General features: G+C 40.7%; 9 protein-coding genes and 2 long non-coding RNA genes across 21 annotated transcripts; 6 read left to right on the top strand and 5 right to left on the bottom strand.

Annotated features, from left to right (window-relative positions):
• Positions 1-13,288: 13,288 nt before the first annotated feature.
• LOC311439348 (lipase member H-like) lies at positions 13,289-33,367 on the bottom strand. The gene is made up of 10 exons (XM_084524913.1): positions 33,136-33,367; positions 29,739-30,115; positions 28,454-28,562; positions 25,807-25,908; positions 24,297-24,386; positions 23,090-23,257; positions 21,145-21,237; positions 18,224-18,335; positions 17,679-17,852; positions 13,289-13,606 (listed from the first exon to the last, which is right to left on the bottom strand). Exons 1-10 carry the CDS (start codon positions 33,212-33,214, stop codon positions 13,519-13,521), a joined length of 1,392 nt encoding a protein of 463 aa, XP_084381039.1. The 5' UTR covers positions 33,215-33,367; the 3' UTR covers positions 13,289-13,518.
• A 4,829-nt stretch (positions 33,368-38,196) lies between these two features.
• RBM11 (RNA binding motif protein 11) lies at positions 38,197-47,877 on the top strand. Of its 2 annotated transcripts, none has more exons than XM_084524887.1 (5): positions 38,197-39,260; positions 42,876-43,038; positions 43,895-43,973; positions 44,665-44,758; positions 45,376-46,577. In XM_084524887.1, exons 1-5 carry the CDS (start codon positions 38,817-38,819, stop codon positions 45,511-45,513), a joined length of 918 nt encoding a protein of 305 aa, XP_084381013.1. In that variant the 5' UTR covers positions 38,197-38,816; the 3' UTR covers positions 45,514-46,577. The 2 variants fall into 2 exon arrangements, with proteins under 2 accessions (XP_084381013.1, XP_084381012.1); XM_084524886.1 differs by lacking the exon at positions 45,376-46,577 and adding an exon at positions 46,707-47,877 and having other exon boundaries at positions 38,210-39,260.
• Positions 46,784-50,960, bottom strand: LOC311439344. Its single transcript, XR_014694667.1, has 3 exons — positions 50,499-50,960; positions 49,835-50,063; positions 46,784-46,917 (listed from the first exon to the last, which is right to left on the bottom strand). It is a non-coding gene; the product is annotated as an uncharacterized lncRNA (long non-coding RNA).
• Positions 50,961-61,057: 10,097 nt separating this feature from the next.
• On the top strand, positions 61,058-88,668 carry PAXBP1 (PAX3 and PAX7 binding protein 1). 2 transcript variants are annotated; one of them, XM_084539005.1, is made up of 18 exons: positions 61,058-61,628; positions 62,828-62,956; positions 64,583-64,759; positions 66,456-66,551; positions 67,279-67,382; positions 68,153-68,373; positions 69,334-69,523; positions 74,146-74,269; positions 76,525-76,624; positions 77,070-77,185; positions 78,959-79,158; positions 81,164-81,308; positions 81,488-81,609; positions 82,364-82,440; positions 82,706-82,772; positions 84,370-84,516; positions 84,827-84,981; positions 87,133-88,668. In XM_084539005.1, the coding sequence occupies exons 1-18, from the start codon at positions 61,133-61,135 to the stop codon at positions 87,248-87,250; spliced, it is 2,784 nt and encodes a 927-aa protein (XP_084395131.1). In that variant the 5' UTR covers positions 61,058-61,132; the 3' UTR covers positions 87,251-88,668. The 2 variants fall into 2 exon arrangements, with proteins under 2 accessions (XP_084395131.1, XP_084395130.1); XM_084539004.1 differs by having other exon boundaries at positions 61,059-61,628; positions 66,456-66,677.
• Positions 88,669-93,032: 4,364 nt separating this feature from the next.
• Positions 93,033-156,908, top strand: SYNJ1 (synaptojanin 1). 3 transcript variants are annotated; one of them, XM_084538973.1, is made up of 32 exons: positions 93,033-93,374; positions 94,200-94,345; positions 104,626-104,712; positions 105,111-105,378; positions 107,672-107,897; positions 109,139-109,222; positions 109,987-110,048; positions 110,642-110,738; positions 112,047-112,216; positions 114,807-114,888; positions 116,800-116,952; positions 120,211-120,376; positions 122,067-122,090; positions 126,317-126,508; positions 126,646-126,730; positions 127,928-128,068; positions 128,496-128,688; positions 130,071-130,229; positions 132,224-132,380; positions 132,748-132,865; positions 132,979-133,194; positions 133,971-134,049; positions 135,072-135,234; positions 138,456-138,662; positions 139,069-139,197; positions 139,817-139,855; positions 144,702-144,749; positions 146,361-146,399; positions 146,494-146,564; positions 148,108-148,216; positions 149,069-149,289; positions 153,790-156,908. In XM_084538973.1, the coding sequence occupies exons 2-32, from the start codon at positions 94,222-94,224 to the stop codon at positions 154,642-154,644; spliced, it is 4,764 nt and encodes a 1,587-aa protein (XP_084395099.1). In that variant the 5' UTR covers positions 93,033-93,374; positions 94,200-94,221; the 3' UTR covers positions 154,645-156,908. The 3 variants fall into 3 exon arrangements, with proteins under 3 accessions (XP_084395099.1, XP_084395098.1, XP_084395097.1); XM_084538972.1 differs by having other exon boundaries at positions 94,111-94,345; XM_084538971.1 differs by lacking the exon at positions 93,033-93,374 and adding an exon at positions 93,471-93,540.
• LOC311446203 lies at positions 124,367-157,056 on the bottom strand. 2 transcript variants are annotated; one of them, XR_014698803.1, is made up of 3 exons: positions 156,914-157,056; positions 144,606-144,731; positions 124,367-124,849 (listed from the first exon to the last, which is right to left on the bottom strand). It is a non-coding gene; the product is annotated as an uncharacterized lncRNA (long non-coding RNA). The 2 variants fall into 2 exon arrangements; XR_014698804.1 differs by lacking the exon at positions 124,367-124,849 and adding an exon at positions 139,209-139,643 and having other exon boundaries at positions 156,914-157,044.
• Positions 157,016-165,702, top strand: LOC311446167 (cilia- and flagella-associated protein 298-like). Its single transcript, XM_084539069.1, has 7 exons — positions 157,016-157,252; positions 158,019-158,186; positions 160,061-160,128; positions 162,352-162,510; positions 163,007-163,138; positions 165,087-165,182; positions 165,283-165,702. Exons 1-7 carry the CDS (start codon positions 157,114-157,116, stop codon positions 165,391-165,393), a joined length of 873 nt encoding a protein of 290 aa, XP_084395195.1. The 5' UTR covers positions 157,016-157,113; the 3' UTR covers positions 165,394-165,702.
• An 8,459-nt stretch (positions 165,703-174,161) lies between these two features.
• EVA1C (eva-1 homolog C) lies at positions 174,162-208,354 on the bottom strand. 5 transcript variants are annotated; one of them, XM_084539023.1, is made up of 8 exons: positions 207,947-208,332; positions 194,694-194,890; positions 191,397-191,520; positions 188,640-188,792; positions 179,462-179,605; positions 176,663-176,743; positions 175,654-175,743; positions 174,162-174,567 (listed from the first exon to the last, which is right to left on the bottom strand). In XM_084539023.1, exons 1-8 carry the CDS (start codon positions 208,092-208,094, stop codon positions 174,182-174,184), a joined length of 1,323 nt encoding a protein of 440 aa, XP_084395149.1. In that variant the 5' UTR covers positions 208,095-208,332; the 3' UTR covers positions 174,162-174,181. The 5 variants fall into 5 exon arrangements, with proteins under 5 accessions (XP_084395149.1, XP_084395150.1, XP_084395151.1 ...); XM_084539024.1 differs by lacking the exon at positions 207,947-208,332 and adding an exon at positions 206,720-206,827; XM_084539025.1 differs by lacking the exon at positions 207,947-208,332 and adding an exon at positions 200,359-200,515.
• A 9,766-nt stretch (positions 208,355-218,120) lies between these two features.
• URB1 (URB1 ribosome biogenesis homolog) lies at positions 218,121-268,801 on the top strand (the record flags this gene model as incomplete). The annotated part of the gene is made up of 39 exons (XM_084513576.1): positions 218,121-218,262; positions 218,412-218,551; positions 219,900-220,051; positions 221,692-221,824; positions 222,561-222,657; positions 224,052-224,137; positions 224,485-224,610; positions 225,614-225,744; positions 226,900-227,095; positions 228,378-228,515; positions 228,887-229,060; positions 229,692-229,842; positions 232,378-232,500; positions 234,291-234,403; positions 235,146-235,265; positions 238,234-238,350; positions 239,011-239,149; positions 240,189-240,359; positions 241,398-241,594; positions 241,932-242,156; positions 242,695-242,874; positions 243,687-244,542; positions 245,283-245,484; positions 245,577-245,754; positions 246,532-246,590; positions 247,231-247,424; positions 248,646-248,756; positions 248,842-248,905; positions 250,686-250,857; positions 251,436-251,538; positions 255,493-255,653; positions 256,019-256,130; positions 257,190-257,296; positions 257,880-258,023; positions 258,768-258,877; positions 259,586-259,762; positions 260,475-260,716; positions 261,524-262,114; positions 262,724-268,801. 39 exons carry the CDS (start codon positions 218,121-218,123, stop codon positions 262,927-262,929), a joined length of 6,840 nt encoding a protein of 2,279 aa, XP_084369702.1. The 3' UTR covers positions 262,930-268,801.
• MRAP (melanocortin 2 receptor accessory protein) lies at positions 266,504-282,422 on the bottom strand. Its single transcript, XM_084513585.1, has 3 exons — positions 281,824-282,422; positions 276,640-276,739; positions 266,504-268,803 (listed from the first exon to the last, which is right to left on the bottom strand). The coding sequence occupies exons 1-3, from the start codon at positions 281,927-281,929 to the stop codon at positions 268,689-268,691; spliced, it is 321 nt and encodes a 106-aa protein (XP_084369711.1). The 5' UTR covers positions 281,930-282,422; the 3' UTR covers positions 266,504-268,688.
• Positions 282,423-282,609: 187 nt separating this feature from the next.
• Positions 282,610-285,661, top strand: MIS18A (MIS18 kinetochore protein A). 2 transcript variants are annotated; one of them, XR_014697085.1, is made up of 5 exons: positions 282,610-282,859; positions 282,950-283,016; positions 283,175-283,297; positions 284,130-284,212; positions 284,799-285,661. XR_014697085.1 is itself a non-coding variant. In XM_084533016.1 (5 exons), the coding sequence occupies exons 1-5, from the start codon at positions 282,625-282,627 to the stop codon at positions 284,874-284,876; spliced, it is 597 nt and encodes a 198-aa protein (XP_084389142.1). In that variant the 5' UTR covers positions 282,610-282,624; the 3' UTR covers positions 284,877-285,661. The 2 variants fall into 2 exon arrangements, 1 of the variants encoding a protein (XP_084389142.1); XM_084533016.1 differs by having other exon boundaries at positions 284,119-284,212.
• Positions 285,662-286,346: the final 685 nt, after the last annotated feature.

Genomic DNA, 286,346 nt, shown 5'->3' with positions numbered 1-286,346 from the left:
CAGTTATATTTTTAGGAAAGGCAAAAGGCTGAAGAGTTACCAGCAGATACCTGCCATCTTTCTCAGTGACTGTATGTGCATTGTCCACATTTTTCTCCATTTAGTCTATCAGTCCTCAGGGAAATACTTCAGTAGGTCAGCTTCTTTTCAAGTCTTAACACCTACTTGAGCATATTGGGCAAAGCCTTTGTTATTTCCAGTAAACAGGTTTAGCTCCTGCTGAACTCTCCAAGCAGAGCCACCACTCACAAAAATAAAAAAGAAAACCAACAACCCACAATTGTTTTGTGTGGGCTGCTAAAGAGCTGGTGGAAATTCTTGATCAGCAGTAACTTGGGCTTCATTTCATCCAATGATGCTCCTTTTCTTTCCTCAGTTCATAACACAGATAGTAAGAACAAGGAAAAAATAAGTTAGATTCAGAAGATATATATATATAATCTACTCTGATGGCAGAAGACAGGGCAGATGGACGAGATACTGCATAAATCAGCACAAGCCCTCCACTTGATAGAGCTAAACACTATACCATCTGACAACCTGACCTGTTATTACGATGGTTTAAAAATTGGTTCTAGTTTAGCCACTTGCCAAGGCGATTAGCTCCTGGGCAGACGCGTTTTGCAGCGGAGCAGGGATCGGACAGGCAGGGCTGATTTTTCCAGCACCGAGCCCACTCGAGGGAGCCGCCAGGACCCGGCAGCCCTCGCGAGGGAGGCGAACGAGGCAAGAACGAGGCGTAGCGGGGCCAGCAGCGCCCCCTCCCCGGCCGTTCATAACCTGCCCCTAGGGAGTGCGGCCACCAGGACGGGCACACAGCGCGTGGCGCCTCAGCAGGGAGAGGCGCGGCAGTTGGCGCGGGCAGGGCAGAGCGTTCCCCCCGCCCATACCAACACCTCCTCTAAGGGCGGCCTGAAGCTAGGCTAGGCTGCAATGGTGTACACCAGGCACAGTGCGCTCTCCTGGAAGTCTGTACACACCCAGACCAACTGCCCGATCAACACTGTGGCAGTTCAGGTCTCCGGGTGCAGGGAGTGCCTGAGCCTGTTGCTACCACCTGCGGGGGGCAGAGAGACTGTGTGCGTGAGGTGCGAGCAGGTGGACGACCTGGTCCGCCTGGTGGCAGAGCTCAAGGAGGAGGTGGAGAGGTTGAGGGATATCAGGGAGTGTGAGCGCGAGATAGACTGGTGGAGCGACTCCCTGTGCAGCCTGAAGGACAGGCCCCAGAGTGAGACCCCCCAAATGGGGGTGGACCCCCTGCCCTGTTGCTGTTGGGCAGAGGGAGGGGATCTGGGAGTTGAGGAGGAATGGAAACAGGTCCCTGCTCGACATTGCAGGCAATGCCCCCCCCCCCCGCCGGCCCCACCTTCCCAGGTGCCCTTACACAACAGGCTTGAGGCCCTGGAGCTTGAGAGGCCAGTAGCTGAGGAAGAGGTAGAAAGTCTGCCCAGGAGGATGCCTGGGGTGAGGAAGTGGTGGTGGTGTGGCGCTCTATATCAGAGAGAGTTTTGATGTCGTGGAACTTGAGGCTGGGAATGATAAGGTTGAGTCCCTGTGGGTTAGGATCAGCGGGAAGGCCAACAAGGCAAGCATCCTGGTGGGGGTCTGTTATAGACCGCCAAACCAGGATGAGGAGACTGATGAGGAGTTCTACATGCAGCTGACAAAAGTTGTGAAATTGTCAGCGCTTGTTCTCATGGGGGACTTCAACTTCCCTGACATATCCTGGAAGCACAACATAGCCCAGAGAAGCAGTCTAGGAGGTTTCTGGAGAGCGTGGAAGATAGCTTCCTGATGCAGCTGGTTAGTGAGCCTACCAGGGGTGGCGCCCCGCTAGACCTTCTCTTCACAAACAGAGAAGGACTGGTGGAGGATGTGATTGTCGGGAGCTGTCTTGGGCAGAGTGACCACGAAATGGTGGAGTTCTCTATTCTTGGCGAGGCCAGGGAGGGGACCAGTAAAACCGCTGTATTGGACTTCTGGAGGGCTGACTTTGTGCTGCCGAGGACACTGGTTGGTAGAGTCCCTTGGGAGGCGGTTCTGAAGGGCAGAGGAGTCCAGGAAGGCTGGGCGCTCTTCAAGAGGGAAATCTTAATGGCGCAGGAACGGTCTGTCCCCACGTGCAGCAGAATGTGGCCCTCACTATCCATGAGGAAATGGTTGGCGACCTGCTACGGCACTTGGATGTATGCAAATCGATGAAGCCAGATGGGATCCACCCAAGGGTACTGAGAGATCTGGCAGAGGAGCTGGCCGAGCCGCTTACCATCATTTATCAGCAGTCCTGGCTATCGGGGGAGGTCCCAGTTGACTGGCGGCTAGCAAACGTGACGCCCATCTACAAGAAGGGCCGGAGGGCAGACCCGGGAAACTACAGGCCTGTCAGTTTGACCTCAGTGCCAGGGAAGCTCATGGAGCAGATTCTCTTGAGAGTCATCACGCAGCACTTGCAGGGCAAGCAGGTGATCAGGCCCAGTCAGCATGGGTTTATGAAAGGCAGGTCCTGCTTGATGAACCTGATCTCCTTCTATGACCAAGTGACGCGCTGGGTGGATGAGGGAAAGGCTGTGGATGTGGTCTACCTTGACTTCAGCAAGGCTTTTGACACCGTCGCCCACAGCATTCTCCTCAAGAAACTGGCTGCTCGTGGCTTGGACTGGCGCACGCTTCGTTGGGTTAGAAACTGGCTGGAGAGCCGGGCCCAAAGAGTCGTGGTGAATGGAGTCAAGTCCAGCTGGAGGCCGGTCACTAGTGGCGTTCCCCAGGGCTCGGTGCTGGGGCCGGTCCTCTTTAATATCTTCATCGGTGATCTGGACGAGGGCATCGAGTGCACCCTCAGTAAGTTTGCAGATGACACCAAGCTAGGCGCGTGTGTCGATCTGCTTGAGGGTAGGAAGGCTCTGCAGGAGGATCTGGATAGGCTGCACCGATGGGCTGAGGTCAACTGCATGAAGTTCAACAAGGCCAAGTGCCGGGTCCTCCACCTGGGGCGCAATAACCCCAAGCAGAGCTACAGGCTGGGAGATGAGTGGTTGGAAAGCTACTTGGCGGAGAAGGACCTGGGAGTGATGGTTGATAGTCGTCTGAATATGAGGCAGCAGTGTGCTCAGGTGGCCAAGAAGGCCAACAGCATCCTGGCTTGTATAAGAAGCAGTGTGGCCAGCAGGGCTAGGGAGGTGATCGTCCTTCTGTGCTCAGCTCTGGTGAGGCCGCACCTCGAGTACTGTGTTCAGTTTTGGGCCCCACGCCACAAGAAGGACATGGAGGTGCTTGAGCGGGTGCAGAGAAGGGCGATGAAGCTGGTGAGGGGCCTGGAGAACAAGTCCTACGAGGAGCAGCTGAGGGAGCTGGGATTGTTCAGCCTATAGAAAAGGAGGCTCACGGGTGACCTTATTGCTCTCTACATATACCTTAAAGGAGGCTGTAGTGAGGTGGGGGTTGGTCTACTCTCCCACGTGCCTGATGATAGGATGAGGGGGAATGAGCTGAAGTTGCGCCAGGGGTGTTTTCAATTGGATATTAGGAAAAACTTCTTTACTGAGAGGGTTGGGAGGCATTGGGATGGGCTGCCCAGGGAAGTGGTGGAGTCTCCATCCCTGGAGGTCTTTAAAAGACGTTTAGATGTAGAGCTTAGTGGTATGGTTTAGTGGAGGACTTGTTAGTGTTAGGTCAGAGGGTGGACTCAATGATCTTGAGGTCTCTTCCAACCTAGAAATTCTGTGATTCTGTGGTTAAGACATTTTGTAAAAGTATTTTTTTCCTCACTACTTCCTCAAAGTAAATCTGACAATTTTGCTGACCAGAACATTTTTTCTCCTTTTTAGTTCAGGAAAAATGGAACAACAACAACAAAATAGAGAAAATGGAAAAAAAAAAAAAATATGTGGGTTTATATTAGATCTTTATTAGATTTAGGTATCAATTATCGTGAGTGTTCTAGGGATCCTATGGCTAAGTTAACAATAACCTATATGAAGGTTGAAGATTTTATGGCATACGTATATGTAAAGTACACAAGTCTAATACCTCTAATTAAACCAGACTCAGGAGGAGACAGATCTTGACATACAAATATAGTCATACCATTTCTGGAAAATTTCCAGTTTATATGTGTCTCTTCAATAATGTGGACCTACTAGGATCCCATGTGTTTTGCTAGTCAAAACATTGGGGAATATCCAAAATTTAGCTATCTTAAAATACCATAATATGCATCATATATACCACAACACCTTCAAAACCATAAGCACAGAGCCTGACGCGTTTCATACAGCCCTCTGTTCCTTTAAGGAAAATCAACTGAAAATGAAATGCTTTAAATTGAAAGTATTTATTTGAATAAGAACTGAAAAGCCAAAGCCCCATCTGCTCTGCATCCACGGTGAAGGCGTCTTGCTATATCTTATAGGGATAGGGGTGTGTCTTGGCATTCAATACATGACAATGCATGCACCTCATGTTGAGCAGTATGCCATGCTATGCTTAACTCCCTGCCTTCCCCTGAGGTTTTCCTGAAGGGTGGAAACTACAGATTAAAAACATCCATGAGCATGGAGTAGATGGTTGAGACAGAGAAGACTGGTAAAGCCTTTAGACACCCTTTGCTTCTTCCTTCTGTTGTGTTTTTCTTAATGGTAACAAAAGCATATCTTTGCATAGTATGCACAAACTAAATCTTTTATGATACTTTTGAGCCCTACAGAAATCTTTGGTCTTTGAGCAAAAAGTACTTAGTTGCTTGAGACTGCCATTAGGGTCCTTTTTATGTGCTTGCTTAATTCTCATCTTAACCAGTCACTCAAATCACCTGGAGTTTAAGTGTTTTACTGACCCAAGCTCTAAAAATATCTTTAACTAAAGTTGAGTACTCACTCAGCCAAGTACCTAGCCTCAGATTTCCAATATTAGCAATGATCTTCTTAAAAGCTTGCCTGGGGAGTTCGAAAGTTTCTGTTCCATTGCCCTGAACTTCTTGAAGCTAAATTAGTCACAAAGACACAGCTACAAGGCTACTCTTTTCACTCAGGAATCAGAAGTTAAAACAAACACATCTTCATAACATTTTGCATCAGATCACAAATTATGTTCATTGAAATTTTAGGGTTTTTCTTTTTCCCCTGCAGTGATATATTCACTGGAATAGTTATGGACTAGTTGTAGCTGGAGTTTACTGACTGCCACAAGATTTGTATAAAATCAGCTTAGTCTGCCGATTGTTTATGATATAAATTTCACTATGCGAAAGTCTTCTTGACTAAATATTGTATTTGCATAAATACTCAGACAGATTGATATGCTTAAGAACACATTAATAAATTGCAATCCATTTAATTTACTTGTGCTTTTTTATTTCTTAATCTAAATAATGAGTTACCTCTCTGCAACAATATTTAGAGCAAGTGCACTTTGCCCTTAATACCCGAAGTATTCAAAGGCAAAGTTTGGTTGCCTTTAACCAAAATAAATAAATAAATAAATAAATCAGATTTCCCTTTGCTGACTCATCTTAAAAACATTTCAAACTCCATTGTCTGAACATAACAGAAAAACAAAACTAAACAAAACAAAAAAATCCGCTACCACTACAAAGCTAACCCTCTGTCCTTTGAAAATCAGGTAGCACAAAAGGGAAGCATTCTTGAAGTGATCAAGTTCTGTGCACGTTGCAGTTTCCTCAACAAGGTTACCCCCACATTGGCATGCTTAGCTATAGTGAAAGGAATAATTTGTTTTCTGTATTGTTTCTAGCTTACAGTTTATGTGAAAAGGCTGCCCTCTTCTGACAACTTTTTTTTGTTTCTTTTAAAATCTTCGTATCTTTTTCTCATCTCCAGTTATACTTTACCATTTGTTTACCTGTACAATGTATTGGTGGGATGATTATCCCATTCCTTACAATTGTATTCAGAAAGATGTAAGAAATGTAGAAACAAGAAGAGGAAATATACTATGCAATTAATGTGTAAACAGTATGCAATTGATAAACATGATAAAAATCACTGCCCCCTCCCTCTACACCCCATTACTCAAGCAGGTGGGCAGGAAGCACGTGAATATCTGGTATTCCAAGGCATGGAAGAAATACTAACTGCCACAGATGTCACACTTTCACTTTTTAAACTTGTCATCTTCTCATTTTTAGATGCACACACAGTATGGATACACAGTGTTTGGTCACTATCTGCCTATGCCTTTGAATTTGAACAGGGACTGTGCTTTTGACACAGTCTTCCCTACTTACCACAGTCTCATTTGCATCACAGAGCCATATCTCAGCACAGAGTGAGTTGCTTTCAAAAGAAATTGAACTGAAAAATGCCTTCCAGGAGTACACCTAAAGCACTCTGATTAGTACTGGCAAGTCAGTGAGTGGAACCAGAAGAGAGTTTGAGGACAAGCTTGAGCATACAGCAAAGGTATGGTGAGCAATCAAGTCTCACATCAGCTGCTACCCATCCCCTCCTTATTGACCATGGTAGTTAATGGCCACAGTCACTCTCTCCAGCTGCAGTGAGGTTGCAGCAAGTGAGGGACCTGAAGGGTGAGCATATTTAAAAGCTACCATTACTTTTTGTAGGGCATAAAGCTCTTTATTAATGTTTCTCTCCTACAGTATGCAGAAGGATGCAGAGGTTGAAATTAAAAAGAGAATTTGATGTCACAGTACAGAGCCTCTTTGGCAATGGCAGTGAATCCAGAGCTCTGTAGCAGTAGATATATAGACTTCATTCTTGTGAGAAAGGACAAACAATTCATTTGGAATTCAGAACAACTAAACACAGACTTTTAACTGTAAGTCCGCTTACCCCATCAATAAGTTAATGTAAAAAAATATGTATTAACAGCCCCTAAAATAAGGACGGACCCAAGAGTCCTTCTTCCATTGAATGCATGTAGAATACCCTTGATGGGCGTACATTTGTTTTTCTTTAGCCCAGTTAATCATGGTCCCTACCTGTACACCAATGAAACATCAAGAGGAGAGGGTAAGTGCTCCCAGCCCAGGACAGCTTACAGCATGAGGGCAAAAGCACTCCCCTAGGAATCCAGAGATGTAGGCCTAAATCTCCTGAATGCCGTGGTTAACTAACTTGTAGTCCAAATGTTCTTTTAACCCTGAACTGTACATGCTAGGGAGCAGCAGCATATCATTTTCCTTACACTTTTTTTAAACAGAAGGCAGAGTCTGTCTCAAATTTTGTGTGGACTTCATTTCAAAGCATTAGATGTGCACCAGGTATGCCCACCAGACTGAAGGGAGAGGTGTATGAATGCCTGGACTTCAGATATTGATTAACTAGGAGGCAGTGTCAAGCTGTTCAGCACTAAGACTGATGCACAAATCTGGATATGCTCAGAATAAATATTGCGAATGTCAACGTGAAAAAAGAGACAGGAATCCTGATAGCCAACAAATGCAGAGGGTAACTCTGGATTTAGCATAAATCCTGATTAAGTACCTCTTTAGGTCCCTATGTCTGATTCCTTCTTTTCTCACTCACATCATTTGCCATCCAGACAGTAATGGCTTGTGTGACTGTTAATTACCCTGAAATGCGCCTTTAAAAGTAACTCGTAACTCTAGTTACAACATTCACATAAAAAGAACAGGTGTTTTTACAGACCTTTCTTCTTCCTAAAAAGTTACCTGCACTCTCTTCAGCCTCTCCTTACTAAATCGCTTTCCACTTTGCTGTATATAAACCTAGCCTGTAATTCCACCAACATACATCTGCACTTTACCTTGTACAAATAAGGAATCTCAATGTGAAATCTGCCTTAAGTTACCTGACGCAGAGACCATTAAAAAACAGCCTTAACTGTGTATAATATCACTGAAATCAATACAAGCTTCCCAAATCGAACTGGCAATTGGTCTTGTTCTACATATCTTTAATCTAGACCATTTCAACCTATTGTGAATTACATAAGTGATGTAGTAAACATCTGCACTATATGTTTCCTCTAAGTAAGCTACTGCTTACTCCAGTGCCTACCAGTACTTAATGAATTTCTTGATATATCCTTACTGTCATGACACTCAAAATAGCATGGTTAAAAGAAAAGATGGATTTATCAAATACAAATCAAATCTTACACAAACACAGAAAAAATATGCTTATATTAGCTTTATAAACTTGTCACTCAACAATTTTATCTTCCTGTGAATAAGCATTAAATAAAAATACTACATTAAAAGTTCCAAACTTGTTGCATTTGAATGAAATAATTTACAATTTATTACTCTAAATATATCCTAGCGAGATCCCTTTGGTATTACTACAATGATCTTGTTAATTACAGAACCTATGTTTACTCATGGGATACATCGTTCTTCATGTGTATAGAGATCGTTCTTTACGGTTAAAAACACTAGTTACAAATAAACTACTAAGATAAAGTTAACAATTTATCTTACGAATTGGGAAGTTTTGTTGTTGTTGTTTGTTTGTTTGGAATGGAAATAAACATCCCCCAAGGGTCAATACAGCATCCAGTATTGTTTAACTTATTCATTAATGGCTTGGACAAAGGGATAGAAAGCCTTCTCAGCAAGTTTGCTGATGATACAAAACTGGGAGAGAAGTTCGATACCCCAGAGTGCTGTGCTGCCATTCAGAAGGATCTTGACAGGTAGAGAGATGGGCAGAGAGGAACCTCTTGAAATTCAACAAAGGCAAGTGCAGGGCCCTGCACTTGGAGAGGAATAACCTCAAGCACCAGTACAGGCTGGGGGCTGACCTGCCTGAGAATAGCTGTATGGAGAAGAACCTGGGAGTCCTGGCAGACAAAGGCTTGACCATGAGCCAGCAGTGTGCCCTTGTGGCCAAGAAGTCCATTGGTATCCTGCAGTGCATTCAGAAGAGCGTTGCCAGCAGGTCAAAGGAGGTGATCCTCCCCCTCTACTCAGCCCTGGTGAGGCCTCACCTGGAGTACTTTGTACAGTTCTGGGCTCCCGGTACAAGAGGGACATGGAGCTACTGGAGCAAGTCCAATGCAGGGCTCCTAAGATGATTAAGGGGCTGGAGCATCTCTCATATGAGGAGAGGCTGAGGGAGCTTGGACTGTTCAGCCTGGAGAAGAGAAGGATGAGATCTTGTCAATGTGCGTCAGTATCTGAAGGGAGGGTGTCAATAAAATGGGGCCAAGCTCTTCTTAGTGGTGCCCAGCAGTAGCACAAAAGGCAATGGGCACAAACTGCAACACAGAAAATTCCACCTGAACTTGAGGAAAATCTTCTTTACTGTGGGAGTGACAGAGCACTGGAACAGATTGCCCAGAAACATTGTGGAGTCCCCTTCTCTGGAGATATTCAAAAACTGTCTGGACACAATCCTGGGTGATATGCTGTAGGGAACCCTGCCTGAGCAGGGAATTTGGACTAGATGATCTCCAGAGCTCCCTTCCAACCTCAATCATTCCATTATTCTGTGAAAACATATGTCCACTTTTTTTTTTTTTCCTTTTTTCTTTTTTCATATTAACGTGGAAAGTGTTGGTAGGTATTTTGTAATCTGACAGAGAATTCAAACAATACTGTAATCAGTCCAACTGCTCTTTTGCTCTGATGCAGAACTGAGTTATCATTACCACTTGCTTCAGAACAGGAAACCTCGGAAGATTTTCATTTTCTGCCTGACTGTGACATCCTCTGCTGAGCTTAAGAGAGCTGACAGAATCAGTACAAAGTAGCATGTGGCAGTGGGCCATAAACAGCAATGCATTTCCGAACAATTACAGCACATTTTTGCTGGTGCTGGGAGACACAAGGATGGAGTCCAAGTGCTTAGCCACTTGAGAAGGGCAATTATGTACTGGAAATGCTCTGCCTGGAACAAAATGGAAATTACAAACTAAACTGGAAAGATAGAAGAAAAAACAAAAGTGTTTCTTTGTTTTATGTGGATTACTGGAACCTCCTGATCAACCCCACTGCTCCTTTCCCCTTCACCCAAAGCTTGTCCCAAACAAGGCAGCAAATCACTGTTTCTTTCTTACCAAAACTTACATAGGTATGGTCCTCACTATACCTTATATAGGTATGTTTAAAATGTGTGAAAATTGCCTTTATAATGTATCACTCTTTAACACCAGTAGTCATACTTGTAGGTCTCCTTGCATCTTCAGCAGCACCTTTATTCCATATATTCCATATATTCATAATGGGAAAATTCTAGAAAAGTATCTCAGTCTTCAATTCTTCATATTTTCCTGCTCATGTCTTATGCACTACCTCACAATTCAATATATCATGACTGCTTGTGTAGGCACCATTTTGCCAGTATGTTTATATGATAGATAAAGAATGCGTGGGGCTAGTAGCCTGCTCTATATATGAGTTATGGCTACTGCCTAAAAGCAGCTTCTCCTTTCCAAGGGCTGCAACACCAGAGTTCCACCCTACTTTGGGGAGCAAGTTAAAGGCAAAGGATATAATTTATAGTGAAAATGCCAACCCCAGCAAATACTGAAAAGGCAGATCTTTATGTATCTTTGTCTTATAAAGTAAGCTGTTGAAAATTAAGTTCATGTGGTTAAACAATGTAAAAATAGAGTGGAAAAATCCCCAACCATTTGACAACTATGTCAATAATAGCTGTAGTAGTAAACAAGTACTCAGTGTCTTTACTGGAAAGGGCAGTACATCTACCCTTCATGCTACCAATTTAGAGACAATACAATTTCATTAATTTTTCCAGATAGTAACTTGCAAATGACTATCTCAAGCAAAATAGAGGTTTATAGTCAAAATTATATTCATACTCAGTACTTCAGTTCTTATCAGCAGGACATAAAACCAAAGCAAAAAATAATAATTAAAAAAAAAAAAAAAAGGCAAGAATATAAAACATTACATAAATAGTTGAAATGCCTTATGTCAGAGTAACTGTAGAAAAGCAACGTTAAAAGGAAACTTAAGAGGCCATCTGATACATTTCTCTGCCAGAACATCTATGTTACGCATTGAAAGATTATTTTCTGAGACATTTGAAAATTACTCTCAGGTCTCTATGCTTCCTTTTTAGTGACATAAGAAACAGGTATTTGAAGGTAAGGCAATAAAGGAAGCTCAGAGACTTGTAAAGGGAAACCTAGGGGTGGTGAGAGCACTGCTTGGCAAAAGCTTACAGAATGAAAACAAGCAGAATAGACAGTCAATAAAAAAAAAAAAAAAAAAAAAAAGAGAGAGAATGAGATGAGATGATGAAATACAGAAAAACACACACACACAAACCCCACACTTCCCTCCATACACATGTACATAAGCATACTAATGTGGAATATACAATATATGTTTTATCTTTTTTTTTTTTTTTTTTTTTTTTTAAAAAAAAAAAAAGTCCCTGAGCATGTCTGTCCACAGCCAAACTCAGTTGTTTCTTCTGTTTAACTTCCGAACTACTCTGCTACTCTGGCTTGTGAGCATCCCATATTTTCTTTGGTTAACCCATTATTATTAAAAAAAAAAAAAAAAAAAAAAAAAAAAGAAAGAAAGAAAGAAAAACACCAAAAACACTTGAATAACAGACCATCTTCTTTATTTGGCTGAAAAAGTAAAAAATTCTTTAAAAAATAATAAAAAGCAAAAATTTGATGGTAGCTCTACAGAGCATTTTTTTTTTCCCCATCATTTTCTCTTGTACATAAATATCCTATGATCTAAGTACATTGTTTGGCTTACAACAATAGTAAAACAGTAACAACAAGAACCTACCCAACCAAAAAAAAAATAATAAATAAATAATAAAAAAAAATTGCTATCACTATTTCTAATTTTAAATCTAAACAAAATGCCATGATGATGTATCATGTAAGAACAGAAAAATAATAAAAAAAAATAAAATACAGAACAACAACTTAGAATACCCTAACACAGCTTCAATTCCAGACAGCCAAAACAAATGGTTTGCTTGTCTGTTTAGGTTCATATTTTGTGCGAATCACTATGGTATCTGAATGATGTTTTTAACCCATCAGCCATTTCCTTCACAGTAATAGATCTGATGAAGCAAGATGCTTTCATTAAAAGGGGTCCATTCGTACACTCAAGTCATTTAAAGTGCTTGATAGTTCAGAATTCAAATGTGTTCTGTGTGATTGTATGTACATGTAAAGTGAAAATGTGGTTACTACTGAAATCTGAAATTAAAAGATTTATGCATCATGGCTCAAATACCATAAAACTTAATTTGAATACCCCTGCAATTTAAAAAAAAAAAAAAAAAAAAAAAAAAAAGTTGTTTTCCCTTCCTTCTGTGAATGAATGTTGGGCAGATTGTTCCAGTTTAGTTTTACATGCATGAACCCACAGTCCTTCATGAAGTCAGGGGGAGCGTGTGCAAAGACAAATACATCTGGCCGCACTGTCTCCCATATTCCTTCTAACCCAGCTGTTGACTTTCAATACAACTTAGAGTTCCTAGGTTTTGGACATCCCACACCATTGACATTCACGTGAAGTTTGCCACTAGGTTCAACCACCTGTTGCTATCAAGAGGAAGGACAGTGTAGGCATGGGAAAGGAAGGACAAAGATAATGTGCATAGGACTCATTCACACAAGAAAACAGTTAAATACATAGTAAAAGAATTAGAAAGAAAAAAGCTTAAAGAAAAATAAAGCACATATCTTTTCTTCAGTCAGTACCATCAGGAAGGCAATCTGGCATTGGAAAACTTTTCTGAACTGGTGGAAGAAATTTTCATGTAGGATTTATTCCTGTTCACATTCCAGTAAGTGAAAAGCTGTCATCAAGTACAACATGAGCAGCAGTTCCAATTGCGAAAGGCCCAAACTGAAACACAATATAAATGCATATATTTCATCTTCAAATTATTCTCTTCAGAACAGTCTTTAGAATTACTTCATATCTGAAACATCACTGTCCTGTCCATAGCTTTAACTGAAAAAAATCTGAGTGGGTGCAATAGTATTCATCTCAGATGAGACTACAGATAATTTAAACAGCAGTTACATATGTGTTCACAAAACTTATTGTTCCAGGTCTTAGAGACTGAGACACTGCATAGTGAGAAAACATTAATTCATTTATCCAATGAACATCGCACAGCAAAACTGCTATATATTAGAACTGTAGATCACATGTACAGTATATTAAATTCACTTGGTAGACAGGTAATTATATTTCAATGTAAAAACCATTATAAATAATAAATAATTAAATATATGTATGACTTGATTAATAATGTGCTGAGATTATGCAGATAATTCATCTTTAATTCAGTAGTTGCCTCACTGTTAACAAATAATAACTAATAGATCATTGTACGTTCTCTATGATGCATTGATTTTATTCAAATTTCCTAAATACATAGGTACCAGAACTTTTCTATGAATTTCACCCTAAGGCACTCAGAGGAAGTAATGCATATTACCATACAGACTCTTGAAAATAAATCTAGGTTATCTCATTTCCCTTCTCATTGCAGTCTTTATCCTGAGGAAGAATCAAATGTCACTGCCATAAGAGAAATTAAGTTAGCAGAAGCTCTCTCTTCATGTACTGTTCTCTGGACAGGGGATGGGTTTGAAGGTCAGTTCAGTGTTCTCCATCAGTACAAAATCATATCTGCACAGCTGTACCCTATGAAAGTAGAAACAAAATAAAAATATATACATATATGTGCAAAACAGAAAATGTAAAATCAATAGAAAAATGTTTTAGTATCTGAATTATTAAACCTTCAGTATTTACTACCTCTCAGAGACAGTACTCAGGACAACAACAGATGTCTTCTTGTCTGTTTACACCCTACTTTATGCATCACTAGAGTAGTTTTGCCAGACTGCAAACAACCAGGTATTAGATGTATTAGATTAGTAGTGACATGAGAAAGAAGAGTACCACATTAGTCTGAACTATGAAGATGCTATAATGCAGCCACTAAAGCTGAATCTGCATTAAAATTAGTTCTTTAGAATAATGTTCCAAGCGTAGCCCAATTCCTGTTAACAATTTATTTTTAAATTCCTAGGTAGGAAAGTTCCTTTTCTTTCATTCCAAAGACAAGCAAAATACTGCATCTTAATAACTTCTCTCTATTTATTTATTCTGCAACAAGAGCACGTATAAGTTCCATGCAGGAGTGTAATTTATCATCTAAATGCCTTGAAAACTCAGAACAGCACAGTATCACAGGAATGTATACAGATGTCACAAAAGGAGCCTCTCACACACAAAATTTACTTTTTGACGTCAACAAATAAACTAGCTGTGTGCTTTTAGTGCCGAGACAGGTCACAGCTTTGCCCTTTATGTGCTATAGAAGATGGTGAAAGCTGGATGGGACAAACAAGTGACTGACACAGCCTTTCCTCCGATGGCACTTCTAAGGGCATACAAACTATGTTACTTATCTTCTACATTGCTCCGAACTGGCTAAACAACACAATTCACCTGAGACTGGGAATTAGGTACAGTGAAACACCTAAGGGAAAATAAAGGGCTGAGAAGGAACATCCCACAAGGCACCTTTGTTGTCATAAGTGCGAGATTTCCAAACAGTTATGAATCCACCTGCCTGCATGTGAAAGAACTGACAGATTCCTATATAAGAATTTGAGGCTCTTCAAAGGCCCCGCAAAAGCTAAAACAGTAGATTGTACAACTAGGATCAGGAGAAATTCTGTATATTTTATATAATGCAAAACGTAGAATTTAACACAGTCCTTCATCCACAATTTGTTTTGATTTGAATGTAATGGTTTACTCTTCCATTATTTTTGTAGAGGGAGAGAAAACCATGGAAACTGACAGCATTGTAAAAATCCTCACAAAAGACTGTGAAAGAATTCACAGGACAAACTTGCAAAAAGAACAATATAAGATTATTATATGTATATATTTGTTGAATTTACTTTCAGTTTACAGCACTGTATTTCTGCACATTTGCAACAGTAATCGCAATGCAACAGCAGCGTACGTTAGCACAGCCTGTTCTCCAACAGAAGAAATCACCTGGGAAGGATTCTATCTAATCACAGGGGATAGAACAGTTAGACATGACGATAAATACTAGAAATAAAAACACTGTTTCCAACATTTGTCTCTCATTTGAAGTGAAATCCATCTAAGTTTGTGATTATTAAGAACCAGGCGTGTCTCCCGGGAGTGTAGACATGAGAGAGGAGAGGGTTCTCCAGTTCACTGGGAAGTAGCAAAAGGCAAATGATTTTTTTTTGTGAAGTGAGGCAATCATAAACTTTCATCCCATGTGGCTTCTCTTCCATCTACTAAAAACCAAGGGCATGCCATGCTTTCTTGTTCAACAGAGATATTAATAAGGTCTTCTTTTTTTACTCTTACTGTTTTTGCTTTGGTTAAAAATAAATAAATAAATAAGTTGGCTGGACTAAGTATCTCTGAAACATTTACCTTCCTCATCAATTGAGTCTGAGCTGAGTGACAGATTCAAAAGCTTTCTGGGAGAAGTGGCACCTGGATGAACACAAGTTATGAAAGCTTTCGGTTTTTATGCATGAGCCAGAGTGATTTATCTTAGAGATCAGAGGAGTCTGAAAATTACATGTATCCTTTACCACTCCTACACTCCCACACCAGCTGTGTGAATAATGGGTCAGTGATTTTTCACAATTTTCAGTGATATTCCCCAGACTCCCACCGTCCACTATTAACCCAAATCTGGGGAGAGTGAGACTCTCTTTTATCTCTGCACCTGTCTCCTGGTTTTTACCTATTATTTTGTTATATGAATAATTTAAATATTTAAAAGTAGTTTCTAGTTAATTATCCTGTATTCAAGTAATTGGTGTAATTACATGTAACTAAATAAGGTAAATATAGGTAGTCATAATTACAATGAGCAATTATGTAATTATAACAACCAATGGTGCTGTAACATCTGCATTTAAATTACCTTCACATGCTGATTCAACACACTTTTTTACATCACTATCTTAAAGTAGCTAATGTGCCTGTATGACTACCATCTGATGAGATTCCGTAACAAGGACTTTAGGGGATCCTATATTAAAACAAATTAAGTGCATCTTACTTTAAAACTCACAACCATCAGAGTAACAGGCATGAAAACTCAAAAACAATAAAGATTGTTCACTGAAAGCAGTCACCATTTGCTAGATTATTAATCTGAAAAAGTTCTGAATAACGATAGGCTTGCATGAAATGCATCTTTTGATTTATCACCATTGAGTTGGGAAAAAAATTGCAACATGATTTAGAGCTTTGACTATCTCTCATCACCAAATGCTTTTAAATAAAATCATTCCAGTTCACCTGAGAGCTAGAAATTTATGGCCTTCAACAAGTTAACAAAGTTTAATGCATACATAGTTGGAGGTATTATTTTGATTGCCAAAATTCTGTTTCTTTCTAAGTCTCTCCCACCTGTCTTCTCCGCTTTCTCAGTAAATGTGAAATAACAGATTAATTTAACAAAATTTCTTAATTGTTACAAATTATCATACCTGATTCCTTCTGGACTATTATCATATACCAAATGTTGCATTTTAAGTTAACAAAATATACAGACTTACTCATTATTCCCTCTCATCGGTTATTTGATTACCATAATAAGGAATAGAATAGAATAGCATAGAACAGAACAGAACAGAACAGAACAGAACAGAACAGAACAGTTGGAAGGGACCCACAAAGACCAACAAGTTAAACTGCCTGACCACTTCAGGGCTAACCAGAAGTTAAAGCATGTAAATTAGGGCAGTGTCCAAATGTCTCTCGAACATTGACAGACAAGGGGCATAAACAGCCTTGCTAGGAAGCCTGTCCCAGTGCTTAACCACCTGCATGGTAAAGATTTTTTTCCTAATATCCCGTATGAACCTTCCCCAGTGCAGACTTTATTTTAAAATCATGCTTTGTTGAATCTGCTATTAATGTGAAGCAAATATATGTAATAACTCTAAAATAAAGTATTGTTGCTACTCTGGGGTATTTCTTAACTTTTCTATGTAAAATGTTATTTTCACAAGATGAAAACGTATAATTTAATTGCTAATGCTATAGTAGAGGTAACTTTGGAGATGTAAAAAATGAACTTATGGCAGCAGTGCTGAAGTATTTCAATAAATAAATAAATAAATAATAAATAATGCTGTGTAATAACAGCACTTGGTATAATAAATGTAGATTATTTCATTTTAAGTGTAGGAAAGCACAGACTGCACGTTTTGCTCTTGGAGGGTCTTCACCATCAGCAACAAGACTAATAGCCTAGTTCAGTCATAGAAGTACTCCATTCCATGTCTAAGAAAAGCTGTGTACAGACACATAATTAAAAGCAGAAAAGTACTTCATAACATTCATCTTCAGGAAGAGAACTTCTCCCTGCAATCACTGCAGGTGTAAGTCAGGCTGACCTACATAAGTGGTCCCTGAGAGCTCCTTCAGAGCAAACCGTAGCAGCAGCCTGCTGTAATAAAGAGCGTGTATGACTTTTACATGCACAAGAGTACATTTGAGGGTGCTGTGCACTAAGTGTTAATGTACAAAACAACTCTTCCACAAGATGAATTTTATCCTAGATAGGATTAGAAGATTATTCCTGCATTTATGAATATGTGATAAAAAAGTAATAGAGGCAAGTACAAATTTCTGAGGAAACATCCTGAGCAGTTTAGTTGACACACAACTTTGATGCGTAACAAACACTTACCTTTCTGGGTTATTAAGAGATTTCAGCCTCATCTGAAGAATCCTAAGCTTGTACTTTGGACCTATTAAAGTCTTCGTAGAAAAGGTCAAGGAAATTTTCGATATTTTGTCAAAATCCCGGTAAAATCCAGTCAATATTTTGACTCTCTTATATTGCTGAAATGTTGCAACTTCACTAGAGAAAAATATGATTTATAGTCAGGGTTTTTTATCTGAGAAATATTCATGATTTCAAAGAGTTATTACTGAGAACAGAAATCTTGCAAGATGGATCAGCTGAGAACGTTCAGAACAAGGACACTGAGAACTGAATTCAAGCGAGTGGCAGACAAAAACATGGGCTAGTTTGGAAAGGAAGGGAAAATCATTTCAGGTTGAGAAGCATTGTCTCTGACACAGAGCCGTATCAAATCCAGGAAAAGGAGCTGTGGCCAAGACTTAACAACCTCTTGACTTAGTTGACAAGTCTGAATCAAGGCTTAGGAAACTCAGGAAATTAGTTCTACACAGAGATAAAAAAAGATTTACGGACAAAGCATGACGTACCTATTCACCTCTGATTCTATTGTGTTTCCAGCATAATCAGTTATCTTAACTTTAATGAAACCTCTCCTAATGCTTTTATTCCAGGTAGTAATATACAGTAAGTAGTTATACACTGCAAAAACAAATAGGAAATAGTAAGATTTAAGGAATGAACCTCAACAGGATACAGTTATTATCAGCACCCTTTTAAAAGTATTCACTTGGTGATGGCAATAATAGCGACCCTTTACTTCTGAGTAACCAGCTAAAGCCAGAACAAAATGGCTATTGTCAAAAAGCAGCTTTCACAAAATGGCTGTTTGGAGGTCTCTGTACTTAACGTATAATTTTTTCCAGTTCTTACATGGAAACAATTTGCATCAGAAAACTGCCATCAGAGTTAACATGAGGAGTTTGACCTTACTAAGGAAACAATGCAAAATTAACTCCTAACTGGCACCTTCAGTTCTTGGCAAGCTCTGCAAAGTGGGGATATTTGAGCTACTATTATGGTGAAACAAACTATCACGCTATCCACAAAAGTGACGCATCCAGAAATAGGTGCAGTACGTTGGCAGGAAGAGGGAGGAACAGCATTCATGCAAGTTTTCTGGATAGGCAAGCCAGGCAGTTAGCTAGGTGAGCAGATGAGTCGCGAGCTAACAGCTGAAGAGAGACATTATTCTGGTTCTTGATTGCCCAGCCTGTGCAATCACAGCAGTACACGTCCACAGAGCACCCTTCTCTCAGAGGAAGCCAACGTGCCCAAACATACTTTTAAGGGGATAGGCCACATGGGTACTAGAAAAACTGTGTGGGGGTGACTGAGGAGAGGAGGCTGACTGCTTTTCCATGCTCCAGTCTCTTCTGACCTTCCATGGGAGGGCTCACTGCCTCAGTAAAACACGCTACTGCTGGGGAATAGTGCCCTCAGAGCACCAGCCCGCTGGAGGACAGCATGCAGTGGGCCTACTCTGCCATGCCCTGTGAAGCACCGACCTGGCCTTCCGCTGCACTTCTGCAACCACCACACATACTGTGACTGGGCTATGGCTTTCCAGAGGAAATACAGCATTACTACTCTGAAAATTGGGAAGCCAATTCAAACCCATTTGTCTTTTTTTCTGGCATGTTATTCTTTAACAGTCTCTCCTAAAAGGCAAACCCTCACCTTGAATGAAAAACTGGTCCTACTCAGGTTTACAGTTTTATTTAGTTCAAGGCTTCTTTTTTTTTTTTTTTTGTCTTCTCTATTTCCTCATGTTTTCAAACATCTGTGAATTAAAATAAGGCTTAGTTAATAAATACCCTCTTTTTCAGACTGCTTTATTAGACTTATTTTTCTTCTTGACTTTGCGTATTTTCCATCCTGTCATTACAGATCTTCTTACTCCTTTCCATGTATCTCCTCCTATGTTTGGTAATAATCCCTCTGTTTTCTCTCTTCTACCACACCTGTCCCAGACTACTCTATATAATCTTTTATTCTTCTACATACTTCTTCCACCAGGAAAGAATAAGGATTCTGCCTGAAAGAATCAGGATTTTTGATAGACTTTAATATGTGTGAGAGTGAAAGCAAAGCCATATTTTTCTCCAAGAGGAATGAAATGAGGAAACCTAGTAGCCTGTGCAGCCTTGAAAGCATGAAAGAGCAAAGTCCAAGCAGACCTGACAGGGAGAGGAGCAGCAGTAGCAGATGTTGAGTGGAAATAACACCAGGAAGAGACGGGTCTATTTTTCTTCTCTGGGTTAGGAAGGACGAGGGGAAGAAGATTTGACTTGGGCAGTTTAGAGAAAAAGGGTTGGGAAGACTCTGGAGTGTGTAAAGGGCACTCAAATAGGCACTGTAACATTAAAATCAATATACTTGAAATGCAGTTAGCTACCCATATGCTCATTCTCCTTCATCTGCCACTATGGAATACATATATGTAAGCAAATTTAAATTTGTGCCTTAGGCTTTGCTCCACAAGTCTTTTTCTCTGCACACCAAGACCACTTCATTTCGTTAGTCAGCTGCACCAATTACCTTAGCACTAGGTTATATAAAATCTGTAACACCTTTGTTAACCTCTTCTGGGCCCTTTGGAAGAAACAGTGATTTAAGCAAGAACAATTACCACAGTAACAAAAAATAACTTGGTCCCTGGTCACAAAGCTTGCTGAGAAAATGGAAAACGCCAATGGGAAAACTTGATTTCACTTGAATTCCATATAAGCCTATCCCTATACCCCAAACCAAAGATTTTGTAACATCACTAATTAAAAGAGTCTCTTGAAAAAAGCCGATAAAATCAGAAATAGGATAAGACTCTAAGCTAGACCTCCAAATGGAGAGGTAAATTGTTGTAGCTAAAGTCCACACCAAAAGAGTTCATCCCTATATAGCATAACCCCGATAAAGTCAGTTTTTCCTCCTCTGTTTTCCTCATGGATCTTTAAAAGCTGGAATAGCTCTAGTTCAATGTAGGTCACTCACCACCCTGGGGGTACAACATACAAGTGTTTCCTTTCCTTCCTCCACCCAAGGAACTCTTGCCAGTTTTTACTCTGAAAATGGCAAGAACAATCCCATCTAAGCAGATTCTCTCAGCATTTTCCCTGTCACTTGATTCTCATTTTTTGTCTTTCTTATTACTCTGGCAGTCAGTCCATTTCACAGAATCACAGAATTTCTAGGTTGGAAGAGATTTCATTACTTTTAAAGTCACATTTCTTTATCAGTTAACATATTGCTTACTCTTTTGCCATATTAACTCATCTCCTTCCACCCAGTCTGCAAACTGACACTTCACTCATGGTTTGTTTGTTTTCTATTGCAGCTAACAATAACTTTCTACTTTTAACACGTGTTCCCTTCAAGTCAGCTAAAAATTAAGAACCATAACATTTCATAAAGGGACTGTTATGCATATGTGTGTGTGTGTTCATTCACTTACTGCAGAATGGGTCATTGTCTGAAGTATCAAAATAAGCTTTCGTTGGTGAATTCTTCATTATTAAATGTTTTTTCCAGCCATCAGCATAATAACCTGAAATTCAAAGTTTAAACATTTTATTTCAGTCATATAACAGCATCACAATACACATACAATTACCCAAAAGCAAGTTACTCAAAGTGACAGACTTGAGTTTAATTTTCTTAAACATTCACTTAGAAAGTAAGTGACTTGGAAAATGCAGGAATACCATAAACAGAACAGAAGAGCATAACATATGTATGTATTTCATTTTTCTAATATATTACTGTCAAACAATTGATATAATTAATATAAATAATAATTGATATAAAGAATGTGTTTAGTGCCAATAAAATCCTGCAGAGGTAATAAAAACAAAACCAAAAAAGTAGCTAACATATTTGCAGAGAACAATTACAGAACAGCTTCACATTTAGTAAAGTGTCTTCCTTTCTTGCTTGAGTCATTACAGCAAGCATTTTTAAATCCTGTATTCTATAATTGTGGATATGATTTAATAAAACATTTGATGCTCTTTAAATCTCCTAAGTTCTTGGGTGCAATGTATTATTATTATTATTATTATTATTAATAATGATGATGCAATGTATTGTATTATATATATATAATATATATAATTATAGTGCAATGTATTAATAATAATAATAATAATAATAATAATAATAATAATAATAATAATAATAATAATAATACATTGCACCCAAGAACTTAGGAGATTAATAATAATAATAATAATAATAATAATAATGTAATTTTGCTTTTTGTCTTTGGGTCTTGATAAAAGTCTTTGTTTCTAAAGTGGCTGATGCTATTCAGTCCCTCTTGACTTCTTTATCTAGAATGGACAGTGAGGGCTAGTTCCAGGCTGCAGAGCTGGCACTGCAAGACAGCAGGTGGGAAAGCTTGCAGCAGAAGGATGCTGTTTCTCCTCCAAGTTCCCAGTTTCAGCTGCCTCCCATTTCTTTATACGTATTAAAAATAGAATTAAAAAACCCTTTCCTTGTGGGTATTAAAATAAAAATTAACAATGAGGGCAGCTGATTGATCATATATTTCTCCACATCTAGCTCAGGCATTCTGTTTAAGTGCATCAGGCATGACTAATAACCATTCTAGTCCCTGAGTCTTCCTGCCCTATACTAAGGTCCTGTTATAGTTGGTTCTTATTATAAAATAGTATACAGACACATCTATCTATGTTTTTTCTTCAATCTAGACCTAACTAATATAACTGTTCAAGGACATACGTCAGAAGACAAGGTATGAATTGAAAGTTAACTTCTATTTAAATATTCTAAATATTTCCTTTTTATGAAAACCCTGCTTTGCCAACTGGGAAATGCTCACGTTATTTAAGCTGCTTTCAGACTGTCCCTAGATCTTCTCTAAAAGTAATAAAGGCCCAAACAACTAACAATCTCTACAAATATGAGCTTGATTCCAAAAAAAGAGACAGAGACTCCATGAAGTTGCTATAATCATTATTACTCTTAATCAAAAACCACAGGTACTCCAGGAATTATAACATACTACAAAAGCCTAAAGAGATGTATCACAACACACATACAATTACATAAAAGCAAGTTACCCAAAGTGGCAGACTTGACAGACACACTTAAGAAGAAGCAATTTCTCTATATAGAGGAAATGCATGCTGAATCTGTTTCAGACTAGAAAGCCTAATAATCAAATATTGGGAACATTCAGCACCCTATCTTAGAGAGCTAACTATAAAGCAGACAAAGCCTTAAGCTTTGAACTGTTTAAAACAGTATGCAGCTCTACCCTCAGTCAATCTCATCAGATCCCTTAGCAAGATGCTACAGATCCCTGGGGCAGACCCAGAAGGAGCAAGTCTGAATTTCTGAAAAACCCATCCCAGACCAGATATGGTAACTCTTACCCATTACTGGACATGACATTGGTTGGAAAGCTTCACAATCAACACATTTTCCTCTCTTATAATCTGAGTAAGAGTCACAAGGATATGCTATTAAGTTGCACTTCCTTTTCAAAGATGATAAGAAGAGGAAGACAGATCTTTGATGGTCACATTTAAAATACTGCAATCCTTCAGGAAAGAAAAAATGAAATGTACAAAGAATATGTCATCATTTTTATTCAGGAAAGAAAATATGTTACTCAAATAATCTCATTTAACTAAATCATTCTTTGTTAGCCATGTCTTTATGCCCTGTTTAGATGATCACTGAATGTAGACCACCTGTTTAGTTGACCACTAAAATGGATGCACACACAAGAAGAAGAAAATAAAGACTGTTTTGAGTATTACAGGTATAGAGAAAAACATTCAGGTTTTTATACGCAAGAAATAGTCTGTCTGCTATGTCCTATCAAATTTAGACAATTTTTGTTATCAGGCATGAGCCTGTATTGCAATTGGCTTTGTTGCCACAAATGATACAATTGATCATGTGTAATATTTAAGTAGAAACACTATTGTGAGCTCTACTTCATATATATATATAATCCATATGTATATATAATATATAAAGAATAATACAATATACCAAAAAACATATATTCAAAATTATTTAAAAAACAAACAATCAAACAATGGGTAGCAACTTTGCCTAAAATTTATGGAGGCTGAAATAAGCAAAATTCTGCAGCAAAAGATCATGCAATAAAACTGTTTTCTTTCTGAAGAAAACAGGTCTAAAAGACCTGTTCAAACCCTAGTACATCGCTGCCAATCAGGTAGAAACCTGATATATAGTGGAGACTTGAAACCCTTGCCTTGTCATTTCCTAGTGGTGATGTCCAAATCACTTACATCTTCCCCTACAACATCTTTTCCCATACCTGACCATATATAAACACAGGAAAATAATGATCACTACATGCATGTTATATAGACAGTAATAATGGTACGATGGACTATGTATGCATATGGGAAGATTTTTATTAAAATCAAAATGCCCAATGTCTTTGGTTTTCCTTTTTGCTGAATGAGAAGGGAAAAGAAAGAATACAGTGCCCTCTAACCCAATAGTACTGTGAATGGGAAGTGCCCACTGAATTCAGGTTAGTCATTTTTGATTTGACCTCAGACTCTTTTCTCATTAACTGAACACATTTTTATTTACCACTGAATACTGTTTGTGGGCAACCAGGCTGATCCATTCCTCCATTTGGATAGAAATCAATGGTTCCTAAAGGTTTCTTGAAACCTAGTACTAAAAACATCACAAATTAAAAAACAACAATAACAACAAAAACATAAGCAGAATTATCCAGTGAATAATTTATCATTAGATTGCACTACAAAATAACATGGATCTTTTAAAGAAAATACTTGCAAATATATTGTTCTTTTGTTCTTTAAGTGGAATTCATGTTGAGTTAAAATTCACATTTTTTTTTCTTTCTAAGAAAAGTTGTTAAAATGTAAATTGCAATCTACAAATGTGTGCATGACTCTTATTTCCACAAAAGAAAAAGGATAGGACAGAAGCAACTCTTTAGTACTGCAGCTGAAACATTATTTGCATGAAGAAATTTATGAAATTCATGTTTTCTCTATGAACGAAAAATATTTCCCGATGTTTAACTAGAGTAAGATTTCCCATTTTTTTTTGCATATGACATTGGATTCTGAACTACACTAAAAAATAAATCTTTGTTTCTCATGTTCCATAAAAGAAACATGACTGATTTCACTAAGATTTAACTCAATCTGACCTACCTTCCTTTCTACCTTCCTTACCTTTATTCACATAATGGGAATGTTGCAAACATTGGTATTTCACAACTTCACATATAAAATTGTATAATAAAATAATAAGTTTTAATACCGTTAAAGAAACTGATATGAAACTACACAAATAATGGGCCACACGTGGTATATTTGAAAGGTTTCCTTATATTTTGAGAAGAAAATTAAACCAGATTATAGTATGAAGAAATCAGACTACAATGTCCTTCGACCTTACAGTAATATGTTTCCATACATGATTTTAGGCAGTGGATCTGAACAGCATACTAATGTGTTACAGCTGAGACTGGTTATCTGAGAACAGGCTTTAATTCAGTGACATGCTTACAACCTCTGTGTTCATACACACTAGCACAGTAAAAGAATGTTTATGTGATACTATTTTGCAAAGAATAGTATCAGAAATAAATGCAATACACATGTTTTATCCAATGTGCAGACTTCTTGGTTTGTATTCAGAAAGAATATACCATAACAAACAATGCATAAATTATTACATTTGCATGGCATTAAGTGGACTCATCTTTATGTTTATCTACATATGCCTTCAGTTAGCTGTTGGATATTAAAGTTGCTTCAGTATTTTCAGGTTCAGTTATGGAGCTAACTCATTCAATAACAGGACTACTCATGTCAGAACAGAACAAAACAGGTCATCATTGCTGAAATCATCATCAAAGTTGAATTTCAATTTCTTGATGAACAAGCTTACATAAAACATGATTTCAAAAGTATGCACACTATTAGGAAGCAACAGCACAGCAATCCACTCATTAAAACTACTGCAACGCCATATGCATGTTCCTGAAACAGCTTATCCCATCTTTCCCTTTTCTGCCTTTCCTTTAGCTGAAATAGGGAAGTTAGAGCTATGTCATTACCATCAGAATCTGTATGAATTACATCAACGAATTTTGCATCAGTACGATCCAATCTGCCCTCTGGTGGTTCTCGAGTGAATGAAGGGCCTGCTGGATCAAGACCTGAATGAAAAAGACATTAGCATTACAAATCCTGGGATCTGTATCTACAGTTATATACAAGATTGACACGTGAGCATTATTCATCAATGACTTACCCCTTTTCATGAGGTAATAAGAATAAAACCAAAACAATTATTCACAAGTTTCTATTCTTCAACTTGCTAAGCTAAGTAAAGCAAGGTTTCCTAGTACAAGACCAAGCCATATGTTTGAATTTCCCTCTCTCTCCTATTAAGTTTATCTCTCTCCTGTTAAGTTGTGCTCATCTCCACATTCTCCAGAACAACTATAAGCCAACTATATTAGGAATAAAATCAAGTTAATTCATTTTCTTTTTTTCCCCCAGAAAATACGATTCCTATTATTTACTTCGTAAAAATAAAATATGAAATGTAGCTGCTCTCAACACAAAAACCCAGGATAGGCACATCTTGGATGGGAGATGATTTCAAACAAGCCTTGATCATTTTACCAGTTGGTGTTGGAATTCATTATAGAAAAAAGTTTTTAAAGGAAAATAAGTGACATACTATCTTTTTACACAATTTCATTGGAAGCAGGTCTGGAAGTATTATACTCAAATCAAAACTGAACAAAAGAGTTTTCAGCTGAGATCCACAAAAAGCACTTGATACCTAATAGGAGAGAATTTGGGTGGGAAAGTATTTGAAGCATAAGCATTTCTTATTCTCCTTCCTTTTAGCAATAGAGAATTATTGTTGTGCAACCACGAAACTTAACAGTTTTCAAGATAGTAATTACTGTCCTTCGCAGGAAAGAAAAGTCGTTAGTTGAGGTTTGCTCTGTTCCTAGTTTCTTGACAACAAAAGCAGAGACAAAGGGAAGAGGGTGGCAAAAAAGCAGCAAGGATGGAAAATGTAACTAATTGTCAAGACAAAACGTATCTTTGCACTTGACTCCTAATTTCATTCTCACTAATTGTGAGATGGGTCTAGCACATGACCTTAGCTTATTCAAGACCCAACAGATTTGTATTATGATTTAACTGGCAGATGTGCTTTAAGAACTGGTCTAGAAAGGTTTTCTCTCAAGATCAAGATAACCAAAATCCAAACTACCACAGAAGCTCATGGAATGCCAAGATTAAACATTCATTGTATGCCAGGTGACAAAGTTTATTGTTTCCATCCATTAATCAGTTTTATGTTCCAAAAGCCTCAATTTATTTATTTCTTTTTAATCTAGTTTTTCCAACACCAGTTTGGGCCACTTTCTTATAGTTTTACACCCAATTTGTTGGAAAGAAACAGTATCAAAACAGTCAAGTGATTATGAGTCTTGTGAGTTTGTACTATCTAGTCTTTGCCTTCATCTGTATTTGAAATGACAGGAAGGTGATTGGGATGTTTCATACAATTCCATTTACCCTTAAGCATCTGAATTCAGAAATGACATAGATCTACTAGCTCACAGTTAATATAAAAAGTCAGAAAGGCGGCAGACTTGTTGGCCTGGTATTGCCATCAAGATTGTCCCCAGCCTATGAAGCAAAAAAAAACACCCTAAGGAATTGTGTAAAGTGGAAATGAATATTTATAACCAAGGGAATATAGCTTATCAAACTTTTAGAAAAGGCCATGGCTTTCAGAGTACTGTAGTAAAAGGGGAGGAGTATCTAATTCCCTTTCATAAAACTGGCTACTGGCTTCTGTTACATTTGGAAAAACAAAACAAAACAACAAATCACTTTAGTACCCCAAAGAGATGGTTAGGAGCTGTGAATCTCAAGGTGCTTCCTTTCAGCCTGAAAATAGCTGCTCACTTAAATCTTAGAAAGCAACAGAGCCTTCTTACAATCTTTTCTAGTAGTTAGTTAAATCAGCTTCCTCCTCAGCATGCCAGCTGCAGTGAATTTAGCTCTTGCACAAGAATTATCAGGAGCCTGTGTACCCAAATTAGCACTGTGGATTCTGCCCTAGGAATTAGCATTGAAAAGTTATTCTTAAAATTCATGTGCCTGAAGGATGTACCCAAATGTAGGTATTCAAATTTTCACTGTATATACCACTCCCACGGATGACAATGATGATTTGCAACAGATATTAGGTAAAATCTGCAGTATCCATGCTTCACACCTGATTTAAGCTTCCTGTAGCAGGTTGCCCAATATAGTAAAGCCCGCAACATGCTCAGATAATTCAAAGTGAAATTTAATGCTTGTGCCTAATTCCTGTGTTCTGACCAAAAGCTTCTGAACTTCCCTTAAGAGAGACCTTATTTTCTTCACCACCAGACTGAAACTAAGATAGTACATCACCTAACTCAAGTGGCATCTGGATGCAGCATTTAGTTTTCATTTGAGAGACTAGAGGTAAGCAGTGGAAAAATAGGAAATTTCACCAGTAACTTAAGTCCTCAAAGAATAATTTTGCAATTTTCTAAACTTATATTAATGATTAATTTTTCCTCTTGTATGTTTCTAAATAATCAGTTCTTATTTGTTGATATTTCAATACCAGTATCTATGTGATCTGTAACAAAGCAGGGTACACTAGAATACAAGTATCAGGATTAAAAGCCTTACCTGTAATTCTGCCAAGTTTGCCATCATACTTATGGCCAACAAAACCAGCAATATGAGCCCCAAGACTGACTCCAATCATGTGCATAGAGTCAAGAGAAGCTCCATCTGCCTTAAAAAAAAAGTACAAAACAAAACACACACAGAGTTAACTAAGCAGACATCAGCAGATTGTTTAGTTGTAGGTTAATACTCCAGGCTATATATTGTAATTCTGTAACTTTAAAAAACAAATGGAAATTCTAAACTTATTTTAAGTTTGACTTTCTGTAATAGTTATCTGTTGTAGTAATTATGAAATTATTTGACTATAAAAATGTAAAAAGGAAACCTGAGTCACACTTCTTCCAAAATATCACACCAGTTTATTTGAAAAAGGAGAATATAGAGATGGAAGAGGAAGACATTTACCAGATACAAAAAAGATGAAAAAAAACTATGAACAAGGAGGGCAGGGGAAATCTCTTCATGCCTTATTTTTCCAGTATAGTAAATTAAAACCATAATACCATTAACAAACCACAGAACAAGTGAACAATGGTGCCAGATGCAGACCTGCAGGAAAGTCTTAACAGGCCTATTCTACAAGGCTAATAGTATTTAAAAAAAAAAAAAAAAAAAGCTCAAAATCCACAAAAACATTTTATTACTACAAAGCATTAGGAATGCTGGTAACATGAGAACAGCTCGAAAAAGAAACAGTGAGCAGAAAAGAAAACTCGGGCGATAAAAACTCAGGTAATAATGAAAAAAAAAAAAAAAAAGATAAAATTACATTTTTTGTTGATTTGATTAAGGATATAGATCTACAGTCCAGTGAAGAATACTAGCATCAGCAACTCTTTTAGCAGCTATCTGTAGCATCAGGAAATTTATATAAATTTGTGACAAATATTTATATATGTTGGTGATGTCTTTTTTATTCAAGATCCTTAACTATAGTAATTTAATATTGGAAAGAGTAGTGTGATATTTTAATTTATTGCTGAATACTATTTGAATAACTCTTACTTTTCTTCCCCACTGGTGCATTCACTCTTTCCTGAAGACTTAAAATTTCCATCTGGCTAAAGAAATGAGATGCAGTCTTACACATATTTCATTGAAAGGGAAATGAGAATTCAGGTGAGGTTTACTGCATGCAAAATTAGGAAATACTTTGTTAAAGAAATATCACTTGATATTCTCATGGGGCTCCTCTTTAGACATAACTATATTTTAAATATTCATTCCTACCCGAACTATGCTATTTAAACTTGTTCAGAACAGATACAACTCTCTGACTTACCAGCATCTGGTCAACATAGTCCTTCAGTTTTTCTGCAACTTTTCTGCAGTTTTCAACAGCAGTTGTATAAATCACAGTTGTTGCACCACGATTCCAGTCAACTATAATGAGATTAATATCCCCAGAAGACAGTAAGAGCTCCTTTATATCATCTAGCCATGCTGGTGGAGACCCTGTTGGTCTGAAGCCATGAATAACAAAGACAGTTTTCTTGGAGGTATTAAGGTACTCAGATGCAGTAACATTATGTTCATTGAGTTTCTCAGAACAATTTGGATTTTCCCTTGTGTATAGCAGTAGCTGGACATCAAGTTCTGTTCCAGATAAAGCATTGCCTATATTAAGGTCTGTAAATTCAGGACATTTTTTCTCCTCATCTGAAAAAGATGAAAATGTTATTAGACAGTAATTTGATGAGTCAGACCAAACAAAATATCACCTCTTCACTTTTCTTTCCACATTTATCCATGGAAAGTGAAGAACCTGTCTTTTATTTACTCCAGACCTTTGGAATGAGGTGCCAGAAGGTGTGCTGACTGAGTAGGAGCCACAGTTAAATTAATGACTTTGTAGATATTATTGTGATCCCTTGAATAATTCAAATATGAAACTAACCTTTCTAATTATTTCTGAACCATATATATTCTCCATAATAAATAAAAATTAGCAACCAATGCTGATAAAATCGTTCGCTTAACCATCGAATTTAGGTTCTCAGAATTTTTTCACAACCAGTGTGTGTTGTATAAACAGGAAGACCATTGTGGTTGGTTCTTCCTCTTTTCAGCCAGGGTGTCAAAGTTGCTAATCCTTATGCCTTATTGTTCGATCTAGCAATAAGAAACAGTTATCTGACACTAGGGGATGATCCAGAATCCATACCCAATTTTGGATCACCATAAGGACAGCATTACCAAGAAACAAGGAAAAAAATGATACTGTCCTGAGTTTGAAAAACTTACCTGTATATAGAGGACACAAGAAAACCTGCAATATTTAGCATTTCTGTAGTTGGACAAAACAAAGTTAAGCTTTAGATCACTCAGGATCAATAGGAGGATGGCAATTTCCAAGAGTCTACAAAGACTTAGTTTTTTCCCAAACATCAAAAGGTAAGTCATTAAAAAGTAACCTTTGGCTACTGACATCACAATGTGTAGAATGTGGTTTCAGGATTCTAGGCATAACTCTTTTGCCTGTCATAGTTTTTCTGTATGACGTGTTCACCTTCTCTATTGGTCAGAGGTTAAACTTGATGATCTTGAGGTCTCTTCCAACCTAGACAATTCTGTGATTCTATGGTTTAGGTGTTTCATGAGCAAAGATATTTGGGCCAATCTGTTGACTTCTAGTGGTTCTAGTGGGCTACTTTAACTTTACATGAATCTTTTTTTTTTTAATTTAATTTTATTTTTTTAGTATTTGATAGCACTTGTGTCAACTTTCCTGCCATTACATTAACAATTTTGTAAAACAAAAGTCAATCAACTTCTAGAAAGCAAAATTAGGAAGAGGAATAATGCCTACTCAGTTCCCTTTTTTTTTTTTTTATTAAAAAAAAAAAAAAAAAAGTGACCTGAAATTTCTCAGTACTTTTGAGTTATAGAAGAGGCTAGCTCTCCTCCTTTTCCCAGCATCTGGTTAGCAAGTAGAACCAAATTCACCACATTTGCAAATCTGAGGAAGACGAAGAACCCTCTATAGTTTGTAAAAGCTTGCATAGCAAGCACGGGGTTAAAAGGTATCTGAAAAATGTGTTTGATATCATAGCAGAGGTCTAAATGAAGCCAAACAAAGTGAACTGAAAAATTTGGGATGCAATAAAGATGAAGTAAAAACACTAATTAGCTTAGGGAATTAGATCAATAATCTCTTGGTCAAACCATGTATCTACAATGATTAGAGCAGTCAGCACTGGACTGGATATCAGGAAAAATAATGGATATTTGCAACCCAGAGTAAAGTTGAAGTTACAGCATGTTAGAAATGGTCTAAAACTTCCTGTCAACGGAAGAAAAAAAAATCATGCCTATCATTACCTTATCATAAATTACAAAAATTTCAAGTACTGTGTCTGGGAAAAGTTAAAATTACTTGTATTTCAAAATAAATATCACAGTTCTCGTAATTTAGATATTGAACAATTTAAGTAACTTTTATTGTGATTACTGGACAGGTTATTAACTAATGACTGATACAGGAAGGCAACTCAGTTTCATTGCTGAGACTTATAGAAGAAGTTCAGAAATCAAGAACTGTTCAGCTGCAGTTTTCTTGAATTTAGTGGAAACAGCCACTTGATTACAGTTTTGCTGTTCAGATTCATAGCTATAACATAGATCTTTTATTTTTGCCTAAAAGTGTTCTTATGTTTTGATTCCTTACCATATCATTTGACTGGGAGAAATAACAATTCATTTTTGTAAAGTCAATGGAATGACACTGACATAAAACAGAGTCTGATCCACTGAAGGGAGAAAACTATCACAAGGAATATATTTTAACTGATGAAGCCTATTTACTTGCTACAAAACATCAAACAGAAAAAATAATTTACTAAAGGCGATGAAAATAATTTACTAAAGGCTATGAAATTAGAGTGGAATTGTTCTCTGAAAAGTAAACAGAAAAAAAAAAAGTCTTTGGAAAATTAGATCAGTCCTAGAAATAAGTATGTAGATTTAATAGTTTAAGTTGTTAAACAATGAATCATTAAGGAGAATTTCTTCATACTCCTCTTTCTCTTTGACACCTGGAAGGAAGGAATGTCCAGGTGCCCTTTGTTCGCACTTGTGAGAGTACTCAAGTACACTGTTCTGTACAGTCAGAAAATACAAATGGGTTGGGCAGTTATATATGCAGTTAATATACAATCTCAACTTTCCTGTGTATGTTTCTAAGCATCATAAGTGTCTTCTGTGGTCAAAAAGAGGGAAATCTTAAGTGTACACTGCCTTTTCATAACTAAATTATACTACTTAAAATATAACACATAACTTGAAATGCTGTCAAACTATCAAATCAGCAAAAAATAATTACAAACTTATAAAATTAAGTGCTTAATAAATATAAATAGTGCTTAATACACTAAAACTATCTTATAATTTCCTCTTTACTTTGTACAAAGTGCACATACCTGAGTGTGTCTCTGTCCAAAGTACAGCAAAAGATAAAATATCAGGCTTTGTTCTATTTACTTTAAAATGGGAACCTTTGGCTCAGTTTCAAAGCAATCAAATTCTCTTTACTAACCGTCTGCTTCATTATGCACAGTTCTCACAAGATTTAATCTTTTGGCCAAATTACATAAAGAAATATTAGGGTTTTTTTATACTTCAATAAAGCCATGAGACTATATCACATAAGAAACAAAACAAAAAAAAAAAGTAGTTCTTACCTGATTTCACCCCATATACCAAACAGATGAAGAAACACAATTTCAACATACAGAGACGGAGAAAAGTAATACGTAACATCCACACACAAGTAGCAAATTAAGTGCTTCCTTATAGCGTACCAGAATTCTAAGTTAACTGAATGCCCCTGATGAAGTAGGTGACATCTAGAGTAGGAAGCAGAAAGCAAAACTCTATTCAAGCTTCTGCAATTCATGACTCCTCCTATTGAATGACTTCAGTAGGTAGGGTGATTTCTGGGTCTTCAGGGTTGGGACTGTTTTTTAATCTATTTCCCTCTCTCTTCGGTTATCACCAAGTTTACACGTAAGCAGTTGACATTATGTTTTACAGAGAACTCCATTAGGAAGCAAAGTAGCTAGGTGTACATCATATTCAGAGATCCACCATGTCTGTGGTTGTGTGTTTTTTTTTTAAAGTGTGTCATTCAATTGTAATTAGAGGCACTGAAATGGGCAAAAGAAACTTGCAACAAAAAGTCACTTGGGTGATAGAAGAAGTTTTATGTAAGAACTTGAAAATAATCATAGAACAGTACACATACTGAGTTGAAAGAGACCCACAGGGATCATTGAGTCCAACTCCTGGCTCCACACAGAACCACCCCAAAATCAGACCATGTGTCTGAGAGCGTTGCCCAAACACTTCTTGAAATCTGGTGGGCTTGGTGCCATGACCACGGGAGCTTGTTCCAGTGCACAACCACCCTTTCAGAGAAGTGCCTTTCCCTAACTCCCAGCCTGACCCTCCTCTGCCCCAGCTCCATGCCATTCCCTCGGGTCCTGTCGCTCTCCCCAGAGAGCAGAGCTCAGCGCTTGCCCCTCTGCTCACCTTGTGAGGGAGCTGCAGGCTGCCAGGGCATGCTGCTGACTCACATTCAGGTTGGTGTTTACCAAAACCCCCAGATCCCTTTCTGTGGGGCTGCTCTCCAGCCTCTCTTCCCCACATCTGTATGTATGTCCAAGGTTGCCCTTTCCCAGGTGCATAATCCAGCAGGATCCAGTTGGGTGGTGCGGTTGGGGTGCCCGTTGTGAGGGTGGCCCTGGGCCGCCATGTCACTGCCAGGGAGCCCCTCACGGGTGGTGGAAAGGGCTCTGGGCACACCCTGGAAGGTGACCCATGAGGAAAAGGTGAACGAATGGGGAGAGCTGCCCATCCAGCCACTCGCTGTGGGGCAGCTGCTCCCTCAGCCTGTCTTAATTGGGGTTAATTCTTCATCGTGTCCCAGAGCTGGGTCATAACCTTCATTATATATACATACATTCTGATATATATATACATATATATAAATTTCAAGTGCTAAATATATATATATGTATATAATTAATATACACACAGAATCACAGAATCATTAGAGTTGGAAAAGGCCTCCAAGATCATCCGGTCCAACCGTCCCCCTACCACCAATGACACCCACTAAACCATGACCCTAAGCACTACGTCCAACCTTTCCTTGAACACCCCCAGGGATGGTGACTCCACCACCTCCATGGGTGTTCCAATGCCTGACTACTCTTTCTGAGAAGAAATGGCTCTCCCTTATCGAACTCTACAGGTACTTTAAATGAGGCTGTAGCGAGGTGGGGGTTGGTCTATTCTCCCACGTGCCTGGTGACAGGACAAGGAGGAATGGGCTAAAGTTGCACTAGGGGAGGTTTAGGTTGGATATTAGGAAGAACTTCTTTACTGAAAGGGTTGTTATGCATTGGAATGGGCTGCCCAGGGAAGTGGTGGAGTCACCATCCCTGGAGGTCTTTAAAAGACGTTTAGATGTAGAGCTTAGCGATATGGTTTAGTGGTTAACTTGTTAGTGTTAGGTCAGAGGTTGGACCAGATGATCTTGGAGGTCTCTTCCAACCTAGATGATTCTATGATTCTGTGTTGAACTTCATGCAGTCAATGACTGGCCCATCTCTAATTCAGCATGATCTCTCTACAAGAGATCTCCACAATTGAGGGAGTCAACTGCTCTGCCCAATTGACACACACAAAATTACTTAGTATATATCTTTAAGTCCTGCATTCAAGTCATTTATGAAAACATTGAAGAGAACCAGCCCTAAAATGGAGGCCCCACTAGTGGGAAACCTGCTAGTGACTGGCTGCCAGCCTTATGACATCCCATTTACCATAAACTCTTGAATCCAATACATCAGCCAATTGTTCACCCATTGTATTATGTATTTATCTAGCTGTATGGTGGACATTTTGTCAAGAAACACACAATGAGAAATAGTAACAAACGCATTGCCAAAATCCAAAAAGATTACATCAACTGGCTTCCCTTGGCCAACTAGATGGGTAACCTTGTCATAAAAGAAAGTTAAGTTAGTGAAACAGGACTTCCCCCCTCATGAGCCCGTGTTGCCTATGGCCAATGTCTGCATTGTTTTTCAACCAGTAATTCTGAGAACTATATCTCCATGGATTAATTTTTACTCATAATTACCTTCAGAGCCTTTTCCAATAAGTCATTCTCCAATCTAGATCCAGAGGAGATCTATGAAAGCATTTCTATAGGAGAGAGATGGAGCATATAGCCCTGGGCTTAGGAATCTCACACAGACAATGAGTTGCTGTGTATTTGTATTTGTATGTCACACTGAATGTGACATACCCCACTCTGTGAACTCTCTGTGTCCCCGGCTCTAAAACAAATGAAGCAACATATACCACTGTGAAGCTCATTTATTTACAAACCATTTCACTGGGTAGGTGTAAGAGGACAAACTTAACTTTCTTGGACTTCACGGTAAGGCAAAGAGGCAGATAGACTCTGAATTACTGGAATGAGAAGTCTGGATGCTCAGTTCGTCTTTATGTAGCTCCCAATTATTTCCACTGTAGGAAATAGAAAGATGTCAGAACCACCCAAATACGAGCGAGACATGTCCCAGAAATGCTTGCTGTGTAGTATATCTTTCACAGTGCTTCTAAACAGATGTTCTAGGTATAATTATTTTTCTTCAAGAACAGTTAGCAGGGAGGATTCAGTATTAGCTTTCAAGCAGTAAGTCTCTTCAGGTGGTTTTACAACCATGAACAGCTCTACAAAGCTGTGCTACAAAAGCTAACAGCTTCTTTCTGCAGCTGATAGCCTTTAAGAAGACTCTTCAAAGTCTTTACCCCTTTGAATTCAGCTACAAGGAGAAGACAATGCAGTACATCTGCTCATTTGAAATTCAACCCAGCTTAAGCAGTGTCTTTTGATTATTTTTGTTCCCATTTCTCAATTTTGTCAGTCTATTTTGAGCAATGTTCAATAAGGTAACTCGTTATTTCTTTGCATTCCTCTTCTTCGCAAATCTTTAACACTTTGTCCAACTATTATTATAAAAGCACAGACCTACTGGTATTAAATATTATTTATAAGAAGTAATGCTGTAGTGTAAATTTGGTTCCTTTCCCCTACTTTTTAACATAGATCAATGTTACAACACAAACTTCATGATTATTCATATACAAGTTAAAGCACGGACAGCTCAACACCACTGAAAATGCCTAGTACTGGAACCAGTAATGAACTCTAGTAAAACATCTCTTGTATTTATCTAAGAACCTGTCACTTATCTTAGAAGAAAATCTTACATATGCACCTATACATATACCTAATACCACTAGCTGTAAACAAATTGCTCACACTTGCTATTTTACATATGACCAAGGAAAAGAAAGGAAATTTTTAGTTCCTTCTGAAGTGAAAACTAATAATCCCAAATAACGTGTAAGTACTGTGCCCATGTTGATATAGTCTATGATATATCACCTATGTTGACATAATAACATGTGTAAAAAAAAATGAAAAAAAAAAAAAATAAGCCCTCTGAAATCAGGATTAGAAAAGGTTTCCAGCACCAACTGAACACCCAGAAAATTTTGTGATATTAATCAGCTTGTTGAACGAGTGCTCGTGGGACTCACCACTGTCACATAAGGGAATTATTCACAAACAGTGTCATGCCACTTAGAAATTCATAAATCTTAACTACAGTTCCTGTTTACAGTGTAGTTTCCACTGACACGCTCACAAACAGATGTGAGAGCCTCAAACTTCAGGTATTACCTGTCCCTCTTCTCTGCATATTATGTCCCATGGTTTTCTCAGAAGGATACACTTTTCTTGCATTGAAATTCAGTTACCTGCTGCTGAAGTGGCTTGTGCAACCACTGGAGGATCACTGCAGTACCTCTCAAGTACTCTGTGACATGCAGTGCTCAGAAATGTAAGGGTAGCACCTCTTGAACGAACCACAATGCATTTGGGAGAGCCCTCAGTCTGTCAGCTGTTATAAAAACCCAAAAGACTGGCCAAGTGTTCAAGTTAAAAAATACATAAAACCTTCATTTTATTGCAGTGCAAGATTATTACGATTTCCAGATATCAGAACGGCAGTCTTACATTTCAGTTTACGCCCAGAAGTTTCTGGTAGAATAACAGTTAAAAATGCTACAGAACCCTTGCATGCTTTTCAGAATTAAGATCAAGTTCTTACGCAAGTCTTGATATCCTGATCTGTGGTCACACGTATTTCCCCTTCTAATCTTCTCTGTACCCCAAAGATTTCTTAATCTTGGAAAATCCCATTCTTATAAGAATTCTCATTTCTCTTTTGAATCAAGCCACTTCTCCAGAACAATTACTGATTCCCCTCTAGCTGCTAGCTTTTGAACTCTACTTCCCTCCAGGCAAGACAAAATCAAATCTCTGTTCTGCAATGCGCTGTGTTTAAGTATGGAAAAAAATAATAATAATAATAAAATAAAAAATATGAAGATTACAAAGTGAAAAACCCTGTGTCTGGAAAACTATTACATTTCGTTGTTAGTTCTACATTGACACTTGTAATTCCTGTAAACTGATTTTTAAATAGGTGCAAGAAAAACAGAAAGTTATTTACTCATTTTTAGCAGAGACTTGACAGGTCTGCAACTAAGCCTCCATGAGAAAATAATGGACAGAGGGAAAACACATTATCTATGCTTGGGGGAAAAAAAAAAAAAAAAAAATCTTTGAAAAGATTCCTTACATTTCTGTCATTGACTTCTAGAAATGTGCCTCTTCGTAAAATAACACTTTAAAATATATACACTGAATGTTACGCGCATGTATGTGCTTGAAACCTGAATGCAGTAATCACGTAACAGTGGACTAGCATGCAGGTGTAACTACAGCTTTAAAGACAACAGTCATTTTCCAGTTCTTTTCACTTCTTGAGAAAAGTACAACCTTTGACTCTTCACGTGTAAATTTTATTAGTAACTATTACAATACTTGAGGGTTTTAAAGGGGAGGGTGTCAAGAGGACGCAGTCAGTCGCTTTTCGGTTGTGCCTGGCGACAGGAGGAGAGGCAAGGGGCACACACCGAAGCAGAGGAGGTTCTGGCTCAACACGAGGGGGCACTTCTGCAGTGTGCGGGTGCCAGAGCGCTGGGACAGGTTGCCCAGACAGGCCGTGGAGTCTCCTCTGGAGACACCCAAAACCCGCCCGGTGCCACCCTGCACAGCGTGCTGTGGGTGACCCTGCCTGGCAGCGGGGCTGGACCAGAGGTCCCCTCAGAGGTCCCTCCCGGCCTCGGCCGTCCCGTGTCCCTGTGGAGCGGTCCCGAAGCCCTTGCCGCTCGCTCCTGCGGCAGCAGCTGCAGCGCCCACCGGTTCCCCAGGATGGCGAGCAGCGAACAAAGCTCTCTGCGGCTGCCCCGCCTCGCTCCTCGGCACCGCCTTACCCTCCCTGCGGGGGGAACACCCCGGCGGCTCGCTTCCTCCTGGCTCCGTGCACCACACACGGTGCCGGCGGCAGGGCTGGTCGCGGTCTTTTCCTCGGCTGGGCCGGGAAACCTCAGGGGCATAAAACCCGCGGGGCGCCTCCTCACGCTGCCTGCCCCTCCCGCGGCCGCCGCGTTGCTGGGGCACCGGGCCCGCCCCGACGCCGCCGTGCAGCGGCGCCGCCATGTCGGGGCCGTGTCGGGGGCCGGGGCCGGGGCCGCCATGTCGGGGCCGGGGCCGGGGCCGGGGCCGGGGCGGGCCGGGGAGGCGGACAGGACGCTGTTCGTGGGCAACCTGGAGAGCCGGGTGCGGGAGGAGATCCTCTACGAGCTCTTCCTGCAGGTGGCGGCGGGCCCCGGGCGGTGGGGAGCGGGGGGGCCGGCGGCCCCGCGGGGGGCTCCGCGTCTGCGGCTGCTGGGCGAGGGGCGCCGGGGGGTGCGGCCGGGCCCAGCTGCCCCCCGTCCTCTGCCCCCTTCTCCAGCTTTTCTCCAGGGTTTCCCTCGCCTCTGCCCTGCTTGTGCAAGCTTTCGCTCCGGAAAGGGGCCCCGAGTTAGCGAGGAAGTTGGAAAAAAAAAAAAAATCTTTTATAGTTTTTCTATATCGATTAAGATTTATTTATATATTTTTTTTTGATCAATAATTTTATTAAGAAAAATGGGTGCAAAAGCTGACAATGTGTCCAGCACGGCGGCAGCAGTTAGCATGGTGGGACAGGCAGTAGGGATGGTGGGTTGTGGGTCTTCCACCCGCATAACCTTTATAACACAATGTTTCGTGTCTTAAGGCTTGAGGAGATGCTGATTCTGTCAGTGGGGTCCCCACCCCCTGCCTCCATTTTCTTGCCATTTTCCCCAGGACCTGGAGGGCTTGCTGAAAGACAGCAAATGTGGCTGAGCCAGGCTTATTAACCTGAAAGGAGTAAGGAAAAGGCAGGGAGCATCATATCAGTAATGCAAGCATCTAATGGCAAGGTGGATTGACAGTAGTTGGTGACAATGGGGCATTTTTCCGGGCCTGATACAATCAGCGTGAATGAAGCTCAGCCTGGACAGTTCAGCCAATAGCATGGTGATACATGTGCATCTGCCAGTCTACTAATTACACCTGGTCTCAGAAGGAACCTTGCTTCCTTCAGGTGTTTTCGCACAACAGTACAAAAATAGAGGTGGGCAGAATAATCTGTTCTTCTGCTATGCCATTTGCTAATTAGAACTACTTCTGCTCACTGTTTTTATTCCACTGTTTAATCTGATATTCATCTTGTTCATCTAAGCAAGGTATCAGCACACTACTCTGTGTGCATTGAAAGGCATTTTTGTTTGGTTTGTTCTAGCTTTGTGGTAGTTTAGGTGATTCCAATTCTTCCTGACTTCTCCCTAAAATTATCTAAGAAACAGTTGTTTCTTTATTTCTTATTTTCTACACAGTATTCCTACCTGTTTCCAATAGTATTCTGTTGTGTAACTTTAAAAGTTAAGTTACGAAGGCTTGTCTTACCAGAGGGTTTGAGTAACGCCACACAATTCCGAGCATAAAAGTGATGAAAACAAGTGGTTGTTCTCAGAATACAGTTTTGTATGAATCTTCTGCATAATCTGCTTCAGTCATGCAACTGCTGACTTCTGTCTGGGTTTTCATATCATCTGAATTAATACCTGCTTAACTTTTTCCTTCTGTTCATCGCATTCTTGTTCATGTTTCTCTCTTTGCTGCAACAGCACATGCTTCCTGTTGCAGTATTGTCCTTTCTTAGGCAGCATATAGTTCAACCTGCCTGCAGTGGTACAGCCCTAAAAATGCACTCCTGAGCTGTAGCTTTTCCCCATCAAATTACGAGAAAATATCTATAATTATTTCTAAACTATTAATATTTTTTTTATTTATGAACAGGAAGACTACAGAATTAAGACTGATCTGCAAAGCATTTGAGCGTGTTACTTCTAGTTCTTGAAGAACCAGATCCTCCTCATTAGGCAAACAATCAGAAGACTGGATATATTCTGTTTTTAGAAAAACTGCAGTGTAGTGCAGAACAGCAACAAAAAAAATGCCTTAAAGAGCCAACTCAAGCAAAAATGAGCATGTTCAGAATCTCACTGAAATCCCCTTTAAAAAAAAAATAAATAAGGCCACCAAACTTGAAGATACTTGGAAAGACAAAATCAACATATTGAAGATTGCCTGCGCAGGACAATCTAGGTAGTATCCATTGCTGTATAGCCCGATCATCTTTCTGCACCAATAATAAAAACTGGTACATTATTTTTGATCCTTAATATTTATTGTCTGTATGATTCTTCTGCTTTCACGAGGGCTGGGGAGGGAAGAGGGAGAATAATACTCATGTTTCATCAAGAGCATCTTACTTAAGCGAGTAGTTTATAGACAGCTTGCAAAAGCATACAGCAATCAGACATTATTATCACAGATGACAGTCCTTAATATTCTCAGTCTGACATAAGAAAGGGTATAATAAGGAAGATGGCTCCAAATCATCACTCTGAATGCTCACAGCAGACAAATTGCAGATTTGTTGTTTGACAATAATCATTGAAAGTGCAGAATAATAAAGTAGATCACTTTCTGTGGCTTATTTTCTTCATCTGAGCATATGCTGTGTGTTTATTATGAATGTTGAACTGTTTATGCACAATTGCTGTGAAGCTGTTATAACGAATTAACTTGTGCTTGCCTAAAGCTGCAGATGACTTCTGAGTGACTTTTACTGGAAAGTACGCTTCATATCACTAGTAGGAGTGTAAGCCAGTTCTGCTGTTTTTATTCAGAACAATAAATTATCCATCTATTTCAGTAACATAGACAACGTTTGGTAATTTTTGTAACTGTATCTGATGGGATTTTTTTGTCACTTTAAGTGACACCTCATTTCATACCTGGATAGTATATCGTCTTAAAGATAAGTTGTTGTCATCCTTAACATTCCAGATCTGTGGCAGAAGACTTGTTGGCCATTTGTTTCCACTCTGCTAAATCAGCCTTACAGTTTGTTTTAATAAAAATTGATAATTCCGTGACTGATATTCAGCCTTGCATAGGGAAAATTTAATATCTACTATGAAAATGACAGTTTCTTTGCAAGTGGGACCAGTCTTCATGCAACATCACTGCCATGGTTTGGTTCTTCTAGGACTATGCAAGGATTACAGTGTAGGCAGAGATGGAACTTCTTTTCAGTGAAGATACAGAATATCCTGAGTTGGAAGGGACCCAGTAGGATCATCCAAGTTCAACTCCTAACAGGAGGCACCTAAGGGTGTGGTTTGGGGTTTGTTTCTTTTTTGGTCAGGAACAGTATGCTATCTCCGATGAGATGGTAGAGTCTCTTGATTCCTTGCCATGCATTTGTGATGAAGGTTACACAGTACAGAAAACTGTGTTTTGTGGTGGTTCCAGAAACACTAGTCTCTATTAAGGTGTGCTTTCCTACAGTTTTGGTGCTGCCTGTTTTAGGAATTTAAGGAAAATAGAAATATATTACTGGACTTCATAGCTGTTATGTAACTGATATTATCAATTTGTTCAGTTGTGTTAGCTGTGCAAAAAAAGCTCTGTAATAATTGTACTAGAAGCTGTACATGCATAAGGTAACCTTTGCTATGAATACAGTAACTTAGTAGTTACTAAGTTCCTTGCGGCTGTCATCACTGCTTTTTAAAAATAATTTAAAAAATGGATTATTAAAGACTAAACATCATCAATGGAGTGATGGTTTGTTCTCCTTCTAATATTTTTAGAGATGATTTTTTGTTTTATAGGGAAAGTTTTGAGTTCAAGCATGGGGAATGCGGAGAGATTTTTAAAATTAAGTAGAGGATCTTATACTGAGAAACTTGCACTGTTTCTGACTATGACAAAATGTACATTATTATGACATAAGTATTAAACAAACAAACAAACAAACAAGTTCTGTGAGAAAATAATGTAAATTTCTTTCAGGCTGGACCGTTAACCAAAGTGACAATTTGTAAGGACAAAGAAGGAAAGCCAAAGTCTTTTGGATTTGTCTGCTTTAAGCACAAAGAATCTGTGCCTTACGCGATCGCTTTGCTGAATGGAATCCGTCTGTATGGAAGACCAATTAAAGTACGGTATCGTTTTGGTAGGTTTACTGGTCATGATGATTACGTAAGTCTTTGTAAAAATTGAATTGTTTTCCTAAATGACTATTTTTTTAATCCTACAGTCTTTCAGAAAGATGACAATTTATAGTTGAATCTATTGCAGTCTTTTCTGTATTTTTAAGGAACAAAATCTTTTTGTGGTTTTTGCATGACAAAGTGTTCACCATTTTTTGTTTACTAAGGAAAGACAATGGGTTGGTTCACAACAACACAACTTGCAAGCCAGCAGAGACCACACTGTGTGGAATACAGAAACAACTCTGGTGTGGCCACAGTTGTCATGACACATTACATTTAGTGAGAGCAGCAACACTCAAGCTGTTTGACTTCTATACACAGAGTTATTAGTTTTAAGTGGAAGAGATTGTAGGTAGAAAAACACAGTCAAATCAAAGTCTTATTCTTCATTTTATGTTTATGAAAGTAAAGCTTCTAGAATGTTAATGATTAGGCAGTATTTGCAATCCAGACATTAAGGACTTGTGTTCACTATGCACTGCGTTGCTCTTAGAAGGCTGTACAGAGTAGTTTCTGGTTGTATGTAAAGTGGCTGAGGTTCCTAAAATCAGAAGCAATGGGAACAATTTTATTTGTGATTACTTCAACAATCCTGATTTATGCTTCTGTAAGTGACTGAGTATTAAATGATAAACAAATATTTTCAAGCAGTAAATTGATGCTGTAGGTTGTCAGCCATAAATTGACACCTCACCATTATATGCTAACTTTGATATACTGGTGCACTACAGATAACACAGAACACTTTCTGTGTCTTTAATTTGTAAATCAAATAGTCATAACTGAATAGTCATTACAGTATTGTCTTGTTTACAGGGAGTTCGCACTCATCAGAACTAAACAGCCCGACACATGGTTTTGAGAACTATGTTGACTTATATTCACCTTCATATAGGTAACAAAGATCTATACATTAATTGTATGATTATGATTAAAAGAAATCCTGTTAAGAAAGTGACTTGATGTGGTAGAACAATCAGCAGTTGCATACTTAATTGCATCCTTACTCACAGTGGGTTTTAGTTAATGTTTGGTTGTTCAGCTTGCCAGACGTTCAGTTAGTTGAATTTCCAATCCTGTTTGGTTTTGCAAGATACAGGCACATGAAAAAAAGTATTTAAGTATGGTGTTTGTACTAGCAGTGTTTGCAGTTCTTAGGGAAAAAAAAATCTGGTAATGGAAATAATCGTTTCAAACCCCATCGAGTTTATATCTGTAGTTTTCTGTGTGTGTGTATATTTAAGCAACTGTCACACACATGACTGCACAGGTAGAAACCTGTTATAATGGAACTCTGGACACCCAAGTTTCAATGTCTTTAACATTTAAAATTCATCATTTTTCAACAAGTGTGACAGAATTCCCATGGTAAAATCCAGGACTCTGTCTGCTCTTCAGTATGTCAGGATTACTTGTTGATTACTTATGTTTTCCTTGTTTTACTAGTCTTTCATGTAAGCCCAGATATTAATATCTGCATTCTTCTCTTGGATATACTCATTATAGCCTAAGAATTACATCTCAGCAGTCTACTAGGCAGTATTTGGTGGAAGTCTGGTCTCTGTGTGTTTGCTTGTTTTTCCTAGGTATCAAGAACCTTATGGAAATGCTCCATTTCCTGTTACTCCCTTTCCAATGAACAATAGTTTACCTCAGGAATACTCAGTCTTTCAAAAGATGGTGAGTTTGTGTTAAAAGTTATAAATATGTTAACTTTTTTTGAACTTGAAGGTTTTCTGCATTCTGACAAACAAGTATGCTTATTTAATGACTCAAAATTTGGCTTAGGCTGCTAACTTTGACTATGAGGTCTGTTTATCACTTAAGGGATCTACTTAACCAAACTGTTTTCTTACTGCAGGAATGTCTTAAAGGTATAGCTTAGGGAGGCTAAGAAGTCAGTCTATAGAAGGAGCTCATTGCTGTACTGTGTTTCAAATCAAATCCCCTTGGTGAGACAAGATAAAAATGTAAATGTAAAAATATGTATATGTAAAAATACAACCATGAAAGCAATAGGTTCTTCATATATGGCTAATTCAGTCAGTGGCCACTTAACTCTTCTACTTACTTCAGATATGCCCAGCAGAAGTTTGAAATGTAGTTCTGTTCTAAAATTGAACTAAAACTCCTCCAACAACCACCGCTGCCATTATGAGAAATGTTTAAGTTAAGGCAACAGCAATTTAAGGGTTTCTGGCCTGAACCTTTTCATGCCTCTACAGTTCTCACATTGAATTCTCCTTTATTGCAGTAGACAGTGAGAATCATATTCCTTTTCTCTTTGTCAAACTCAGGTGCACTGGTCTATTGTCCTAATCTCTGAGATATTCTCCGAATCAAGTGAACTGGTATCTTCAGATGGTAACCTATGGGCCATGCCCTACTTACTCATCAAGCACATCATGGAAATTCTGAATCTGATGAGTTGGTAGGACTGAAGAAACCCAGCATTTAATGTGAGGTGCAGACTGTGGACAGTCCAAGTGTCACCCAGTCTGACCAGGGAATGGCCCTGCCTGTTGTAACCATAGAAGGGGTGAACTCTGGATAGATTCTACCAGATAGCTGCAATCTAAGCAGGAAGGTGGAGAGGGTCTGTTCGCTGTCACACAGATCTTTCTGGTGGTGGCCTGCCTCCCCACTTCCCAGGCTCAGTACTCAGAAGATCTGATGCCTGCACAAACTTTTCCATCCTCTCTGTTGTGGTTGGATGCTTTGGAGGGTACCATTGCCCCCACTGTGCTCACTGTCAAGCCCATTTCTCAGTAACAATGCAGTACACAAAGATTGAAAGACCAAACGCTCAGCAGACCTGCACACACCAACAAGTTAATTCCATTTTCTACTTGCTAGAAGAGATAGACAGTATAACAGCATGTCTCCAGTGATTGCTTTGTTGCAGCTTCAGCAGAATGTATGCCTTCATACATCTACCTCACCTTTATATGGGCGTGTCAGACTTACTTGAAAGTCTCTTTTGCACACAAGGAGATACTCAGACATGCTTCCCATACTTTTTCGGGTTACTGACAGTCAGTAGAAAGACGCTTGCTCCTCTGACCTTTGTAATTCTATTGCTGTATGTGGACTGTGTATTTTTTATGAGAGAGACTCTTGGGATACTTCAGAGAATGTATCAAGAAGCTGTGCACTTGCTGTGGTGTTCCGAGTGCTTTAATCTATGGGTTCACTATACCTTACTGGAACTTGTTTTGACAATAACTTCAAAATTATTTAAATCAAACCAGATTAAAAGAAAAAAAAAATCAGATCTGTATGTCTTTACAATACCACTTGTTAATATAGTTACAAATATTTATAAAATGCATAGGTGAAGAAAAGAAAAGAAAAGAATGCTATGTTTGATCACCTTACAAAAAGACTTAATGGGCAGTTTAATCTTAAATCAGATTGTGTGTTCCACCTCAACCATGAAAGATTGTATGTTTTCCAACTACACTAGTTGATCTAATAAAATAAATGTTTTGCTTTTAAATTTCATGTTTATTTACTATATATAATTTGCTGTCAATATTTTCATTGTAGAAACTGTAATGTATGTGAAATTAAGCTCTTCAGAACTTCCCCTTAACAGTATTAACAATTCAAGTTCTTATTTCCCCAGATGAACCACTTTTTAGCACAGCAGTATACAGTTCACAGCCCAGTGGGTCAACAATTTCCTTACTATCAGATGACTCCGCCACTGCCTTCAAATTTATCTGTTCCTCCTTATCAGAATCAAGCTGCAAATTTTAAGTCTGGACAGAGTTCCTTTGAATTGGCCTTGCCGCATTCAAGTGATTGTGAAGTGTACCAGGTGGATGAAAGTACTTCTAAAAGAAAGAGAGAACAGCAAAGCTGTGACAGTGACACTAGTACTGAAGATGACCAAATGAAACAAAGAGAGTGTGACCAAAAATACAAGAAGTGCAAAGCCACGAAAAAGAGGCATTAATACTGTGTAACTGGGTTAATTTTTTAACTATATTTGCTATTTTTACTTAAGAGAAATTCTCTCATTGTTGCACTTTATTAAAAAGGAATGCTCAAGATTCATATTAATTTTGAAATGTATTGTGCGTAAATTATGCTGATATACTTTAACCTCAACCAAATTACTTTCTTTAAAGTATGGGAAACATTTAAAAACTTAAAATTTTCCTTTTGAAGGAAAAAAGTAGCTAGTTTTGTTTTTGTTTTCTATGAATTGTGAAAGACAATTATTTCACTATGATTTATGGAATTTATTTTTAGGACTGATGTAAGAACTTTCTGGAGCAATTGAACTGAGCAGGCTAGAAATTCTAGGCATCATACTAGAGACGTGCTTGTCACATCAACACCTATAACTTCTACTCTTTTCTGACTTAGCTCTGCTGTTATGTTCTAGTAGGATCACTGTGTATACTTACTGGAACTGTGGTGTGTTTTTTTTCCCCCACAGTATTAAATGTGAGGTAAAATTCGGGCATTTGCACTAACCACAAGACTTACATAATGTGTCAATACCTGAATGTAAGTACTTTATGGCCACAATGTGTACTGACTAGAACTATATACACATTTATATATGTGTATTTCTATGAACTTACTCTCTAGTTATTTATTTACTTATTTGAGACTCTTGTTACAATTCATTAATTGTAACAAATAGATAAAAAAAATAACAGAGTATCTCCATTATACCTAATTTGTACCATAAAAGTCAACTGAGTTAATAGTGCCTCTTCAGAAGAAAAGTTCCTACCTTGTTTGTGGAGGAAGAATAAATCTCATACAATGGCGAATCAAAATACTGACCTATTTTCTATCTTTCACAACTTTAATTATTTACAGCTGCCATCAACAACCTACAGATACAGAGGTATTTTTATTTATTAGATCAAGTACAGGTGAAACACTTTCATGATCCTTTTATGAGAAAGCAAAACACTTCATTTTCAGCTATTAATTGCTTAAAGTCTTCTATGGAGACTGGATGTAGGCTCTAAACAGTAAACTGAGTTTAATAAAACCAAAATCCTTTTTCCTTAGATAATAATGTTGGGTTGCTCAAAAAGGAATGCTTTTCGTACAACAGTATTGAGAAAGAATACCCAAGTTTACTGGTTAAAGTTGATAAGTTTTTCAAGTCCAAATGAGTTTAAGAGATGGAAGAAAATACGGCTTGCAACAATTCCTAGTTTTTCTGATACTCTGAATCACAGATAATGAATTAAATTTCTCAAGGATGCCGCTTCTAACTTCCTAAAGGGATTAGTTCTTGAGACAAGGAGACTATTATTATAATACATATGTATGTATGGCACCCTTGAAATGTCATTAGCAGAAATTCAACAGTCTCTGGAAGGAACTTACATAACAAAGGTTTGTGCCTTAAATAAGATTTATGCCTTATGAAGCCTGCCCAATCACCTTTGCTTTTCCCTTCCACATTGCCATAAAAACACGTGCCTCTCTATCTTTTATGTCACACTAGTAGCTTTAGGGCTGAGGTACGTGAATGTAATCTAACTTCTGTTGAAATATATTGCTGACGTTATACCAGTAAGCCAGTGATCACAAAAATTGCCACTGGATTTCTTTCAGTACATGTTAAAGAAACGTAAATATAATCACTTAGAGGAAGAAGATGTTGACATAAGCTTAATTTAGAAATGAAATTAATCCCAAAAAAAAAAAAAAAAAAAAAAAAAAAGAGAAAACAGAGATGCCCTGGCCAGAGTTGGACAAGATAAAAGAGAACCTTAGTCTATGCTGATATGCCCTTACCGGACTTATCATTGAATAGGTATCTAAGGGCTCAAAGGGTTGTGGTAAATGGGGTTACATCAGACCAATCACCAGTGGGGTCCCCCAGGTCTCCATTTTAGGGCCAGTTCTTTTCAATGTTTTCATAAATGATTTGGATGTAGGACTAGAAGGTGTTTTGAGCAAATTTGCTGATGATACTAAACTGGGAGGAGTTATTGACTCTGTTGAGGGTGGAATTGCCTTGCCTTTCTGGCAAGATCTGGACAGACTGGAGAACAGGGCAATCACCAACCGCATGAACTTTAACAAGAGCAAGTGCTGGGTCCTGCACCTGGGAAGGGGCAACCCTGGCTAAATGTACAGATGGGGAGACTAGAGGCTTGAGAGCAGCCCCACAGAGAGAGGTCTGGGTGTTGTGGGTAACAGCAAGCTGAGTATGAGCCAGCAGTGTACCCTGGCAGCCAGGAGAGCCAACCGTATCCTGGGGTGCATCAAGCACGGCATTGCTAGTCGGTCGAGAGAGGTGATTGTCCCGCTCTACTCTGCGCTGGTGTGGCCTCACCTCAAGTGAGGAGTGCAGCTCCGGGCACCATAGCACAAGAAGGGTGTGAAACTGCTGGAATGTCCAGAGAAAGGCTACAAAGATGGTGAAGGGACTAGAGGGGAGGAGCAGCCGCGGTCACTGGGCCTGTTAAGCCTGGAAAAGAGGAGGCTGAGGGGAGACCCCATTGCGGTGTACAGCTTCCTCACGAGGGGGAGTGGAGGAGCAGGCGCCAACCTATTCTGTTTAGTGACAAGTGATAGGACCCATGGGAATGGTGTCAAGCTGCAACATAAGTTATATGATAAAATTGCATCATTGCAGAGCCTCAGTCACAGTTTAAGTTGGCGCTGCCTGATCTGGGGACCAGATCTGGGTCTTTTGGAGCAGCAGGTTTCTCAGAGAACCCCTTCCCCCCCCCCCATTGTTTTTATTCACAACTGAAGTACTCATGCCTTTAACATCAGCATCCGTTTTCCTTCTTTTTCTCTCATGTCCTCTGCATGGTCACGTTGGTAAAACCACAGGGTCGCTCGGGCCTTGTTCCCACTCTCTCGTCTGCCTTTCACAGAAGGACGCTTTCCCCGATACCTCAGACACTGGTTCGTACACGTGGGGAGGCAGATAGGTTCTCTCAGTTGGCAGACCTCTTCCAAAAACTTTCTCCACAGCCGAGACGCAGGCCTGTAGGGAAGAGGAGAGGCTTTCTTCATACTGCTTTTGACTTACATGTTGTGAAAACGGCATTTCTGTTATGAACAGCACAGTCTCGCTATTTCCACTCAGTGAAAGTTATGGTAATGCCACCGGTTCCTATCCCAATCTGTTTCTACTTACCACAGAGCTTAATTTGAGTTCACATTAAGGCACCTTTCTCACACTGCCTGTTGTTCAAGCTTAAGAAGCAGTTAGGAACATCCTGCAAAGTCAGGCTTAACTGTAAGCACTTGAGCTTCTGAGTTGGTGGCGGTTTGTTTTTATTTATTAGTATTATTATTTTCGTAAGGCCTGGAAAGGGAGCTTAGAATCCATGGAAGTAATTTCACTGAAAACAGACAAGGTGAAAGAAGTACTCAAACTCCTCAACATTAAAGAACTGTAGAACCCAGGAACACTTACCCGCCAGCTCCTGAACTTGAATCACTTCCACACGGCTTCACAGTGAAGTCACACCACCAGGCTCTCACTGTACTGAGGAGGCACCAACTACGCAGCTAGCTCATAGAGTCACTCAAACTATTTCACAGACGTGGGAGGAAACACGAAGAAAAAGCAGCCCACCAGGGAACACTGAGTCCACTTCACCATGACAGAAAAAAAAGCACCCTAGAGAACCTGAGCCTCAAACTCCCCCCAGGGAAACACTTCCCCACAAGCCCTCAGGCTTCCTATATAGCAAAGGTCAAATGATCCACACCTGGCAGGTTTCACTTAACAAGGGTGGAGCCAAGACACCTTATGGAATAGGCTCATCTACCTGGCTTCAGTCTTTTAAGGTCAATTGCTCCTTATCACTTATAGAAATAACCTGACAAGGGGCTTAGTGGTTTGGGTTGACCTAATGAATGAACTGCAAAAGGTGCACAAGGGTCATATTTCTGTTAGACATTCTGTGAGGAAAAGTAGTACAGAGCCTGTTAAAATAAATAAATAGGTAAATAAACACATGAAAGAAATGAAATAAAAGAAAAAAGAAAATAACCTTAAAGGCAAAATTGCTATCATAGATTTTCATCTGTCTAGTCAAGACAGATAAAGAATATAGCAATCAGAATGACTTTTCTTGGCATTAATGTTATTTAAATCTGCTTTTCTGAGATGTCTTCTTGATGCAGGACTTTCCAAAATCTAGCCCCGTGACCTCTGACTACACTATTTACTTCCGCTGCATATAAGCTATCACGTACAAAGGCCAGGATCCGGATCCTCACTCACTATTCAGGTAAAGGACTGGGCTGAAGGTTTGGGCTTTGATTTGGGTACATGCCTACATTGCTGCTTCCTGGCAGGTCATGGGAAGAAGATCAGCTGGCCTGGGGGAGTTTAAGTACATGTGGCTTTTAGGCTGCAGCCAAAGTGTTCCTCTAGATCTGGAAGTCTGAAGAGGGATGCAGTCCCCAAGCTCAGATACAACCGCATGTTAGTCTGGCGCAACCGATTTTTGTGTTCCTTGCACTGGCTGTTCTTTCACCTCCTCTCCAGAGGTGAGGACATGCATCTCTTTCGTGCTCCTTTGTTAGTAAACAAAACAGGAGAGATTAAAGCCTCTTTCTTCAAGTCAGTAAGATACTGGGCTACAAAGATGGCAAAAGGCCTAGAGGGGAAGACGTATGACGACCGGCTGAGGTCACTGGGCCTGTTCAGCCTGGAAAAGAGGTGGCTGAGGGGAGACCTCGTCGCAGTCTACAGCTTTCTCATGAGGGGGAGTGGAGGGGCAAGTACCAATCTATTCTCTCCAGTCACCAGTGATAGGACCCCCGGGAATGGTGTCAGCCTGACGCAGGGGAGGTTTAGGCTAGACATCAGGAAGAGGTTCTTCACTGAGAGGGTGGTCGCACACTGGAACAGGCTTCCCAGGGAAGCAGCCACTGCACCAAGCCTGTTGGCATTTAAGAAGCATTTGGACTGTGCACTTAGTCACGTGGTCTGAAGTTTTGGGTAGACCTGTGTGGTGCCAGGAGTTGGACTCGAGGATCTCCTCAAGAAACTGGCTGCTCTTGGCTCGGACTGGCGCACGCTTCGTTGGGTTAGAAACTGGCTGGATAGCCGGGCCCAAAGAGTCGTGGTGAATGGAGTCAAGTCCAGCTGGAGGCCGGTCACTAGTGGCGTTCCCCAGGGCTCGGTGCTGGGGCTGGTCCTCTTTAATATCTTCATCGGTGATCTGGACGAGGGCATCGAGTGCACCCTCAGTAAGTTTGCAGATGACACCAAGCTAGGCGCGTGTGTCGATCTGCTTGAGGGTAGGAAGGCTCTGCAGGAGGATCTGGATAGGCTGCACCGATGGGCTGAGGTCAACTGCATGAAGTTCAACAAGGCCAAGTGCCGGGTCCTCCACCTGGGATGCAATAACCCCAGGCAGAGCTACAGGCTGGGAGATGAGTGGTTGGAGAGCTGCCAGGCAGAGAAGGACCTGGGAGTGATGGTGGATAGTCGGCTGAATGTGAGGCAGCAGTGTGCTCAGGTGGCCAAGAAGGCCAACAGCATCCTGGCTTGTATAAGAAACGGTGTGACCAGCAGGGCTAGGGAGGTGATCGTCCCCCTGTACTCGGCTCTGGTGAGGCCGCACCTCGAGTACTCTGTTCAGTTCTGGGCCCCTCGCTACAAGAAGGACATGGAGGTGCTTGAGCGGGTGCAGAGAAGGGCGACGAAGCTGGTGAGGGGCCTGGAGAACAAGTCCTACGAGGAGCGGCTGAGGGAGCTGGGCTTGTTCAGCCTGGAGAAGAGGATGCTCAGGGGTGACCTTATTGCTCTCTACAGATACCTTAAAGGAGGCTGTAGAGAGGGGGGGTTGGTCTGTTCTCCCCCGTGCCTGGTGACAGGACGAGGGGGAATGGGCTTAAGTTGCGCCGGGGGAGTTTTAGGTTGGATGTTAGGAAGAACTTCTTCACCGAAAGGGTTGTTAGACATTGGAACAGGCTGCCCAGGGAAGTGGTGGAGTCACCATCCCTGGAAGTCTTTAAAAGACGTTTAGATGTAGAGCTTAGGGATATGGTTTAGTGGGGACTGTTAGCGTTAGGTCAGAGGTTGGACTCGATGATCTTGAGGTCTCTTCCAACCTAGAAATTCTGTGATTCTGTGAGTTGTGGCGCTTCTCTGGGTCTGGCTGGAATGTTAACTTTCCCGGCAGCAGCCGGGAAAGTGCTGTACTCTGCACTTGTAGCTGGAACAGCAGTGTTATCACACGAGTGTTGTGCCACTGCTGCTCAGCAGTAGACACAGCATCGGGCCTTTCTCTAACCCTCCTAGGGGGTGGGCAAAAAGTGAGGAGAGAAACATCACTAGGGCAGCTGACCTAAACCAATCAAAGGGATATTCCAGACCATGTGATGTCACACTCAGCAATAAAAGGTGGAAACAGGAAGAAGAGGGGAGGGGTGTGCCCTTGTTGGGAAAAAGTTGGTCCTCCTCTCGAACACCGGCTACGTGCTGTCCTGGTTTCAGTTAGAACAGAATTAATTTTCTTCCTAGTAGCTGGTGGAATGCTGTGTTTTGGCTTAGGATGAGAAGAGTGCTGATGACACCCCGATGTTTTAATTGTTGCAGAGCAGTGCTTATACCAAGCCAAGGACATCTCAGCCTTTCGCTCTGTCCTGCCAACAGGCAGGCTGGGGGTGCAGTAAGAGCTGGGAGGGGACAGACCCAGGGCAGGTGACCCAAACTAGCCAAAGGGGTATTCCATACCATCTGACGTCATGCTAAACAATATATAGGGGTGGCTAGCTGGGGGGAGGGGGCCGGACTGCTCGGGGTTAGGCTGGGCATCGGTCAGCGGGTGGTGAGCAATTGCATTGTGCATCACTTGTTTGTACATATTATTATTCTTATTACTTTCCTGTTATCACCATTGTATCATTATTATTATTGTTATTATTATTTTCCTGTCTTATTAAACTGTCTTTATCTCAACTCACGGGCTTCACTTTCTATTTCTCTCCCCCGTCCCAGAGAGGGAGGGAGGAGGGTGAGCGAACGGCTGCGTGGTGTTTAGCTGCCGGCCGCGTTAAACCACGACAGTCTTTTTGGTGCCCAACGTGGGGCTCGAAAGGTTGAGATAACGGCAGATCTGACCAGAGTGTGTTAAACTAAAATTGGTGTAAGTATTAGACCTGCTTAATAGTCACTTGTCATAATGCTGATTGCTTTAATCTCAATTCTGCTGCGCCTGTTTTCCAAATTGAGTATTATAGTACATTATTTTCCAGATATATAACAGAGTATTTGCTCTCTGTCATGTTGTTTATCCTCTCCGGGCCCTGGTTTCAGTTCATTATGGTACTGAGTGTTGTAGCAATGGCTTATGAGACGATGAGATATCTGGTCATGACTCTAACTTGGTATTTGTACTCAGTAACATCGTCGACTCTGTATTTTGGAAACTGTATCTTGGAAACTATTAGCAATTATACCTATTGTTTTTTTCCATTAGGGAGTCAATCTGTGGAGGGGAAAGGGGAAGATATTTTTTCTTACTTGATTACTCTCCCTTTCTCCTTCACCACCCCTGTATCCTCCTGGATCACTCTGCCTTCCTCCTTCACCACCCTCTTACCCTCCGAGCTTGCTACAATAGCTCTCCAAGGTATTGAATATCCTTGGGATACTCAGACCAGCATAGTCTTGTTGTTCTGCCTCCTGAATGCACTTCAGGTTCTGCTTAAAGTTAAACAACTACTTAGGAAGCTCATCCGGAGATCTGCCCGGAGGCAGTATAGCTGTGGGTGGCAGGGAGTATGGGAGGATATGGGCAGGCATCTAGAGCAGTTGGCACCCCCAGTGTTTTGGAAATTCACCCCGGAACAACTGCAAAATCCTCAAAAACTGGCAGAATGCTTGAGAAAAAGGTGTCATGATTCTGGCAGTTCCAAAGTAGCACAAATCATTGTAACATGCTGGGGCCTGGCTCATGCCTATCGAGCTGCCATTGATACTGCTATCAACTTAGTGACAGACCATGCGGCCACTCCAAGCCCGGTGACAGATCCAACGGCCACTGTGACCCCTACGGTGGACTCTGCAGCCGCTCCAGCCCCAGCTCCTGCAGCCGCTCCAGCTCCTGTGGCTGGGTCAGAGAAAAGAGCTGTAGCAGTGCAAGTTGACCCTGCAGAGGGTATTCCAACCTCTGTGGCAGACCCTGTAACGGGGTCAGAGAAACGAGCTGTAGCAGTGCAAGTTGACCCTGCAGAGGGTATTCCAACCCCTGTGGCAGACCCTGTAACGGCGTCAGAGAAACGAGCTGTAGCAGTGCAAGTTGATCCTGCAGAGGGTATTCCAACCTCTGTGGCAGACCCTCTAACCAGGTCAGAGAAACGAGCAGTAGCAGTGCAAGCTGCCCCTGTAGAGAAGGTGAAAAATGGTATAGAGATTCAGGTCGTTTAGAACGCAGAGAGTCTTCTGCCCAATCTAGGTATAGAGACGACGGAGACGACGATGACGCTGGGCCATCAAGGGTTCAGGAGGAGGAAGATGAGGATGCCGAAAAATCAACAGTAACTACCCGAAGCCTAAACGAGCATGAGTTACGAGATGTGTGAAAAGATTTTGGTCGCTGTATAGGTGAGCAGCTTGTCACCTGGCTGCTCGGATGCTGGGACACTGGAGCCAATTGTGTGGAATTAGACGGCAGGGAAGCCAAGCGACTGGGATCCCTTGCTAGAGACGCAGGCATTGACAAAGCAATTGCAGATGGAGCACAATCTCACAGCCTCTGGAGGCGTCTCCTCTCAGCTGTGAGGGAAAGGTATCCCTTCAAGGAAGAACTTTTATGTCTACCAGGCAAGTGGACCACTATGGAGAAGGGAATCCAGTACCTGAGGGAATTAGCCGTATGGGAAGTGATTTATGAGGATCCAGACCTCAGACAAACATCCAAAGATCCAGATGAAGTCAGGTGTACACGACCCATGTGGCGGAAGTTTGCACGGAGTGCACCATCATCATATGCCAGCTCATTGGCAATAATGGCCTGGAAAGAGGATGAGGAACCCACAGTGGATGAAGTGGCTAAACAACTCCGGCAGTGCGAAGAAAGTCTCTCCTCTTCCTTACAGGCCTGCGTCTCAGCTGTGGAGAAACTTTCTGAAAAGGTTCACCAACTTGAAGAGAGATTATTCTCCTCCGCACCTGTACAAAGCAGTGTCTCAGCTATCAGGGGTAGGTGTTCATCCACACAAGGAAGACGATATGGTGGGTACTCACCCCGTGCCACCCTGTGGTTTTACTTACGAGACCATGGAGAGGACATGAGAAAATGGGATGGAAAATCCACCGCGACCCTAGAGGCACGGGTACGTGAGTTGCAAAAGAAAACAATCAAGAAAAAGGGATTCTCTGAAAAGTTTGCTGCTCCAACTTCCAGCAGACAGTCCTTCAAACACAGAAACGAAGAAGATTCTGACCAGGATTAGGGGGGCCCTGCCTCCAGCCAGGGGGAGGAAAGGGACAATCGAGTTTATTGGACTGTGTGGATTCGATGGCCTGGCACGTCAGACGCACAGAAGTATAAGGCTTTAGTAGAGACCGGTGCACAATGTACTATAATGCCATCGAACTATAAAGGACCAGAGCCCATCTGTATTTGTGGAGTGACAGGGGGATCTCAGCAGTTGACTGTATTGGAGGCTGAAGTGAGTCTGACTGGGAATGAGTGGGAAAAGCACCGCATTGTGACTGGCCCGGATGCTCCATGTATCCTTGGCATAGGCTATCTTAGAAGAGGATATTGCAAGGACCCAAAAGGGTTCCGGTGGGCTTTTGGTATAGCTGCCTTAGAGACAGAGGGCATTAAACAATTCTCTACCTTGCCTGGTCTCTCAGAGGACCCCTCTGTTGTGGGGTTGCTGAGAGTCGAAGAACAGCAAGTGCCAATCGCTACCACAACTGTGCACCGGCGGCAATATCGCACTAACCGAGACTCCCTGATTCCCATCCATAAGCTAATTCGTCAATTGGAGAGCCAAGGAGTGATCAGCAAGACTCATTCACCTTTCAATAGTCCCATATGGCCAGTGCGAAAGTCTAATGGCGAGTGGAGACTAACAGTGGACTATCGTGACCTGAACGAAGTGACGCCACCACTGAGTGCTGCAGTGCCGGACATGCTGGAACTTCAGTACGAACTTGAATCGAAGGCAGCCAAGTGGTACGCCACAATTGATATCGCTAATGCATTTTTCTCCATCCCTCTAGCAGCAGAGTGCAGGCCACAGTTTGCTTTCACTTGGAGGGGAGTCCAATATACTTGGAATCGACTGCCCCAGGGGTGGAAACACAGCCCTACCATTTGCCATGGGCTGATCCAGTCTGCACTGGAGCAGGGGGAAGCTCCTGAACACCTGCAGTACATCGATGACATTATTGTGTGGGGTGACACAGCAGAGGAAGTTTTCGAGAAAGGGAAGAAAATAGTCCAAATCCTTCTGAGGGCCGGTTTTGCCATAAAACAAAATAAAGTCAAAGGACCTGCACGAGAGATCCAGTTTTTAGGAATAAAATGGCAAGATGGACGTCGTCAGATCCCAATGGATGTGATCAACAAAATAACAGCTATGCCTCCACCAACTAACAAAAAAGAAACACAGGCTTTCCTAGGTGTTGTGGGGTTTTGGAGAACGCACATCCCAAATTACCGTCTGATTGTAAACCCGCTCTACCAAGTAACCCGTAAGAAGAATGAATTTGAATGGGGCCCTGAACAACGACAAGCCTTTGAACAAATCAAGCAGGAAATAGTCCATGCAGTAGCCCTTGGGCCAGTTCGAACAGGACCAGATGTAAAGAATGTGCTCTACACTGCAGCCGGGGAGAACGGCCCCACCTGGAGCCTCTGGCAGAAAGAACCTGGGGAAACTCGAGGTCGGCCCCTGGGGTTTTGGAGTCGGGGATACAGAGGATCTGAGGCCCGCTATACTCCAACTGAAAAGGAGATATTGGCAGCATATGAAGGAGTTCGATCTGCTTCAGAGGTGGTCGGTACTGAAGCGCAGCTCCTCCTAGCATCCCGATTGCCGGTACTAGGCTGGATGTTCAAGGGAAGGGTCTCTTCTACGCATCATGCAACTGATGCTACGTGGAGCAAGTGGGTTGCACTGATTACTCATTGGGCTCGAATAGGAAACCCCAGTCGCCCAGGAATATTGGAAGTGATTATGGACTGGCCAGAAGGCAAATACTTTGGGATATCATCAGAGGAGGAGGTGGGTCGTGCTGAAGAAGCCCCACTGTACAACCAGTTACCAGAGAATGAAAAGAAATACGCTCTGTTCACTGATGGGTCCTGTCGTATTGTGGGGAAGCATCGGAGATGGAAGGCTGCTGTATGGAGTCCTACGCGACGAGTTGCAGAAGCTGCTGAGGGAGAAGGTGAATCGAGTCAGTTTGCAGAAGTGAAAGCCATTCAGCTGGCTTTAGACATTGCTGAACGAGAAAAATGGCCAGTCCTCTATCTCTACACCGATTCATGGATGGTAGCAAATGCCCTGTGGTCTCCACCGGTGTGCCTGGTTTTAGCCCCTTCCCCCTTCGACTCTAGTTTAAAGCCCTATCTATCAGTCCTGCCAACTCCTGACCAAAGATCCTTACCCCTCTCCGAGAGAGGCGCATCCCATCCGGTGCCATCAGGCCCGGTGTAGCATAGACCTTCCCATGATCAAAGAACCCAAAATTCTGCCGGTCACACCAGTCTCGAAGCCACGAGTTTATGTGAACAGCACGCCTTTCAGCTTCGATCCCCCCTATCGGAAGGACAGAGGCAAACACAACCTGCGCCCCTGATCCTCTAAGTAGTCGCCCCAAATTGCTAAAGTCTCTTTTGATTGCCTTCGGACTTCTCGTTGCTACTTCATCGCTACCAGCCTGAAAGACCAGTAGCGGGTAGTAGTCAGTGGGCCGTACCAGGCGCTTGACTTTCTTGGCAAAGCCTCTCACCCGAGCCCCAGGGAGGCAACAGACTTCTCTGCGTGTTGGGTCCGGTCGGCATATCGGTCTCTCTGTCCCTTTCAGGAGGGAGCCCCCCATAACAATAGCCCTTCTTTCTTTTTTGAAGGATGATGTGGCAATGTGATGTGTAGGTCGCCTTGTCTTAGGCGCCCCCTCCAACTGGGACGGGTTTTTATCTACTTTGTCATTCAGATTGTCTTGTTCTAGTCCTTCATATCGATTATTTAAGGGTAGATGAGAAGGTGAGGTGGGCAGAGAGAGGGCTCGCCTACCACCCCGAATAGGCACCTGCCTCCATTCCCCCTCTTGATCTAGGTCTCCCCCCGCTGCCTGGCCGGAGGAGGGAACCTCCGTCTTCTGCATAACAGGAGACGCCTGTGCTGTGGCAGGCTCGTGAGCCTGCCTCAGAGAGGGTAGAGTGCACCTCCACCAGTCAATTTCCCTCTCTGATTCCCTGATGCTCCTGAGCCTGTTCACCTCCTCCTGGAGCTCCGCTACCTGGCTGAGCAGTTCTTCCACCTGGGCACACCTCCCACAGGCATACCCACCACTGCTGTCGGAGACCGACAGAAGGCTGGGGCACACTCTGCAGCCCAGGACCTGGATGGCTGCGTGTTTCCCCGAGCCCTCCGTCTGAGTAGCCACACTGGTGACCGTGGCTGGAGATGCCACACGAGATGTGGAGGCCACGGTTTTCTGCCTGGTCGATACCATGGTCAGGTTCTACGCAAGCAGGTTACAAGCACCGAAGGGAGAGGCAGCTGCAACAGAGCAGAAGCTGTGAAGCTTGACGTTACAAATGTCTTATGCAGAATATCAACGCCACAAAGATAAGGTAGTTGTTCATCTTGGAGGGGGTACATTTGAATCCAAAACTCATCTTTAGGACAGAAGCAAGTGTGAGATATATTTGTCTGATTCGTGTCAGTATGGAACAATGCTAGGGCCGCATTGTATGATGAATGTGACCTTCTGTCTTACACACCCTTGTATAACCACAAGTCTAAGAAAAACAGTAATGTATCTAATTCTTGTATCTTGCCAAGGAATGTTTTAGCAATTTGTGTCAATAGAGAGCTTGAAGGGAAATGTATTTGTAGACTTTTCCTTGAAGTCTCTGGTATCTGGGGGGTTTCAGAATAACTGCTAACTATGATGACTATTGCATGGGACACTATGCAAGTCTCTGATATCTGGCCAGGAGATTAAGGAGACGGGGAGAGGTGAAGAACAACTAAAAGACAAAGCTTGCAGGGGGCGTTGCACAAGTCTCTGCCATACAGCCAAGTTGGACAAGAGGGAGGAAGACCATGAGCCTTCAGCACGGGAGACCCCCAGAGGGACCACCGAAGACTGATACGCATGCTCCAGTAGGAGGGTTTGGATTCCGGAATCTAATTATAATAACCCTGTTTTTTTTAGAAGCAGTAATGAATATGTATTAGCCTAGGAGCATAAAAATCAGCTGCTTGATGTAACTGGTGTGCGTCTTGGTGGAGCAGAGACTCCCGGTGCACCCAGCGCTGTTTGCTTACCTCTATTCCTTTAATAAATTGTAAACTTTGATTATAGTCCTATTTTGAAGACTGAGCCATTTATTACAGACCAGATGATCTTGGAGGGCTTTCCCCACACTCACGAGTCTCTGCTTTTTCTTCCAGCCAGCTGCAAGGCGCCCACAGACCCCTGCCCCAAAACCCTCCGCCATTTAGCGCGGGGAGAGCCCCCACACCGCTTCCTCTCCGCAGCGCAGACGGAGGAGGCACCCTCCGGGCGGGCAGGCGGCGCGCAGGGGCTGACAGAGGCGGCAGCGGTGCCTGAGCCCCCGCCTTGTGCCCGCCGCGCGGTTTCAAGCAGCCCGCGCCGCTGCCGGGCACAAGATGGCGGCCGCCCCGTGGCCGGGCATGGCGGCGGCGGGCGGGCGGGCGGCAGGGGGCGCTGCCGGCGGCTGGGCTCGGCTGGGCGCTGCGGCGGCCGCCATCATGCTCGGCGAGCCCGGCCTGGGCCGCGGCGCGGTGTCGGGGCGGCGCGGTGTGGGTGCCGGGGCCGGGGCCGGTGCCGGTGCCGGTGCCGGGGCGGGGGGCTCGGCGCCCGGCGGCATGTTCCGCAAGGCGCGGCGGGTCAACGTGAGGAAGCGCAACGCCTCGGAGGAGGAGGACGAGGAGCGCGACGAGGAGCCGCCGCGGGACCCGCCGGGACCCGCCGGGGAAGGGCCGGCCGAGGCCTCCGCCGTGGCGGCGGCGGCGGTCGGAGGAGGAGGAGGAGGAGCAGCAGGTCCCGGTGGCCCCGGTTTGCTGCCGCTGCCGCCCGGCTGCGTGCCCCTGGCCCTGCCCGGCAGCCCCGCCGCCTTCGCCTGTGCCGCGGGCTACGGCGCGGCGCTGGGCTTGGGGCTGGGCTTGATGGCGGCCGACCGGGCGGGCCTGGGGGGGCCCCCGCCGCCCTCCCCGCTGCCCCCTCCTCCTCCCCCGCCGCCCGCGGCGCCTCAGCAGGGCAACGGGCTGCCGGCCGCCGGCCGCCACAAGGACAAGAAGCGGCCGCGGGAGGGCAAGGAGCTGCCGCGGGCCAGCCTGCTCAGCTTCCAGGACGAGGAGGAGGGTGAGGCGCCGGGGGGGGAAGGAGAAGGGAGAAGGGAGAGAAGAGAGGGAAAGGCCCCGCCGCCTCAGCCCCTGCCTGCCCGCAGCCCTGGTGCTGAGGGAGGGGTGGCTTTGCTGAGCTTCTCCCTCGGGGTTATCTGCCCCCGGTGTGGCCCCCGTGGGGGGTTGGGGAAGAACTGCTTCATCGAGGGGTCCGCAAGGATTATTAGGTTAACCCCTGTGAGTAGCCAGAAAAGGGGCTGAGTGGTTTCTGGGCTTCGGCTTCTGGCAAAATAGCTGCGTTTGTGCAGTGTTTTGGCTAATAATTCTGGATCCCAGCAGGTACCGCGCTCGTGAATTGGTCTATTCACACTCTGATAATCTGATTATGGGTAGTAGTCACTGCATATTAAAAATAACCAGAAATACCGCTCAAACTCACGACTTTATTGCATCCCAAAAGTTCAGGATGAACAGAAGTGTTCTCCTGATGCCTTTTGTCAGCAGGACAGTTGGTATGCATTTGGAGTATCCCTCTTTGAAGGGATTTCCAGTGATCGCTGGGACTTGGGTTGTAAGGCTGTGACAGAAATCCTGATCGAAATCCTGAAAACATAAAGTAACAGCATTTATTTGTGAGAAAAACTGTGGATTTCCTACATAAATCTACAGTATTTATTGTTTCTGTTTTTTTTTGTTTGTTTGTTTGTTTGATGCAATTTAGTTGTTCAACTTACTGCAGACCTCGTGGTAGGTTGCAGTTCTGCAGGCCTGTAAACTGGAAGGACTACAAAACACGGTTGTGCCCTTACCCATTAGTCATATTGGCACGCGTATGTGTAAGGCTATGAAAAGAGTGATAACCCAAAATGTCAGGATTCCTTGTTTTCTTCCAAATTTGCAGTCACAGTGAAGGATCAGTTGTGTAAAAACAAAACCAAAGATTAATACAGTCAGATAAATGCAGGTCATGTTCGTACACTATTGTGTACCTTCTGCCTTGCTGTTCTCTGGATGACTGAAAATGACTCCCCAAAAAACAAGAAAGAAAGTCCCTGTGAAAGGCTGTGCAACTCCGTGTTACAACAGTGCAACTCTATAGTCGGGTGAAATTATGTTCTAGCAGCACTTACCAAGTTCTAGGTACAAAATAAAGAAATCTAATAGTAAGTAAACTTCTTGGTGGAGCTAACACAGTGTTTTCCAACTTCTCTTTTAAAGAAACTGAAGAAGTTTTCAAAGTGAAGAAATCAAGTTACAGCAAAAAGATTGTAAAACAATTGAAGAAAGAATACAAAGAAGATCTTGAAAAATCAAAAGTTAGAACAGAGGTCAATTCTCCGACAGATGGTAATTGCAAAACTAACAGTAACTTCTGTAATGGCAAAGGTTTAAGTATTGTAAATACAAATGGCGTGTTTTCAAGGTGAATCCTCTGACTTTTCAGAGAATTTAGCACTTTGAACTGAAGTAGAGCATGCATTAAATTAAATGTGTCCATTTGAACCTCGCAAATGCTGGTCTGAAGCTGGTAGAGTTCTCTGAATCTCTGTCGTGTGGAAATGAATGTCAGAGGACGAAGCTTCTCAGATAACTACTTACGCGGTTGTCAGTAGACCCCGGTAGTTTCTGTATTTCAGCTCTATTTGTCAGATTAGTTTATTTTCTTCCTACATGTGGTGCTTATCTGACAGGATGTCCTTGTAATGCAGCTTCTCAAGAAAGAAAATCATGGGGTGAGCAGAGTGGTGTTCTTTGTTATTAAGTAAATTATCCAACAGCTGCGTATTTCACACAGTTTGCACCTTAGAGCAGAGTTGGTGATCAGGATGATCACCAAAATATTGGAGCAGAAAGATCTTTTAACAGTACACAGTCCTCCAGAGCTTGGGATAGAGCCTGGGATTTCAGTTTCATTGTACTTCTGCTGTTGGTTATTGGGAAGCTCATTGGTAAAGTGTATTGATTCCTTTTCCCGGGCTGGTTGGTTTGTGTAGAACAGTAACCTGCAGCCCCATGTCTACGAGTGAGAGGCTTAAGATCTAAAAATGGCAATGGCAGAGCTGAAACTTACGAGAGTTCAATGTGGTACTATGGAGAAATTTCCCTTCTTTCAATCACAAAGCTCATTAACTTTTAGTTAGTCTTCTTAAAATCTTAAAAATACTTTTTTTTTTTTTTTGCATGTTAAAAACCCACAAATTCTTTGTTATTAAAATCTTTAAGTTGCCTCTGTAATGGTATGGGGTATGAGTAGAAACAGAAATTACGATTTCTGTGGCTAATGTTCAGGTTACCTGTCGAAAGCCAGATCTTAATTCTCAGTTCTGTCACTAAGGCTCTGTAAAGATTTGCATTTTGCACATGTAAGTGTATGCTTATTTTCTGTTTGTTTTGTATCTGTAGTTGGCTTCGTTACAGTGCAGGGGCTGATCCTGAATCATCTGTCTGGATTCTCTAATCAAATATTGATGTCTGAAAATTCAGATATATGCAGTGTAGACTGGATAGTTGGGTTTACAGTTGGGTTGTTTTAATGCTGCCTGTGTATTGCCCACCTAATGCAGGTTAATGTTGCACCTCAGCACAGGAGGAAGGTGAAACAGTTCTTTTGAAATAATCTGTTCTTGTAGAAAGATTTGGTGCAAGGTGGGCAATGCTTTCTAATTACCCACACAAGAGACTGTGTGAAGGTTGTATGTATGAATTTAATTGTCGAGTTCCCTCACTTTTTTAATATTTGGCAATATGTGGAATGTAGTTGTAGTTTCTGCTTTGTAGCATTTCATTTTTAGAGGATGTCAGTGACTTAAATCACAATTAAAAAGGCATATTTTGCTAGATCCCAAGTAGTAAAATTATCATTTAGCATCTTCATTTGTTTTTTTATTTTAGATTGTTAGACCTTAAAAAAAAAAAAATGCCTCCAAGTGACCTTTACAAGAGAGTAAAATGTGAGCTTTGTTGTCTTAACAGTCGAACCACCACTAGAAAAGACAGGACAGATAAAGGATATAGGTCAAGAAGATGGGACTGCCAACAGTGAACAAGGAGAAGAAGAAATGGAAGTTGAAAGTGAGAAGGAAGAAGAAAAACCAAAAGCTGGTGGGGCTTTTTCAAGTGCTCTATCTTCACTGAATGTTCTCCGCCCAGGTTGGTTGTTGTAATACCTCTGATATATTAACAGATGCTTTAGCCAGCATTTGCAGCAGACTAAAGTATTTGAGAGAGTAGGAAATGTTTTTCAGCAGTATATCCAGCATCTGAGGATTCAAGAGAATGCAGTTTTCCAAGGATGTTCAATTTTACGAGCCCTTTTGGAGATGTTTTACTACAGAATGCTTAATCTTGATGTCAAAACCAGGCATTTCTCAACGTGTTGACAAACTATGAGAAAGATCTAGGTTGGAATAGGTGACTTAGCATGAATTTTAACTGATTTCAGTTAAAATACTGTATTTAATTCGAGTGTCTCAGTTACATGTCTGCAAAGTGTCTCAAACAGTTTCTGTCTCTTTCTGTCTAATGAAGTTCTTATCAGGCTTTGAGGCCAAAGAAATCCATTTGAGAAAGTGTTTTTGAAAGTAGTTTGCTAATCGGTAGCTGATTCACGTGGTGGCCAGCTCCCTAAATGGAAGCTCCATCTGCATGCTCTGGGTCCTAGTTGATTCCCAAATGACTTTTCCTTTAGGGGCAATTGCAAAGGGTGCGATACGCTCGTTATTGCATCTGTAAAGGTACTGCTAGCTTGAATAAAATACCTTATTTCAAGAGTAAAGAGAATCCGAACTTCAACACTTTGTGCATGACTAGGCAAAGTAATGTTAAAAAGTTATTGAAGTTTCAAAGATTGATTTGTGGGGGCCATTTTTTATAATGTATAAGTAAGTTGCATTAATTTAGTGCTAGTGAAGTTCGTTATTTTTCTTCTTACACGTGTTGTTTTTTTTCTTTCAGTTGTGCAATCTTTTCTTACTAGCTTTCTTATTCCTATTTGATGTCCTTTGATCTCAGAGCTACCATCATCTGTTCAAATGGTTGAGGATTTTTGTTCTCCAGAAGTACGAAGAGTTAGGGGCGATATCAGGACAAAATATGACATAATCAGGAGCCTCATTTTCTTCCTCCTGGTGCAGCAGTCAGGTTCTGTAAAAGGCTTCCTCTTCTCTAAAGAAGCATGGCCAGCAGGGCGAGGGAGGTGATTCACTCCCTCAGTGCTCCCAGACCTGGAGCACTGCGTTCAGCTCTGGGGACCCAGCACAAGAAGGACGTGGACCTGTTAAAATGAGTCCAGAGGATTTAAACTAAAAGAGGGCGGATTTAGATTAAATATAAGGAAGAAATTCTTTCCTATGAGGGTGGTGAGGCTCTGGAACAGGTCGCGCAGAGGAGCTGTGGATGCCTCATCCCTGGAAGTGTTTGAGGCCAGGCTGGATGGGATTTTGAGCAACCTCATCTGATGGGAGGTGTCCCTGCCCATGGCAGGGGGGTAGGAATTACATGACCTTTAAGGTCCTTTCCAACCCAAACCATTACGTGATTCTAGGAATATATCCCAGAGGGACATCAGGCTTCTGTCCTTGTGGCGTGTCAGCTAATTGAAGCAGAGCCAGATCTTTTGGGAAAGATCCCATCTTTAAGAGTTACTGGTCTGAGTAATAAAGTTTGCGTATGTAGCTTTTAAGTTTCTTGCAAATGTATCTGTAAGTATGGATTTTTTTTCCCCTTACTTTTTTTTTTTTGCCATTTGCAAAGATGTTTTGATAGGGTGGCAGAGATAAGTAATAAGGAGTCGCAATACCTGTTCTGTTGCAGCAGTTGTTTTAACGGTGTAAACGTCTATCTCTAGGAGAAATTCCAGATGCTGCTTTTATTCATGCCGCTAGAAAAAAGCGTCAAATGGCTCGTGAACTTGGAGACTTTACCCCCGTTGACAGTGAACCAGGTAAAGGCCGCCTTGTTCGAGAGGATGAAAATGATGCCAGTGATGATGAAGATGATGACGAGAAGAGGAGGATAGTTTTTACAGTGAAGGAAAAATCCCAAAGGCAAAAGATTGCTGAGGAAATAGGTAAAACCTTTTTAGAGAGACAGCTGATATTATTTGCACTGTTTTTACTGCAAGTGCTCCCTTTCAACATTTTTAAACAACATGCAGGCATAAATCTGGAGTTGTATTTCTCTTTTAAGAAAAAGTACTGCATATTGGAATCTGTGTATGCAATCTTGTGCACAGGCTATCTTCCTTTGGTTAGAAGCACACAACTCTATTTAATCTGGTAGAAACTTAGACTAAGGAGCAATTAATGTTGTTCCTGTACTTCTTAGGAAGTATATAGTTGTCAAAAGAAAATCATTAGTCCTTCAATAAAGGATTCTGCTTCTTAGCAAACAGGTGAAATAATCTTTTGGAGGAGGAGAAATAGTAAAGTAATAGGTTTATATTGTTGGAGGGCTTTATCAAGTTAATTGCAAACTTACCCATCAAATTTTTGAAATGGAACCTCTGTGATAACGATTTACAGATTAGCATTTTTAATTCCTTGTGAAGAAAGGGAGAATGCACTGAGATACTCCCACCAAAGTGTGGTCTTGTAGGTTTTGGAACTCGTGGCCCTTACTATGAATTTGTGATCTTCGTTTTGTTACCTGTCTGTTTTATTCCACTTCAGGTATTGAGGGAAGTGATGATGAAGCACTGGTGGCAGGGGAACAAGATGAAGAACTCAGTAGATGGGAGCAAGAACAGATACGGAAAGGAATCAACATACCTCAGGCATGTATTTCATTTGAGCTCTTTTTTTTGGTTTGTTTCTGCAATATTGGCTAAATCCATTACAAACTCAGGGGGTTTACGGAAGCCTGTCTTGTCTGAAAATATTAGTATGTAACTTCTGATACTCTTATGAAAGAAGTGAAAGGTCAGACTTTAAATATCTAGTGGTATCCATTTCTTTAGTCTCTTTGTTCTTGGTAGATACTGACCGTGTAAACAGCATTTATTTGCGGCCTCAAATAGAACGAGAATAACGGTGCTTTGAAGAGACCTCTCTTCTTTCTTACCAGTGGTTTTTTAGTCTGTAAGCAGTATGTGCTTCATTGCTGTTTACGTGTCTTCTGTTGTGACATAAACAGTTGAAATTGGTGGCAGGTTGTGCCATTTGTTGTCTGTACAGTCATAGTGAATTGTCACTCAGTTGAAGATAATAGTGTTCTTCAAAAAAAACATTCCAGCAAAATCAAAATGCCGATTCTAATAAACGCTCTTAGCAAAACTTGGTTGTTGTAGGCTAGTTAAAATTGTCATTTAATAACTTGCTGTAAGTATAAATATTTAGATTAGTAATGATACTAAGACTGTCCATTTAAGAAGGTGCTTCTGAGGATTTTTCATCCACCTTAGATGCTGGAAGTTCTATGCTCAAATCCACTTGATAATTACATTAGTATGTTTCTGCCTACATTTTGCACTTCATAAGCTTTGAGATGTGAAACAAAGGTTCTCCTTTCTTTAACACACTACAATCCCATGTCCTCTTCCTCTAGGTTCAACCAAGTCAGCCTGCTGAAGTGAATAATCTGTACTACCAGAACACTTACCAGACATTGTCCTATGGTTCGTCATACGGCATTCCATACACTTACGCTTCGTATGGATCATCAGAAACCAAGTCTCAAAAAACAGATAATACAGTTCCTTTCAAAACACCCAGTAATGAGATGACTCCTATTACTATTGATTTGGTAAAGAAACAGCTTAAAGACAGGTAGGACAGACCATCTTTTTAGACTTAAAGACCTGTCCCCTAGCTTTCTGTTCCTCAGGCGCCTTTTAGTCTTGGTGAGCAGAGTTTCATCGCTGGAAAAGTACTGACTGGCACATCCATTAAAAAAAAAAAAAGGCAAACAAAAAAAGCTCAAAGTGAAGATGACATTGACACTTTGTTCGAAAAACTCCTTGGATTGCTTCTCTGGAAGTGAAGCTTTAAATATGTGACCATTGATCTTGTTGAAGACAGGTCTGAGTTTCATCTTCTGGACACTACACAGTCTTATAGTCAAGAATTGCAAGGCTAGTGAGGTGTTTAGCTTGTCAAGTTGCAGTCTTTTAAACAGTAAATCAAATTTTTTACCCTTCAGTAGATAAAGAATCTAAATTTTAGTGTAAACATAGATTTTTTTTTTTCTGGTTTAAACATTATGATCTGCTTGTCAGGTACACAAAATGTCCAACTAATGAACAACCCAATTGCAATCAGAAATCTTTAGTTATGAACAACTTGGCACTCTACGTGTCTGCAGTATTGGTTTGTATGCCCAGTGTAGCGTTACAAACTGATAGTGAATCAAGTAGTAGGTGAAGGCAAGTGCCTTATAGGAACTATAGTTCCTACATATACTTTTTGTTTCTTTGTTATTCCATAAAATACCTTTTCCTCCCAGTTTTCCTGTAGGGCTGGCCTTGCAGTATTCTGAGTGCTACATCTCCTTGTAAAAATTGGCAGGAGTTGGCAGTACAATGCACTCAGCACAGTCTAGAAAATTAATTTAAATCATTAGTCTTGCTGTTCATGTAGAGAGGGGAGGAAATGATAGGTGAAAGTTAGAGGTTGTCTCTTTATAATATTTCCATATATATACTTGGTACTTGCACTGTCTAATATCACAACGGTCTGAAATATATAGACTTTTGGATGTAAATTTGTTATTTATCCGTTGCCCCTCAGGTTGGACTCTATGAAAGAATTGCACAAAGCTAATCGGCAGCAATATGAGAAACATCAGCAAAGCCGAGAGGACTCTACCAAGGCAATTGAAAGATTAGAAGGGTCTTCTGGGGGTATTGGTGAACAGTATAAGTTTTTGCAAGAAATGCGAGGGTATGTCCAAGACTTGCTTGAGTGTTTCAGTGAAAAGGTAAGGATGCAAAAACATTCATCTTTTTTCAAAAAAAAAAAAAAAAAAAAGAAAGGACTCTTAGTACATGCCAAACACATCTCTGTTTTTTTCAAAAAGTCCCCTGAGAACATGATCTCCTAAAGGTTTGGTTATTCAGATGTTAAATGTTGGAGGGATAGCATGATGAAAAATTAAGGTTGTTATCAAAGACCCATTATTTCACAGTATAACAGATTAGTGACTTCAGATAAGGTAAAAACATTTTTAGATTCTCTGTCTTTTTAGATTTATGGCATTTCAACGTTACTCAGATGCCATTTTTTGTTAACCTGATACTCAACACATGCAGAAATAATGACAGAATTACAACATTGCTAGCTCTTTAAATGCTTCATCAACACAGTATGAAAATAGTAGCTTGTGCTATTATAAACTTTCTCGTGTCAGGCAGTTTCACTTGTTTGGTAGTGTCCTAGTGCCTGAAGGAGTTAAAATTAGTGTAGCAGACTGAAAACACCTAATCTTTATTAAATATATATATATATATGTATATATATATATATGTATATGTGTGTGTGTGTGTATATATATATATATATATGTATATATATATTACACCCAAAAAAAACAAAACTTACATAGTATGATACTCTTGTATATTTCTAACTTAAGAATTTAATTCTTTTACCCTGTTTTATTCATGCTATATTTACTTAGGTTTTTTTTTGTAAACTAAGAGGAGCTCCTGAATATGTACGACGTGTGTGTTTATATATGTGTATGCACACATACAGGAGCTCTACAATTCACTTAGCAGTGCACAGGCTATTTCTTTGTTGTCTTCTGACTTGAATACAGTAGCAGGTAATAAGAGGATATCATGAGTAGTAAAAGCTGCTGCTTAGCTATCTTGTTAGGCATGAGAAAGGAACATAGAAGCATTCCGGTTGCTAATCAGTTAGACAGTAATTGTTTGGCATTTAGTTGTCTTCAGAGATGCCCATCTTCAGTCCTGTAAGCTGGAGAAGAACTATCAGTTGTGAACAAGCAAGCCCAAGGAAGTATGGACCAGTTTATTCACCCAGCTAACTGATCAGTTAGGAAAAGTGTTGTTCACTGAAGAACAGGAAAAAACAGGAAAGTATATTGTTAACTAGTAGTGTAACAATTTCAGTTCAGTTTGTCCGAAGGGAATTGACCTATCTAGCTATACTAGGAAATAAATCAATTCCAGCCATGATAAAGCAAACTAGCTGCTGATAGTTTAACAAACAGGCTTGTTAAAGTTGCTTTCTTATAATATATCTTTGTTTTCCTGGTCTTCTAAAGATTCTACGCCTGGATCCCCTACCCCTGACTTTCGCAAAATACCCCACATGCCAGTCCCTTGAACTTTTAAGGTGTTAGTTTCCATCTCATGCTTGTTAAGGCAGTTTAGAGAGATGTTTCTGTTTTCAGTTAGAGGTTGCTTTATGTACAGAGAGTTGCGAAGTTAGGATGTGACATGGTCAGTTTAACAGAGGCATATGACATTAATTCTGATGTCCTATGTTTTTCTCCGTTCTTCGGCCAAATAATCTGTTTCAGAATTCAGTGCTTTCAGCATGACAAAATTACTGTCAAATTCAGAGTAGGCCACAGGACATTGCAATTTTTTTTAAAGGGGTGGGAGGAGGGAACAAAATAAAGTAATAAAACAATTATCAGTTTTTATTTCAGTGAAATAATGAAATGCAATAGGAAGATAGATTCCAATTTTTTGAGTGTAGACATAAGTTGCCTTCAGCTTTTTTTGTAGGAGCTGTGGCCCTGGCTACTTCATGTTTAAAACAAGTGCATGTATGTGTTTATAATGTGTAATGTATTATGATTGTAACATCTAAAAGCAAAGAAGGTGTGTATATGAGCAATACTGTGGATGTGTCTGTATATATGCATACAAACGTATACACGTGTGTGTGTGTGTATATGCATATATATAAGCACATATCCCAAGTTGGTATAAAACCAGGGCTCCCTATCCTTCCAAATATGATGTGCTGATGCTTTCTCTTGATTGTATTAGGACTAGTCAGGGTTATTAGTTGAATTCACGTTGTTATTGGTCTGAATGAAGAAGTTGTTTGCTGAACAATCACAAATGAGTGCACAGTGTTCTTGTCTGGTGCCCTAGAATTTCTGTGTATGTCCATTGACTTAGTTTTGGAGAACAGAATATAATACCATAAGGTAGACCTTCGTCCTCCTACCACCTTATTTCTGCTCTTATACACCATGCTCAATCCTTTGTGACCCCCAGCCACACAAGACCATTTTGCTTGTATTCTGGTTTTGAAGAGATACTGAGTGTTAGAAACACTTTGCTCATGGGTAAGGTGCAATGGAGAGTACAATGAGGAAACTTCTTTGAGAAATTCAGAAACAAGCAACAGAAGTGTCAAATCCTATATAATGTTTTTGGTTTTTGCTTTTAAGTGATAGAAATGATTGAAATAGAAGAAGCTTGCATGACTAGTAGTTCCTTCACGAGTACTTATTTTCAAAATCATGCTTTCTGAGAAGGCTAGAAAGTGGTAATGTGTCTTTACTTCTTGAACCTGAGAAAATACAAGGGACACAGAAAGATCACATAAAAATACAAGGGACACAGAAAATACAAGGGACACAGAAAGTGTTACAAGCCTACCTTTGACAGCATGATTAGATGAGCTGTTATTTTACATGCAAAAGCAATTTATCAAAACACACTGTGTTATCAGGAAAGGGGGATTGTAGATTAAAGTTATCCTTGTCTTCTAAATGTTCAGAGAGCATTCCAGTTTTCTTCTCACACTGTTCACAGTGAAAGTGTGGGGGGAAAAACAGTCAAATAAATAATTGAATTTAAGGTAATGACTAAACAAAGCAGTGAATGAATGAGAGCTCTGCCTTTGTAGTAGTCAGTGAATCTGTCAGTCACTCATCAACCACAGCATTGATGATAGAGGAATAATGGCTTCTAAGTTTCTTGCATTTTAAATGGGAAATAATTTGAGTGGATTCACATATACACATACGTAACAGTTTGGTGGTTTTTTTTGTTTGTTTGTTTGTTTTTTGTTTTTTATCCAGAGGCAATTACGGAAAGAACCTGTAGGGGTGCTTCCAAAATCTTTCATTTAGCTTTTCAGTTTTAGAATTCCCTTGACACACTTAAGGCAAGAAGCTCTATTTTCAATGGCAAACTGCAATAAAACTAGTTTTTTTGTTGTTAGTTTGTTTTTAAAATATTACTTGGGTTTTCAAAACTGTCTTGAATTCAGAACTTAGACTTCCAACACTGGGTTATTCCTTCCCCTCCTCATTCCTTCTGCTTTGTTTTCCCTAAAAGAGAATGGTGTGTATGTTCCTTTGATTTTAATCCCTGTAGACCAGTTTGTCGCAGAGAGCTAAAATTTCTTTCATTTTAATGTGTCCTCGGATGTGTGTGTCATTCTCAGCTGAAATGGCCCTGCAGCTATAATCTCATAAGCTTAAATATCACGGGAGAAGGTTGGTGTTTTTTCTTTAATAGCTGCTGAGTCACATTCTAAATTACATCAGGAAACAATTTCTGATTTTATCTGTTTTGAAAAAAAAAAAAAAAACTGTAATCCTGGATGGTAGGCAGCAATGATATATCTGAGCTAAAAAGGCTGGAAGACTATGGACTAAACATATGTCTTGGAGGTAAGGAGGATATGGCAGAAGTGTTCATATCAAAAGCAACTGACTCATGGGAGTTGCCTTTCCAAATTAGGAGATTGTTAAAAATTCTATTTTATATTTGAATATTTATGATGGTCTAATTTTAACTAGTCCCAGGAAATGAAGTTCTGCAGAAGTAGGCAGTGAATCTGCTATGTAATGTCAGGAAATTCCTAGCTGTTACCTATTTTTGTTGCTACTGAAATTCATTCCGCTTTTTTTTCTTTGTGGCAGGTCTGATCCAACTTAAGTCTGTATCTTTCAAAGATTATGCTTAATGCCGAACTCACACACTTTGTACGGTTTTGATTTTAATGATAGGCTAGAATAACATTTTTACTAATTTGAGTTATTGGCGTAATATGTTTCAGCAGAGTTTTACTGCATTTCAGTGATAATTCTGTATATGCTAGTGAAAGTTACAGCTAAACATTAGCTGCTGTCTTTAGGAGGTTAGATTGTTGCTTTGTTTTGTTTTTTTTTTTTCATTGTGTAGAGTCAGGTTCTCATCTAACTATAGAATACTACATTCTTGTTTAAAGATAAAGTGGAAACAGGGAGGTTGGTGAATTGTAAGCGTTGTAGCAATGTTCGAGTGCACTTAGTAGAGAAAGTAGGAGTGCTTTAAATAACATTTCACACAGTGGAATTACTGTCTTACTGTGTAGTCTCATTCAGTCAACAGAAGTGACTTGCAGAACACTTGCTGTGGTTGAAAGCTGACAACATTGTTGAATGCATGCGTTTTCTTCAAGTCGAAATATTTACTGGTCTAAATGATGCAAATGGTTAAAAGCAAACGTCTTGTGCTGCTAGAAGTGCAGTGACAGCGTTATGCTTCGGAATAGTATGGCACCCCAGAGAGCTAAGCACCTGGAGAATTGGATATTACGTAGTGTGTTGTATTTTTACAGGTGCCTCTGATTAACGAACTTGAATCTGCAATGCATCAGCTGTACAAACAGCGAGCTTCCCGCCTTGTCCAAAGACGACAAGATGATATTAAAGATGAATCTTCGGAGTTTTCAAGCCATTCAAGTCAGTCCATCTTGAAGGTTTTTATTATTCATTAAACAACCTTGTTTACTTACTATGGCTAATTTAAATGTAAATGTTTAAAAGTATGAAACTGTCTTGAAGTTTATCCTTACCTTTGAGATAGGTAGAAGCAAATTTAGATTAAAAGTTCTCTAATCTGTTTTGGTTTAAACTCAAAGCCACTCTAACTGACTTCATTTCTCCTTTCTGTTGCTCTTAACTGTATTTTCTCTTTCCTAGCACTTTAAATGTATGCATGGTGGCAGTGACAGTAGTGGTAGCATGTGACTCCAGATTTTCCTCTTTTGTCAGGACTTTTTTTTAAACATCCTTGAATCTGGAAATTTCCTGCAATATCTACAGTTAACTCTGTACAAAGCCATGAAGCGTTGGGCTAGAGCTGACTTTTATCTCATACTTTATTTTGTAGGTAGCATAAGTATTTGTATTCAGACACTTAACTGCTAAAGCTAAGAAACTGGAAGAGGTTATTGCCATTGTTAAAAATCGGACTAATACAAAATGACTCTAAATGACTCTGTGTGGATTACAGCTTAAAATTAGCCAGTTAAAATACCTGTTTAGTGTGTGTGTTGAGAGGGGGGGTATGTAAAACTCTACAAAAGGTCCAGATGTTACCTTGCATGAAAACACACATTCCTTGGCGGAGGTTTTAATCTGCATGTTAAATGACAGTTAAAATACATTAATAGTAGGCGTCTTTCCACTTTGAAGAGTGCCCCATTTTTTAAAATGCTTTCTTGTCTGTCCTATTGCTGGCCTAAAATCCTGTAGTACAAGCCACTTCCAATTCTGTCACAGCGTGCCCAGAGAAGAAATGTTGGTCCCACTAGAACTCACTGAGTATGACAAAGCATTAGGGCATCAGAGTTAGTCATGCCTTTACGGAACAGTCAGTGTTTGTATTCCTTTTAGGAACTTTATTTGGCATCACATGTAGGTCTTGCAGTTTTACTATAAAGGTGCTGTGGTGAGAACTAGAAATCTAGTGTACTGCAAATGAATTTCCTAAAATAAACCCAGAACGGACTAATTTGGACTGTTTGTAGATGGTGGGTTGGTAATAGTGGTCATTGTCAAGGTTGGGTTTTAAAGGGAGGTCTTACTTAGTATCAGGGAGTTTTGAGAAACATCTTCCCTGGGTTCTGTGATAATGTGAGGGACGGAACTGAACTATCTCAAGACACAGTGAACTGATGCCCGCCTTTGATTTGATGTGTGTTGTGGACGTGGACAATTTGCATTCCTTCATACAGTGTCAGAACACTAACGGGATATAAGTGACCTTAAATTTGTCTGCCCAGTTTTATTTTACTTCATTGTAAAGACGTAGCTCAGATTTGAATAACATCCAAAAAAACAAAAAAATGATGACTTCATCTGTATTTTAAGGCTCTTAGTAGTTCTGGTACGGAATTGTAATATGGACATAGATCATCACTGATATTTGTAACAACGGATAAGTAAATGGATTTAGTTAGAATATGTAAACTTACACCTGAAATTTGGGTAGGCTGTTGTTTAGATGTCAACATTTGTATTTTAGTGGGTAGGTGAGCACTGGCTAACACTCAATTCATTTCTAAAGATTTATGTGAAAAGAATGAACTGGAAGCATTCTCGGACCTGTCTGCTGGTTGCTGATCAGTTTCACTGCTTAGCTGTGCTGTTTTCCATCATGGGGAACATCTTTAATGAATCGCGGCCTACAAGGAGCTGGGGGGGAGGATTTGTTTTCCTGCTGATTTTGATACATTTGAAACTTGAGGTGATGTCAAGAATATATGCATGGAGACTGTGACTAGAACTCTGGCACATCATATATTCTGACTCGGGTCACTCTTCTCTGCCTTCTGTTTTGTTCATTTTATTTTCAAAAGATACACGGTCGACATGTTTATCTAAGGAGAACTGTATGCCTTGGAATATTCAGTTTAAGAAATACCTGTTAAAACCATTGACTTTTGCATAGGTGTGCTCTGTGTAAGAGGGTCAAGAGTGAAGTAAGGTGAAAAGAGTCTTCTGTTTGACATTTAAGTGGAGATTTTTCCGAACGCCATTACTTCCTCTTTTAACCTCTACACTTGTGGAACCAAGACCTCTGGGTGTATCTTACACTTTCTACTTCAAATTACACTTAGTTTAAAGTAGGCACAGGGCTCTTGTGAGACAACCTATAACGCATTATATAATCATAGTTAAACATTTTAATTTTCATCCATGTAATTTTACAGATAAAGCGCTGATGGCACCAAATCTTGATTCTTTTGGACGAGACAGAGTGCTCTATCAAGAACAAGTAAAGCGTCGGACTGCAGAAAGAGAAGCTAGAAGGTAGAGGACTGACATTCCTTGGCTGTTAGGAGTATTTCTTACTCATGGAATACTCTTATCCAGTGTGACATACTAACATAAATAGCAGTGTTTCTTCCTTTCCTGTTAAGGGAAGAAAACACTTAAATTAGTATGCTGGGAAGAGATGTTCCTAAATATCCCAACTTAGTGTGCAAATGTACAAAACAAGCAACCATTAGACAATGCTGATATAAAATTGCTAAGAGAGTATAAGCCCGTTCAGCATGTATGTGTGTTCTGCTGGTTCCTCTTCCTTCTATTACTTGAGGCAGCAAGCCAGTGGGATGTTTGAGGTAATGACATTGTGGAAGTTCTTTTCAACCTGAATTTCCTCGCATTAAAAATTGTGACAGGTTTAGGCCACTATGTTCATTGTATAGGGGGAGAAATATAATGGCTTTATTACACTGCTGATCCTTTTCAGAGCTCGTCGTAGACAAGCAAGAGAGCAAACTGGGAAGATGGCAGATCACCTTGAAGGCCTTTCCAGTGATGATGAGGAAACTTCAACGGATATTACAAACTTCAATATGGAGCGAGGTTAGAAAAGCTACTGAAGCCTCATGCAACCATATGTAGAAAATTTGGCCAAAAAAAAAAGCTTGACACCAATGCAGCCCTGTACATATATTTCAGCATATTTTGGAGAAAGTTTGAGGACTGTTCCTTACTAGATCGTGAATGTGACCAACAAGGTCTCTTGTGCCCATCTGTTTTGCGGTTTGCAGCTAAATAAATAGCCATGTCCTTAGAGATGCTTTTTATTTAATTCAGGCATTGTCTTGTTAGTGAGCTGTACTAAGCCTTCCTTCCAGTCTGGAACATGATTTATCGTTCTCCAAAATCTGTTGAGAACTATTTTGATGTTAATGCATTATTTTGTTTTGTATGTAGAATTCTGAAGACCTCAGTGCTTTCAAAACTTCTTTTGCTGATAAGAAGTATTTTCCCAAGTGTCTAGAAGCACAATGACAAAGCTTTTATAGGCTTTTATTACTGCCTGGCAAACTTTGCAGGTGACAAAGAACAATGTTGACTGCAAACGTTACAGAAAGGTTCTATGGTACTGACTGATTTCACATTCCTCTGTAATTTTATAATTGGTTTACTCCAAGTAAATCTTATTATGCAGTTATGCGTAACCCTAATCATACAATGAATGGGGTTGTAAGTTAAGCTAATGCCTATTAAGCACTAGGAGAACTGTAAGAAACTTGAAATGGAAGAGAGTTTGGTGGAACAGTCGGTTTTTACTGCAGCAGTTAAAAGGCAAACGGAATACTAGAGGTTACTATGAAACCAGCAGTAAAGTAGAACATTACTGTAATAATCCTGTTACCTTCTCACCTTGAAACTGAGTACAATTACAAAAGAGAATTTAATCAAAATAGAAGAAATATGGAGAAGCAAAGCAGTAGGGACCACATACATAGAATTGTTTATGCACATATGAGAAAGGATGGTGCAGCCATGGTAGTCCAGAATGGTCAGTGGGCTATATGGGACAGCGGGATGCACTTTGGACCCGCTAGCTTTATTTGTAGCATTGTTTCAGGATCCCCATGTGAAAAATAGTTGTATGACATAATCTAATTTTCTCTTGGCCCTCCCACTACCTGCTGCATGTAGTCGTTGTTAGGTGTGTGCAGATAACTTCTATAACAAAACATTTAAAACTGTGCTGCAGCAGAAATGGCTGATTTTTTTTTTCCAGGGTTTAGTTTCATTTTAGAAGAGATGAGAAGAAAATAGTCTATAGTGAAAAAGGTTTGCGCTGTTTAGAATACTAGTGCAGTAAATACAGAAAATACAAGGAATGTGCTAAGAGGTTGTAGTGATTGTTCAGTGCCAGCAGCCATGTTGTGTTGTCAGCCAGGTCCCACTCTGCCTGAAATGCTAATTCAGTTGGCTTAGCTCAGAGATGTCCTGTACTTACACTTGGATGAAGAAAGTTGTAGAATAATTTGAGTTCAAAGGTGCCTGGAGATCTGCTGCTCCAAATTTTGGTGCAAAAGAAAACCAGCTTTGAAGTTAGGTCCACGCTGTTCTCTTACCTCTGTGAAAACAGCCCAAATTATCACTAGTCGAATATCTGGTAGGCTGAAAATCATTGTATGATGTTCTTGAAGTAAGGATTATACGGTATGTGAGAGCGCTTGCCATGTTTTTTATTTTTTTAAACCAAAGTTTAAAAAGTTTGTATATTTGAAGCAAAAATGTTGGTAGGAGTTGGTTTATGACAGTCACCACTGAAGTTCCTCTTGAAAGAAGGAATAGTGGTTAATGTACTGCTGTATTTTTCCTCCCCACCAGATCGTATACTGAAAGAATCCAGCAAAGTTTTTGAAGATGTTTTGGAAAGCTTTTACTCCATTGATTGTATTAAGTCACAGTTTGAAGCTTGGCGTTCAAAGTACTTTGCTTCTTACAAGGATGCCTATATTGGCCTCTGTTTACCAAAGCTGTTCAACCCTTTAATCAGACTTCAGCTGCTTATCTGGACTCCTTTGGAGGTAAGGTCCTGTGCAGGCAACTTCCACGTAAGCTTCTGTATAGCGTGGTTCTTTCACACATCTGTAGAACAAAGTGAATTGAATCTTTGGTGCGTGCTTCTCATAAAAGCATGATCTAGGCATGCAGCCTAAAATGGGCACCTCTCTTGGGGTGGAGTGCTTTTCTGGGAATTTTCTGGATTATTGTCTTCTGTGTTCCCAGCAGGCCAGAGATGAATTGAGCACATGCTGGTACCTTCTCAGGGACCAGAAAGTCAAGCAGTGTATTAAATAATACATCTAGGTTTTAAAATATTTCTGAGAAAATTGTGATTCTAAAGAAGGTGATTCTTCAGGAGAAGTGGAACCACTAAGTGTGTTTTCCAGTGGGCTTGTGATCTAAGTCCCTACATCGTATATCTTTCTTTCTCTCACCTGTCCCTCCATACCCAGTAGAACTCTGGCTGGCAATTGTCTTCCACGTAGTGCTCATTGCCCAGTAATTAGGTAGGGAGCATGGGAAAAGCAGGACAGCACAATGGCAGCATAGTGGCCCTGGCCCGTATTCATTGTCCAGCCTGTGTGTGTATGCTGACGTGAGTAGCCATCAGGACAAACAGTTCAGGTAACATTCAACTCCCATTATTCTTCCTGGTAGTGAAAGCTCTCATAAGGTATTTCTGCTGCTGTCAAGTGTTTATTTTCACGGTACTGGTAGGAACTTGCTCTTTTCTGCCACGTTGGCTTTTACTGGGGAATGGGAGGTGAGTCAAGGCACACAATGTGATTGCATAAGCTTGTTTTGTTAGGAAACGAGGCTAAGAAAGAAAATTGTCCTCTCATCTTTCAAAATGTAGTTCGTTTACAGCACCTTCTGCAGATTTGTCAGCCTCTCTCTCAAATGACTGCATCTCTTCTTCAGAAATGTTTTTTTTAACTACTAAGAGGATGTTTGCAGAAAGTGATCTTCTGTCTCCTCTGCTCTGATTGCAGAGAGATTCTTCTTCAGAGAGTATTCAGAGTATTTACTTTGAATTAGTGGGAGAATCTATGAAAGCTGCCTTCATTAAATTTAAAACTGTTGTGAATTCTCCCTTCATCCATACTAGTTTTGTGTGAGTTCCCAGGCTGGCAAAATGAAGCTTAAGTTAGTTGGAGACAAGGTATAGAATTCTTAAATCTCTTTTTTTTTTTAATTTTGTGCCTTACTGTTCCTATTATATTATGCATCTTGCTAAGTTTGAAAAATTACAAGGCATTTATGAAAAGAGATTTTCTTAATCCAGAAAACATGATTTTATAAAGCAGCACAAATGAACTATACTTTTCACATTTCCTTTTTTTTGTTGTTGTTTTTTCCCCACCTCAGGTGTAATTAGAAATTGTTAATCTGTGGGGCAGCTGGTGCCCAAAAAAGCAGTCTTCCTTCCACCATTTTCACTTCCATTTGATCTAGTGATTGTGTGGTTGTACAATGGATTAGTTCATTTGGCTGATTTATGGAAAACTGACCGTGCTCTCCATCCTCTTTCAGGTTTTGGTTGGGTTGGGTTATCCATATACACTAATTTGTCTCATAATGCCATGATTAGTGGTGTCCAGGCAAAGAGGAAGGAAGTTTTCTTCACTTCTCGGGAATCAGGTTTGCCTTTGTTTCTGAAGGAACTAGTATCACTGCTTCAGAAGCAGGTTAGCCAAAGCAGGAGGTGAAATAATTTGCCAGTCCTTATGCCAAATCAAGTTACTATTTAGTCATGAGGCACCATATGTATATATATATATTTTTTTTTTTCTTCTAGTAGAGAGGGGTACACAACACATAGAGAAAAAAAAAAGGACTACATTTTCACATTTTTACTGTGCTCAAATGCTTCCTACCCTGCTTGCTTAGAAAACTTAATAACCTATTTTAAAGCAATTTTGTTATAGTTTTCATGTGTATTATTCTTGCAGATGTTTTTTTTTTAATGTGTTGACTGCAGATCTCTGTTTAAGAATCTGACCTCTTCTCTGTTCATTTTATTAGGGCAAGTGCCGTGATTTTGAGACTATGCTGTGGTTTGAATCATTGCTGTTTTATGGCTGTGAAGAACAGGAGCAAGAAAAAGATGATGCTGATATTTCGCTATTACCTACCATTGTAGAGAGAGTTGTTCTTCCAAAATTAACAGGTATAGTCTTAGAAAGAAAAAATGAAGGAGGGGGAGCATGGATGGGGGTGGAACAGCTAGCTGGTGGTTGTTCACGCTTTTAGATTTTACTGTTTTGTAAATGTGTCCTATATGTCTGAGTGTCTTAGTACCTGTATTTGAGTATTTGCAGAATGGAGTAATTCTTTCATCTCCTACAGTGATTTCTGAAAATATATGGGATCCTTTTTCTACAACACAAACATCTAGAATGGTAGCGATTGTACAGAAACTAGTAGATGGATATCCTTCAGTGGTGAATGCAGAAAACAAAAATACACAAGTAAGTTGTTTATTCATAACTGTCTGGGATAGGTTAAGGAACTTGATTGTAGTTTTAATATACTATATTGGAAAACACAACATGTTTAATGAGGAACAAGAAGGAGACTTTTTTTCAATTCTTCGGTGCTCTGCTAGCTAGTTAATGGAGAAACAAGTATGCTAATAAATAGGAGAGGGAATTCAATAAAGTCTCCCTAAAATTAATGGTAGAGACAAAAAAAGATACCAAATGTACTGTGACTTCTTGGTCTGCATTTTATGATTTAAGGATCAGCTAAAAATAGTCACTTTTCTTTTTTAGATCTTTGTAATGTTTCCAAATGTGTTGCTTCATAGTTGCGTTGTTTTGCTTGCCTTCTATGAATGTGAGAATTAACGTCATGAGTTCAGATTCCACGCGAAATGTAGTGTCCGTGTTGCTTTTAGAATAGCGGGAGATCAGCCAAAGCATGTGTGTATAGGGAAGATAGCAGAAGGTTAAAATTGACAAAAGCCCAGACTTCACTGTAGCTAATTGTGTAGGGAAGCTTAACGATAAAGGAATTCCATCACTTTCAGTTTTTGTTGAAAACGCCAAGTTTTACCTCTAACCTTTACTGTAGACTTCTCTAAGACTGCATGCGTGCGTACGTACGCATGCCTTTTGCTGTTAGGGTCACATGTGGTCTTTGTTATTTTTAAAATCAGTTTCTGAGTGGTTAACGAATAAGCAGTGCTCTGACAACTTGCTAAGAAATATTAATCTGTTTCAGATGCTTTTAAAGGCATTGTTGCTAAGGATGAGGAGAACACTAGATGATGATGTATTCATGCCCTTATATCCAAAAAAGTAAGTTTGCTTTCAACTATTAGACCTCTCTGTTGGCAAGTCAGTGTCTTCTGTCTGTAGCTGATAGTGTTTATACCTCTGTGTGGTTCACTGGTTAGATACAAGAGCAAACTAATTACCATGCTGTGAGGAATTGTCAAAAACAAAGCAGAACTAGAATAAGAGAATATTTATAGAAATGAACTGTGTGTGGGAAGGAGGAAGTCAGCAAACTCCAGATAGAGGTGGTCTTGGTTACTCATTAAAGAAATCTCTTACTTTCCAGCATCTTAGAAAACAAGAACTCTGGTCCATATTTGTTTTTCCAACGCCAGTTTTGGTCCTCTGTTAAGGTAAGTCAGTAAATACATCTGATAAATATTTGCTGTAGTCAGTGTAGCAATGAAATCCCCTTCTTTTTTGTGGAAAATGGTAGATATAAAATCGCCTTTTCTTTAGATGAAAGAAACTTACAGTAGTAATCTTAGCCTTTGATAGTACACTGTGCCCTCTTCAAAAGATTGCAAAGTGTGAAAGCATCTTTACTCATGTATTGTGGGTTTACTTGGCATGCTCAACAACTGAGTTTTTTTTTAATGTCATTTGCTTGTCAAACCATATGATTGTTTTACTTTATTTATGTGATAATGAGAGCATTTGGTTTGTCTCTCTTTTTGTAGTGTCAGAATTTTCCTGAAAATAACTTGGATAAACAGTTTTCCAACCCCTTTTGGAAAACTTGTTGCTATTCATAAAATACGAGAACAGTTGTAATCTTAGTTTACTTGAAATGATAAAAGAGCATGAAAGAAATGTCTCTGTGTGGAATGTGCAATACAGAGTTTTCAGAAGTCTAAGAAGCTGTAACTGTTGTAGATTTTTTTTTTTTTCTTCACATCCTTTTATTAGAAATATTAACTCCCAGCTAAGGAGGAAAGCAGGAGACATGGTGATTGAACTGTTGATCTCTGTGGTCATGCAAACAGAACTTTTGTCTGGAGTTTTTGATTTAAATTGTAGCAATGAAGGAGGCCGTATTCTGAGTGGGTTTGCAATCACGTTGTTTACTTAAAATATTTGACACTGAATTCTTTCACTTTGGAGTAAAGTCAACTTCTTAAATGCTGTCTGGAGCAAAAAGTGCATAAAGCAAATTTATTAAAATGCAGTTCTTAAGAGCAACACTGAAAATTTACTTATGGTTTATGTCTCGTAAGACCGAAGTTGCTTGCTTCTGGCAATATTTGTTGGAACCTGGGCAGTTTAGAACTATGAATGCTCTTATCGCTGCTCTGTTTTAGAGAGGCAATAAAAACACAGCTCTCTTGCACTAGCAAGGCAGTTATAACGTCACAGAAGAGCAGAAATAGAAGCTGGGAGGCAAGTGCTCGTTTACTATTTCTTGATGATCTGCCTTAACAGTAAACTGCTGGCCGCATTCATTTGTACAAGGCTGGCAGCAGTTCTCCGCAGGCCGTACGCCATGGGGAATAACAGCTGTACAGATGGCTTAGCCAGCACTTTCCTTCAGGCATTTTCTGCGTCTTTTGTTTCAGCATGCCTCGGAAATAAGGGGTCACTGATAGCATGTCTGCAGATTTCAGTGATAAGAGGCTGTGAATGTGCCCCTATATGGCATGTGCTGGGCCTCACTTGACATCGACATCAAATTTTGAGAACAAGGTGTCTTGAAACTTAGTTTTTTCACTTTCATTTCTGGCAAAACAAAAGGAAAATTTGAGATGATGATTGTTGTTGTATGGGAACTTGCAACACCTGAGCAATGTTTTAATGGGTTCTGGATACGATACTTTTGGAGCTGTCAGAAGGCATATTTCCCTTGCTTTACTTTAGCTATATTGCTGCATTTGAAGAGTCTTTAGAGTATTTGACTAACTTCTCAGTTTCATGACACTTTAAATAATTACCTTGCCTGTATTGTGTTTTCAGTTATTAGGAAACTTTCTCCAGTGGTATGGAATCCTTTCAAACAAAACTCTCCAGGAGCTGTCAATAGATGGTCTGCTAAATAGATATATTCTTATGGCTTTCCAAAACTCTGAGTATGGAGACGACAGCATAAAGAAGGCTCAAAGTGTGAGTAATATCCAAAAAAAAAAAAGTAAATAAACTCAAGGTTACCTATGAAATTTTGACTTTGATATCTTCATATCATAATGCCAGTGAACATTCTCTGGTTCATACCTGTAGATACATGTAGTTCAGGTATAGTGTAGGTTTTGGTGCTTTTGGATATTTTTTTTGATTTTTTTTTGTAGGTTTCCTGCTGTTTGACTCAGTTGAGTCTTGTAACTGCAATCTTACCTGGCAGACTTAATAATTCACGTTGGATAACTTTTAAATTTGTGTTGCTTTGTTTTTTAACTTTCTTTTTCCTCTTGTTTAGGTAATTGCTTGCTTTCCTAAACAGTGGTTTACTAATCTAAAAGGAGACAAGACTATTTCTCAGCTAGAAAACTTCTGTAGATACCTTGTTCATCTAGCTGACACCATTTATAGAAACAGCATTGGTTGCTCTGATGTAGAGAAAAGAAATGCAAGGTAACTTATTTTGAGTTAATCAGTTGTGATTCTTGTGCTTTGTGTTATTTACCTGCAGACATACATAAATACCTCGATTCTCCTGAAAGTCTCATGAAACATCTTTGAGTTCAAACTTTTTTTGTTGTGGGATAGTAGATGAGGAGATTTTTAAAGGTGGTTGAAAACAGCAGCTGCTGTTCTAATTAAACACTCGAAACATTTTGCACTGCTCCTTTGTGTCCTTCACTCTGGCAGATTTTGTAGTTACTAGTTTTGGACGGCTCCACCTTGTAAACCTGTTGCAGATTCCTACATAATGGCTTCTAAATTACAAATCCTGCTTTTCTATATGGTTCAGAAGTTCTGCCTTTGTTTACACAACCAACTAGATGAACCTGTTTTCCCCTTGATCAAAGAGTCATTTTACTTTTATCTGATAACCAGCATAATTAAAAGTTTGGCTTAGATGCATGAATGCTACTGCTAGCCAAGTAACCCACATATTGGGTGGGCTACTCTAATGATAAACTTAAAAACTAAACTTGAAAATTAAGTGTTTGCACTGATAAACAGGAACATAACAAGACTGGAAGAGTATTTATTCATGTGCTGTTGCGTGGGGAGAGGTTGCAGGGTCAATAGTTCAGTTGTTCCAGCAAACCTGCTTAAACTGAAACTTGGAATCCTTGCTTCTACCTTCATTAGTCACTCTTGATACCTGGAATTGCTTGAGCCATTGCTCAAGTTACTTTTTTTTTTTTTTTTTTTTTTTTTTCTAATTTACGCATGGCACTGAAATGTAGGAATTTCCCTTTAAGTGTAGCACACGATTTCTGGTTAGGAGCTTTTTCATGTGTTGGCTTTTTTTTTTCTCCCAGTTACCATATTGGTTATTGGCACTTTTCTGTCTTTAGATTCACTTCTGTCTGTGACATATCAATCATCTCATTTTCAGAGAACACTGAGCTTTGTGCCACACTGGGATGTACTTAATCTACTCCTTATCCTCTCCCAAATTATGCCTTAGAGCGTTGTGTCTGAAGTATGATAGCAATGACATGTACCAATTTAAATTTCCTCGTGATTCAAATTCAAAACAAACTCTTTACTCAATGAAATTTACTAAAATGAAAATGCCTAGCCTAGCATGATATAGTAATTGAAACAAAAGAGTTGGTAGAGAATCCAGTAGAGATTAGAAACAGGCTACCAAAAGAGAGAGAATTTAATTTGAAAGAACCTTTTTTTACCAGCTGAAATAATTTGGTAAAGATTTATATTGGTATATAGGAAGAGAAACACCTAACTAATTCTTTTTTTTCCCCCCATAGTAAATTCTAATTTAATTTTTTTTGTCTGGACTTCTGCTCCTTTTTTTCAACTTCTAACAAAACTGTTCACATTGTCTCCATTAAGCACATAAAATAAGTCTGTTGCAGGTATTTTACTTTCTGTAACCTAAGGATGTGACATCTGTTCATGTAAAACCTAGTACAATTGTTTGAAAGGAAAAATCATTCATTTCTCCTGGGAGGAAAGTATATCTTTTATCTATGTCTGTTAAGGGTAGTTTTCCTGATGTTGGGTGCTTTTTTGCCAACCAGATGCTTTAGTTTTTAAGATTAATTTTGGTTCTCTAGTGTTTTTTGTGGGTCTTGCTTAAACTTCATGTCCATATTCCTTACAAGATGCTAAGATTGCTCTTGACAGCTGAAGAAGTACAGTTTTCTCAGGACTAGGATCAAGCTGAATTATAATGTGATTTGTTGGTGACAAGCTTCATATTTTTTAAGGCATGCATTAAAACATACTGTTTTTTTCCTGCTCAAACATTTTTGTCAAGAGAGCTGTGACTCACTACACAGCACCATAAGTAATCCAAGAGTTTTTCTTGAGAAATGTTTCATCTAGTATTAAACCATATGTATGACCAGTTCCTACTCTCCCTTCCTGTCTAACACAACATAAAATTTCAAATTTTGCTATGAGGTTGATAACCAACCTATTTTCTCTCAGACTAAGCAAGTGGAGATGATGTGAAGCTACCAGAAACGGATTTGCTGTACAGAGTTATAACATGTTTGTTTGTTGAAAAATTTACACTTTTAACATGATCATTCCATTCCTGCATTGACTTCCCTGTGCTCTTTTGTTTGTGTTTTTTTTTAGGGAGCAAATAAAGCAGATCATAAAGCTTCTAGCAAGTATACGAGCGCTGGATCATGCTATGACAGTTGCAAATGATCACAATGTAAAAGAGTTAAAAATTTTAATAGAAGGAAAATAGACTTTTCCGACATCTCGTTATGAGCTTTAAAACCATTCCTGATGTGTAATTTATGTACATATGTAAAGTTTCTTAAACTGTAAAGTATTGATCTTTGTTTTAATACAAAGTGCATTCTTATATACAGCATCCTTAAAAAAAATATTCTAAAGTTGACTTCTTTAGAAGCAAAAATGAAATCCCAAGATTGTGATCTTCCCAGAAATCAGACTTTGCTTAAAGTTTCTCAAAATCTTGTTTACAAAAAACACTTTATACCCATGATTAGTAGTCATCTACTCCTCCATGAATTGTTCCACGGCTAAATGGAATGTGTAGAATGTATTAAGTGTAATGCAATATTATGCATATATTTATACCACCATCTTACTTTCACACTGGATATGGAGATCTTTTACTGTTCAAAAAAAAAGTTTTTCATTTGCTAAAAATTACTTGTTTTGAAAGTAAAACAATCGTATTATTGGTCAAAAGGGCTGGCAAAATATTAAAATATGTGAAAATCGTTTGACCTAAATAGTAGAAAGACTTCCAGGTGGAAACTGACCTTTAAAAAGCAGCTGTGCTTCACTCAGATTGGAATAACAAAAAAGTATTTACATTCAGATATGGAACTCTACAGACTGTTCTTAGAAACAAAATAGGAAAACCTAAATCAATGCTTAACTACTTCCTTAATTCAAACAATGTAAACTCAAGATTATGATGCACGTTTACATGACAGTGTTTCCTAATCCCCAAACACCTCCCCAAACACCTTACATTTTCTAGGAAAACTAGTTCACCTGTGAACTCTGGACCCTCATTCCTTGTGCAAGGTGGCTAAGTTCATTGTTTTTATTGTTTTTTTTTGTTTTTTTTTTTATAACTCCATACTGGGAACCTCTTTCTTCTGATTGGCATGGCTAAAGATGTTAAACTAAATGAAGGTGAGGAAGAATTTATATCCAAGGATTTGAAGTGTTTGTATTGTAATAAATAGTCAAACGTTTAATTTCCTGCTAAATGCCCTCTAAGAAAACAGTCTTGGAAAGCAAAGCATTTAATTTAGCTGTAAATTAAAAAGAAAACCCCTTAAATATTTGATGATCTACATTGGAACACCAGTGATGTGATGCGGTGATGGGGTCCAAGGCATGCTAAGAGCTGTACTAGCCTTGGATTAAGAGCTATTTCCCAGTGTGCCCTACTTTTTGGGGGAATCGTAGCAATAAATTGGCATCCTGAACAACGTAAGAATCACTGTATGTTAAGCTTCTGTCATGTGGTATAAATGAGTATATTAAAAACGTACAATTTGTAACATGCACACTTCATTTGGACACTGAACAATTGTTTTTCTGAACTGTTGGGATTGATGGAGTACATTCAGAGTATCTGCTTTTAAAAAATGTTTCAATAAACTTGTCTGTCAAGGAGCTGTTGTAGCTTTATTCCTTTGGGAAACTCATAAAGAATATGCAAGCTGGCTGACTGTTTCAATATCTCTGGAAGAGAACAGTCCATGGACAGTAGATGTTTGGAGTGAGCCAAAGCATCTTCACTTTGAAAAAGCAGTGAGATAAAGATTACATGCTGGAATTCAGATCTTGGAGATTAGGAAAGTATTTAAGCAGGAGCTGTCACTATTTGGAGTTTCAGTGACCAAATGTTTTAAACAGAGTGCACTACTAATGGAGCTCCAACATTCAAGACAACTTTAACTACTGCTGTTAAAAACACAGGCATTTTGCTCCCATTTGGATTATGACTAGGACACGAAGGAAGGGATGAAGAGAATATCTTCCTTCTAACCTCCTTATAAATTACAGCTACAGAGAAATTTTTTTTTTCAAGGCAGTTTGTAATCATTTTCTTAATTAACTGCTTGGAAGACCAGTTATATTATACTTAGCCCATGTTCCCTCTCATACAATCATGCCCTGTGACTGTGGTGTTGCATGTTAAATATAAAAAAATAAAATTTACCCAATTTTATTTACAAGCAACCACTTTTACACTTCACTCGTAATCTCATTTATTGACCCAAATTAAATGTGTGTAGCAAAGCATTTCTACCTTATGCAATAATCTTTAAACAGTGTTGCACAACTGCTGCTTGGTTAGGGTGTGATGCAAGAGCAGGTGCTTTAAAATAACTTCTCCCGTGGTTGACCATGGGTATCTTATTGTTCACTATCAAAATTAACAAATATAATAAGAGGCTGATGTCCTAGATGATGATGATGAAATCCCACAGGAGAAGTTACTAATATCTTAGTAACTAATTAGTAACTAATTAGTTATGTGACATGGCAATCATTTCTGCTCAGAACTCTCCAGGGACTGTTGAGAAGGTCTAGTAACTTCTTTAGCAGGTAGTACTTTCTAGCATTGTCTAGAAACAGGAAAGATGTATAATGCTACATGAAAACACTGCATGTAAAATCGTTGGTCATGGGAAATTTTAGTGAACAGCATAGTATGTTACAGAAGGGTTACAGTTACTTTATTAATTACTACTTTGTTATACGGGTGCTTTTTTTCTACAGTTGCAGGTATTACAAAATTACCCTAAAGCTCATTAGTAGTAAAGGGGAAAACCTTGTCCTTTGCTATAAGGGAAGACAAAACGAAAGCTAAAATTTGAAATGGAGAAGTTTGAGGAAGATTTGTGCAGATATATGGGGCCATGTAATTCCTCTTTCTCCTCCTTTCAGCTACATCTCATTTTCTGCAAGAGTTGGTTATCTCTGGTTCTGCTTTCAGTTCTCCCTAGGTTAGTGTACAAAATGCACACTTTCTAGAGTGAATTCTAAATATATATTTTATGTGTATATGTAGTATATATACATCTCATATGCTGGGGGAAGGGATATGCACCTGCAATTTTGATGTGGTGATGTTTGGTTGACGTGAGGTTTGTTTAGCAGGCTGAACTCTGTGTCCTTTTGTGAGCAGTGGTGCTAAAAAGCATCATCCCTGTCCTCTTACATTTGTAAGCTGCCACAGTGGAAATTAAATAGCCTGTGGTCTGACCATTAGGCTTTCCGTGCAAAGCCACAAGGAAACCATTCCTGCAGGAGTTAGCGTGGTATGTAACGAAAAGAGAACTATGAGAGGCTTCAGAACTGATTGCCGAAAGGATGGACGGGGTTTTCTGAGAAACTCATAACCCCGCCATCAGAACGGAGCAGAGTTGACTGATTTTACCCTGTATGTGGTGCTCCAAACAAAATTCCTGATAGGCTTGCAATGCAATTATTAGTTGGGTTAGTCTGTCTGAACCATGAAATGTATTAATTTTTTGGCCAAGAATGCTTAATTTTTGTATGTAACTAAAGCTCTGGACCTTAACATTCAGAAATAAATGAGTAGGGATAAAAGAATGTTAAACGGAGACAAACTTAGTTAGCAATACAAGGGCCTACAATTTATGGCTCTTCTCCAGAGAATGACTTAAGCATATGCTTTTGTTTGTATATGTGAATGGTTCCATTGACTCCACTTGGATTACTTTTGTGCTTTATGTGCATATTTAAATGTTTTCATAGGGCAGAGGCCTGGAGTAAAGCACTGATGTATCTCCAAGATTTGGTGTGGTATTCTTACACAGTCTCCTTGCTGTTCTGCGTGCATAAAGTGAAAGACCAGCACAAGGGCATTTTCATGTCTCTCTAATTCCTTATCTCAGTTTGATTTGTTTCCTTCTTTGCTTAAAGTATAGATAATAATCCAGTTACATATAATTTATAACATTTACTAGCCCTTACAGTAAGAGAAATTACAGTCTATCAGGTTAACTCTAAATGACGCAAAGGAAAGCCATATTCTCTCTTGCCTACAGCATGAAACAGCTAAAAGTTGCTAGAAAGCTGTAAAATACAGCACACTGAAATAACAAAGAGTGCATTCAATACACTGCGTTTCTGTGAAATTCTCTTTACACTCTGGTCCTGTGGTCTCTTTGAAAACGCTTTTTCTATTACACCTGTTCAGCTTAATGGGTGAGATCTGGCACAAAGATATGGCAATTGGGAGAAAGAAGGATGCAAGATGAGGAAATTTTTAGAGCATATTTAATACCAAGTCACAGAGGCATGCCTCACTCTTTCCATGTATTCAAGGTTTATGAGATTCTGAAATTCAGTTGGCAGTTGAAGAAAAACTACCAAAACCTTTTATTACTCAAAAGTTAGGAACAAATTAAACTTTGTAATTGTTAGTGTTAGGTCAGAGGTTGGGCTTGGTGATCTTGGGAGGTCTCTTCCAACCTAGATGATTCTGTGATTCTGTGATATTGGCAATTAGAATCAAATATTCCTTCTCATTTTCCATAAATTCATAAGTAGTAGTTTTGGAAATTGATAGCTTTATCAAAACTCCCACTAGTGGATAATTTTTTTTTTTCACATTCTCAGCTGGAGTGCATTTTCAACTGATGCTCTTTGACGTTTTGAAGTCTTTCAGCGAATAGTGGAGTATTACATTTTCAACAGTGCCTTACTGTTCAGCTATCAGAAAAAAAAAAAAATATATATATATATATATACATATATATATATATTACCCTGAAGCAAAACAAGTGTCCATAAGAAAAAAAAAAAAAGAAAAAAAAAAGGGGGAAAAAAATACTTAATTTGAATTTCTTTTATCTCTTGTAAAAGATGTAACCATAGAATATCCTAACTTGTAAGGGACCCACAAGGATCACTGAGTCCAGCTCCTGGCTCCACATAGGACCACCCCAAAATCAGACCATGTGTCTGAGCGCGTTGTCCAAATGTTTGTTGAACTCTGTCAGGCTCGGTGCCATGACCACCGCCCTGGGGAGCCTGTCCCAGTGCCCAACCACCCTCTTGGTGCAGACCCTTTCCCTAACCCCCATCCTGACCCTCCCCTGTCCCAGCTCCATGCCGTCCCCTCAGGTCCTGTCGCTGTCCCCAGAGAGCAGAGCTCAGCGCCTGCCCCTCCGCTCCCCTCGTGAGGGAGCTGCAGGCCGCCGTGAGGCCTCCCCTCAGCCTGCTCTGCTCGGGGCTGAGCAAACCAGGGGACTTCAGGTGCTCCTCAGACATCTTGCCCTTCATCTTTGTGTCCCTCCTTTGGACACTCTCTGATAGTTTTATGTACGCTGTGGTGCCCCAACCTGCACACAGTGCTGGAGGTGAGGCCGCACCAGCACAGCGCAGCACAGTCCCTTCCCTCGCCTGATGCACCCCCGGGTAGGTGGCCCTCCTGGCTGCCAGGGCTCGCTGCTGACTCATGCTCCAGTTGCCATCGACCAGAGAGCCCCTGATTTGTCAGGATCTCTCTGCAAGGACTCTGCCCTCGAGGGAGTCAACAGCTCCTCCCAATTTAGTGTCATCTGCAGGCTTACTCAGTGCACCTTCAAGGTGACCTGTGCACATCCAGGTCGTTTATGAAAACACGGAAGAGAACCGGCCCTAAAACGGAGCCCTGGGGAACCTCGCTAGTGACTGGCCACCAGCCTGAACCCCATTTAATATAACACTGTGAGCTCAGACAGCCTGCCAAGGACTCGCCTGCTGTGTTAGGTATTTATCTAGCTGCAGGCTGGACATTTTGTCCAGGAGGATACTGCGAGGAGTAGTACTGAGGTACTGGGTGTGAGGAGTACATGTAGTAAAGCTTTGCTGAAACCCAGAGAGACCACATCTACTGGCTTCCCTCGGCCAGCGCGATGGGTGACCTTGTTGTAAAAGGAAATCAAGCCGGGCAGACAGGACTCTCTCTCGATGTTATCTGCAGCCCGCCATGTAGCAGCAGCGCCGCTCCTCCTCCGCTCAGCAGCCCGCGTGGAAATTTCCACGGAGGCGCCTGGGGCTCTGCGGCTACAACTTTGGCGACCCGCGAGGAGTGGGCAGCCTCGCTTTTTACACACACACACACACCGACACACTGACACACTCACACTGACACACACACATTGACACTGACACACTCACTCACATTGACACACTCACACACACACACTCACACACACACACACGCCGGTTTCCGGCGGCGGGCGGCGCAGTGCGGAAGGGACGGCGGGGCCGTGGCGGAAGGGAGGTCCCGGCGGCTGCCGGGGAGCCTGAGCCCAGCCGGGAAGGGCGGCCGGAGGCGGCCGGAGGCGGCGGGGCCGGTGAGGGGGGAGCCGGCGGCGGCGGCGGCTCGGGGCCGGGCGGGCAGCGGGGAGCCCGCGCCCGGCGGGGGGCTGCTGAGGGCGGCGGGCGGCACAAGATGGAGGCGCCGTGGGCGCCGCGGGTGGCGGGGGTCTCCCGGCGCTGCTTTTCGCGTTGTTCACCCCTGTGGGTTTGCGGGGATGGGGCTGCAAGGTTTCGGGTGCTGGCTGCTGCAGGGGAGGGTTTCAGTGCAGGCAAAACCCTGCTTTGGTCTGTAAAAACAGCCCTCTCCCCCAGCGGGTTAACGCTTTCCTATGGCACGTTAAAGCCTCTTAACGCTTCTGCCGTTTAAAACGTCCTTGTTATCCTTCTGTATAACATCAAAATGGCTAAAATACAGCCATAAACTGAAGCCGGCCCAGGCTTCTCGTCCTCTGCGTTTGGCATTAGTTTCTGATTAAGGCAGCTGCCGCTCTAACGTGTTTGTGGTGGCTAAAGGTGAGCCTTATTTTCAGTTTTCCTAAGGAGAAATCTCATTTATTTAGGTGCTGAGAAACAAATTCTGGTTGTCATGGTCTTGAATAAATCCTTTGTGCTGCCCTTGGTAATTACATTTTTGAAGCATCCGCATATTATCCTTAAATAGTCCCTATATTTGTTTTGAAACATGAGATAAAATAAGTCTCATGACACAGAAGGAGTGAGAATGTCTTTTTTTTCTCTCTCTCCCCCCTCCTTTTGTTAAACCTGTGGAAGCCTTAGGAAAGCATGGAAGTCAGACCTGCTTTGCAGAAGGTGTCTGGAAGCACGAGAAGCTCTCACTAACATCATCTTGTGTTGGACAGGACCACCACCGATAACGGCAAGATGGCTTTCAGTAAAGGATATCGTGTCTATCACAAGCTGGATCCCCTTCCATTCAGCGTGATAGTGGAAGCCAGGAACAGAGAAGAATGTCTCATGTTTGAATCCGGAGCTGTGGCTGTCCTCTGTAAGTCGATACGTTTTGCTAACTACCATGTAAAAAGTTGGCAGACGTGACGTTGTGTAAGCTCTTTGCTTTTATTTATGAAATACAGAGAAGAAACAGTTGCTCTGTTTTTATTTGCTGATGGAGGATCTTCTGATTTAGATGAAAAATGCTTCATATCTTTAACTGCTGGGAGGGAATTTTACACATTTAAAAAGGTTTCATTGTGAATATGCACTCTCACGTATTCTAAATTTTCTTCTAATAACATTCAACAACATCTGCTTATCTTTGGTTCTGAGCTGTCTTCTGCTTTTGAATACATGATGACTCATTAAGAAGCTAAATCTATATGTCATATTTTGTAATAAAAAGTTCTATATTTTTAAGTGATACATCATCTTAATTTGTTTATCTCAGTTTGTATCCTGACTTTTTGATGGCTTTTTGATTTTTAGCTTTATTTAGTCCTTGTGTTTTTAATCTATAGCCATACTGTGTGTGTGTTAGTTCATCTAGTAATAAAATAAGTAAGTATTTGGAGCAAGGTGTCTTGCAAAGTCATTTTTACATATTTTTAGTGATATATAGAATGCTTCTATTAAATCATTTTTGTTTTAAAGTCAGAGTTGAGCAAGGACACTAAAACGAGAAGTGCAGGAAAGATCCTTGAAGTCTACAGATACGGCTTAAAAACGTAGTTCAGTTTGTATTCTTCAGCATGTAAACCTGAGCACCTGGTTGCAGAGGGTTTCTAGGCTTGTTTTAGATCTTTACAGAAAGCTTGCATACTGTGGATGTACTTCTTTTGAAGATAGATAAGTTTTTGATGAGTTAATCCTGGTGCCTGCTTACGGTTTTGTAGCCTAGCTATTCTGAGCAGTTGCTCAGAAAATGGGAGCCTTGATTCATTGCCTGCAGCATGAGAGGGCTCAAAGAGCGGTGCTGCTCAGGAGGGTGCTCTGGCTCCGAGAGGACGGAGTGGGCTGAGAGGGGCACGTTCCCTACTGCAACAAGACTCAAGGCTAGAAGTGAGAGCCCCAAAGATGAGTGGGGTTTGAGATGTGTTTCCTTTCTTTGGTTTTTGCAATAGGTTCTCCTGTGACTGGGTGTGCTCCTTGTCTGTGGCATTGTCTCACTCTGAGGCACCTGACTGTCCCTGTGTCCTGTTAGGTGCTTAGAAGTTGGGCCAGTCATCTCTGCTGGACAGGCCTCATGAGCAAGTTGCTTTCAGGCATATGTCTTCATCAGCATCTTAGTTACTGTGTGATTTGAACAAGCTGCCATTAACTGCTAGAGCCCTAGCAATGGGACGTGCTAGGGTGGTTGACATTACAGCTGAAATGAACTTGTATGATTTGCGCCAGGGGAGTTTTAGGTCGGATGTTCGGAGGACCTTCTTTACCGAAAGGGTTGTTAGGCATCGGAAGGGGCTGCCCAGGGAAGCGGTGGAGTCACCATGCCTGGAGGTCTTTAAAAGATGTTTAGATGTAGAGCTTAGTTGGTTTAGTGGAGGACTTATTTGTGTTAGGTCAGAGGTTGGACTCGATGGTCTTGAGGTCTCTTCCAACCTAGAAATTCTGTGATTATCTAGGTGAGAAACAGTACGTGCTTTTCTCCCATCTTTTGAGAACTGTTTTTATCTGATGCGGTTCCTTCTTAGTATTGAAGTTGGCTTTGCCAGCAGTGTTTGAATGGCATTGTGCAGATCAGGTTGGAAATAAGTGTCCGAACAGGTTTAGAGAAGTCAGTAAAACAAGGGCAAAATGTTTTTGAAGATTTGTGGAAAACATTTATTTTAGCACATATTTAGTAATTACTGCGCATGCTTAAGCTACCTAAGGAGGAATGTAGTAAAAGTTTATTCATGAAAGTTATGCTCAAAAAATACAGAGTTAATAATTTATTGTGCTGTGATACAGTGCAGGTATGATCAGTAGACTTTCCTCTCTAAAATTTCAAAATCTAAATCCCTACTGAAGTTCCTGCCCCCTCCTGTGCCTTGCATCGTTATCGGATGGAGAAATTAAAACCCAAAGGAATTTCAAAAGCCTCTCTCCTCTTGGGTTCTGGTTTGTCCTTGGTATTTTGATTGGTAGGTTGCAACATGGTAAATGTTCGTGCCTAGCTATAAGTAGTTGCTCTGAATACTGTTTTCAGTAACCTTAGCTTGGAAACTGCTTACTCTTTCTATCTGGTAAATGGGCTTATTTTTCCAATACTGTGGTAGTTTTAGTTCCTTTTTTTTTTCTCACTTAAACTCTTTACTGAATAATGATTTTTTTAATGGTTGAAAGGTCATAATTGTATGCTAGATAGCAGAAAGGAGCTAGAGTTCCCTTTTTCAGATTTTTTTTTTCCCTTTTATTTTGCTTGCTGTTTGCTTATGGTACCTATTCTTTTTAGTGCATATTTAAAGGAGTACAGTTATTGGTGCTTGGTTGTGGTTTGTAAAGTACTACTCCATTGCTTTAGTCGTGCCACAGAATCTAGTCAGATGAACCTAGTCTGTAGCCCCACAAACTTCTGGGTGTTGGTACAAACGTGGTGGTAGGGGGATGGTTGGCCAGATGATCTTCAAGGTCTTTCCCAACCTTAATGTTTCTAATGATTCTGTGAAACCTAAATTCAAAGCCAAAGTTAATGGAAGACTGGTCCTTTGGGAAGTTCCCCAAGATCTTTTTTGCATTCTGCATAAGTAGATGGAAAAATGGTCAGATCAGGTGTGTATAAATGCAGAGCAGCATCGCTGCAAACTGGTAAAAACCTTTTTGTTGGGGGGGTAAGTTCTCAGGGTCTAAAAACTAACGAGACCAATCTTAAGCTGTCAGACATTTTTCCAAAGATTTTAATAAATATTAAAGATAAGTTGTCTTATGCCTGATCATAGTTGCTGTCTGCATGTAGAATATGTGACATAGGTGCAACCTAGTGAAATACATCGGTAGTGGAGGTGAATCGTGTGGCTCGGCTCTGAGAGCCTTGGTGAACCACGCCTTGTGCAGTGTGCGCACAGAGAGATCTGTTTGAACTGGACTGAGAGAAAGGAACAAAAGCTTCCTGATCCTTTAAATGTCATCTTAAAGGAAGTCCATCTGGCATTTTGCTGAGGGAAGGATAATGGTATTAACCTTCATCCTCTCTACATTCGGTGAAGCACTGCAGGATAATTCAGAGGGTTTCATTAGGCCCCTGTATGACATGCTGTACAATTCCTATGTTGTGTGTTTTTTGCAGTGCGTGTTGTATTTGTGCTGAATGTGTTGTTCAAGTCAGCAAAGTGGGATGGAAGAAAGAAGAGTGTGGAAAGGGCAGTTTGCAGAGGGTTATCGTTGCATAATCATTCAGTCTTAACGTGGAAGCAGTCCAAGCCATGCCTCTGCTGGAAGCGTTCTGTGCGCTGCTTGTGACACGGATTAGTTAGCGTTACGGTGACCAACACATCTGAGAAATGCTTCACTTGCCTTACATACAAACATGAAATACTTCTTTTTTCAGCTCCTAGTTCCTAGTATTGGGTTAGCCCAGGGTGTTGAAGTCTGAAGGGATGCTGCCAACTTGCTTCTCAAGGCCTCGTGAGACATTTGGTTTTAAATGTCAGCAGCTTGACTGCTTCTTTGTGTAGAGTTTAGTTGGAGGATGTCACGGATCTTTTTTTATTATTATTATTTGACATATAAAACAGGCGGTATATTTATTCTCTGAAATAGGGGGCCTTTAATGAGATACCTTCCCTTCAAAGATTTCATTGACCGAGCAGGAAGATGTTCTCTCTCCCTGTGCCTCTCTGTGAGTCATAACGAAACGAGTGGGAAGCTGTTTTTACTCCTGTCGCCTGTGATGAGTAAAGGAGAATGTTCTGTCGTTTGGGAAAATACTGCGCCCCGGAGTGGAGACAGAGCTGGAGCTTCGTGCGCGTCCTTGGACTTCAGTCTTCTGCAAAGCTGACAAGAGAGCAGGTGTGAACAGGAAGAGGCACCGTGCCCACCCTGAGCTTTCTGTAGAGCTGGATAAATTAAGAGCTGTAATAACCTACGTGTGCAGCAGACATCCCGGTATTCAGAGTCCTGTTTAGCAACGCCATCACTCATTCACGCTCCATTTCGAAGTAAATACATTCTTCTAAAAAGAAAATTCTGATGCTGCATCGCTGGGGCGGAGGAAATAACAGATACCCCATCTGCTCCTGCGGACAGATATAGCATATAATCATTTCGCAGGAGGCTTGGAGCTGATACGGTGCTTTAGCAAACTTAGACACCCAGAAAACAAGCATATGAGCACCACATATATGTATGTAATCTTGAAGGAGGGTAACGCTCTGCATACTCACAACCTTCTACTGTGATGTTTTTCTCCTCTTTTATTTATTTCCAAAAATAATGTTTATGCCGCATTTTGAGTGGACTCGCATCCCCTTAATTAGGGAAGGAGAATATATCAAAAGAAATTTCTACATGCTGCTTTTTGTAATGGGATCCTACGAAATAAGCAAAATACAGATATTTCCCTGATTTATATTTGTGCACACATAAATGTGTTTATGTATATATATATAGTAATAATAAAACTTACAACTTTTCAAGCAGTAATTTATCCTCTGGAAGGAGTGTCTGTGTTACAGAAACAGGTTAAATACAGGCTGTGGTAGGAACAATTTTTGAATGCACTGTGATACAATATTTTATTCATCTGAAGCCAGTCTTTTATACCAATGTGAAGGGGCTGGGATGGATGGAGCAAATAGCAAATTCACCCCACCGTGCTCACTACTGTTTTGACTGTCATCTTCTGGGCTACACCTACCCGTTAAACAGTATCTCAAGACATTTTGGAAGCCTCAGGGAAGCACCAGCTACGGTGGATGCTGAGTGTAGCTGCGCTGGTGGAGGAGGTTGTCATCTGTCCTCCTGTCATCAGCTGCCATTTGCGGAATTCCTCCTGAATTTACTGTCCTTTCAAATCTGCTGGGAAGGTGCTCAGCTCATTGCTTTCCAGGCTTTTCCAACAAAATCACGTCATTTGACAAAGACAACATGTGTTAGCCTAGCACACTGTGTGATAAGTTCAAGAAACCCTTACTGTAAAAATCTTCCTGGGAGATTTTTGGAGGTAGTAACCTTTGCCCGAGAGGACTATGACCTGTTTGAGTGGCATAACGGAGCTATGAAAATTTGGTCTACAGCTCTGGGAATATTAGGAAGAAGGTTGCTTACAAGAGAGCCTGAAAGCTCTTTGCTTTTCAGGTAGGCTAGCTTCACAGCACTTGTGAAGGCCATTCTGTAGCTGTACCACAGCCCTGTGCATGATTTTAAGACGGGATTTTACTGGGAACAAATAACTATCTGCCTGAATATTCCTTTCTCAGCTCAGTAGACTTTTGTGTTAGCACAGGAGTGATAGTAAAAGGCTTGGCTTTTTCCCTACTAGGCATCCGTTGAATCATAGCTCTTGCTAATTAAATGTCTGTTAAGAAGGTTAGTTTGCATACTGGAATTACTCAGACGTCATTTAGAAAAACTAATTAACATCTCTACATTTGAGATAATTTGGTAGCCTTGCTGTATGCTAGCATGTATTTAAATTGAAAATGTTGTGATTGTAAATTATATTACAAATTAATCTGCATAGAACTGACTTGTACATGCAAAAAGTCGGTACTCATAAATTCATGTGGTAAAATAACTTAATCAAATCAGTATTAGAGGGAAAAAGCTTTGTATATTATTAATAGTATAGATTTTTGTTTTCAGTGAAAAACTTGTGCTTGGGTCAGAAAGCAATGAAAAAAGTGCTTGTAGGCTGTTACGTAGGGCAGCTTTAATTTATTTTTGTTTTTTTTCCCCTCATCAGTATTGTTAGTTAAAAAGATACGTTTTCTGAAGTAACCAATAGTATGTTTGCAGTGTTGAGACAGACTTTTAAAGCAACCATTCATTTCACCTGCTCATCTTTTACTTTGCTATTTTGTTCCAAACAGCATTTAATTTGGTGTGTTATACTTAAAATCATTGCTAACATCTAGAAATGTCTTTTTTTTTTTTTTTTTCTTATTGCTGAGTAGAGGTGAATTGTTATTTGGTGGTTCCTCCCCTCAGTCTTAAGGTATCTGTAGATTACAGTAACATTTAAACATGTTTGAGGTGAATAAATATACTTAATAACTTGAACTAGCCAATAAAATAGAAAAAACAACCATCCTACTAATTCCAAACAATAATTGCAGAAATTATGGCAGCTTTGCATATCAGCAGTCTTGCAGTTATCTTTGATACTTTGTTGACATAAAAGAGATGCAAAACTTTTAAAAAAAAAAAAAAAAAAAAGTTTCTTCAGTTGGTTGTCTTATAAATGAAAGTGATTACTCTGCTCTGACTTTAATGTCTCTCCTATGTGGTGATATTAAAGTGTTAGTTTTCATTTAAATACCGAATTCATAACTGTCCTAATTTAAGAAGAAGCTTCAAAACCCCAATCTTAAAAGCTCAACAAATTGTAAAACAAAACAAAAAAACCTTTTCAGATTTTAAACATTTGGAAGTGGCAGTAGCATGATCTTTTCTCTCTTCAAACTTAGATGAGAGTAGCCTTTTCTCTGAAGGTGCTATACATAATTTTGGGATGTGTCCCATGTTCTATCTGGGAATTGCTACCAGCTCATACTGAGCCATGATACCACCTGGTGAACCCACCAAGAAGGGAACAACTGTAGAAAGCCAAAATGATAACTTTTAATGTGATTATAGCTTTATAATTCTTGCAGAAATTGTAACACTCATTTTTAGCTGGGAATTAAACGGATTAGGTTTTGAACCAAGCTGTTGTGAGACAGGATTTTTAATGGGGTTCCCTTTGTATAACAGTAAGAGGGCTGACATAATCCCTCTAAAATAATTTAATCAGTCACCTTTCTTAAGCGAGTCGGTGACTGATAAGGTGTGATATTACAGATACACGTTTGTGATTTAACTTGGAACAAGTGAGACATTACTATTTAAAAATACTATGGCCTATTAATTTGTAATCAACGTTGACTTAAAATTATTTTATTCTTTTTCTCTGGACACCGCAAACGAGGCTTGCTGGCTTTCAACCGGAATGCATTACAGCTTGACCTGAAAACCGCATTAAAAATGTGTTGGTGGTTTTTTATTTATTTATTTTTTTTTTTTTTCTGGGCTGCCAAATAGCAAATCGTTATCTTTGTTTTAGAAATGAATCAACCTGAATCTTATTAATGTAATGGATTAAGTTGAAGGTGCTTTTAATTTCTGCCTCCTGTCTGAGCTCACGCAAAGTAATGGAGGATTATGGCCTCGTAATATTTCCTGTCCATCTTTATACATAGACACGTGCATGCTTGCATTAAGTCTACTGTTTAGTGCCCCATGCGTTGCAATTTAAATCTGTTAACTTTCATCCAAAACATTCTAGTTGCTAATTTCTGTCTTTAGAAGTTGCGCGTTTTAACTCTACTTCATAGCAAATGTTTAGCTTTTTTTTTTTTTTCCAAATAGCCTCAATTGTGTTTGCTTGCCTCCAATTATTTAAAAATAAATAAATAGAGAAGTCAAATTTTGAAAGAGAAGTAGGTCCATTAATTTGCAGGAGTTTATGCTTTTTTGAATGGATATTTATAGTAGCTGTGCTTTTTTTCAAGGTATAGAGCCTGTAAATCAAAAATCCAAAGGGCTCTCCTGGCTGCAGGCCAGCCCACCATTGCATGAAGAGATGTTCACATTCGTTAAGAATGTTGCAGGGGAAATGAGGAAATGTTCTTGGAAATGCCCTCTCCTCCTGCCAGGATTACCTTAGCCTTGCTGTGGTTTAACTTCTAAGCTGCAGTTCACCCAGCTGGTAATTTCAGCTGTTCACGGAGGAAACCGAAAGTTGGCTTTGTGTGTACTCTATAAAGGTATTACAGAGATGAGGTGTTAGCTGCGTATTTTTGTATTTTCAGCTGCTTTTGCATACCCTCCTTTTATCTGAAGATGTTGTGTGCATCCTGACTGACGTGAGAGGTGGCAGGTCTTGATGAAGCTTCCTGCTCTGGCAGGGAAGGATCAATTAAATACAGTAGACATGGGGAGAATCTGAATGGTCCCAGAGCACTTAGGTTGTTCCTTACCCTGTTGGTGTTGATTGATATGAAAATCCACAAATTTCTTTGGTATGATCAGAAATGGGAAATGCCACATGCAGTGGCAGTCAGTAATAATTCCTGTCTGGATCTGCCTGGCCCTGGGCCCACCAAGACAAGCTGATGTCCCAGCTCAGCCTTGCCAAATCCCTGTCCCCATGGCCCTGGACCTCCCGGGGCTGTGTCTGAGCATGGTTGTTCTCACCAGGTCTGGTCCTGACTCCTGGCCACAGCCTGACATCGTGGCCTGTCCCACCATGAGCTTCTGTGGTGGGGAAGTGATGCAGTGCTGTGGAGCTTACCCTGGACGAGTGGTAATTGTTCCCTTTTCTGCTGTCAGTACTTCTTGGGGCTGCCTTCTTTTTAGCTCAATTTCTTCAGGAAAGGAGACCTACTTAAAAACCGTTTGTTGGTTTGCTCTGTTGACTAGTATCAGTCATCCCCAATTGGAAATTATTTCAGATTTCACGGGTGCTCAGGCCGTGGGAGGGTTCACACTGTTATACGTAGTGTCTCTGCAAACCTTGACATGAAACCTAGGTGCTTTTGTTTGGTGCTTGGGAGCTTGGTTGAAAGAGTAATTTACTGGCTACAGTAAGATTTTCTATTTCTGTTTGGTTTTGCCATGTTTTTCTGCTTTATTAGTGGCCTTTTTTTTTTTTTTTTTTTTTTTTTTTTTTTTTTTAATGTGAGATCTGAATTTGCAAAGCCCACATTACTTAATTCACTTCAGGCATTTATTTACTAAGGCTTAGGAAGGATAAAGGCGTTGTATGCAGAACAAATCCGCAGAAGACAGAAAGGCTGTTGTTCTAAGATGTCATTAAATGTTGCCAGGCACCCTCAAGAAAAACCCTGCAAAAAGCTCTTAGATGGAAACAAAACCTCATCTTTCATTAGTAATTTGAAATGTGGAAGAACAACACGGCAATTTTCTGCTCACCAGAAGTTGAGTTTAGATGAGTGTATTAATATCATTAAATGTGTATTGGAAAAATGGATTGGAAGAACCACACTTTGAAGTTTAGAAGGTGTTCTTTCCAGCCCGTTGGTGATCTAGCTAAGCAAAATATGGTTTGGTGATGCTGACAAAATGACTATATGTAAACAACGTATTCAGATTAGCTGGGAGTTTTAACACTTGTTGTGAATGAAGACTTTGGGAAGAATCACGCTGTTATAATTCTCTCTTTCTTAGGTTCTAGGTTACAGGAATACAGTATATCAGATAAATAGTTTTTTGTTTGTTTGTTTGTTTTTTAAGTGCATCTAATAACATCTTGAATGAGCTTAGATTTCAGGCTGGGGTTAAATAATTGTTTCATCTGTATTGGAGACTCCGATCCACTTTAAGAATAGAACTGGCAGATATTTGAACATAAGGGATAGACTTGTACACGGGCAGGACTGTGCTAAGCTTAGGGAATTCTCACTGGAAAGATTTACACTAGCCATTCTGAAGGAAATACAGCTACTGTGATGCAGAATGCTGCAGAGTGACAGAGCAGTAGGCGTTTTGATTTACAATTTATGTCAAACTTAGTCCAGCATCAAAGTGAAAATTATCTGTTTTTGAGGAGGGAGAAAGCACTAGTCGTTGTTGACCCAGAAATCTCTGTGCTCGTGGACCAGTGGCACAGCTGGAATTGTTGGTCCCCGTGCTTCAGGTGCAATCTCAGTCCAGAGCAGAAGCTCAGGGCTGGCTGGATCCTGTTTCTGCTCTGTGGCATTGCTGTCACCTGGATCTGCCATCAAGCTTGTTTCCCTGGTTTTTCAAGAGCAAATCTGAGTTCTGAAGTGTACACTAAAATTAACTCCCTGGTAAACAGTGGTAGATATACTTTAATTTCTTCTAAAATAATTTTTATATTAGGAGGTGATATTAAAAATGCAAGCATTCCCCTTTACTATCACTTGGAGACTTTGCAAGATTTTCCCTTTTTTGTTGCCTAAAAACATAGCATGACCATACACTGTAATAAAATCAAATACTCATTTTCCATTGTAAGAAGCCATATGCTTATACATTCTGATTTCTCTCTGGCAAGTTCATGTAAGCACTGTAGCTGTACTCCTGCATTTTCAGTTTAGAGTGGACTCATTCTCCCTACCATCGTATGTAGTCTCTACCATCATAACATCTTGTGTTTTCTCTCCTCAGCATCTGCAGAAAAAGATACAATCAAGAATACCTACTCCAAAGTAATGGATGCATATGGGCTTCTAGGCGTTTTAAGATTAAACCTGGGTGAGTAAACTATCTAAAACCTTAAATTTTCATTTGGGAAAGAAAATTGTGCTGCTTCTGTAAAACTGCACAGCACGGCATCTCCAGAACAGGAACTGTGCTCTTTTTTTATTTTTTGACTTTATAGAGTAGCTTGCAAGTTTGGAGCATTCCCAGAAATGAGGGAGTATACAAAAATAACTTCCGTTTTTGCAATCCCTGTTATTTTCAGCATAGTTTCTCCTGTTTGTGTTTCCTTCTATTCTGTTGAACTTGAGAATGGCTTCTTGATGTTGATTATGTTTTCATTTTTTTCAGCCAAATCGGGCTAAGATTATGCACATTTAAGAATATAAATACGTCAGCATCACAGTCTACTAAGATTTGTTCTCTTACCTTTGCCTTTTCTGGTTTCACAGGAGACACGTTGCTACATTACTTGGTTCTAGTAACAGGATGCATGTCTGTGGGAAAGATTCAAGACTCTGAAGTCTTTCGAGTTACTTCCACCGAATTTGTATCGTTACGAATTGATTCATCAGATGAAGATCGTATTTCCGAAGTGCGCAAAGTTCTGAATTCAGGAAACTTTTATTTTGCATGGTCTGCAACTGGTGTCAGTTTAGATCTTAGTCTTAATGCTCACCGCAGCATGCAAGAGCACACCACTGACAACAGGTTTTTCTGGTGAGTTCATAGTGTGTTTTATCAGACGTTATGCAGAACAGCACATGCCCGTGCAGACTAACCTGTGCCAAGTTTTTTAACCTTGTCTTTATCAGCTCTTAAATGTATGCCCTTGTCTCACAAATGTTGATGAGCTAGAATAACATTATTCTAATTGTAAGGACATAACTTTTATCTTAATGATGCAATGTTTCCATGGCCACCTAGAATTTCTTAATTGGAAGAGACAGACTTTTTACTGCTTCTGATACTATACTTTGATCTGAACAGTTGGTCGTGATGGTATGTTTCAGCTTCGGTGTCTCTTAATTCTTCATCAGATGTGTCAGTTTCTTTAAATGAGTGTGGGCATGGAACCCTAAAGAAAATTTTCATCTTTTGAGCATTCTGGCTTCTAAAATGGTGTGCAGTTTATATGTAGTTTCCAAGTGGTATTTATATGTAGTTTCCAAATGTGTTTCCACAAATTGAAGGGGTTTAAAAATTTCATTGTATGGATAATAGCGTTGTCGCTGATTTTGTTGAAACAGAGTAGGTACGTTACACTACTGTGCACGTTGCTTGGCTGCTGAACTATCTTTTTTACAGAGTAGCTTTCAGTAAAGCCAAGTTTTTGACACAGAATTCTTGAGGAAAAGAATACTCCTGTTTCTGCCAATAAGTATCTTAAATAACACCAGGGATGTGTTCTGACATTTAGGGGAGGTGAACAAATTCTAATCCCTTATTTTCAGCCTTTGTTAAAAATGGAGTATGTTTCCATAACCATTGGAAAGGTCGTGAAGGTTCAGCAGTAAGTTTGAACAAGTGAAAAGCTACCTCTTCCCCCTCTTCTGTTCATCATGTAAGACACCAGAACACTTCTGACATATCATTGCCACTGTTTTGGTCAGATAGAGGAGTATGATCCAATTAGTATGTGAGACCAAATATGTGTATTAGGACAGAAAATAATCTGTACTTTTCAGAGCCTTATATCTTAACGTAGATGTACAGGAATTGTGGGAACCCGGTTATTTATGTCTGGAAGAAGACTGAGCTCCATCTTGATAGGTCAGTATTTCAAGGCTTGAGGTGATGATACCTGCTGATCCTATCCAAATCAGATTGGCCTTGCATTTTGTCCCCTGTTGCAAAACTTCCTAAGTTACCTGGCTTTTTTTTCTGTAAGAATCGGTCTCAACAGGAGGAAGACTTAGTGTCCCAGATTTCAAGATCTAGAAATGTAAACACTAAAAGTGAATAATAGACAGTTTTCTGCTTATGCATTTCAGTAAGCTCTCTCGGGGTTCTTCTGTTTAAAAGTTCCAGTCTCAGATTTTCCAGGCAAGAATATTGTTTACTTTCTCAGTCTTCTATTGTAATGCGTTTGTGTACTGTTCTGTGAAATGAATGCATTCATCTGATTTGGATCTTCATTAATGAGTTTTTAAAGCAGCCAAGGTGTTTTATGAATTGCAGGTGTATTTTTTTAATTAGAAACTTAGAATGAAAAGGCTAAAATTAAAGTAAATAGCTTCCACTATTAAGCCAAACGTTATTTGAAATTATGATCGAATTTTCTGGGCAGTGATGAAACAATTCCCTTTCTAGAGTTTGCTTTTCTTAGCTATACAGAAAACTTTACTTCCTTTTTATACAATTGAAGAAGATCAAGAGCCAAGTCCCAGTAGAGTGAGGTAAAACAAACAAACAAAAGCCCTCACAAAACCTAACCTTGAGTCTTATTTAATTTCTTCAGTGGTAATGGGTACTATGTAATGTGCAGGTATACCCATCGCGTAGATCTTTCTTTCATTTGAGCAGTAATTGGTATTAGAGTTGGGTACATAATGTACCAGCACTTAACCCTGAAACTGGTATTTTCAGAAATTTGAAAATCTATTGGTTATGAATGTATTCTTGGGAATATTAAAAAAAAAAAAAAAAAAAAAAAAAAAAAAACCACAAACTCGAACTGTTGTTTGTTTGTTTTTTTGCGAGGTGAAGAGCAGAGGCTGTAAGTGTTGTTTTTTTGTTGGTTTTTTTTTTTTTTTGAGATCATTACAATTCGTGGCTACACCCCATACTCTTACTGTGCCGTGATCAAAGCAATTCTCTTGGGACCTTTGCTATTTCAAGTATATTTAAATAATAATTATATCATGAAACTGTCATACATTCTTCTTCACTTATCTGTAGTAGTCGGCATAAGATCTAAGAAGTTAGCAGCTGGCTTAACAAATTGAACTGTGCTTTATTTCCTTCCCTTTTTTTTTTTTTTTTTTTTTTTTTTTTTTTTTTTTCCTGATAGGAACCAATCACTGCATCTACATCTGAAGCACTATGGTGTGAATTGTGATGACTGGTTGTTACGGCTCATGTGTGGAGGAGTGGAGATAAGGACAATTTATGCAGCTCACAAGCAGGCAAAGGCTTGTCTCATTTCACGACTAAGCTGTGAACGAGCTGGGACCAGGTTTAATGTTCGGGGAACTAATGATGACGGTCACGTTGCAAATTTTGTTGAAACAGAGCAGGTATGTTAGTTACAGTGCACCTTCACTTGTCTGAGGAGCTCAATATAAGCAAGTGTGTGGATATTTTTTTGCCCTAACTCAACAGATTGTGAGTTGTCTATAACCAAAGATACAGGAACAGCTCCTTTGCTGCTGAATAAGGAAACTAAGTAGCTTACATAATTCAATGATCTTGGTTTTCAGTGTAGCTTGAGGTCAAGGCATGCATGGATCTGAGTTTTAGTAGCCTAAGAAGTTGCTACCCATCAGCTGAACTGCTGTAGGTGGCCATACTTGCTCTTAATCTGAGCTGTGAGCGAGCGTGTACTACTTTTAGCTTGAGCTAATTGTAAACATCAGCAGAAGAGATTTTGGCAAATACACGTTATCTGGTGGTTGGTCAAAGATAAAAGCATTCCTATGGTTACTTAATATGGCTCAGCTAAAGGTAGTCTTTAAAGCTACTCTAATTCCACTGCATTTGATTGCCTTTATTATAGAGAAATGCACAAAGCTATTGAATCATTTTTTGCTGGACTTTCTTTGCTTATTTCTTATGATAACCTAGTTATCAAGGTGTTGTTCCTGCAACTGTATTCATATGAGTAGGTATCTTTGACTGACTCCTGCAAAGCCTAGGTGACTTCAGCAGGATTTTATCTAGATAGGGCTGTCCATACTTATCCAATTTTAGGAGCTTAGTCAGAACGCTGTCATTACAGTTTCTCTGTCCAAGTTTCCTGGCAGATAATGCCACTAGGTGACTGTGGGATATCATCCTACTTAGTTTTCTTTCCTTTACACACAACACACCACTGTATTTCGGATTCTAATGCACAAGGTCTGTGCAGGTGTTCCGAGTAGGCTGCATTGTTATTTTCTATGCACAGATTTACATTTCAACTGTTCTGGGTCTCGTGATGTAAGAAGCAGAAAACGTACAGGAAATTCTTACCAAGTTTTTAAAAGTCATAGTACAAAAGTCATTCAGGTGATATTAATAAAATGTTGACGTATTTGCTTAGCCCTTCCGAATCAGGATTTGTCAGGAAGGACAGAAGTTCCAGAACTTCCTATATGAATTGTTTAGAGTGGGGAGAGGAAAAAGTGTGGGGAAGACAACTGGTATTTCAGCTTACGTCGTGGAATGGGCAATGTGTAAATATATTTTCTGTGTGTTTAGCTAAGGCTAAGAAAACTAAAACTTTTTACATTCCCTAATGCCTATTAATACTATGTTTTGTTTTGTTTTTCCTCAACAGGTGATATTTTTAGATGATTCTGTGTCATCCTTCATACAGATTCGAGGATCTGTTCCATTATTTTGGGAACAGCCAGGCCTGCAGGTAAGCAGGAGATGGCTCTAATTATTATTCATGTCTTTTTAGGCATCTTAGAGTAGAGTTTAGGCTCTTCTGCATGATTACCAATTAGGATGAGGTTGTCCTTTGGGAGTAAGTAGTTGTTTAATACACCAAGCCTGCTACTCTCGAGTCTCTGAATGCTGTTTTGCATCCATTGGATGTAACATCTGTTACTTTGAGATGTTTTGGTTTTGAAATTGAGTTTTAATTTAAATTGCCGTTTCAAAATAGGTTATCTAAGGGCATACAAAGAGATTCATTTATTTTGAATTGTTCTGGAGTATGAGCCTTTTCAAGAAGTCATATGGATCAAGAGTAACTGCAATATAATTATATCCCAGTTTTATTGAAAGAGGGATTGTATCAGCAACTACTGTTGTGGTACATTTTTTTTATATGGAAAATTCTAAAAAGTTCATTCTTCATAGTTACTGTTGGTTCCTTAAGTTAGACATATAAGAACATTGCAGTAGAGCCACTCAAATATTTACATACCTTATTCAGAACAAGAAGTAATTAGATGATGTGACTAAATATATTAAATCAAAAAAGTTATTTTTAGAAAAATAAGAGGAACTTAAGAAAAATCAATAAAAAGAATGCACGGTGTAGCAAGTAGAATAAATTTGGGGGATTTAATTTAGGTAATGAAATGAATTTTTAGGTCACATTTAGAATTGAGAGGTCTTTGAAGAGTTAGTCAAATTTGTAAAGACAAATAATTTAATGTAATCTTCATGTCATAGGTGGGATCCCATCGTGTCAGAATGTCAAGGGGTTTTGAGGCGAATGCACCAGCTTTTGACAGGTAAAGTGATGTCTTGGCTTTTTATTAATGCTCTACAAGCTACTAATAAGTGATTCATCAGTGTGATGGATATGTTATTTCAAACAGGAGGCTTTGCCTATATAATATGATTCAGCAAAGCAGTGAACTGCCTGGGCAGCTTTTTCAGGTTGCTAAAGGTTTGTTTGCCCCTTTGAGTGCTTTGTTGAAAAGTTTCAAGAAAATTTAAGAATGTGAATACTTTATTAAATTCAGAAAAAAAAATGTAATAGGTTTACATTGAATAATTTATATTTGTCAGCTGCTTTATAAAAGTGAAATCTGTATTTCAATTTTATTCCTGTGATGATAATTTAGTTTCATAACCTTATGGCTTTAACTAAATGTATTTTGTTAAACGACATTTTTGGTAGTGTTATCCTAAATAAACAGCAGTCAATTGATAGATGCTGTCATCCAGTGATACTGGCTTGTTTGGCCGTGATGTAATAAAAGGCTTGCAGGAATTACTAGAGTAGCCAGTACATTTGTGTAGTGTCTCAGCCAGGGTTCCATCTGTTCGTGTTAATTTTTAGCATGCCAGAAAATATGTGGAATTCTTCTTCTATTAACAGGCATTTCCGAACTCTTAAAAATTTATATGGCAAGCAAATTATTGTAAATTTACTTGGGGCAAAAGAAGGGGAGCACATGCTCAGCAAAGCTTTTCAGGTAAGTACTACCATCCTCCCACCGTGCGTATCCTTGAAATTTGCGTGCTTGTTATGAAGCTTTTACATAACCATTGAAAAATGAAATAAGTGCGCTGTCCCCTACAGCATCTACTGCTTGGAGTTAAAATTGGATTTATCATGAAAATACCGCTTAAGATAAGTAACATGAAATGATTTAAAAAAAAAAAAAAAAAAAAAAGCTAGATGTGAAGTTATTTTTTATTCTCTTCAGATTTGTTACTGAAAAATTGTAACAAACATAGACAACATTGAAAGATGTTCAGTTATTTTCATATTTTATGCTTATAAGTTTCCTATTTATAAAGGAAATTGCCAGCACAGTAATGCTGGCAATTGATACTTCATGGCATTTCATACCGTGGCATTTCTTTTTAAAATCTTGGAATTTCTGTGTATATTACTTTGATATTTAAAAATATCACAAATTAGTTTTGCAATTTAAACCTAAAAGCTGCTTTTTGATTAAATAGGAGTATTTGTTCAGAAGGTATTGGCTGTAACTGGCTACTTCTATGAATTCCTGCTAGGTAGGTTAAAAATAACTGTCACGCTGTAGTCCGCAAATGCTGACAATTTGAGAAGCTCTGTTTGAAGCCAGAGAACATGTCAGCAGCCATGTGTTGTTTCCCTTCCCCTTTTTCCCTTTCCCTTTGTAATGCAACGGTTGAATATTTTAGGCAATTTACTGGCACCTTTTATGTATCCAAGCTATCCTGGCAGGAGACATTATTGCTCCCATCTGTGTAGCAGTGCCTAAAACTGCTTATAGCTCTACCAACAAAGATTTTGTGGGCACTTTCAAGATTTTTCAGGGAATGATTGGGGAAGTTTTGCTCAAACCACCCTCCACAGCAATCTAAGTTTGTCTTTTTTTTTTTTTTTTTTTCTTTCCCTGTAGTTTATGGAGTATTTAGTCAGTCCTCATTGCTGGCAGCCATGCCTAAAAGGGCTTCCACTGAAACAGCTCTTTGCCAGCTGAAGCGTTTTAGCAGAAGCAGCAGCTTTCATATGCATACTGTCTTGGTGACCCCTAGTATTGTAAGCAAAAAAACTGACTTTGATTGTGGCAAGGAAAAAAAAAGGAAAAACATAGGCAAAATATTAATCAGTTCTGAGTGACTTACTGAACTATAATGATAAAAATGTTTTCTTCTTTTCATTACAGAAAGCATGCGATAGATAAATATTTTTAAAGCAGTTCTATTAGTTAACCTCTTATTTGGCTTAAGCTGTTCTATGTTCATTTATTGGTATATTTATGTTTTTCTTCTGTTTAAAATATCAGAGCCACTTGAAAGCATCTGAACATTCAGCTGATATCAAAATGGTGAACTTTGACTATCATCAAATGGTTAAAGGTGGAAAAGCAGAAAAACTACACAGTGTGCTTAAACCTCAAGTCCAGAAATTCTTAGAGTGCGGATTTTTTTATTTTGATGGAAAAGAAGTTAAAAGGTTTGTGTTTTCTGTAACTTTACTCAAATTATGTTTTTAGGGTGCTTGTCACCCTGTAGCAAGAAAGTAAGAGGAAAAATATTTCTAGTTATTTATGTTGTTATATTTTTAATTGTATACAAGATGGATGTTCAACAACTAAAGTATGAGTTGCTTATTTTATTAAAATTTTGTCTTGTTCTGAATATGCTCTGAAAGTCTTGATGGAAAATGAGACATTGGTGTATGACTTAATTTTCATCATTTTGGTGAGAATGGGGAATTGTCCTTTTTCATGGGTATACTCACAAAGGATTAAAGAATGAATGTTTTTCCCTCTATAACGTTATTCATATTTCCTTCAGCAATAGAGCATACCACTTTCTGTTTGTTGCAAATGTTGATGTTCAATACAATCTTCCTTGAAATTTGTTTGTCTGGATTTTCCCTATTGACAGATTTAATTCTCCACAAAATGAGTAACTCACAATAGCTGTAGAAGTTTAAAATGTAATGAGTCATAATACCTTCTTATTGTAAGACCTTTATCCAACACAGATGATTTCCAGAGGCTTTAAAAGAAAGTTTTTGCCACTTGGGAGAATCCTAATTACAAAAGCATCACATCGAGGTGCATGCAAAAATATACATTGAAATGTCCTTGTGTAGAAATGGACAAGCAGCTGTTCAGTAACCTTGAAGACAAGATGTATTACTTCATTTTGATCAGCAGTCTGTGCTTTATGCAGTTCATATAAAAATACATCAAAGTAACAGCTTATTCTAGTACAGCTAGTTGAGGAACAGGAGACAAAGGTATCAGGAGAGACATTTTAGCAGCTGATGTTTGCTTTAAGTCACGCATTTCCAATTTTACCAAATTCTTTTTAGCTCTAACTTCTAGTAAAGAGAGAAATTCTTTCGAGTACTTGTGGAAGTGTTGAGGTTTGCAATGGGCAGTAAACTGTTACCATGGCAGTAACTGTAATTATAGTTGTTAGGAGAACTCTGGGGGTCTGTACCTCTATGGTAGCAGGGATGCACTTTTTATCCCCTGCTTTGCTCTGCCCAGTCCTGCTAACATGTACTTCTGTCCTAATTTCCCTGTCCCTTTTCCTAGAGCAAAGGCTGTGCTTATCTCAGCAGGAACAGAGAGGTAGGGTTAGAAGTAGGCAACATTCCTGTTCTTCTCCCCTTCACACCCTTCCTCCTTTTAATTAATACCAGAGCAGAGCTGCTGTGTGGGGTTTTCCGTGAGAGGAGAATTGTTGAGCAAGGGGATGCTGCAATGTCCTGGCTTCCATCTTGTAGTGCAGTGGAAGAGGAGAAGCGGGTTACAGTGCCACTCTGTTCTGACCTGGCTGTGGGATTAAATACCCCAGGGGCAGGGTTTAGTAGACCTGTATGAGATCAGATTTAGTGGGAGGGCAGTTAGGGCCCACAGACACCTCAAAACGCTTCTCCAGAAGCGTTAAAAGCTTTTTTTTTTTTTTTTTTTTTTTTATACCATAAAAATGGTATGCTCCCATCCCTTTGTCGAGACCTACTTGGTCTTGCTGGAGAGTCAACTGATATGATCTGATAACAAAATGAAAGCAAAATAGGCTGTGGCTTGTGATAACTTTAAGAATTGTATGGAGTTCATGGACCATCTTCTTTGGAGAATATAAGTTTTTCTTCTAATACTGGTCTTAAAATGATTTCTATTTCAAATCAAACACAGAGATAGTAATGAAATGAAATAATCTTGGAGAAGGTTTTTTAAAATTTTCAACACTTTTCTGATTAGATCTTCAAGTAGAGTAAAAAACAAAGTAGATGTCCAAGTAAAGTAAGTGTGATGAAGCTTTACTCACTTATTTGGACAAAGTGTGTAGTAGGAATGTTGAAAGACACAAAGTGTGAATCACTGGGAGAACCATGAGAAGTTAATCCTCATAGCCAGCTGAGAAGAACATGGACATTGCCTATCGTGATCCTTCTGAGAGATTTTTAGCATGGATTGATGAGCTTCTTCCAAAGAAAGACAGTACTTCAGGGACCCTGAGGACCTCAAGCATCTGTTGAGCTAAAGGGAAGAGGTTTATTTATCATTTTTATTTGGGGAGGAAAGAGAAAGCAAAGAGAGGTTGAAATTGACTTTAGTTATAAAAAAAAATCCTGTTACTTTCAGTTTAATTAAGGAAATCAAACAATTGTCCTAATATGTTCTTAGTTTTGTTTTCATATTTGTTATCTTTTTCCTCTGAAATTCTTGTGAAACATATTAGTTGGATTCTTTTGAAAATAAAACTTCTGTCTTGCGTAATACCTTAACCAAGAAAGCAAGGAGAAAGGCAGAAAAAATAAAGTCAGTCTTATTTTATTTGCAGAAAATAAATTACTTTTGCATAATGAACACCGTTGCAAAATTCCCTGTTGTTATTGTAGCTAACCCTCTATTGCTGATGCATTTATAAATGTACTTGAGATGACAGTAACAATGCAGTAACAGTACCCTGATTTACTATTCTGGTTCAGATCTTGATGTCCCTGTCTTTTGCTGATGATATGTGTGTTAAATGAGTTATTTCAGTTGTTTTCTCTCTGTCTCTCGTTGTCCTTGGCACAGATCTCAAAGTGGTACTGTCAGAACAAACTGCTTGGACTGTCTGGATAGAACAAACAGCGTGCAGGCTTTCTTTGGCTTAGAGGTAGGAAAAAATAACGTGGATTTTGAGATAGAGTTGCTCCTGGTGCTTCTGTAGGAATCAGATTGTAAAAGTAGCTGTGTGTTCTGTATGATAGCTGAATTAAAATGTGTCATAGGTTGTCGTTCAATTTAGAGCATGATACTCTTCTTATTTTGTGGGCAGCCAGCTCTCAGTAGTTTGCAGAAGCTGTGGTTGTGTAGTAGCTGTAATTACACAGCAGTCATACAGCATTATCAAAAATGTTTCGCTCTTTTTTTTTTTTCTTTAGTTATCAGTTTGGCTGTGAAGGTTTAGGCATGCAATTCCAGAATTGGTGGTAGTGTTGTACACAAAAACACTCCCAATTACTCTGTTAGGTGAAGTTCTTCAGCATATAAGATTCTGGGTAGCATCTGCCAGTGCTGTCATCTTGTTTTCACAGCACTGTGCCGTGAATTCTTCTTGGGAGAGTGCTGTGGTGGAGGCTTTGGCCACGCACAGGTTGATGTGGAGTTGGGCATTAACCGTGGGACTCAGTCCTCTTGCAGGGCTGTGTTTCAGCAAGTTGGCTTGCTCTTGAAACACTGTGAAACGTTGCTTCTTGTATTTTAATGATATTACAGTAGTTTTTATGGCATAACAGAAAGTATAGTATAATGCTCGTGCAGCAAACATAGATACACAGCTCTGAATTTTGTTTATCGTGCCTTTTGAGGATTGAGATAGATCTTTCTGTTTGGACCAGATATGTCAAACTTTTCCTTTGTTAGAGCTAAATTATAATTTCAGCTAAAATATGAGAGCTAAAGTTGTAAAAACTCATAAGAAGTAAAATTGTAAGTCCTTACCAGCTTCTTGCTTAATTTTAGAAGTCGACTACCCTAAATGCTGTTTTATAAACAATATTCTCTTCATGTATAAAGTACTGAGCTGTGGATGACTAGCTAGAATTACAAGATGAAGTATGCAATTTCTGAAGTTTTTCTCATTTATTTCTACTTAAGTTCCTCTGCAAGTTTCCTTTTGTAACTTCTGTTAATTTCTGCCCAACCTTCAGAAAACTGTCTCTACAAAATCTTATCCTTCATCATTTTAGACTCCTTTTCCTTGTCATTAAATACCTCACGGTTTTAAAGATCTTTAAAAGCTCTTGAAAATAGGTTCTTTTATTAGCTTTAATCTTTGGTATTTATTTTCAGTATTAACGTCGGTAGCCATAAACAATAGAGACTGACCTGATTATTTTTTTTGTAAGTAAACTTGATTCCATAAATCAGGATTTCAAGAAAGGTACAAAATCACCTTTCTGCATCCCCGAATGTAATACTGTATTTAAATAATACAACTTAAATAATGTGTTTGTATATATAAATGAATTTAATGTAGAACAGATAGTGGGAAAATTAATTTAGGCATATTGACCGCAAGTGTGAATACTGCGCTTTGTGAGAAAAACTTATGCATGAAAACAAAGTGCATGACAGCAGCCGTTATGATTTCACTCATCACTGAGCTGCATTCCTGTTGCGTTTTGTTAATAACAAACACATTGACCTCTGTTACTCTTTTTTTGTAGGGGAGAACAAAGAATGTTCTAATTCTAAATAATTTAAGTCGAAAGACTTGAGAACCAAAACTAGTTCATTTTATAACTAGTGAATTTTTAGAAGAAAAATATTTACAAGTCAACTACGTAATTCTTTTCCTATACAGCTACTTATCTTTAAAAGAAAAATGAAATGCTGAAGCTAAGGTTAGAGGTACAGCGCAGCTTTATAAACATGACAAGGTATCAGTTTGTTCAGAATTATGTTTATAAAAACAAAGATTTTTTGGGGGGTGTATATATGCTGAAAAGATACGTTATACCTTTGAATAAGTATTTAAAGATTTCAAAGATCTTCTTGCAAATGTTGCCTTCAATTGTTGCAGATGCTAACAAAACAGCTGGAGGTATTAGGATTAGCAGAGAAGCCTCAACTGGTTACTCGCTTTCAGGAAGTTTTCCGATCCATGTGGTCTGTCAATGGGGATTCTGTCAGTAAAATTTATGCTGGAACTGGAGCCCTCGAAGGAAAAGCTAAGGTAGAGTACATTTTATTTTAAAACTTGAGCAATATTCAGTGTGTTATTTTTTAATTCTGTCATGAATATAAGAATGATGAGGTTTTCTTTTTTGTGTGTGCTTTTGTTGTAATAAAAAAACAAACTAATGGGGAAAAAAAAAAAAACACCAAATATTTAATGAGAAAAGTTGGATTATGTTGATAACTAGATCTTGTTTCAGTACATCCTTTCTTAGTCAGACGAGTACTTCCCAGATAATACTATTCTGTAGGAAATGATGAGGCTCAAAGCTTTTATTTCTTTAGATCACTGATATATATATATCTATCTATATATCACTGATATATATATCTCTCTATATAGAGATAGATAGATACCTGAAGTATATTCAGATCAGCTTTAGTTTCTTTGAAAAGTTTCATTTTTCTGCCTTCTGTTGTTTTGGTTTCATTCAGTAGATCTCCTTTCTTTTAAAATGTGTACCCCTGGATGTTGTTGATCATGCTTCAAGTGTTTACTAATAGTGCTAAAACTTAACAGCTTATAGCTGGGTGGTTTTCCTTTGCATGCTCATTCAGCTATTTCTTTTTAGTTCTGCAATTGCTAAAGAAAAACAACAACCAAATTCTGTTTCTACCTTCCTTCTCAATGTTACAATAACAATTCTGTACTATACTGCAAATGTACTGCTCTGTTTCTCATCAATTTGTTTTTTCTATGTTGATGCTTGAGTGGTTCAGATTTCCTGATGCTGCCTCTTACTTTCCTTTTTAACAACGTCACTTTTCTTGTTTCCATAACTCTCTCTTATCAGGTGATACCTGTCAAGACAAACAAGTGTTGAGCCATAGTAATTTTTGCCCTTAGTTCCTTCAAGAATTTTTTTTCATACAGTTCTTTGTATTCTAGAATACAATGCTTCTCATTCCATGATCTCTGTTTGCTTCATTTTTATATATACACTGTGTACTCATAGTTGACTTTTTTTTTTTTCCATCACTTGTTCATTCAAACCATATCGGGGTCCTTCTCTGCCCAAGTACAAGGCATCACAGTAAGCTCCATTAAAAAGAAAATAAGTAAATAAGCTTTTTTTTCTGATTCTGCCCTTACTTGGTGCATACAAGACCTTCTCACTTGGTAATTGCTTCTATTTTAGTATAGAGTGGAATTTAGTTTAAAGTGTTCAGTTTTATTTTCTTACAAAAATGTCACCCAGACCCTCGAGAAAACTACAGTAAGTATTTTTTTGGGTGTTTCCTCTTCTCCTTTCTCATTCAATCTCAGTTGTTTCTTCTCTTGAATTAGTATGTTCCTGACATTCATTGGACTACTTTAAATTGTTACTTTGTAAAATGCATTTATTGTATTTACACTTAAATTTTTAATGTGTAAAATGCAGAGTATATTTCCTCTGCTGTTTTTGGAATAGTACAGAATAGACAATTGCTGTGCTAGGGATCCCTGTCCTGGTACAGCTGTTAATGAGTACCAAGTGTCATAATTAAAACACAGTGTCCCTGATAAAAGTCTGTGTGTCCAAAAAGGATCTTTAATACTTGCAAAGCCATACAGTTCTTCTGTTATTCCAGTGCAACTTGACCAGATCACTAGTTCATATCTTCAAGAGCATTCTGCTAATATATTTAAAAAGGAGTTTTTAAGTTGTTATTTCTTAAATGCAAAGTTACGTGTTTGGAGTTCTTCCATTTCTTGCTTACCAGTTTGATTCTTCAAAGTCCAAGAGTAGTTAGAAGTAAAAATATGGAAATTTAGGAGAGGAGAAAAAATATCTTAACCTTAAATGTGTTAATGTACATTTCTATGCTGAAAAACAAACCTTTAAGAATTCTAATACTAATTACATCTAACTCCTTACCTACTCTTTCTTTTGCTTTCTCTGGGTTCCTTTCAATTAATTGCCTGATATGTGAATGGTGAGTGTGTTTTTGGATCATGTCTTCAGTTACGCATTGTCTGACAGAAAGCGAGCAGCATCCTATTAAAATTCTATCGCAATAGTATGCTCCCCAACACTTCATTCACATTATCTTACGAAATCATGCTGCGATTTTGCTACTACTTATCCTTGACAAAAGAGTAGTTTCTCTTCTTGTTATATAGTACAGTTAATTGAACTAAATTATGGGTTGGGTTTGTAGCTTTTTTTAAGCTTTTGTCTTTTTTCCTATGTGCATTTAAGAGACCATCATGAACGATGCAAGCTGTAAACTTAGAGCGTTTTTTATAATAATATAATACCATGCAGCATCCCTGATGGATTATGGTCTGCATTTCATGCACATGCAATAGCATGTGTTTATGTATGCTTTGCAGGCAAAATACACCCGTGTGCATAAGACACTCTAAGCCATGTAATCAAGAAAATGTCTTTGTGCCTGGGAAGTCATTGTCAGTACTCTGTACACAGGTTAACGCTGCTGGTTTTTGAATCAAGTAGGAGACTGCATGGCATGTTGATTACATTATCCTCTAGATGTCTGACCCACTGTAGTACCAGTACCTCTTGGAGATTCTTGCTGAGCTGTTTTAAGACACTGCTCTTTCAGAGCACTGTTCTGTTGTGCCACTGGCATGCAGTGTGTGCAGTGACAGTATGTAGCTATATATACAAATGTAGCTGTAGATTAGTGAATATTCACTTCTAGCAGCTCCATATAACACTTTTCCCTTTCCCTCAAAATATGTTCCTTCTGGGATACTGCATGAGGCTTGCATGTTATTTTAAAAAGTTAAGGAGTCTTAATAAATGGAAGCTATCCCTTTAGTAACACGGATATTTCAGAACGTGAATTCTGAACTAATATGCTCGTATGTGCATATATGCATACATGTTCATGTATCATGACATTTGGACTCAAGTGCTTCTTCATCTCACTATTTGGGGAAACGCCCAAAATCCCGTATCATGGTCTAAACATGGCATTATATCAATTTAATTTTTGAAGACTAAGGGTTTAGGAAAAACTGTTATTCCCTTTCCTGCAGTATTTTGCTTAGCTTAAATAATTTAAACTGGAACAATCTGGTTCTTAGATATGTCTTGAAGGTATTAGCATGTTGTTTAGCATTTGAGGAAAAAAAACAGATGTAGTACAGTAAGCTCGGGAGACTTTTATTTAACACCAAAGGAAGGAAATTGCCTTAGATATAAAAATCATTATTGCAGTTTACAAAAATGTTAATGAATATTGCCAATGTTTTTTATGAGCAATGTCCAACATAAAATATTTTATACGTATTCCTCCCTAACAGGCTGGAAAGCTGAAGGATGGTGCTCGTTCTGTGACCAGAACGATTCAAAATAACTTTTTTGATAGCTCCAAGCAGGAGGCCATTGATGTTTTGTTATTGGGAAATACCCTAAATAGTGATTTAGCAGATAAAGCACGGGCTCTCTTAACCACCAGCAGTTTACGCGGTATGTGTCTTTCAGGATTTTAATCTGTCTCATAACTATTTAATATAAGAAAGCTGTATGGAGTCTGTTTTCAAAGCAGTATTGGGAAGTGTAAATGCTATTTTATATTCTGTTGGCTTATTAAAAGATAAAAAGATACTTCTGCTTTACTAATACTACCAAACTAACATGCTGCAGTCATTTCTTTACTGGTTATATTATGTTCATACCTGGTGGTGCTATAGGTAAATATTTGTGGAGCGTACTTGTCTGAACTGTACAGTAGATGCATGTGAGCTATGGTGTGTTCAGTTCTTCAAATCCATTTATAGCAAGTGTTAACCATGACATTTACTTGCTGAATCTTGGGGGAAAAAATACCCTAGTTTCTTTTAAAAATGTCTCTTTTTTTGATAAAGGTTTTCCTTAACTTGATCCATTATGTCAATGAAGAACTTCTCATTGTGGTGTTAAACAAGATGCAAAGCATTTATTCTTTTCATAAGCTCAGGAGAGCTAGTGTTTGTCATCATTCTGGTTTCTTCTACCAAGGAGCTAATAAAAGAAAATTTCAGATAACAGGAGCTATGAGAAAATTCCTGGTGAATGAGTTTCTGTCACAAAATTATTTTTTGTGTAAGAAGCTTTTCCCAGGAATGTGTGTACCACCAAAGTTTGTCAGGCTGTGGTGAAATTCTGCATCTAAATCAGAGAGAGATTTCGATACGGAGTTCTGCTTAGGCACAGTCATGTGGGATTTGGAGGGTCTGACTACCTCGATCTAGCTCACCTGATCGGAACGGGGCAGTGAGCCACAGAAACCTGCATTTCCAAGCAGGCATAGCCTGCACAGTCCCCAAGAGTGCCTAGTTGTGTCCCATCCTTCTGGAGCTGTGACAGGCAGGAAAGCAGCTAGTAGTCCTGGTATAAGACTGTGTTCAGAATACTCCCCTGGGATGTAAGAGGGAAAGGAGCTAGTTCTTGGGCAAGGAAGAAGCTTAAGCTTGAATCTTCTTCCCAGCATCCCAGGTAAGAATATCCTAAGTGCTGGGTTATTATAATTTTTAGGGACGAATAACATTCTTGACTTTTCAATTTTTTTTAACCTTTCTCATAGACAATTTCTAACATAGAATGGGAAAAATGTGTTAGAGCTTCAGTGCGAATCTGTGGCATAAAAAAAACAAAACACAACCTTGCCCAATCGTAGTATTCATCTTGCGGGAATGGATTCATTACTACATGGAATCAGGCTGTTTTCCTCTCACTTTTCCACAAGGTTTCGTGTTATTGTAACTTTTCCTGTATCTGAAACCTGCTAAATCCACCTTGCCTCAAAACTAGTTGAAAGTCTTTCTTGTTTAATTCTCACTTTCTCTGTGAACGCAAACTATCCTTTCAATGTTTGCAGCTCCTGTCAGCTGAGGACCATGAGTTTCTCTTCACTGAATGTAGTGTCTTTGTGTTGCCTACTAGGTGGGAATTAGCTAGAGAGATGCTTCAATATACTTAAATATACTACTAGCAGAGCAGGAAAGGGGACTTTGTTAAAACTGTTGTGAAACTCTAGATTTTGCAACATAGATGATGTATTTTAACTGATCTGAACAGTTACATGTAGTAAATCATATATTGTAGCATGTTCTCTCTCTTTATTTTAATTGTGTATTTGACTAATCTTTTTCTTGTTTCCTTCTTACTGCATCCGTAGTTTCAGAGCAATCATTACAATCAGGTATAGTATAGAAAATTAAGCTGTAAATATCTGAGCAGCTCTTCTTCTCTTTTATCTTATGCCTATTTGCATAATATTTGGTTGCGGGCTCACGTTTTCCTGGTACTGTTTGGGCCTGGCGTTCATCTGCCACAAAATTCCTTAATCTGAGACAGGTTCTTTAATACAAGAGAAGTGAAAATACAAGAAATAAAAAAGATTGCAATTATGCTTGGCTGTAAAGTATGAAAAGAGACAGCCAATACTTTGTGGTTTTTTTTTCCTTGTAGTTTTTGTTCTTATTTTTGCAAATGCTTTATTCTCGCTGTAGAGGAATTTGCTTTTTAAATTAGGTTTGGGAGCTTCTGTATTTTTGTTCCGTCAGAATGTTTAATTTAGGATATTGGGTGAAATTTCTGTAGTACAATCTGTAACTTCATTGACTTGGCCATTAGAAGGCCTTACGTTTGTTCTTGCATGAGACTGGCTGATTTTGTAATAATGTCCCAGCAAAGGCTAATGTTTTACAGGAATGATCTAAAATAATATGCTGACATTTGTTTTCTTGTGGAGCAAAAGTACAGTCAAAGCTACTGAGATATGGTTACCTCTGCATGCAACACAAAAGTCTTAGAGCATTTAGGTAAAATTCTCAGCAAATAGAAGGCCTGGAGAAGGGAAGAATAATCTTCTGCTTTGAGACATGACGGTGATACCTTGAGCTCTGTTTGATGGGCTTAAGACGTTGGGCTTAAAATGAGATGTTGGTATTCAGCAATACCATAACCATGAAGAAGTGATGATGATAAGAATGCACTGAGATGAACTAGATAGAGGAAAATGACGTGGAAGATCTGTGCATTTTAAGAAGCTTTTGAAGACTCCTAGTTCTTGTTGTGCTTCTGAACTTTGATGTCAAAAGTTTCTGATCCTTAACAGAAGTTCTCCTTTTTGTTGCAACTTAAGCTGTTTACATGAAGTTGCTCCATTTGAGGAGATTTATACATACTACATGTTTTTAGGGAAGACTGTGCTTACTTGTCACCTGTTCAACACTTTAATCACCTTGCTCCATAAACTATTAGTTAAAATGAAATATTCCTGATGCTTGTATGTTCAGATTTTACTATGTGCCGAGAAAATTTAAACAGGTTTCTGGGCTATTGTCTTAATAGGGTTCATTTTTACTACTTTTCAGAAGTAGTGAAACTAGATGAGATGCTTAGTTTCGAGATGAGGAGAAAAACTACATACTTAATATATGGGAGCATAAAGGGAGAGGAGGAGAGAAAGAAAAAAGGAAGCTACTAATAGCTGTTCAGACTGTTCTCCCATTTTAAGGGAATTGTGGGGTTCTGCACAGTATCCCGTGTACTGGCATGCTCAGGTACTGCAGATTAATTGGGGAGAATCCTTGGAAAAAACTCTTAAGATTTGTTGTTGACTAGATTTTTTGCTCAGATACATCTGAAGTGTTTGAAGCTTTTTTTGTTCTAGAACCAGCTCAGCTGTAATCTGTATTTTTGAACATTAAATGTTTATTCCCTTTACATTTATCTCAGCTTTGCTCTTTCTCTTTTTTTTTTTTTTTTTAATACCTACTTTTATTGAGTAGTTAAATAATGAAATCAGAGGCAGTGGTAACACACCTGAAATTAACTGATTCATTTGCGTTTTGTCCATATTTGCTGATCATTGAAATACACAGTGACATTGTCATTTTTGGTGTTACCATCTAGACTATATCAACCTAGTTTATAACTCATTAAGTCACAAATGTCAATTTTATTTATTTATTTTTTTAACTTACTGAGGTAACATTTCACTTTGGGCTTCATCCAGATACAGACTGTATGTGCTGAAAATTACCTACAGTATTTTGGATGTTGTAGCCAGAGTTCAGTCAAGGTCAGTTGTATAGAATATCCCACCAAGGATTTTAAATTATTATTCCTCTTGTAGAAATGATTTTCAAATATATGCCTGCCCAGTATGAACACAGGTTAAAATATATTTGTTTCAAAATAACATGAAATTCAATTGATTGGGGTTGTAATGTTGTAGGGTGAGACAATTTTTTGTCAAATAGATAAATAGCTAGAAGTGTGTAGTAAAATAATGTATGTGGGAAGTTAAGGAGCTCTTAAAAACTATTGATTCAATCAATATTTTGGAAAATCAGTGTTTTTGGAAAATCTTTCTGCTTTCAAGGTGTCAATTTAATGTTTGTAAACTAGCATGTTGTCCAGTCACTTACAAAGTTAGATTCTATTCTGGTAAGATTTTTCACATTAGGGGCTTGTTACAGGGCCAGCAGTTAGGTAAGCAGTAATTCATTCCTTCGTGGAAGGAGGTATGAATTATTTGGATCAACTATTTAAGCTGAAGGTTACTACCAAAAGGAAGAGGGGCTGAAGTGAACAGAATAGAAGTCCAAAACTCTGGTCTTTGCAGTACTCTCATTAAGATAAAAGCAATCTGTGCAGGTATTCAAAACTTGCCAGTGATATTATTTTGGATTCTAAAGCTCATCTTTTGGCTGATTTGGGTACCTGCATGCATCCTGGCTACATTTCTTGGATTGGTTTCTCTTCAGTGGTCAGGTGCTGGGGTGGTTTCTGTGTTTTGACTCTCAGAGGTTTTTCTAGCATTTTATGGCCTTGTTGACTTGACTGCTGCTCAGCGTGTAGATTCATCCAGTTGTAGACTCAGTGTGTGTCTCTCCTCTTCGGGCATAAGGTGTTCTGTTGGATCCTCAGTGTTTTGTTGACTTCATTTGCCTGGATTATGATAAGGAAATAAATGGAGTGATCCAAGCATGATCTGCTTGCAGTACCCCCAAAGAAGACACCACTCAATTCATTGGCTTTTGTATGCAATTGCCCCATATATAAGTATACAGGTATATGATCAGTTCACCAGAGAAATTGTTCACAAACAACAAATACACTGTGTTTTCTTCTATTGGTTCCAGTTTGTTTTAAAACCGTTAGGGCTAGAGAATACCTGATTTTTGTTTTAATTGGATAGCCAAGATTCTGGAGCAAATTTAAAGGTGGTAAACATAAAAAGAATAACTAAAAAGATGACAGAAACCCAGGTTCATCATTATCCTATTTGGGGATTTGAATGAAAATCATTTTGCAATCATTTGCAAGGCACCATGCAGTGGAGGGAAGAATTACACCTAATAGAGTTTCCCTGATTCTAATAGAATTATAACCATGGGAGACTTAAAAGTAGGTAAACTGCTATTACTTGGGTAAGGACAATGCAAATGATAGTGTTTACACTTGATGCTTTTTTTTTTCCCATTCAGATGAAAGAAAAAAGCATAATTAAAAAAAAAAAAAAAATCAGATCTCTTTGCTTGAGGAAATATCTATATCCATATATTATGCAGCTAATCTATGAAGGGTCTTCAAAAATTTTTATAATTCCGGTGTCTGAGCATTGAAAAATATTTTTTTTTACTCCTTCTCACAATGCCCAGATATTTACAAATAGGTCATTATTCTTTTTCCCATCTGGCAGATAAAAACAAGGCACAGAAATTAGTTTAATTGGTTTGAATCCTAGCTTGCTTCCTTCATTAAAGTAGAGCTTCAGGAATTCAACTGAGCTAAAAATATATATATAATTCAGATTTGTGGCTTAAAAAGAACATACTCTGATATGGTAATTTAACTTATCTATTTTAGTAAATGTATTTACATCAGTCTTTTTTACATTTCTAAAAATTAAAATATCTCTAAATTGTTGTGTTTTTTTTTTTAATGGAGATTGAATTTCATAAATGCCATCCATGAAAATGAGACAAATCTGTGCAGGCAAGTATTAAAAATAACAGTCTCCATAGAGAGTCACAGATAGGTGAGAGAATGGTAGATATTTATAGAAGAGAAACTGTTTTAATTTGATGTGTATATATATCTTACTATATATTAAATATATATTACTATATTTATATTACTATATGTAAATACATATCTATTTTGAACAAATTACTACCATCTTTAATTCAGTCAGTATCCTACTTAGGCAAATAATACATCTGCAAACGTACTTTCCCTGGCAAAATGCTGCATCCATCTTGCTTTCACAGTTTAACTTTCTGTATGTCTATGCATGGATTTATTGCCTCTTTTTTTTTTTAAGGGAAGATGTCATTGCCAAATTTTCTGGGTAAAAAAAAAAAAAAAAAAAAAAACTATAAAAAAATAACATATCTTCAAATGTTTTTGCAGCATCTGTAAAAGTGCTAAAGAGCATGTGTGAAAACTTTTATAAGTATGCAAAACCGAAAAAAGTTAGAGTCTGCGTTGGGACGTGGAACGTCAACGGGGGGAAGCAGTTTCGAAGTATTGCCTTTAAAAATCAGACCCTCACTGACTGGCTTCTAGACGCACCAAACATAGCTGGTATTCATGAATTCCAAGGTAGGATTTGTATTCTGTCATTTTTCCTTGAAAACTCTGATTTTCTTAATTAGGTCATGAACATTAATATATATTTGAGGCCTTGGTTCTGAAGTTAATTGTAAACAACAAATAGCTTTTTCAATATTTAAATGCAGATCGAAGAAGCAAGCCTGTAGACATATTTGCTATTGGATTTGAAGAAATGGTGGAGTTAAATGCAGGAAACATTGTGAATGCAAGGTAGGTGATAAAATCTCTACATAACCACATTTTTTGAGTAAAATGTTATTTATTTATTCTCTCTTTAATTGTAATTGTTGGGGTTATTCTATATTATTTTTTGACTGTATTCCGGTTCTCTCTGCTGGTTTCTATGCCAGGACAGCAGACGTTTTCTCAGCTTTCCATTGCAAAGCTGTGACCACTTACGTTACTTAGAATGTAATCACCAGGATCCAAACAGTCAGTACTTGGCTATGTTTTGGATTGCACCTTCAGTAGCTTAACTTTTCCCCTCACTTCACACTTTGAAGGAATTTCTCTCTGATGGTAGCGTTCTGCAGTCTCTGTGCCTTCCTACCGCTGAGAACAGCGAGCCCTCATGCTTTTTTTCCTTCCAAAAGCATGTATTGTCAGTGTGCCTTTATGTAATGTCTTCCATCAGATTCTGATCTTTGTAAAACAAGTATATCCTTCCATACTATCAGTTTTCACTGTTATTAAGAGCAGAAGTAAAATTTGATCATAATTTGATCTGTTTCTAGTTTGTATTTAGCTCTGTTATTCCATACATTACATATAGATATTACCATGGAGTGGTAATATATATATTTTTTCCCCTCTGTGGGGTATGCAAATGCACTTTTACCAGTGCTGGGTAATACTAATGATGAAGTCTGTGTGTAATCCTGGGATTGTATTCACTTTGTTGGTTGTTTTGTCTGCCTGTTCTGCAAGTTTTGTGGCATTTGTCAAGCTTTAATTCATTGGAAAAAGCATCTAAAGCCTATTGTACTTTTAGCCTTTGCACAGGCTTTTGTCCTGAGGATAGAGTGGCAGTTTGTGTCATCCCCTAATTTCACACTGTCTAGTTAGCACTGCTTCCAGATCTGTTATTTTTCATGTACATCCAATGCTAGCTCTGAAAACCATACTTTTATGTCTTCAAGGAAGTTTCTTCTTGATCTAAGACCACAGACATCTCTGTTTTCCAAAATTAACTGAGCTCTAGGCCAGGAGGTAACTCCTGAGAAAAATTCTTTTGGTTTTGCTTCTCTATTTTAGCCTCAGAAGTACATCATTCGTAGCGTGGCTTTGACTTACATCCCCAGTGTTTGGTTAAGGTTATTGTATGAACATCATTCAACTAGATCAACACTTTTGATACCTGCTTAATTTCTTATGTTTTAAAACTGGCATTTTTAATCCCACGGCCAGCACAACGAATCAGAAGCTCTGGGCTGCTGAACTGCAGAAGACTATATCAAGGGATTACAAGTATGTGCTGCTGGCTTCCGAGCAGTTAGTGGGCGTCTGCCTGTTTGTGTTCATCAGACCCCAGCACGCTCCCTTTATCAGGTCAGTGAATGCACAGCTGTGCCCAGGCTGGGTCACCTGCAGGTTACTGGGTATTGCAAAATAATAGCCAAGAGTGCTAAGAAGGAGGTTGGGCTCCAAAAGAGCTGTTCTGTCTTCTGGGGAACTAGTTGCTTAAATTCTTGTATTGTAGTTTTTAAATGCTGTATCAGTTGCCTAGAAGGCTTGAAAAGCTGAGGTGTTATATCATTGCTTGCTCGATAACTGTTAGCATCTTTTTAAAACGGTTCGGTGGCCTTCCTGCTGAAAGAACAATGTGAAAATGTCATATCCCCAAGATAAGGCCATGCTGTTATCCTTTGGTTGCTTTGCAAAGCACCCAGTGATACAGCACTTCTCAGGCAGACTTAAAGCTGTTGACTTCTGTGCCGTTGTGTTTAAAGGTTTAACAGTTGTTTAACTCTTTTAGGGACGTCGCTGTTGATACTGTAAAGACTGGCATGGGAGGAGCCACGGGTAACAAAGGTGCAGTAGCAATTCGGATGTTGTTCCATACATCCAGTCTTTGCTTTGTCTGCAGCCATTTTGCTGCAGGACAATCACAAGTTAAAGAGAGAAATGAAGACTTTGCAGAAATAGCTCGCAAGCTCAGTTTTCCAATGGTAAGCAAGTGTTCAAATTCCTTCAAAAATAAGAGATTAAATCCCTTGAGCTCCAGCAGTGTCATCCAAAAGATTTATTTATTTTTCTCCCCTCTTCAGATGCCTGCAGAAATTAAATTTCCTTGGATTAGAGGTCTCAGAGATAATTAAGTTCCCATAATTTTTATTAAAGTAGATGACTGGAAAAAGAACTGACCTTTCCACTGCAGTGACTGATAGGAGAGATGAAGCATAAATTCACTTGCATTTATTCACATGATTTAGCATAGGAAAGAGGCTTTCTAGGTTCCTGATAAATGGTAGAACTTCTGTAGATACTGAAGCTAATCAAATATGAGGGGGAAAAAATAACCATAGGAAACAGCACTGTTTTCTGCACTATTTTCACATAAGAATGATTTTTTTTTGTTAACTCATTTTAAGTTCTCATTAATTCATTTTTGTCAAATTAGATCATATAGTTCTGTAGTTTATTCTCATAAGGGGTTATCAGAAACAAATATTTGGTGATCTTAACACTGCAACAAAATGCTTGCTTGAGCCTTGAAGCTGTCTTAAATTGCACAGTCAAAATGTCCTTTGTTAGCCCTGTGGCGCTGTACAGGATATCTGAAACCTGATTTTACAAGGTTTCTTTTTTCTAAATTTTTCACCATGGTTCTGTTTCAGCTTTTCTTGAAAGTGTTTTATTTTTAGGGTTTCCAGAAACTGTTTCCTAAGTGCTGTTGTTTTAATCTGTCAGTGTATCTGCTCTGGGCAGATCTACTTAAGGACAATGGAAAAATCAAAACAAAGTAAAAGTTCTCACTTTAAACCCTAGGTTTTCTTCAAACTAAAAGAGCCTTTCCGTCTCTTCCCAGCCTTGAAAATTTTATGTAACTGAATGAACTGAAAAATTTGTGTAGCTGTAGTCTTCAATTTAATCTGAATAATAAAGGCTTCAATTTGCAGTTTGTCAGGGTATTGTACTAGAGAAATGCAGGATAGTGTTTTGTTGTTCTCCTTTGTAACTTATTTGTGATACAGGTAGCAGTCGTCATCTTGGAGCAAACTTCTAAAACTGGTGCAGAAGGAAGAGGAATTTTTGGAATCCAATTCAGATGATTCATGTTTCTTCAGAAATGCAAACAACATAAATGTTATTTCTTCCTTCATATCATGGATGTGTGAATACCACACCCTTGGCTATGTGGTTCTAACCATGTGCATGCTAAATACTAACACATAGTTCAGTTGTCCTCATCAGCTAGAAATGATGCATATTTTATAATTAAAATACAAGACAAAAACAAACACAAAAAAAAAAAATGAACTGCACCTGTAACTAGTAAATTTCTGTCACTTGATTGTTTTTAACTTCAGTGTGTGCTTGTCTTTTACAGGGAAGGATGCTGTTTTCCCATGACTATATCTTTTGGTGTGGTGACTTTAATTATCGAATAGACATTCCTAATGAAGAGGTTAAAGAACTAATACGACAACAAAACTGGGATTCCCTTATAGCAGGAGACCAGCTTATCAATCAGAAAAATTCTGGACAGGTATCTTAAAAACGCTACTGCATTTAAGAATACTTGGTTTTTATTTTTGGCTTTCAAGAAACAAGTTTCAGTGGTGCTTCTGTAAATCTATGATCCCCAGAACGTTTTATCACTTCTGTCAGGGCAGTAGTGTGGAAGGGTGTGTGGGTCACAGCAACATTTAGTAACGGGCTTGTAACTGCCCTGAAGAGGTAGTGATACCAATACAATGACTAGTTGTAGGAACAATAATTAGCAGATTGACTACAACATATAGTCCAAATGATAGCTTTTTACTTCCAAAGAAAAAGAGTGTGGAACAATGAAGTCTGAAGAAAGCTTCAGATTTAGATTTTTAGGGTTTCTTGGGGAGGCAGTATGTAGCAGTTAAAGGAATATTTGTAATGAGTCAAATTTTGTGCGAAAGTGTATAATCTATTTTTCCAGCTTTATGTGGGAATGCTGTAGATGGTAAAATTAGAGGCAGTCCTGTGTTTGTTTTGTCTGCTTGCCAGTGCTTTGATCATAAGCAGTGTTGTTCTGAAGTAGAATTCTCTTCGATTTACGTTCATGTCCTGTGCAACAGAAGAGGAAGGAAAACATTGACAAAATTGTTTTTATAGCCTAGTTCCTAGAGAAAAATGATGTAGGTTCAGACAGCACGATTGCCTGTTCATTTGATCCAAGTGGGAGAGGTTGCAGGGACACTTAAGACAGATACAAAGCTGGAAAGATCTATGGAAAATAACAGAATATGAAAAAGACTCAAGATCACCCCCTGGTTGGGGAAAACAAGGAGAGGCGTTAGTGCACACTCAGGCTGATACCCCATTACTGGGAGATGTCTGGCTGGGCAGCAGGGCAATGCAGCTGTCTGGCAAGAGGAGCTCTGCTGCCTGTGACTCTTAACACCCCTACAGACCCATGTCCCCACCCCAGCATCTATCTGTCATTCAAGAAAAGCATATACACAGCACCTTTTTTAATAACTGTAGGTAGTGAAATAATTACCGAAGGCAAAGAAATTCATAAATTGTCTCAGCAGTTGTGGATGATCTGATGGTGATGTTTAAATTGACTGGATTTCGATTTATATTTTCAACTGGAAAAGCACTCTAACCTGGTGTTTGATATGGACTTGGCTATAAGATCTAAGTTAGATTGGTACTTTCCAGATTTCTGACCAGGTAAAACTGCCTGTGCAAGATTAAGCTATAGATTGGAGCTGATTCAGCTAGCTAAAGGATTTTAGCTTATGTTTAATTTAAACACGTCAGGAGCGAGCAAATCTCCTGGCCTTCTAGGGCGTTGTCAGCTGGCTGTATCTGTTACACTGGGAAATACCAAACAGGGCTTCAGGGTTTTTGATTACTTGCAATTGATTCTGCTTCTCTAAATTCCCTGTGCACTCTTGACAGATAATTTCACATACATTTTTTATTCTGTTTTCCTTTCCTCTTGAGAAGAATGAGTGATAATATTTCTTTAATCTTTCAGATCGTATCAAATGTATTGATTTTAAGGTCTTTTTTAAAATTTTTCTTCCTCTTAACTCCTATTAATTTTCTTGTGGGACACCTTGCCTTTCTGGGAATGTTACGTATGTTCAGACAGGTACATAAAATATAAACCTCAGTTCCCAACTTTTGCTGATAAATGAGCAACTAATCAACTAATTAAAGTGTTGTGGACAGCATCTGTCTTCCTGGTGGCCTCAAGTTCTGCATAGCGTTGGAAGAACAATAGGTTGCTCAGGAGTCTGGGTTTAAAGACATAAATGTTGACATATTTCTATTTAATGATGATCTGTCTGGGTTGCTATTTAGTCATAGTGGCAAATGTAGAATGCTTCCAGCAGATAAAATTTGGAAAAGGATTCATACTATCAAATGACTCTTTTTTGGAGATGTGTATACAATTTTCACAGTTAAAAGAGAGAGTTCTGATTAGTTTCAAGCTGTTTCCCATCTGTTTCTGTCTTCTGGCATGACATATAATTGCTTTATTTCTTACAGATTTTTAGGGGATTTTTAGAGGGGAAAATTAATTTTGCTCCTACGTACAAATATGATCTGTTTTCGGATGACTATGACACCAGTGAGAAATGTCGCACACCAGCATGGACAGATCGTATTCTTTGGAGAAGAAGGAAATGGCCTTTTGATCGATCAGGTTTGAGTGCTTCCTTAAACTGTTTTAAAGATTCTTTTAACCGGCTTATGGGATCTATTTAGTGACATTCACAGTGCCGGTGATTCTGAGCTTCTATCCCAGACAGAAAGCTTCTAACAGTCTTTGATAAATAGAAGCAACACAGAACAGGAGGTTCAAGAATCAGACAGCAGTTACTGACGTTTCACTAGTTCAAAAGGAACTTGTTTGGTTTTTTTTGTTTGTTTGTTTTGTTTGTTTGTTTTTCTGTAAAATGCTTGGTTTTGGCTTTCATTTTTTCCCTTTTCAAAACAAATTATTTCTTTTTTAGCATGTTCCTATAATCATTATGTTTTTCCCATTTTGTTTTCTCTAATGCTGAATGTAGCTGAAGACCTGGATCTTCTGAATGCTAGTTTTCACGATGACAGTAAAGTCCCTTACACGTGGAATCCTGGTACCTTGTTGCACTATGGAAGAGCGGAGCTGAAAACGTCTGATCATAGGTTTCAGTTTTTCTTATACAGTCCTCATCGTTGAGGATTTAATATCAATGCTTTTTATATTTTGTTCCTTCAGATGTTCTTGCTTATAGGTTTTTCTTCATTTGTTTTTCAAGGCCTGTGGTGGCATTGATCGACATTGACATATTTGAAATTGAAGCAGAAGAGAGACAGAAAGTTTATAAGGCGGTGATCGCAATGCAAGGGCCACCTGATGGCACCGTAATGGTCTCCATCAGAAGTTCTTCAGGAGAAGAAAGCTATTTTGATGATAACTTGATCGATGATCTTCTTCAAAAATTTGCAAGCTACGGTGAAGTTATACTTATAAGGTTAAAAAAAGACTTTTCATTATTAATCTCTATTCCTCTTCACTGTTCCCATCTATTTCTTAATTGAAGTGACTTTCTTAGTGGGTGTTTCCATTCTGCTCTGCTTCATTTTTAACATTGCTTTCAAGTCTTATTTTAACGTTGAACAATTACAGTTGAAGATGTGTTTTATGTACCTACATGTGTTTTAGTTTTCAGACTTTTCCCACGTTTTCTTTATTTTTGAGAGATTATTATGCTTTGTCAGAAATCAGACTTAAATCTGTTATTTGTATGACTTTTGTACAGATTTGTATTCAAAAGTTAGTTCAGCAGTTTTAATGATCTGAAGTCAAGAGGATCCCTGTGAATGTTGTGTTTTCACAAAGCTGTTAATGGAGCAAAAAGTGGTGTGTGTTTTTTGCCGTTGTTGTTTTCATAAAGCTGAGAGCATGGTCCTGAGCACATAGTTCTAGCTAATGTGGAACACCTAATACTGATATCTGACCTGTAGCCACTCAATGGATATTGAATGTGTAAATGTAGCTGCATAATTTTTGGGAGGACAGTGATTTCTCTGTGATGTTTGCTTAGTTCTTTTGCCTTTTTTTTGCAAGAATACATTCAATTAAAGCTTATTAGCTAATATATATATATATACGAACTTAAAAAGAAATAAAATATTTTCCATCAAGGGAATCATTAAAAATCTTTATGGTGAGAGGCTTCAGAGGGCAGTAGGTAGGATGAAGTATTTTAATGATCATTTACAAATCACTTACCAATGGACTTTACAGGTTCGTGGCAGACAAGATGTGGGTAACCTTTTTGGAAGGAAGCTCTGCTTTGAATGTCCTGAATTTGAATGGTACTGAGGTAATGTAAAAATTACTGAACTTCTGAATAGCAACAGAAGATCCAAATTTTTAAGCAGTACTTCATTTTGATTTTTACAAGGTTTTTGTGTTTCATAGTAGACTGTTGCATTTAGTCTTTTTTTCTACTTCTGATAGCCTCATAGCATTTATGTTTTCTTTCAAAAAACAGCTGAAGAAAGTATCAAAATAAATTTATTTTTAGGATAAGGACCGTTAGAGAAATTAAGATTCCAAGTTGAAGGGGATCTTCATCAAATAAAAGACTTTAAAATTCTTTTTTCTTTAATTACTTAAAAAGTGTAGTTTTTAACTTGAGTTTGTAGTATGAACTACTTCATCACTTTTATAGCCTGGTATTATTAAGAGTTCATCATTCCTGTATTGAAATTTTCACATTGCTAAGTGACTGCAGCTCTGTCATTGACTTCTGTAGGGCTGGTATTTCATCTTTGTAAAAATTTCAGTTCTCATACTCAGCTTTTTACTGAGCTATAGTCCTATTAAGACTTAGATTCTATGAGGTGATACTTGCAGATGGATCCCCGTACCTGTTGAGAGTTTCACTGACGGTGCATGCATGATAGGGGCTCAGTGTCGTGTCAGCCTGCAGAATGAAGGCCTGCTGTTTTATTAGTGTCTAATGACTTATTAATGTAGTTTACTGGCAAGTCTGTTTTCCTTTACAAAGTGTAGTGTCTGTGTCAGAATAAATAAACCAGAAACTTTCGTATTAACTGGAAAGAAAAATCTTGTTAGATACGTTGTCTGTTTTTCTTTAGAAAGTTATTAAGTAGTTGCAATTAATGGTTTAAACTACATAAGTGTACCTAATTACCAAAATGAAGTGACCATAATTATTTTCTGTGACATGTCACTGTCATTGTTTGGTTCCATAAATTCTAATAACCTTACTTGTGATATTTTCAGTATTTATTTTTTTGCCTCATTAATCTAGAATGCTGAATTACAGTATTGCTATTTTTAACAATTTGTTTTGTGCATCCCTTTTTGACAATTCAGCTACTAGGAAGGATTATAAACATAAGCTTGAAAAATCCAGACTGGATCAGAAGTTTGGAAGACGAAATGAATCTAGAGAAGATGAATGTTGGACTGCCTTCATCAACAAGCTCCACTTTGCTTTGTGAAGATGCTGAGGTTACTGCAGACTATGATATGGAAGGTTTGTTGAAAAAAATGTTAGTGATATTTTTGAAATGCTTATAGTTCTAATTAATCTGGTTAATATATATACTGATACTACGATTTAAAAAGCATATACCTTGCTGAAACAGGTAAACTGAAAGTCTGGTTATTTGCAACAATATCTTGACAACTCGTTGAGCAGTGTCAGCTTCGTTGTTGCTGTATGCATAGGCTTTACTAATTTGCTCACATTTTGCTAATTGCACATCTTACTAATTTGCTCATCATTTTCATCTCATTCTGTGATGTCTCAAAGGTTGCTTTGTTCAGGTAGCTTTTACTGTTTATAGAGACACTATAAGCAGGATATTTGCAGCCCAGAAAGCCAACAGTATCCTGGGCTGCATCAAAAGAAGCATCGAGGGAGGTGATTCTCCCTCCCTACTCTGCTCTTACGAGACCCCACCTGAAGCACCGTGTTCAGCTCTGGGACCCCCAGCACAAGAAGGACATGGGCCTGTTAGAATGAGTCCATAGGAGGGGCATGGGGATGATCAAAGGGCTGGAGCACCTCTCCTACAAAGCCAGGCTGAGGGAGCTGGGACTGTTCAGCCTGGAGAAGAGGAGACTGGGGAGGCCTTAGGCCTTCCAGTGCCTAGCGGGGGCCTGCAGGAAATCTGGGGAGGGACTCTGTCAGGGAGCGTAGTGAAAGAATGAGGAGTAATGGTTTTAAACTAAAAAAAGGGTAGACTTAAAATAGATATTAAGAGGAAATTCTTCACTCAGACAGTGGTGAGGCACTGGCACAGGCTGCCCAGAGAAGCTGTGGATGCCCTGTCCATGGAGGTGTTCAAGGCCAGGCTGGATGGGGCTTTGGGCAGCCTGGTCTGGTGGGAGGTGTCCCTGCCCACGGCAGGGGGTTGGAATTGGATGACTCTTAAGGTCCTGTCCAACCCGAACCATTCTGTGATTCTATATACATAGCTTCAGAGTACAAAACAGTTACTTTTTTGGCTAATACCATGGAAGCTTATTAGTCCTATCCCCAAAAAAACACGATCAACCTTTGACAGGCAAGAAAATATCAGTTGGATGAGGAAGCCTTCATCCTCTATAGCTCCTTGCAACAGGGTGATCTTGAGCATTCAATTGCTGTTTTCCAGTTTCCTGTTTTGTCTTTTTTGTCACTACTTTTTTAATGGATTCCTTGAGCTGCTGAGTGTCACCGTTGCAGCAAGTGCACCTCTGCTTTTCTTCATGTTTCTAATCTATGTACTTTGTCACAGTTCTTGCAGTAAATGTATGCCAAGGGCACACAGCTGTGCTACATCAAAACTAGGCCCTTGATCACAGAAAGTCAACCTCCTAGGTTGAGGGACTTTGTTCAATATTGCTCAAAGGTAGTTCTAGATGATAGAAATAAGAGCTATTTAATGAAAGCAGACTCCCAGTATCTATTGAAAATACAATCGGTAAACACAATTGAAAACACAATTCTAATTCTTAGAAGGCCCTTAAGCTTCTTGTCAGATGTTTTGAAAAGTGGATCAAGTTGTGTAGTAAAGACAGTTTTCGACTTGAGTGAAGATAAAGAAAATGCTAAGCCTCTAAAGGTAGTCCTAAAATGAATTTATTTCCTTGATATGTAATTATTTGTTATCACAGGGATCTGCAACCATCCTGGGAGTATATATATATATATATATTTTTTTAATTGAGTAGAATAATTAAGGAAAAAATAGAGCAATGTCTTTTTTCTGATAGAACAGCCTCTCTGGACATTCATCATGTGGCTGGATACCACACTTGGAGTTCAAGAAATGATTTGCTATGGCTAAAAGTCTACTAAAGAGTGTTTTCAAAAACCCTGATAGACTGAGATACTGTTCTAAACACAAGGTCAAGGGAGATTTTTAGATGTATGCAAGGTTTCTAGATAGTGTTATGCCTTCATGAGATCTGAATCATGATGTCTGAATAATCTGAATATCATGAATCAATAACATCATCTCCTGATGTATTGTACTGACTGTAGTTTATCAAAGGATTTTCAAATCACTGTGTGGGAGTAAGCCTATGTGTTTAATCACAGCAGTTGAATGTGAATTTTGAGTAATGGAATTGGATTTATATGCAGCTTTGTTTTATTTGTTCATTAGTGTCTCACTTCAAGAATATCTGGGGGAAGAAAGCAGGAAGGTTTGTAGGCAGACCTGCAAAGCTTAAGTTGTGCATATATTTTTGTTGTCTTTTTATGTTTTGTTGTTTATTTTTTTGGTAGCTTTTTTTAATCATTGTAAGTATTGCTCAAGCCCTGTGCTTTGGCCTCTGTGTTCAGAAAATAAATTTCTCTGGGAGGTCTGACTCATTTTATTTGCTATATTACGACGTATTCTTCTTACATCCTTAGCAAGTAAAACATCTGTTTTTTCCAGCAGTATCTTAAAAACAAATATAAACCAAAACAACAACAAATCTTCTACACCTTAACCCGTGACACTTCTTATGTGTATTCCATTTTTCTTTTGTATTTTATAGGGTGCTGGGTTTTTCTTCTGTTATTATTTTCTTGAACAGATATACTTGCTGGATGTAGTCATTATGTCCACGGTGATTTCTGTTGTTGTCTTAGGACTGAGTAGCTCATTTGCTCTGGTTTTCTATCCAAGCTTTTTAGTAGCAAACATACTGCAAAAGCTTAAAGAAAGGAGGTGGCAGCTCTTCTTTTTTCTAGGATATACTGGAAAGAGTAGACAAAGGGTTTTTTTTTGTACAGGTATTTCATAAAGGAAGGTATGTTTTGATAAGGGTACAGGTATGGGAAACCTATATGAAAGGTTACATTTGCTTTTCGTTGTCACGTGACACTTCATCTCTTTCCAATTCCTGTAGAAAGCAGAACTTTGAAGGTTCAGAGGCCTGTATTGTTGGTTAAATTTTTACTAATTATCCCATGGGAAACAGTATGGTTCCTTTAAAATGTGACCTCAAATACTACAAGACCCTGAAATCTTGTGCATTTGGAGTGTTTCAACTGATTTGAATATATCTACATTCCTTGTGTGTGACTTTATGATGTAAGAATCATACTTAGATTAAGAATCATACTTAGATCACTGGGAAAATTCCTTGCCTTTAAGGGTTTTTTGCAGAAAATCCCCTACCTAGAATCAGTTCATAATCTTCCCACTTTTTAAAATAACTATAGCTCCCTTTATTTTACATGCTTTTTCTTTTTTTGGGGTGGTTGTTATCTAGGTGACATCGATGACTATAGTGCTGAAGTAGAAGAAATCCTTCCCCAGCATCTCCAGCCAACGTCAAGCTCTGGTCTAGGAACCTCCCCAAGCTCTTCACCGCGTTCCAGTCCCTGTCAGTCGCCTACGCTGTCAGATGGACCAGCGCTCCCAGTGAGACCGAGCCGAGCACCTACAAAAACTCCAGGACCACCCATTTCCACACACAGTGAGTATTACATTGCTCGACTTGCTCTATTACTGTATGGCCTGGCAGTGGAATGGCCCACTGGCAAAATACTAGTTTATAGAGTATTTTTAATAGTGCTTTTAGATTAATAAAAGAAGAAATGAATAATTTTGTCATTATGCATTCTACGCAGAACTTTACAAAGGCAGCCTTGGGTAAATCAACTCTCATTCTTTCATCAGCATATGCTTTTTAAGCATATGAGACAAAAATCCTGGTTTAGAAAATCAGCTTGTTTTCATCATTGGTTTATTCCTCATTCTTCTTCTCTTAAAACCCCGATTCTACTTCTGTATCATCATATTGAAAATAATTTTCTATTAGAAAAGCTTTACTGTGATTAGACTGTGCAAGTGATTAATTTGTTTTCTGTCATGTTCTCCAGGTGAAAGTCAGCTTGGTACCCAGCAGAAAGAGTCTTCTCAGACCTTGGAGCCTAAGCGTCCTCCACCACCTCGCCCTGTTGCTCCTCCCGCACGTCCCGCTCCACCACAAAGGCCACCTCCACCATCAGGTAATGTGGTGACACGTATCAGGAGGGCAGGAACATTTTGTTTCAGCTCTGTGAGATGAGCTTTGAAGTCCTAGACCCAAACTGCTTATTGTTGATTTAGAGTGCAATGCAACGTACCAGTTTTTCACTGAAATGTTTTGTTCATACCATTTAGTAGCAAAATTATGATGTTGAAATAACATCATTTTTCAACACCATTTAAATATCATTTTCTTTGCCTAATGAATAAGTTTTATAATGTTTATAAACTTACTTTCACAGCTCAAAAATGTGGGCTTCCCACAGCAGTGTTTATCAACACTTCTGCTTTTGTATAGCATCTTCATTTTTTATATTAAAGATAAATAATCTTGTGCATTCAATGATTTCTATTCCTTTAGTTTTGACATCAGTATACACGCATGTTATCATGTCTGAGTTTTTAACGTAGAGTCCATCTGGATCATCTGAAAATATAAACAATTGAGTGTTAAGAGAAAGTGGATGTTCAGAAACATATGGGCAGCATAGCAACTAACAAACTGACCCTTGTCATTTTTAACTTTCTCATTCTTTTTCTTCCCTCTTACTGTACTGATATTTTTCATTATTGCTGCATTCATTTCTTAAATACTGTAAGGCGGTAGGAGCCCTGCACCTGCTAGAAAAGAATTTGGAGGTAATGATTTTAATTGTTTTTGGATATGACTATGTAGCAAAAATTCTGTGGTGGTCTCTTGTGATGATATTTATTTAATATAATGATGTCCAAAGGCAGAAATGATGTTGATATTTATGAATAAATATATTGCCAGAAGTCGATACACTACACATTAAGATTGTTACAGGTTTTTATTACTTTGTCCTGGTCATAACATACCCTATATTGTAACTAACTATTCTGTGAAAGCTATCTTGTTTCCAGTTGTGAAAAGCATAGGCTTTTTTCTTCACTGTCCATGATCTGGAGCACTGTGAAATGGACTGTGATTGTAGCTACTTGGAGTGATTATCCATTTATTGCTCAGGTTGAAACTACTGCTGAAATTAAATTTCCCTTGGATGATTACCAGTTAGCGAAGAGCTGCAAATCACTGAGCTGTACACTGACATCTAGATAGTTTATTTTCTATTTCCAAGTCTCTGAAATGTGCTCCGAAGCCCTTTCTAGAGACATGAAATATGCTTTATAGTTCTTGGAACTAGATTGTAATTTAGCAACACAAATTTAGTAAAGGAATTTATGCAGTTACTTTAAAGGCACTTGAGAACTACAAGACTTTACAAAGTAACAAAATGCTGAAATAATCCTCCCCTAATTCTTTTCTTTTCTTTTTTTTTTTTTTTTTTTTTTTTTTTTTTTTTTTTTGATAATGCTGAGGGCATTATAAACTCTCTGGGCTAGCGTTTTTTTTTTTTCTGTCTTGACCTGGTTTTGCACGTTATAACAATTCACCTGTTCTCCGAAGTGCTTCTTGAAACTAATTTTGTCCCTTTTTGTCATGCGATTCATAGCTGAGCTGTCCTGCTTGGACTTATATCAGCTCATTAAATATCAGCTCATTAATAAATGAGATAAAGTGAGTCTCTGGAATACTTTCTTAATGGCTCATCAGACATTGGCACTCAGTTGGTGGAAACATTTATTTGAGAGAACAATTCTAAACTTTTCAGCAATCCCAGAAAATACATAATCTATTTTACAGAGTATATAAATATAGCTTATTCTGATGTGGGGCCAGAGATGTGCATAGCTCTTAGGTACAGTTGAGGGGAGGAAGTCATTATGCCAAATGTGTGATACTTCAAATTAGTTAAAATGCTTAAGCTTGAGAATATAGTCGGTGTATACATAATGCATGACATGTGACTATACAGGATAGTCACGTGTACATGTATGGTTTTCTGGATGGTTTTCTGCACATAGACGCAATTTGCGTAGTTTCAGTCTCAATTGTATAAACATTAGCCTTTCTTTTTTTGCTCTTTCCCAACATAGCTTTGCATAAAACTTGTTTTTATGCAATTTTTGAAGTGTAGTATGTTTTGTCATAATTCTGACCTAAAGCTCATCCTACTTTGTTTGCTTTTGCTTCATTTTCCACTTATGGAGTATGCTTATAAAGCATAATGCTTTGCTTTTCAGCAGTACCTGAGCTCAGCTCTGAGCAAATTAGCACAAGACTGGAAGCAGTGTAAATGTCATAATGTTTGGGTAAATTACATTGATTCTCTTATCTAGAATACCAGCTCTTGTACTATGAAAGTACTATGAAAAATAACCCTGTGTACTGTGCATGCGTATGAAACATTTGTTTTAGACTTCTGTAGTACAAGCAAAATGATTATGATCATATCTTGGAAATGTAGTACATTTTAAATGTTATTCCACCTTCCCCAACCATGTATTCTAACGTTTTATTTTGAGGGCTTCACTCCCTTCGGTACCCATAGTGTTTCTTCTCATGGGTCAATATTATTTCAATAAGTGAGTAAGACGTGGGCATCTAAGTGGTTTTTTAGAGGTTGGTCATACATAAAATCAATTCAGAATTCAAGGAATAATGGAAACAAGACTATGTGCTAACTCTAGTGGTTAGAAATGATAAAGGCTATTGTCAATTAACTGAAGTTTTTTGTTTGTTTTTTTTTAAATCACGTTTTGTTTTTTCCTTTAACAGTAATACTCAAAATTTTCCTGATTCATGTAGGAAGGGCTGATAGTTGTCTTTATCATTGGTTTAAATTGTGAAAATGAGGTTAAGACTGAGAGAATGCACAGTATTTTCAGTATATGCAACAATTTGGGTAAAGTATTAATTTTCACAGTGATTATCCTCTAGATAAATATCTTAAACCTGGAAAATGCAGTAGTAAAATTGATATTAAAAGAAATGCAAGGTTGCCAAGCTACAAAAACAAATGCACCCAAGCAGCAAGTATTTCTTAGTGTACGTTGATAGTTACGTTGTAATTTAGATCAGAATTAAAGTTGAGTACATTAGAACATGACAGTCATTCTGAAAAAGCTAATTTTTATTGTTTAAAAAGAAAAATATGGTGAAACAACTCTTCCTCTTGTGCTGAAGAATGAATATTCAGTAACAGAGGAAACGAAAGGCCTTAATCCTAAAACAGTTAATGCATTGTTCAAACATTAGTAAATGGCCTAGATTTCTCTCCTATATATATGTGTGTGTATATGTATTTATAATCATAGAGTGGTTTGGGTTGGAAAGGATCTTAAAGACCATCCAGTTCCAACCCCCTGCCATGTGCAGGGACACCTCCCACCAGACCAGGTTGCCCAAAGCCCCATCCAGCCTGGCCTTGAACACCTCCAGGGATGGGGCATCCACAGCTTTTCAGTGGATGCACGCACACACACAGACACTTGAATTTAAGAGAGGTTGGAGTTCAGTTTCCATTAAGCTAATGTGTAAATGTAACCTTTGCAAAGCATGCAGTTCTGTCTAAAAGATGTCAGGGCATAAGTTACAGATTTGTTTCCATATAAATCCAACCCCTTTCCTTAAAACACTATTGTAAAACAAGCATGTGGTGTCTGTGCCTGCACAACTCTGTTTCAAACTGCAGTTAGAAATTTTAAGCTATATGCAGACTATGGTAACAGTTACAAATCATATCCAAAAATTTGTTTCAGGTTGAGGTGTACCTTTTTTCCTGTCCTTAAGATGAAAAGGTTCTTACAGTGCCAGTTGTGATAGCATTATCACAACATAACTTTGCTTTGTCACCACTGAAGAGCATTATTAGTGAGTGAAATTTGGGGTATTTGATTTATATTCCCTTTCTCACCCATTTAATGAATATTTTTAAATTTTGCTAACCCTTTTAAAATCCTCGTGCACAGAAGTCTTCTTTTGTATGGTACATCAACATGAGAATACGTCTATGTGCTTATGGTCAAAGATACTCTCTCCATTCCTTTCCTTGAAAGGAGTTGATTAATAATCTTTCAGAAAACAGGATTTGCTTAAAAAAATAAATAAATAAATAAATAAATGAAAATACCTATTCAAAGTATGAGCTGAGGTGAGCCTTGGGAGGGGAAAGTGCAGAAGGTCTGTGAAATGAACAGGCTAGTTCCCACTCCTAGAGAGGTTTTCTTGTGTCCATTTCCATGTAATGAGATGGACAGCTAGGTTCAGAAGGGTGTCCTGTGAGAATGCTCTCTACCTCCTTTTTATTTCTCCAGTTAGCAGGTAGGCTTCTAACAGCCTATGGGTTACTGCTGTATCTTCTTCCCCGGTGCTCCTCTGGGTTGCACAGGAGAAGAGCAGAGCCAATACCTGAAAATGACATGTTCTGGCAGTGCTCTCCTTCTGTGCCCCCTGCTTGTGTTCTGTGTTTATCCCTCCTCAGTGCTGTTTCTCTCAGAACATCACTGTCAGTGGAAACGTAAGGTTAACTGGCAGAGCCTGGAACTCACCCAGAATACATAACATACACCAGTGTCGAACATCTTGAAACCAGATGTTCAGCAAAACCAGAGATCTGACATGTCACGTACCAGCCTCTACTCTTCCCACTCTAACACCTCCACCCATAACTGCCAAAACTCGCAGCGCTCTTTCCAGATCATAGAGAGCTCCTGAGCAGATACCACACATTGGCACATGATGAGAAAGCATGAGGCTGTGTCATCGCTAAGGCAAAAGTTGCTTTTAAGGCAGGCTTCTTGAACAGTAGCTCCTTCGTGTCACCTACACTAAAGCCATTCCAGAGTTGGCAGATGTTATTTAACTCCTATCCACATGCCTTAAGGATTCCTCCTTGCACACCATCTGGTGTTATCTACATGTACGTCCTGCCATGTTGTTACCATACAAGTTTATGGACCCTATATACGCTTGATCGTATTACGGAATCAAAATAATTCAGCATGATTATGCATGATTGAAAATCTTCTTTCTCTCAGTCTGAACTGGAACATCTACTGCAGATATTCTCTGCACCAGTTGATACAGGTTTCTCAAGTAGAGTGCTGCTTGGGGATAACATGATACAATTCCGTAGGATACAATGCGTTGTGCAAAATTAGAAACTTACTTATTCCATAAACTTGGCTATTCAAATATACTCTTGTCAGAAATGTACTATATAGTATTCTCCTGAGTTACTGGAAGCAGCCCTCATGTTGCAGGGTATAAATGATGTACATATATTTTCAAGTGCTGGAGTATAGGTACGTGCTCTGACTTAGAAGAGTTTAAAGACTGATATCATTCTGAATTTACAAAAGTTTGTGGAGAATGTATACTTAAGAACCTTTCAGCTGTAATGCAAAATGTGTCTAATCATGATCTTCTTGATCTATAACTCCTGTCAGTCTGTGTTCCCCATGCTGCTCCAAACAGGTATCTCCTACAAGTACCTACAATCTAGCTAGGCCATTTTTAACTTACGTAGAGCTGTCTTGTGGCAGTATCCTTTCTGTTTTTGCTTTCTCAGTCTGCTGCTTTTCTTATGCAATGTACAGCTTCTCTTCTTTCTCTGAAAAGGTCTTGGAGCTCCTCCCAGTCCTGGGGTAGCTAAGAGAGAAGTAGAAGGTAACATAACAATTTTTGTATTCTAGAAATTGATTTCTGTGTTAATACCCAAGTGATATTATCCTTGTGACACTGAAGACAGTTTCATTAAGGAATCTATTGTATAGGATCTTTTTTTATTATTATTATTTAACATAGTTTTCAGACAGGCAAGGTGCTTTCTGATGGTGTGAATTATTATAGAAGGCAGTCTTCATTTACAAAAAACAATGTGGAGACATAGACTGCAGTAATCAAGAAGAATACTTTCAAGGCTGACTCTCAGAACATGTAACTGACTGACTGCTAGAGTACATACTATGCCTGTAGCTAAATCAGGAATCTAGATAGCCTAATTTTTCATAAGGAGCTACACATACTCATATGTTCTGAGGGGAGAAATTTCTATTCAAATAATTTACCCTATAATTTAATATTTTAACTCTTTTTAAAGAGCATAGAGTATGTATTTTGATTCTAGTGCCTAAATGTATGTGACATGCATTTATGGGAAGCATCTTTCTTGCATTATTCTAGTTAGACTATGTATGCATGGTTCCGAATGGGTCCTGTTTTAGCTTTCCCAGGAGAGTTTTGTTTTTCTTCCCTTTGCAGCAAAAATAGGTATGGCAATGAAAGTCCTAAGGTAGTCTCCTGTATGCTATAGTTCATTTTGGCTATGCTGCTGGTTCCTTTCACTGTGTTGGCAACATCTCTGCATGTGTAGCATAGTTCAGGTTGGAGGGGACCTCTAGTGGTCATCTAGTCCAATCGCCTGCTCACAGTAGGGTAAGCTAGAGCCAGGTTCTTCTGGGTACAAGTTGCATCTACTGAGAACTGGACCTGGAAGCCCGTTCTAAGAAAGCAGGGTTGTCTCCTAACTGGAAGCTGATTTGATAAACTAAGTGTCTTATGTACCACAGAGTATCCCTTCCAGTTACTGTAACTGACATGGTGATTTTACCTTCCTGGGAAATAGGCAACAGAAACACAAGCCAGAATCCTAAACCTCTTTGCCTGTTAGAAATTGTGCATTTGCCTGAGGTAAAGGTAACTTTTTCATATCTTGCACTTCACAACTTGAATGTCGCATACAAAGTTGTCATGAGCATCAGCATGTAAATGTTGAGGTTGGTGCTGTAATATATTTATCCCATAAAGAGTAAGTTCAGGAACTTGGTGTAGAAGCTGTAGATTGCTGAGTCATGTATAATTATGGATGTCCTCTTCTGATCGCATGATTTGTCGAATCAGCATGTTACCTTTGTTTTAAAGACCGCTGTTAAAACATCTGCAGAATATACGACAAAGGAAGCAACTTTCTCTAGCAAGGTTCAGAACACAGGGTACCTGTGCAACTGGGTATCTTTAGTTTGCAACAAACAGGAGGTGATTTGACTTAAATTGCAATTAGAAGGGTCGAATTACTTTTCATGTGCCATGGGGTAAGAGTACTAGTGTCACAGTTTAGCTGATGAATAGACTCTAATCTGTAACAACTTGAAAAAAAACAAAACAAAACACTAATGTCTCTTGCTCCCATTTCCATTAGTGATAATGTACCATTACTGTATAATACCTGTTTATAACTTATCTAACAAAGATAATCTATTTTTTTTCCATGCTTCAAAGCACAAAAAAGTCCTGGAACACAAAGAAAAGATAACTTAGGTAATACAGACACATGCTTTGTACTAATTATAATATAGAAATAAGTTGATTTTGAAACATTTTCTAAGTAAGCAATCTCTAATATCTATTTCAGTTCGTAGCCAGCCTCCACCTTCAACTGGATTTTCAAGTGCAGGAGCTGCTGGATATGCTGCTACTCGACCGGTAGGCATTCTATCTTAAAATAATTTTCCTTCTAAATTTCTACAGTTTATTGCACTGGTATGTTTTTTTAAGTTATAACAGATGTAAGGTCAGAGGAGAATCTCACAAGGTATGCTTTCAAGCCTTAGCTTGACACTCTGTTGGATTTTCAAGCTGACACGATACCATTTCTTTCTCTCAGGTTGTTTTTTGGGCAACATTTCCTTCCAAAGCTTTCAGGACCAGGGACAGTAACCACGTGTGCTCTGCGTCCCCCAGAGTGGTCCTGGGGAGTATTCTAGGCTTTGTTTCTGTTGATTGGTTTGTTTTTTTTGATGTATAATTTTTAGCTTGCATTTTAGAATTTAATCCAACAGTCCTTCTGCCTACTTTCTAAATATATAGAGAGAGCCCAGTGACATACGTCTTGGCAATGAAAGGGAAGTCAGATATTTCAGAGGTTATGTGGTTTAAAACATGAGATCGTTGTTAAATGGACTCAGCCAAGCATAATGAATCAGATATCATACACAGCCTTCTAAGTACTGTACCTACATCCAGTAAAAGTAACAACAAGGATGATTCTTGTTTTTAAGAGGTGAAGTTTATTTGCATATTTTAAAATCATATTTGCATATTTGCCTGATGGGATTTGCTCTGAAAAACATTTCAAGAAGATGCACTGTTATCCGCTTTTTGTGGGAATATACCATGCACACAATTCCAGAGGAAACAAAAACTATTTGTCTCATGATTTTTTCTGAAATCTAGTGGGTTTTACTGTAACACTTTACATTTGGTTTTCAAGTGTTTATAACTCATTCAGCATTAATTGCAATCTGCATTGGTTTCTGATTTCTCTTTAAATACTGATATAGGTCTTTTTTTGTTTGTTTGTTTTTAAGAGAGCAATTCAATTCCCAGCATATAAGCTCATATTCCAAAAAGTTTGGGAAGACTCTAGCCTTCAGTTGATGCAGAATGTATGTTTCACTAATCCTGTTTGCTGGGGAGCAGAAGTACCTTCTTTACAATTAGCAAACATAAGTTTCAGATTAAAGAGCTAACCATAGTCTCTTGTGCACATTTATATACTTTCAGTATATAAAGTTGGCTGTAGCTTCTGTTTGCCATTGGCAGGAGGCCAGTTACAGCCTAAAAAGTAGACAGTATCTACGGTCTGTGTTGACAGTGGGTTATCAGTATATACTTATTAGGTCCCAAAATAAAATACTTTTGGTTTTGTTGCTTAAAACATTTTAGGGACTTAAATAAAGTTGAGTTACTAATTCTGGCAAAATAATAAATATTGTAAATGTTGTCGCACTGGTAAATGTATAAAGAGGAAGATTGTTGTAAAAATCCTTGGCTTTGACTTGAGCGCTCAGAGTATTTTGAGAATATATTCTCTGCTTGTATAAATGCATAAAAAATTTGCTCTACAACTGTTATGACAGAAGTTACTTTTCACAGAGTCATAATGATCCCAAGTCAATTAGCAGTAGATGACTACAAATCTGAAATAGAATTTGAAATACTTTCTTTCTACCCATTATCATGGCAGACTGTTCCACCTCGAGCTGGAGTTATTAGCGTACCACAAAGCCATGTCCGTCCCTCTGGTGGAAGACCAGCACCTGAACCTCAAACCAAATCAGCTGAACCACCAAGGGGTAAGTTTTATTTCTTCTGTAGTATGCTTATATATATTTATAAGCATATATATATATTATATATAAGTATATGTATATACTTATATATACATTTGTGTGTGTATGTATATATATATGCACACACACACGCACACACATATATATTTAAAAAGCTAAATCTAAATGTCACTATTGTGGTACTGTCTCTGGTTCAAATGCATTGCTATTAACAGCAGATGTCTTCATTTTTCACTACAAATGAAGATTCTCAGATATAATAACATCTGACAGCTTCAGTTAGTGCTGATGATCAACCACTACTGTAAACCCTTACCAGATAATAGGCAGCAGTCAGGGGAAATGTAGGCCCACAGATTTCATTCCATTAAGAAAAACTCTTATCAGATTGCTGTGTTCTGGTCTAGGCTTATCAGTCTCTCCCATTAGATGTGTTGACCTCTGGATCGTTCTCTGCAGTGATTGCTCCATAATCATCTTATTTGGAATAGGATTTATATTTGACTCTAAAAAGCCACTTCCTAAATTGAAATATAAAGTTTTTTTTACCCCCAGTGTATTCATCAAAGTATGAATTTTATAATGGTGGTATCCAAAAGTATATTTAAATTCACCTGAAGTATGTTTAAGAATGGTGTGGTTTCTGGCTCTGTTTTCTATCTATAGTAATATATTTTTACTGGAGATATGGTGGGCTGTTGATGACTTCCAGTCTACTTGCTATGAACACTTGCTCTTGCAGCCCTTCTGCAGTTTCCTCTCATGCTTCCACATCTGTGCATTCTCATTCATGCCATTCTTAAGATTTCTAAAAACACTTCTTAACAGTGAACAATGCTGCAAATCTACTTGCAGGCTCACCGTTGCTTCCGGAACCACTCAAGCCTCAGGCTGCTCCTGCCCAGCCTGTCCCTCAGCCACCGCCTGTGCTAAGGATGCAGGAGCCGCTGATACCAGTGGCATCACACCCGCCTCAGACAAGTGCCCCACCAAGTCTGGAACCACCCCCACAACCGCCGCCTCGTAGCCGATCATCTCACACTTTGCCTTCTGATTCTGCTCCTGCACAGCAGCAAGTAAGTTTCAAACAAAACAAAACAAAAAAAAACCAACAACTTCATATATATGTCTTTTGTTATGTAAATTAACACAGCTTGTACTGCATGCTGTAGAACTGTGAGAAACTCCTAAAGCAAACAAACAAACAAATACGAAGGTCAAAAGATTAGTTCTGAAGTTCTGGTTGGATATACTTAGCTGATTTTGTATCATCTGAGAATAACTAATGTCTTGCATACTAAACATTTAACTTAAGATTTCTTATGACAGACATATGAACAACTTGTTCTTACAATTATGTTGTCATTTAATAGTTTTATATGGAAAAATACACAATCTAAAATGTAAGTTTATAAGGACACATACATAATGCTGTTTCCTGTTTAATAAAGTGTAAGCTTTATAGATCTCATGATATAGTGCTTTATGTCTGATAATTGATTGCAGGATGATGATATTGATAGATAACAGAAAAACACTTAATCTCCCCCGTTCCCCATTCTCAATTAAAATACCAAAATAATTTGAAAATTCAGTATGGTAACTTTGGCATTGTGTTCAGTAGTACCACTGAGAGTGTTACTTTCAAAAAACAAAACCTTTTTCTAAGAAAAGTCAATTTCTTACCACTTTAAAATAAAAATAAAAAAAATGCAGAAGTGGGTTTTCCAGTGCTGATTATACATGCATAAGGCTAAACTTCTTCATTAAAGGCCAGTGGTGTTAATCTCTACAGTACCAGCTGCTAGCCCATATTATTCATTATGTGAATAAAGATGCATGTTCCTTGAAGTAGGTAGATTTGTGCCTTCTTAATTCCAAGAGTGAATTTGTTGTTTTCTCTGGTGGCATGTTGTTGTTTGTTTTTTAATGCACTCAGCTGTGGACATTGACTATGTAAGCTTTAATTACAGCAGTATCTTAGATTTTACCTTATCTCTATATCCGAATTCCCCTTTCAAAAAGCTGGTAGGTAATATCTATTTTGTACAACAGTGAAGCAGCCTCAATGAGTTGCTGATTTTGAATTGTAATGGGAAATTTTTAAATACTTTTTTTTTTTTTTTTTTTTTTTTTGCTAAACCTCTCTCTTTGCCTGTTAACTGTTGTTTTTTTCCATTTTGGAAACTTCAGCCAAAAAAAAGAGGAGAATATTTTTGAATATACAGGTAGAATATCAAGAACTTAGAGTTTGTTAGAAAGGATAAAGTTTTGCCAGTAGAAAATATATATGTAGGCAGAAGGTACTTAAGAACGTACCAATTTTCTGAATAGAAATGGATTGCATTTTTTTTGCTTTCGAAAGCCCTCACGCCTTCTAAATGTAGTTCTACCACTGATGGTTTTGTGGAAGCAACCCATTCTTTCAAAATTATTATGAAAATTACATTTATCTGTGTGTATACACAGCAATCAAAAGTATGCTCAGAAACACTATAAACAGGTCTTTGAGCTGGCTAATGCTGTGGCTATACTGTTTTGTTACAGTGAAAGCAGATAGTTTAAGACCAGTTCAAGTAGCTGTAATTTTCTCTGCAATCACATTTCTTTGATTAACATTGGCCCACCTTGAGTTTAATTTACTGTCTCTAGCTTATTTTTTGAAATGTTCCTTTTCCCATTTTTTAAGAGTTTGGTTAAATGATGTTTCTTTTATTTCTTGATTACCGTTTGTAAATATGAAATTTTCTGAGAAAATTAATTTAAACACAAAGGTTTTTGAGAGGTGGTGGGATTCCAGTCCCATCCTTTGACTAAAAGCTTGACTGTGATAGTTAAGAACAGAAGTTTCTCTTTATAAAAGTAATTGCTTGTATACAGAGTGAATATTTGGAACTTCATAGATTACCATGCAACATATTAAAAAAGCAAAGTAGTTGTTATAAATAGAATTTATTTATTGCAAATTAAAGAATTTTTGGCTTTTAATAGAATTGAAAGTCTTTATAGTTTTTCAGCTTAAACTATTATTATAGATGGGTGAGATTATATCAATACAGTTCCCAGAACGGAGACTGGTGCTTTTCATAATAATGGATAGTTAGAATAAGACCACCCATAGGCAAAGACTTCTAAACAGTTTTCACAAACAAGCACAAGTCAGATGCACAATGCATGTCAGTATAGAAATAACATCAGAACTGGCTTGAGCTGTTTTTCTGACTCTTAAAGGTAAAGCTTATGAATTTTACAACAAAATCACAACAGGAATTTAAAACTTATTATAGTGTTGTGTAATAAATATTTTTGTATCTCCTAAAATGTTTTTCTTTGTTAAAAAATAAGTATTTTTAATGTGAGGTTGGCTTGTTACTTGGATTTTCTTCCTAATTTTCTTTCCTTTGATGTCTCTCTTTCACAAGCAGGAGCAACCGTCAGGGTAACAGGTATCTATTTACCAATCTTGTATGTGGTCTCCATCTATTCAAGCAGAAAAGATGTATGAATCTTGTTTTCATACATCTAGAGTCTCATCCACATTAAAATCACTTGCCCATGTTAATGGATTGATTGTCATACCATAGTTTGCTTTTCCCTTTTATAATGCAATAAAAATTGATAGTGTTAACTGTATTTACTAGTGCCATAGCAAATATTTTGCTTTACCATCGTTTATGGAACAATTAGAAACCTTATTTATGTTGTTTAGTCACCACTGAATCTGCTGGTCTCAGTCTGTTTGGAAAAAACAAGTAGGTGTTGGACTTAGCATTTCTCTTCAACGCAAATGAACCCTGACACAATTGCAGTCTTGGTGTTTTTCTCAAAATAAAACACATTTTGCATTTGTCAAAGAGCAGAGAACTTAACTATTACCCATAGTAAAATATGCTGTTTGTTAAAATTAAAAAGTCATCATGTTTTGGACAATTTAAAAGCACTTGTTTCCAGAATTATTCAGACCAAATTTTGCTTACAATAAAGAGCAATTGGGATGCATAGTTTCTTTTGGGATTTTGTACTTTTTGATTACTTGGTTAATAAGCATAGAATATAATCAACTTGTGCCAAGCTGCATTTGATTTACGTTCATTTTATAGTTCAAAGATTTACATTTCTCCTCTCAGATCCTTGATATCTTTGTTTTAATAGTGTTTCTACACTACTGTAGACTTAGAAGGCGAACTATTCTATGTATGGTTTGGTAACATTAGGCTTCATCTGTTTTAGAAACCCTGACTTAGGCGTATCAGGGTGCATTGTTCTGATAAAAAAACACCAGAGCAAATGCAATGTCGCCAGAGTGCTTTGTTTCTCCTGTCAACCAATTAAAGATGCAATTTAAACAATAAAATAAAAATGCTGCAGTGGACATACTGGAAAAAAAAAACAAACAACCTTCCAATATTTTTATTAGTCCTGAGAGTCTCTAGAGTATGTTATTTTTGCATAGCTCCTTGGTAAGTGGATGTGTGGAGACATGCTTCAGACTATGGACAATAAATGCAATAAAAACAACGAGACTGAGGTTAGGCCATTATAACATTGTATTTTAGTTGATAATTTTAGCTAGCTTCCTACTCCAACAAAACATTAGTTAGCAATTTTCATGCTAAAGGTATAAATGTTTGGGTATTTTAAAACAATGTGTTAAAATGACAGTCATTTGTGAAATTGGAATTCTCAGAAGCTATTTCAACTTAAGCTTAATTGCTTTGCTTTCGCTTAATAAGGTGGAGCTCCAAACTTTGTTCTGTCAGTGTCATGACTTGAACAAACTGTAGATAACATTCTACCTTTTCTGGACAGTTGTAACAAAGTATAAAAGTTACATTGTTGTTTGAAGAAATTTATAAAACCATGAATATTTTGGTTTTAAGAAGTTGCATGGACAAAACTGGCTTTTCCATTTAGTCTTATTCTAAACGATGATAACTTGCCTTTCTAAAATAGTAATGTATTTTAAAAGAAAGTCCTTCCTCTTCCCTACAAAGCTGTTGATCTTAGCTTCACACATCAAGAAACAGCAGAGAAGCCTACAGATATGTCTACACAGAAGTGCCTAATGTGCATATACTAATAACACTAATTTTCCCTTTCATTGTGATGCTTAAATATTGCTTGTAACATCAGCATTAGAACCTTTCCGACAGTGAGACCTAGAGCTTTTCATTTCACGTCTGTGCTGGGTTATCACTTGTTCAGAATATAGCCTATCTGCCCAAGCTCTTCAAAGATTTTCTGATACCATTTGTGCCTTTTGTGTTTTAGTGCTTTTGGCCAGGATTCTGAGTTGCATGAACCGATGGCATGGGTGAGGGGGGGACGAGAGGGGACTTGTGTTTAACAGCCAGTGAGCTTTACTTCAGAGAAGGGGCCGAGGGTGATTGTCTTCCAGAAAAGAAGCAACTTGCATGATGCACTTGTTGTAAAAGAACTTCAGTACAGTTTGGTTACAGTTTTCATTTAAGACCAAGAGCTTGTTTTGTTCTTATAGAACTGAGAAATGGGGAGTTAGTGATGATCTTAAAAGGAGACAGCCCCCTGACTTACTAAGCACTTTGTTTTCTTTCCAGATTAAAACAAATGGAGCCTACGGCACTCAACTCGAAACACAGTTGAACAGTGACCCTTTTGAAGACCTGTCATTTAAGCTGCTTGTGTCAAAGATGCAGACATCTGTTCGAACATCAGCTGTTCCAACCTTAAACCAAAAGGAGTTGATGCAGTTACCTTCTGCAACACAAAGAAATTATGATACTTTGAATACTGTAAATTGCATGCCAGCAATGCCTCCTACTCCAACCTTTAACGCATCCCAGGAACATACGCGCAGCTCTCCAAATCCATTTGTTACTGGACTGAACTGCACAAACCCATTCACTGAAAGAACTGTTAATGCTGGAAACCCATTTAGAACAGAAACCCAAGGATCTGAATTAACTTCACATTTACTGGAAGGACGTGCTGCTTGCAATCCTTTCCCTTCCCTAAATCCCCCCAGTCGTAATACGAGCAAGCCTGTATTTTCTGTTGATGCATCTGAAAACAGTTTTTGCTTGCGAAGTAACTCTCTCATGGTAAAAAATGTACAGCCAAAAGGATGGGTAACGTTTGATGAGGAGGAGAATTTCAGTGTAAAGCTAAAGCCATCTAAAAGTGTTCCAGATTTTAAGCGAATCGGTTCCAGGAAGACAGCTGGATCTCCAGATTTGCTGGGCACTGAACAAAATACTTTTCTTGGTTCAGACTTTAACTTTGATACTGACTGGAATAAAAGTTCTACTGATTGCTTCTATACAATGCCAGCAAGAAGACCACCCGCACCTCCTATACCATCAAGAATAACCAGCAACAGATCCCCTGCAGATCCTTTCACCACTTCTTCGGCACCTAAGGTGTCACCAACACAAGATTTTACAGAAAGATAGGTGTTCAAAAATATAAGAGGATATATTTGTTGCTAGATTTATCCAGTAGAATAATTGGGCATTTGAGATTATTCTGTGTGCAATAATTAATTGTCAAATGCACTGAAACTTTACTCATAAGCAGCCACTATTATTTGTGTATAAATTTTGAATATGTATATATGGTAGAGCACAAAAAAAAGTCTGAAACTTATGAAAATCCCAATGTAATAGTATTTGAATAGACAGAAAAAGAAGGATGAGCTACTAATCTCAATAAAATATACCAACCTGGGAAATAGTTTTTGCTTAGGGAGCTCTCTCATTTCTGTTTCCCTTTGTGGAATTTCAAAAGAGGCTCCCTGCTGGTAGCCTTCCGACTCCCTTTTTACTGTTTTGTTAATTGATATTTATAAGTATTTACCAAAGAGCTGCCAAAGTTTATTGAGATTTGAATGTCGACAAGTATTGTTTAGAAGTTGTTTAATTTATAACAGAGGCTATGGAGATTTGTAAGGCTTATATTTGAATGTGAGGCACAACAGAAATAGTTTAATTTCAAAATACAAACAATGCTTTGTGTATTAATATATTCACTACTTGACTTCGATTTTCTGTGTCAGTACATTTCAGGTGTTAAAATATTATTGTCACATATATTGACTAGCAGTAGTTCAGAGTAATTGTTCCATATCATCCACTTATTCATTACTATTTTAAAGATACTTTTTCTCCCCACACACAAATTGGAAACAATTGACATAAGGTTTCCCTCAACCTCTGGAAACAAATCCCCTTGAATCTTGATATATATAAAGCAGTCTTTTACCAGTTACAGACAACATATTACCATTAGCTTGTCCCACCCTCTTTCACATGTTGGAAGGGCTCTCTTGTCCTATAGAAGGCCCTGCATGAAAGAATCAGCGGTCATTGTAAAACATCAGAGGAAAAAGTCACCTTACATGTTTGGGCTGTCCTCCCACCATCCTTCCTGTCTACTATACTTCTGCTGCATTTGTCAAAAATGTCGCCTTCAAAGAAAAGAGAACTGCAGTTCTCTGAGGTGAATGTTATCGTTTAGTCGCTTTTGCAGTTATACTAAATACGTGACCCTTTGTTCCCCAGAGACGGTGACCATCCTGTGTGTGGTGCTGCTTTGAGGCTAGCAAAGGCTAAGTTTCAGTTTTACATATTATTCTATAAAAATACAACTCTGTGCTTTTATGTTTTCTAAAGCTCACATTAAATTACATAAAATGTAGTATTTTATTATCATGAGCAAATTCAAAATAACTGATTTCCCTACAATTTGCAGTGTCTTGGGACATAACTTCCATGTGCAGATGTGTGCTTTTACTACAAGCTGAACGTGTCACGATGTTGTCATCTCTTGGGGGACTGCAACTGCCTGCCTACACTCATGGGCTTACTTGCAAACAAACTGTACTGGTTCTGCAGAATTAATGACTGAAACTCAACATACTAGCATTGCAGTAGTAAAATACAGAACGACAGTACTTTTTTAAAATCCTCAAATGCTATCAAAACATTATTTATAAAATAATCCACTCTTCCTTTAACACTGTCTGGTTGGCCATGAGCTGCAGCTGGGTAGAGAAGTGACTATCGTGAGTTTTATATTGTGCTTTTTTCTGTTCGGCTCATTAAACAGTACTTGCACATTTTAAACAGCAGTGGTACTCTAATCTTTGTGCTTCAGTATGTGGATTACCTTGTTTTACATTGTTGGCTATAAACATCTGTGATCGGTGTTTTGGTATATTCTTACATTAGCAAAACAACTTTGGGGGGAAACTTTTTCCTAGTGGGAGTTACGTGATAAATATGTTCTTCGTTGAATATTTAATTACAGTGATTAAAAACTAAAACCTACCTGGTATACAGCACCTCTGCACTAGACGGGATTACGGAGGCTGACAGCAACGTACTGCGGAGATCACAAGAACTGCTCCAAACCTAGAGTGTGTGTAAATATCGCTAACCACCGTGATGTGTATTAACAAAACAAATTACTAGCAGCAGATCAGAGACGGCTAAGGATTCAGCACAGAAACGCTCAACACCTTCTCATGACTCCTGTGTTCCCTGTGGTAAATTGTGGTAAAAATGTACCCGTTTTCTCTTGCTTGTGACACACGATATTTATGGCTGTATACTTTCCAGAACCGCAGTATTGAAACTCAGTGGCGTGCACCATGCCGTTATATACCCTGTGGAAGGCGGTGTTGCATTAACGAAATAAACATACCTGCCCTTACCAACTCACCCTTCTCTCTCTTTGTACCGGAGCCGCTCACGCAGCAGCAGCCCCTGCCCTGCGGCGGGCGGCGGAGGCGCGGCTGAGGGGAGGCGCGGCTGAGGGGGCGGCGCCATTTTGTGTCCCCCCGCCCCGCCCGCCATAACGAACGCAGCCGAGGGCGGCCGCCATGCCCAGAGCGGGGCCGTGAGGGGCTGTGAGGCGCCGCCATGGTGCGGCTGCACGTGAAGCGCGGCGACGAGAGCCAGTTCCTGCTGGAGGCGGCCTGCGGAGCCCGCCTGGCCGAGCTGGCGCCCCTCGTCGCCCGCATCTACAACGGGAGGCTGAAGGTGCAGCGGCTGTGCGCAGGTACCGGCCGCCATCCGCCTCCCGGCCGGCGTGAGGGGAGCGGCGGGGCCCCAGGGCAGGGCGGAGGGGGAGGCAGCGGCAGCGAGGCGCCGGCGGTGGTAACCAGGGGCTACCCCTTGGGTAAACACCTCGGCCTGCCCTCGGTCGGGCAGAAATGGTCGCAGGGAGTTGTGTTTGTCCCTTGGGTCGCACCGGGAGACGGGCTGACCCCACGGCTCTGATCCAGCACCAAAGGCAGAGGCTGCCCGTTTGTCCCAGCTGTGGAGAGATTCGCTGCTGTGCAGCGGTAAAACGTGCTCCCCTCCTGAAAGAAGCTGCCTTCCCGAAAGGGTTTGGAAAAAGGAACGTGCTGTCAGCTACAGCTGACTAAAAGTAAGGAGAAGTTCATGGCCGGCACGTAGAGAATCACAGAATCATTAAAGGTGGAAAAGACCTTCAAGATCAGCTGGTATCATGTAGGCTTGTTCCATTTGTTACACTGTTTCATGCACATGTGAAAAAGTGTGAATTTTAACGTAATTACTGTGTGTATATACATATCTATAACATATATCTATATTTAACACATATATATATACAACATATTTATATATATACAAAGCATTTATATATATATATATTCATTATTATTTTCATATACGTATATCTTTAAAAACTGAAGCCCAGCAGTAAGGTTTTCTGCATGTGCATAATCCAGAAGGGCGTTTCTCAGCGCTGTGTTCTCAGTAACACAGGTCTCTAACCTTGTTCTCCAAACGCTTTAAAGAGATGCAGGAGCTGGCAGAGCATGGTGTTTACTTGCCACTTAACATGCAAGGGCTGACGGAAGAGCAAATTGAAGAACTGAAGTTAAAGGATGAGTGGGCAGAAAAGTGTGTACCCAGTGGCGGGAGTGTCTTCAAGAAGGATGAAATTGGACGAAGAAATGGACATGGTAAATAGAGCCGAGATGTTTGCTTCTTTCTCTGTAAGCATAAATAATCTGTGATATCATGAGGAACGTGAAAACCATAATTCTGAACTTCATTTTCACCTCACTGTCCTGGAAGAAGAGAAAACCAAGTCAATACTTAGTATACATTCGATAACAGGCCAGCCTGATAGCCGGCTAATGTTTCTTTGCCAACTACAGTGATCATCCTATAAACACACCATATTAAAGGCAGTTGTAGATTTGTTATGTAAGAAGCTATTTAGGAGCCTTTTTTTCCACAATAAATCAGCTAAATGTTCAGTTACATACATAAATCCTGGGTTAGGACCTAGCGTAATGTTGATTTAAAAGCCTAAATGGTGTTATATCTCTTTGGCACACCTGCTATTTAACTTTGCAACTGTAATGCTTGGAAGTAGACTCCAAAAATAAGCAGTTACAGTTGCCAGTATGGAGAGTGACTATTTTGCTTCAATTTATCCTCCCTGTTTGTAAATGCATACTTGTGTACTGTTTCTCTCCGGAGTTTTAAGGTGTTTTGAGTTAACAGGTTCTTCTAGTGTCTCTCAGTTCTTGTATTCACTGTGACTCAGGCTTCCTGAACTCATTCATCTCTTTTTCTTTCTGCAAATTCTGCTCCTGCCTTAGCACCTGGTACGAGCATCGAGCACTGCTCCCCTGCCACCTCAGTGCCAGGGGCACGAGGGCTGGCTGTGACCATCTTCGTGCTGGCTGCTTTATTGTTACCCCGACACCACAACAGCCCCTGCCAGGCCAGCAGCCCTTTAGATGCTGGTTGCAGGCAGTTCAATTACAGAGGAAGCTTTGAATAATTTAGCTTTAACTTGGCATACACAAGCAGCTTATTCCAAATGTTGTTTTGGGGAAAATAATTCTTCTAGTGCAACGCATCATTCAATCAAGCTTAAGCTCTTGTTGAGTTTCAGTGAGAGCTTACAATATACCTAAATGTTTTCCCTCCTGCCTGTGTTCCCACAAGTGGTCGAGTCTCTTGCACACCTTGGGGCAGGCATTTTGCTTCAGAGTTTGGCATGGTTGTGAGCAGTGTCAGGCCTTATAGTAAAAAATTTTGAGTAAATTTAGCAGAAAGGTAGTACCACTCTTACTCGTAGTCATAGTTGGGCATTTATGTGTTAGTGGGTAGACAGCTTTTTAATATCAACAAAGCGGTAATACTGAACAGAGCACAAATGTGGGCCAAATTAGATACAACTAAATGATGCATTTAAATACTCAGCTGGAAACGAGCATGGTTTAACTGTGTTTTTCTTTGAGAGGAGGGTTTTTTTAACAGTTTAAATATGTAACTATGATATGAAACGTGCATTGTAGTTGCAAAACTGCATTTACTATTAGGATGAGATTTTAATTAGAAAAAAAGTCAGAAAACTCCAAGCTGGTGTTCCTGATTAAAGCACGTCTGCCCGTAGAGCCCACAACAGTTACAAGTACAGCAAGGGAAAGAGTCGTGCTTTAGGTTGGGGTGAGTGTGAGATTATGGCTGTTGCTTTTTACTCGGTATTTTTGTCTCAAGTGAAGTTTTCAGTATCAGTCAATTGTCTTAATGCAAATGTAAGTTTGACTCTCCCGTGACACATGCTGGTTTGTTTCTCGAGTTAGTAAGAAGTGTGACAATGCACTATGCAAGTGGTAAATAGACTACAATGTAGTAGCCTATGTATCTCTTGCTTTGTGCTTTAACAATGTTTCATTTGCTTACAGTAGAGAATAACTAGGGCAGGTCCTTTGCTTGTTTTGGGTTGGTGGTGGTTGGTTGTGTTTTTTGTTTTGCTTTCGTTTAGTTTGGTTTTATGGTAAATACAAATTATTAAGTGTGCATCTCTTATTTTTAGCTCCAAATGAAAAAATGCAGCAAGTAATAAAAAAGACAATAGAGGAAGCCAAGGCCTTAATCTCTAAGGTAAGTTTTCCAAAGTAGCGTGAACTGTCCTAATAGGTGCTGTGTTGTTGCACGGCTTAATTAAATATGGGCCTTTTTCAGTGTAAGGGATAATGATTTTTGAATAATATCCTGCGGTGATGTGAACAATCTAACAGAAATGGACATTTCTGTTAATGATTTTCTTAATGGCTTTTGGCAAGCTGGTTCAACAAGTTAAGGAATCCGATATTAAACACCAAGTGAATGCTGGCAGCCTAGACCACATGAATGATTAAATTGCATTTAATTTTATCCACATGCTCTTAATTTGCTATTGATGCATTCTTGAGGCGGATGCCTGTCGTGTTTTCTGGTGAAAAATTAACTTCATTCTGTGATGCTTCTGCAATAAAGTACCTTTTGCTCATTAGCGTAGTCATTTGGCTCTACATATAATTAATTGAAAAATATGTTTTGATCTCTTAGATTAGGCCTTGGTTTTACAAGTACTTGGAGGCAAGCTTGGTCTCCATGAGTTCGTGTGTGTAAACATAAGTCAGAGGGTATGCCCTGATGGAACTACAGACTCAGTTATTCATCTTCATTTTACCAAATATTGAGATACTCTGTATAGTGTTTGAGCTTTCATATGACTTTGAAACACTAATTAAATCATATTTATTATCAGATTGTTTTTTTTTTTGGTGGATGTTTGCAAGCTGTTTACTTTTCCCCACCTCTATAATCTGGGAATTAGCAGGTGTGGAACTTGAAAACAGCTTTAAACTAGTTAAACATACAGATAAAGTTAACATTTTTTTTAACATTGCCTGTGCACTGAAATTGGCCTTCTTGACGGTTCCACTGCTGATAACTGTGTCATATCAGTCACCTGGAGTGAGCAGCTCAGTGTTTCCAGCGGCTTCATGGATCTGTTGGAGGCAAGCAGAGGAGCTACTGTGTTGCGTGACAGCGCCTCAGGTGTGCTGAGTTGCAGCAAACCTGTCCTGAATTTAGGGAGGATTTCAGCCAAACTGTTTCGAGTCATAACAAAATCCATACGAAATGAGACATGTTAAATGAGATGAAATGAGAGAAGTTAAAGCCTTTGCTTTACTTTAAAGATTTCCTCTGGGTGGACACTTTGGACTCTTGGATTACAACTGATCAACTCTATTTTTAAATGTCTAGGAAACTATTAATATTTGGCTTTACATCTTGAGAGGAAAAAAAAAACCTGCAGATCTCGTCTCCACTCTGCAGTTCTTCCTGGGTGGAACTTACAGCTATCTCAACTATCTACCTTATCGTCATTTACAATAAGAAATTGCAAAATTACTGCACTGAATGCTTTCTTACTCCAGGAATTACTATTGTTTATTGGTGAATTAAGTTAAAAGATAGTTTGTGAAGTATTTTGGCAGGTTCGTCACTGCATGGTGATGAAAATAAATATGTTTGTATATTTAAAAAGCAAAAAAGGAGAAAAAGTTTTTCATCTGAGGCTGAGAAACCAATTGTACGTGCCAGTTAACTGGTTTAATAATAGCCACAAGGAGGCAGCATTCTCTTACTTTTTTTTTTTTTAATAAACCTTGTTATTTTCAGTATTGGAACAGTTAAATCCTTAAGCAAAAGTGTCAATTTTTCTCTTCCACATGCATCTTGTTTCGCTTTTTGTTTGTTCGATCTTCCTTCTGTCTGTTGCAGTTGGGTTTGGAATGATCTCAGGTATTTGATCTTACAGATCTCTGCCTGAACCATGCCAAGCTTTACTCCTTTGCTCACGTGCTCTATTTTTAACTCAACCCTCAGTTTTTAGACCCTTTCTCTAGCCCTACGTTAATTCTACTGTTTTAATCTTGTTTATGAATCACATCCAATTTCTGCAGTGATATGTATTCTTATCAGAAAGCCTATATACACAGATGTTTGTTACTAAATGCCTCTTGCACAAGTTGGTGGATGTTCAAGATCTCTCATTTTTTGCCACTGTAAGCAAGGTAAGCAGAGAGGGTGCTAATGATACGTATGGAAATCAATACTCAAATGAGAAAATTTGCACTCCTCTTATTTTTGCGCAGATGGTTAGCTTTGCTCAAATATCCCAGCCATGAACCTTTAAAGTGACTACTAAACGAAGTCTTCATGCAGACACACATATGTACATGTAAAATCTCCATATATATATATGTATATACGTAGATATTTTACAGTTCTCTACAGACTGTAAAATATGAATGATCCTTGCCTGCATTTCAGAAACAAGTTCAGGCCAACGTGTGTGTTACTATGGAGATGGTGAAAGATGCACTGGACCAGCTGCGAGGGGCTGTGATGATTGTGTACCCAATGGGATTGCCTCCACATGACCCAGTGAGGATGGAGCTGGAAGATAAAGAAGACCTGGCGGGGACTCACGTATGCAGTAGTGTTTTTGTATTATATGTAGTGTCTGGGCTAAATTTGTGGTGTTTCCCACTTTATCAGTGAAGGCTGCTTGTTTTCATGTACATGAAATATTTTGTTTAATATTTTTGTCTGACAATGTACATAAAAGCACACCAATAGCTTAACTAGAAATAAGGTGAGTGAAGTATCTTTGAAATGTTACTTACAAAGCTGAGTTCAGGTAAGTGTGAGACCCAATTTAAGCTTGTGGTCAATATTGAGAATTTAATGCCCAAAGTGTTGCTGTTAGATCAAAATTGAATGGAACATAAACCGAGATGCTGCACATTAACGTGAAGAGAGCAGTGAAACAGGCGTATAGTGTAAAATCAGCTGAATTGCACTTAATTCCAAAAAGGTTTTCCAGGGGGAAAAAAAAAGTTTTTGACAAAAAAAGGCAAAAGTTAAAACCAGCACCCCAGTAAATTCTCCCCCAAACTTCACCTTGTTTGTTTATTTGTCACAGGCCGGACTTGAAGTTATAAAAGAATCTGAAGCACAATTATGGTGGGCAGGAAAAGAGTTGAAAGAAACCAAGTTGCTTTCTGACTATGTAGGCAAAAATGAGAAAACAACCATCATTGTAAAGATACAGAAAGTAAGTATCACGGGAAGGTTTTTTATGTGTTGTTTACGGCAGTCTAATTCTTTGTGGAAGAGAATTGGTAGTAGGTGTCTAAAATGGATTAGATTAGGTCCAGCTTAAGTGTCTCAAAGCTGTACTCAATCTATTTTGAGCTTTTAGTTTATTTTATCCAAAGTACTTCTTAGTATTTAGCTGATAGGCAAAGGAATTACTGTAGTTGCTATTACCTGCTTTATAAGAATACACCAAAGAGCTACTTAAAACTAGATTAAACACAACCTGAAAAGCTTAAAACCACAGAAACGCACACAAAAAGAGGCAAACAAACTGTCTCTCAGTTCCATCTCCGTGTGGAGCACTGGACAGACCCACTCATTCAGCACGCACAGTTATATGTGGTGTGGATACCCCTCATCGCCTTTTTTGAAAGAAGGTTTCCGCAACTCAGTAACTTTCTGACTGTGGGGTCCTCAGTTGCTTGATGGCAGGTCTTCAAACTGCCTCGGTTGCCTTGGGAATGTGGGCTTGTGTCTTCTCTGCGGACACATGTTGTGAAAGAGCCCAAATTTGAGCTCTCCTGAAGTCTTCAATGAGAACCTGCTGAGTGCTAGAAGGAAAATCAAGCTGTTGCACATGCACCACCCAGCTGTGCTGTCAGCCGCAGCTCACCAAAAGCTCGTGGTTGAGCTTCTTAAAAGAAATCAGACTTTTCAGTCAGGTGTGGTGAAGCACATGAGGCTTGTGAACATAGCTCTGCTGTGGAGCAGTGAGCAAAAAAGAGGCAAAGATTCTGCTGCTCCTCAGTTTATAAACCTGGTCATTATTTTCTGGACAGAGCGACAAACTAACTGCAGTTCTGTTCACCTCAGGCCATATTTGAGGGGAGAACATTTGTGTTTTCAGTGCACTTTCAGAACTTTTTTGGAGCTTGCTTAGCCCGTTCGTGTGTATGTAGCACCACATTCAAAGGATGCATTTGTGGATGTCGGATGCCTCAGAGCATCCTACTTATCCGTAGGTCAGAGTTACTCTGGTGCTGCATTTCGGTTCTCTGCCTTGAAAAGCAAAATGGCTACAGCAGATCTTACTGTCTGCGAGTGCCTGTAATTGAACTCGTCGAAGCCAAGCCGAGTGACTTACACGTTTGCCATTTAGAAGCCCAGAACTGCTTTCTCTTTTCTGTCAGGGTGGCTGAAAAATGGTGCGACAACTCAACAGCCATTGAAGGACAGGCTCCTGGGAAAGTTGTCTCACTGCTTAATTAGTTGCTGGACCTCTTCAGAGAATGCGAAGTAGTACGGTGGTTTTCTTATCTGACACTGGACGCCCGCATTCTTGGGTTGGAGAGCTAATTTAAACCATGCCAGACCCTTTTTGTTCCTGAAGGGGTTCGCCATCTCCCTTTAAACTGTTCTGTTTGCTGTTGTTGACAATAGCTGTCATCAGCTATTTTCTGCTGCATGCATCACTTCTTCCATGAGGACAGTTGCCTGGAAAAAAATATTTGTAGTAACAAGTAAAATTTATTTTAATTGTAGTGTTTTGTAACTATCTTCCTTCCCTGCTTTACCAAGCCATAGCCATTTTAAGTCTGTGTTAGCAGGGAAACTGAAGGTGGATGGGCCCCTCCTGAGACATTTGGAATGGCCTGAAAGCTGAGAGGCTTCTAATGTTTTTTAGAGCGGAAGTTTTAGTAAAACAGACTCAGTAATCTTGTTTCTAGCTTCCATTGATGTTCATAAAATTGACAGCATGATTAAGATGCCAGGATGAAAGAATAAGTCTCACCTGAACGCAGCAGGAGTTTCTTAATGTTTATTTTCCTGCCCTGAGGACCTTGTCGAACATGAGATACCTTGCTGTCTGAAGAAAGATTCTGCTATCTTTGCGTAGCAGTTTCTCCTGTTCTTTTTTGTATCACAAATGCCATTGTGAACAAAATTTATGGTTTCCCTTTCAGAAAGGACAAGGAGCTCCAGGGCGTGAACCTCTGATTAGTCATGAAGAGCAAAAACAGATGATGCTGTACTACTACAAAAAGCAGGAGGAGCTTAAGGTAGCGGTGACTTTTAGCTCTGTGTGAGCTACGCTGCAGCAGACACCGAGCGCGGGTTTAATTCACTGCTGCTGCCTTCACCTGTCCCTTCTCTTCGCAGAAACTAGAAGAGGATGATGACGACTCTTTTCTAAACGCTGAGTGGGCAGACAGCCATGCTTTGAAAAGACAATTTCACGGCGTAAAAGACATCAAGTGGGGGCCGAGATGAAGCTCTACAAACACCTTTTTGCCTCTTCTGCTGTTTGGTTGATACACTTGTTTGCTAAGAGGGGCGTTGTGTGTTAGATTCTTCTGAGAAAAGCTGAAGTTGTCTCTTCCATAGCAGATGCCTCTTTCAGCCTTAGGTTTTCAGTAAATGTTTACATTTCTATACAACGGTAGCAGCACTTGTGTCTGCAAAGATTGGAATCAGCCCTGTTCATGTTGATTGTTCTATTAGAAACTTGTAATTTGAGTATTGAAATATTAACCTATTTCAGAGAGAATATATCTAATAAATGTGCGCTAGGATATTGGATATTGTTTTGAGTGGTCTTTAATTGTTGGTTCTTGCACTTCTTTTAGCTAGTACAGTCTGTATAAGTTAATTTTTTATAAAAATAAATAAATAAAATTTCCCAGGCTAATCCAGTAAAAGTTCAGTGATCTCTATATGCCTGTTTGCATTTTGACATACCTGATCTTAACTTTATTTTTAAAGGAATTGACCTCTTAATTATTTAAGGAAAATATTTTTTTTTTGTATAAACTCCAGTGACATTGAAAATGAAGCATTCTAGAAATATTTTCATCTTTTATTTTTCTTTGGCATTGGAAGGCACTCCTCTGAGCTCGCTCAGTTTAACAAGCTGTTAGCTGTCATGCTTTCAGAGACTGACAGAAATCTGTTTGCAGAAATAAGCATCATGTGCAAATGGATTGGATACAATAAAAACAAGCTCAATAGGGTAAGATCTTTACCATAGAAATAACTCTTAAGATTATGACTTTAGAAGTATTTTTATTTATAACATCAACATTTTAAAATGAAAAATGAAATTTATTGGCGAGTGTCTCAGTTCTGGGTTCAGGACTAACAAAGAAAATGCAGTAGACTTGAATGTTGGGTTTGTTTTGAAGGGAGGATTTTGATTTAAGATTCTAGGCTACTAATGGATAATTAAGTCTCTAGAATTACCTAGGTGAATAAGAAGTCTTTAAGAAAACATTGCTCAAGTTTTGTGTGTAGGCTTCTGTGTGCTCAGAGGAGATGCTTTTCCACAGAGGTGCGTATGTCTCCTTGTCAGTAGTTGCGCAGTGCAGAGCCAGGCTGCTCAGAAAATTCTGCATGAGGATCAACTGGGTGTTTTAAAGGGAGGTGAACTCATACTTTTTGTGGTCACTCACAGCCAGCAACTATAACGATGCCTTCATTCACACCCCAAAGCAGTTCTTTTCCAGTCTGCAGTGCAGAAAGGCAAGCGAAGGAAGCCGGTCGGTAGTGTAGTTTGCAGCACGGTCCAGGTAACGAGTTGCCCCTGCACATCACTCTCCACCTCCGCCAAACTAGATCATGTTCACAAACTGTCTCAGTGTCAAGAACAGGCAGTTGCTCATCAGCAAATAACATATGTCAAATTTTTATGTGAAACATTTTATGCAGGTGCCACATTTTGGGATTGTGGTGCTAGGGTGACTCAGCAGCTCTAACAGTCTGGTTATGTTTGCTGTCTGAACTTACACCTGTGTTTGACATTTTTCACTGGTAGATTTTATTTTTTTTTAAGTCTTATTCATGCCCTAATCCTCTTGTCACAAGGTTTTAGTCATAGATACACTGGAAAACACAAATGTTTGAGATATTAACTAGAAACTTCCAGCTGTGCCAAACCTGCCAGGGCAACAAGATGGAAATAAATTCTGTGGTCGCTGGCTGTCCAATAAAAATACCTGCATGTGGCTCTCCAGCCTTCCAAATCTCAGCGCTGCTGGCTGCAGTCTCTCTGCTTGTTTTGACTCATTGTAGAACAACAGAGAGAAGGTGCGTTGCTAAATGTTTTTCCATTACTGCAAAGCAATCGTAATTTTCATTATGTATTAGTATGGTTGAAGAGACATGGATCAAATTGAATTGAAGTGCTTGGTTGAACTTGTAGCTGGAAGATTGAATACAGAAAACAGAAATAATGTCATTTAATAAACTATTGATTTTTGTTCATCAATCACTGATCATTTTAAGAAAGTTACTTTCTGATGTTTTTTCTTGAGTACCGGTTTTACAATAACATCTTTTCAAGAAAAAAGTCAGTTTGTCAATATTTTATCTTTGTATTTTAAAGCTGCTTGGAATTTATTCCCATGTGGCAAGGAAATAGAGCAGGTTTTAAAAGAATCCCTGTTTCTACCGCTTCCTCCGATGAAAATCAGAGCCCTGGGCAATTCTTTGAGGGCTTTTAAGTACTCACACAGCTCAAGGCTTTCTTCCTAATGTGCTCCTTTGCTATTATCAAAGGGTGGAGTGAAGAAAACCTGAAAGTACTTCATTTATTAATATTGTAGTCAGTGCAACCCACAGTGGTACAATGAGCAATCTTGATCCATAACTAGGATTGGCAGCATTCAGTGAAATTTATGGTAAAAGCTGCTAGGCACCTAGCTCCAACTCCTGATCACTCCTACTGGTCACTAGAGGTGCTGGTTGCTGGTGGGGCCGCTGCGACTTCTAAGGGAGCTTACACAGACACAAACCCTCTCCCTCTTCTCCCCTCTGTCCTGCGATGCTCTCCATCGTGGGTTTCACACAGAGGTGTATGAATGCTGTCCAAGGAAAGCAGGTTTTGCCTTGAAAGTGATTATTTTGTTTGGGCAGTTTGTGCTTGAAATAATCAAATGGCTATTTATAACTGGCAGTTGTTGCAAATATAAAAAGTAGCCCTTTTTATAACTTTTTACAGCAAATTGGTCAGTGGCCTGGCACACGTTGCATCCAGTGGAGTTACAGTCTGGAGGCTCCCAGCTTTCATTCCTCCCAGGATCACTTTGTTTCTTGAGCTGCTTCTGACAACACTTCCCCAAAATCGGATCTTTGCTGCTTAATGAGCAGGCTGAGCAGAGCCAGCGGTGCCGTGCCAAGGCCTTGCTGCAGGGTGCTGAGATCTCCGTAAGACGGACAGATCGCTGCCTGGGATCTGGGCTTGCGGCATGACCGTACCTGGTGGCAATTATTTATGGGTGTTTATGCGCCCCAGCACTCCTTACTTTCCTGCTCCTCCTCCTTCAAAAAGAAGCTTTTTTTAGTTACTTCATCATAACTGCGCTGAGATTAGTGTCCTTGGCAGGAAGCTTCCCAGATGTTTTGGATCAGTTATAATCAGTTGAAAATACCCACCCGAATCCCTCTTGCAAGCAGTGCTTTCATCTTAGATTAGTGTTATTCTGAGGAGTTTGTTCTGTGCGCTCCCCGGCCTGTAAATAACTGAAGTCACTGCTGGCTGTTGGCCACCAAGGGCATTTCAATGCCCTTGATACCAGGAAAGTGTTCAATAGCAGGGGAGGCAACATGAAAGAAGCACAGTTAAGTAAATTCCCTGGGTTTCACTCGTTAAACCCCGGTGCACATCCACAACTGCAAGGAAGTGGCTGTCCATGGCAAAACCACCCGACATTGCCAGCGCCCTCCTCCTGGCAGAGCTCTTTGTGCCACTGGCACACGTACCAAAGGAGCCTGAGGACTCTTGTTGTATTTCCAAGGCTTGTTGCAAGTCATTGTTTCAGTGATAAAGACCCTTTTCAGCTGCCATTAGATGGAGGATCTGATCTCTGAGGGGTGACATTTGAACAGGACCTTTGATTATGCTGCTTACAATATTGTCATTTCCTTCCTAGGAGAGGAAAAAGTAGGCACAGGAAATAATTAACGTGGAATAAACTGCATTATATGCTAAATACTTTTGATGACTGCTCTCCCTTGTTAGTGCTCTTGCACAAGGCTCTTGTAGTTGGCACTGCTTCCTGCTTCAGCTGAGAAAAAAGTCCCTAGGATCAATGCTCTTCTGAGAGCTCGTGGTAGCATCCACAGAGCTGCTTGACTCGTTCGTTACCACTGAAATCAAACGAAGTTACGGGAAAAAGTTGAAAGCCTGCTAGAACAAAGCACGGGGCTATAGATATTTAAATGTCTGCTCCAAGGAATTTGCAAATTATGAGATGTGAGCATTGCAGTTAGGTTTGCAGGTTTGTGAAAGCATTTATCTGCCTCAGGGCAGGGGCATTCCTCTTCCACGGCTTCCCCACGCGAGCTCAGCCCCTGTGCGTGGTGTGGGTGCTGCTCTGCAGAGCCCGCTCTGCCTCGGAGGACGGGGCAGGTCCTCGCAGTCACCCATTTCTCACCCCTCCAGCGGGTGGCTGGGACCCCTGCAAGCACATTTCCCTTGCTTCGTTTTACTGCAGGAGGGTCACGGACCAAAATCACCAGGGGGCTGGGGGTTGGATGCTGCACTGGGAAGCCTCAGAGCGGGGTGAGCCTCACGCACACAGTGCATTTTAAAACCAATCTGACTATTTTCCCTCCATATTCCCCCTCAGTACAACCTGTCCTCTGTCCTTTTACCCCCTCACACTGCTCTGGGTGACGGGGACAGCCCCGTCAGGACAGCAGGCCCCATGCCAAAGCCACCTGCCCACAGCCTCAAGGACGGCGCCCGTCCCACGTCGTGCCTCCAGGAGCGCGTCCCGAGCAGCGGCCGTGGCAGGGCTGCCTTCTGAACGAGGAAGTTTATAGCAAAAATAGGAAATTTGGCACTTCCTTAAGGAAGAGAAAGAAAAATGAAAAAAAAAAAAAAAAGTGATTATTATTTTATTCCAAAGTTTATGGCTGTGAGAGCGGCTCTTAATAAAGGCTGAGTAATGCAGCCAGGCAAGATTAAATATTTATAATGCTGTGGTTAAAAGCTGTTGTGCAGGGAGATTTTTTCCAGGAACCAGCACAGCTGCGACTCACATCGCCACTCGGGGCTGCGGGCACGGCCGTGCACATGGTGTGCTGCCTCATGCCGCCACCTCTTCTTTTCATGCCAGAGCAGCAATTTGTGCAGTTTTAGGATCCAGCCCATAATTTTCCACAGTGCAGAGGCTGGTCGCAGTTTCGGAGCTCTGCTTCTTCCTGCCTCTCCCTCAACAGCACCCTGCGGGCTCGTTCAGAAAAGGACATGCTGCCTCTTTCCTGACGAGGGATATTTTTAGCTATTCCATTTTAAATTTTTGCCTAAGGTGGACAGGAGCAGTAGTGGACAAGCCGGACAACCAAAAGACCTGGCACTGCTGTCACCATGACCCCAAATACTGGGGTTGGAGCTGGTCAGCGGGTCACAGATTGGGGTAGGCTGCAAGGAGCTCCTGAGGCCGGCTGGTCCCACCGCAGACCTGGAGAAGGGCCCAGCTCCGGACAGGACCCAGCTCCAAAACCCGGCCGTGTTGCTGTGTCCAGATGTCTCAAAAATTAAAAAAACAAACCCAAACCAGGCAGCTCTGCTGTCTCTGAGCCTAGCAAAGGTTCTCACGGCGGATTGACCTGTCTGCATAGCGAAGGCCTGAGCTCCGGCTGAGGCCTTCCTGACCGCCTGCTCCCACAGGGAGAGAGCAGCCGGGTGTCACCCTCGCGTCCTTGGGGCCCCTTCCTTAGGGGTGCTGCCCCTTAACATGGGGAAATGCCGGGTGCAGAAATGGATGGGGAGCTCTGTGAGGCTGGGGCAGGGCTCCCCTTCCAGGAGTGTGGGTGATCCCGCTGAGGAATTGCTCCTGGGTGCTCACGAGCATGATTTCAGAAGTGATGTGAGATCCCTTGCCTGGGTTATTCAGTGCTGATGCTGGCTCATATAACTTTCAAAGGCACGTCATTCCCACAGCCACGTCTGTAGCCGAAGCCTAATAGCTACTTGCATGCCGAGCCAGCCACACAGCCTGCGAAATCTCCCCTGTAATATCCCCAGGCTGCTTTTCTGGGCACTCGCTAGGATTTTGTAGCTGAGAGGTCATCTTGCTAGCCGTGAAATGCCCTCCCTAGGGTGTTGCTGCTGACCTGTGGTACCTCATTCAGGTATACGTCTGCCCTTAGCCTGGCAATGAAATAGATGCTGGCTGTGGTATTTCTGCTGTGTGGTGTTTTTTATTTTATTTTATTTTATTTTATTTTATTTTATTTTATTTTATTTTATTTTATTTTATTTTATTTTATTTTATTTTATTTTATTTTATTTTATTTTATTTTATTATTTTTTCCTTCTCATTTGTGTATCCCACTAATAGCTGGCAAAATCCGATTGCTTCTTACCACTGATGCCACTGCAGTAAAACAGACCCAGCACCGACAACAACGTAGATCACCATACGCACTGCTTGTCTTTAATTGGCATACCCTGTGCCTTCCCATAGAATACAATTTGCATGGTCAGGTCAGGTAAATATGTTGCCCATTAGTTCTCTGTTTTCCATGCTGGATGTTTTTTTTTCTGCAGAAGGTGTCATTTCAGAGAGATTGAAATAATTTGGTGCCTGTTCCTGAGTTTTGTTCATGTTTGTTTTCACTCTGACTTCCATACCGCTGTGAGCAGCGAACATTTGGGAACGAGATGAAGCACTAATTGATAGCTTTCCCCAATTAGACTTGGAAAGTTTTCCACAGAAAGAATGAAACAGCAACCCGGGCTCAGAGCATAAACAATTTAGTCAAGGGAACGAACCCTGAGTGAATCTCACCCTGCTGCGCTGGAGCAACAGCCCCAGCCCCGCTGAGATGCTCCCGGTGCTCGCCCATGACAGGACTTTGTCACCAGGCTTGAAGATGCAGTACGACAGGAATACATCTAAGCAGGCACACATTGCTAAGCACATTTTATCCTCCCCACACATCTCCAGCAGCTGTGATGGGCTCTACACTGGGAAGCAGGCTTTTCCCTGTCTCTTTTCCTTATTTCCAGCCCCAGCTTGCTGCCCCATGGCACTTTGAGAGGAGCCAGCTAACCACACCAGGCCTCTGAGTCGTGGCCTTGCATGGAGAAGTGACTTATCCTAGTTTAATATAAAGAACCTATTTCCTCCAGGGTTGTGAAAGGAGGTCAGAGAATGGGGAGCTTGGAAAAGCAAGGCATTTGGCAGCTTTGCCCCAAGTGAAGGACCAGGCTGTAAGCTAGAGGCTGGCTTCTACCCACCTGCTGCCAGCCAAGCCGCTCCATCACCAGGAAGGGTCGCCCCTGATTTCAGCCAGGGCCCCCCAGAGCAGCACCGTCACTGGGAGGATGTGCTGGGTGAGGTGGATGGGACAGCGGGGACCAACCAGTAACCTGGCACTGCCAAGCCCACCACTGGACCACGTCCCTAAGCACCACATCCACACATCTTTTGAAGACCTCCAGGGATGGTGACTCAGCCACTCCCCTGGGCAGCCTGCCCCAATGCCTCACAACTGCTTCAGTGAAGAACTTTGCCTAATAACCAACCTAAACCGGCAACCAACCGGCCTCATGGGTCGGGAGGACGGCGTCACCTCCTGGCGGAGCTGTCCCACACCTCCTCACGGGGCCGACCAGAAGGAAAACCCCAGTTCCTCCACCCATAGGACAAAAGCCAATTCTTTTCAGACCTAAACCTATCTGGGACCATTGCGCAGGGACATGGACAGCAACACCTCTCTATCTACCCGTCAGGGGGAGAGCCAAGCCCCCGCGGGAGCGCTGCCTTTCGTGCAGCCCCAAAAGCACGAGGGGAAGTGTTCCAGCCCCGCAGATGAGCTCAGCTCCTCGTGTCTCCCTTCAATCCCTCTTCCTTCCGCTAATAGGATGCCAGTCACTGTTGAGATTTTTTCCAGTTGAGCACGCAACTGTGCCTTAGTCATCCGAGTAGGTCCCTTCCTCCTTTTTAAGTTTTCCCATGCTCAGATGTGACTTGGTATCAGTAGGAAATGACGAGCCCTGTCCCTTCTTTCTTTCCAAGCGTTTCATGCTACCTCGCGCTACCCAGAAGCACAGTGTCTGAGCGGGAAAGCACAATGAACTCATGAAGTATTACCAATAGGAAGTGACATTTTTCCTCCTATTGTTCATGAAATTCCCTATGGAGTGCAGTTAAAATATTGGAGACATTTTATTTAAAGGCAGGAAGGTTATGTTTTCAACTTAGATAAATTTCAGGTTTAATTTTCTGTCTGACTGCACTAAGCCAAACCTGATCAGTCTGGATGACTTGCAAGTGATCTTTAAAAAAATCCCGTGAGTATAATCTTAAATCAAAGTTATAAAATATGCTGTGATATTAGCACTATTAACACAGCACTCCACTTACAAAGTAGGTCCTTAATATAAAAAAATTTCAGTGGATGTTCATTCAAGCACATGTACCTACTACACTTGCAGCATTTCGTGGTACTGTTTTGGGTTTACCAAAATTTTATTTGAGAAGAAAATGTGTTGGGTGTGGGAGATCATTCGGGTGATTGAACAGATGTTGGGGGGAGGTATGCTTGTTTTTTCACACCCCCCATGTGTTATAATGAATCTGCAGGTTCAATCTTCAAGCACCTGTGTTTAATTTTGCTCTGTCCTGCTGCCTCTGTTAATAATATATTTCTCATCAGCTGAACACATTCTCATGTAATTTATGGGCTGCAAGACACTACCTGGTTACAAGTGCTATGTCCTAAAGCAGAAGGCTTTTCTCCATGTTATGATTCTCAAATATTGTTCTCCTTTTTTAATATTTCATAACCCGCATATGGCAATTGAGCCCAAAAATACAGTGAAAAGCAATCTATAATATAATCCAAAACTATGAGACTTTATAAAAGTGTTTTTCCACAGAATGATTTATAGACAGTCAAGGGTTTGAAGCTCTGTTTTTATTGCATATATTTCTTCTTACTTTACAAATAATTATATGTACTGATAAAAATGTTCCTTCACAGAAGGTACATTTCTTTTTCAAAAAAAAAAAAAAAAAAGGCTAGGGTGTCATCCAAAATAAGCCATTTATTGTTCATTAATATAAAATGTATTCATATTTCTAGGTGGTGTCATATCCAAACCACTGTTCATCCAAATTTCCTGCATGATCTGTTCCCTGCGCTCGATCCGTTCAGCCAGATCCGCTGCTTCTGCTGAGTTATAACCTGAGTAAGGAGGTCTGTAAAGTTCTGCCAGTTCATCCTGAAGCTCCGACTCAGAGGAGTCGTCCTCCTCCTCGTTCTCACTGTTCTCGTCTGCTCCATCACTTTCTGGCACCAGGTGCTCCCTCTTTCCTTGCAATTTCTTGAAGTCTTTAGAGCAGGACACGCGGATCACCAAGGCACAGAGCGTGAGGATTAATCCCACACAAACGCTGGACACAAACAGTAGAGCAGCTCTTTCTGGGTGATCTGAAATTAGAAATCCAGTGCTTAAACACTTCACACACTCTGCCAAAGTCTATCTACAAAAAAGCCAGCTGTCATTTCCAGAGTCCTGCATTATGTGGGTGTTTGTGGGCAGGGGATGTGGGGGGCGCTTGCTGTGCCCTGCACCCAAAACACCCTGCACTGGGGAACTGAATGGTGCTGTCTCTGCTTCTTCAGATTACTGTGCAAAAATCCTGGACTCTTGAAAACATCACAAAATAACAACATTATCCCACCACTTTGTTAGCATTCTTAACCACCTACCAGAAGCATACCATTTTTTTCCAGCTGCCCTGCCAAAATGGGTCTTACTCTCACTAACAGAGGGCATGGGAAGAGCAACTCCCTGCTCCGAGGAACCACAGCAGCATCTCCAGCCCGGGCTGGTAGGGAGCATTGTGATTCCCGGTACAGGCTGAGATCACGTCCCAGTATAGCAGCAAGGGAGGCAGCAACTCGACCGCTGCATGGCTCCTGCTGTTTTTCTAGAAGAGCCAAAACCTTAGCTGAAGCCTTAAAGTTGCTTCTTAATGCCAGCCCCTTGCTCACTTCCAAAATTCATGAGACTTTTCCTGTGGTGTTAGAGATCTGGTGCTCACAGATCTGGCCTCAGCACAATTTGCCTTAGTGTTGCGAAGTCACAAACCTGCCACGGCTCATAGTGGCGATGGCTGGGACGATTTTTTTATTTATGTGTTGCTCCTCGATGATCCTTCCATGCATGTAAACCAACATTTCCAAAAATGGATGTCTCCAGCGCTGGTCCCAGATCGGGGACCAGGTTTTCAAAAATACTGAACAACCAACAGCCCCCATTGAAAACGTTCATTAAAAAAAAATCTTGGCTGCAGTCCCAAAAAGAGTTTGGATCCTTCGAGATGGAAAATATTCCACAAATGTCAATTGTGCTGTGATTGTCCCATCCACAAGACTGCGAGTATATTGCAACAATACTGTTACTATAAATACGGGATTTCCAGCTGCGACCTTCTGAGGTGATCCTCCCCTTCCTTACTCCTTCCAAAATGCCACAATCTAATAATGAACCAATCTGTCTCTTTTTCCTACCTCTAATGTATGCAAATGTAGCCAAGGAGTTGCTAACAATAGTGCCATCTTTCTTTGGAAGCCTGGATTCCTTTGGATCAATGTCAATACCTGCAACAAGAGGAGGTAAAGCAAACTCAGTCACGTTGTAGATGACGAAGCCACTAAAGTGATATTCTTCTTATGACATTTGTACCAATGAGTCTGACTAAAACACAGGCAGGACAGCGCTGTGCCATAGGAACCTTGCAGAACGTTAGACCACATGATGGTTGATGATTTAATAAAACAAATATTGAAATCAAATATAAACAGCAAATAATTAAGGTATTGAAAATATTGAGTATATAGAAAATAGCAAAATTATTTTAAAAAAGGATCTACTATCAAGTGAAACCCCTTGCCTGTTCCCATTAGGCTTTCTGAAATAATTTACTTCATTAGGTTTCACACCTGTCCAGTGGACTTTTTAGCCCAGTTGCTGCAGGGCACTGCAGTTAGTGATGGTAGTGAATGTGCAACATTCATAACAAACTAGCCACATCGTTCATTCTATTTGCATTTAGGAGGAGCAGGTGTTGGTGTAATTTTTAAAAGACCCTTCACCACGAACCAACTGCACTTGCACTTTTACTCTTCCCATCCTTCAGTCAAAGTTAGAAAGCAGTGCACTGTTTATGGACTGCCGGGTATGCACATCCCTGTCAGTCAAAGTTCAGCACGTCTCAGCCCCTGCTTGGCATGACACATAGGCTGACTGAAGCAAAGCTTCACAGTTCCTTGGAAATAGTGTAAGGAACATACAGTGGGCAGCAGAAATAGTGTAAGGAACAGACAGAGGACAGCAGAGCCTTCCCTCTATTGCTGTGGCAGCCAAGCCATGGCCGTGCTGGCCCCATCCTGTCCCAGCCAGGAGGGCAGATGCTGTCCCAGCAGCGCTCCTCCTGTCCCCTCCCTCACACCCACCTCTGCTGTCCTACTGCAGCCAAAGACAAAGGAGAGGAGTAAACGATTATTGTTTTTTAATTACCATGCTCACCGTCGTTCAGCTTCACGGAAGACTTGTTGTCGTTGACCAGGGGGTTGACAGCTGTGAGGATGAATTTAGGAACTGGAAAGAAGAAAGGCAAACGGTGCACTGTCAGCTTTGGAAAACAGATCTCTGGTTAACTACTAATCCCATTACAGCATCACAGCATGGCTGGGAGTGGCAGGGACCTCTGGAGGTCCAACCTGGTCCAACCCCTGCCCAAGCAGGGCCTCCTACAGCAGGCTGCCCAGGACCATGCCCAGGTGGCTTTTGAAGACCCCCAAGGAGAAGCCCCCAACACCTCTCTGGGCAGCCTGTGCCAGGGCTCGGTCACCTGCTCAGGAAAGGAGTGTTTATGTCGAACATTAATTGGGTTTCTGTTGGTGGCACCTCAGGCTTTGCCTGTTTTAAGTCTCATGTGAAGTGCTCTGCAAAGTGGTCCCAGAGTGGAAGGTGCTCGGGATGAGCTGGCAGGGCTCTGGGTATGCCATTTCTCGTGGCATTTATTTTTTTTTCCCTTGAGAAGTTTTCACATACTTCTTAAAATAAGTAAAATTGCTAAAAGAAGGCACAGCGTGCAGACGTTGAGAGCTCATGTACTGTGTGTGGGATGAATGGGCCCTTCAGGTACTCAGGTCTTGGCACCTGCTCCCTGTATTGTGTGAAGGCAGAATGATTGATTTGCAGGAGAAAAAAAAATAGAAAGAAATTTCAAGTATGAAGCTCACCTCTATGCTATACACAAAGATTTGCCAATAAACAGTGTTAAAGAGAGTTAAATGGAACAGAGGAGACCGAGGCTTGGGGCTCAGCATAGTTTTCATTTGCAAAAACAACTAAAAATAGCACTTCTTTCTGAGCAGCACTCTTCTGTGTGTGGGCTCCAAGTCATATCTGTTTCCCTTCCCGATGAGGGAATTTTTTGGGACTTTTTGCTCCTGTTTGCAACAGAAAGCCAACAGCGATAGGGCCGAATGAGCTAATTTCTATTTTGGCTTGTATACCGCCGTAACTCGTAACTGTTTTCCAGCAGCAGAGTATTTTTGTCAGCCGACGGGGTCGGTTTGCCTTCTTTCAGCCTGCGCGCTGCGTTCGCAGGCCTGGCTCCTTGGAGTAGAGTTTGACCTGGAAGGCAGAAAATGAGGTGCAGGCATCCCCTGCCTACACTTTGCAGCATCCCCACGCTGTAGCCTCTTTCTCTGAGCCTCCACGTGGCCGATGCTGGGTGAGTGTGATGCTGGGGGGGGTCACGAGGTGATGCTGAGGGAGGTCACTGAGGCACCGGCACTGTGAGAGACCAGCCTCTCCTTTTACCAGTAGGAGTTAACTGTAAAATGTCACTCTGGACTACAGCCAGCCTCTTCCCTAGATGATCTATAGAACAATTAGACCTGCAAACCACTGCCTAATGCTTTAGACTGCACAGCTCAGGAGGATCTGGCAGAAGAAAAAGTCTTCGAGGTGTGCCAGCAGCACACACGAGCAGTATTTGTTATCCATGTTATCCTATTGCAAAACCACTTCCCTACAAAGCAGAACGCGTAACCTCACTGCAAACAAACACACACTTCTCTTCCAGCATATGGATGCGTGAGAGAGTGCAATCTGTTACAACTATCTTTAATTAAACAGGATCCCATTAACTCATTCATAAAGTTACTACGGCATGAAGACAACTGCACAACAACGTTATGTGTGAGCATGAAGGCAGGTCCCCAGCTCTCCTCAACAACACAAGGAGAGTCCCTGTGGTGCCCCTCACCTCACAGCTACATCAGGAGACCACAAAAGAAATTCCCTCATACCAGCAAGGAGACAGCTGGGCTCTGTTTCCCCTGATCCTCAGGTACACAGTGATCAGCCCCACACTGCTGTTCCCAAAAGCATGTCCCAGAAGCAGAGCAGTAACTCGGTGAAAAAGATTTTGCACATCCCCTGGTTGGTGCAGGGGCGTGATATACAGCCACCACTGAGGGTCACAACTCACCTCACGACTAGCCAGCAGCAGAAGACAGAGGCTGAGGATATTTGTTCAAGCCCACAGTTAAAGAAAGACATTCCTAAAAGTATGCAACACCCACACAAGGCACTGCGCTGAAGTCCTGCAGTCATTTTTTTTCCCTCACTTTCATTTGTACTACACTTTGCTGTCCCATGGCCTTCGCTTTGGAGAAGAAGAACTATAGGGAACTCTGCTTCCACATGATGTAAATATATCAGGCTACAATAAAGAAAATGAAAAACTCTTCCTTCTTGTCTGAGCTGAAGTAGGCTTCAGTCCTGCAAGGGAACTATAACCTCCAACCTTTATTTTAGTGAGACCTTGCCCATGAGAAAGGAAATCCCTCTGCAAGGCTGGAGGCTGGAGGTGTGCTCGTGTGACTCAGGTTTCAGGACTGGGCTCTGTACACAGCACTGCTGTACCTGGACCCATGGCAGGCAACAGCAGATTATTTTTCCTAGCTCCATTGTAGCTGGATTCTGCAGAACAGAATCTTATTTTGATAGCATTTCGTGAGATATTATAATACATACTTAATATTTTATTATAAAATGCATTTTTACAGGGAAAAAAAGAAAAAACACAACAACTTAACGGCAAAGTTTACACTGGGTGCAGCTCTACCCATGGGATTGTTCACATATTTTGGGTATAGCCATGTCACAAAACTCCTGTGTTAAGGAAGGGTAGATTTCAGAAGCCCGTGTGTGTGTGTGTGTGTCTCCATATGTGCACATTGTTTGGCATTGCTTTGCTTTGCAAACAAAATAAAGGCTTTAAAACGATTGTGCTCTTACCACATGCATAGCTGACATTAAGGTATTTTGTCACTCCAGGTAGGCACGGACTTCCAAAATCCTGGCTAGTGACAATAATTTTGCACCTCTGTTTCCCGTAACACCTTTTCGATAAAACTTCCAACGCCGTGTAAGACAAACAATCTGAAAGAAAAATACATGCCATAAATATACACCAGCAGTGTGATCAGAAGTAATAGCTGCTATGGGCACAACAAGACACACACATCTGCTCTCAGTTTCGGACAGCTATGTTTGCCTAAATGGGATTTCAGAATTAGGCATCAGGATTTGTGAATGCAAGGAAGTTCAGCACGCAAAGAAAATGTGAACTTGCAGCAAGCTAACTGCCTCCTGCTGGCTTCCAGGTGCGTGCTAAGGTTGCAGCAAGATCCATGTCAACCTACAAACGAGGTGCTGTGCTGGATGTCATTTATGTTCCCTTCATCACGGCCTGGAAGAACCAAGCACCCACAAACAGCTCTCCACCTGGTTCACCTTAAGAAGAGCTTGCAAATAAAAGGAGATCCAATCCTGTTTGCAGGTCTCTCTCTCTGTCTCCCTGGGTTATCACGATGGTCTGACCAGGTGCCCAGTTTCAATTCCAGCTAGGTGAGATCAATTTTTGTGCACCACAACAGCGATGTTTGGTGTATGAAGGTAGCTGACGACCTGCTCAGCCCGGTGCTGCTGGGAGCCATTCCGCCACGGCCAAGAGGTCAGGCCGGGCTCGATGTTTAACTGGGCAGACCCCTGACTTTTCCTGCCGCACCAAATGCCACACTATTCCAGTCGGGCTGCTACCACAAGCCAAGTCCACATGCCTAAAGCGACTTCAAAGGCACCTCCACTGCACGGTGCTCGTGCCTAATGACACGTTGTGTGTGTGCAGAGGGCCCCCGCTGCCCAGCTTCTCCCTACCAATGGAGAGCCGTGGATGGAGCAACCTTTTAAAACCTTGCTTTAAAGAAAAGAAGGCATGTCTTAAATGCGACTGAATTCTCAGTATCCACATGTGCTAAACCCTAATACATCAAGCAAAAAAATACCTGTGTCTGTTTCGAAACAGAAAGTGTGCAGAAGGCACAGGTTTTGGGGGAGGCAATAATTTTCTGAAGCTGCCCACTTCCAGTCAGCGTTACCTCACCCATCTGGTCGACCTCTATGGATGGCTGGTATTTCTTATTCTAAGTCTTCCTTGGGCTGATTTGTATGTTTGGTGAAGGGCCCGGGGGGTTAGCTTTCAAGACAGATTTGGGGGAGAGCAGCTTTGTCTTTCTGGAGACCTAAAAACCTAAGGCCTGGGTGTCCTAGGAGTCTCCTGGGCAGGTGGGGAAGGCTGATTTAAAACACTGGATATCTCTGCTTAAATAAGTCTGCTGTTTTAGTCCCTCTGGAGATCTCAGCTAACTAAGGATATATTCAGGTGGACATTTTTAGGCAGCTAAGTAGCGTATTTTGGCAAGTACGAAAACAACTGAAGAATATCAGGAGGAACTATCAGATGATTCATAAATCACAGAGTCATCCAGGTTGGAAAAGAGCCTCAGGATCACCAGGTCCAACTGCTGAATGGATTGGGAGCACAACGGCAGTCTGGCAAGCTGACTTGTGTTTTCTACATAATGCCCTTCGAGCTACTCACAGCCGGCTGTTATGCTGATGGTTTTCTACAAATTCAGTGCTACAGTGAGTACATGTTTCACTTTGCCTTTGGTAGATGTTTGCTCTTGTTTCTCTGGGAGTTAATAGCTCCTTATCACCTATATTCGTGTTGGATTTGGCTCCTCCACCAGAGGAGCCAGCCGTCATGTGCCCACAGGATCTTGGCAGGCCGGGTTTTGGAGAACTTTCCAAGGCTTGGCTGGTGTCACAGGTGTGTGAATGGAGACCAAGGCTGGCTTGCTTCTGCAGAACAGCACAAACGTTAACTGGAAAGAACCATAACTACAACAACAAAACCAGCAATTTACAACTGTAACACTATTTAACAGCTATCTGTGGTTCGGGAAGATTTTGGCCTTTAGTGATGCGGTCAAAAATTGTTCAGTTTCTTTCTGTCTGGTTTGTCTGTGCCCTTGCTACCTCCCTGCTAGGGACCCTTCTGGTCAAACACCTTACTGCAGCGTCTGAGCGAGGAGGCGATTCACTCCATACTTAATTTAATTAATAAATTAATTCTGAGTCCATGAGTGAGCAGCCAGTCCTGAATCAGCAGTCAGCGGTCCTGAAGAAATCACAAATCAGGAGGCGAACATAAACATGTCTTGTGTCTTCTTCCTGAACATCTAAGCGATGTTTGAACTCAGCGTACATTTATGGGCCCTGCTAAATTGGTACCATCTGTTTAAAACAAACGGCCTCTTGAGAAGCACTTTCCCAGCACGCTAGAAGGCTGGTGACATCCACCAGCAGTGGCAGAAAAAGCAGCGATGGACGGCTGGGAAAACGCTCAATTCTTCATGCCTTGCCGCTGGAGTTGCCTGTTTCTTACCACCAGTGCTGGAGGATCCTTTGAAATGCTTCTATGGGTGGCATGGAGATACGGGCACCGAGGAGAGGGTCTTTGCACAGTAGGACACTATCAGATCCGACTGCAGCTATTTAATAGTTGGAGCAGAAAGCCTTGTTTGGAGAGGAAAGGCTCTTTCAGCTCCCTAATTAGCTTTGTTTAGGAAAGTTTTGGCATGCAAATGACGTGCCATAAATCACGCAGGCTTTAATGAGCAGCAATTTGTCTTCTGGTTGCTCAAAGCTTCTCTCCATTCAGGCCGTAAGAGCTTCCCCTCCCTTTCTTTGCATCCTGCCACACAAGAGCTGCAGGTGATGGAGTAGCCAGGGCTGGCCCTTTTGTGCCAAGTGCTGGCAGCCCCGGCCTGGCACAGCCGCTCCCAACACCACTGACGGCTGTCTTCTCCCACGTCACCGCTCCCAGAGCACAAGAGGGATGTGTCTCGAACGCAGATCCACGTTACACGCAAAGTAACGTGCTGCTGAAGGGCTGGGGCACCCAAAGGAGGAGCCCCACCACAGCTTTTCGCTTCGACGCTAGGGCCCAGCTGCTTTCATCCCAAACTGCTGGCCTGCAGGGCTTTATGTTTTGTGGGCTACGCCTACCAGCAAAAAGAATAAGGAGCTTGCTTTTAGAATCGACTGAAAGCAAAGATTTCACACTACTGCATCAGCACGGCTTGTGCTTTGTGGAGCCCAACCATCAGCTCCGGGGATAAGAACTGACAAGGGGAAACCATGGAGTTCTGGAGCAAGCAGGGCTGCAAGCTCCTAAAGAAAGTTTCCATAATAACATGGTAATTTATGCAAGGGCATGGCGTACAGGGTCCTGCCTGCGCATCAGAGAAGGGCCATTTGCACTGCTGGTTCTAGCAAAAACACTTAGGAAAAGCGTTGCTGATACCTTTATATCCCAGGTCCACGTTCTGTCAGCAAACAAGGCGGCACGATATGCTAACAACACCACTTACTGTCAGAACAGGCCATTCCTTGCCACCTGTACCTCCTGTGCCTGCTGCGAGGCTCTTGGATTTCCTTACGAGTAGCTCGGAGTTTGGAATTCAGCCTGTGAGCATCTGGTGCAAAAACCCCACTGCCATCCCGCCTAGGCTCGGGGCGAGGGATCTATCTGCCAGCACCAATACTGAGGAGAAGGCACAAGGGGAGCTCCCTGCTCCTCGGGTGGCAGCAGGGACCAAACTCCTACTGCTCAACAGCTCACAGCACTGGGTTTGCACAATTCACCTCCTTATCGTACTCTGAACTTGAATGCCAAGCACACTTTTCCCAACAGCTCAAAAATCTAAGCTAGAAGAACCTATATGCAAGAAAACCCCTCAACTGCTGGTAAGAGAAACATTGATGGATGAAATGCTTTGTGTCTGAGCATGCTTTAAGCACCTCCAAACAGCTGCTCAGCAAAATGTGACCTTCCCCAGTCACCTCAGCAGAAAGTTACCTGGTGACTGATCTTTTTTTATTTCACTCCAACAATTGCTTCTTCTCCTGCTGCTGCTTTCTTTCTAGGGAAGCCTTGTCTTGACAATTGTTGCTGGGGCCAAGGGGAGGAATGGCTTCTTTTGAGGCCAAAACACCTCCTGGTTTTCCCAGTTTATCAAGGATGACACGGACAAGGATCTTCTCATGTCTGATGTCTGCACGCAGACAGAGCTGACTGAAGGCATTTTGTGGTGGAAGCAAAATCGAGCAATTTTGTCCCCACCTTTGCACCCCTAAGGTTCTGCTGCCTGTTGTCTCCCACACCCAAAGTGACGAGGCAGCAGTGGCAGAAGCTGCAAGGGAAGATGTGAAGCTTCTCCACATCCCTGAGCCCTGGTGTTGCTACAGAATCGTGCCTCTGCATCTACCCCACCCACACCATCAGTGCGTAAGTGCTTCCAGATCTGACTTCAGTTGTTTGTACCCTTACTTCACTTACAGCTGCTCTCAAGAGACTTTTACGAGGGACTGGCTCACACTAGGAGGAACATACACCCCCTGGTATGGGAAGGAGCCACAAGCTTTTCAGTCACTGTTGGTGAGTAACAGATGCAGGCCCATTGAATTCCAAAACACTGATACAAAAAATAAAATAAAAAATCACAATATCACAAAACATTGTTATATAATGACATTGCGATACCGTGCTGGGCTGGAAGGCATCTACAGGATTTTGGAAGTCTCTCTTTCCTTCCTAACACCCCTTCTTATTACCTGAATATCATTTCAGCGGGAAGAGGGGATTAGACAAAATCCAGCCCCAGGGTAAGTCATGCCATGGTGACAGCCGTGATGGGAGTGCCTGAATTCTTCACACACACACACACACACACACACACACACACTCACACGCACCCCTTCACTCTCCCCGGAACGGAAACGGGTTAAAGAGAGGGTTGTGCTGGAAAGGACCCTACCTTCCAGCAGTGCAGATGGGCACTCTTGGGCTCTGCTGGTCACTACCACTTGTGGAAGCACGTACCTGACCAGCCAGTGCACATCCAGGTAAGATTTCTGGGAATTACGTTTTGGTGTTCTAGCTTGCAAGTTGCAGCTAGAGGTTGCCTACTACCAAGCCTCCTTTCAAGTACTTTCATGTATTAACAAGAGTAATTTATGATTTGGGAAGTGTTTGTTGGCCCGAACCTTCTTCATATTCTCTATGGCAACCTGTTTTGGCACAACTCTTTAGCTTCCTTTGGCCAATAAGTTTTCTCTTTCCTCATACACGTTAGCACAAATCTAAAAGAGAGAGCATATCAGAAGAGGAACCGACTGCTACAGGCTCCTGCTTTGCTGGAGACCTGCTGGGCACAATAGATCCTGCTAAGCAGAACTGTAACCAAAACAAATCTCAGTTTTCTTGTGAGCTTTTTGATAATCTTAGCATAACGCGGAAGTTACTTTCTCCAAATCCTGTGGATTCCTAACAGTGCCAGTCACTGAACAGCTGCAGAAGCAGGACACTGCCTGAAGTCCTTGATTTTCCTGCAAAGATCCAGAGATCTTATAATGGAAATAAACCCCCGAGCTTCAATGAATTCTCCTACTTTTGGCAAGAGCTTACTTTGCAGAAGAAACTTTTCCTGAAGGCAAAATACCCTAAAATACTTGGAGACAAGACTTTATGTGCTGTCCTTTGAAGGGGGCAACTGTGTCCACTCACAGGAATGAATGGTCCTGATGCCAAGTTGGAGAACATGTAAAATATGTAAAAAAGTCCTCCTTCGGTTTGATGGTGAAGGAGAAAAAACAGGAAAAATATTTTTTACTGATCATACATGGAAATACCATCTTTTTTTTTATTAATCTTCCCCTCCCCAGACCTGCATTGAGCAAGATGAGTCATTCTAAGTGCAGCTTTTTGTTTCTGGACAATTTTAACAAAAGTAGAAGACATTTGGAAACAAAAGGTGGAAGTCACACATATAATTAGGTATCAGTCCTGGGACTGAAGTGGTGCCGTTGTATTGGCTGCAGTGCACATTAGAGAGTTTCTTGTACTCAGTATTTCACTTGCTCTCTTTGTCTGAAGGAGAACAGGGACTTGTGTCTGTCTCCCACATCCCATCCTGTGTAGGCTTTTCTGTTGGCATAGGCTCATGCTAAAGCTGTTCCACCACCAAGGGTAAGCAAAACCCAAACAGACCAGAAGAAAACTTTTCTGCCAGGTCTTTACCTAGCAGGGGAGGCACCACGGCCCCATTGCTCATCTTCCTCCTCTGTACCAGCAATGGCACCTGAGTTAGATTATTGAACTGGCTCGGAAAACATGTCCCAGGGGGAGGCAGTCATGCTGAATGCTGAGCTGAGGCTCACAATCCCACAAGTGCTCTGAGGCTACACAGATGTCATCAATAACAGTGATGGATTTATATACTCTATTTACTACATGGAGAAATGCCTTTATGCTAAAGACATTATACATCTTCCTGTGTTGCCTTTGAAGCATAGCTCTGGAAATCTGTCAGCTGGTTTGATAGATTGTTCAAAGAAAAGTGATAATTCAGAATACATCTGTCTCAGTTCAAAGCTGCTGCTTGTCAGTAACTGCTTACCAGCTATATTGCATGTGAGCATCTAATTAATTTGATATCCAGTCCTCCTAGCAGGTCCTCATCCAGTATGCCTTGATGCAAAACTGAACTCAGCAGAGATTTCCTACGCATGTCATGAGAAGCTACAGACAACTTCTATTCTGCATAGTACTAAAACAAAACAAAACAACAACAACAACAAAACAGCTTCCCTATAATGCAATGAAAGAAATGGAAAGGATTGAGCACTGTCTTTAGCCCAGGATGAACAAACGTGTAGAAACAACATGGATGTGAGATGAAGCAGACTTAGCTTTTGGTGCAAACATATACAGGTACATGGGCTCTGACTCTGGAATGAAGAGCAGTAGAAATGTTTTCTAAATTGTCTCAAATCATTAAAATCATGCTGACACTCAGTTTATTATTGCTTTCTCTGAGAGAAGGGTATCCAAGCACTTAAAAAGTCTTATTATGCACCCACTGACATCTGTATCGTGCTTCAGATACCACATTAATAAGATTTAAGCTCCAGATGGATAGAACTGGAGTCAATTGGATTTGGCTCCTAAGTGCTCAGTCCCTTGTGATAACTGAATCTATCTCCCCAAGCCACATAAGTGCTTTTGAAAATTATGCTCACTGCAAGGGGTTACTGGCAGCATGGAGCAAGAGGCCAGCTACTTTCATTAAGTAATGGGAAACCCACATAAAGATCTACCTTCTACAGATCTACCTTGTGTTTGTCTCAGCTTTTATGCTCTCTCCTATTACCTCTGTTTTAGGTTTCTTTGCATAGCACAAGAACAGCAACAGCCAGGAGTTGCTTATATGCAGGCAGTGACAGCACAGAATTTGTCATTGTTGCAAACTCTTCATCTACTTACATGGGGAAACTTTATATAGAAAGGATTTGTAGTAGTATGATCTGTGAACTGTAAGGACTGACACCATAGACAAGTGAGCAATTCCCAGAGGTGAATGAAGTGCGAGAAGTAAGTACGGTAGCAGCCTTTCTCCATCAACTGAGCTCTCTCTTCTCTGCTTTGAGTCAAGGCCATCATCATGGAGGATGTATGGATCCTTCAGAAACCTGATGAAATGTTTCCTTTGTAGAACAGATATCTAGAGCTAAAGCCCCAGTGAAGGATCAGACAGGACAGCTAATATGAAACACAGATTTGGTGATTTTAAATAAATTCTTGTAAAAGAACAGAATACAATTTTCAGCCAATACATTTTTAATACCTATAAAACTAAATTGAAACATTGGCTTGCAGACAAATGGCTTTTAAGACTAATTATTGATCTCTTCTTGATGTTCAGAAATGCTTCTTATAGATTTCACTTGTAGCACGTTTCTCAGAAGTAAGTAAAGTTCAGGCTCTGCACAGACAGGACTGGTGTCAGTCATGTAAGTCCTTCCCTGTGTGGTATGAAGGGATGTGAACAACACACAGATCTTGTGCTGGCCTTCTCTACAGCATGCAAATTTACCTTCACGCTTTCGCTGTCAACCATTGAACACATTCATACAAACATCAAGCACCCTCATAACCATGTGCTACTATAAATTTATATAAAAGTATAAATACTTAATGATAAAAATTGAGTCACCAGTCATACACCAGCTGAGACTACACACTGAAGTCGATGACAAGTTACTGATGAAGACCATAAACTACTTGTGATGTTTTGGGTTCTTTCACATTTTTGAAAGGGAATGGTGTGAGTCTGACAGTGTTCATAGACCGTGACCAAAGTGATATTAAAATTCTATCAACATTGCTATATTGGCTATATATTAATTACTAATCGAGCATCATTAATATTCTCTTCTTTGGGATGCACTTGTACTAGCAAATCAGCAGCGGCAGGGAACATTTCTGACACTGTAACACAGTGCTCTGTGGTGGTATGTACGAGTCCTGCACTTTTCTGGCCTGTCCAACAGCATCCTCTCACCAGCTCTCCATCACAATTCTGGGCAGAGAGCAGCCCCAGGAGGCAGCCTGCATGCATTCGTCCTGCTTGGGGGGATAAGAGCTCAGTGCTACATACACAGGACATTTCCTGCCTGCTGGACTTGGTGCCAAAGAGAAGTCCCAGACACATCTGATTTATTAGCATGCTACTACAGTCTTGGAGTCTGGTCAAACAACAGCATCTAAAGCAACGGTCCCTGATCTGTGGACCTCATCCTGACTGGCTGCATTTAAGGGAAAGTAAAGACAGTGGAAGCAGAAACCAAAGTGGAAGGTAGCTGTGAGATAAGGTGTTGGGCCACTCGGGTTGCTTGATCATTATCAGAAGCTGGAGGAAGATGAGAGGCCAGCAGCTGCTGTTTAATACAGTCACTTAAGCTCAAGAGAGCCAACAGAAATAATTTTTGATGTTAATCATATTAAGAACTGATTAACTACATCAAGGGTTATTACTTTGCTTACATTTCTTACTCATTTCTCCCTTGTGCTAGGCAATTTGTTTGAGTTCCAGAAATAATCTCTCATGTTTCAATCACCGGCACTTCCAAGATGCCAATGCTCTCATGCCTGCAGTTTTCTCCCCGCCTGTGCCCTCAATTCCCTGTGCAGCCTCTTGGAGGGTCTGTTCAGAGCATGGTCACATACCGAACGGGGGGATGCGCTCCGCCTCGGCCGAGCAGACGCTCTCTTCGTGTGCCCGCCTGCCGTAGATGGCAGAGTAGATCATGAGGAACTTGGACTCCTGACAGTGGAGCTTCAGTTCCTGGTTTTCACAGGCCGATTTGGTTTTGTATTCAGCTAAAATAGAAGCAAATAACAATACGGTAGCGTGAGGCAACTTTCTCAGCTGGACTGCTTGTAGCAAATAGCAGCATGACAGAAAACAGCTTTTCTGCAAGTTGTGCTGTCAGTGATATGCGGCACGATTACACCCAGAGGCAAAGCCAATAGCAAAGCAGAGTGCTTCCTCCAACTAAATTGTTCCCTTATGAGTATCTAGAGCCTCCAGCTCCTTTTAACAATGAATGAAAATACTAACTTTTGCCAACCTCCTCTCCCGGTGGAACAGCCACCCCCATTCCCGCCTGATTTCCTGGCCTGCTTTCCACTACTGTTCAGTAGGAGAAACCTCATCCCTTCCTTTCGTGCCCCTGAAGGACAATGTCACTTTCTGTGCCTATCCCAATGCCTGATGGAGTGCTGAGGCCGCTCACGAGTCACGGGGATGGCTGGCTGGCATCACCTGGTGCCACAGCACAGCCCCTGGGCACGGCCTGCGTGTGCCAAGCCAGGCCTCAGCTGCATTTTCACCTCTCCACCATGGTCAGTGGGTTTCCCCGACCTGGCAAGGGCTGCTTTGAAAGTTTGGCTGACAAAGACACATGGACAGGAGCCCGAGAAAAACATCCCCCTCCCTTTCTCAGGGGGCACGGGCGGGCTGGTGGCTCTCCCCACATGGGGTAGGGAAGCAGTGAGGTGGCCTTTTGGGCAGGGCGGCTGATCCCAGCTTGGGATCTGGCTGGAGTCTGCCATCTGGCCAAAGGGGTCCCCAGTTGGCCTGAGCAACCTCTCTGCTTGCGGCATTTCACTGCTCAGGTCTTCCTGGCCTGGGTAGGGTCATGGCCAACCATCCTTTTGTGCAGATGGGGCCGGGGAGAAGGGTTGGTTCTGCTCCATTTTGCTGTCTTTCAGAAATGTGAAAACAGGAAAGGAGGTTCCTGAGCTAAGCAGGAGCAAAGGGAAATCTTATTGTTACTGAGAGGTGTTGCTGGAGCAGAGTGTGGGTGTCGGGGCTAGGGGAACCAGGCAGGGAAAAACTCCTATCTATTCAGCAAAGGAAAGATTATTTTGTTTAGGACAGAACAGACTTTTGAAAAAGGGTTAATTCTCTTGGTAATAATCCAGTTTATTCCATTTGAACTCTTTGTCACTCACAAGTTGAAGTCAAAAAAAGAATTTTTTTTAAGAATAGTAAACCTGCTGCAGGTTGTTGCTTCTGCAGAAACACCTGCCATAGTGTACGCCCGTGGGGATCAGGCCAAGAAAAGAGCAGCTCTGACCCAAGGGCTGACAGCCTAAAGCTCTGTTCAGCCATGCTTCGGGATTGCTGGGGAGGCTACAGAACAAACCTGCGAGTGGCACAGGGTAAAAACACAACAGAGACCTCAGCAACAGCAGGAAATGCAACATTCCTAAATAGATGAAAAACTGAGGGATTTGGGCAATTACTTAAGTGCCCACCTGAAGGTGAGGAGATTGTAACATATGCTTAAATTATGCTCAAGTGATTTCCTGAGTAAGGATGCTTCCCATAGCCAAGTGTAACAATGTTGTTATCTTACCTACAAACATAAATTTCCCGTCCAATAAATCATGTAATTTACACTGGACCTGGACTCTGCTTCAATTCTGAAGGCAGCACTTGCTGTTAAATACACTTTGGACTAGCTTTTGTAATATTTGGGTCACAGAGAATATCAGGCATTCATTTTAACTCACTTCTAGTGGAAAAAAATATTTTAAAAGTAGCAAAGAGGAACCCAGTCCACTTTCAATTAGTAAAAGGAGGTTTCTAATGAGAACTGGTACAGCTACAGTATACAAATCTACTGTGAATAATGCAGTAATTGTAATATATTAAAAATGTAAACTCTAAGATTCTTTCAAGTATTTGCTTTGGGACCCATTTCAGCCAGACTGGAGATGAGCTGCCAGGAAAAGCTGGGCCCCTGGGCAGCTGGGGCTTTTTCTCATACATAATAGCAACAAGAAAAGACAATTGGAAAAAAAAAAAAAAAAAAAAGAAACCTCATTGTGACTGTCTTAATTTTTCTGATGCTCTTCTTGTGTTTGCAAAGGTCATTCTGTTTGAGGCAGGATTTGTCCCTTTTCCATACAAATGTCAATTACCTGTTTAGGACACAGGTAATCCTGCTATAAAATTAACCATGCAAGTGTATCCTCCAGTCATTATTTTATAAACAGTAGGTAGTAAACCGAGGATCTTTGAAAGCTTTGGTCCTACTTTTTAAGCATTTTTAATACTACTTGTTACGATAGCTTCATCATTTGGATCCTTAACCCAAACATCTGTTTTTGCTGTTCAGCTCTGTATTTCTAATAAGACATGGCTTTAAAAATATTTTCCAAGACATTTTTCCTTTCAAGTCTGGTGTCTGACAACTGATTCTGACAAATTATGCTGGTCATTACATTGGCAGCAAGCACAGTGGAGTTGTAAGCACAATGGCAGGCTGAAGTAAAGTAGAAAAAACAACTTGTTATTAATCTAAGAGACGTAAAACTTAACATGGATTTATGCAAAGCCTTGTGCAGCGGCATTCTAAGCAAAACAAACAATGAAACACACAAAAACACCTTTTCCTGGTGTGGATTACTTACTAGGTTTGCATTTAAAGGAGACAAGGAGGAATTTAGTGGTCCCTGGACATAGATCAGGTCCGAAAACCCGACTATTGACAAGGAGTTGGCAGGATCTCAGGTTTTGGCATTCATCCAGTACTTTCTAGAACAACGGGCAAAAAGGATAGTCTTGAAAACAAGATATGAAGCTACAAAGCAACGACAACACTTAGCTGTACTTTGTTCTATACAGCAGACAAACCATCCTTTCACAGCTTTTGGGCCATAAACACATAAAACATCTGGATCACTGGATTTAGGCAGCCTCTCCGCTTTGAGCCACGGCCAAGTTTTTGGTAACACACGCATAGCAGCGATGTCTGTGGCAATTTAGGATGTTACTGATTCACTGTTGCTTGTTGCTTTTCCCTCTGCCCCCCACCAGTCAGCCAGGCCTTACTGCGTGCCACCACGGCCTCAGCAGTGCCTGGGACCCTGCTCAGAGCCCTGAGTGCATGCTCAGCCTCTAGCACTTCGGGCACATCTTCCCGATAGCATTTATGGGAATGTGATGTCCAACCGAAGTACGGTAACTCAGAAAGATGCCTTTTTAACCATTTCATCTCGATCTCCTTAAGTTTACCTGACCGTGCTCTGCAATACCTTTATTTGAAAGAGGTCTAATGAGTGGCTTAGTTGCCTATTTACCTGACTTGCCACTTGATTCAGTTTCAAAATTGATTTGGAAAGACAGGACAGATACGCCTTTCTATCCTAAACCTATTAGTTGGTACCTGTTGTTTTTTTTTCTCTCTCTCTTTTTTTTTTTTTTTTTTTTTTTTTTTAATGCTGTTTTAAAGCTATATCTACACCAGATTTATTTTCCCAGAAATATACCGTGGTTCTTACTGTTCTGCTTTACTGGGAGTAGCAGCCGAAGGACAATAGGAAGGTCACCAGCATTACACACAGAGGGTCACGTGGACCTCCTCCAAGTCCAGCTAAAGAACAGAGTACTTCTAATGCTTGCACTATTGTTCCTGCCTCACCAGTGCTTTTGGAGCTGTAGCAATGATTGTGATAGTTACAAAATATGAAGACATTGCCCCAAGTGACTCTGTCCAGCTTTAATCCAGTCACACATCAAAGCATCTGAAAAAAAACAGTTTAAATTCAGCAGTGTACTTAATAAATTCTTATCCACCTTCAGAGCCTTGCTCAGAGCAGGCTGTCTGTAGACTGTTTTTGTGCAGCCTGTGTTGTTGTACCCATGATTCTTGATGTTTAAAATCCCAGCGGATTGCAGTAAGGAGGGCATCATCTCTAGGTCACACAGCTCTTAGCAGGTGTAACTGCAATACATTATTCTCTGATCATTTTAGGTACTTCCCAGAAAATCTGTGGAAATTTTTGCCTTGTTTCTCATCGGAAGGGGTCTGAGTCATATCAAGAGGCCAGATCACAAATTTACCACTGTGATTAGCACAAGCTGCACTCTTGTTTCCAGGCTCAGATAGTTGGCAGTGGCTGAATCTCTCCTGTCATCCCTGGAAGCCATCCTTCCCAAGCAGAAATGATACACATTGGCAGCACAACGCAGTGATCCCATAACACTCTTGTCTTTTTGTTCCCCTGGGTAGAAGGAGACTTTCATCCAACACTTTTTGAGCATTAAGTGCACACTAAAAAGTTTATAAGGGAAGGAAAAGCACAGTGGACAATTTTGTTGCTCAATTCTTCTTTTAAAAAGTTGCAAGTCATGCAAATAACTCATCCGTAACTGGGAATGCTCTAGAACAGGCCAGTGAAATAGAGTTACAACTTCAGTAAGGGGAGATGGATGTCCCCTACTGAGTCACCTTCTGTTTGTACCTGAGCTGAATCATCTCCTGTGCATCTGTTTGTGTTTTCTCTTAATGCAAAGAGCAGTCAGACTTTCTATCATGTTGCTGTGCAAAAGCACGCAACCACGAAAGCAAACAATGATAATCGTAATGAGACAGCCCGGGGCTATTAATATCTCAGGACAGATCAAACTTTGCAGTGATCCTTTTAATAGGAGGTCACTGTATAAAATGCCTGTTATGCTTCCTCTTGGCTGCAGGGCAGCATCATGCCTGATGATGCAGACTGCAGATGTGTTTCCAGAGGGAAGGGGAGGAAGGATGAGATCACTGGTGCTCTTTTCTAAGAAATCAGTTTACAGGATGTGTCTCTTCTCCTTGACAGAGCTGGAACTCCCTGAGATGCAGAGCATTTGTATCTCTCACGTTTGTGGTCTTGTCAAAATGCTTTCGTGTCTTTGATCAGTGACAGTGCCTGAATGATGATGATGGTTTATACAACTGTTACTCCATGCTGTTTATTATACTCAAGGGAAAAAAACTGCCCAAGGAGACCTCACAAAGGCACTCAAGACTCACAGACCCCAAATAATCCTTGGTATCTCTTCACTATAGTCAGTAAAATGACCTCAAGGATGCATCTGGTCTACCGATTTTAGAGGAGGGCTGTACTTTCACATGGCCTATAGGTCATGGCTGGAATGTCTTTAGAAGCTGCAATACAGCATGGATGAGCCACACTCAGAAATTGTGGCCTAATATTGTTTCTAGAGAGAGGATATTACTGCCAAACCACTCTGTAAAACTCTTCAGCTCACTAGTGGGGGAAACAGACGTTCCCTGTTGACAAAAAGCCATGTGTCAGCTACAAGCACTAATGTTGCCAGCTTCATCAAAGCTTCTGTGAAGCATTTACAACAGCTTCACTGACAGAACATATTTAGATTCCACTGACAACCCATTTTCCAATGATTTAGTGAATTGGGCCTAACACTGTAATTTTCACTGTGATGAAACAAGCCTTTGACAGCAGTGGAAGCCAGGCCTTCTAAGCCTTGTTGAAAAAGTCACCATGGCAGAAAGCAATAATTTATGAAACCTAAATAATTTTAACCTACACTCAAGTGGGCTCGGGAAACAAGCTATAGGATATTCCTGATACAAATCATGTATTTATGGAAATGTAGACAGCCACAGAAGTGCTTAGGCCCTGTTGCTTAACTCATGGGGCCTTTTCAGTCAGTGAAGATAGCCTCGTGGTAGGAGTTTGGCTTGTTCCATGCTTATCTCATTCAGTGCATTTGTAACCCCGATGTGTGAACTGATTGTATCCTCTGCTGGGAATAAGGAGGGCCTGTGTGATGGATGAAGGCTGGCCTGCTGAGTCATGACAAGTCCTTGATTAGAAGGGAATTGGTTATTTTAGGGAACATTGGGAACGGGGTTTTCAAAGCAAGGCTCAGAAGGAAATATACACAGCTTTATGCGATACCTGCAGGGAGGTGGGTGCCACACAGTTTATGGGTTCTGTCATCCTGGCTTCAGGCTGCTGTGTGCCACACATTTGGTAGTCTTGCCCGTAAAATGCTGACTGAATGCTTATTGTCGAATGCCGAGGACAGTGCAGACTCAAATGCTCCCCGTCGCAGGCATAGGCGGTATGATTTTGCAGAAGTTTGGTTAGGTAACCTAGAAAATATTCAGCTGTGTTACAACTAGCACAGGAAATGACAAACTCATTAGATAATAAGAATACCACGATCAGTCTCTGGAAAGGGCATTGTAGTCAAGGTTAAATTTATGGCCCACTGCCACAGCACACGGGGCTGCGAATGGCTCAGCCTTTAAGTGCCAGTAACGCTCTGGTCTGGGGCATGGCAGGTCAGGTGGCGGTGACCCAGAGCTGCACGGTGTTGGAGATGCCACTTCACAGACAAGAAATGGGCTCAGGCCCTTGGCTGTCGTGGTTAATAACAATTTTAGGGCATGTTTGCAGAAGGAGGAAGGACTGTGGCTTGGTTTTGTGGCCTAGACCCTTCATTCGAGCCAGCTAAGGTTTTCCTTACATCTTGGCTTAAACTTTTTCACATTTCTGGGCTCCCCAGCAGCTGTGTCGTGCACAAGTGGCAATGGAAATGACCCTGCATGGGCTACTGAACCAGGTGTCAGGGCAACTGAGAGGAAAGGTGGTCCATACCTTCTGGATGTGGAGATGTGGAGCTGCTGGACAGAGACCCAGCAGTACCACATGCAGAATTTTCTATTTACTAGCGAGTCTGCCAGTGTTAACAGGAGAGGGAGAGTCTGTATGCAGCTGTCCACCTGTACCATCCGTTTGCATCTTCTCATAAGCAGTATCATCAGCAGCTAATGAAACAGCTAATGAAAGCTGGGTTTATGATTTGCATTTCATCGTGTATTGCCTCTTAAGCCAAGATTTCTGTTATCACCACAAATATTTATAAAATTCATGTCCTGCTGCCCTTTTCTCTGTTCTCCCACGGAAAACTTGCAGGGGAACATGCAGGCTGCTAGCTTTGACCATTACAAATTAGCCATTGTGATGTGAAACTGCTAGGGGAAATTTAATTCAAAGACTTTCCTCACCTATACTTTGAAGCTTTGATATTTTTACCACTCAGTCACACTTGATTGAAATCTGTCTTTAAGCAGAGAATGTTTGTGGGTAAAGGACAGGACACAAAATACCAGCCTACAAATGAAGCATTATCCTTCCCCATCCTTCAGCCATAAACACATGGAAATTAGACCCAAACCCAATACACTACAATCAAAGCAAATCTTTTACCTAACTCTTTCACTATTAGCCAAACTTTTCATTAACATGCAGATAATAACTAGAGTCGAATGGTTTCTTTATTTTATACATTCTCTAAATTCTGTATAATTCTGTCTAAAATCAATAGCCAACTTCTATAACACCAAGTTCACCCAGATTCAACAAAAAAAAGAAAAAACAAACAAACAAAAAGCCTACCCCAAACCAACCAACAACAGAATCACCCAAACAACAAACTATGAAGTACTGAAAAAGAACTAAAGGCTTCTGTTGATTTATTTGTTATAAAAAAAGACTTGTACAAGTTTTAAAACTGAGACAATGATTACATAAGGATCTTCCTAATTTCCAAAACCATGAATCATGTCTTCCCTATCTTCGCCTCTTTTCCAAACATGTTATTGGTCTACTTAAAGGCAACACAAGCATCATCTCCTCAGAAGCCTGGCATAACTCCACTGTTGTGACAATATTATTACTATTAAGTAGGAAAAAATGTCCCTTTTTATGGCTGAATCATAAATAGAATGATATAGAACAGAATACATTTACGTTGTACCTAAAAAATTAGTTCTCTCAGAGAAAATAGGAGTTCGTTCATGCCATTTCATTTTCACACCCGTTGCCCTTTTTAAGCCTTCAAAATAGAAGAGCAATTAAAAAATGCTTTGAATAGAAACCTAAGTATTCCAAGTAAATTATTTGAAAATAAGATAATCTAGTTCTCTGGTATTTTTTCCAGCTGCAGCAGCTGGATAGGAAAATTCAGCTCATTACCAGTTGTGAAGTTTGGGGAAAGGAGAAGCCTAGTCCACTACCGAGTCTGACATTCCCCAAGTACAGGCCAAGAGGGGACAGGAGTCACTGGATGCATCTGCCAGCGCAGCGAGGACGTAGGGGAGTTCCTCACCTCGTTGAATTCGATCTGAGCACTGGCACTGCCTGCAGGATGGAGAGAGTTTCATACCCTGTACTTGCAGCTCAGATCTCAAGCCCTGCAGATATCCCTACAGCTTCTCACAGGTTAAAAAAATAAAAAAAAGAAAAAAGAAAAAAGCAGAATCCGCCCCCTACATTTTTTGTGTAACTGAGCTCACAACTCACTGAGCCTTCCTGCCAGAGCCACTCCTCTGCCAGCCTGCTCCTGAGAGGTGCTGCCTATTGCCGGGAGAATGGGCACCCAAGCTCCTTTGCTTAGGTCTGATGCTGAAAGGGGGCTTCCAGTGGCATTTGCTGCCGCTGAGTGCTTTTTGCATTACCTTCACGGCATAAAGGGCCACAGTGTAAAAGAGTGCTCAGCCCAACGTGAGCTGTGGGCACTCAACACCTTGAAAGATTTAGCCTGATATTTGTAATCATTTCAATTCTGCGGGTTTTAAGTTACGTGGAGCCAAGAGCGCTGTATACAGAACAGCCCGGTATTCCCCACAGAATATCAGCTATGTTGTGATTTGGACGAGTTCCCTGGCATCTTAACTGCTACTTTGATCCTGCAAATTCCTAATGCGGTACCTAAGCACCTTTCTCCAACAATTGCAACTATTCAATTCTTAAAAAAAAAAAAAAAAAAAAAAAAAAAAAAGCCATCTTAAAAAACTTGCTCAGGTTCTGTACAAGCAATACGGCTCACTCGTAAAAGTAGCGTCAGATGGACTGGTGAAAATAAGACATCGTGCTCCCTGGCCTTCTGAGTGGCATTTTAAAGCTGACACTAAAATCCTTACGTATTTGCACACAATAAAAGACAAAAATAGTAATGGAAATTGGCTGCTGCCCTCTGATAAGAGAAGTGGTGACGTACTAGTATCTGAACTGCCTGTCTCACATGGCAGACCGTGTAAACCTGCATTTTTTATTACTATACACACAGGTTGAGCAGCTAGCCCTTTGCGAAGAGTAGTGCAGCCCAGGCAGCCCACGCTGGGCAGGGGCTCTGACCCAAATCACAGCTTCCTCTAGTTTCTTCCCTGAACGTCTCCAGCCTTTTTCCTCTCCTGATGCCAGCCCTCTCCCATGACCCTGGGCCCTGCCAGCCCTGAGCCCACCTGGAAGACTGGGCTGGGCGAGCAAATGATGCTCTCTCAGAGGCTGAAAGGAGTTCCCAGTTGTGTCACCATCCAAACCCAACAGCAGGATTGTGTTTTAAGCATAATGTTGGGTCCTTTCTCTTTGCTCGCTGGGTAGTATGGGGGATGGGAGGTAGCTATTGGAATCACTTTTTCAAGCTTCATTCTGCAGCAAGGAAGACTACAGACTTCCTCTTTTGTTTTGTTTTTCAAAAAAATAATAAATGTGACTTCTTTAAAACAATATGATACTTTCGAGAAAATGTCAGCGGTTGTGAGATTTGGCTAAATTAGAATAACTTGGCAATGCAGCAGTGTCCCAATAGCATCTCTGTGCCTCTGTGTGAAAGCCTCGCTAGGAGCTTTCCCATTTACCCAAGACACATTCATAAGCGATGTACGGGGTGCTCTGCATACAAAATCATCTCAAAGACATTGAAGACTGGCTCAGAAGTTAAGCCTGAATCATACGTCCTATTGATTTGAAGGCCAAAAGGTATCATCCCACTCAACCGTCTGCCTAACCCAGACTCCTCATTCATTGTAACTTCTTACTGAGACTCAAAATACCAACGCGCGATCCAAGCGTAATCCTTTCTTGCAGAATTAGCCAAATTAGTCACAGCATCAACTGTGTTGACAAAGAACTTCAACTAAAAAACATAGCCCCAGGAAAACACACAAAACACTGAGACTGAGCAGCTGAACAAAGCTTTAAGCCTTATTGATGACTTCTGGTTGCAAAGGAGAACTGATAAACTGTAATGACAACGACAGACAAAATTAACTGGCCTGGGAGAGTTAACGTTGTAAATAGATACCTCTTTGTGTAAAACAGAGCTCTTAAAAAGCTGTAGTTCTACACCCAACATTTGCTCTTGCTATTATTGCTTTGGATAATAACAATCATGGTAGTTATTACCATGAACCTGAAGGTAAGAAAATCCAGAAAGATTTTTTCCCCTACTTCAGACCACTGTAAAAATGGAAATTTAAAAAATCTCAGTTGAAGGAACTATGAGTACCAAAAAGCCTGCAAATGGCCAGCCAAGAGACGCTCTATGTCTCCAGTGCTTGGCACAAGACAGCATGGGGTACTACGTTATATGGAATTCATCCCTTAGGGTGGGGGTCGTTCACACAAGGCCTTAAGGCCCTTTTTCAGCATTAGGCTGTAGAAATGTGTTTATTCTGCCCTCCCCACTTCTGCCAGCATGAATCTCACCACGTGAAGCATCAAGAAGAACAACATTTTGAGCTCTGATTCTTATTGCTTAGCATTTATTAAATACAAGCTCAGCGTTGACTGATGTAATGTCCTTCTGGCAAGAGAGCAGCTTTGCTTTGTAATATTTTTGGAGGCTGAAGCTGGGTATCACACAGCCTACAAGGCTGCTCAGAATCAGGCCTTTATACACAGAGTCAGAAATACTGGTTGCTGTGCACAGTGCTATCTAGCTTAATTAGCGCAATGATTTGCTAGCTTGTTTTAAAGACATTTAAATCCATTTCAGATCAAAATAGATTGAAATAGCACACACATTGCTGTGGGAGTCCCAGAAGGCTAATCCATTCAGTGCATCTACATCATCTCCCGCCGCTTTCTGAAGAATTGTGCCAACAGGCATTAAAAATACACAAGCAAGACTAACGAGTTTGAGGGAAGAGATTTCATGCAGCGATAACAGAACTGCTGATAAACTCTACTACAAACCCCCTCAGAAGCATCAGTCTGACATTTATTGGTATTTACGATCCAGCTGCAGTATTTCTCCGGCAGTATGTTCTCCACTGGTTTGCGAAGGAAGTGTTGAAGGAAAATTAACCCCCGAAGTTTCATGCCCCCTCCCCTCTGCCACGTTCTCTGTTGGTCTTTAGAGGCAACTAACCACACCACAGACAGTGCTGTTCAGGGTTACTGCATAATCACTGCTTTCAGAGCCCTGCTCTGTGTGCGGATCTGACAGTGCCTGGCTGGCTCTGTTCACGGAGGCAGGGCAGGGATCTGCTTCTTGTAATTCCCTTTCGTCTCTTACCTTGGCTGTCTGCAAGCTCTTTCTGTGGTAGCTCTACTTGAGAGCTAGCAGTCACGACAGAATGCAAAATGTTATGCATGAAATACATTATTTCTAAAATTAAACCACTGTGTTTCTTGCCACAGCATTTTATTCTTTCTTGTACATCAGGTGCCATGTAAGCATACTGTTTGAGTCACCCCGGAAAGGTGTGGTCTTACAGGCTTTTATCAATTAGAAATATCCTCAGGCAGAAGTATTGATTATTCTACTTACTGTTCTTACCAGCTTCACTCAAGAGATACACATGAAAATCCACACTTGCTTAATACATGCTTTCTTGCAGAGTCACTGTTTGACTCAATTTCCCTCGCTTGTTTTTTTCAGTGAGCCTTTTTCCACTCTTCTCAACACTCACACTCCTTGCCAGTGTCTGCTATCCCAACATCTTCATCCTTTTGCTTGCACTGTGGGTGATGACATCAGAAACTGGTCTGCCAGGCTAGAAAAATAATTTTTCCATAATTTTATTTTTGATGTTACTGAAACCTTTTTGATGTGGGGGCAGATGCTCGCTTGGAAAAACTCGTGGTAGTCTCATTCCTGTGATAAGCTAGTGACCATTTAAAAGCTTTCAATTTCCAAATGTCTAGTTTGGGTTCAGAGCTTCCAAAGCTCTAACTTTTCTTAAAATCAGACCCCGTGAGTTTTCAATGAACCACTCCTCACGGAGATAAAACTTAGGAGATCTTGCTCTGTCCATCTGCCATTCCCTTAACAGCTGTTGAGCTCAGTGGCCAGATTCAAACCTAGGGGGGTAGAGGAATCACAGAAATAAAGTTGCCACAAGTTTCATGAAATTAGCCTGAGCTAACAGGCCAAAGGAAGAGCTCTCACTTTCAATTCAAACTGGCTGCTGAAGAGCCGGCGCACACATACTGGAGAGCTAATCAGCCTGCTGCTAATGGGGCAACTTGTTTTCACTGGCCTTAATGACAGATGGGGGATTAAGACTTCAGCAAGAAAATCCTTAAGTTAAAAGTGAAAATGCTTTTGGGATAGCGTGGCAATCAAAGCAGGCATTAGTGATGGAGAGCTCAGTCATGTTTTCCATGAACTGTTTTAAAAACATGCGTGCGCTTTACTAAGGAAATGATTTTGTTTATATTTTCTCCCCCGTAATCGGAACTCATGGGTCATAACCACCTTATTGATCATAACTCCCTCTGTCTGCTAAATCTGAGGGTCAAATTAAGCAAGGGTTTGATTCCACTTAGGCCAAAGAAGGGATTCAGGTGACAAGAAGGCAATTCCGCCCAAGAACTCATTGAGTTTAAACTCAACTATGTAAACGGGGTTTATTCAGTGAGTAACAGCACACACAAAAATCTGAGCCACGAGCTCTTTTTAGAAAATAAAATAAACAAATAAAGATATCATGAAGGAAGTGTAGACCTCCTGCAGCTTTTCTGGGTATGCCAAACGGGCATTGTTTCTGCAGGTAGCCCATAACATCTTTGCATCCAGGCCACTCAGCTTGGACTTGCAGTTACGTGTAAGAAATTTTTTTCAGACTGGGAAAACCCATGACTCTTGCACTCACAGGCCAGCTGACTTCTCTCTCGCATGTCCTCCCACAGCTGTTCTCTGTTTCCTTCAGATGGACAATTTCATATTCCCTTGTGTTGTCACCGAGGAGTGATGCTTACTTTCTTTATATCCAAATGGCTGAGGAAATCAGAGATCCCTACTCATTTCCTTTCTCCCCCTCACTTGCTCTTTTTTTTCCTAGTTTCCTTCCCTCCTTCTCTCTCCTTACATTCACACACACTCCTGTGGCTGTACATCAAATTGATAGGAAGGGCAGCATAAAACACTTGGCAGGCCTGGGTAACAGCATCCAGGAGTTCCTTAACAAGCAACGTAGGTGCTAGGAAGGGGTAAACTGTTATCATTCTCTGAAGATTTGGGGCTGTATTAAACCGCATGCCACAGTCAGCTATACTTCTCCCAGCTATTCCAGAGGGCCAGATACTTGTCCTGTGACTTTAATATGGAAATATCACAGCGGAAAAGGAGGATTTTCTCCCTCCTATCCAGTGATACTGACAAGAGATAAAAGACTTCTAAGGAAGACTGTGAGGTTCTTTTCTGCAGAAAGACAGAAAGAAAGACAGAAGGAAAGAAAGAAAACAAAAAATCACCAACCCCACCAACAAAAAAAAACTCCTTTTCATTGGAGATGGAGTAGCTTCTTCTAGTGCCATGAACAAGAAGTAACAAGAGAAAGGCTCAGCAGGTTGCAACTTCATCGTGGAGACAGAATGAGTCAATCACCATGCCCACGAGACAGAAAAGTTATGATCTTCCCAAAGACTAAAAGTAAAAGTACCCTAGGGACTAGGGGAAAATACTTCTTTGAAAACTTGAATTTATGAACTTGAATTTCCATGCAAACTTGGGAGGTGGGGGAGTATGTTCCTTGCCAGCCCCTCATAAAAAGAAAATTCAATTTGCAAACTGAACCCTGAGTCAGTCAAACTCCCATTTAATGCATTCCCATTGATATGTGACACTTGAAAAATCAGATTACAGGGAATAGGATAAATTAGAGCCCAGGGAAATTGCGTGTTGAATCACTAAGTCCATCCTCTGGCAGCTTGCATCTGCAGTGTTAGGAGAGCTTATAGTTTATCAGGTCCAAGCCAGAAAAGCAAAAACCAGAAATGAAAACACAACCCAAACCAAAACCCTACAACCCTCTATCCTCAGAGCTTGATGATTTTCTTTACAGCAACATTTCTTTTTTCCCAACCCAGTTTTAACCTAAAAAAAATGTCCCAAACTGTACAACGATTCTGAAAAATGAATGCTTGCCTTCCCATCCAAGAGTAAATACAATGAGGAAAAATAAACAGATATTTGTGGGTTACGACCCTCATCCAAAGCCCAGTGAAATTCTTGGGAATCCTTCCAGTGACCTCCATAGGCTTTCAGTCAGGTCTTATATTATGAGTGATGTTTTTAAATTAATTCTAAATTAAGACCCAAACAGCACTGGTATTTAATTTGTTGCCAGAAGCCACACAATAGACCTTTGAAACAAAACTCTTAAAATGCATAGAAAATTCAGATGAAATGACTCACCAATGCCGAACAAATAAGGCACAACCACACTTCCTTCTGCTCTTCAGCTCCCTTTAAGACACTATTTTCTCTGTGTTTGGTTATATACCAAAATATTTCAGTTTTAGTTGCAGATTATAGTTGGAAGACAGCAGACTTCTGGTGAGTGGTCAGACAGTGACTGCTCTGTCTGGGGACACTTCCAACAAAATAAGAGCATTTGTCTGGAATAGGTCTGTAACCACTTTCTCTAATAAAGCCGAGAGTGCCTGGAAGCTCTGCCTTGCTGAGAAGGGTATCGGTAGCGGATAGAATAGGAAGGCAGGAGGAGCTAAACCCTGCTGTTTATTTTGAATAGAAATAACACATGATGTGTCAAGTGCCAGCAGTCTGCACGGTGATGAATGAAGACAGCTCCTGCCCCAGAGCTGAAAGAATCTGAAAGACAGACTCCAACATGTCCATCCCTGAGCGGTGGAGCTCAGGAAGTCAGGTTTCCTATAGGTTTGTGTCTCATACCTGGATTTCCCAAAGTCTGTTGGGAGCGGCGGTGAGGGAGGCGGAGAGCATCAAGCTAAGCTTTAACTCGCTTTCAGAGAGCTTCTGGAGCAGCATCCTTTCTTGGGGAAGCCAGCAGGGCCCAGCTGCTTACGCTCACATAATGTGTAGGAATTTAATAGGGCCAAAGCTTCAACAAGGATGATCAAAACTACATTTTTCAACAAAATTCAACAAAAATTCAACAAAATTCAACAAAAACTAAACACTAGGCCACATATAAAATAGGATTTCATAAGCTACACTTCCTCGGGAAAGCATCTAGAACTGCAGAGATGAGCCTAGAACAAAACCTTGGTTCTCATTTCTGACACAGACCTGTTTCACAGATCCAAATCCACTACACACTGAGAAACCTTAAACCAGACTTAAAGATTTAACTCCCACGTTACTGAAATGAAACGTGTTTCTAAAACGAAATGTTCCCTTTAAGCAAAGCAACCAAAATTTGTGTTTGGCATTTGCAAGCCAGTATCAAGAAGATGCATCATCGACATCACTCCTTTTAGCACCTCATTAAATATCCTGGTGGAAAGACAAGCTCCACTTGCCACAATGAGTCAACAGAACTGGCTCCAGAAAATTTGTACAGGACTTTATCTGACCAGCACAAAGCCAACAAAGAACCTCTCTGCATCATTGCGGTTGGTCTTGATTGATCCTGCCACGTTATTACACACACAGCATTTGCTCGAAGCATTTGTTTGCTTTCCTTTTGCCTGGGGGAATCTGGGATGGGTAAATGCCACGGAACTTAATGGAAACTTTTAATGGAGAAAGGCCACAAGACCAGATTATATTTCTTTGGTGAACTGGTTTGCTTTTTCATTAGATCCATTTGTTCCCTATTATTGGGTCAGAAGATCAAGCCCATGAAGTTAAAGTAATGCCTAGCTCTGTCTGAACTTTCTGGAAAATGAAAGAAAAGTTGACACGTGTGCACAGAGGTTAAAAGGTTCCACCTAAACAGCGGGCCACTTTTTCTGTTCACCTCCCAAAAGTCATTCTTCAGCCCAGCCCTGCAATCACACGGTTGCTTCATTTCTGATCTTTGGTTACAGACATGTTTCTTGAGAGCTGCCCAGAAAACCTGGCTGGGACTGAGGTACAGAAGGGGAGACTGAGGGACGAACCGAGTGAAGGAGGGCCGTTCAAGCAAGAAGGCCTGTGCCCAAGGTAGCTGGGAGAGAGGAGGCAGAGGAGAAAGCAAGGAGGTAAAACAGCTGTTCACCTTTTTTTTCCACATGACTAAATATTTTGGTGAAAAAAAGATTTTAGATGTCCTTTGAAGAGGAGTCATAAGAGGCAGAAAATTTTGCAGCTCAAACCAGTATGCATGAGGAAAGAATTGGGATTTCTCCATCTCTCTGACCCCCCTGCCTCTTCCTCCCACTCCAAACCTTCAGCTACCAGTAACAAACTTTGGCATACATGCTTTAAAAAATTAATCATTTAGAGAACTGCAGACCTGAGGGCAAACCTCCACTTTCAACAACCAATACAATATCCATACGTCCTTTGCTGCCACCAAGTTGCTGGAGAAGAATGGATTACGTGGATCTTTAAGTTCCGTGTCTATCAACATTGCTTTACCTCAGATACCTCCTGTTACCAAGGAGAAACTAACTTTGCTTACTGACAGAGTCCTCCTCACACGGTTAGATGGAGAACTCTGCTGCTGGAGTCCTGTTTCAGAACATTTTTCTCCCTAGGAAATACCAATTCACATACCAATTCATAAAACATTACCATACAGTGGAGAAATGTTGCCAAGAAAACAAAACAAAACACAACACAACACCTCTCCATAGTTAAAAGCCAGACTGAGAAACATACAAGAACCTGCAGCTCTGTGTCCTAGGAGAGCAAGTGCAACAAGACCATCACGGCAACTGACCTGCAACAGCCAAGTGAAGAGATTCTACTCCCAGCCTGCCTCTTATGAAAAGGGAGGGACAAATACTGTAAAAGTTTCACTGCTTCTGCTCTGTGAAGTGATCCATAAAAAATGTTGACAGTTTACTAAATGGGGAAATAAATACAAGTCACATACTGAAAAAAAAAACACAAACACAACCTGATAATAACCCTTCACTATCCACATACACTACTCCCTGCTCTTGCTTTCCAAAATACCAGACAAATCCAAAGAGGGGTCATCTCATTCGGGCTGTTACCAGCAGCAGGTAGGTCTTGTGATTAATAGAAGGACTCCAGGCAGGTTAGAATTGCCAGCGTAATTTAATGCATACATGAAGAGAACAACAAGGATTACATGTACGGTTGCTGCAATCTGACAGCAGGCTGGGAAGGATTGCAGAAAGCTGCCAGAGTGAGAGAATGAGGAGAAAGAGTGAGGGGAAGAGAAAGAGAAGGAGAAAGAAACAGAGCTTGGGCTGTAGAGGTAGAGATCTGATGCTGGAAACACACAGAGCAGAAAAGGCAATGACCCAAGAAAGTATGCACCTGATAATCTGAGTATAAAAGCCTGCAATCTGTGAAGAGAAGGAAAAGTTTAAGTGGCTTTCCCTCCAGTTCTCTGTGTGCTCCTAACTTCCCCGTAAGAGATCAAAGGGTGCCGAACACATTCACGGTCCTGATCTCTGCTGCTTTTGCCACGACACGACGTGGAAACGTGCAGGCTGCCACCTGGGAGCTTCACCTTCAGAAAGGGTCAAGCAGGGGGGTTGGAGCTGCCTCCTCCCAGCACTGTGAAAGTGTAGGATGTCGGTAAAAACAGGGGTGCCAGGTCCCTCTTGCCACCCCTCGGGACAATCCCCAGGGAGGTGCTGCCCCTTTAAACGGGGCAGATTTGTTTCCACGCACGTTCAGCAGAGCTTATGAAAATCAAGTCGCTGTTCCTGCTGCGGGGGGGGGGGGGAAATAAGGAAATTCAGCAACTTCAGAGGCTTGGCCCGAAGCTGCCGTTGCAGAGCTCGTTGCAATCCTTTACCAGGTATTAAGCAGGCTCGGGATGGCATCGCAGGGTGTCATCTTACATCTGACAGCTCCTGGCCTGCAGCACCTGCTGCGGTTCCCTGCTTTTGAAGTAGCTAAAAACTTCCTCCTGTGTTCTGGATGCCTTTTTTTTTAAAAAAAAAAAAAAAAAAAAGTATCCAGCACCATTTCTGTGTTTTCTGTCATTCCGGATTACATCTCTGTTAAAAGTAAAAAGCAAATGTGAGTGGCGTTTGTTCAGGCCTGGAAGCGTCCCCAGTCAGGATTGGCAAGCGTTTTGGAATCTAATCTTTTCTACATTTTATTTACCGAATTGTCTGCATGACATTTTTAATGCTGATGTCTAGGCTGAGTTGGAGAATTATCTTTGGTCATTCTGCTTATTGGGAAAGTCCAGCGCACGATGAAATACTGAATACAGCTGTACTTCTGAAATCTATCTTGGATAACCTTATCTGAATAACTTCATTTTAAATGTGAATGGACTTTTGTGAGAGGAACTTTCTTAGATAAACTAGAGGGATATTTTTTAACTCGGTGCCTATCTGGAAGGGAAAATCTGAACTTTTGTTTTGAGAACTACATGCAAGTCCAAAACTAACATCTAAAACCCAGCAGGTAGGCAAAAATAAAATAAAGCAAGCATTTAAACGACCTAAAAGGCTTTTATTTCTGAAAGGAATCCAAGAGGAGAACGCAGTTTATCTCAGCACGTAACTCTGGTTTTTACATTTGGTGATTGCTTCCTTAGGAATGCTCAGGCTTACGTAGCTTGACACAGTAAGAAAGTCACAGGCTGTGTTTTCCTACTGCTGAGAAAATAGATCTAGTTTCTGCAGGACCATCACCGGCCTTGTGAACTGTAGGAACGTGAACTCTGTTAACACGTGTAACAGCACATTTGGGTTACTAATCCCATACTAACTTTGTTCCGGCTGGCTTTGGGAAAGTTCTGCTCTGCTCATTAAGGGCGAGGACACAGCACACAGCGAGCACCCTCCCGCCAGAGCCCTCGGGGACCCCTTAGCCCCCTTTTATCCCTCTCAGGGGACCGCTAGCGGGGGGTCGGGGACCGTTAACCGGCGGTGGGCGACCGTTAGCCGGCGGTGGGCGACCGTTGGGCGCTCCCGCCCCGCCTTCCCGCCTCTCCCTCCCTCCCTCCCTCCCTCCCTCCCTCCCTCCCTCCCTCACGCGGCGGTGCCGGCGGGTCCCTCCCCGTTACCTGCGAAGTCTCCGAGCGCCGCCACCCCGGCGCCGCTGAGGAGGGCGCCGCTGAGGAGGAGGCGCAGCAGCAGCCGCAGGAGCAGCCGCTGCCGGCCGGGCCGTACCTGTGGGCGGCGTGGGCGCAGCCCCGCGTCCCCTCCCCTCATGGCAGCGGGAGGCGCGGCGGCAGCCCCGCCGCCTCACATGGTGCCGCCGGCGCGGCCACCACCTGGGGCTGCCCCCGGGAGCAGCAGCAGGAGGAGGAGGAGGAGGGCGGAGCAGCCCCTGAGGGAGAAGGAGAAGGGCAGGGGACAGGCTCCTCGGCGGCGCCGCGCCCGGCACTGCCCTCAGCGCGCATCGCGCGGGCCGGGCTGCCTCAGGGCCGGCGGCACCTCGCCCGCCCTCCCCCGGCTCTCCCCACCCCTCTCCGGGCAGTGCTCGGGCCCGGCGCCTCCCTCTTGGCTGCCGGGCGCCGTTCCGCCTTCACGCCCCGAGCGCCTCGCTTCCCGGTCGGTTTTCACCCTTCTTCCGTGGTGTAAAATAAACTCTCCCCTTCTCCGTGTGCCCGCCTCACCCCAGCCCTTAAGACCCACGTAGCTCAGCGCAGGTGGGTTTGAAGTGCCTAGTGTTGCTTAAGGCTCTCCTTGCAAAAACATCTTCAAGTTCCTTTGAGAGGGTTCAGGTTGTTCCCTGGAGTCTGTTTGGTAAGACTGGAAAGCAAACCAGCGGGAAGGTCAAACACATTCGCTGTGTGACCTGCTAAGCCACCTGCAAACGTAATTTGCAGCTCCTATTAAGGTACGCGAGGCTAAAGGGCAAGAGACCCTAGAAGCAGCACTGGAAATGGGCATGAAAACCTTTTCTACCCTTGGGTTGTGCTCAGGTGTAAAGTGGGCAGGCGGGAACACCTAGCTGCCGTCAGCCTGCCGTGCACGTTCACACTCCTCTGCTTTCTCCTTGACACGGGTGAGGAGGTAAGAGATGATGGGGCCAAAGGGATGCTGTTAAACCCATTCCTCTCCTGCCCCAACTGAAGTTGGATTGCATCCAGATTTCAATTTCTTAACTTTGGCACCTCTTCCGAGAAGTTGCACTGAACTTTGACCAACTGGAACTTCGTGTCTGCATCGGAATTCATTTTATTCAACCTCCCCCTCTTCACACACAGGAAAACAACAGGATTGTGTGCACAGTATATTCACCCTTCCGTAGTCCTGGTCAGATAAGAGCAAACCAGGTTTCAAACAAACCTGCCCAAGGTCAGAGACGTTCCTTCATGTTTAACTAAACTCAAATAAATGGCATAGAAGATGCTGAAAACCAGGACATGGCATCCAGAAACACAGATGGAAGAGAGGACAATAGCTCCATCAGGAGTGTGATGCTCATCCTTCCAGCTGCTTCAGGTGTGGACTGGGTTTGCCTCTGAACTGAACCAGCTACCCTGTGCCTTCTGATCATGATATCAGAAAGAAAATTGCAGGAGTCTCCTCTCTACTTCTCTCAGTTTATTTTTCCTTGATTATGCTATACCAGGGCATTTAATCTGATGCTTCTTGCACCTTCTATCACAGGTCATTCCCACTGAAGACGGAAGCGAATGTCAGGGAAATGTACAAAGTAGCATATATTGTTACCCCTCTGTAAGAGAAACTACCTGGGGACCATACTCAGATCTTCTAAAAAGCTGCCTAGATGACTGTGGTGGACTTGTTTACCCTAACCTTGCCTCTGCCATGTCTACCGTAGCTACATATCTCCTGTAACTTCAGCCCAGTGAAGTTAGATGACTGATGGCTGTAGGATGCCAGATCTTCGCTCCTTACACAGTCGACACAGAGATATAGATAACTTATATTCAGGCTACCTGCTACAGTTCTATCAGAAGTGTTTTACCTCCCTTTCTCTGAATTGCTCACTAATTTATGGGACGTAGCTGTCAATAATTACAACTCAATCTACTATGTGTGGCTCTGAGTAGACAGAGGACCTGTGACAAGCACAACCAACGCAGAGAAATATATAAAACATCAAAAATCACTGAGAAACATCATCCTGTACTCATGCTTGAAAAGCTTTGAATCATAAGATCATAGAATCACAGAATGGGTTGGGTTGGAAGGGACCTTAAAGCCCATCCAGTCCCACCCCCCTGCCATGTGCAGGGACACCTCCCACCAGACCAGGTTGCCCAAAGCCCCATCCAGCCTGGCCTTGAACACCTCCAGGGATGGGGCATCCACAGCTTCTCTGGGCAGCCTGTGCCAGGGCCTCACCACCCTCTGAGTGAAGAATTTCCTCCTAATATCTAATCTAAATCTCCCCTCTTTTAGTTTATAATCATTCCCCTTTACCCTGTCATAATCTGCCCGAGTAAAGATCCTGCAGGGTTGTTTGCCTAATGAGAACTTGTGAATCTTCTCTTCCCAATGAGATAATACTGCCTTTTCTAGCCCTGTGGTGCTGCAAGAAAAAGACCATCTGGTGGTGCAGGATGAGCCTGGTATGCTTTGGCACTGTGCAGGTATAACCCAAACACAAAGTCAGTGTTCACGTGGAATGACTGAGCTGGGAGAGGCTCAGACTGTTGTAGGTAACCTCCAGGGAGGTGAAGCAGTCAGGGCTGAAAAACAACGAAAGGTGCAGCCTGGTGCTCCTTTGTGTAGATGCCTGCCTTTTAGGGGAGCCTCCTTATGGGGGAAAGCACCTGACGGACATTGCAGCAAACAGGAATTGAAGGTGTGCTGTCAGTGAAATGGTAAAAGGGCATTGAGTATCTTCCTTCCTTCCTTCCTTCCTTCCTTCCTTCCTTCCTTCCTTCCTTCCTTCCTTCCTTCCTTCCTTCCTTCCTTCCTTCCTTCCTTCCTTCCTTCCTTCCTTCCTTCCTTCCTTCCTTCCTTCCTTCCTTCCTTCCCTTTCATGAATGGGTGATACTTCGCTATTCAACACTCACCTAAAATGTGTAGTGTTTCTTGCAATCCTCACTTTTCCATTCTTGTGCTTAACTGGTAAGGTAAAGGTTAGAGACACCAGAGTGAAACACTACGGTAGGGAGGCAGGAGGCATTATTTATCCTGATGTGCGGAACGTGTTTCTATGCCATAGCCATGAAAGCACTTTTTGCAAGCTGGCAATGCTCAGCAGTTGGAAGACAACATAACTAATCCAGACACGTTCAGCATGTAGAACTACAGAATCTCCCAGTCTTGGCCTTTGCTTATGAGAAACTGGAGCGAGATCCATTTTTTCCCCAAAGACAAATGAAAGATTATAAGTTATATCCAGGCTAGATAGCATGCTTGCTTCAAACAGCTTCTCTCTTTTGAACTCGGGGAGAAAAGAAATCATTTTACAGTGTCAAAAAAAAAAAAGCAGGAACCTTGTTGTTGCAGGGAAGTTTTGCAAGAGCAAAACAAAAATCTAAGCTCTTCATTTTTCTCCATATTATTCATTTTTCTCTGAACTTCAGCCAAACTGTCAATTTGAAACTTGTATCATGGCTTAGCAAATAAACTTACAATGTGAAATAATAGAAGAAAGTTGAGTTATGTGGCCTAAAATTTCCCTTTAGCAAAAGATAATTAAAAAAATAAAAAAAATCACAGGTTTATAGAACAATACTGAAATTATAGCACTTGTTGGGTTGGAATTGCTTTTAACTCAGGAAAAAAAATCACATATATAACCTTTCCCCACCATACTTTCTACCCCTTTTTCTTCTTTCCTCCCCAGTAAACTTATTGGGAGCTGATTTTTTTTTCCTCCCTGAATAAAGTTTCCAAAAAAGTTCACTTATGCTCTCTTTGGCTTTTTTTGGGGAAAAAAAAAATCTAAGTACAAAACCCCAGGATTTTCCCACATTTTTAAACGCTTTATATTCTTGCTTTCTGACAGAGATGAAATCTACAAGACAGTTCAAACAAGCAGGCTGCTCTCCTCTCTCTGTTTCTATGGAAATGAATGTCCAACCTGTTAAAACAAAGCACATGCTTTACTGTAATCACTATATGGTGATTATTGAAAATAACATAGCACATTTTTCCTGATTCAACCTCTATTTCTATGGATACAAGCATGAAAATAGTGATGGAGAAGCTTTTCGTATAGTTCAACTCTAAGTGTGTTTTGGATGCTCTAACAGGGTGCCACACGTTTTGAGTTCTAACAAGGTCTTCAAGTGTGCAGGAACTTGATCTTGAGAGGATCAATTCTGCATGTTGCAGTTAAAAAACTTTTTCATGGATGCAGGTAGAAATCCGAATGAACACAGAGTATAGTATTTCACCCAGCAGATTTCAAAGCATGGGAAGTATTTGCTATTTTCTGACTTTTTTTTTTTTTTTTTTTTTTTTTTTTTTTTTTTTGATTCACCTCAGAGTTATGAGAACTAACAAGTTATGAGTTTTGTGGTCATACGCTGCATCCTACATAGTCAGCTCTTGGCCTGACTTTTCATAGCACCGTAGAGAGCCTGGCCACTTCACAAAAGAGCAGTGAGACGAAGCACACGAAGTTTGTAAAACCAGTCTTTTCATGTTTCATTCCATCTGAACTCCATCTCAACTTCCTCACCGCACACAGCAGAAAGGTCACTGCTCCTCATCCTCCTTCATGCTGCCAGTCTTGTTGGCACCTCTCCTGTGCGCAGATTCTTTTTTCTAGCAGTACACCCAGCATGCTGGGCACTTGTACAGACAAGAAACGAGAGACTTGTCCTATCCCACAGAGCTTACTGCTGGAAACAACAAAAAAATACCTAAGCTGGAGGAAGAATAAGTGCACCAAGGAAAAGGTCCTGGCTTTGCTCTCCATGCCATCTTAAAGCATATAAGTCAGCCTTGGTCACATCCCAAAAAGGACCTTAAAATGTGGACTGGAGGACATTGCATGCCTTGCCTCTCGGTTTAGGAAGGACATTAGGACAGAGCTGCTGGGTGGACCATATTCTTGGAAATCAGCCTGTTTACTTGCAAAAATGCCTTATTATGGGTTTATGAGCCTGCCTTTCAGCTGGTTGTTGTCACTGTTTTTCCTTTAGTATGTATTTAGGCTAAGATTTTCCAAAATGACTAATGATTTTGTGTGCTTGAAATTCAAGACGGCAGCTTTTTGCAGCCACAAAATCAATGTCAAAGCACTGAAAAATTGGTGGGTTTTCCAAAAGCCTTGGAAAATCTGTTCTCAAGGTCTCTCAAGTTAGGTATGCAAAGGCATGCTAAATTGGGAGCGTTTCAGAAAATACAAGCCTTTATCAATACCTAATCAGTGAGGGTTAATGGTTTTGAGATCCAGACCTCACAGCAATTCAAACTGAACACCCCAAAATTAGAAGCAAATAACAGAAATTTGGAAATAGCATTGTAGAGTTTATGAGTGCTGGCTTTTCCTTACTGAACTGTATGGGTTCAATGGTAAATTCTGAAGAGATGCTCAGTGTCTGTGGTTACACTAACTCAGGCTACTGGTGGTTGAATATTATTCCATGAGTAGAAGGTGGTACGGCTTTCAGTGTTCATGGAAGCTATCCCTTTTGTGCCTCTGGATGCAGCTGTCCTGTAGAGCCAGGGTCCTGTTCTGTGCCTTGAACTAAAGGCTTTATTCACTTCACCCCCAGTAGATATCTGCAGCTGCTTTCAGCCTATACCTCCACTATCTAATCCCAGCCTGCCCACTGTCCTTTCCCCTCTTCTGCCCTCTTTCTTTCTTGCCCAGTCTTCCCCTTCATCCTCAGCATCTGGGCAAGCAGCCTGATTCTCAACTCATCCCGTGCCCCGGCTCAAAAGCCTGGTGCTAATGCATGCTCGTGCTGCTGACGCCGCAGGTGAGTTGGGTCCTTTGATATTGATAGGACTCTGGTGTAATGGCAGGGAAGATAAACTGTCATTAGTCAGGTTTTAAAACGCACTCATTAAGCTGTTCAGAAAAGCGCTGCTGTGGTTGAAATAACTAAGAGACTGGAGAAGGAGGGGTCGTTTTGTTTTTCAGCTTCAAGAGCAGAAGAAGTTGTGGTTTTACTAAATTGCTGTAACTGCTTATGCCAGAGAGGCATTGGCATTGCAACGCGGTTTCACGAGGGTTATTACCTCAGCCCAGCCTACCCACGTGGCTCCTGAGTCCGTACCCAATTGTGGGGCACTGCTCAGACCCCTTGTTTCCAAACTTCTGTAATTCCAGCTCTGTAACCTCTCTGTCTCCAAGCTCATGAGCTGGCCCTGAGTGAGGGTGGTGAGAGAGAGCGTGGGGCACATTGCATTTGGACGTGAGATGGGGAAGAAGTGATGGTGTTGGGCTGTGCTGGGAATGTTCCCTTCTTGAGAGGCTGCGTTGAGGAAAGGGTCCTGACACCCAACCTCCTGTCAGCATCCCTCATTTCTCCCTCTGTGAACCAACAGCTCAGAGCTCACAAGCTGGAAAGCAAGAAGATCTGATAAACAGCTGTTTTTCACATCAAGTTTGCAGGAACATGAAATTTGGGGAGAAAAAAAAGAAATGAATAAACATTTCTATGAAATAATCCTATAAGCCATGAAAGAACATTGAGAATTGCAGTTTTAAATGTGGTATTTGCTGAGATTCAGTTCCTCAGAATTACTTCTATGCTTAATTTGTGCATCAGCTGAAGGCTGTTTATTGGAAAAAATGTGTTAAGAAACTGCTGCATTTCCTCCACGGTCTGGACCAAAGTTAGTGTGGAGTAGTGGATCAGGTTGTGTGAGGTCTTCAGGTGATACCTGCACTGAGAGCAGTAGCGGTGCAGTGGTACCGTAACAGGCAGGGGCAGTTCCTGGCTCTGCTAAACCAAACATCAGTGGCTTTAAAGGTAAAATCTGGTCTGGGATTAGCATGGGCTATACTGCTCTATTTAGGTATGGGTCTATCAGCAGTCCTGCTCTACCCATAGAGATAGTCACTCATTTGTAGTGTGCAGCTGAAGGCCAGGAGATCAGGCCAAGTTTAGTGAAGGTCCACCAGGGCAGAGTTAAGAAATGATGTAAGTTCAAAACAACAAACTTAAGCTTGAGGTCTGGCATGTTGCTGAGCCATGACTAAAGGCTACAGATGGTGGGTGGGTGAGCAGGATGGGAGAGTTTATGCTGAAAACAGGTGATAGACCTTCAAGAAGCTAGTGGTGAGAACCTAACAAAATGAATTTGGTCTTCAAAATTGAATGAATGAGGTTCCTAGAGTTAGGAATAAAGTTCAAGGTGGGAAGCGAAGGCAAATTGGGCAGGACTTTAGGGCTAAGGCTTGTTACACGAGATGCTGTTCAAGCCAGCACAGGCTTCAGAAGCTGGATGATGGCTGATGCAGGAAAGGGTTACTTGGCTTGATAAATTTTGTACCTGGAACTGTTCAGTAAACTTGGGCTAGAGCTAAGGTTCTTGAGAGGCATTGGGAATTATTTTTCAGACAAGCAAATGCCAAAGGGGCAATGTGTATCTTGGATATGATTACTTGTTCATCTGGCAAGAATCACGGGAGTACATTTCAATTTACCGAAAACTGGGCAGCTCAGAAATTAATACTTGAGTCATTCACTGCTTACATCTGTTAAACATGCAGGCATGCAGGCACAACAGGGCAGAGCAACGTTGTCTGAGCTTGATGTCTCATTCTGTGAGCAGGCCTCCTTGAATGGTGTTTGCCAAAAAACAGACTCCAGGGAAGAAAATTGTCATAAATATGACAGAGAAAGGAGGGGGTGCAGGCTCATCATAGTACACAACAACAACATCATGGAAGTAATCTGGTTTGAAGTGAAACAAACAGTCTTCCTCACCATCCTCATTAAAACCATAAAGTAGCTCATGGCTACTCTGGCAGTGAGGGGAGAGAAAGATTGAATATAAGTTGAAATTAAAATCATTTTTGCTAGCATTTTGTGGTAGTATTTTTGTACTAATATTCTATGAGATATGGTGTGATTATAATGATCAGACTTGAAAGTCCAAAAACTATGAGTTACTTGGAAGCTATTAGCAATGTGGGTGCTTTGAACCCTTTAAAAACTTTTTTTTTTTTTTTTTTTTAATATATATATTTTTTGCTTTGGTCATATTAGTTCTAGCCTTTGCTTCCATCCCCTCAAAAACAAAGCACACCCCTCTTGACAATGCTATTTATATCACACATTATATGTACATTATATGTACCCCCTCCAATTTCTGGAATTTCAAATGTATTTTTATATCTGCATATCTTCAGTTCCAGCATTGCTGGGTAGATGAAGAGCAACTGACATCATCCACCTAGACTTGTAGAAAGCATTTGATGCTGTCCCCCATTATATCCTTGTCTTTCAATTGGAGAGGCATGGATTTGACAGATGAACTGCTCAGTGGGTAAGGAATTGGCTGGATAACTGCACTCCAAGAGCTGCAGTCAATGGCTCAATGTCCAGGTGGGGATCAGTAACAGGTGGTGTTCCTCAGGGGTCAGCGTTGGGACCAGTGCTGTTTAACATCTTTGTTGGTGACGCGGACAGTGGGATCGAATGCATCCACACCAACTTTGCTGATGACACCAAGCTGAGAAGTGCGGTCAACATGCTGGAGGGAAGGGATGCCATCCAGAGGAACCTGGGCAGAGGCCAAGTCTTGCACCTGGGTCAGAGCAATCCCAAGTACAAATACAGGCTGGGTGAAGAATGGATTGAGAGCAGCCCTGAGGAGAAGGACTTAGGGGGTGTTGGGTGATGAGAAGGTCGACATGGGCCAGCAGTGTGCTTACAGCCCAGAAAGCCAACTGTACCCTGGGCTGCATCAAAAGCAGCGTGGCCAGCAGGGCGAGCGAGGTGAATGTCCCCCTCTGGTCTCATGAGACCCCACCTGGAGCCTGCGTTCTGCTCTGCGGCCCCCAGCACAAGAAGGACATGGGCCTGTTAGAATGAGTCCAGAGGAGGGCCACAAGGATGATCAAGGGGCTGGAGCACCTCTCTGTGAAGCCAGGCTGGAGGAGTTGGGGTTGTTCAGCCTGGAGAAGAAAAGGCTCCGGGGAAACCTTATATTAGATATAAGGAGGAAATTCTTCACTCAGAGGGTGGTGAGGCACTGGCACAGGCTGCCCAGAGAAGCTGTGGGTGCCCCATCCCTGGAGGTGTTCAAGGCCAGGCTGGATGGGGCTTTGGGCAACCTGGTCTGGTGGGAGGTGTCCCTGCCCATGGCAGGGGGTTGGCATTAAGTGGGCTTTAAGGTCCCTTCCAACCCAAACTGTTCTGTGATTCTGTGATTTTCAAGAAAAATGCAAGGTGAAATAAAGGATTCCCACCATTCAGAACAACCCATTGATGATATTTTAAGGATTAACTGAATGCTTGATTTGCTATACTGTGGTGAATTCCACATGAAAGTGCTATCAAAACAAGCAGAGAAATAGTTGAAATCTTTTGAGTTAATATTTCAATAGTTCTGGAAATATTGTAAATGATTAACGTAATTTGAATGGGGCATGCCATAACTAGCAGCACTGAGATGCTTCTCAGCCTTTTCTACTCAGTTATTCTAAAAAAAGCCCTCGTAACTAATATCTAGCAACTCACATTTGCTTTTATCCATCCCCAGTTTTTTTGAGTGCCACATTATATCTAATCTAAGGACTCCTTATACCTAATATAAGGACTGCATTTACCACTTTGTGCTTTCTAACTTTGCTACCTTTTATTTTACCCTACCGTCTGTTCTCAAAACACTGCAGCATCTCCGATTGACATAAGGCGTTTGCCCACCCTAAGAGCTAGATACTGTTAATGTTGCCCTCTTCTGGACCACTCCTTTTCCACGCGGTTTTGCCAAAAAAACCAGTTTTGACCAAAAAAATGATCTCACGGAAAGCATTTAATAAGTCACGTCGCCTTTATTTGTTACTTGTCAGTAGGAGCAAAGGGTTATTCTGGTCGTTATTCCAGCTTGGTGTTCATTTTGCCTCAGTGCTGCAGCACTGTTTCAGGTGCAGCGAGTCCCACCTGCCGGCATTGCGCACCCAGCACTTTGCGGGCGAGGCTCTCCTCACTCCCACCCCGCTCCTCGGGGCACATCCCACTGAGGGCAACCCCCCCCGTTCACCCCAAAGCACAACACCCCCAAAAGAGCCCTTTCTGAGGCAACCCAGCCCGGTTCATCCCCCTTTTCCCCTCAGCTCCGGCCGCAGGAGGCCGCTTCTTCCTGCCGGGCCGCATCCGGGGCGGAGGCAGCGACATGGCGCCCAAGCGGCGCGGCGTGCCCGCGGCCGGGGCCGGGGCCGGCGAGCCGGCGGCCAAGCGAGCCCGGGGCGAGGAGGGCGAGTTCACGGGTGTCCGCTTCAAGGCGCTGCTACGGGACCCCAGCACCGCCGGGAAGGGTGAGGGGCCGGCTGTGGGGACCCCGCTTTGGGGTCGTGGGGGTGGGGGACACCGCGAGGGGCAGGTGATGGAGCCGCCGTCCCCGGCGGTGGGCTGGCTGCAAGCCGCGGGGGGAGCCCCTCATGCGGAGGTCGCCGCTGTCTTGCAGGGCTGGAAACCTTCGTGTCCGTGGCGAAGGAGCTGCCGGCTGCACAGCTCTACGACGTGGTGGAGGGCTACGTCAAGATTTCCGTGGAGTGCGCCGAAATTTTCAAGCTGCTGGATGGGGAGAGGAAGCCAGAAAGCGAGGTGAGCCCTGAGGACTGCCCGGACTGGGAGCAGCGCTGCCAGAGAGATGCTCTGCAGCATAAATAACCCTGATAACACTTAGGTGTGCGGTTCCTTTTTATTAAATTTTTCAATGGAAGTCACAGTGGCAGAAGCATTGGTCAAGTGGGAGATGGCCTTTCCATCCCAAAGACATCCCTGTATTTAATGCGCAGCACAACCAGCAGTCCAGCCAAAATTAGCCTCTTACAGGTCTTTAACTGTCAACAAGAGACCATAAATAAAATTAAGGGGTCAACAGAAACAACTACACAACAATAAAATAGTCTGCTGAAAACAGTTATTCTCATAACTAGACATTTCCCTGACACACCAGCATGTCCAAGAAGCCACTGCTAAATCTGACATTGTTTTTATCACCTGAGCTTGACACAGTTTGTCTTCCTCAGAATATGACGAATAAACTAAATAATTAAAAAGCTCCTTTCACAGTGAGCACCATGGCAGCATTATTAACTTAGGTCTGCTTACAATATAAAATTTGATGCTCTTCACTTTAATCTCTGTGTGTCGGTCTTTGCATTAGTTTGTCATTTCTGTTTGTGTAATGACAATCTGTGTAATCACAACCACATTCAATTAAATGCTTTCTTCAAGATCCTTTTACTAATGGAGGCTAATACTTGTGATGAATACATTCCCCTTGCAGAGTGGGCTCCAGTTTCAGCCAGGAGTTCATTATGAAGCTGGAGCAGTTCACATGGTTTCCTCCAGCAGATTTCGTTGTGTAGTTAGTAACAGTTCCCTCTTACAGCTTAGGTTCATCAGCCCTAGGTCTTGGCCTCCAATTTAAAAAGATCCATCCAGCCTGTGCTAAGATTTATGCTGCAGTCAGCTTTTGCCTTCCCAGAAGCTGCTGTTGTGCATACAGATAAATCATGCATGTGCACGTAGGTCTCCATTCACATGTGAAGAAGGATCCCTTTTTCTTGTTTGTCCAGGGTTGTCCAGGCCTTCAGTCAGCACATATGGTGTGGGCTTCCAAACAAAGTTGTCCTTTGAATTTCATTAGTTTTGCAGCTGTAAAAAAAAAAAAAGAGGAGTTGTCTGCCCCTCTGTGACTCTCTGGTCTTTCATATAGTGTCTGTATAGGGGCTTTCTTGAAGATTCACACTCTCAGAATTGATCCATTAGAAAAGGAAGCGTTTAGGAGAGAATTCAGAAGTTAACTTTGCCTTCATATTTGGAAGTTTTCCTCTTGTGGTAGGGTTACTCTTCTTTTTAAAGGCATTTTTTACTGTTTGCTCAGCTAACAGTTTCAAGCCCTATCTGATATTGAAATATATTAATATATTTATGTATTTTACAGATGATACTAATCTTTCAAGCTCTGGAAGCCATTTTACTGAGGACAGCCAGCGACCTCTCCCATTTTTCTGTTGTGGGAATGAACATAGTCAAAAAGATGATTCATACCTACATGAGATTGATCTATGCTGCATTGTATTCTGAAAATTACAGGTAAGTCTTCTCCATAGTGTTGAGGAGAATCTCTCAGTTGCTCTGCATTGGTCCCAAAGGGCTGTCTGGGTCTTGCACATAAATACATGAAACTGCAAAACTCAGCCTGACTTATTGCTAATGATCCACTGTTACTTAATGATTTTGTTCCACATTTTGTAAAATGATTGCACATGGAAGTCTTTCCAAGGTTTCCAGTTCACGGACATGACCATGCTTCCTAGACCACTGAGCTGATCTCACTGCAACAAGTGTTTTAACTGCACATACAGTTCCAAATGTGTGTGGATAGGTATATTGTAAAATAAACTTTGAAACTGCGCAAGGTTTGCACTTATGAATAATTTAAAGATTACAACTTCTGGAGAAACCTGTCTAGAACCTGCACAGTGATGCCATCACACATATTTCTGGTGGCATCCTTTTTTTCAGAAACAAAGCTGCCCATGCTGAAAAGTTTTTGATATTTTGTCAGTTGCTTTTTCATAATGTTCTTCACAATAAAAATACGTAGAATGTGAGCATCGTAAAATAATATGCTCTGCTTTTTCTGTGCTACCTCGTGGATGTGCAAAGGGGTTTTTATACTGGTGATATGTCTAGATAGGATCTCTGCTTTCATCGTATTGCTTTCTTACAGATTGTCCATGAGTGGAAAATCATGGACAGACTCCAAAACTCTTACTGAGTAGTGGCTGTTCAGGTGATGGAGGACTTCATGCTTGTGCCTGATGGCTGTGTCAGTGTTCCCATTGAAATAAATCGCAGATTTCAATGGAATCTGGGAGTCCTTAATTTTTGGCATGTTATTCCTTTTATCTTACTTTATGAGATGAATATCCAGCCTCTCACTGCAGCTTAATTTTTGGGAAGAATATAAGTAGGCATTCCTTTTTCCCTTCTTCCCTCTCCCCTCCTCCCCAGTTGCTATTATCATGGCCTAAACAATAGTTTTGATTATTTAACTTCCCTTCTAATTTCTCAGGCAAATATTCCCAGTGGTCAGTGATCAAGAATCCAAACTGAGAGTAAATCTTGGGATTTAGATCAATGCCAAGAACATGGCTACTGTGCTGCACTTAAGTGCAAGAAAATTGCCATCATTCAACTAGCACAACACCAAAGAAAAAACAAATACAGTTTTTCTTTGGTCTATGCAATGCATGCCATTATCTTTAATATCAGTTTTAGTTCCTATGGACCTGTTTGTGGCAGTAAACTGCATAAGTGTTTTTGGACAGAGGCCTCAGTCCTGCAAAATATGCTTGGAAAAATAAGCTGTTTATAAAGAACTCTGGTGTTCTTTATAAATAATGTAATAATGTGTGTTTGGTCTAAATTTGTATTGTGATGTATAAATAATTGGTTACATGTTCAATTAAAGCTCCCATCAACTGCAGCAAGAGGTTTGCATGAGTGGGGATACATTCTGAGTGGCTGTCTTGATTGTTCATGTTGGGACTGGCTCTGCAAATTGCTTTATGCCTGAAACATCTGAAGGCTTGGGTGGATGTCAGAGGAGGAATGGGATAATTTATTTTGTTACAAAATCATCTTTCTTTCCATTTTCTCTTGGGTTGGTGGTTTGCATAGCTGTTGTCCCAGAAATAACTTGCAGGTTGTCCTCTGTTTCGTTTTAGGATGAGCCGAGTGTGCCTTACCCTGTTGTCAGCAATGGTGGCTCAGGGACCAGATTCAGCAAGGGATGTGTACAGCCACTTTGATTTCAATAACAAATCTCTGCCTGGATTAGTGAAGAAAAGAGATAAGAAGGTAAATCAAATGTCTGTCTGTGGGTGTGCCATGGAATGCTATGTCTTGGCTCCATCAGTTTTCTTCTACCAAGTTATTTAAAACTGTTGCCAAAGACTCTTTTGCCATATTTTCATCTGCAAGAACGTGCCTCTTCCTTCCTGTCCTGTGTCAGGCTGAAATGCTTCTTGATTGTTTCTAATAGGCAGCAGAACTGATCTATGGGGCAGGAGTTTCCCATCTCCTTATGTAGGAAATCCCCAGGGCATGTTTCTGAGTCTTTGCAGTTGTGGGATATCTGGCAAGCACCCTGAGGTACAGCTTGCTTCGTTTTTCATCCCGTGCTGATCGTTTTCATCTTGTCAGGGTGCAGAGCTCCTCAGGCTAACCTTCTTAACACTGCTATGTAGTATTTACTGTTTAACATTAAATGGCCTTGTCTGTTTCTAATAAGCTCTGATGAAATATAAAATGTGGGCTACCCTTTTCTGGCTTTTCACTGGCTAAAACAGAGCGAAAGTGGTGGTAAACTTCTGTAAACTATTCAGTGATTGGTTTATGTGAAGAGTTAAGTCTTTTTTTTTTTTTTTTTTTTTTCCAATGCAAGGATTGTGGTTTGGCCCCACTGAAATAAATGGAGGTTCTGCAGTTGTTTTAATGGAGAGAGGATTGATACAATGATAACGAATTGTTACAAATTGTACACAACTGCAAAATTAATACTGCATACCAATGATACTTTTTTTCTTTCTTTAAGGGGAGACCTGATGTCCGTATGGCATATATTCAGTTTGCTCTCTCCTTTTTAATTGCTGGTGACAATGCAATCTTGGTACAAGTGCTGGAATTAAAAGGTATTTCACAACTGCTTACATTTATTTTAAGGTAGAGTCCTTTAAAGATGATAATAAATATGAACTATTTCAAAATGTGAACCAGTTAAAACAGCACTAATAAGATAACAAAGCATATTTTTATTTTTGTTACCCGAAAAACTTTAAACTACTTCAGTGTTTTAGTAAGTGCCTCTTTTACTTGAGAATAACATTTTGTATCTGAAAAGGCAGTGCAAAAATAGAAAGCCCTTGATCACACAGATCTAAAAAAAGTAAATGTAATACAACTTTTGAGGCCAGAGAGTCAATAAACAGAAAAAAAATACATGGCCTCTAGACTTGCTCATAAGACATACTGGATGTGTTTTATTATTACGTTTTTTTGAAAAGCGTTGAAGATGAAGTCTGCACTTACTTTAGTTTCCTTTCCGACCTCATGCAGGCCAACTCTTGTATGCTCTCTGAGACTGTTTTTTGTCAGTGTTTCAGGAGACCTATGTAACATCATTTGCATCCTTTATGGAAGCATTATATGTAAGCCCAGTCTGTATCTCTTGGAGAAGGGGTCCAAACTGACCTGACAAGGATCCAGAAAGTCAAATCCTACATACACTTAATGAAAACTTGATCCCTTATGTGCTGAAGTTGAATGTAAGACTTATGTTGGCTTCTGTGGTTTGAAAAGTACTGCTGATGTTTCTCAAGCAGTGAATTGCTGCCTTTGGTGTGGTTATGAAAGAATTCAAACAGGACTTTAAAACGGGACATCTGTTAGCTGGAATTCATTTCTTCTATGGTGAGGGAGTAAAACCAGGTCATAACTATTTACTTTTATTGTTCACGCTACCCTGTGAGCTGCAGATTTCCTTCAGTTGCTTGCAGTTGTTCAGTTCTTTCAGATCAGGGGATGGCAGTTTACAGTGTGCTGAGCCAGTCAGCCCAGCTGGCTTTCATTACCCAGTCTGGGACATTCCAGTTCTCTAAACTTGGAACGCACAGGTGAGCTGAAAGTTGAGGTAGCTTTAGATGTAACCTGCAAACTTCTGAGACTCATTCAATGAAACAATTGTGAGCCCATCAGTGGAAAGGAAGCCCATCATTAACCCAAGTTCAAATACTGCACAGCAGATTGGGACCTGAAATATATTTGAAGTTGACAGATGGCATTAATAACTGACCTGGGAAATTAGCAAGTTATGCTGAAAGTAAGTTTGGCAGCATTACATATTTGTCACTATAGTTATAGACGCATCATCATTCTGAACTCTTACTGCAGCCTTTTGGTTCATTCTTAAAATAACAGCAAAGTAAATAGTATGACATCGAAGAGAAATGGGGGATGAATTCACTGAAGTGTTTTAGTATGAAAATAGCTTTCACATCTTCACTTAACGTTTGAAATGTCGTCTTAGATTTCATTCCAGATATTCTTCGTTCTGGAATAAAGGAAGACAAAGTTTCTACTGTCAATCTTCTACTCTCCACACTGAAAACTAAGGTATGATATATACTGGAAATGTCTTTGCCTCCTTGTTTTCTGTTTTCTTTGCTGCTGGAAACAATTTGCACAATTTCTCATAAAATACACAGCTCTTCAGTATGTTGGCACCATGCTGCTGCAAACTGCTGCAAGTTTGTCTGTGTCCATTGCTGATGCTACTTGTTGGAGGTTGATAGCTTGGCCATAATACTGTTTGAGGACTGCAGCTTGTTATGTCTTTGTGATGTCCTCTTTGAAAGTGAGTCATTGCGCAGCTGGTTAAAGATTTTGTGGAATGTGTTGCTAATTTGCCATTATTTTGCGATAACTTATAATAAAGTTGTTTTTTTTCTAATTCTTTTCAGGTGGTTCAAAACAAAAATGTCACCAAAACACAGAAGGTGCGCTTTTTTACTGCAGAAGTGTTGAATCACATAGCTTCACTTTACAGGTGGAATGGGATTACTGATGTCAGCTCTGCAGATTTCAAGGTCTGGTAGCTTGTTTCTTGTCAGTTATATTCATTATCTTGCCTTTTTTCTTCTTCTTCTTCTGTGTTCAGCCCATGGGTTTTCAAATATCTAGCTGTGGTTAGGTAACCAGGAGTTCAAGAGGAGAGATCTGCTGGGGCTTCTGAAAAAGATACCCTAGTTTTCTGCTGCTTCTCACTGCTCAAGGAGGAGGGTTTGTTTCCCCTCCCTGACTGCCAGAACTGCCATGCAGATCTGTTGACCAGGGAGAAATGGGGCTTTTGGGTGTGAATATTGTACTCCATTGCCTGGACACATTGATGTCTCTATAGGATAATATGCCAGGAGCAGTGTTCTTACTATGTGCCTCATTTCCATCCTACAGACTGATCTTATCTGAGATCTAAACTTCCAAGATAGTTGCCAGCCTTTTCAGCTTGCACAGTTTGAGAGGCTGGCAGGGTTTCTAAGGGTTGAGCTGTAGTTGATTCTGCTAGGCCACAAAATCCCATTCCTAAAGTAATGTAAAAGATTAATGGAATTTGGGTTCACTTCTTTTTCTTCTTTTTGATAGGTAGGAGTATTTGGTTACTTCCTCCATTTTTGTACAGTGACTGTAAAGGCATTCATACCCTACCTTCTTTCCCTGAAACATTGGCAAATTCAGTGCATTGTTAGCTATCCATCTTTCTTGTCCTATATTAAAGTTGTTCCATATTCTGCCAAATTGGCCTACACTGCTTTACACTGAAGGCTTCAGTGACTTATTTTTTGTATTTCTGAACTTCGTCATACTGAACCTGCCTGTAAGGTTGTAAGTTTGTAATTTTACATCCTTGTCTTCAAAATCCCGGTGTGGCCTTTCCCCAATTTACATAAGTTATATATATCTAAATTAAACTTTCTTTTAGCATTTCTGTATAAAAGGAGCTCCATAAAATTTATAGAAGAGTGAAATTGAGGCAAAATTTTCTTCGTTGATACTGAAAATCATGTCTTTTTTACTCCTTTTTGATTTTTCTAGGTAACTAAAGGTTCTGAAGATGTGGGAAAATTGATGGTACGAGAACTTGTTCATAATTTCTTGATGGATCTCTGCTGTTCTCTGAAACATGGCATAACTTTCTATGATCCAAGTCTTGGAACTTCTGGAAGGTAAATGACCAGTAAGCTGAGATTCTACATGTGCTTCGTGCTAGCAACAAGAAAGCCATCACTAGTTTTCTTGTCTGCCTTTCCAGGCCCTTGCAAGTTAACTTTGCTTAATTTTACTTCTGTCTCAGCAACTTGTAGCACAAGAAAGAAATATATTGCTGTTTTTTGTTTTGCTTTTATTTTTAATTTCACAAGATCAAACTACTATATCTCCTTATGCCTCTGCCTACTGGAGTAGAGGGTGTTCAGCTATATTTGTAGGGATTTGGAGGCACTGGTTGTGTTTCTCTGAGCCATTTCAATGAATGACTAGATACCAGGTCTGTTATTGTAAGGTTTGATTCTGGACCACAGGTTTGTGGTGTGAAAATAAAATACCAAAGCTGCAGTGTAAACCAGATGGTAAAATATCTAATCTAATTTATATATGGTAAAACCAGATGTGGTTTATCCTAGAACTTGGCAAAATGTCACTGTTGATTTCAGTAATGCCAGAGTTTGGTCTGCAACACCTAATCTTGAAATACTGTTTTACCTTACTGTTTCCACTGGGTGACTAGTTAAAATATATGTACACTGATACTTTAATTCATTGAGAAAACAGTTTAGACTCTTGTGATTCTATGGAGGGACTACCATAGGATGCCTCTGCTTCATTATGTTAGCTGGTCAATGAAGGCAGTAGATCATAGTAGCAGATACTGAGTGGTGCTAGAGCAAAATTTTAACTGGTATTAACCTGATATTTTCTCTTTGCTTAGGGACATACAGAAAAAAAAAGGGGGGGGGCGGAGGGGAGGAGAACTGAAAGAACATGGACTGCTTTCAAGTTTAATATTAAAGCTGTAATAGTACATTTTCAGCTTTGTGAAGTTTGGTTAGAGTGTTTGTGAAACATTGTGGTTTTAGTTAAAGGTAATTACTATTAGTCTTGAAAAAAAAAATAGACATAACTTTAGTTCTTACTTTTCTCAATATAAACTCAGATTATGTGAACAGTTTGAGAGATCTTGCTTTGTATTTGTCCCAGTGACAGAGGCAATTTAACTTTTTGCATTGCAGTATTAACTTGGAGTTGTAGAGTTAGAATTGCATGTATTGAAGTGAGGATTTCTTTCTTAAAAATGTTTTTTTGTTTTTTTTTATCTTTGATAGGGGAGGAAATGTGGTGCTTCTGCGCTTTCTGCTTGGCTTAAAAACAGCAACAGAAGATGAAATGGTTGCTGATCTCGTGGTGAACATTCTTAAAGTATGTCCAGATCTATTGAATAGGTACTTCAAGGAGACTCAGTATTCCTTTGTTCCTAGAGTGAAGTCAGCTTGGATGGACAATATGAAGTTACTCAAAAAGGTAAGAGTATGAAAGATGCATACCACTTCTAAATAGAAATGTGCAATTCCAACACTCTTTCTTTTCCTCTGAAAACCGGAACAGTGTTGACTAAGCAATACTGCAGAAATACCCCTAATCATAATAGGAAAGATGGCAAAGTCAGACATTCCAGACCTAGTGAAAAGTTACCAAGCAAAGGACCTTTGATTGGGAAGCCTGCCTTTGCAGTTCTTACAGACAGATATTATAACACATTACAAGTGCTGCCATTGCTGTGTAAAATTTATTATAGTTTGGGTACTGTTGCCATACAGGACCCAGTCAGCCTGTGGTGTGGCCATGTTAGGTATAAACTAACAGAATTGTTTTTAACTTAGACCAGGTCCTCCTAGTGAAGAGTTTCACTGGAATGAATCAGCAAATAAGTTGAAGATCAGGGGGTGTTTTTTATTTTCGTATTAGAAACAGCTGTTCTGTTTTGGAAGAAACTCGCTTGTTTGAAGATACATTGTGTTCACAGCTGTAAGTGAACAGTATTTTAAGAGAGTTTATTAAAATCACTAAAAAGGCAGACAGGCACAGAGTTTCGTAACTAATTGTTTTAAAACAAACCAGCAATGAGGAAGTTAGGTGATGGAGTTTTAAGTGAGTTAAAAGGGAAGGACTTAATGGCTCTGAAATAACACCATCAATTACTGTGGACATGTTAGGAAAGAAGCAGCAGGATGCTGTTAAATGTCAAAGTTAGTAAATGAAGGGGGGAGAAATGGCATCCTGTTTTCTGTGGGTGCTAAGGAAAATGAGCTGTGGCTCAGAGCCATAGTTGCTTTAAAAAGTGTAGACAGAGTGAGCTGGAAGGTCATTTGCTAAAGAGCCCCATTTAGAGCAGGAGGCTGTATAAACATTTAACTAAACCAGGAAGGAAGAGATGGGCATAAGAAATAGCGAGATACCTCATGTTGTTGATACAGTTTTTGAGGTACGGCAACATAGAAGCCTAGCTAGAAGAAACTTCTGTCCTTTCTGAGTCTTTCTCTGCCCCTTTGCTTTAGCTTGAAGTGAGGAAGTGCGACCTGTAATCTGTTAAAAGTGTTGGCTTGTAGCAGGGGTGCAGGTTGCATGCAGATGTTTCATTTCATTGAATAGCCTGAGGGGGATGCTCTTTAGCATTTCTGTGTAAAAGTTGATATTTAGTGCTGTCACCTATGTTTGAAAAGTCAGAGCTCTTTTGTAAATCATTCCTCAGAAGAAGCTGTTATCTCTGTGACTGTTAATTTTGATTAATCTGTTTTTATTTCAGATCTATGAGGTTCAACCAGAGATTTCCAACTCTTTTAAGACTTCAGAGTTCATTCCTCTTCCCAGGTTGCTTTCTATGGTGATGGTAACGACAGTCCCTGCAGTGTGCAATAAAATAATGTTCACCCAAGGACTAAATGTAAGAGCAGCTTATATTTCAGTGGATTTTTATGTCCTAATTAATACTGTTTGACTTACGCGTGAGATCATCCAAGAAGTTTAAGTTGCTTGTAAGTTTTATATGGTCAATTGCAGCATAAAGCTGGCATGGGGAAACACTGGAACATGAACTAAAACCTATCAGTACTGCTTCCAGCAGGTATTCTCAAGCACCAGTTCTGCCAATGCTCCCTAGCAGTTTGGGCTGGGAATCTGAAAACCTACAGATTCTCTCCTGCAATCCAAAGCTTAGAAAGTAATTAATTCATTAGCAAATGTTAACATACAGAGAACGTTCAAAGCAGCAAGAAGAGTTACTGAAATATCATGAATTCAATTTCCCTCTTCCAGTTACCCAGCAAAGTAGTGAAGCACAGCATACTGTCACTTGTGTCAATGGTTCTGAAAAGAGCTTTGAAGAATATTGAGTACTGCTTGAATGAAGAAACTTGGCAAAAATCAGAAATCTACTCACTGTCAACGATGCAGGAATTTGTACAGCTGTACAGAGAAGCCATCAGCAAGGTACAAAGTAAAAAGGCAGTTGGGGTCTCACAAGAGTCATTGCGTGGCAAGTACCTACTCCTCTGCACTTTCTCCCTAAGTGGTTGTGGCCTGAAAGCAAGGAGATGGTGTCTTGGCGGGGGGGGAAGCTGTGGTTTAAGAAATGTTAATAACTGGTGTGGTAATAGACTGATTTTCTTACAAATCTGACTGATGGAAATGTGAATAAAACTTTGTTGTCAGACAAATTTGTAACATCGGCAGCTGTTGTGCTGCAAATGAGTTTCAAGAGCAGGGTCAGAAGCAAATTCCCCTGGTTCAAGTAAATTGAAGTCAGCAGAGTTTGTTCAGTTAGAAGTTACTAGACAAGGTAGCCTTAGAGTTGATAATATGCTATCCAGATGGGGGAAAAAATAAAAACACAACTTTTTACTGGAATCTTTTTCAATAAAATGTTCTTTCATGTATTTATGTTATGCAGAATTGAAGGTAAACTACTTGATTTCAGATCTTTTTCAGAGTGAATAGAAGATCAGTTGCAAACTTAGTGAAGAGCAACAGCTCCTCATGTTGGCTGGTTGTAAAGATTTTCATTGGAGTGGCTTTGTCTCACACAGGAGAGTTAACACAATTTTTCTCCGTTTTCTTCTAGCTTTTACCAGACATGAACAATATAGTAGCTGTTTGGCAGTCCCTTCTGAAGCAAGGGAGTGAACGTCCTGATGGGCAAGAGGAGAAAAGGGAAACTGCGGTTTCCACTGTGGAAGAAACGACTGAGACAGCAGAAGTTGCTGAACAACATGGTAGGCAAAGCAGGTGAAGTCATCACATCTTACATGTGTGTGAATGGGTGGTGTAAAATCCTGTCCCCGTGTAAGGCAGTTCACCAGCAGAGTCCAGATACCAGCCATGCATTTACTACTCAGCTTTGCTTTGTTCAGTTCTTCAGGCAGTTTAATTCTGATCATTGTCATAATGGCCTAAAAGTTTGACATAAGTGAAGGCTGGCATTGCTCCTGGGAGGTTAAGCAGTGTGACTTTCTGCTGTTGCAGCGTCACAGAATACTTGAGGTTGGGAGGTACCTCTGGTGATGACCTGGTCCAACCCCCCTGGTCAAACAGGGCCACCTAAAGCAGGTTGCCCAGAACCTTGTCCAGTTGGGTTTTGAAGATCCTCCATGGAGGAAGACTCCACAACCTCCCTTGGCAACCTGTGCCAGTGCTCCATCACCTTAAAAACAAACAAAAGTGTTTCCTGAGGTTCAGATGGAGCCTGCTGTGTTTCAGTTTGTGCCTTGTACCTCTTGTCCTGGCACTGAGCACCACAGAAAAGAGCCTGGCTCCATCTGTTTTGCACCCTGCCTTCAGTTATTTATAGACATTGATGAGAACACCCCTGAGCCTTTTCGCTGGGCTAAACAGTCCCAGCACTCTCAGCATTTTCTCATGAGAGAGATGTCCCAGCCCCTTAATCACCTTTGTGACCCTTCCCTGGACTGTCTCCAGCAGCTCCATATCTCTCTTGCACTGGGGAGCCCACAACTGGACGCAGCATTCCAACTGTGGCCTCACCGGTGCTGAACTGACAGGAAGGATCTCCTTCTGTAACCTCCTGGCAACGCTTTGCATAATGCAGCCCAGGACACCATTTGCCTTCTGTGCTGCAAGGGCACGTTGCTGGCTTGTGTTCAGCTTGGTGTCCAGCAGCATCCCCAGTTCCTTTCTGTGAAGTGCTTTCCAGTTGGGTGGCCCCCAGGATGTACTGGTGCCTGGGGTTGTTCCTCCCCAGGCGCAGGACTTTGTAGTTCCCTGTGTTAAACTGAACCCTTCTGTCCTTGATCCTCCTGTGCTAGTACAAGTATTTTGCTGTGACACAATAAAACAGGCAGGGGAGCTGAAAAATCCCTTTGGGTGATTTAGTCTGGCATGTTATTTTACCATGAGATCATTTTTTTGGGAAGCAGCTAGTTACTGTGGCTATACAAACGCTTGCGTTGCTGTAAGCACAGGAGTGGAAACAGGACACAGAAGGTTGTTGTGGAAGGCTTCAGTTTTACTCTCACAAAAACAGTGTCCTTACTGAAGGACTTGCTTTCATTGTCCCATTGCAGGGAACTGGAATTTTTAGTACTCCTCTGTAGCTTGGCTAGCAGCCTGCAATGGTTTGCTTATAGGCTGAAGATAAATCTACAGACAGCTTTGTGCCCTTGACAGGGCATGCTCCACATTGAGACTTTCTGGAGCAGAGAGTTCTTCAGAGAATGTCCTTCTGTGTGTGACTTCAGGCAGCGGATTAGTTCTCAGTGCTGACCCTCCAAGGCTACTTACTGGTAGAGTGCCTGCTAAAACCAATGGAGCAGCTATTTTTATTTATTTATTTTTTAAAGAACTGTAGCTTTAGTTTCTCTTCATGCTAGAATGCCAATATTCTATTAGTTACTCGTAGTGCACCTTTTGCAGCTTTATTTGCATTGTGGCAACCAGAAAATTCTCTTTTAATGGAATTTGAGACTCAAGAAAACAATGACAACGTTTGTGTATGGCATCCATCCAGTTCTTCATGGCTCCCTGAGGGAGAGCTAGTTAGCAGGAAGAAGATAAGTGTTAAAAAAAAGTTCTGGCTGCCTTTCATTTATTTTGCTTCCTCTCATTAGTAACTGGATAACAAGTAGCTTTTATGCATCCTCATGTTATAAACCGAAAGAATACTTAGCTGTTGAAATAGCTTCTCGTAAGAAGTAAATGGCTGCCTTAGCTGGGGTTGGCATTTCTCTCTTCCAGATACATGTTGTCATCCTCCTCTCAAGACATCTTGAAAAAGAAATAAGGGAAAGAAAGAAATCTTTAACTGAACTAATAAATTAGAGTGTTGGCTTATGCCCTTCCCCAGTCAAACCTACCTGGCATTTGGTTAAAATAGTATTGCCCCAAAATAGCAGCCCGACTATCATCTCTTCCTTTCCTTTTTTCTGTTTTTTAGTCTTAAATTGAACAGCAGTGGGACTGGCTGGGTTCTTCTAGAGGCTGGTAAAATGTTGAGGTTACCTTTATCTGTGTGAGCACTTCAGAATCAAAATAAAAACGACAGTTGTCTCTTCAAGCACTGAATAAGTTGATAGAATACTTGTAAAATTAAAACAGGAATACTGGAAAAGGAAATTGGGGATTCCATAATGTGTCTTTTATTTCTGTTGTTAGTGAGGAAGGTAAATGATCAGTTCATAGCCAAGTCTATTGAAAATATTGTTAGTGTTTCTCATGATTGGTACTATAGGTGCTACACTGTTATTTCTTGATGTGAAGGAAGAAGGAACTAATTCTGCTAACGCTTGATTTAGGTTCAGATGATGCTGAGACACTGTTCCTGAAAGCTGCATTGCTTCAGGTCATATGCCTTTATCAGAAGGTTGTGCCCCACTTGGTAGCACGGAGCAACTTTGATTTTAGCAAGCTCTTAAAAGGTATGTGATGCATATTTCTTTTACCTTCATTGGTGTCACTGGCTATTTGCAAAGTAAGTTACTTCCACATTCTTCTTAACCGCAATGATACAGATTTTGTTTTAACAGGATAGGTCACAGAAAGTTTGGGGTGAAGGAGAATCACGTACCAATTTGCCAGTCTTCTCTGGAAAATCTTAGCATTCAAGTATATATATATATATTTTCAATTTGCTGTGTTGTTCATTGTTTTGTTTTTATTATGTTTTTTGGTTTTATAATGGTTTTGCAGCGTGTGGGGAGTAGAACAGCATTCTATATGGCGTTATGCTGTGAAAAACCCATACGAGGAAGCATGTTAGCAATATTGTTGTGTTTTGTCTCTGGTGTCGCGTTCACTGGGGGTATGCCTCTTCACACAGCAGGAGTCAACAGATGTCCTGTACCTGCTTAATGCAGCAAGGATGATGACCCACAAAATCATGGGCTGTGGATAAGATCTTCCAGTACTGCTTGTGGTACAATAAAGACAGCCGTTACTCTCTTCATTTGGAGGAGAGAGCAAAATGTTATTTGGGCATTATTGCTGTCTGTGGGCCAGCAGAGCTCATAGGCCGCCAAATTAGAACAATTGTCCAAGTCCTAGGCAGGTCTGGGATTTATAAGAATGAGAGTTTTATATGAAAGCCATGCTTAAAGCCTGTCAGGGGGGAAAGGGGTTTTAAACAACCAACCACCCCCACCTCCTTCTCCCAAATCAGCTGTCTTATCACATAAATCCAAATCACACATCCTGTTTGTCGCGTTATTTCTTCCACTGCTCTGCTTTTTTTCAAAATGGACAAAAGGCAGAACACCGTCTTGTGAGGCAAAAATCTCTTTGATGGTATGTTTTGTTACACAATAAAATAATTAGGTTGGAAAATAAAGTGTCAGAAGGGAGCTTGGATATTTGTTTTGATGAAAGAGGATAAGGTAGACAATGATGTGGGGTAAATTAATCATGAAACTTCCCTCCTTTGGATTCCAGCTTGGGAGTTCTGTTGTTCCTTGCCCTGACTGAAACATACTCTCCAAAGGCAGCATGTTTTTCTGCCTTTTATCAGTGTGCACATTAAACAGCTGGTACTATTTTATTTGGTCTTGCTGTTGATTAGGCTTTTGATGTGATGCTGATTTCTTAAAATTTACTGTTCTCTCTCTGATGTGGACCACAAAGGTGCTATACAGACTATGAAAAGTACGCTGCCATCAAAGCTTTATACAGCTGATCTCAGACTGCAGTCAAAGTGTGGGCAAGTCAATTTTTGGAGCTCACAGTGAGGGTCTCTGCACAACTTTGTGACCGGTAGGGTGAATAGTTGTGGTGTTATGCCATAGCAGTTGTGAGCAGATGATAAGAGCGGTGCAGGAAGAGATACAAATGTGAAGATCAATTACCTATTAAAAATACTGTAATGTTATAAGAATTAAGATCTGCTGTTGACTTAAATTCTATACTTTGGTCTTGGCTTCCTATAGGACGCAGCTTTTCAGGGTAGCTGAGACTGATGGAAGAGATTTTGTATTCAAAAAACAAGCACAGCAATAGCTTGTGCTGGGGGCAGGCGTGACTCTTCCTGCTGGGTTCCAGCCTTAGATTGTCCAACCATGATAGGTTTGTCTGTGTGTGCAGGTCTTATGGTCTGGAAACTTAACGAATTGCCAATTTATCTCAGAGTGGTGTTTTGAAACCCTAAATGATTCGTAGTGTTCCTGATGATCTCAGTAAGATATTCCAAAGTTGATAATTTATTGCTTTCAAACCTCAGGTATCGTCACTGAACAGGGCCTCCGAGAGGAGGTCCCCCCTGTTCTGCAGTACCATATACTGAAAGTGGCATTGGAACTTCCTGCAAATAAATTTGCCTGGTTCAGAGTACAGGTAAGACTTCAAGGCAGATTTATGCTTCTTTAGCCCGTAATCCTCAAATCCAGAACTGCCTGCTTTTAAACTAGTCCCAGTCTAGTTCTTTTAGAGGGTAACTCTTTTTGTATCACTGGTAGAAATTACAGACTTAACATTAGTAAAGAATTCTTTCTGAGCTGAAGAGTTTTTAGCAAGGACAGAAATTTTTGTCTACCTAAAGAGGGCTGACAGGGTTTCTTCAGCTCTTGTTGTCCTCAGAGAACTGCAAAAGTAAGAATTTTCTGATTTGGGGAAATGGCTGGAGGATCGTCATTTGATATTTGGGTAGTGTTCAGCATCCCTGTGACTTGTATTGTTTTCCTTTCTTTGTGGGTCAAGTTCAGTCTCTTAAATGATTTTGATATTGTCTTATTCAGACACTACTTGTAGGAAATCTGAAGTCCTGGGGATAACAGAAATACAAGCAGAATGGATGATTGTGGAGAAAGGTGGCTTTATCTGGGACTCTTGTATTAGCTGGTGTTTCCACTACTCCTCTCTTCTCCCATTTAAAACAAACAAACAAAAACAAACAAAAAAACAACCACATTATACTTATCTTCCTGGTTCACAGAATGCAATCATCCCATTAACTGCTGGCTTTGGTACTTTTGGACTTGTCTATAAAATCATATACTTATTACATATCTGCTGTAGTGCAAAATAACCCTGTACAGTTCTGCAGTACCAAAGGAATTTTATTATATTTGTCTTATAGGATGTCTCTGAGACAGAAAAGACAGCCGGTGAAAAATCAGTATTTTATTTACTGATGAAAATGTTCATTACAAGTAACCAATCTCATCTGAAAATTTCAACCAAAAAGCTGATTATCAAGGTAAGTGTTTGATCTGAAATATCAGGATATTCACTGTATTCCATTCATCTGAAATTTCAAGATCCTAAGAACTTTTCCTTAAAGTAGGTAGATACGTTTACTATGTACTTGTGTGGACAACAGAGTCTTCTTTGCATTTCCTGTGACTGTTATTGGAAATTGCTGTAACCTATTAGCCAAGTACTCTGTGAAAACAAATGCTGTCAACTTAATTTGCTGCAACAGTTGATGAAACAGTAAGAAAAACATCTTCAGTGTTTGTCCATCCCCTAGGCTGAGTTAAATGTTACGATGTAGTTTGTGCCTGCAATGGCCTAGACATTTGATCAAGCAAAGATTAGTTTTGATCTTTCTTTTTTCTTTCCTTTTTTTTTACCTTGATGTATTTAATCTGCACTTTGTCACTCTTGCCTTGCTCAAGTCTTATGTTCGCTCTGCCCTTATAAAAATCTTGTTAGTCTGAATCAAACTATGATTTAAGGAATGCTTTTGTCTTAAAATGAAATAAAATCCACTTCCGTGCATTTAAGTAGGAAAGATCTGACTTTCAGAAGTGCTCATCAACTACAAGTCTTAAGAAGACTGGGCATCTTTTAGTTATCTTAGTAGGGATAGTCCTACATTAAAAACAAACCCAACCAAACAAGCTGTCTTTCTCCCTGAGAACAAACCTAGAAAGGTGTTCTGAGCCTTGACCATAATGTCCTGTAACTATAGTTGCATACAAGTTTATCTATATAGCTTCTTGTGTTTAATTTCTGCATTTAGCTTCAATTACAGGGCCCAATTGTAACGTCCAGTACGCTAAACCAAAGTTAGAGTGATTTAATTAGGTTGTAGTTCCCTTGATCACTGCAGGGGACTAGAAGCAGGTTAACTTTGTCTTGCAGTGATGAAGAATGTCTCAATCCAAATCTACCCAGTGCAGTTTTTCTCGCGTATTTGGATTCTTTTGCTGAGTGGGGTTGTGGGCTGCCTGACTCATTCTTGTTTCCTCTTTTACTTTCAGTCTATTTCATTTTCTCTTAGAGAAGACAGAAGCAGTGAAGTTAGGGCAGTTATGTCAGCAGAAAGGCTGCTAAGAATAGATGCTAATGAGTGTGTTTTGCTTATTTTTCAACACCGTGCTGTATAATTGGAAAGCATGTTTTTGGATTTCACATTCTGTTCCTGCCTGTTTTCATAAGAGCTGCAAGTGTATTTCTATTTTGAGACTCTGCCAAAAATAGTGAGTTATTTAAAAATGGATCTTTTTTCTTTTTTTTCCTCATTAAATGAATTATCCTGTCAGTTTCTTGTAAGCAGCCGTGTTATTTTTATAGCTGCTGGGGTGTACACAGAGTAAATATTGAGCAAATGAGCTGTGATGGCTTTCTTTGTATTTGGGGTATGGGGAGAAACAAAGGCATGGATTCATCCCGCATCATTTCAGGCTTCCAACGTAGGTGCCAGAGTTTGGAACCTGTTCAAGGTTTCTTCTGTTGTTGGGAGTGAGGGACAGGCAGATACACCATTGTGTAGTTCAAATTGCCTGCCATCTGGATGGTCCTTCAGACAGCCATTCCTCCTCCTCTTCCTCCTACTCCTTTCTCTCACAGAGGGAGCAGAGGTTCGCCAAGTTCCTCATTTGGGTGTCTCAGAAAAGGGCCTGAATTTAGATAGGGTGAAAGTGGGCAAATTTTTCTAAATATGTTAACACCTGGGACTTGACTGTGGTAAAACTGTGTCTACCTCCCCACCCAAACCACCTACAGGTATGCCCAGACTTCTTTCTGAGCAGTGGTCATGGCCTGCAGTTCATTTACTCTTTACCCATTCACCCAACTCTTTTCTGCACAAATAGCCTGATTTTGATTTAATTTAGCAATGATTTTTCTTTTGTAGTCTATTAGTAGTTTTCAGTAGCCTCTCAACAGGCTGTTTTAATGGTTCTGGCCTTTTTTTTTTTTTCTTACTGTAATGACACTCTGGGGTCACAAAGAAGCACAACCCACTTAAAGCAGCACAGCTGGCTCCCCCGAAATAGCAAGAGTAAGGTTTGTTGAGGTGGAAGGGATGAATGCTCTGTGACCAAACAACTCAGTGGTGTTTGTGCTGACTGACTGCTGACAACAGCAGGACTTTGCTGTGTTGACCCAGGAGTCCTTCTGGCTCTTAGCCTTTGGGAGACCTTCCTTTCCAGTGTAAGGCAGTGCTGTGGTAGGTTCCTGTGTCCCTAGTGCTTGTTGAAGTCTTGCCTTCCAAATGCATAGGAAGGAAAGCTTGTAGTGAGATCGTGACATGCTTGCTGTCCGTCAAGTGGACAGCTGCTGACAGCAGACTTGAATAGTGTGCATGTGGGATCCATCCCATACGCGTGATCTGTGTGAGGACAGGAACAAGGTGGAGTTGTGCAGGGTTTGTGCTGCACACAGCAGGTGAGAGGAGGACAGGCTCTGAGAAGACAGGAGCAGAAAGAAGAAGCTGCTGTTAGCTGATTTTTCCAGTAGGGATTAAGCTGTGTTTTGCCTCTTTGGTCATTCTTAAAGACCTCCATTCTCTTCCCTGTGGCTGCTAGGACTGCTTCTTGCCCGCTTCCTACAGAGCCTGTGTATGTCTGGCAGAGCTTAGCAGGTTTCATTCATCAGCTGTAACCCACTCGTGCCTCACCTCTCAGCTCTTCCTGGGAGAGCAGTAAGCAAAACAGCAACGATGAAGCCTTGGCCATAGTTAATCTGAGGCCAGCTGATTAAATCTTGGGAGGTTTGCTTTCATTTGAAGAAATGCATTCATTTTGGGACTGTTATGGAGTTAGAGTGGCCCTAGTAAGTAGGAATAAAGCCTCTTGAACTGGGGGCGTGGGAATGACAGCTACTTCTTTTCAACCACCTGCTCTTCGTTTCTTTCCAAGAAGAAAACATGATTTTGCAGTACGAAGAGATCTATATTTTTATTTATTTTTTTTACCCCCTTCTGTTTTTCTGGACAGGTTTTACATGACAGTGGAGTGTTTGAGTACACATGGAAGGAACTTTCAGTTTGGCTGGAACACTTGGATAATACAAAAGAAGACAAGAAGGAAGCAGTGATTCAATTTTTGGAAAGGGTAACAACTGTTCAAATTAGCTGAATAAACAATGCCAGGAATAGCATTAATGGAAACTAATTATTTCGTTGCTGTTGTTGAGAAACCTCTCAGAGATCATTGAATGAATTCTGAGAAAGGCAGTGCTTGTAATTCTTTACACAGAGCTGACAGCTTTGTCTTGGGTGGGAGGAGGGTGAAGTGATCTGGAGGAAAACTAAATCTAGAAAGATAAGTCGTTATTACAGGATTGTTGATGTAAGAGTAGAGCGTTTGGGGTGGGGGGATAGCTTTTATCTCCTCTTCTTTACACAGTAATACCTGCCAAAATTATCAGACCTCAGAAACTGGTAGTCTTTTACAAGAAAAGTTGATGTTTCCTGTTTACTTTGCAGGATGTTAAATGCCCAGTGCTTCCTTTCCATAAGTTTCCCCTGGGACTCAGTCTGTGGTAGCACTTCGGCTGCAAAATTGCAGTGGACCTTTCATTTTCCACCAGGCACAGGTCCAACGTGCAGTGGTAACCACAGGCAGATTCCCTCAGACGCATATGGGAATTGTCCTCCTAAAACCTCCCTAGCTTCCAAGAGCTTTTAGCCCATAGTCTGTCTTAACAAATCATGGTTTCTGTGGACTTACTAGCCTATGCACTTACATTTATCTCTCAACCTTTATTAACAGATCCTGCTGAAACTTGTGACAAACCCCTATCCATATACAGATAAAGCGGCAGACGTTGTCCAGGAGGCCAGCATGCTTCAAGTTAATATGTTTAAGCAAGACTCTGATAACGTCAGCATCCCCATCTCTCACATTGATGGTATGTGGCGATTCCCTCAACAACAGGGTGCTCTGGGACTTTGTGCTAAATCTTCTAGCTGTAGTCAAGCAAACTGAAGACTGATAACCATAGAATTCTTGCTTAAGTATATATTTGTAGGAGCTAGGCTTCTGGCTATATTTAGTATCAAAAGTAGAAGTCTGAACTGCAAAGTTACGTCTTTGCCCAACAAAGTAATTTCTGATGCAGCTATGGTTTTCCAGCAGTATTTTAAATCTCTCTTCAGGGTCCTGCAGCAGCATTTTCTGACTAAAATGAAAGCTATTACATTTCCTCCCCTGGGGCTGCTCATCTCCATTCATCCATGAGGAGAGGGTTGGGGTGCACAAGGAGCTTTCTAACGAACGTGGCTGGAATTTTGCTGCCCGTGCTGTCAGGGACCAGTCACAGTCCTACTGCAGGCAAAATCAAAATTCTGCAGATGTGGACACTTAGCCAGCTTACCATGTGCTAGCTGCTCTGCTGTAACTGTCCATGCGTAGGTTTCTGCAGTACATAAATTTAAGATAATTGAGGTACTTGACCACTCAGTCCCAGATGGATCGGGTGCCTTAAATTGGCTCTATTACCAGCCACAGAATATGTGGTAACACTATTCCTCATATGTTAAATCTCTTGCTAACTCTTTAATGACCAAGATTTGGTTCTCTGTCTATACCAAGCTGAAAAGCTCTTCAAGGACTGCCCCAGCTCTTCTTTTTATAGGGAAGTAGCTGCTCCCTTTCTACTTGCCCATACATGTTTCCTGTCACCATAATGATCTGGTAGTCCTTACCTCATGCAATCATGGTTTTAGCAGCTGATGCACCTCTTCTCTTCCCTTCTGTCAGCTCAACAGTGGTGTTAAATGGCAAGCCCTGAAATTGAGCACTGTAAGAATGATTTTTGGCCTGTCTTTTATCCCTTTTCTTCTTTGGGTATTCAGAAGCAGCCTCGTTTTCCTGAAGTGTTGGATTATACTTCCATTGGTACCTACTTAGGCTGAATCCTCTGCTTATACTTTTTCTGCACACGATAGATGTCCTTGATATGGTGGATGTCCTAGTTGAGGATAGTGATGGCCTAGATGAAGAAATCGGGTTCACTTTAAACGAAGATACCATTATCCAAACATTTCCGTTCAGTGCCGTTGTCCCTGCTGCATTAGAAGCCAGGAATAAACTGCTGCTTCAGGCTGAAAATGAAACAGGTACAAACTTTTTTGTTTCTCTGTATCATTCATGGGAGTGGGCTCCACAAGACTTTATTATTACCATTGCCGGCAGGAAGAGGTACATTTCCATGGTTTTCCTTGCTCAGGAGAGGCTTATGAGATGGATCCTTCTCTCCTGACCCTAGATAAGCTCTTCCTTGGTTCCTGGAGTAGGAAAAGAAGTGGAAATGTGGGCACTTTACAAACTACCATTAAAATGTAGGGAACTCTATTGTGGGAGAGCAAACTGTCTAAGTGAGAGCCAGAGAGCTGACCTTTCCCAGGTGAGGTGCAGGGAAGCGGAGGAAGCAAATAACCTCAGGCCAGACAAGAAAGCCCTTTACAGAGGGGACTGAGGAGCAGTGCAGAGTGTCCCTGCATGGATAATCTTGGCATGAGACAGCTGTGCTTCAGTAACACAGGATACGTGGATCCTGACAGGAAGGTGGTTTCAATGGCTGGAGGCAGAAAGGATTTGGTGAAGTCACAGCGGGAGCTGTTGGCTTGAGAGCAGGCTTTGCTAGCCTTCACCTCATTGAGTCCAATGTATATCTGGCTGTTGAATAGCTTCTGAAGTGGAACTTTGACAGGTCTGAAATAAAATCCTCCAAATTTAACTAGTGTGTGTTAACCTAAGTGTATTCCCTCCAGTACAAATCATTTCTGCTCTTATGTAGTGCTGGGCTGGAGTTTATGCAGGCAAGTTTAGCACAATGCAGTAAGGACAGAGTTAGTTTTATGCTTGTCTGGGAGGAAACAGGCCAATCTGAGCATGTATTTTGAAGTAGGGTAATTATTTACTTTGCCAAGGACTACTACTGTATAGAGGATTTTTTTCAGATACCTCAGTGAGGTGGGAATGCTTGTCTGGCTTGTCAAAAACACTTTTTAATCCCATTCAGTACTTTTTAAAATAATGCTTTAAAGCTTGTTGTCTGGGTCTCAAGGAAAGAGGCCTTTGTGTGTGTGTGTGTGTGTGTGTTTATGCAGATTACTTCAGAGGTGTCATTTTTTTTTTTTATTTTGTCTTTCCAGGAGCACACATCGTAGAGTATCTCGTTGCTGTTTTCACTGACCTTCTGCACTCTCAGAGAGATGCCCTTGCCCTCTGCTTGATGTTCCAGCTGTATGATAAAGATCTGCAGTCCCTGAAAGTTTCTAAATATCCTCAGCTCTACCAATTTAACCAGTACTATAATCTCTGGATACCCCAGCAAGTTCAGGAACCTGTGGTATGGAATACCTGCAGTTACTTGAATGCTTGAGCCAGTGTTACAAAAAAGCCCACCGTGTATAAAGGTTACATTTTCTTTGGAAAGTGCATTTACCTTCAGCTAATCATGACTTCTTGATCCCATCGGGGGGACACAAATGCACTTAAGGGTATTTCTCTAACAACAGGAGAGGTCTTTGCTGTGGCTGGGAAGTGAAGCCAGAGCACAAGGGTCCTACTCTGGATTGTCAGTCCAGGATACAAAACAGGTAGCTAAAGAAACTTCAGGTAATACTCGTCTTTAATTTTCTCTTATGTGTTTTTTTTTTTTTTTTTTTTTTTTCCATTTTAAACAGTTTAAAAAATGCAAAGAGGCGTGCAAAGAACCTTCTCTGGCCCCGGATTCTGTGTTTGCAACTGTGCTAAAGCAGGCCTATGCAAGAAGAAGCAGTACCTTACTGGAAGATGATATCCAGACAAAATTGAGAGACTTGGCTTCCCAGCTCCCATCTGAACAGCTTGTATTAGGAGTAAAGCATGTGTTGCTGTACCTGAAATCCACAGTGGAGGACTTTGGCAATGTAAGAGTGATGTGTTTTGATGGCACTGTGGGTTTATTTGGTTTATTTTTATGCAGCAAGTACAAATTACTTTGCTGTTAAAACTTTAGGATCCAGTTCTGCAGCTTTTTTACATCTTCAGCTCTCACTGAGGCTATAGAGCATCAGACAAACCTGCACCTAATTTGTAAACAAATATCTAACCTTTTAATTGTTGAGGACTCTGATTTCTTTTGCATGGGTTACTTTGCTGATTTGCATATAGTGCAAATAAACTTAGGATTTTATCTTGGTTCTTGGGTCTCCATAAGAAGCCTTTTTGGAGATGAAATTCATTGGCCTGTGTTATATTGGAAGTCACACTATAGATGAAAATCTTTAAGTATTTGTTTGGTACCCTGAGAATTTTGTTAGAATCAAGTTTCTACAATGGGGAATTGCTTCCCCTAGAAAGGTTGTCATCTGGGAAGTTCTTAATTTGTTCTGTTACTTGTTAGATAATTGTCTTTGTCTCCATCTTCCTCTCTTCTCAATTTCTAAGATGTCTGTGTTTTCACAGCTTAGTAAAACTTCTGGTCCCAGCCTTGTTGACTTCTTTTTGGACCTGCTGAGCAGCTTGTTGTGCCGGGGAAATGAGATAGAGCTGGGTAATCGGCAGAAACAAAAAGAGCATCAGAATGCATCAGATCTCTTTATGGATGAGGAATCTCTGATTACAGAGGAGTCTTCAGATGACAAGGTACAGAACCCATTGATATATGGCCCAGAAGCTTACCTGATAGTAAACTTTGGTTTGATTTATTCATCCATAAGTTTTACTGAACTGTTTATTAAAGCAAATCATCTGAGATTTGAATGATATTTTACCACAGATTTTGTTGATACATTGTCACCAATCACCAGAGCATGAAATTGGCTAATGAACAGTGACAGAGAACAGGGAAACTCTTCTGGATCAGGCTTTGTGAACGCTGTGACTTGATAAGTCTTGAGGACTTCTGGGATTTCAGTTGGGATTAAAGTGTGTCTGTTACATGATCTCTGTATAAGGGCTCAAATAGGATTTTGCTGCTTTGTGGAAGCTTACTACAGCTTTTGCCAGGCCTTCAGAAGGGCAGGGAATGAACAGGACATCATATACTATATTTCACAGAGGTGTATTGAATGGAAACAGGTTAATGCAGAGAGTTGCTGGTAAGGTCTGGGAGAAGGATGTAGGGAAAAGTGAATTTTTCTCTCCTTTCATACGTTCTATGGATTTTTAGAGATTAGGATGGGATTGTATCAAGGAAGAAACAGTTTTCCCTTGGAAATGTGTTTAGATGTGGAAAATGCTCAGTGAAGGCATACCCCCCACATCACAGATGTTAGAAGAATTGTAATACTATGCCTGTATTTCATTAATATTTTTATCTTCTGACCAGTTAATAGGCAATTTCATGTCCAGTTACTGTAATAAACATGTTCTGGAAGATGGGCAGATAATACGATTTTCTGTATCTGTATCTGTAATCATCCATTCAGTAATGTTGTTATAACCATTTGTTACAGACCCTAGAAGATATGCTCATGCTGATTTTCAAGCATCCTACGCTGGAGAGTTGGTTCCTGGCTTTAGAACAACGTTCTCTTCCTCAGCACAGTTTAAACCCTGTCACTGTGAAGCTCCTGTCAGCTCATGTAAATTCTGGTGTGCTCCAGCTGCTGAAGACAGGTGCCCCGATGTTGCAGAGCATGGATCACGTACATGTGTTATTGAAATATTTTGAAGCAATCAGGAAGAGTGTCTTGAAAGAGCTACAGGCTGTGGGGAAAGGAGGAAAACAGGTCTCTCCCAAGAGGTCTCACCAGCTGGAGGCTCTTCAGGAATTACATGTGTACATGTCTGCAGCTCAGCTGAAGGAGATCACTTTAACCATGCTGCAGCTTCCTGAGATGAGCTTGACTACTCAAAAATCTGAAAAATCCCCTAAAAAAGGAAAGCAGCTGAGTTTGTATGGACAAATTTTGGTGCAGCTCCTCACAGAGAGCTACCAAAGGCAACCCCAACGAGGAGAACTACTACTATCAACAGAGCACATTAAAGCTTTGGGGATATTGATGTCAGCATCAGCCAGTAAAGACCTGGAGAAAGTTTTCCTTCATGCTCTCCAAAGCGAGCCAGTATTTGCACACATGGTCACTGTAGAGGTGCATGTTTACTGCCTTAACCAGGGGTCAGAAACCTGCCTTGCCATTGTGGGCACACTGATAAAGCACTGCAGAACTCACCTGCTGCAGTTCGAGCTGTGGTGTCTAAGCTGTGACACTGAAAAGTACCTGAGGAAGAACATGGAGAGCTTTCTTCCGCTCATTAATACGTATTTGCAATGCAGAGACCAGTATGGTTTCACCCGACCCTCCACAGGTAAAGCCACAACTCATCCCTCATCACAACTCATTTTGATTCAGAAGGCCAAATTCTCAGTGTAAGCTCTTCTGGTCTTAAAGTCTTGGATCCTCTGCACAACAAGTAGAGCTCATAGAAGTTAATTACATCTAATTATTCTCTTTTTTTTTTTAAAACACTTTCCCAATATAAAAAGTAAAGGACTGTAGTGAAGCTTGGATGTTATACCAAAGCAAAGTGCTATTATGGTCGCTGTTGCCTGGTTTTCTCTTTTGAAACCCTTAATACTTAGCACATGTGAAAAATCTCTCATGCTTTCCCATGTGGTTTGGTGTAGGAAGTATAGGAAACCGCTAGCAAACCGAGTTGATTTATAAGGTACTTGTTAGGTGTCTGTTGACGTGAGATAAAAATTCCTACAAGTCCATAGGCAGAGAGAACTGGTAAGGATTTCATCCTTCCTGATAAGCAAGGACAAGGCTTTTTATTGTGAAGTTGTCCCCCTTTTGAATGTCTGTGTAATTTTCCCATGCTTAATTGCATCAGCTGTGTAGCAAGTGGTTATCTGCTGTATATACTAAATACTTTCTAATGATGATATTACAGAGCGCACTTCTCTGTGGCACTTTAGCAGCTACTGTGGTATAACAGTTAGAAAGTAAGTAATCTGGGGCTTGCTTAGAGAATTGATTTGGAATTTTTGTAATTACAAGTCTGTTGTTGCTTAACACGCTCTGTGAAATCTGTGCCCCCTCCAGTTGTCTCAGCTGTTATACCTGTCCTGAGAAAAGCTCTGTGGAAAGAGCTTTCCGGTGTATTTCAAGACACCGAAACATCAAACGAGGTCACTCTGAAACTGCAAGTTCTTTCCAAGTTGTTGCCATCTGCAGAAAGCAAAGGGCTGCGAAAGCTTATTGACCAGCTTCCTGCTGCTCTGGAGAAAGCAGGAAATAATGAGAGGTAAGCAAATCCAGTTGTCCTGTTCCATGACTAAATTTGTGTCATAAAGCATTGTGGTAGATAAGTATGAATGCAAATCTGTATTTCCACAGTTGGATGGTGGCAGATGCTGTATCTAGAGTGCTTGAAAACTCTGAAGAGATGAATTCCTGGAGGAGAAGCCTGTTAGCAGCCTGCATGAAGGGATTAATTGCCGTATACAACAACAATAAAGAGGAAAGCAAGCAAGAAGTGGAAAGGTCAATGCTGCTGAGGCTAGAAGAATTGCTGGTGAGACTTCTTATGTCCATTGCCAGCATCCAAAATTGTGACTGTGTGGATTTATGTTACAATGCTTTTGTATTTGTGTCTTGGGTTTTATTTTTTGTTTCAGTGATTATGGCTTCTGTGGGCTTTTAATAGCTTGTACAGACTTAATTTTGTCCTGCCAGACCTTTATGAGAATCAGTTTTGTGTTGTTTCTTGATGATAGCTTTCTGCTAACAGTGCTCTTTGAAAATCAGTGTTCGAGGTGTTATGGAGTTAAAAACCAAAGGCTGCTGATGGATGTTTTAAAGAAAAACATAAAGAGCGACAAGAGAGGTGTGCTTCTGACAAGACCCACATGCCATGCCTTCTGAACGGAATGGCAGAAATGCAACTGACTGATCATAAAGCACACCTACTCGATCATTCCCTCTGTACTGCTGTATTTTTTTTAATTGGGTGTGGTAAGCAAATCCTTGTAGGACGTAAAAATTGAAGGTCTCTCCAGGCAGCCTTTGACCTCTTTCTGGTGGTTTGTTTTTTTGGTACCTAGAGACCAGCTTGCTCTTTAATTACATACAGCCACTATGCTTCCTTTCTCCCAGGCCCAACAAAACCAGACTTGCAGTTTCATTTGAACCAGGATTGTTGTGTCCAAGGGTTTTCTTCCCTGTTATCCTTTGATTGTCCCACCTAAGTGTTTGGCTTGCCTGTTTTTAGTGTGTACATGAAACAAATTGCTGGTTCTGTAGAAATTCTACATGCTAAATGTAAATATCTTTTTGTATACTGCATGCACAGCGCTTTGTTGAAGAAGTGGACCCAGATGACTGGTACAACCTTGTGAAGACGGGACTCAAGTAAGTAATTTTGAGAGGCACCGAAGATGCTGTTCTGTTCATTTGGCATTGTTCTGTTTGTATTGGAAACACCCTGTCTCCCTTGAATTCCCCAGATTTGTGTTATGTGCTCTGGTGTGTGTAACTGATGTGGCTAACTAGATAGCTGGACTGGCTTCTTTTCAACTGGCATGAAGAAGCTTTACGCCTATATAACTCCTTTTTATTTGAGGTATTTCTCAAATTCAATTCATATGAAAACAGAATCTGATCTTTCACTTTAAATGTGAACCATTTAAATATAAGGAATCAAAGGATGTGGGTAGTTCAGGATAATCTTAACTTCTGTGTAGGTAGAAGTGTTAATATGAAGGGTTGCTGTCTGAAGGGTTAGTCTGAAAAGTTCTCATTCCTTTTTAAGCTTATTGCAGCTACAAGTGTGACTGTGTCCTTATCCTGTTTCCTTTTGATAGATCATATACTAGTAAGAATTCATTCAAAATGGCTAAGGGGAAGATGTGCATATTTTCATATTTTTTAATTTTCATGTGGTTTTATTAAGTTTGCTTTCTTTGCAAAGTTCTGAGTTCTTAAACATTTTTTTTCAAGCAGCTTTCCTTTTGGTTGGGGTATGACTGTTCTGTGATCTTTGCTTCTAAAGGTACCGCTACAGAGATGAAGCGTTTTTGAAAGTCTTGAACATTGCTATTCAGTTATTATACAAGGAAGAATCCTCACTTAGTCAGAGATTAGTCAAGCTCTCCAAACTTCACATGATGGTCACGCAGCACTCTCTATTTTTGTCAGCCATGCTAAGGTCAAGAGAAGAAGATGGCACGAACATCCAGACAAGAGGTATCTTTTTTTTTCTTCTTCCTTCCCTTTAACTATATTTAGTAATCTTGTCTTTCTCACATTATATTCTACCCATCCAGTAACCTATCCACCTACATATATTTGCAGAGCTATTAAACAATTGCAGAATATTAGCGTTTAGTTTTAAATCCTACCTCTATTTTGTAGGTGCCAGTTTTAAACACGTACAACTCTTACATTTTATAAAACTGCTGCTAAGGTGTTTTTTTTAATCCTGTTGAAATCTCAAATTGATTTTTTTGGTTTCTGTGAAGCTGTTAGTGTAAGATCACTGAAGCGCTTACAGGTTCCATTAGAAACGTGTGATGGAAGACCTTTAAATAGGTTAACACGAAGTTTTAAGTTCATTCTACAAGTTACATCTAAAATGTTAATTTAATCCATGTATATTTGATGTTCCTCATGAAAGTTTGCACTTTCCTTCCATGAGCAATGTAAATTGGGTCCTAGTCCCTGCATAGGATTGGCTTTATTTCTTTGTCTCTGCCAACCGAAGTACTGCCTGACCTTGGGCCAGGCATTTAACCTACACACACCTCAGTTTTTCCCACTGTACAGCACTTTGTGATTCAGTGATTGAAGGATCTGTATAAGGGTAGGCAATTCTCAGGGCAACATCTTGATAAATTTTGTGTATATCAGTGAGCAACAGGTAGACAACTTCAAAGTTTTAAATCGCCTGAAAAGAGCAAAAAGCTCTTAAGAAGTGACAAATTTAGTTGAAATTAAAAGTAATTAATAGATTTTTCTGCATCCTGTATGCATTTCACCATCTGGATGTATTTATGTAGAGCAAGGAGATGGATTATTTGAGGCTAACTTCAGTAATTAAGAAACTTGGTGTCAAGAGCATGTTCATTTAGGCCCTTGTCTTTATGATCTATTTTGGTTTTTTATATTCCTGTAGATATAGCATTTAGGAAATAGCATTAGGAAATAGCATTTGTTTGTTTGTCTTGGGAATACTGTTTTTAACTTCTTCAACACATTTTTTTTTGCCTTGGATTGAATGCCTTCTGATCATCCTCTGGTGTAGTCATGGAAATGTGGTGTTTTGCTGTTTATAGAGCTAGATCTTTATTTGAAATGCATAATTATGTGTGCACATACATTTAGAGAGCATATATGTGTGTGTGCATTTCTGTGCAAACCATCTAACTGGGGGAGCAGCAAACCTAAGCCTGTGTGTGTTTATTTCAGAGGCCTTGGTGGATATACTGCTGACAGTTGTGAAACTGAGTCCTTCTGTCTGTGAGAGCAGTCACCTTGCTGTGTTGTTGGGTGCCTACGGGGCTTCGCTGAGTACAGTAGGTATGTCAGCCCGGGAAAGGTATTTCCTACCAGATCTGTTTTTCATCTTCATAGGTGACTGACTTTGGATTTTGTTGTTTTTTAGATCAGAAGATACTGCTACTGCTTCAGTTGTATGAGAAGAATAATCAAAGTCTCATAAAGTCCGGGTGAGTTGACCGCCTTCCTTTGTTTGACTAATTATCTGCAAATAATCAGCCTCAGAATTGTCATTTTTCCAGGGTCTTATTTTTAACTGAGATAAACAGTGAGCAAGGTCAGACCTGGAGGTGAACGTTGCTTTTGGAAACATTTTTCCTATGGACTGATAAAATATAATATCTATGTTGCCCAGACTTTTGGACTAAGGGATCAGTGTGTGGGTGTCTGCAGGGTCAGTGATGGGATTTCAATTTCAGTAGTGCCCCTGTCACCATAGTAAGAGCCTGCTGTGGAGATTTCATCACAAGCAAAGGTGAAAACAGAAATTGTTAATGTAGAACTCCTTCCCTGTTCTCTTGGGATACAGGACTTGCTACTCAGCACAACCATTGCCCTTTTTGATGCTCTTGCCCTTGCATGCACAGCATTCTGTTACGGTGCTGTGCTGGAGAGGGGAGGAATATGCCAGTGGAGGAGTGATGTGTAAGCTCTTGCATAAACGTGTAGTTAGATTTGGGCTACTAGCATGGTATGAATGCCTTGTCTGATACTACTCTGGACTGGAGCTCTCATTCTTGTGCAGTCTTGGAATACAGCAATGTGCTTCTTAATAGAGAATCATGTCTTGTATAAAAAATCCTATTCAGGCCCTTTGTACAATCAGTCCACAGGGAAGTCAGCTGCGGTTAGTTCTTACAGATGTTGATATTTTTTTCTGCTTTGCTCAAATGCACTTTTCTGTCTTTGAGGTATGGGCAGAAATATTAACAGCTGTGCAAGAGTACAAGCTCTGGCAGTTGGAGCAGGACTGGACTCTGAATTATGAACCTAATTTCCTTCCTTAGCTTTGTCCAAGAGTATAGATGATCCTTGCAGCCAGTGATGGGGGATAGTACATGAAGGTTCTCGTTAGCAGGGAATTGAAGTGGCTTCCAGAAGTAAGGACTTTGGCAACAGCTGCGTGCTGCATAAATCTTCACTGAAAGTGTTTGCAAATGGGAGGGTGTTAAGATAGGAGGAGACTATTTTCAGAGGTAATTAGGGCCCAAAACTTTTCTAGCCTTTTTAAAGGAGGAACAATTTTGTACTGTACCCTGAAGTGAACTGGTAGCCAGACACTTGGCTAGACCTGATCCCAGCACTGAAGTGTTTGAATATAGAGCGCATTCAGGAAAAGTAAATACCCAGGAGTCCAGCTTGTGCTACAGATGGGAGCCTTCAGATTCTGGGTGATAAGAAGCCTAACAGCCATCCCTCTGGTTGCCTTGCTGACAGAGAAGCATGGTGTTGGCAGTACCCATGTAGTAAACAACAATATCGATAGCACTTTAATCACAATAGCAAAATAAGTGGGATATAAGGGGCAATTCAGAGGAGGAGAGTAAGTTTTGTTTTATTGAAGCACTGTGATGCTGTTTTGAAATATAAGTCGCATTTGAGACAACTTTTTCTGACCAGATCTTTTTCACTGTATTTTCATGCAGCTGCTATCATATTTAAGCTATAAATGCAGTTAAGTTAAAAAGCTTTTTTTGTGAGAACGTAAGTTCTGACTTGGATTAACAGGTTAGGAAATAGTTAATGAGACACCCTCAGACTGAATTTGAAAAGCTTTGAGATGGATGAAAAAGGTGTTGCCAGGGAAACTAGTTCTGGTTTCAAGTTCTCACATGTTAATGAGTACAAGTGAAGGGAAATTTTAAATACTAATTTATAGCCTCTGTAATTGCTTTTTGCTCAGTGCTATCAGCCTGTTGACTAATGCCTTTACTTTTAACAATGTTTAAGAAACCTGCTGTGGGGTCCAGCTGCTGTGGAGCATCATAAGACTTGCAAGAGTCTAGGGAAGTCACTATGGCAGCAGCCAACCATGGAGGAGATTTTGTGTCTGCTGGATCGAGAAAAGATGATGAAGACAGTTCTGTCTTTCCCTCAGCATCGCCATCTTCTGCCATCAGAGGTGCTGTGGTTCAAACTGCTGAATTACCTTCTTTTGCTGTAGAAAAAGAACCTTTAAGTTAGTCCTTTCTTTTTTGCATTCATATAATATCTTGCAATTTGTTTGCATCAGGAGTGGCGTTAAAATTAATAAGAGGGCTGGCATTAGAGCACTTTGCTGAATGTTTTTTCTGAAATGAAACATTATATTGCAACTCATTTGAAAAATAAATAAATGTGCCACATCTTGCCTGTAGGTGTGATTGTGGAGCATTGCAAATATTGCCATGTATAAATGAAATCAAAATTTGACTTCTTAACAGTTGTTCAATTTCACTGTGCCAGGTTTTGCTGACAGTGGGCTTTTTAGTCTTTCAGATAGTTTGATGACGCCTTTCTATATCTCTTCTGTTGGTTTTGGAACCCTGATGGTGAAAGCCAAGTATAAAATGAAGAGTGTCTTGGTCTGTGTTGCATTAGATTTTACACGGTTTAGTATTTGCTGCTGCATAATGGGATGAAGTGCTTGGGGCACTTTGAAACCAAGCACTGGAAAACAGTGTCATTGTTTACACAATCTTGGTTTGGATTTGGTTTCAGGAGTTGGAAGAGTCGCTGTATAGAGATGAAAATGTCAAGAGTCTTGATGACTTCTATGATCCTTGTTTTCTACTTCAGCTCTTCAGTGAATTGACCAGACCAGGTAAAGTGAATGCTCCTCTTCGATATTTTATTTAATTATTTTTACTCTGCTGTGGGAGCTGCATGGCTCCGTCTGTAGTTCTGTTATTCAAAGTCTAAGGGAAAAATTTCTTCAAAGAAATCATGTGCCTTGTTTTGGGGAGAGAAAATATATACATCCTTTAACCATCTACTGAATTGCATTGTAATTTTCAGAATGGCTTAAAAAGTAACTGGACATAATTACTGTTAAAGTCTTTTTTTTTTTTTTCTTTTAAAGCAGTTTTCTAAATAGGGTTATCTTTCTAGTGGAACTTAGGTACTCGGGTAGGTACAGCAGTACAGCATGCCAACCAATTTTTTTTCAGAAGACTAGGTGTTCCTTCATATCTCTTTCAAATATAGTTGGCTAACCCTGTGTAGAGGGAGTGATATGCTTAATATGATGAGAGATTTTTAAACTGGAACTAAAAACAGCTTAGGAGAGTTAAAAACTAGACAAAGATTTGTATTCTGTTATCTATAGAATATCATTCTGTACAGCACAGTACAATTATAATGTAAAATGGACCAGTAGAGAATATCCTCTGCTGGAAGGTTGTATATTTTCTGGTGCTTGTGTAGAGCTGTATCCTGTGCCAGTTTTGGTGTCACAGAAACATGATGAGCAAAAAAGGCATTGGAGAGTTGGTGCCTTCTGGTGCCCCACCTGCAATTGATGGGAATGCTCTGAAATGGGGCTGCCTTGTGGCTGAATTTTTAGGAGCAATAATCACCTACTTTCAGCCATGTTCTCAACGGGAGCTGGGCAGAGACAAGACAGGTTGGAGAACATGCCCTGCAGTGTTCAGAGGAGCGCTCTGGGCGCAAGGTGGAAGCTGCCCTTACTGAGGAAGGATGAGGTGGTTTCTTAACCAGAGAGACTTTCTGTGAGGGATGCTGAGAGAAATGACTGGAGGTGTGACCTGATACAGGCTGTGCTTATTTTAGAGGGAAACTTCAGCCAATTAATTTTCCATCAGACAGATGTGTGGGGCCACTGTGTATCATGAACATGCCTGTGCTCATTATCTTTGGAAAATCTGATACGATCTACACGGTGCTTGACAACCGTTTGCTTAGCCTCACTTTCCTTGTTTGACATGACTGCTGTGCATATGGACATCCCTGCTGTTGTTCACATGCAGCTGCCTGTTTGGAGGGCATTTAAAGATCAAAGTGAGGCAACTATAAGGAATTTCCTAACCAGCGCCCTCTCTGTGTTGATTGTGGTTAACCACTGTGTAGTTAAACTAGATTTTGCTTTCCACAACAATAATATCACAAACAATTAGCAGGCTGGTAACTCTTTCAGTGAAATCATACTGAGTCTTACTTTGCTCACCTAAACCTTTATAGTACGGTACCTATTTTGTGTGTTCTTAGCCTTTATTCAGGTGTAGTTGCAGTCTGCTCTTTATAATTTCGTGTTCTAATTTTCTGAGGAAAAAATACCAAAGCTACGAGGTATTTTGCAGTAGGGTGGATCTTAGGCAATCCAGTTAATGCTGGATTTGGGATTGTTAGTCATGAAGAGCATGAGCGAGGCTCTCTTGGACCTAGGTGTAATAGCTGAAAAAGTGACAGCATAACGCTGTCACTGGCCACCAGTTTAACTGGTGGCAGGGATGAGGTGACATGTTGGTGGTACAGTCACACAGCGAGGACAGCCACAAAACAGCAGCAGCAGGGCTGAGGGAGCTTGTGCAGGAGGAGCCCTTAGCCTTAGCCCTCAGCATAGGCTGAGTGGTAAACTGGGGTGGGGAAAAACACTTCTCTAAATCACTCCACACCCAGTGAGAGTCTGTGCCCTAAGAGGGGCATTTTTAGAGGGCACAAATGATTTGTGAGCTGGAGTCCCGTGGTGCTCCTACATCATGTCAGCTGCTTTTGGAATCCCCAATTCTTTATTTATTCGCTCTTTGTACTGGCTGCACGGTGTCCTGCACAGATGTTATATAACTGCTGAACTTATAAACACAGACTTAGGGCACAGTGTTTAATGCTCACTGAGTAAAAACGAAGTCTGGAGTTAGGCAGATAGCAAGTTCTGTCTAACTTTAGCTCTGATCTTTAGCTTTTCCATCATGATTCTCAAGGTACTTTAAACAGACATAGAATTAGCTTTTTTTTTTTTTTAATTTTATTTTTATTTTTAATAATAGCTTGTTATTTTAGCTTAGTTAGTTTTTGAGCACACTCTTGAAGGTCAGCTGGATGGAAAATATTTCCAGTGCATGTTTGCAGTGGAAGAAACTTTTCTAAATAAATCTCTCTGTGAGCAGCTTGAACTTTACTGCTGTAGTAAGGACCTTGGACTTCTCTGTGATATCACTGCATGAAATTATTCACATTTTCCATCTACGTGCTGTTACACACTCCTTTTGGCGGTCAGGTGGTGTCCTTGCCCAGTTCCTGAAAGGAGAGGGAGGTGGAGCTTTATCTGTACGAGCTCTGGCGAGATGAGAGGAGTGCCATCCTAACAAACCAGGCATCTTTTTGCTCCCTAGGAGAATGGCTGAGCTGTTTTTGAACTATGCCAGTTAAAGTGGATGTGCTTTGGTGAGGAGCGGTGCAGGGAAGTGTACAGTAATTCCTAGTACTGAAATAATTGCTAAAACCACTTACTGAAAAGACCTGGCACTGCACTTCAGTGATGCTTTTGCATTGGCCGGGTTGAAGCATGCTGGGTGGGAGGCAGTGCAGGGAGGCGGAGACCTGTCCCCTAACTAGAGGAGCTGGGTGTGAAACTGCCAGGCAGAGAGAGGAGGAGGAGTTCTGGCAGCAGGGAAACAGCCCAGCTGCTGCTGCGGGGGCATAAATAATCTGTGATTTTTATTTTTTTAGTTTTAATATATATTTTTGAAATGTATTAGGCATATGTGTGTGGTGATTGGGAAGGAAATCAGAGGACCAAATATAGTCACTTGTCTGAAGGCTAGAGCCTCTTAAATAGGAATGTTTATTTCTCCAAAACTTCCTCTTGGTCTTCAGTGTGAATTGCAAGAAATTGCATGAAAATGATTGCTGAACTCAGAACCTCCATACATTTTCACTTGAGCTGGCAAAATACAAGCAAGGTGCTGTTCTGTTCCAGTACTGGTGAATGGCATACACTAGGTAGTAGGACAGGACATAATCTGGAGGTTTTGCATCAAGTCATTTCTAGCCATCAGTGAGCAGAAGCGGCACAGGCTCCTCAAAACACACAGCCTTTAAATAAGAAACTCCACATCCTGGTGACAAAGCTGTATGGAAGATAAATGCTAGATTCAAGGGTGTGTTTTCTTAATCTGGCTGCTTACTGTTCATTGCTGGACAGTCTTTTCTGTCTTATAAGGACAGAGGGGTACAGCTCAGTACTTCAGTAGGGACATGCCTTACCAGCAGAATTGCTTGTGCATGCATGATCACAGTTCCTTATTTTTATTGTGGCTTATGGCTTATTTAGATATTATTCTCCTGTCCATTCTAGTACAGAAGCTCTTTAATGCGGGTCGGTTTTCCGTTGACTGTGCTGATCTTTCTTTCAGGCACCAAATGCCCAGAAAATGGTTGTAGAAGAGAGTTTTCCTTGTTCTTTCTTGCACTTAGCTTTCCTGAAACAGTGAGATGTGTGATGTTCACAGAACTTACTCCTAACTTTGCATGATCTACCAGGCAGACTTGTATCTGTCTCAAATAAATGAGGGTAACCACCTTTAATTTCAGCTCGGGTAAAGAATTCTTGCAGCATAATTTGCAGGATGATTTGTTAGCTGAAGGCGCCTTCAGCTTATGCAGCTGTGGTGAAGTAATAGTTTGTAAGGGTAGGTCTAGAAATTGGAGTTTATGAGCAGAGGTTTTGTTAAGGATTATAGTGCTGTTACATACCCTGTGACATGTGAGTATGATGTGCTGAATGTTTTTCTTTCTTTTTTCCCCTCTTCTCCCACAGAGTGTGTAGTGGCATGTCACAAGTTTGTTGAAGTCAATGCCCTGGGCCTAACAGTGGCTGCACTTAGCAGCTATGATGCCAACATGAGAGCAGCAGCATATTTTGTTCTGTCTTCTTTTCGTTCTCATCTGGAAGGGGCTCGCTTCCGAGAACAGAGGCAGGTGAGTCTGAACTCAGTTGATCGTTTGGACATTTTATGTCATGGCCACTTACAGGAGAGGTGCTGCCTTACTCATCTGTCTACCTGCACATGATAAAAGAGGCAACAGAAGCATTTTATCCTCCATCCCACTGTTTGTCTTTCACTTTGTGTTTGCTCTTTCTGTAATCAATGGGTGGAAAAAAAGGGGGAAAATGTTCTAGAAGTTCTTATGTTTTTTACTTGTAGGAATGAAAATCCCAATGAAATTGATATTTGATTATTGCCTATGAAATACCATAAAACTTATTTACGTATTCACACACTCCTGTTGTATTTGTTTGGATGATGTTTCGAGCTTTTCTCTCCTGGGTTCTTGTGCTGCAGTTGCTGTATCTCATGGATGCTGTGCAAAATGGAATCCAGAAGCAGAACCTCAGATTTACCTTCTCTTTAACCCTCTACATCGCTCGTGTGGCACAGCAGATGCTGAAGCCAGGTAACCTATTGTGTGTGTTGAACTTGTGGCGCGTTAACGAGGAGAGAGTGCATGTGCATGGGATGATGTCCTGGAGACTGAGGTGCTTGTGAGAGTCACAGCAGCCATAAAGTATGGTTTCATGTATTTCAAAGGTACACTTAAATGTATAACTCTGTGCTTATAACTCTCACTTATGCAGTAACAATTTTCATAGGGTATTTTCATGTTTCATGAGTAGAGCTGATAGCACAGAGTTGTGAGGTAACTGTAAACGTGCATAGGACTGGATTGAATGTGCTCATAAGGCAGCCTCTGCTGGGGTGCCTGTTTTGCCCTGTGGAATGGCCAAACCTTAGCAGCTCTAAAAAAAATTTAAAAATGGTTGTGTGTTTGAATTTCCCCTCCAACTACTCTGGCCCAGCTCAAGTTGTGCCCTAGAGGTCTGCACATGGAGCCAAACCATCACAGTGCAGAATCCCAGGTCAGGGCTGAGCAGGTGCCTCCCTCCCTCGTGAGACCTTGTGGCTGGCACAGGAGAAAGCACTTCTGCTATTCACTGCTTGGATGGATGTTTACTAGCAGGGACAAGTGTAGTGCTAGTTGCTCCCACCTGCTGATGACAATGCTTTGTGTCAAATAGTAAAATTGGAGGGATTCTAGTATTTTAAGAGAAGTGTGGGATTTTTGTACTGATGTGTATCTGTAGACTGAAAATGGTGATTGCCTCATGTGAAGTTTTAAGCTTGAAATGTGGAGAGATTTGCCTCTAACTTTGCAGCAGGCTTCTCTTTTGTCATTGAAGTAACATTGGACTTGCTGAAAACCGAGCCGTGTTGAATATTTATCTTAGAACCTGCTGTGTGCACATTCTGAATGAACTTAGGTTGGGGGAAGAGAAGAAGTAGGATGGCCAACAATAAAATCAGCCTCAGAGCACAAGGCCTCCTCGCTGTAATTAGCGTGCTGTTCTGACAGCGAGCTGAAAAACTGGCAAATACAGGTTGCATTTATTTTTATGCGTGGTTGTGTATTGGGAACATTGTCCTCCTCCTCAGTAACCATTGTTTCTCTTCACAGAGGAGCACATGTATACAAAGATAAACAGATTCCTTCTGTCACACCAGTACTTGGACCTGAGGAAAGTACCAGGGTTTTTTCAGCTTTTCTACAGTTTTGATTTTGAGGTAATGCAAATCCCATCATAAGTATCCACTAATTCTTCTGAAAATAATAGAAAAAAGCTGTGAAAATGCAAACAAATTTTAATCTTCCATAATTAGTTAATTAAAGGAAGGTAATTGTTGAGTTCTTAGTTTTGTTTTATATTTGAATAAGTATTTTTTCTGTTTCTTTGTGGTTTTTTTTTTTAATAATAGCAGATAATGAAATCATGAATTGTGCTGTGCACTGTATAGCAGAACAAGCAGAATGTTGTGTCCTAGGCAGCTTGATTCATGTTTGAGTTTAGATTATTAAAGTTGAGTTCAATGGAGGTAGTTTAGAAACTTTTTTTAGAAACTTTTTTTTTTTTAGAAACTTTTCAGTTTAGAAACTTCTTAGGAACTTTTCAAGCTTTTCAGTGCATATTTGGGCTGTAGAGTAACTGTTGATGGATGTTGTTACTGATTAAATTTGATGGGGATAAAGGTTGAGAAGTCCAGAAGAAGCTGTTAAGACTGTGCTGGCATTCCCAGGGGACCAGTTTGTTGTGCTTTATGAGCAGATATTTTAAATGTCTGACGGAACTATTTTTATTATGGCTTCCAGCACAAAATAGAACGTGAGTGGGTTCTCAGACTTCTCGGAGAAGGGCTGCGTGATAAACATTGCTACCAGCTTTATGACTACCAGAGGATATTCCATGTCATCCTTTCGTTTTTCAACAGTCCCTTGTGTGATGAGGTCTCCCAGGTAAGAATATATATTTTAAGAAATAAATAAATAAGTTGCACCATTAAGAGATCTTAACCAAATACGAAGCAGAAAGGAGCAGTTGACTCTTCCCTTTCCCTCTTGAAAATCTATTCTATGTTGATTTTGCATCTGCTGGGGAGGGAAAAGCCTACTTTTGTCTAAATCAGTCACATCCTTGGCTCCTGAATAGAACAGATCACTGCCATCATGGAACTTCAGTCACCCTCATCAGCTGATGGTCTGGCTGTACAGTCTTACTTCTATTTCTTCATAAAAAAAAATACTGCAGCAGCTTCAGTTTTCCTCATATGATCAGGGTCTTTGCTTATTTAGGTCTGCTTATTCCCTAACTAGTATGTTATCTGTACAGTGCTTTAGCTGGAAGAAAGTTCAGAAGAAAGCAGCTCTAATGTGCAAAGACATCCACCCTGAGAAATCCAGTCTGTTAAGAGTATCTTGGTTAGGAATGAGACTCTTTGACAGAGAGAAAGCTGTCTTGCTCCTAAAGACTTCATTTTTTTAAGAGTAGTGTTTGTGTGTATGAAGCCTTAAAAAGAGGATCTTTTTTTTCCCTGGGGCTGCTAAGAACACGTGGTGTTTGGAAAAACATTTTAACTTTAAGTTGATTAAATTCCGGATAACAGCCAGATTGCTACCATTATACTTCTCAAAGATAGATAATAATAATATCTTGACTATATTCTGATTTCGTAAAAGAACAAATTACATTTTCTGTTTCAGAATCATATTCTGGAGATACTACAAAATGCTGCCCATGTCACCAAAGCTGCTTATGAGCTCATACAAGACCACAGCCTCCTAACCTGGATACTGCATATTTTAGAGAAAAGGTAACTAGGGAAATATTGTTGGTGAAATGAGAACAATCCCATTGTGCACACAGGAAATAATTATGCAACTGAATATAAAAACAAGTGGTGACATACAAAAATGGCCTGATGGTGGTTGTGATGTTTGGCACTTATGGCTGTAGAAAAAATTAGAAAAAAAAGTTATTTTTTGTGTACATGAATCTTTCATTTCTAATACCCACACTTCATGTCCTCTTGCAGGACCTCTGACTTGGCAAGACAGGGAATTTGAGGTTGCTATAACATTCCTCCTCCACTTGCCTGTCCCTCACATACGTGCTCATATATGCATGCAGGCATGCACACACAATCTTTTTTGCATAGATTCTCCTGGCAGGTTCACACAAGATGTCAAGGTCATCGGTGTTGTGATCAGCCTGACCAAGTCCCCACTGAGAACCCCACAGTGGTAACAGCACATTGCATCCAGTTCCCAGGAGCTGGTGCTGGGGATGAGTCCTGCCCTGCTGTTTTGCACCTCTATTTGGTTCAATTTGGTACAAGTTGGAAATCAAAAAGTCTGGGGTCTCTTTGGCACTCACTGCTTAATTTGTGGTTGTACTTTTGAAGAATATTCTTCTTGCATCCTCTGTACAAAAATGTGATCACTTTTTCCTATTTTTCCTTGTCTATTTTTCCCCCTGGATCTGTCTTCCTAATGGATATTTGTTTTTTTCTTTGTTTCAGATTTCTGGAAAACAAGCTGCTAAATAAAATCATTTCCTTAATCCATACTCTGTGGCTCACAAATGTAGGAGGCAATAGAGAAAGCAAGAAAAAATCCCAGGAGAAGAGGAAGTTTCTTCCTATTCAGCTTGTAAATGAATTTCTGTACATTTTGATAACATTAGTCAAACACATTAGGTGAGTTTTTTGTTTGTTTTGTTTATATTTTTAATCAATTTGCTTGTCATCCCCTGTCCAGTTTGAAATTTATTAAGTCTTGAAGAATTTCTTGATCTCCGGATAGTTTAATGCTTTTTCTCCCCTTCAGTTTCTGAACTGTGCCTGCAAATTGTACAAGGAGAAATCGTGCAGAGTTTTACACGATGATGTTAAGAAGGGGTCAGTCTCTTCTCTCCAGATTTAGTGAACTTAGCTGCCAATGCACAGCAGCTGCAGCAGGGAGAGTTGTAAGGAAATGGATAGATGACCAGTTCTGTTTGTGTTCGTAATAACACCTGCAGCTCTTCATGCAGACAAGTATTCCCATAGCCTAGGAAATCCATGTTTGTTTTTATTTCCTCAAAATCTAGAAAATACATGCAAAATAAAGAAGTGTAGGTGAAGCTCCAGGACCTCTGGCCTCATTATTGTGTGCCACATGCCTTTAGTTTTTACAAGTAGGAGAGCAAAGGCTATGTTGCATGATCTGTTCTGCCAGACACTAGTGGAGATCCTGTGGGAACAAAATTAATTATTACTGGCATCCTGAGAAACAAAAGTATGTGTGTGGAGAACTGCAGGAAAAAACTGTAGGAGGGGACTGTGAGGAGGAAAAACCCATACTCACTGCATTTTATTAATTAGCATGCAGAAAACTACATGGCAATTTTGTTTGTTTTTATTTTTATAGGACTAATTTAGATCTATCCAAACTGGCTCAGTTTTTGACTACATTCAGTTCCGTGCTGGGATATCGTGCTACAGTTGCTGAGGCCTTCAAGGAGATGAGTCGCTTCACTGTGAACGACAGTGTTCTCTCAAACAAAGACATTTTGCTGCTGTTGCATAAGTGGAGTGTCATTGAGAAAGACCTGCAGCTCCAGGATGATGTGCAGACTCTCGCTCAGAAATACCAAATCAAAGAATTGCTTAGTAAGTACTAAAAATATTTAAGCAACCCCAACAACATTGCTTCTTTATACACTAACCATGAAAGTTAGGCACACTTCACAGAAAGTATTAATAACTTTTGTCAATCAGTTACAGCTCGGGGGAGGAGGAATGGAAATGGAAAGCCAATTTTCAGGTCTTTATTCTAGTGATTTCTAACTTTAACACAATTCTGGAAGCCTTAAAGCAATTCAGTTTTAAAAAGGGAAAGAGCTTTAAAATAGAACTTAGTTGCAGATCTAGCACATTTGGGATGGGAAAAATTTACAAGCCCATGGTTGACAGTACTTTATCAGCCACACTCAGCCGGGATGCAGCTGTGTTGGAGGCTTTGCTCCTTCAGCCTGTGTTATTAAAAAGCAGCGTAACTGCTGCTATCACCTTCTGTGGGCTGGCATGTGCTGTGACTCCACTAGCACAAAGAACAGCTGTTTGAGGATTTCTCATGACCTGGTATAAATAATGTAGCTTTGCTGGCAAAACTGCATCTCATGGACCTCTGAAATACTGCCATCGCTTTGCTTTGAGCCAGGGCCTCGTTATTGTCCGTGTCCAAGTTAGGCAATCCAGTTGAGAGAGGTGTTTCAGCCTGGGAGTTACTGGGAGCTGCCTGTAGTCCGTTTCCTCTGAATTGCACAGGCTCAGTTAGGTTGTTAATGAGGCTACTACTTATCCTTTTAGCAACTGAAACAACACACGATGCCGTCTGTACTGAATAATTTTGTACAAAGTCCTTTGGAGGACCTGATGTCTGTTTTGATGTTGTTTTTCTTACATAAAATATTAAAGAAAAGAACAAATCCCAAGCCTCGTCTCAAGGACATCATCACGCTCGGAAAAAGAAAGAGACGGAAAGAGAAGATGACACTGCTGAGGAGCTAAAAGTCTCTGAGCTGGAGAAATGCAGAGATGATCTGAATGCCATATTTGCCCACTGGGAACCTGCTTTCCCGGCAATGCTTAACAAACATCCAGAGGAGCCCCTCAAATCTGGTGACCTTGCAGATGAAACAGTCAATCTTAACTGTGCGACCACTTCCATAGTAACTAAATGGCTCGTAAAGTCGATGGTTGAGCACAGTCTCAATATGAAAAATGTTTTGCTAACTCTGCGGTGGCTGCAGAATTGCGTCCTGCCGCACCCAGGGGTAGTGCAGGAGGTGCTCGGGGACGAGACGCTGAGAAACAACATCTTCAAGTTTTACACCCGGATCTGTGAGGCCAGCAGTGGGACAGCTGGACACTTGGAAGAGCTCTGTTTGTTCAGTTCAATCATGCTTCACCTCATGGATGCTCAGGGCCTGACTAACAACAGCTGTCATGAGCTCGTGAAAACGTTGTGCCTGTCAGCGATGACGGAAGAGGAGGTGAACAAGAAAGGTAACTTGTCTTTTCTTTTCCACTTGCATTACAAGGCAGAGGGGCTAATGATAGTTCCATGGGGCTTTTTAGTCAACAGAACTGAAGTTTGCCTGTGTCTGTTGGTGCTCATCACTCAACAAAGTGAAGATTTTTATCTCTGGTGGTGTGGCCATGTGGGTTGGTAGCACAGAGCGTGGCTGTACTGTAGGGATTTCTGGTAGTACAGTAGTCATACTCCCTGGAAGAAACTTTCCTTTCTAGGATTATAATGGAGTTCGGTGAGGTGTATAACACACAACTCCAAGGGACAAAATAGTCTGCAACAAATAAGTCCAGGTGGGTTATGATCCGTGTACTGCTCAGTGTTCCTATTTGATAGAGAAAGACACAGGTCAAATTTCAAAGCTTTTCATTTAAACCTGTCAGAAGGGTGTGCTAACAAGAAACCACTTTCTTTCCTCACTATGGGAAGGATCGTTGGCTTTCTATGAGCAAAAAACCCACATTTTCCATCTAGGAAAGGGTTAGTAAAACATAGTTCTGGAGGTAAAGTGGGTTATTTTGGTATTGTGAATGTGGAAATATAAGCATATCTGTTCTGATTTTTCTCTAATTTTTCTTCCACAGCTGTTTGTGTATTCCTGACTTCTGTTTACATTGGGGACATATGGCTTGGAGCACAGGAGCCAGATATGTTAATAACCCATGTCAAATTGATCTGCAGTAATACAGATGACGAATTAAACAATGATGACATGGAAACTCATAAACAAGGAGAAGAAACTATTGTGCCTCTTTGCAAAACCCTTTACTTGGCTACATTGGGGCATTAATTCAGTGAACTGACACTTAGTCTTTAATGTTATATGCTCTGTCATCATTGCTGTGAGCCATGAAACCCTTCTGAACTGTTCCTCATACAAATCTAACTTACTTTGTCATAAGATCAATATTTTATTACTGTGTGCAAACTCAGGGGGGAAGACTTGTATTCATCATCTCTCAGTGGAACATTAAAGCCGTAATTTTCCTTTTTCTTCAACCGTAAGGGTACTGAATGTCATTTACACCACTTTTAACTTTCTGAAGAACCAAAAAGGGCTGATGAATGTGTTGCCTCTGGACTCTATTTCAGTCTCCATCCTCTCTCCAGTGTAAGATGGGGAAAAGGACTGCAGTACTTCACCACAGTCAAGTATAAGTGCAAACAAGTATTCAGGAGTTTAGCCGTGATGATTTACTATTTTTTTGAAGAACCCAGCTTCCTTCATGGTACAAGATGATAAAACCGGTACAAAGACAAGATGCTGAACACTGGCATCATGATGGTGTAGGATTCTTATATTTTTTCAATTCCTTTTGAAAGCGTTTTTTCTCTCGGTTTTCTGTTTTTTTTGTGTGTGTGTTTTTTTTTTTTTAAATATATATACATATTTTTTTATTTAAAAAAAAAGTCCTGACCATCACCACTGCTGGAACTTGCAATGAAGACCTCTCTTCTCTCCACTCTGAAAAGCTGAGAGAGAGAACTAAAACTCCAATGACTTGCTGCTGATTGATAATACATGTTTTTTATTGGAAATTCTCTGTGAAATCTGATACATATTTCTTGAACGTGGCCTTGAGGGCAGATAATAAACCATTCCAGGTATGCAAACACGCAGGGTCTGAAGTTGAGCCTTTGAAGTGTAAAACAGGATTTATTAAATTGACTCATGAAAACGTGCTGTGCCTAGGTGCTTTGTACAAATTCTGTACTAGAGAAAAAAATCAGAAATGCACACTCCTTGTGTTATTTATATAATGTGCTTTTTTCAAAGAATAAAAGAACGTGAGATGCAAATAATGAGGATTGCTTCTGCATGTAAATATTTTCTCTTAAATAAGCCATAATATCTGTTTGAAGGCTTGGTTTAAAAATAGCAAAATACATCTTGAAAATGCTGCAAGCCCATTAGAGGCTAAAGTGTGACATAATATTGATACAGAATCCCTAGAGTGTGGCATCAAGAAATTTTCTTTGCAATGAAAAGGTGTTTTCTACTTAATTTAAAAAACAAAATGAAGAGATGAATGAAACCAAAGGATTTGCAAGTGCCAAAATATGAAATAAGTGGCTAGAACTGGTGCTAAATGGAAAGCTGTCTTGCCATCTCATCTGCCTGTAACAGAAAGCACTCATGACATGCAGGGAAAGAGTTTTCAGCTGTCTTGAGAGACATCTAGCAATGGTTTATAGTATGACTTGTTTGAGAGAATGTAAGAAATGAGATAGAACCATTCAACCAATGTAAAGACTGCAATGCAGAAATGTGTTTTCACATGGGACTAGAGAAATTCAGTCACCGCCCAAATCTATTGGCAATAAATAAAATGAATTTTCCCCCTATCAAGTCTGTTTTGCCTCTGATGGCAACTGGTAAGCAATCTCCCTGTCTTAATTATGACCTTAGCTTTTCCATCCTGTTTTCTCCCCTGTCCTGTTGAGGAGGAGGAGCGGGAGAGCAGCTGGGTGGGAGCTGCCTGTAGTCCAGAGTCAACCCATCACAATATCTAATGTGTTACTGACCAGGAGTAGATGTACTTGTAGACCCTTCCAAGTGAACAAAACCCAAACCCTGAGTGCAACACCCCCTTTGTTAGTCTTCCACAAGTCGCAAGCCCAGGCTGTTTTGCAGAGTGCACCTCTGTGCCTTGCAATACCCTTTCCCACGCCCTATTTGCTTTACAAAAAGTTGTGCAACTGTGTTACTGGCCAGAGCAGAATTCATTTGTTGAAGCTCAACCACGTGGAAGAGCAATTTGTGAGTTCAGATCTGTTTCTGGAAATAAGTGCATCAAATGCAAATGGGCATGCTGAATTACTTCTGGTTAAACAACAATTTGCACACTGTGATATTTCCCTCTGTTAGTGGAAATGGCGATGTCTGCACACAGTTTTGTCACTGCTACAATAAGTAGGATGACTGTCAAGGTTACAGCTGGCTTTAGCTGACAAGGTGCGTGGTGCTACAGAAGTGTACAGTAGCATGAGGAGACCACGACTGCACCTAGAGCCAGTCTTGTGTGTCAGTATGCTTTCTTAAATGCAGGCTAATTATGTGTGAGCCTGCCATGAGGGTGCATATTTAAATGATGGTCTTCTGATAGCCTTAAATGTTTGGAAAAAACAGTATTGATTGATGTCTCCCTGGCTTTTAGTGTTTTGTTAGTATCTCCAACATTGCTATTAAAACATTCAAGGTTGGAGAAGAGTATTCTTCATACACTTTTTTTTATGGTTGGTTTGGAAGCAAAAATCATGTAAATAAGCTAACAATTTAAAGCTGCCAGCCTCTCATGTCAAAAATGTATAGCTCATATCTGCTTCTCAGTAAAGACAATGCTGCTCTGCATGTGGGAACTTTTAGAAACGAATTAGTCTCTCACTGCTTCTGTGAGCTTCAATGTGTTGTAGTAATGTAGCAATTAAAAGATTATTACGGAGTCCTTCAGGAAATAATGGTCAAATATCTTTAAAAAAGCAGATGGTTAGCAGTTGAATGATTTGTGTGTGTGAATTACTGCCAACATGCTCAAAATTCATTATAATAAATTACACGGTGAGTCATTTAAAAAAAATATGCTTCAATAAAATAAATTGTAGAGAGGATTCAGAAGTGGAAAGCTTGCCCCATGTATGGGCCTGTGTTTTAAAACAAGGAGTTCCTACAGCTTAGTGCAAGTTATTTGCTTTGATGTCCTTGTGATGAGAAGCATGCCCTGCAGTGGGCCCAGTGGCATACCCTCACAGAAATCACCATGAGGACAGGCCTTTTAAGCCTTTTCCTCAAAGTTGACAAGAATTTGGTGAAGGCAACAACCCCAAAGACACGCTGCTTCCTGAGGTACGAGGTATGTACAGAAGGTACCTGCAGGTTTGAGTGCAGGTGGGGCTCCTCAGGTTTGAGTGGACCTCAGCCCCACGGTGCTGGCGTGCAGGTGAGGAGATGTCTGACATGGTAGGAGGGCTTCACGTACTGTGAGCAACCAGGCTCAGTTGCTTGTATCATGTCTTGGAGGGGGGGCGCAGTGCATTTTGGGGTAGGATTTTTATGGTCATCAACTATTTGAACCTGCGGCATGAGGTGATTTGGGTCATGCCTTGTTGGCTGATGGCTGCAGCATTCTCAAGAGGGTGAGGATGCTGCAGGCTACAGAGGGAAGGCCTCTGTTAACTGAGGAGTCTGGGGGAAGGGGAAATAAAAGCACTAACTGGGAACAGCAGAGCACTGAAAGGGCCTTGAAATGGGTGTGTATGGAAATGTCACTGCAAGAAATGCATTTCTCTCCCCTCCTTCCGAGTTAGACATGTAAAATAAGCTTGCATTTTGCTTATTTTATCTTGTATTAAAAAAAAAAAAAAGGCAGTAATCATAATCTTTTAATTCCTAAGCCATTGTGAACGTTTCCAGATAATTTTATAGGAAAACAAAAACAAAACAAAAACACTAACACCCTTTTCTGTGGATACATACCACATACGTGTTTCAGTGTGCCTACTGCAAGAATGCTCCTCGTTACGAATGGGAGCATCAGGACGTTTCAGAAATCCCCTTGGAAGCCATCTGTGGAAAGGAGGCTCTTGAGAAGCAGGTGTGGGGTCTGTCACGACTCAGCGAGGAGGAGGATTGAGCCAATGGAGCCAGTCCTGCTGCTGGAGAGGATTTCTAGGTCAGGGCAGATGCATCCCTGAGGAGGAAAATGGGTTGAGATGGTGAGGTCTTCTTCAGCCTCCTGGTGTGATTGTAGACACAAGGTAGACACAACTTGCAGTGGGACAGGTGCTGACCAGGGAGAAATTCTCCCCCCCTTTAAGGCAAGGGGAACTTTTTTGCTAAACAGAAGGTAGTCTGGCTTTCACCACCACTGTTATTTGTGTGTCCTGTGTGAAGCAGCAAGAGATAAGCATATCTGAGAGGTGGGGAAGGCCATCTGAGCTGATTAATGGAAAACTTTGTCTCTCTGACACATCTCTGTCCATGTAATGTCTTCAGTTCCTGCAGTCTCCCCTTGTTTCCTCCACTTGTTCGTGACCTGGTAGACTTGAGGCCTTGATAGGATTCCACGCCTAACCAAAGTAGTAGTTGGTTTGCTCAAAAAGTAAACTGCAGAAGTGTTTACCTCAGAGATTTAAAAAATTTGAGTTTTTTTTTTTTTTTTTTTTTTTAAGGAAAACAACACTCAGCACAAATACATGCCTGGTGGTTTGGTCTGTCTCTTGCGTTTGAGGCTTTTTTTACCACAGCCCAGCCCACCCGCTCCCTGGTAACATCGCAGCCCGCGCTCCCTGCACAGCATGCGGCCGCTCTGGCAGTGCTTCACTGGAGGAGTTGTGGCTGCCCGCTTGGCAAGGTGAAATTTCTAAATTTTTCCTCAGGTTTTGAATGAATTGTGTGCGGTCCTCAGCCCAGCAGCTCGCTGTGGGGTCTTTTACCCACTCCAGCCCTTGCTGCCTTCCACAGCCCGACTCTGCAATCGCGGCACCGTGCTTGCTGTAGCCCTAAGATACCATTTCGAGACTGTTCAGTTTCTTTGTCACCTGCCATTCCAAGAGAAAGCAAAAGGGGACTGGCTATTAGCAGCAAAACTATTTCTGGGCAACTGCTAAAGCTAATGAGTTTATTCAGGAAGACACAACCACTTGAGATAATGAATGCTGCCAATAGCTTTTTAAAGGCTGTTCTAGCTAACCAGTGTTTTAATAATTTTCATCTAACCCAAATATATATAATTTTGCAATAGGAAAATAAATACAAAGCATATTCTATCCTTGAGGGAACTGCTGAGCTTTAAGACAGTAGAGCAAGATGTAACCCTTCCATAAGCAAAGTTTTATTGTTGATGTTGCACTTGACGTTACTGCTTATTTTTCAGAGGCTGGCCAAGTGGAGATGTCTCTAAGATGCAATTGATGAGACTGCGAGCTGAGGACAGAGCCAGAAATAGATGACTTGTGTCACTGTGGCTATAAACAATGTTGTGCTGCCTGATCAATGTGTTGGTGGTTTCTTTCACAGCAAGAAAACCGAGTGAAGACTGATGCTGCAGAGACACCCCTGAGGATAAGAGGGCTCTGCGTGCGCTCAGGTAAGCAAAGCAGAACTCTTTGCAGGACATGGGGTGTAACTGCTACGTGCTTTCTGCTGGAGGAGCAAATCTGCTCTCAGCCAAATGGGTGTTAATGAGAATCACGCAGCAGGCAGCACACCCATTGCACCTTGTAATTGAAAGATGATTTTGAATCTTTACTTAAGTGAGAGAGATTTTGCAGTCATCAGAATCTAAAATGCTCTTCTAATCAGGCAACTGCAGCAACAGTGCTCCAATACAGTGGTTAGTGCTTCCTTTTAGGCATCAGTTTCAGTCTTTGTTGAAAGACATCTTTTTTTTTTTTTTTTTTTTCTTCTTTTCCTGAACTAATCCAGCTGCAGCCTAAGGATATAATCTTCTCTAGAGTCAGGAGAACTGTCCAGCTGTTTTTGTTTAACCCGTTCCAGTTTTATTTCAGACTGAGGTACTTCCATGAATGCCAATTTCATCTGAGAGGGAGTTAGTTAGGTGTGCCAGGAGCAACCTCATCCATGTATGGGCTGCTGAGGTCATCACAGTGAGGCTGTTCACTGTTGGAACTGCTTTCTTCTACCTGGTTCCCTACAATCACCTGTCTGTAATGTGGAAAGAAAAAAAAATATACTGTTATCAGGGAACACAGTTTGGAAGATAGCAGCAATTTCATAAGCAAGTACATTATTAATGTTTTAAAAATAAAGATGATGGTTCTCCCAACTCAAAAGACATTGAATCCAGCATGAGAGTTGCTTCTGGACTTCAGCCCTCTTTATCCACCATCAGAATTATGTCCTTACCTGCAAATAGAGTGTGACCAACAGCAAAATGGTGAGCTGTGAGTCACATTTGGTGAACTCCCTCACTCAACATTGGACCTTCAGTCCAGCCCTTAAGCCCTTGATCCAGTTCTTTAGCTGGATTTTTAAAGAGGAAACCAGAAACTTTGCTGTGACTTGTTCTGTAGCAAGAGTGAAGGGACCTCTCACAGCTGGTCCTGGAAGGGAAGGGGGTTAGGAGTGATGTGTAAATCGAGTGAGAGTACAAGAGACAGAGCCACTTACACTGGGGGCAACAGCAAGAGGGATGTGTGATGTCTGGGAGAGGTTCCCTGGCACTAGCACTGGGAAAAGGCAGTTTAAGGAGGGGTGGGGATCTGAGCAAGAAAAAGAAGGTAGGACAAGGGTAGCATGAAATTTTCAGCGTACAAATAACATGGCAAAGATTTATGGTTCTGCCAGAAAAATCAAGTTAGTGGTGGGGTGTAGGGGATGATGATATGAGAACAGCTGAGCATACCCTGTCTCCTCTTCCCAGCAGCTTCCCAAACATTGCCCTTAAAAAATAAATGGCAGATAGCTTTGGGCTAAAAGCAGTAAATTTCATTCTGTATGGCTAAACACAAGATGATCCCAACTAGTACTACATTCTTAGGGCTTCAAAGGTGAGGAGGAAAATTACATTGGGAAGAAAAATGTAACCCAAAAGTATAAGTGAAAATGGAAATTTTTTTGAAAAGTCTTATTAATGTCCTGGTGCCACAGATTAAAAGACAAAAAAAAAGAGGGGATCTTTGACTAAAAGCTACGTTTGTTTCAGTGGTTACACAGAAGTAACAAAATTGGGAAAATAATTGTATGGGAAATAATTATTTTGAATAATATTGAGGAAGGAAAATATAAACTTTGTAACTTCGAATTTATATTAATTACTTATGAAAGCTTCAAATATCTGTTCCTGACAAAACTAATTCAGCAGGGATCTTGCTTAACGGTAATTACAAAAATAAATAAAACAAAACCCCAAAGTCTCAGTAATATGCCCACCATGGGATGGAGGCAGGCGGACTTGGAGTTTGCTTTGATGTGATGCAGGCATATTCAAGAGATCTCTCTTCTCTCTGTTTGACAGAAGCAAGACAAAAATACTCTTACCAAAGTGGGATGCTTTCTTTCCAGTCCATTAAGCAGCTGAACATCATCAGCTAGCTATCCATATTCTTAAATCAGCGGGAGAACTTGCCTCCCAGAGATCTGCAAACTGTCTGAGGAGAGCTCTGGCTGGCTCTTGTTAATCTTTAACCACCCTTGGAACAGTGAAGAAATGTGATGAGATGAAATGTGATGGAAGGGCCCTGGTGTCCCAGTACCCAATGGGAGTGAACTGGTCAAGCCAGGTCACTACAAGCCAATGTAACTGACCTCAGCCCCAGGCAAAATGAAAAAATCATGGAATTAAAACTAAGATAAGGTACAACTGAACAAGTATTCCAAGGGACAAAAAAAGTAATTCCCAACAGTGTGGTTTTATAGAAAGATAAGGATAGTGAAACATGGCTGATTTCATTTCTTTAGGGGAATCCCATTTGGAAGATAAAGTTAGTTGCATGTATGTGAGCTATCTGAACTGCAGCAAGGCATTTGAAGTAATATTCTGTATTGATTTCTTTAAAAAGAAGTATGCCTCAAACCCGTTAAACAGGTGTTAAGTGAGCTAGTCTTCTCAAAGAGTAACTGGAGAATGATCACTGGCTGTGGATGTTCCAGGCTGGGCTCCATAGGCACCTGGTGCATCTCGGCATTTTCATCAGTGATCTGGAAGCACGTGTAAAATCACTCTGAAAGAAAGCTGCACATCAAGATACAACAATACAATGAAGAGCAAAGAGTCATAGTACAGACTGGACAGCCAGGTAAGATGGACCTGTTCAAACAAAATTAATTTTAAAGCCTCAATCCTGGCAATAATAATCTTCATTGAGAACTGCAGGTTTTTCAAAAATGGCTCTCCTTAAAAACAATAAATTGTGACAGCACAGAAAAGCTAGAGATAGTAAGGAAAAAAATGTAGAGTCAATATTCTGTATTTATGGACTTCCAGAGACAGACTTGATCTTTGAAAACCTGTAGTAGATTATACTATAATTCTAAATTTTCATATATTTAGTATAGTTTGGTCTATCTGCAGTGATCATGCATGTGGTTTTTGGAAGGACCCTGATCACTCGTAAGCAATCTCTCTTCCTGTCTGTGAGTTCACACGCACATGCAGACTCTGGCTGGTGCTAACCAAAACCCCAGACTTATTTTTCACTTGGAGATTAGTTCTCCCTGAGCAACCTCAGCACCACTGTACCAGTGTCACATCAGACAGAGCCAAGATGCCTGCCAAGAGGTATGGAGCGTGCTCCAGGTGGTCAGCCTTTGATGGCAGCAGCGGGAATGCTGTTCTGTGAAGACCCTGTAATTTGAGTTCTGATGACTGAAGTCCTGTAACCAGCTTTGACAGTTCACAGCTAACCATTTTAACAGCCTGTGCTCCTCTGGGTCTGACAACTTCTCACATGAAAAGGATCTGGGTCTGTCAGCATGAAAAGAGAAAATTCTCCTAACGATGGAGGTGTGAAAGACAGCTTCATCCCTTGAAACCAGAGCCTTGAGGAAAACTTATTATCTGCTGTTTGAGAAACTGTACCAGGGAAAATTTGGGATAGATCCCCAGGAACACTGCATATGGGAAGCCAGCTTTAAGAATTTATCTGTCCTAAATACAGGAGAGAGAGGGCTGAAGAAAGCAGAGAACAGGAGCAGAGCATGACCTGCTTTATCAGAGAAGTACCTCTCATGATGATCTTCTTACTATGGTATTATTAAGAACTTCGTCTCCCCAAAGACAAGGTGGCATGGCCAAGTAGAGCTATGACACTTCTTATTGTCAGCAGGAGGAATATAATCTGGCACCCTGAGTATCAGATTGACTGCCTTTGTGTACAGGAATAGGTACTTTTTGTTATTGTAAGAGAGACACAGTGGGTATGTTGTTCACTAACGCATATTTCAATCTTGAAGATATATATATAAATAATAAAAAAAAAGGAAAATTATCTGCCCTCATATGAGATCTAGGATATTACCACAGATTATTTTTTTTTTTTTTCTGTCCTACAGATCAAAATCCCTGAGCTGCCAAATATCCAAATTAGTTCCCCAGTTCCAGGAATGAAGCAGCTGTTGCAATTGATCTGGATGGAGCAGAGAATTGAAAGAGCACACGGACATTGTACAGTCTGTCCACCAAAGCAGTGGTATCTGTCTGTCCGTGAAGGAAGCCCTCACCTGCAAACTGAGACAATAGCTGGCTGCAGAACAAGCGTTTTAAAGCCAAGTCACACATCTCTGTCTGGCAAGAGGGATCCCGAAGCTATGTTACTGTATGCCTCAGCAATATCAGGTAAAAGTTGGTCTTAGTTAGGGGGAAAAATATCAAAACACTGAGTCAGGTTTCTTACTGCAAGAGTCCACAAGGCTCATGCTGCCAAGGAGTCCAGAGCCACTTGGCAGATTCCCCTTCTGAGGCTACCATGACAGCAAGAAGTGTTGATAAGGGATCAGATATGCAGATCTTCATTTTTTTCCTCCCCTATTACACTGTCTGTGAGGCAAGTGGTTGTCTGAAGACTTTGGATGTCCACAGAAGCCTCAGTCAGGCCGTCAGGGATGCACAGCCAGCAGTGGGAACACAGGTTTTCCCCGAGAAGACAAGGAAGTTGTGTTATCTGCATCACGTTCAAGCCTCCAGTCAGATGTTTCCAGCCACTAACCCTATTTTCTGTATCACTAAATATTCATAAGAACAGAGATATATATATATCACTTGGATATATCATTTTGGATTGTAAGAAATACAGTTTATGTAAATGTTAGTGCTGGCTCTTGATTACAACAGTGTGGTAACTGCCTTGGCATGCTAATGGATTTGAAATAATTGGTCCCAAACCATTTTTTCTTTCTTTTTGTAGGGATGGCATAACAGTGACAAAAGGGACTAGGACATGGATTCTTTCTTGCAGCTGTCTTGCAAGGATTAACCCTCGCCCCTCCCTTGAGCTTGCTCATCGGACTTGGCACCAAACCATTCTGTGTTGCGGAGAAGAGCGTGGTGCAATCAGACCACAGCGTTGGGTCCGGGACTTCTCAGCATCTCAGGATTATGCTGTGGAATAAGTAGATCTAGTCATTGCATACGGCTTTCGGAAGACACTTTGACTTCTTTTCTGTATGGGTATGCAGCTAGAAGTCAGCAGACTATCCTGTGGCAGATGTCATGGCCTTGCCAACATATTAAGACATCGGCGTACACAGTGGTAGAAGAGAGATGATCACTGCATGTCGTACAATGCCAAAATGTAATCCTCAGGGACCCCACAGAGATCCAGCTGACGATAAAGACAGTTGACCTATGGCAGTAGGGGTTTGCTTGACAGTCAACTGGGGACAAGTGAAAACAAGAAGATATGCTCCTATAAATGTTCAGATGTGAAAGCATGCTTGTTTCACCAAGCAATTGAGCAAGCTGAAACAGAACATAACATCCTATGTGCCCCTGGGTTTGACAGAGAGACGGATGAACACAGAAACTGTGAAGGTAAAAGTTCCCCAGCCTTGACCAGTGACGCACATGTACATTTGTTAGGTGAAGGTGTCACGATTATCATGGCAAAAGAGTAAGGAGATAGCCGTGCTGAATATAGTTGATAGTCATGCCAATGATAATGAATGGATTACAGAAAAAGAAGAAGAAAGAGGAGGATGGTGGAAGCTAACAGGAAGAATTTTTACTATGTTTTATTGCTGAAATGAAGAGAAGAGTAATTGGAGCAGGTGGTTAGAAAACAAATGGAACTCAATCCAAAAGAGCAAATTTGGAGGGTTTAATTTTTATTTTTTTTTCCCAGTATATTTTAAGCATAGAAAACTGATAAGACAGGATGCTTTAAAGCCCTAAGAAAACCTCATCCAATACTGCTTTCCATTAATGATTCCTAGGCCTTCCACAAAAACCTCCTTGGTCACAACAGCTTTCAGTGGGCGAGACTGAACATATTGGGGATGAAGATGGATATTTGTAAGCCCAGCATTTAATTCAGTAGCATAACATAGAAGTGATTTTTAAAAAGATACTTCTAAAAAAAATCTAAACACACCGAGATATTCATGCGTACAGTCTTCTGCCACTTTTTTCAGTAACAGCAGATTAATGGGAACAGGCCTCTGTTACCGTGTAATTTTATGTCAATTTCCATGTGTTTCTTGTATTATTAGCTTGCCTCCTGCTTTGTGGTTTATTTGGGCAAGATGCCTTTTTTATTGTTGCTGTTACCTTTTGTGAGCATGCCAGAGGCCTTAGGGTGCCAATAAATTAGACTATTAGTGTTCCTTTTTTTTTTTTTTTTTTTTTTTTTTTTCTGCTATATTATACCCTTGCTTCCCTCTGCTTGTTTGTGACCTAATCTTGAACCTCTGCCTAATTTGCTGAGCTGAATTTTCTGTGTCCTGATCAGATTAGGAGGAGCAGTGGGCAAATGCATCCCTGTTTGCATAAAACGTGTTTGCCAGAAAACCCAGCAGCAAACAAAGCAAACCAAATGTAGAAAGCTGCAAACAGAAACCTGTCCTTAGACAAAGTTCAGGTTGACAGGCAGCGTTACAACTACCTTCCCACTCAGCACGTGGGTGCTGCACATCCGTGGGCACTGTGTCTGCATCCCCTACAGGTACCCGAGCAGCCCCTACCTGGTTCGTCACAGGGCAGGGTCTGTAATCCTTTAGAGAACTGGGGACAGACCTGTCCAGTGGGGGTTTTACTCGGTGTCTCTTTTCAGCCACGGAGGCTTTGGGTGGAAACACTCTACTAAAACAGGTTAGCTATTCCACCTATCTGCCACTGGTGGATATTTCCTTGTTTTGTCAAGCCCAGCTGTAAAAAAGTCTGGCTGACACTAACATGCCCATCTGGGATCTCCCTGTAAATCTAGATGCCCTTCTACAGAGCTACATGTACTGCACACACTCTGAGCCTGAAAATCATCATCATCCTTTACGGGGCTACTCACTAGCTTTGACCCATCTCTGTCTCCCTAGTGGTGAATAGTACTTCTACTGAAATTTCAATTAAGTTACCAAGGTAAGAGTAACAGAATGTAAGCATTAATTGCAGGGAAATGGCCTGAGGCTAATTCCAGGAGATTCTGGCCCAAGAGAAAACCCAGTTGAACCATGTTATTTCACTCCTAAGCTGACTGGTATTGTGAATGCCACGTGCTCGTGGTTGGCAGGTGCTTCAAGTCATTTCACAACTACACTTCCAAATGATTAATATTGCCTCTGACTAAGTGTGTTTGTAGTTTTACCCAGGGCTTACTATGCTGAAGGACTGCAGTTCAGATGTGGGCCCCCTTTGGGAAGGAAAGCACTGTCTGTCTATTGGCAGGATTTGCCAAACAAGAAAAGAATAGAAAATAAGCTTAGATCTTCAGAGAGCTATACATCAGTATTTTCACAGAGTTAATTTAAATTCCAAGAACTTTAAAGTATTTAGGGAGTGAGCTACTCACTTATTTCAGGCAGGAAAGACGCTTCTGCACAACAGGGCATAGAGCATTAGCCCATTGACTCCTCACAGTAATTTTGGGATGAATACAACTGTGTGTTTTTTAGACGTTAAGTCATCAAGTAAAAAAAGAATTAATCACAACCAACTTAATGTACCACTCTAAATTGTTCCAGTGAATCACTGCCCTCAGATAAAACATGTGGAACAGGCGAGCTTGAGCAGCAGCAGCTTCCAGCCATTGCATTTTAATACTTGACCACACTTTACCCTTTGATTGTTATCATCGGGCTCTTGGGCACTAAAAGCTGTTCTAAAGATAGAAACGGATAGTTCATAACCAGCATCCTTGAGCCGCTGCTCCTTGAGTAACTAATTGATTTGAGTATATTTCGCTCACCGTAGGATGTATTTTCTGGATCTCATTTTTTTCCTCAATTCTTCCCAATTTCTTTAAAACCCCCTTTAAAGAGTGCATTCTAAAACACATACGGCATTCTTGGAATGGTCTAAACAATGCCACACATAGGATTATTACTTTTGTGATCTCACTGGTAAATTTTCTCTTAATCAAGTCTTACAGGATTGCGTTGGGAGCTCATATCCACCTACTTTACCATCATTATTCCCACTTCCTTCCTGGGTGTGCTTTATGTGGGGTACTCCCTCATTCTGTGTGTAAAGCAGACACGTTTATAATACACAGCCTTGATAGCTGGCATAAGTAAAATGTGTGGTTTGCCAACACACCGGGTAGACCAGGCCTCTCTGCCCGTCCCTGTGCTTTCCTCTTCCCCCATCTTTCTCTCATCAGCAAACCCCAACAGTTACGAATTCCTATTTTTATCCAGGTGATTAATACCAACAGTGACTAGCAGTGGGTTGAGAGGCACTCAAACCAAATCACAACATAACAAGTGTCATCTCGGTGTGCAATTATAAATGTTGAATGTAATTGCTGGATCATTCAAAGCAGTGAATGAATGGTTCATGCAGATAGTTTGATCACGCTTAGCTATACTTACTTCACTTCTGATTGTACTTACTTTACTGGACTTGATCCAGAGCGGGACATATACAGCAAAATAAGGAAAAGAAACATCACAAAGGCAGCAAGTCCAACCCAAAAGGCTATGACAATGGAATCTGTGAACACAATACAGTAATTCTGTTACTGGTAACACAGCAAATGCGAAATGCAGCAATATAGTTTATGATCTGTATAGTTTATAGCGTATAGTTTATGATCATGTGTGTCATGGAACTAATTCAACTTAATTAAGCCCCCGAGAGAGGGGAATGCGAGTGCCAATTTGCTAAAAGTCTTAAGAGCCTCCTGGCAATTTATTGTGACAGTATATGACCAGGGCTGGGGAAAGGCTGGAAAAAATGGAGTAAGTGTGATGGTGACTAGGACTATGCATATTTTTGAAAGGTAATCCTGAGTACTTAGGATGTCTTTCCATTTTGGCTGTTTGTAGGGAATTACAGTTCCTTTTACAAAACCACAGTGCTGTACTCAAGACTGAGCTGCTACTGCTCAGTGCACAGCCACATCCTGCCCTCAGGTGAAAAGGTAATACACATGACCCTTAAGAGGATGCTTTTAGGGAGGGAATTCTAGCTTTGAAAATATTTTCTACTAGGAAATGCTGGACTTTCACACAGGAAAGCATGTTGAAAAGCACTCGTGACCCTCCTAAAACAACAGTCCAGTGGAAGAGACTGTGGATTGTCCCCTGCCCAGCTGTAATGCTTCTGTCATCATCATGAAATTGTTCAAAATGAAGCCTACTTTACCAGGATTGATTTCTGTAAGGAACCAGTAAGTGGATTCCTAGCACTGCAGTACGTGTTCAGAATTGGTTTAAACCAACCTAAGGCCCTGCCACTGCTGTTATCTCTGACTCAGATGAAAACTTGATTTTGTTTGTTTTTTAAATTAGTGAAAGTAAAAAAATAGCACTAATGGGTCTCAGAAGCAATTTTGGGAGCTGGTCCTTAATGAATTAAGGCTGCAGTGCCGCTGAAATTACTGCCTCAGTTACAGGCTTGCTATTAGATGGGATGAATCTGCTCCTGCCCCAGTAGCACCTTTGGTCACTGGTTCAACATGCTCCTTCCTGGGATCAGTGCAGTGGTGAACTTCCCAGTTAAAGCCTTGGAAAGGTTGTGAGTTGGGCAGGGCACAAGCCGAGAAATGCCCTGAATTCATCACTGGCTACCCACTTCGACTGAGGTGAAAAAGAAGGGTCATTGACTCCAGAGACAAATATTGACCAGGATAAAATAAATCTTCTATCTCAAAGGACAAAAAACATTCATGTTCTTTGAAACAGGTCCAGTATGTTTGATTAGGTGTTTCTTTGTGAAAAAGTTCAGAACGTGTTGTCATCAGGGCCACCAAGAGATTAGGGGGAGTTATTCCAGCTCCTTTAAACCTTAAACTAGAGCTGACCCAGCGGAACTCTTATCAGAGAGTTCAGTTTTGGCTGGGATACTGAGAAATGAGAATGTGCAAAATGACTTCTGGAGCATCGGCTTATTTCATTCTTCCCCTCTTAAATGAAGTTTTACTGAGCTTTAATTCAGAGGAAGGTAAATTAGGATGTGAGGGCCAATATTCTGTCCTACTCTTCCAAAAATGAAGGGACTCAGTGACTGGGTGCTACTGGCCAGTCTCAGCTCCTCAGGGGAAAGTTATTGACTTGTGTTTAAAAAGACTAAACCAAAACCAAAAAGCTCATGATCTAGAAATATTTTGAAAAGCTCAGTATTTAAGTGCTCAAAGCCAAGCGGACAGAAGTGCAGAGTTGGAATTTATATCCCTCTATATCACAGCTATTTGAGTTTCACCTTTTAAGAGAAGTTTTAGTATGATCCATGGAATTCACTGAAGCTAATTGAATTTGTTTCAGATCTCATGGGAAATTTGAACTCAAGAGGGATAAACAGAAACTTCCCGACTGTTTTTAAAGCCTTGCAATTAGGATTTTTCTGAACTGGGATAACATATTTTAACAATCTATAAAATGCTCTCCGAGTGCTAACTTTTAGAGTCACCGTTTGTATGGGTGTGTATTTGTTTTAAATATCCTATTAGTTCATGGGCCAATTAAGCTTTTTATTATTTTTATACAAAATGGATAGAAGTACACAATGCTATTAACAGAAAGCAAGACCAAGTCTTTATAGCTGGATTTAGGCTCATTTTCATGAGACAAACACATTCTCACCATGCTTCTGGGACAGGCCACATAACAGAGGAAAGAAAGTGCAGAGATTCAGGTCTCTGTTTTATATTAAATAAATAAATAAATTGTGTATATATATATATATATATATATATATATAGGGCAAGATTGAATTAGGGAGTTATCATTCCATCCCAAGGGTTATGACAAACGTGTAATTTATTTGGGTGGATTCTGCAATGCACCTAAACAAGTGCTCAAGTCCCATTGCAGTCAATCACCAGAGGCCCTCTGGAATATCCAGTAGATATTTTAATATTGGAGATATCACACATTTTGCCAAACTTGGAATGTTTATGGCCCTATCTAAAGAGAAATTATCTCATTTTGTCTTCAGCACAACGGGCAAGGATTTGCTGAATCTAGCTTGTTTACAGAGTTCCAAGCATATGACGATGATAATCCCAACAGCAGCTTTTGAAAATATATGAACGTAAAGATTTTGTAAAGATGGGAAAACCTACAAAGTATCTTCATTGCTTGACTAGCCCTTTTCCTCAAAGCAAGGAAGAAACTAACCAGCTGCAAAATTATTATAGCTTGCTGTCCCAGTGGTATTTGGAGAAGGAAGAATAGAAGTACTAAGATGACGCAGTATGTCCATTCCTCCTGGACGGCTGACATGGAAAAATGTCTGTTTTTATAAGAAGCACAAAACCCCCAAACCATCAGTTTAACTTCCCTGCCTATCAGGAAACCAAACCCAACTTTTGGAATTTAGAAATTGATACAGCCAACGTGGGCTTTTTAAAGACACAAATCACGGAGCAGAGCTCCGTTTTGGCATGCTGCCTAGAAATACCTTACATAAGCAGCCGCCCCAGGGGACACCAATTGCCTTAACATTAGCCTGCAGAGGGGAAAAATAGTATATCCCACACCTTGCTATTTCCTCTTTCTTTCTCTTCTTTGCCTGGGAGATGGGCAGCTGAAATACGGAAGCCTGGTTTCCTGCAGACTTGTTTCTCAATGCTGAGCTTAAGGGCGATTTCTTTGGTGCCTAACAGGGCACGATCTCTGCCTGCAGCTTTTTGGTCAGTAGAGGTCTTCGTTCACAGTGTTCTTCCTCCATTATTCAACCACCAGCTGTAGGAACTTGTAGGAAATTTTATATCTGGGAGGCCTCCACTCCTTTGTTATTCAGTCAATGAGCTGAAGATGCTGAAGGAGCAGACTGGATGTGTAAACACACAGTCTGGTAACATAAGTCACCTCCTCAGAATACAAAAAGACCTGACAGGTGTCAGACTTCTCTGTGTCTTCAGGGTGAGAGAACAAATGAAAAAAATCAGTAAGAGAAAGGTTTACTCTGTTTGGTTCTTTTGTTTTGTTTTTAATTGAAATAAGGCTTATGAGATCAGTCGCAAGCACTCAAATAGGTATGTGGTGATTTCCTCTGTGAAACTATCAATGCATTTCAATTAAATTTAACAGAGGGGGAGCGTCTTCTCACAGAAGCAAAACTTCCACAAGTTTCAAGAAAACAAGCAGCTGGGTAAAGAGTAATATCCTACAAATGACTACGGAGGGAAATGCTGCAACACAAACTCCACCTCCACCTCTCTGATATATCAGGGATTCCAAATGTTAAAAAGATGCTATTAATGAGGAGGAAAAAAAAAAATAATAATGTTGAGATTCCTGAATTCTGCTAGTCCAGCCACATACAGGGGACTTACAGCCTGCTAAACTTGGTGTTTCAGAGGTTCCCTGGAGGAACCTGGGGGCAATTATCTGCCATAACTTTAAAATTAAGAGAATTAGAAAAGTGGTGTAAAGCTGCTCATAACCTGCCCATTTCCAGCAGCACCAAATGTTGCTCTACAGTATTCTGGAGCAGGGTTTTATATACAGAAGGCTGGGGGTATTTACGTCACCTTATTTAAGGTATGTTGCTCTTGGTACCAAAAGTTGGAGGCAACAAATGCTAGGCTCCTCAGAGCAGGCAAAAAAGCTTTTCTAGAGGCAGTGACTCCCATACCCATTTAGTTGCAGTTGTCTTCAGCTAACTGAATAGGGACCAGTAAAGCCCACAGCTGTATTACTCAGACAAGGATACAACCACAGGGAGAGACTTGATGGGAATCCCAGGAAAGTGCTGCCCATAGCCTTAGCGGCTCAAACATGCCTATATGGTCGCCTCTGATCTTCATCAATCCATCCAGCTATACCCATTTCAGTTAATCCCTCACGACACTACTGATTTTATTTTAGTAAACCCAAACCAATGCAGTTACATTAGAAAAAAATTGACTTAAATAATAGCAAAAATACATGCCATTGTGCAAAACCAAGTGTGAAATTGAATTAGCTGTCCCCAGCTGAATTCAGAGAATATTATGTCACATTAGGCACTTTGAAAATAAACTCCTAAACCCAGCAGAATCAGCTTTCATGGCAACAAGTGTTTTGATGATAATGTATATTACTGCTTACAATTCAGTAGCAGTAAATCACGGGAGGAAAAACAATAGAATATATTTTCAGCTTGTTGTTCCTGACTAGTGGAAACACAAACATCTTCCTTTACCAAGGTTTTAAATATTTATCAGTTGTAATGTAAGCCATACATCCCAAGACAAAACAGGATAGTCTTACAAAAAAACCTGTGCTCATGTAGTTGACTTTTCTGGGAGCAGCAAGCAGGTAGCTCACACCCCACACTACAGATTTGCACAGTGTAAGGTTTATACTTAGCAAATGGTTAAGAAAAATATCTGTCCTTCTAAATAAGAGTTAATAGCAGCAGCCTTAGAGTTTGAAGCACTGTGAGGCAAAGCAAGGAGCGGCATTGCTAGCAGTTAGTGCTGTTAGGGCACAGCGCAGGTAAGGCAGCTGGGTGAGCAGACACCCGTCCATGCAGACCATTTACACATAACTCTCTCTTACAAAGAAGCAAAACCAAGTCAGTGCGACAAGCTCTGCCACATTTTGCCCGCTGTGCTGGATCAGCACTTGCCAGTCAGCGTTACTTACATTTATTAACCTTCAGCTTCCTTCCATCCACTGGGATCGGGTCTATGTAATCCCAGTAATACTCATAGGACCAAAAGTACTCTGACGAGTTGGTCCTGTTGGCCATGTCGGGAGGGAGTGCATTTTAAACCAGCTCAGTACTCCAACCAAATACTTTTTTTTTTTTTTTTTGTCCCTCATTGTGCTTCAGCGCCCTCAGAAAGAGGTTGCGTAAGCGATGCCTGTGTAAATCACCCCGCAGCTCAAGGACTGCCTTGGTGCCGGACTGTGCTTGGCAGAAATTAATGTTGGTGCATGACAGAGGAGGGACAGCCGCCTTCGGGCGTGACCCTGGCTCCCCGGAGGGCTGTTAGGGTGTTCCTCAGCGTGCCTGGGGCTGGCGGGGACATGGTGATGGGATGGACGCGTGCCAACAGTGTCGTGGAGACTGAGAAACCAACGAGGCACCCTGGGGAGCTACGGGGGAGAGGTTGTGTGGGGAACTTTCTGTGAGCAGCGTGCTTAGGTGCAATATTCGAGGCGCCCCTCACAGGGGCCGGCGCGCCCCACACGGGGCTCACCTCACAGCCACAGCCCCGGCCGCCATTTTGGGGCTGCCCCCGGGCAGCGGCTGGGGAGGGGGCGGGGCCACCACGGGGAGGTGCCCTCGAGGGGCGTGGCCATAAAACGGGATGGGCGTGGTTATTGAAATGAGGCGTGCCCACGCGCAGAGTCCCCGCCCCTCTAAGGAGGGGATTGGCTCCGGCGGGCGGGCGGAAGCGCGTCACGGCCAGTTCCGGCGCGGGCAGTTCGAAGGCAGGCATGGCGGAGCTGGACTCGTCGCTCTCGCTGCTGGAGGCGGGCGGCGGCCGGGACCCGGCCGTGGGGGCGGCGGGGGGGGGGAGGCGGCCGCAGATGGCGCCGCCGGCAGGACAGGCGGAGGGCGACGAGGACCTGATGCCCATGGTGTTCCTGTGCGCCGGCTGCAAGCGGCCCGTGGGCGACACGCTCAGCTGGGTGACCAACGACGAGGAGACGGGCTGCGTCGTGCTGCGCAGTGAGTGCCCGGAGCGGCCCCTCGGAGCGGCCGTTGGCGGCCGTTAGCGGCCGTTGGTCAGCTCTCCCCCCCCCCCCCGCCTCCCCGCAGGTGCCTCCGCCAGCGTCTCGGTGGACAAGGAGCAGAAGCTGTCCAAGCGGCCCGGAGAGTGCGGATGGTGAGGCGCGGGGCCGGCGGGCGGGCGCGAAGAAGCCCTGAATGCCCCAAGTCACCCTGGATGAGCCCTGTTCGGGATGAAGTTGGGCACAGGTGGCTTTCTGTCATTATTTTCCTTCCTGTGTAAATGTTACGTGCTCTTTTTTTTTTTTCTCAAAGCATGATTGAGACGTTGTTCTGCTCCGGCTGCTCCAGGACGCTCGGCAGCATCTACAGGTGCACCCCGAAACATCTGGACTACAAGAGGGATTTGTTCTGTTTCAACATTGACTCGATTGAAAGGTAAAGGCAGGATTCTTCTCGCTAAGATAAACCTCACCCTCCGGGCGTCATATTCAAGGACGCTGCTGTTAGCGTTCTCAGCATGCATAGAGAGAGCTGTTTCTGCACCTTGTGTTACTGCTGCTAGCGTCGTGGCGCTGAAGTCGTAGCTGCACCATCTGTGTAATGTTAGACAAGTCCTAGAAAAGGAAAGTATCAGGGTCACCAGTATTAGAAACTGCATACCACCTCTGAAAATTCCTGTAAACAACACAGCAGGGTTCCTTCTCACTTTCTCAGAAGTGAGTACATACGTGCTCTACCCTAGACAACAGAAAAAGACCTTGCAGTCGTAGCTAATACCTGCAATCTGTTGACTACCTGCAGTCATAGGTAATACACAGTATGCCTGGCTCCAAACCATTGGAGGTGTGTGTCATCAGCAGAGAACACAAGCACAGGGGCTTAATTTATACTCCCGTGTAACTATTTTACAGTCAAAAAGTGTCTGGAAAATGAAGGTCTGCTGTTATGTTGGTTTTATCTGATTTGTAGCACTTGAAACTGGTCTTAAATTGTTCCTCGATAACTACATCCAGAATTCAGTCCCCACACTCTTACCTTTTATCTGAGCATTACTATTTGAACTTAAAACTGTTTTCATTCCACCAAACAGTTTGTTTGCAAGATGACTAAATTTTGTTGTTGTTGTTGCTGGAATCATTCTACTGTGCTAGTGTATTAACTGTAATCTTGTAATCATCGAGAATGGTGGATGAATCTTACGCTCATTCTTCTGCCTTCAGAGTGAAAAGTGCATGATCTAAACTGTAGCGTATCAGTTACATTTTAGGATCTTCAGAAAAGCAGGCTGCTACTGATGAAGAACCTCTAACTCTGGAAAGTCGAGCTGCCTTGGAAGAAGCACTAGAAAGGGTAAGACTTAGCCTAGCATCATTCTTTGTGTACATCAACACTGTGAAATGCTAATATCCTTAAATTGTTTCTGCAGAGCAACCTATAACTTCATCCAGGTCAACGCTGTGGGTTTTAACGTATGCTATCACTTTGTGCTATTTTGTTATCTAAGGCTTTCAGTAACTTCGTTTCTAGTTTTCACATTAATTAGCGTTTTCTATTTATCAAATACAGCTTTAGATTAGATTTAGATCTGTCCGTAATGAGAAAGACAGCTTGACTTTGGCAGTTCATAGACCAGCCTGGGTCCTTGAAAGATCATCAGGTCTAACCTTCACGTTTTCATTTAGCTTTTAATTGTGTCTCTTCTATAGGATTGTCTTGCGTTTAAACTGACTTCCTGCTTTTGCTCTTACTTTGTATTGAGATTCTGTGTAAGGAGTGGTATTTTGCTACACAAAGAGGTTCTGATCCCAGCTGGGGGTAGCTGGGAGCACAGCATAATCAGATTGCCTCTGAAAATGGAATGCTGGCATCTACGCATGGTTTTCTGTAATGTTGATTTCTGTTTCTAACCAAGCATCTTTCCATGTTTACTTTACAGGCAGACACCATACTAAAGGCTCTGGAGGCAAGACTGACTGCTGTTGAATCGAGTATTGAATCTCTTCACGATGTCTGATTCTCTTCACAATAATCTTTGGAAGAGAACTTCCTGCATCTAAACAAACTGCTGGAGAAGGATACGCGTGAAACTTGTCCTTCTAATACTTTGGAATCTGTGGGAACACTGTGAAAACTGAGCAAAGAAATGAAAGACAGAGGTGGCTGCTGTAGTCAGCATTGTTCTACTGCAACAGTTCTTCGCCACTGATGAGTGCCTTCTCCGTTAAAGAGAATGCCCCAGGAAGAGTTTGTTTGTATAGACTTTTGTTTCATATGTAAATATTTATTTAAATTTTTACCTCTGACAGCAAAGCATTTATCTCCTGATTTCACTGTAAACCTGTATCTGCTGAACTGGGTTTGTATCTTTCCTAACTGATTAAAAAAAAAAAAAAACACCTCTGACTTCAGGTGAAGTAGCAATATATGTTATTTTCTTGTCTCTCAAACCTTTGCTTGACTTGTGCTCAGAGACAGAAATGGCCCAGTAACATTTTTTGCAAGCTCAAGGCTAAAATGAAATAACTGTAAAGAAGGCTTTAAGAGCATTTGATTAAATGGCTTTCCATTCAATACTGAAGGTCATGTGTGACAGCTTCAAGGGAAGGAAAACAAACAAGGCTGGTGTGTGTTCGAGCAGTGAATTCAGTGCTAATTAAGAGTGGTTGTCATTACTTTGTTTCAATGTAGATATTTTGGCTTTTACTTTGTTCTGTGTATTTAGGCATTAGGGTTTCTGATATGGTGTTCATGTTCAGTGACTTTTTTTCACCAATAAAACAAAAGAAAAGTAAATGAAAACAGTCTAAGGGTAGAATAATTTTGTTTTTCTTTTCCCCATTACCCAAAACTGATCTTTACTACTAATTTTCAAGTCTTCTCCAAAAGCCTGGAGTGAATTTCGTATTCTTCTTCCCACTGGTAAGTATTTTCTGAAAGCTTCTTTATTTCTAATACCCTACCCTCTATCTTCTACTTTCCTCTATTTTGTTTTGAAGTAGCATTTTATTTGGCCTGTTCTGATTGTCTCTCTAAGCCTTTCATGTTCAAGTAACTGAACCACTTTATAGCAATTTCATGATAGGTGTTAAGTCACAAGCACTAATCTTTCCAATCAAATTAGTATCCTTTGTGAGGCAGCTTCCTCCGAAGCATGATTTTGCTGTTCAGTTACACCATAGACTTCTTTCTGTGTAGCTGAAGAGAGCCATAAACTGTTCTGCCTTTTAATTAAGGATTGTTGGTTTTCACGGTATAGTGAATACATTTTTGTCAGGAGAGCTAGCCTGATGGCTTGATAAGCCTGCCTTTTCAGACATAATCCTCTTTCCACATATGTTTTCTAATACGTGGATTTCCTTTGTATTAAGTACTACGGGAGCAGGGGTGCGAGCTAAGCTTATAAGGATCTCAATGGAACTTTCCTTTTTTTCAGACATGAACATCTCAAGGTTTTTGACCAAAGACCACGACAAAGAACTACGCT

This window comes from Aythya ferina (assembly GCF_964211825.1).
Source record: "Aythya ferina genome assembly, chromosome: 1".
In the NCBI taxonomy this organism is placed as follows: domain Eukaryota; kingdom Metazoa; phylum Chordata; class Aves; order Anseriformes; family Anatidae; genus Aythya; species Aythya ferina.
The sequence above is the reverse complement of the archived record's forward strand: the minus strand, read 5'-3'. Positions and strand labels throughout refer to the sequence as shown.

What these genes read in the sequence shown, in the direction of transcription:
- LOC311439348 (XM_084524913.1), bottom strand. Translation starts at nt 33,214, where the DNA reads ATGTTACGTATTACTTTTCTCCGTCTCTGTATGTTGAAATTGTGTTTC. An exon ending in AATTCATACAGATTCTGATG is followed by an intron (nt 24,387 to 25,806) that starts GTAATGACATAG and finishes TGATGTTTTTAG; the next exon opens with TACTAGGTTTCAAGAAACCT. An exon ending in AATGTCATGTCCAGTAATGG is followed by an intron (nt 21,238 to 23,089) that starts GTAAGAGTTACC and finishes TTTGAATTTCAG; the next exon opens with GTTATTATGCTGATGGCTGG.
- RBM11 (XM_084524886.1), top strand. Translation starts at nt 38,817, where the DNA reads ATGGCGAGCAGCGAACAAAGCTCTCTGCGGCTGCCCCGCCTCGCTCCT. An exon ending in TTATATTCACCTTCATATAG is followed by an intron (nt 43,974 to 44,664) that starts GTAACAAAGATC and finishes TGTTTTTCCTAG; the next exon opens with GTATCAAGAACCTTATGGAA. An exon ending in ACTCAGTCTTTCAAAAGATG is followed by an intron (nt 44,759 to 46,706) that starts GTGAGTTTGTGT and finishes TTATTTCCCCAG; the next exon opens with ATGAACCACTTTTTAGCACA.
- PAXBP1 (XM_084539004.1), top strand. Translation starts at nt 61,133, where the DNA reads ATGTTCCGCAAGGCGCGGCGGGTCAACGTGAGGAAGCGCAACGCCTCG. An exon ending in TTGAGTGTTTCAGTGAAAAG is followed by an intron (nt 69,524 to 74,145) that starts GTAAGGATGCAA and finishes GTATTTTTACAG; the next exon opens with GTGCCTCTGATTAACGAACT. An exon ending in GCAGAAAGAGAAGCTAGAAG is followed by an intron (nt 76,625 to 77,069) that starts GTAGAGGACTGA and finishes GATCCTTTTCAG; the next exon opens with AGCTCGTCGTAGACAAGCAA.
- SYNJ1 (XM_084538971.1), top strand. Translation starts at nt 93,473, where the DNA reads ATGGAGGCGCCGTGGGCGCCGCGGGTGGCGGGGGTCTCCCGGCGCTGC. An exon ending in TGGTATTCATGAATTCCAAG is followed by an intron (nt 126,509 to 126,645) that starts GTAGGATTTGTA and finishes ATTTAAATGCAG; the next exon opens with ATCGAAGAAGCAAGCCTGTA. An exon ending in ATCAGAAAAATTCTGGACAG is followed by an intron (nt 130,230 to 132,223) that starts GTATCTTAAAAA and finishes TATTTCTTACAG; the next exon opens with ATTTTTAGGGGATTTTTAGA.
- LOC311446167 (XM_084539069.1), top strand. Translation starts at nt 157,114, where the DNA reads ATGGTGCGGCTGCACGTGAAGCGCGGCGACGAGAGCCAGTTCCTGCTG. An exon ending in CCAAGGCCTTAATCTCTAAG is followed by an intron (nt 160,129 to 162,351) that starts GTAAGTTTTCCA and finishes CCTGCATTTCAG; the next exon opens with AAACAAGTTCAGGCCAACGT. An exon ending in AAGACCTGGCGGGGACTCAC is followed by an intron (nt 162,511 to 163,006) that starts GTATGCAGTAGT and finishes TATTTGTCACAG; the next exon opens with GCCGGACTTGAAGTTATAAA.
- EVA1C (XM_084539023.1), bottom strand. Translation starts at nt 208,094, where the DNA reads ATGAGGGGAGGGGACGCGGGGCTGCGCCCACGCCGCCCACAGGTACGG. An exon ending in GGCGCTCGGAGACTTCGCAG is followed by an intron (nt 194,891 to 207,946) that starts GTAACGGGGAGG and finishes AATATTTTCTAG; the next exon opens with GTTACCTAACCAAACTTCTG. An exon ending in GCTGAACGACGGTGAGCATG is followed by an intron (nt 175,744 to 176,662) that starts GTAATTAAAAAA and finishes CTCTTGTTGCAG; the next exon opens with GTATTGACATTGATCCAAAG.
- MRAP (XM_084513585.1), bottom strand. Translation starts at nt 281,929, where the DNA reads ATGGCCAACAGGACCAACTCGTCAGAGTACTTTTGGTCCTATGAGTAT. An exon ending in GAAGCTGAAGGTTAATAAAT is followed by an intron (nt 276,740 to 281,823) that starts GTAAGTAACGCT and finishes TTGTGTTCACAG; the next exon opens with ATTCCATTGTCATAGCCTTT. An exon ending in TCTGGATCAAGTCCAGTAAA is followed by an intron (nt 268,804 to 276,639) that starts GTAAGTACAATC and finishes TCCACATTACAG; the next exon opens with ACAGGTGATTGTAGGGAACC.
- MIS18A (XM_084533016.1), top strand. Translation starts at nt 282,625, where the DNA reads ATGGCGGAGCTGGACTCGTCGCTCTCGCTGCTGGAGGCGGGCGGCGGC. An exon ending in CGGCCCGGAGAGTGCGGATG is followed by an intron (nt 283,017 to 283,174) that starts GTGAGGCGCGGG and finishes TTTTTCTCAAAG; the next exon opens with CATGATTGAGACGTTGTTCT. An exon ending in TGGAAGAAGCACTAGAAAGG is followed by an intron (nt 284,213 to 284,798) that starts GTAAGACTTAGC and finishes TTTACTTTACAG; the next exon opens with GCAGACACCATACTAAAGGC.